The sequence below is a fragment of the Anomalospiza imberbis genome, chromosome 2 (assembly GCF_031753505.1).
Source record: "Anomalospiza imberbis isolate Cuckoo-Finch-1a 21T00152 chromosome 2, ASM3175350v1, whole genome shotgun sequence".
Lineage (NCBI taxonomy): Eukaryota > Metazoa > Chordata > Aves > Passeriformes > Viduidae > Anomalospiza > Anomalospiza imberbis.
In genome coordinates, this window is record NC_089682.1 from 76,331,789 (window position 1) to 76,566,469 (window position 234,681).

Consider the following 234,681-nt stretch of genomic DNA (forward strand, 5'->3'; position numbering starts at 1 on the left):
GGACCAAAGAGTTGGAACTATAAATGGACTTTATAATTCCCAGGAAAGGGTGGGGTCTCCTGTGTCACAATGAGGGCTGGGAGAGGTCTGGGTTCCCAAAATGGAAAGCAAACTGAAAGTTGGTCACTGGGGTGCAACTGAGGCAACAGGGAGTAAACATGGGTTTAAGCTTGATTTTTTTTTTTTTTGGTGCCATTTATAATTTTTACTGGTTCTAAGAAGTTTCTGTTTGCAGACATCAGATCCCATTCTCCAGGAGGAGTACACTCTGAGCAGCAGTTGTCTCCACTGTAACAGGTTTCTCTGCCAGGTTTTCCTCTGAAAGCCACGAAAGACCAAAGGACTCTCTTTAGCTGCACAGCGTGTGAGACAGTAGAAGATAAAACAGCTAATGCTTTTGTGTCCTGTGTAAATACTTCAGACCCTTTGCTGATGAGATGAAAGTGTCCTGGAAATTCAGACAATGTGAGCTTCCACTGCTAGGCTGCCACAGGATTTGTTCAACATCCAAATGCCCATGGGTGTCTTGTACTGCCAAAACATGCTTAGGAGGCTTCAGAGCTCTGCAGGTGTGACTTTCTCTCCTGGTATGGTACATATATTTGGCAAGGTTAACAGGAAGCCACTGCCTCCTAAGACCCCTGGTAAAGTCACACCTAGAATTCAAACATAAGGTTCTATGTTGAGGAACAAAGTATGTGGATCACACTTCCAGAACAGAATACAGTATCCTAGGAAGACAAGACTCCAGGGAGAGATGTAGATGGTAACATGCTGTATAAAATGGGATCTCAGAGAGTGAACAGATTGTGTTACCTCTGTTTACAGCACAAGTTACTGGAATGTGTCCATATTTCAAAAAAGGATGTGGAAAAATGGAAAAGGATTTAGAAGAGTGGTACCAAAAAAAAAAAAAAATCCCACTTGAGAGCCTGGGGATCTTGCTTTGAAATTAATGAACTTGAGGTGTTTGATTTCTTCTACCTAATCTGAAGAAAACAGTGGTGAACTCAGGCAGCAACTTTACTGCAAACAAAACAAAATTCATTTTATGTGTCACAAAGACTGTATAATTCTTGTTAGAGGATGATGTGGAGGTCAGGAGTATAAATGAGCTCAAATACACATTGGGTCATTTGTGGAGGATCAGTTCCTCTCTGGTTTTCAAATGTGCTGACCTGGTATGAGTGGCAGCTTAGGATCCTAAGAGACCTAAGAGTCCTTGACTCTTGCACAATCCATCTTTGACATTTTTTTCCCATGAGCAGAAGATGTGAGCTAGAGACAGGCTCTCCACTCCAGCAGAGGAACACACAGATGACCAGAGGCTGTAAATTACATCCCAAAATCTTTCTGGAAAGGAGGTGCATGCCTCTCACAGAAAGGGACTAACACGGGAAGAGATCTTGTCATGGCCTCTTCACCACCTGCAGACTGTTAACACGAAAAATGGTCAATGCCATCCTCTTGCTCAGCCCCAGGATATGGGACTCTGCAGGATTAAGGACATTGAGCCAGACAATCACCACCATAAGAATAAAACAGTATCTACTCAGATTTCTCCAGGCTTTTTCCCTTACTCACAGCCCTGGAGGGCCTCCCGCAGAGTTCATGTGTGCCCTTTTCAAGACTCAGAAGTAAAAGCCAGCTTGTCTTGCTCTGCAAGAAAACTCCAGTGGAGGGAAACAGTGGATGAGCATGACTGCTGAGCTGAGGCACACAAGTCACAAGGAAAAGGAAGGAAAAAGATCTTGGACTCAAGTGAAGTGAGGTGGTGGTGGCACGTGGGTGTGGGGACTTTCCCCTGAGTTTGGCAGGGACTGCCTGTTTTTTCCCTATCTACAGGTGCTCAGAGGGCTCATTTGTTCCAGCCCTGAAGGAGATAGAGGGGTTTCTATGTTTTCTCTTTTTTTTTTTTCTTTTTTTTTTAAATTACTATAATTTTCTTCTGTGTGTTGCTAGTTAAGTCAAAATAAAAGTCACTCTGAAGGACTGGTAGCCTCAAGGGCTCTGTGTGCCCCCTGTCTGAACTGTAAAACCAGATCAGCTTGTGCAGAGGAGGAAATATGGGCAAAATGGTCCAGCCATGAGCCAAGGTAAAGTCCAGACGCCTTAATAATGGAAAAGAAGGTTACAGTCACTCTGGCACAGGAGCAGTTATTCAAAAAGGGAAAAAAAAATTAAATCAAGCCAAGAGCAACAGCACTTCCTGGTCTGTGGAAAACAAATGTTTGGGGTCAATATAAAAAACCAGAAGTCCTCCAAGTGAAGTGGCATACTCATTCAAGGGTCAGAAGATGATCTGGAACCCTTCCCAGGTTCTTGAGAGTGGGATTCCACCTTACAGCTGTTTTTATGAGGAAACAGATCCAAGAGATGCTCTTCCAAGCTTGCTTTCCTGTCTCAATGCCACAGAGAATGACAGCCGCTGGCTACATAGTCACTGCCACTGGCACAATTTCTGATAATATGGTCCTTCATGGGGTTCTAAGACAGACCAATGTAAAATTTTCATTTAAGAGGGGGAGGAGAAAAAAAAATGTGTGTTTGAAACTAGAACAGGGAATAACTAAAATTACTCCCATGGCACGTTCCTACAAATAGCTGCCAGAGCACGACTGAGTGGATGATAAACTGTGCTGAGGGTGGAAAGGACAAAAAACTTTTAAAATTCTATTGCTGCCATGTAGAACTGAAGCTGCAGACAGTGAGAAAAACAGGCCCCTATCTCCTGAAGGTGGGACAGTCAAACTCCAGTGCTCTATCCAGGAGAACCAATAAGGGAAGGAGCACTTCTGGGAAAGGGTACAAAATCCATGTGTGCCTTTCTAGTGGAGGTCCCTTGGGCTTGCCTTGGACTGTCTAGGCAAAGGACGGTGTCTCCTGGAAGCCAGAGACACACCTGTGTGCGTTCAAATCATCCTGTGGACATGCAGCCAAGACCAATCTGACCGTGACTGACCACACAGGGACTTCTCAGTTCTCCAGCTTCACCGCTGGAGAGTGACCAGAGCCATTCCCGGCCACTCCTGGCTGAGAGGCAGCTCACAGCCTGCCCTGTGCCCGGCATTTGGGTACAGAGACACTGGCATGAAGCCTGCTCGCAACTTTCCAGTCGCGTATTCAGGGACACGTCGGGCTGGGTGCCACCAGGGGGCCCTTGGTAGGCGGCAAAGCTGCGTTTCAAGGACTCCAGCCATGCCTCTCCCAGGGATAAATCTGACCCAGAGGATCAAGATAAGGTGCACCTTCCACGCTGAGAGGTACCAGTTTGAGCCATGTTTGGTTGTGCTGCCTGCTCTCCCAGGGTGCTGTTCTGTTTCAGCACGAGCAGAGGTCTTGAGAAAAGAGATTGGAGCTCAGCCTTTGTGCCCCAAGTTGAGGCAGAAGGACTTGGTCCTGCTGGAGGTCACCCCGGAGTCCTCAGTGATAAGAACATGTACAACACTAAGGTGTTCTGCTGTACAGCAGCTGGGACACCACAGGTGTCACCACTCCATCCCAACTCCATGACAACCCGTCTTCCTTTCTGTCTGCGGTCTGCAATCCCATCTGTAGGCTTTTAACACTTGGAAGTAAAAGCATAAACAGCCCAGGGGGATACTGGGAACACCTATAGGGATCCTACCACAGATGGAAGATTTGATCTGAAGTCAGGATTTGATCTGAAAGCCCTTTAAATTGTAGAGAAACTGAGGCAGAACAGGATCCTCTCCCAACGAGGAATTAGAGTCAGCATGGCACACCATTAGCAATGCCACACCAGAATGCTTATTTTCACAGCTATGGAAAGGGATTCACAGACCCTGAAGCAGTCTGAATTTTCTTTAGTTATGAGCAAAACCTCCTGACTCATTTAAATTACAAGGCTGGCTTTTCCAAACATCCCTACTGAATCTTCTGTGAAATTTACCTTGTGAAGAAACATCAAATTCCCAGCTCAGATCTGGGTCCATATTTACCATGCTGCTGTCCTGGAAGCTCAGGAGGTTTGTTGGAGCCATATTCAACAGCTTCAGCTCTTTTCAAAACTGGATCTGACACAGGAAAATATTTGTAAGTATTAAGAGACTTCCCAAAAGAAAACAGCAACCAGCTATAAGTTTTCTGGTGTGCTTATGGACAAGCCTACCTGGGGTCATGCTGGGCCTATGCTGGGAAGGGCTGTCCAGCAAAGACCTTTCTGTCAAATCATTTGGATATGCCACAACAGAAAAGCTGCCAAAGGATGCTTCAGGCAAGGGGCTTTGAAGGTTTTCATTACAAATTGTGCAGCCTAGCAAATGCATCCTAAAATGATGCATGAATTGTTGTAAGACCGGGGAAAGTCTAAGGCATGACTACCACCTGAGCTGCCAGCGAGGTATTGGCAGACACAGGTAGTCACAGGGCTCTGGAAACTGGCTATTTTTGCTACATCTTACATCCTTTACTGGTTGCAGGATCTTCTATCTTGGATGCAGGGAGCCCTGGTAACATTTTGGACTTAGGGACAAGATCCTTTGTTGGAGGACATGTAGCCAAATATCCTGCTGACCTGACACCACTGCATGACTGAAGGGACTAAACTGAGAATAAAGCATCTTGTACCCAGACAAGACATTGGAGAAGCTGACTTGGACGTTTTGAGACACAGTGTTTAAGATACATGGTAGAGAATGTGAGCAATAAACGTCATTTCAGAAACCTCCAGAGGTCTATAGAACATGCAGCTCCTACAGCCCCCTGGTGACAAGCAGCATCAGTCAGATGTCACCCACAGCACACACATGAGCCGTGTGCTCTTCTGCCCCCTTCCATGGGTCACGTACAGCAAGTCACCGAGCCCCCCGCCATAACCCGCCTGCCCAGGGACACCTGACAAGGTGAAGCTTGTCTGCTCTGTCTGATATCCCAGTTCTGTGAGGCTCAGCTGAGGAACTGCTGTTGTGCACAGATACTTCCAGCTGGGACTCAGGCTTCCTGAACAGCCTGAGACAGGAAAGCATCTTCTTCTGTGTCTAATAAGAAATGCCTCCCACAAGAGCAAAGCTGTGCTTGGTGGCACCACACTGGGCCCGTGAGCCATGTTGTGTGGCTGAGATCCTTGAACACTTAAAGACCTTTAGGTGTCTCCTCAACCCTGTGACTGTCCAGGCTTTGCTAAAACCATAAAAGCTCATCAGGAAATAGTACTGGGTTTGCATGGCAAGGTTTTAGTCATGGAGGAGCTCCAGGGGTGGTTTCTGTGAGAAAATACGTGTGATGAACTGGCTGCAAATCCCTGCACTGCTGGTGGGAAGGAGATAGAGAAAATTTGGAGTGAAATTGAGCCCAGGAAGAAAGGAGGGGTGAGAGGAAGGTGTTTTAAGATCTGGTTTTATTTTCTTGTTCTGATCTGCTTATTAATAAATTAAATTAAATTTTCCCCAAGTCAGGTCTGGTTTGCCTGTGACAGTAATTGGTGAATGATCTCTCCCTCTCCTTATCTTGACCCATGAACCTTTCTTGACATGAGCCTTTACTGTATTTTCTATCCCCCATCCTGTTGAGAAGAGGAGCATTAGAGCAGCTTTGGTAGACTTCTGGGGTCCAACTGGGGTCAACTCAGCACAGAAGGAAACCCCAAATTCACCCACTGGTGAGACGTCCCGTCCATCTGCAATATGTCCTGAGCCTGAGCCCACACATGTAAACACAGACTCCTTCCCTGAGAAAACAGACTGGAGCAGCCACGAGCATGGCTGTCTTTGACTCCGTGTTTGAAATAAGGGAGGGAGGTGGGAGGGAAAAGTACACGGGCTTCCTAAGGATCGGGGAGGGCAAGTTGTTTCAGTTTCCCATATGGCATATGGGACGTGGCGGAGCAATGTGTCTCCTAACCAGAGGGACTAAAGAAGTCCCTGATCCCAGGGGGAGAGGAGGAATAATTGGTCTTCACTGATTTCTTAAAGCTAGTGCAACAAGGTGATTATGGACTTTCCTGAAGCAAGAAGGGTTTTCCTCCCAGACCAGCAGTAGCTGGAGGGCTCACTTTTTCCAGGTCTGAAGGAGGGTTCACGACTCTGCCCATGTGATGGTTTTGATTATTCCAGTCTTGTATCATCTATTGAGTTAAAACTGGTGTGAAAGACAAAAGAAGCTGGGCAGAGGGGATCATTTGCCTAAGGGGAAATGAGAAGGTGACAGCTATAAGATACAAAGAGCATTCATTTCTGGGCTCAGCACTTCAAAATATCTTCAGACTCAACTCACATTTTCGATGGCAGGTCTCTATTTCTTCATATATTGCAGAAATTGGTAGGTGGAAAGGGACATCTCAAGATTCCTAGCCCAACTCCCTTGGTCACATCAGAGCTGATTCCAGAGCTACATCTGGTTTTATTCACGCAACAAGGCAGCGTTGTTGGTCACCTGCAGCAGCCAGATCTGTCCCGATAGGTTTGGCACCCCTTTCACAACCACAGCCCTCAGGAGGTTTGCTCATCACTATGGTGGGCCCAGGTCCCACCTGTCCAGTGATCCCTGCCAAGGAGCAAGGGGTCACTCGCTCATCCAAGCTAGGACAGGGACCCAACTAAGACCTCACAGGTGGCTCTACCCGTTCTCTGCACTTGTGTCAGCGTTTGCTTTTCCAGATCACACAAAAGGGCCATCAGAAGCAGAAACTGTCAGTCTAGAGGGAAGTGTAGCAGAGCCTGCAAGAGCATGACTGTGACACCACCACAATTCCCTCAAAGCAAGCAGACCTGGAGGAGGAGAAGAAGAAAGAAGGAAATCTCTGGTGCTGCTTGGCTGGCAGGACCAGATTTGCTGTAAGCTTGCAGCAGGTTCCATCAGAAGCAAGGAAGGGACAGCTCAGGGAGTTCTGCCCCCAGCTGATGAGGTTAACAGATGGCCACAGGAATTAAATGAAATGAGCAGAGAATTAGCACAGAGACTAGAACGATGAATAAAGCCCCGAAAAGGCATCATCATTTCTGAGGAATCACTGGTGAAGACAGGCTTTGTTCTTACCTTGATGACACCAGCACAACACGACTGAACTCATTGTGGGAGAAGAATTAGGCTGAAAGATGAATAAACCTGCAGGCTCGGACACAAACCAAGCACACAGGCAGGCTCAAAATGAGGCGCAGTGCAAAGCCCTGCGTTCTCAACTTTTTCTGGACACCTACGCCACTGCTTGCTGAGCTCACTCTGTCAGCCAAAATACCACTGGATTCAGCATGGACCTTTGTACAGGAAAGGAAGAAACGGTGTGATTTTCTATTGTGTTATCTGTAGCCCACACCTCAAGTCAGAGATGATGCCCTGCAGGTCATCAACATGAAAAAAAAACCCAAAGCAGATATTTTTCTGTTTCTGTATCTCTAGCTGTATCTTGTAACTATCCACAGACAATGACAAAGGTGTTCAATAAAAATGAGTAAGGCAGAAGAAATAGTAGAAACTGGGGAATCACGGGGCCCATAGAGACATGGAGAAGCTGTCTGGCAACCCTTTGTCACTTCCCTCTGTCCTGCAGTATTTCCCTCAGAGGAAAGGGAGGGTGGCTGCTCACATTGCTAGCGCTGGCCTAACAATCAGCTGCTGCCCCACTTCCTTCTGGATGACTGCCTGGATAGAGCCAGTGGTACTGGTGTTACATCCACATAGGAAGCAGAGAATGAATTATGCTTCGATAACTTCTCATTGACAAGAACGTTCTTCACTACCCCCAGCCAGGCACTGCAGCGGTGGTGGGGAGGACTGTAATCTGCCTGTGCAGAGATGGTATCATCTGCTGATAATTTGTCTTCAGTACTGAGCAGTAAAAGCTGGCTGCCAAGCAGAAAGTTTGGGAAAGTCCCGAGAACTTGCTCAAATCTGAAGCAGAAGCAGCGACTAGAATCTGTAATTATATATATATATATATATATATTTTTTTTTTTTTTTTTTTTTTTTTTAATGGAGGAATGCTGGGCATACCAAGTTGCAACAGCGCGGCTGCGAGGTCCGCGCGGGCTGGAGCAGCCCATTGATCCCAGCGGCCCAGGTCGAGCAGGCAGGGGTGGTGCGAGTCACTCGCAGGCAGCAGCGACCTGCTCTTGGAACGCGGCTCTCGGCGGAAGGAGCCCAAGCTGGCTGCGGCTCCAGCTGCCGGCAGCTCCGCCAGGAACGGGTGCCTGGGCGAGGTGCAGCGTGACCGCACCCGGGAGGCACCCACGGGCAGCGGGGGCTTTGTCCCTCTGCGCAGCCCTGCAGCCCGACACCGGCATTTGGAGAAAATGCTGGCGGATGGTTTGCCCCTCTGGAGACAAGTAAGTGTTTGCGCTTCCAGAGCCTGATCCGCCGCTGCAGCCGGACAAGCACAAAGCCGCTGACGCTCACACAAAAGTTGGTATTATTTACAGCTCCCGGTGGCTCCTTGCGCGACTGCCAAAGCACGAGTTTAAAAAGAAGAAACACGAACGGCAGCTTTAAAGGTCTGCACAGCTAAAAAGACAAACGCCTGACAGCTCTCCCCGAGGCAGCTGGTGGGACAAAGCACTGAGGCTCTTGCCTCTCCAAGCGCTGCCCGGTCGCTGCCACTGGCGCCGTGAGTCACGCCTGAAGGCAGCCAGGGCAGGGAGCCACGGGGCAGCGCACGGTGACAGCAACACCGGGCTGCAGCCAGCAGCTACAGCTTAGTTTCCCTTTCCAAACCCCTTCTGCCCAGGGCAGAGGCCCAACAGCAGTTTCGAGAGATTCAGGACAGCCCTGGAGCTTCGGCCTGTGTTTGTGCATTGCCCTGGCTGTAACCGCAGCGTGACGGGGCGAGCAGGACCCAAACGCGCTGCCGCAAGGGGCCCTTAAATAACCAACAGATGCCCTTTGATCAACCTCCGGCTCCCTTCTCCACCCAGCGCTGGGCAAGCCACCCCCTCTTCCCGCAAGCCAACTCCCACCGACCCCTGCAGGATGTGAAGATACAGCCATGCGCACCAGCGGTTTGAAACATTTTTAAACGCTTTTATTTACAGTGCTTGTTGAAAACAATATATATATTTATATCCATCATCCTCGTGATGTCTGTGCCATAGAAAACGGTGTGGCTATATTGCCTTTAATTTACAAAAAATGGGCACAAGAAATTCTTAAGGGAAAAAATGGAAATCAAAGTTTGGTCCCCAATTGTGTCTCTCTTGATTTGTTTTAAAAAAGCCTCCAAATGAAAAAAAATACACAGCTCAGATGAAATTAATATATAAAAGCAACCCTTATCTTCCGAAAAATTCACGAGGGCCAACTTGCTGTCATGTAAACTTGGAAAAAAAAAAAAAAAAAAGCTTAAAATAAATCCTGTCCCCGTGTGTTGCTTAATAGAACCATTATTTGCTTGTAATATTCTTTCTTTGTCTCTCAGGGTTCAGCGGGAAAGCGGATGAGAAGAGGCCTAGGACTGGGGAATGCACCATGAGATCTGTGCCCGCACCTCCTGGCTCTGGCAGGAGCTCTGGCAGCAGGGCTGGGGAGCAGGAGCTCTCAAGAATCTCCTACCAATGACAAAAACTGGCGGGCAGGTGACAAGGGGACGGGAGGTGCTTTGCCACGTGAAGTGCCTGGCAAGGCTGTGTGCCCAGGAAACCATAAGATTCTTGAGGGAAGGGAGCACTGGTAAGTGGGATGCAGTGAAGGGAGGCAGGGGACGGGGATAATTTCAGCTGGGGAATGTCATGGACGGACTAGGTCTTTGGGTGAGAAGGGAAATGCTGTCTTCCCTGTTTGAGAGCATTTCTAATCTTTCCTCATCTGAGATTGTGTGAAGCCAGAGGCTAACGGGCAGTGCAAGCACAGGCTGGAATGGAGGAGGAGAGATGGGCGGAACAGGGGAGATGGGAGGGGAGGACTCAAGCTGAAGAGCCGTTTTCTGTCTTCTGTCTCTTTGGATCCACTTCATCCTGCATCAGCCATGGGGAGGAAAGAGAAGGAGTTACCATCAAACAGTCACCACCCCAAGGTACATAATTTCTCCACAAAACTCTTGTCTGCTGCTCTGTCCTCCATATCGAAATCTCTGTTAGGCCCACCCTAAATCCACTCCCTTCTAAAGCACCCTGGAGTGCCTAATACAGCTGTTCTGTTGGCTGTGGTTAAGATGTGGACAGTTCCATTCAGAGGGACACCACACCCATGCTGTTACTTCCAGGAGGTGTAAGAAGCTGAGGCTCACACCACTCCAGACAGACCTCAGGGTCTGCCCTTAATGTGGAAGATCAGACCCTTCAGACACCGCACCCTTACAAGTCTATCTCCTGGCCTGAAGCCCAGAAGACACAGGTAGCTCAGAGGTCATTGCCAAGCACAATCTCCAGCACCTTGACTCTCTCTCTCACTCAGCACCACGACTGCTAGTGGAAGGACCTGGATCCTACAAGGTGCATACAGTGATTTACCATCCCCTTGCCACATCAGATTTGTTTGCCCGTCTGCTCCTGAAGCAATGAGACTCGAGGCCAATTTGAGATTCTCAGCAGCAGCATCCACATGGATTTGATCAACAAATAGCAAGTAGCCTCATTCCTTCTCCCCACCATTATTCTCACACTACTACTCACCTCCTCCTCCTCTGCAGATCGTTTCTCTGCGTGGCCATCCTGCTCCTGCCCATTCTCATCTGCTTCTAAGCACAAGCAAGAAAGAAAAACCATGGGTTAAACTGAAGCAGCATTTAAGGGAATGTAATCTCACAGTCAAGAGGGCTCAGAGAGGGAATTTCCCTCCACAATCCTCTATTCCTCTGCAGCTTCCTATTCCTCTAATTTCCCCTACCTTCATCCTCATCACCACCTTCTTCTTCATCTACATCATCAGGATTCTCTTCATCATCCTCGTCAGCTCCATTCTCCTCATCCTGAACGAAACAAATCAGTCAGAGCAGAAACTGGTGCCAGGATAACATTTCCACGTGCTCTTTGCTACAAGCACAACAATTTTCAGAGCTCCAGCCACTCCAGGTGTGCATTTGAGTGCATTGTTACTCCGGCACCATTATTCCCACCGCCCCCGCTGTACACTTCTCCCAACGAGCCTTCCTTCACAAAGCCAATCCTTCCAGTCCATCCCCAGCAACACGAAGCTCCTTGTCTCCCACGAGCTTACATCCTGAGGAGCTGCTGCCATCCCTCCCAACAACCAAAGCATCTCTCTGATTACAGGCTAATGACTTAGCCGAGGCTCATGGTACATCTGCTTCCAGATTTCCCCCCCCCACCACCTCCATCAATCCGTGTGTTTCCTCACAGTTCCTCCCCCCAGCTTCTCCAACACACGCTCCTTGTGCACCTCAGGATACCCCAGTGGGCGCAGGACCACATCTCCTGTGCCACATTCTCCCACTTGCTCCTGGCTCCATTCCCTTCTTTGACCTTTTTTCTCCCGGATGGGCTGTGCTGACTACACTAAGTCCTTCAAGGCTCATTCTCCACAATTATCCAGGAGCTTACTCTCCCTTTACCTCTAGGCTGCCGCTCCCTTGGCCTGCTCCCTTTCTTAATCTACCATATTCCCTTCATATTTGCTACCCACAGCGAGTACAGAAACCTCCCCGACGTCGCCAAATCTGTCCCTCAGAAGAGCCTCACCTCTACTATCTCCTTCTTCTTTTCTTTGTGGATTGCTTTCTCTTCGAGTTTTTCCTTCTTTTCTTTCCTTTCCTATATATGAAATGAGGTGCAGGGGGAGGGGGGGAAAACCAACAACATTCCGGCGGTCAGCGGCAATAAAAGACGGGGATGCCTAAACAAAGAAGGCTCGGAGGAGAGGCGGAATAGCGGGCGAGAAGACATATTAGGCGCTAAATCCGCCCGCCCGACAAAGGAAAACAGCAGCGAACGCGCGTCACAGCCACTTTTAGCCCGCACACGCGTGTGGAAACAGAAGTGGCACGGAAGAGTTTTAACGATTTATAAAAAAACCCAAAAAAAAACAACCTCGTCCGTAGGATCGAGGCGTTTCCGGACCTCTCTCTCTCTCTCTCCATTCCACCCCTCCCTCCTCCTTCCCCCGCCACCCGAGGGCCCGCGCTTTGTGTCCACACAACTTTCCCCCTGCTCCGCCGTGACACCGCTTCCCCCCCCCCCCCCCGGCCCGGCTCCGAGCGGAGCCGAACCCACCGCGCGCTCGCGCCGCCCGGCCAATGGGGGGCGGGGGCGGGGCGGGGGGCGCGAGGGGCCTCGGGGCCCCCCCCCGCCCCGCCCCCGCCCCCCCATTGGCCGGGCGGCGCGCGAGGGGCCGCGCGCGCCCCCCGCCGCCAGGGCACCTCGCGGAGCCCTCGCCCCCCCCCCCCCTTCCCCCGCCGAGCCCGTTCCCTCCCGTTCCCCACCCGCCGGGAGCGCGGTCGGTTGCGAGGATGGGAAGAGGGGAGCGGGGGGGGGGGAGGGAGGTGTCTCACCTTAGCGCTCAGCTCCGCCGGTGCCTCCTCAACGCGTTTTTCCGACATCCTGGCCCCCCGGTTGCGAAGGGAAGAGGCCGATGGGAACCGAGCGAGGGAGGGAGGGCGAGAGCGAGAAGGGGTCAGCGGCGGGAGCGCAAAGTCCCAGCGGTCCGCAGGCGGCGGCAGGATCCCGCCCCGGGGGCCAAAGTACCAGGGTCGCCCGCGGTGGGGGGATCCGCCGGGGCAGGGGATTTATACGGCGCCGGTGACGAGGGAAGGAGGGACCTGGGGAGGGAGGAGAGAGGGACGGGAGGCGGAGGAGGGAGGGGAGAGGGACGGGCTGCTAGAACAATGTGCGCTCAGCCGCGGCCGCCCGGCAGCGGGGGCGCACCGCGGGTCCCCGCAAGACGCCGCACGGCCTCGTCGAGGCCAGCCGAAAGCTCCGCTCCGCGCCGGGGTGCTGGAGCTCCGACGGGAAGTGTCCGGGGAGGGGAGCCGAGCCCTCTAGCCGCAGCACGCCCGGGGAGCCGCCCGTACAAGCTGGCTGCCTCTCCAGGAGGAATCCGGGGGAGGCGAGAAGCGGCGCTGCGGGGCCGTGTGGGAGGGCAGCGCTGGCGACACGCGGCCTCCTGCCTGGAATTTTCCACTCCAGCTGCCCGCCCTTCCTCCCGCTGGAAGCGCTCCCAGCGGCGGAGCTCCTCCCGCGCTCCCCCCCGCCTGCCCGCCCGGCGCTGGGCGCGTTTCCCGCGCTCTGCGCGCGGCGGAGGGAGTGGGCGGGGCGTCGGGCAGGAGGTGGGCGGTGCTTCGCCGAGGGAGTGAGCGGGGCAGGCGGCGGGGGAGCGGATTAGCGATCGCATCCCCCGGTCCCCATATAAGGAGGGGCTGGGGCTGGGACGCCTGATTGGGCCATTCAAATGAGCTCCCTGCCTAGCAACAGGTTTCCCATTGGCTGGCGGCGGCCGGCGCGCCGGCGGGGCGAGGGCGCGGGGCCCTTTGGTGCAGTGCGAGGCGGGAGGGGCCGCTGGCACGTGGGGTGGCGGGAAGGCGCGCGAGGGCGCGGGCATCGTCCCGCTGGGCTCGGCTCCGACTCGCCCGGGACCGACATCCCGGCCACCGGCCGGGCAGCGCACGGTGTGCAACACTGACCCCTGCCGCCCGCCCGCCCGCCCCGGGCCCCGGACTCTGGCAGACATTCTGCCAGTGCCTCACTCCGGCCTGGGAAGGATCATCGCCCAACTCCGGGTGTCCCTTTAGCCAAAAGTCCTTCCTGCAGTACCGCAGGTGGTGACTTGCAACTGCAGGGATTTGTTGCTAATAGAACAGATGTTCCTGTGGCCGCTCTTCAGCCCTTCGGTTACCAGCTTGAGCAGACTGGATGACTAAATTCCCTTCACCTTTCCCAGAGGGTTTATACTGTCCCGCTCTTAGTCACAGGCTCATACAAAAGAAAAAAGAAAATAAATCTACACACATTTGCAGGCCTGTGTACATACAGAACTAAGCGTGCATGTGAGCGCATGCGGATGTACACGTGTACGCAGTCATTCTCACAGGTACAAGGCAAGGTTATTAATCCATCTGGTTGGAAAATGTATTGAGGTACACAAGCCCTTCTTGTCCTTCAGATACAAACTCAGCCTCTGTGCAAAGTCAGGATTTAGAGCTGGTGCTCTTGAGTTTAATCAAATGTGTCTCAGTTTGAGCATTTAACAGCAAAAGCCATTGGTATTCGTGGAACATAGGGCACTGAGTATGTATCTCCTGAAAGAACGTAGGAAAGAGATTGGATAAATTATAATCTGTGTGACAGGGAGGTAGAAGGTACCCACCTTGTTGTCTCATCTCCTCCACAGCTACAGCTGCTTCTCTCATGATCTGACTAATTGACGTTCTTCCCAGCTACACACAGTGCAGAGTGCCTGCCCCAAAAAACAGTCCTGTAACTCAGATGCACACATCTAGACTAATACCAAAATAAACCAAATTATGAAAATGCATGCACTAATTTTTTCCCCCTACTGTTTCACAAAACCCATCTGGCCATTTTCTCAGGTCTAGCTGCTATCAGCATTCCAGCCCTGGTTTGGTTCAAGTACCCCTCTTTCATCCTTCTCTTTTGCAAGAAGAAAATCTTAATTTCTAGATATACGCCTAAAAATAGGACCCCAAAGAATCTATACAGTAGCTGGATGTTGTTCCTCTCTGCTTCTGCTTGTCAGAAGGTGCGTGGCTCATTGCTCTGCTCTTGTCCTCACCAATCCAGGATTTTTTTTCCAGGATCCTTTTCCTTTACACACTCAACCACTGAAAACACAAAATTACATTGACACATATCCCTTGGCAAAGACATCTTCACATTAATGCACAAACAGGCCTTGACACAACATCCTAGAGGGGAGAAAGAAAAGGACTATGTTCAGAGATGTTCCCGTGCCCAAAGCTCTGTGTTGACACAGACTGCGCACCCACGGATGCAAATTGACAAACACCTGTTTGTGCAAGGGGAGCTTGTTTCCAGCAACCTGTGGGATGGAGCTGTTGGGTCAGAACTACAAACTGGCATGGTAGCAGCAAGCTCTCCTTTCCTCCCCAGCATCTGCAGTGTGCAACCTCACATTGTCCCTTCCATGCTCTCCACCCCATCCCCTTTGCAATTTTTCCCTCATCTGCTGCTTCTTGGCATTTGTCTCCTACCTGTGTTCTTGGCAGCACTCTTCCCATGGCCCTCTCCCTGGCTTCTCTTTGTGACATCCTGTATCTTACATACAAAATTCATCTCACATCCCCTCCTTTGTTTTTCATATGTCCTATTTTGCCCTGCATTATTGTATCAATTATGCTTTTCCCCTTAAATCCAACATTAAATTCTTCTTCATTCCTTGTGACCTGCCTGTTTCTGCATTCTGACTCTTCTTGCCATTTGGATCCCAGTGGTGAGATTCGCTGGGCTTCTAGTGTGCAGCTGCTTCCCTCAAGCCCTGAGGGTATCCACTGACTGTCTCACCTAGCTCTTCCCTGTGACTTCTGCTCCTCCACCTGATCTGTGCCACTCTGCATTTCGCCTGCCAGATCGATCTGCAGCTTTTCTCTGCTCCTCTCTCCCATCTGTGCTTTCCCCTTTGTTGCAAACGCAAGTATACTCATTGTGCGCTCTGCAGATGCCAGTCCTGCTCAGTGTGTTCTGTAGTCTTTGTCTGTAGTTGCTTTGCCAACTCAGCAGAATATATTCCATCCTTTTTGGAGACTTATGTCCTTAGACAAAATGAGGGAGGTGCAGAAGTTACATGACAGATCATTGTGTGGAACAGACACTCTCTGTGTCTGCCTGCAGCCCAGACAACAATGGGAATGTCATTTTCTCCGTACAGTGTCACAATTTTGGTGCTGTACCCAGTTTGTGCTCGGTGTTTATGTAGGTGTGTGCATGTGTTTAGGTGCAGTACATACCTGTTTGTGTACAGAGGGGATATTTTCCCTCTGTTACATTCTTTTACTTTTGTGAGTGTAGAAGGTATGGTAGTTTTCTACTGAGGCGTGCATTGAGCTTGCAGGCGAGTGCCATCATACATGAGCACGTGGTTGAGATGTGTTTGGGCTTTCATGCGTGGTATCTATTTTTCTGCTCCCAGCAAATGTGGGGTGAATGCACCTAGAAGCAATTATTTATGCATTTTGGTCTATTACCTTGCTAGTCATGGCACTGTGTTCTGATGGGGGCAGAGGGGATGGTGACTTTTGTGTTTATTTTGAAGGCTGGACTAACGAACTGTGAGCCATTTTCTGAGCAAAAGCAAAACACAATAACTGGGTATTTTAAGAATTATATTTACTGAGCTAACTCCTAAGTGGTTCCAAACTGTTTGCTGAATAACAAAAGAGCAGAAGGATGTGTATTTGCATTACATTTTCTTAGATTTACATAAATCTAGAATATCTGTCCTTTCACTTACAGCAAAAGTAGCAAAATCTCAGTGTGCAGAGGGAATGTGTTTGAATGCATTTATGTATTTAACCCACGCTGTTCATCTTTCTGTACTGTGTCCATTAAAAATCCCAGCAGATAATCCGCTTTGTTCTTCCACTATGCCGTATACTGAAGTTAAGAGGAAATACCCAAGAATTCAACCACCGGCCAACTTTGCATTGGGAAATGGCTTCCTGAGAAGCAGCATATTTAAATAAGCCCTGCAGGAAGGCTGGGAAGCAGGGTAGGTAACGCAAGAAGAAGCGGCAAGAGGAGTAGAAGGGAATGACGAGGGGTGACACAGCCTGTCAGAAGACTGGAAAGAGAAGGGATGCTTTCAATCGTGATTTTTTTGTGAGCCTCTCTGCTAACGCAGCACAGATGGGAGGTCGTGGTTCTCACAGTGTGACAGACACACTCTTAACACGAGCAAAATATTCTGAAAGTAATCGCTGCCACACAACGCAAGCTGCAGCCACCACAAGCTGGCTGTAGCATCCCAAATACGAATTTTCACATCTGAGGATCAAATCAGAGCTGTCCTTCACTCAGCGTGCCCTTCATCTGAGGTCAGAGTTAGTTGTTGGGTGAGGATTACGTAAAAGGCACAGATGAAGGGAACCAATGAGGAAATGGCTGTGGGTAGCTCTGACTTCTGGTAACGAGGATTTCTTTGTCTTCCAGGCGTCCACGGGGCCCCTGCCGCATTCGGGCGCGGTACGAAGCTGTCTCTGCCCTCCTGGCCGCACTGCTCGGTCCGTGCCGGCAGCAGGTAACGCGGCACGGTTTCTCACCCCGCTCTTTATTTGCCTTCTCCACGTGATGCTCAGTTTGCTTTCCCGGGGCCGGCCGTGCCGTGAGGACGCCGGGGGGCCGCGGGCAGGAGCCGGCGGCGGCAGCGGCGGCGAGGTGGAGCCGAGGGCAGCGGCGCCATTCATCGCTTTCCATCCCGCCCTTCGCTCACCTCCTCCGGGCCGCCCGCTGAGCGCCTTCTCCCTGCCCTTCCCCCCCGTCCCCCACCGCCCCCAGCACAACCGGGGCAGCTCAAAGGGAAAAAAAAAAAAAAAAAAAAAGAATAAGAAAAATAAAGGAAAAGGAGAGACATAATGGTTTTTGTTCATGGTGAAAAGAGAAGCGGCCTGAATAGAGAGTGTGAGAGGAGCAAGATGGGAGCCTTGCTTCTCATTCACAATTCACACCCCCATGTTGCTCGTTATTCTGACCCAGCAAATGGCCATCCCCTTGGAGCACATCGGGAATAACGTGGTGAGTGCTGTGCAGAAGCCTCTCCTACGAGCTCCTGCATTCCTCACAACTGTGGCCTTATCCACATTCCACAAAAAGGTTGCCGTTCTAATTCCTCCTTCCAGGGTTTCACGCGGCATTTGCCACCACCATGACTCTCAGCAAGCAAGGCTCCCTCGAGGTTTGCTGAACTGGCAATGGCCCCGGAAATGCAGCCTTTGGTAAGGTGTCCATCAGGTGTAAGGACTGCCTGTAAGGCTGCAGAAATAGCCAGGGAGAGCCACAGCCTCAGCCCCCACTCTCACAAACTCAGCCCTTGGGTTGCACTTGCAGAGGAGTAGCATTAGGGACAGAAAAAGGATCTGCAGAGCATTGTTTGCTCCAGACTCTTTTCTGTTCCTTTCCCCTCTGTGTTTGAAGGCAGCAATGTCTGACTTATACTTTGGAAAAACTGAGAGAGCCCTACCACCTCTGGGACATTGCAGGAGTGGGAGGATCACTAGTATCCAGAGGACAGCAGTTTATTTTATCCCAGATCTGGGGAAAAGAAGAAAGAAAGAAAAAAAAGAAGAAAACCAAAAGAGAGGTTTACATTTCTGCCCTAGAAGATCTTTACCTCCCTTTGCATCCTGACATTTGAGGTCAGCTCCACACTCCCATCAAACACCAAGAGCGCCTCAAAGCAAAAGGAAAACACACCAGACAGGAAAGGCTTTCCAGACTGGAGGTCTCTGAAGGATGATTCAGGTTTGCAGAAGCAGCATCCAAGAGGTTGAGGCAGCGCCAACGAGGGCTTTGTGTGAACTTCAGCACTCACAGATGAGCTCTGAGCTGGTGACAGGAGGCTGTTTCAGCAGCTCCCTTATGAACAACCTCCCTCCGAGAGGTTTGGCCCTGCTCAACCCGTGCCCTGCCCATAGGACTTGTGTCCACCTCATGATCCTGCACCATTGTGCTGTCGACAGTTCCCCTATTGTGGACATTTCGGTTTCAGCCTCTGCAGAATGCAATTTCTGTGTGCACAGAAGGGACTTCTGAAGAGCCTTCTGCATGCACACAGGCACGGGCCTCCAGTGAGAGGTCTTCTTTCTCAATACCAAGCAGTTTTGAGACCTGCTGTAGCAAGAAATATTGCCAAGTCCTCTATGCATTCCACACGTGAAGCATGCTACTGGGTCATTTTCCTCTGTCAGATTCTTAAATCCAAGGACATGGCTCCTGCCACAACTCAGGAGCTCAATTTCTCAACCACTTCTTGCAGCCTGCTATTTCCAGTCCTCTGGCACGGGTCCAGTCTGGCTCCTGCACATGGTGGGCCGGATGCAACAGTCAACAGAAGCACCACTGAGGAAGCGTGCCCTGGGCTGGAGCTGGGATGAGTCAGTCTGCTCTCTTCCCTGTAATCCAGTGGGGCTGGCGGTAGCTGAAGGGAACCAGCATTCCGCAGAGATGGTGACAGAGGTGTCATCCCCCTGCTTCCTGGAGATTCCCCACCACTGCAGTAGGTGCACACAAGTACTTAAGCTTCGCCTGTGATTCCCAGTGGCTGTCCAGGATCAGTGATGACCCACAGCTGGCTTACAAAGTATCCTCCCTGCTTCCCCCAGCAGAGCACTGCGTGCACTTGCTGTCCATGTGCTCAGCACAGCCAAGCAGCTCTGTGGGTGCCTCCTACGTGCCCATGCCGTGCAGGAAGCCTGGGATAAGTGCTGCCTCTGCAGCAGCCAGGCAACGCTGTGGACTCTGGCCGGGAACCAGCTGGCCACGAGCCACAGGGATTACTACAGAATCACAGAATATTCTGCGTTGGAAGGGACCCATCAGGATCTTCAAGTCCAGCTCCTGGACCTGCAGAAGACCATTACCAAGGGTCACACCATGTGCCTGAGAGTGTGGTCCAAACACATCTTGAACTCTGTCAGGCTTAGTGCTGTGGCTGCTTTACTGGGGAGCCTATTCCAGTGCCCAGCTACCCCATGGGTTAAAAACCTTTGCCTGATATCCAGCCTAGACCTCCCCTGACACAGCTTCAGGCCATTCCCACGGGTCCTGTCACTGGTCCGCAGAGAGAAGAGATCAGTGCCTCCCCCGGCGCTGCCCCTGGTGGGGAAGCTGTGCAGAGCGACGGGGCCTGCCCGGTGCCTCCCTTACCACCGCATCCTCCCATTGCCATTGCCATTGCCGTTGCCATTGCCATTGCCGTTGCCGTTGCCATTGCCATTGCCATTGCCATTGCCATTGCCATTGCCGTTGCCGTTGCCGTTGCCATTGCCATTGCCATTGCCGTTGCCGTTGCCATTGCCGTTGCCATTGCCATTGACATTGCCATTGCCATTGACATTGCCATTGCCATTGACATTGCCATTGCCATTCCCGGGCTGCCCGGCGGGAGCTGCGGGCCGGGGGCGCCGCCCGCGGGGGGCGCCAGGGGGCGCTGTGCCGCGCGGCCCCGCCTCGTCCGCTCCCTCCCCCGGGGCGGGCGCGCATGCGCGGGCGGGGCGGGGCAGAGGCAGCGCGGTCCGGGGCGCGATGGGCGCGGAGGCGTGAGCGGCCCGGGGGCTCGGGCTGCGCCGAACCGGGACCGCCGACACCGGCAGGCACGGCGGGGCAGGGGCACGGTTGGGCAGGGGCGCGGCGGGTGGGCCGGGGCCGGCGGGGAGCGCTGCCATCCCCTGCCCTGGCTGGCGGCGGGGCGGGGGGGCCGGTTCCGCCGCTCCGCCCCTCCCCGCCCTCAGCCCCGGCTGCGCTCACCGCCCTCTCCCCTCCGCAGAGGCCGCCCCCGAGCGAGGGAAGCATGTTCCGGCTGATGAGGGATGGCGAGCCGGAGGACCCCATGTTTGCCATGTGAGTCGGGGTGGGCATCCTGCGGGGGGATCGGCGGCAGGGAGCGAGGGAAGGAGGGAGGGCTGCGGCACGGATCGTCCCCGGGGAGGCGTGCGCTGCCCCCGCGTCCCACCGGGCGGGCCGAGGCCGGGCGGGCCGGGGAGCGCCGCTGCAGCGCGGCTGTCTGGGGACAAACGGAGACATCCTCCGGAGGGGCAGCGCGGCGAGTAACGGGGATCGCGTCGGTCTCGTTTCTGCGGTATGGGAGCGTGGTCTTGGAGGAAAGCGTAATAAAGTAGGCCAAAAGGCATCGCAGTTGTCTTGAGAGGGAGAGAGGGCTGGAATAATAACGAATCTTTTTCTTTGCGCAAGGATTTTTTTTTTTCCATTATGCAAAGTAGGGTTGCAGTTGAGCTAGATAAAATCTGCTGCTCTGTCCAGTGTTTGTTGCTGTTCTGCACAGGAAGTCATTAATGGAGCTGGAGAAGGCTGCTGAAGCAGTTGTCAAGTTGTGAGGAACAAAGTAAAGAGAAAACAATGAGTGGTTTTGAAACACAAGTATTGAAATCTGACAAAGCTCCCAAGAACTCTTCCTGGGATTCCTTTCACTGAATGTTTTTGTTTCCGTCCTCAGTACAGAAATTGGATGCTATTGATAAATTTTGGCAGTGACACTAAGTTGGCAGCCCTTGCCAAAGTGGATAAGGAATAGACTGTAATACAGGAAGAATTTGATTATGTTAAACAAGACATTACTAGAAATTTGGTGAAATTTATGTATGTAGAAGAACAATCAATTTTTTGCTTATGAAATCAATAGTAAGCAAGAATTTTATCAGCTGTGAGCAATTTAGCAGGAGAGGAGACCTTGATGTCCCAGTTAGTCACCGAATGACAGTGTGTTCTCATTAACATGGCAGGTATGAGTCTTGCTTTTATTATGGGAAGCATTTCCAGTAGAGACAGAAAAGTATTGGTTTTAAGTATTTAAGTAGTGGGTGCTTCTGTCATCTCAGGCATAGTCTGTGCTGTAGAGGTCATTAAAGCTCAAGAGGGATAATTGCAGGCTACAAGATGAGCAGGAAAAAAGCTATGGTATTTCCCAGAAGTTTCTTATTGTGGCCACCCTATTCTGTGACTCTTTATCCTTACCCTTCTTTTCTTCCTCTTGCTTCACCAACCTGTGTAAGTGCGTGCAGCCCTCAAAGTAGAGGCTGCAAAAGAAGGGAAAACAAGTTAGGGATCTCAGTTATTGTTCCCTTTCTCCCTCAAATATGGAAAAGCTGTATGTGGTCTCAAGCCCTGGGGGGCAGAGGGGTGTCAGGCTGTGCAGTCCATTCTGGAGGTTCCAGTCTTGCATTTCACTGTTGGTGTCTGTGTATATGGAGAGGTGAGAGGACGATATGTGGGATCTCCTGCTCCCTGGTGCCATTAAGTGTAGCCCTCGCTTTGCAGCCAGGAAGGTCTTCGTGCACCTCCCTACAAAAGATGTTAGAGCACTGAGGTTCTGGAGTGGCCTTGGCCATACTTGGCTCCAGAGCAGTACTGAAGCAGAACACCAACCTGCTTCTGAGCAGACAGAAATTAGTACCTGAGAAGGATTCTGTGGTATGAAACCTTCTATCACAAGAAATGTGATCCAGAGATCCCTTCCAGCCCCGGTAATCACCATAGTAATCACAGACTTCTCAGGATTCTGAATTTTCAGCTTGGGAAGGAATGTACAGTTGTGTAAGGAAAACACAGAGCTGGGAGGGGCGGATTATATGGGGCTTTGTCCTCACCATTGTTCTCTCCACCTCTCCAAAAGGGATCCTTTTGCCATCCACCGGCAGCACATGAACCGCATGCTGTCTGGGAGTTTCGGGTTCGGGCCGCTCCTTGGCATCACGGATGGGACCACACCTGGGGCTCGCCAGGCTGGCCGCAGGATGCAGGTAACACAGGGCTGAGTACAGGCTAGAATTTCTCAAACTGATCTGTCGGTTTCTGTCTCCCACCCTTCCTGGGTTGGGCACCCCCCTCTCCTCCACACAGGTGGTGGGTGCAGAATAAATCTCTTAGGGAGTGGTGTTCTGGTCCTTCTCTTTATTCCATCTGTATTAAGGTGTTGAATGCAACAGTGTTCTAGGCTGGATGGGAGGAAAGGAATAAATATGTGCTGTTTCTCAAGGATGTGAATTCATATAATGGGGAGAAATTTAGGAGCATCACCTCATGTCTGGTTCGTTAGGGGTGATATGGCTTGAACCCCCAGGAATCCATGGGACGCTTTCTTGATCTGTTTGTAGAGCCTGAGTGTTCCCAGTTCTGTTTCTGGGAAGGATTAGTGTGTTCTGATGAGGATCTAGTGTTTGGCTGTTGCAAAGTCATTTTCTGTTCTGTTTTTCTGTTCTCCTGGCAGGCAGGAGCTGTTTCACCCTTTGGGATGCTCGGCATGGTAAGTTTTCTGTTTTTCTGGGTCAGATTAGAGGCTTTCCAAGTAGAGGCTTCATACTGAGATTCATCAGCACTGTGTGCAACCAGTGCTAAAATGTAGCCATCTGTGAGCGTGACCAGCTATCCTACCAGGTAGGGAGGATGGGAATGTCTGAGGAGACCAGGATGAGCTTTAGATTTATAGTAAATGGAATAGGGAAGAAGGTATTGAACTGAAACTGGAAGCATCTGGTTTCTCCTGGACCTCTCATTGAGTTGTTTTATGACTTCAGGCCTTTACCTTGTTTCCCCTCTAATATTTTAATCCTGTCCATGAGCTGTTTTTGAAGAGGGAGTCTAACTCTGTGTATATGGGGAAGTTGTATTTGCACCTTGACCAGAGAAAAGTCATAAAGCTGTTATAGCACAATATTTCATGGGAATTGAGACAGTTAATATCTGGGAAGAGCAGGTAGTCCCTTAATAACCTCATATGTCTGAAAAGAAGCTGCAGATCTGGAGGTAATGGAGGAGCTGTGAGGGTGCGAGGAAAGGACTTGGCCATCAGTAGGCAGAGGGGATTATTGCACCTCCTTTACCAGTGGTGGTGGCTGGAGAAGCCAGCAGAATAATTCAAGTAAACAGGGCTGGAATGAGAATGGCTGTGTGTACGTGAGAACACTGTGCTCGGAGCGAGCTGATCTCCGTCTTCCACCGAAATAATACAGTGGAAATAGGTTATTCCAGATCCAGCAACTTCAGCTGTCTTGCTCTGCAGAATTGCCTCAATGAAAGAGACTCCAGCGTCCCAGAATTTTTGTAGCTCAGAGGAGGATTAATAAGACTACAAACACATAGACTTCAAAGCATAATAACATTGTGTATGAGTACTGCTCTGCTGGAAACGAGAACAAGAGGCTACTCGAGGAAACAAAAAAAAAGAAATCAGCAAGTTTGAACTGACATTGTAATTTTGTTTACATATTGCACAATTAACCTGTGAGACCTGCTGGCCCAGGGTGTTACTGCAGCATTCAGGTTTACAGAATGGAAAAGGCAGGTGTTTGTAGGGGAAAATAAGCAAATTTGTTGTTATGCTAGAAAAGAAAACAATCAGTGGAAACTTTCTTAAGATCACTGTTAGTGCACATGCTGAGATTTATTCTCCTAACTTTGCTGAGTCCCCAAGCTCACAAACCCCAGTGCATCGGCAGTTGGATCCAAACTAAAAGAACAGCCTTTGCCAGAACATTGGGCAATGCAACCTGAGAGAATGGAGAGAACAGCAACCCCAAGTTCTGTTGGCTTTTTTCTTCTGCGCTACTGAAAGAACGTGAAAAAAAAAAACCATCGAGGTTCTTTTTCTTAGGCAGCAGGGTTTTTTGCAGATAGTTTGTTGTTCTTTTCTCATATCTCTTCCCAGACTGACTACTCTTGTGTTCTCTTTTCCTTTTTATTAGGCAGGTGGCTTTATAGATATGTTTGGAATGATGAACGACATGATTGGAAACATGGTAAGAACCCTCCATGATCCCTCTAATGTCTCTTACCTTATTGTGCTGCTTGGAATGAACTGAGCCACACCTGCCAAGGTGGCAGAGGCTGTAAGCTTTCCTTCATCGCTGGGAGTCAGTGACAGAGCTTGTTCTGAGTGCAGGGAGAGGAGAGTGGTGAGGAAAGAAGTGTGTGGGTGGACATGTTTAGCAAGAAATAAGTATTAATTTAACAGGAAGGTGTGTTCTCCAGAAAAAAAGGACCCATGGGGATTATATTCATCCTATTGTAACTTCTTATTTCATTGCAGAGAGGGAATTAATTGCCATCTCTTCTTCCCTCCCATCCCTTCTTTCCACCATTCCCCATTCCTTCTTGCAGGAGCATATGACAAGTGGTGCTAACTGCCAGACATTTACCTCCTCAACTGTCATCTCTTATTCCAACCTGGGTGATGGGCCCAAAGTCTACCAGGAGACCTCAGAGATGCGTTCAGCACCTGGTGGGGTAAGGAGGAGTCTGCTGGCTTTGCTCTGAGAGGGTGGGCTTCGTTTGGTGGCTTTGTGGGTGGCCACCTACAGCACTTTGGCTTTGCGGTCAGCTGCAGTTCGAGGAGCACATTGTGCTCTTGTGACTCACTGAACTGTGCCAAGGGCCCCTGGGAGGAAATGGGAAGAGCTGGCAGTGGGGAACCCATTCTTCCCTCTTCGTAATGTGTCTGACATCCTGGGAGTGGTGGCAGTGCCAATTGTCTGAAATATTGGAGGCAGGAATCAGGGTGCCTTTAGGGGGCTGGGAGGAGGAATGAAAACGTTGATTCTATGTGGGAATCTTCCCCCAGATCCGTGAGACAAGACGAACCGTAAGGGACTCGGACAGTGGCTTGGAGCAGATGTCGATTGGACACCACATCAGGGAGAGGGCCCACATCATGCAGCGGTCCCGGAACCATCGCACAGGTGACCAGGAGGAGAGGCAGGACTACATCAACATGGATGAAAGTGAGTAGTCCATGTCCTCCTCCCAGCAAAGCCAGGTGCTGCTTCCCCACCTGCTCCCCCCTACCCGAGCTGGTTGTCTCCCTGCACAGGTGACGCAGCCGCGTTTGACGACGAGTGGCGGCGAGAGACGTCCCGGTTCCGGCCGCAGCGGGGCCTGGATTACCGGCGCCATGAAGGTAGCGCTGGCCGGCGGGCCGAAGGGACTCGTCTCGCCATCCAGGGCCCTGAGGATTCTCCCTCCAGACAGTCCCGCCGGTACGACTGGTGAACTCGGAGCAGACCTTATGGGGGGTGCAGCGTGGCCACCCCCAAATCTTCCTACACGCTCTTGTAAGTCTTAACAAGTTCCTTCCTTGTCTTCTGCTGTGTGGTGGCCTCCTAGCCATAGGGCTGTTTTTTTCCTTGCACACATCTTAACGTTATTTTGAAGTTTTGGTTGTAAAGGGCTTTTCCCACTTTGAGAGAGCAGGGGAACGTGTGAATTTTGAGAAGATGCTGTGCTGAATGGGAAGAGGAAGCTGTTTAAGTTAGTTTTGTCATGAACAAAAGACCTGTGGTGTCAGCCTTAACTGATGGCTGAAATACTATGACATGATGTAGGATTGCAATCTGTGGAGTGTTTATATTGTCATTGTATAAAAAAAGACCATTTGCTGTCCATCCAGCTTGAAATATAAGTAAGTGCTGGTGTCTGCTCTCCTGTGCTTTGAATAGGGCTCACTAGGATGTAATCTAGTGTTTGAAAAATGACATTTTCCCCTTTTTTGATGTCTAGACATCAGGTTTAAACATGTCTTTATCTGTCTTCTGCTTTCTAGGCACCACTTATTCTGTTTATGTCTTCTGTTTCCTTTCCTCCCAGGTACAGACAGTGAAACTCTGAAGCCCCTTGAAAGCACCACTTGGACCCTCCTCAAATTTAGTATTAACCTTCCTCCCACTTAAGAATTGAAACAAAGCAACTAATCTTCTGCATTGCTCTATTTCACCCCATTTGGGTGCTGCAGTGGGGCATGGGGAATCTCACTGATGTGCAAGGAACACATTAATTGCCCTTTCCCTCTCTGCTGTCCCTTGGCTCTGTTCTTTCTGCCAGTAGTGCTGGGCATGAGGAGCTGCCACCTTGCCTCTTCACTCCTTTCCACTCTTTCTGTGCTGGGTTGGGCTGGTTCTGAAGTTTGTGTTTAGTCCCCTGTGAAAGGAATATGAGGGAATTCTGCTAGAACCCTCTGTCAGTCCCCTCACCAGGACAGAGGCTTCGATTCCCCTGCTGCTCCTTGGTGCATCTGTGGAGAAGCAGAAGGATGTGTGCGTTGGAGAAGGGAGGAGCAGAACAAAAGCTGGATCAGCCTGTGGGCCCCCTGACCCCTCTTCAATCAGCTCCCCCACTTTTTTAATTTGTGAAACTTGTAACTAGATGTTTACTGAATAAAGAAACAAACTGTAAAGAACTGGTGGATCAGTCTTTACCTTCAGCTGACCTAATTGTGCCTGCTGTGGAATTAAGTAACCTCTTTCTCATCCTTGGAAAATTGCTGAGGAAGAAACTTGGTGTCAAATTCTCAGGCTTTGTTTTCTTATAGAAAATAGCCTAATAGCCTTCCCATGTAGTCACAGAGTGAGATGATGCTCAACATGGAAATTGTGCAAGAAGACCCAAGAACTCACCATTTGCAAAAAATGCCCTTTAATTGCTGTAGTTTTGCTGTGCACTCAAGGGAAATTGGTTGGTCTTTCTTGCTGCGTGGTCAGCTGTGCAGCCCTGAATTGGACCTCTGGGGCTCCTGCACAGACAGGGAATATTTCCATTATTTTCTTATTATATCACTGCAACCGTGGCTGACATTATGAATGACCTTTCCTTAAGTTCTTCAGTATTAGGTGAAAACTGAGAGGCATTAGGAATATAGGACCAGGGAAGATCTCTTGGGTTTTTGGCCAGTTTCGTGCTCTGGCACACACTCTTACACAAACCTTTTCATCAGTTTGTTTGGAACAGAAGGCAGGAAATCAATTCATGACTTACACTTGGAAGTGGTGCGCTGGGATCTTGTGGTATATCCCTCTGCTGTACATATGGGCACTAACAGACACACCTTGCTGGGGACTGACTGTCCTGCCCTGAGAAAAGCATGCAGCATCCACCCTCTGGAAGCTCAGGGCAGAGTTTGCATCTGTTCCACCCTTCAAGGAAGTGCACAACAGAGCCGTGGCTGATGGCAAGCTCTGTCCCCACTTCCCCATGCCATTTTGTCCCATGGCAAACCCCAGTAGGAGTCATAGAATAGTTTGGTTTGGAAGGGACTTCAAAGACAGCAGCCTGCTGTCCCTGGCAGTGGAGTGACTTTCTGGAGGTGTCATAGCCAAGGGAAGAGGTGTCCTCTTGCCCTGAAGAGAGCAAGGCTGGAGGAGCTACACAGAAAAAAGCAGGGCTTGGGAGAGGTTTCGTGGAAGTCATCTTGGGGTTGCCAGAGTGTGAAAGAAGGGACTGCAACAACAGCAGCCCTAATCTCTGGCGGTCTTGAGCCAGTGCAAGATGTGGCACCTGGTGCTTTGATCCAGTGAAGAACCAGCTGAGCTCAGAAAGGTGCTCACAGCATGGAGATGGTGGCAGTAACCAATTGCCAGGTTCTGGCCAGGTTTTGAGGTGATGTCTGAGATGGAGAACAGGTGTTGCATTAATAAGCAAACAGAACTCAGTTTCTTCATGCAGAAAAGCCAAATCTTTATTGTATAGGTCATATTTTATAGGATTATCAGAAGGCACTGTGTCAGATCTTACTGGTGGACAATACATTCACACTTAGTTCATTGGTCAGTACATGGTATTTTACATGTCTATCAAACTTCTGTATTTATAGTTAGTTTACATATTTTTTCTACTGGTTCTTATGAGACAGATCTTATTGTTTATGCAGGTGCTAGTTGTTTATTCACTCAAGAATAAGTTGTTGTGTTAACGAGCTCTCATACCAAGATTGTTTTCACATGGGAACTTGCAAATTACTTAGCTGCACTTAGAAGAAATGACAGGCTAGCTATTAATTTAACAGAGCAGGCCTGGTTTTATGAGGCCTTTCTTTTCTAATTCTTCTACCTGTCTATGACAAACCGGAAGGTGTCCGTGGTGGTGGTGGGGATTAACATTGACCCTTGATCGTGAGGATCCATTCCTCTTTGGGCATGGATTTCCTAATCTTGATCTAATCCCAAATCCTTTTATCTGGATTCAGCCTTTGCTCCCTGTTGGGTGCTGTCCTGATTACCAATTTAGGTAGGACCCTTGCGTGCTATTATGTGGCAAGCACATTTCTCTCTCTCTCAGGATTTTTATAAAGGTGCACAGAGAGAAATGAAAGAGAAAACAATTTCTATTTCTGCTCCTTGATTTTCTCTTGTGGAATATGTTTGGAGAATTGTTTATCTGGAGTGAGCGCTTGGTTGGATCACGGTGGATTGTTTGGGTCTGATGGCCAATCGGATCCACCTGTGTCTGGACTCTGGAGAACAGGGTCACGAGTTGTGAGTTAGTGAGATATGATAGAGAAAGTAGCATGTAGTTTTTAGCATCCTCTTTTATATAGTATATTAATGTATTAGAGCATAATTATGATAAAGAAATCATTCAGCCTTCTGCACTGGAGTTAGACATCATCATTCTTCTCATTGGGTTTGCCAACATCTACAACACTCTTGCACTCAGCAGTGGGAGGGGGATTTACCTGGCTGCCTGAGCCTTGCTAACTGCTGCACAGTCATTCCAAAGGTCTCGGCCTTCTCCAGGGGCAGCAAGGCTCTGGTGGTCTAGGAATATGGGAAAGGACTTCAGTGAGAGGAAAACTTTGTGTTAAGGCAGGAGCCCAGGGGAGAGTTTTAGAGACCCCAAACCAGGAAATAGGGGAAGTATTTTGAGAGGGCGAGCCCTTTGCCTGTCCCAGGCTGACATGGTACATGCACTTCTGGCTTCAGAAAGAACAAGGGTTTTTTTCCAAAGAAGGGAACACACCTACCTGGGGTTAATTTTTTCCTATGAGTTACAGTTTCAAGTGAAATGGTTTGCCCTTAAAAGCAATCTACCTCCTGTATCAGGGCATGGGAAAGGCTGGGATGAGACTCTTCCATTTCTGAAATGTCTCTGATAGCTGTGCCAGCAAGATGGAGAAGGCTGGATGTTCTAAACATGAAAATCAAACAGTATTTATTTCAGATGGGCAGGATGTGGTTACAAGTCATCCTTATCCATCCAAGGGAGACAAAATCCCTTCTTGCTCCTCCTCCCATAGCTGTCACCTTCAAATTGGACGAATTGAAGCACCACATCAGGGCAGTTCAGCGGTACTACTGGATCTTCCTAAGCAGCAAGTAGGACACCTGAAGTGAGACAGAGGGAAGGGGAGGTGGGTAGAATGAGGTGAAGGGAGGCTGGAAACACTAGTAGGAAGTTGGATAGCATAACCTTGGAGGAGAATACACTAGCTACACGCAAATAAACCAGAAACTTAGGTGGTTTTGTTTGTTGTATATTCAGTTTTCCATAATTGAAAACATATCTTGAAAATAAAACCCATTAGGGCTAGGAGCTAGGAACTTTGTCCTTACATGTTTTTGTGGGTAGCCCTGAAGGTCTGTGCATCTTTCACTGTACTTTCTGAAGTATTGTAAAATACTGGGGGAACTGTAGAATACTGGAGAGAAAGAGGTCTGGGAAAGTTAACCTGGTGTCAATACTCGTAAATAAAAAATGAGATGATATCCACACCTGTAAACCAGGCAAACTGACAATGAATCAAGAGATGCAAAATGCATTAAATTTAAAAACAAGCATTTATGTCTCAGTGTTTATAATATGTGATCTCACGTCTCAAAATTGTTCCTGTCCAACAACTGCGATAATTTCTGATTAAATTATGGGCTGGGTTAACAAAGGCACTACAGCAACCCAGAGTCAAAGGTTGCATCAGCACGAGGTATTTTATCTGGCCACACAAGACTATGTTCTGAAGTAAAATAAGTTAGTAATTATTAAAACAACAAAAAGGCCAATATTATAAATTTTAGTTCACTGATAGATTTCAAGTAATGAGGGGGAAAAGAGACTGTAGAATATGAAATTATTTCCAGTAGGATGTTGTTCTGAAACTAATGCTCATTAGTAACTTGATTAATGATCTGAAAGAAGGTATTAAACCAGTGCTGATTAAGCTTTCAGAGGATCCAAAGAACAATGAAAGTAATAAATGTTGGAAAAAGATGAGATGTACTGAACAGTCAGTAACTATTGGTGCGTTTATTTATAAACAGTAGGTATTTTTGGCTGCACTGAATGCAGAAAAGACATTCACCCAGGGACATAAACATAGTCTGTGCTCTTTCAAAATGGAGAACTCCAAAAGGAATTGGGATTGGAAGACAACCAAGGAAATGAATGGTACTTGCATAATTCTTCCTCTGTGCAGATGGGTTACACTGGGATGCATTAGTCTGTGTTCATCAAGAACAGAGGTAAACATTCTCCCCTTTGAAGGATCACCGAATGGTTTGGGCTGGGGGAGCCCTTAAAGATCATCCAGTTCCAGTCCCCCACCCCGCCCCGCCACTGGCAGGGACGCCTTCCTCTAGACCAGGTGGCTCAGAGCTCCATCCAACCTTGAACACTGCCAGGGATGGGGCACCCACAGCTTCTCTGGGCAACCTGTGCCAGTGCCTCACCATCATCACGGTAAAGGACTTCATCCTAATACCCAGCATAAACATGCTCTCTTTCAGTTTGAAGCCATCCTCCTTCTCCTGTCACTACATGCTCTTGTAAATAGTCTTTCTCCATCTTTCTTGTAGGCTCCCTTCAGGTACTGGAAGGCTGCAATTAGGTCACCCCAAAATCTTCTCCAGACTGAACAATCCAAATTCTCTTTAATTTTCTCAGCTTTTCTTTGTAGGAGAGGTGCTCCATCCCTCTGATCAATTTGGTATATCAGAGTAGTGAACCAGTTGTGGGAAATTTGGGTATTGGACATTAAAAAGGAAACTAAAGAAGACTCCAGAAGGGTGAAACAAGGATGACTTGGAGCCTGGAAACACTGCCCAGTACTACAGGTTAAAGTGAACTGAACTCCTGTGTCTGAATTCACTCCACTGGAGCACAGGCTGGTGTTACCTAAATGGGAATGTGGCTTCTGACAGCAGAGGGCTCTTCAGCCCAGCAGAAAACCTGCAGCGACCTCACGATGGAACTGGGAATGAATGCAGACCTTGTGTGAGAGCAGCAGAGGACACCTCCGTTTCCCAGCTCCCCCTACTCCAAACCCCATGGGGTATCCCAAAAAGAATTTGGGGAGTAGGCACAGGAACAGGGCGAGGGAGTTCTTGGCCACTTGAGAAGCCAAGCCATGTGATTATACCAGTTCCTTTGGGCTTCAAAAATCTGTGAGTAGGAGAGGGAAACAGACTGGCACAGGGCTAGACTGAAGGGAAAGGTGGGAAGGGCAAGAAGAGACCTTTTGACTTGACAAGGGCTTCAAAGCAGGTGGGACCACAAAGAGCTGCAGGAAACAGAGCTCTCTGTGGGCACAATGGTTTGCTCAGGAAACAAACAGGCACTGCCATGGGGCTGGAATGTAAAATCCTACAGGTTCCAGTGCTGGAGAACAAAAGGATTTAAAATAGACCTTAATCCAGTGTATAACTTAAAACAGACTTGTTTGATTTGCAGTATTTTTTTACTTTCCATAACACTCAAAAAAATTGACTTAATTTTATATTTCAGTCCTGTCTTAAATGTAACTGGGATTTTTTTTTCCCTCCTGGGAATTTTCCTTTTTAAAGACAACACTTCAAAAACTGTTTCCATGGGGAAACTTCACTTTGGTTATTACTTCCGCCATCTCCTCACATCTGGACGGCTTTTTAAATCCTGAGGGCACTTAATACAAACTTAGCGTGGGGGAAAAAGGTAATAAAAGGAAGGGAAATAGAACAGACACTACCTATCTCCAACTGCTGGTGATGTAATGTCCAGAGGTAAGCTGGAAGATTAGACACTAGCCTCACAATTTCCATCCCTTACTTATGACAGAAAAGGAGAACAAAGATTGCAAAAGAATAAATGCTTGAGTAAATACATAAAACCCAGCAACATTGCCAAATTGGATGAGGGTATCACACAGGAGGATGTAAGTGGCCTTGAAGGTGTCAGTAACAGCAAAAGGGCTAAAGTTTGTAGCACAAAGTGAATGGGAAATTGAGCATAGGACCTAAAATTAAGATTTTAGCTATAAACTGGAGCTCTTCTGATTATAACCATCAGAAAAGAAGAAATACTCTGGATCACCAGAGGAGAAGACATGCAATCCAGGAGGCATTTCTGGTAGCTATAGGTGTGTGTTACTGCGCCTGAGAGATGCTGCTCAGACTTCACCTGTGGAAGAGAACTGTGCTCATTTCTAGCCAAGAAAGCTTAATTTGAAGTGCAGGTAAGAGAGCACTTTTGCACTCTATTTGAAGAGCAAGTAAGAGAGTAAGGAGAGCTCACAGTGCACGAGGGGACTGATTTGGTTAGTTAAGCAAAGTGAAGTCTGTACTCAAGGGAAATAAACACCAGGGAGGAAGTACAGCTTCAGCTAGAGCCAGGCTGGCACAGGCACGAGAGAATTTCAACTCGCTGTGAATTCATTTAAGCTGGAAATTAAAAAACTTTAACCATTACAGCAGTTGGGTTCTGGGGCAGCCTGCCAAGGGGACTAGTGGGGACAAGAAAATTAACCAGTTTGGGGTTGGCACCTGAGAAGCTTTTGCAAGAGATTGTGAGTCCATAGTGGTGAGAGATCACACTCGGTCACCCTGAGTCTTCTTGCTTTTGCTCCCACCAAAGAGATCATCCATCTTCCCACATCCTGAAACCAGTGCTAAATATTTCAGAGGCCGATACAGGCAAAGCCTCCCCAGAAACATTTTCTCCTGATCTGAAGGGGCTGGGGCTTTACTTGTCCTCAGAACAGGAGGGTGCAGGGCAGTTTTTAACACGTGCACAAGTGCTACAGGAATTCTGAACATTCTTGCTACTGTAAAAGGGTCACAGCTCTCGAATCCAGCTGACATTTTGCTGCCTATTGAATTCATCACAACAGGAATATAATTGCACACTGCACAAAGAATTTTTGCAAATGAACTCCTTTCCTTGGCAGGAGAAGAGCCTGCCACCAGCAGAGGAGGCAGACAATAGTCCAGCCTAGTTCCACATTGGATCAAGAGGGATGCTCCTGGAAAACTGCAGAAGATGAGAGAAAAGCACCCAAAAGATGGGATGCCTGTGGAACCAGTAGAGAAAACAGGTGGTTTTTATACGAGTATTTCAGCTAAGCAGTGACTAGTACTAGGAAAAGGGATGAGGAAAGAAGAGCCCTGCAGGTGGGAACACAGACAGACTCCCATGGAGCAGATGGCAAAAAGGGAAAGGGGTCACAGAAGGAAAATGAGCAGTTATTCCAGGGCATACAAAGAAGACAAGAAGGATGTCAGAGATCTGAGAGATGCATTTGCAGCAGCTGACATGAACTGTGAGATTCTTCTGACTACTCTACCTTGTTCCGCATCAGAATCCTGCCGAGGCAGGGCTTCATCCCAGGAAGAATGATCCAGCTGTGGCAAGCAGCAGGCACAGCCCTCAGGGGCTGCCATTATGGGGGGCCTTTGTACAAAGGTACAGCCCCCGGGCAGCAGAGGGGGACACACATCCTCTGTGCCAGCTCTCCCAACAGACCAGACTGTGGGCACCCACCTGGCACAAAGGGCCTTCAGAGGAGCACTTAGCCACTGCCCTGGTGGAGGAGAGGCAAGGCATCCCAGCATGGAGCTCTGGGGGACCACACAGATGCATCATCACCCTGCAGACCAGCAGATGCAATTTGGCTAGCATGGCCACAGCCTCTGCAGCACCACTCCTCAGCTGGCATCAGGAGCTCACAGGAGGATGCAGGTGGTGGGCACATGTCCTGCTGCTGGGCAGGGCTGCCATCCTCCCTGCTCCCCTCAGACAGGCCTGAGGAAACCTGCTGTCCAGAGATGTGCCCCCCAGCCAGTGTCACTGGCGCAAAGGAGGCTTGGTAATGTGTAACAGCACTTGTGTACACACCAGCCCATCATTCTTCAGGAAACAAACCACCCTGCCAAAGGTCTCCTCTGGAGAACAGAGGCAAGGGCAGCCTCAGCAACCCTGGTAAATAAAATACTGACTCCTTTTGAGCACACGAAGACCATCTCTGACTCCAGAGGTACCTTGGCACAGAGCAGTGCAGGATGGGGAGTACCTTAGAGAAGTCCTGTAGGGTGTCTGTTCGGCTGTGACACTTTTCCCCACCCTCCAGGTACAGATGGGCACTGCTGCAGAAGCCAAGCTGCTGGCAGCAGCTGCCCAGCACCTTCACAACCTTCAAGAAGGGGAGCAGCAAGTTCCCCAGAAGAAATTGTGTCCCAAGAATGCAGTAATTACCAACATTAACCCCAATCCCTGGTTACCTCTTGCCACGGGGCAGCTGGAGGTGGCTGGCAAAAGTTGGACATCAGTGATAGAGCAGTTCAGGTCCTCTCCTACCTCCTCCCTTTTCTGAACCCATGTGAAAGCCTCATGTAGGTACCCAAAGAGGGGTTTGCAATGAATCACTGCTCAAGAGCTGTTAGACTTTCTGTGCTGGGGATGGCAGATCTCCTGCTCCTCATTTTGGGATGGACATTTCTCTTCTCATACCCTCTTCTACAGCCCCCTAAACCTGATTCCTTCACAGGGCTTAATGTGTCCAGGTATTTCTGTTCTCCTTGGTCTGTTTTCTTGGTCTTTTATTTGGAAAAAAATGGGTTAAAACATAAAGACATTAAAAAATGAAAACTTATAATAATGCTCAGTACTTACATCACTCTTGCCATCTTCAAAGTGATTTATAAATGTTAACTAATTAATTAATCTTCACATCTTCTCCAGCTGAAATTCAGAGTCAGGGCTGAAGCGAGTAGAAAAATAAAAACCGTGGTTTTCAGGTGAAGGGCAAAGGCAAACCTATTGTCCTGCCCTCTGTTTGCCATCCAGCAAGGCAATTTGCAGCAATACTTTCATTCTGCACTGCAACTCTCTCATTTATTTTTCAGTCCTACCAAAGGTCTGAAGTAATTTTATGTGCTACCTCCAGCTTTCCTTTTCTTAATGGAGGTCTTAAAAGGTGCTCCCTTTGAAAAGTAAACAAAATGGAAGACTTTCAGAGCTGTGTTTAATCCCAAACTCTCCTAAAATCCATAACAGAGCCAGCCTTGAGAGGGGGACACAGGCAAATGGGAAGGGGGAGCAAAGCCAGTCTATGGCAAATGCTGCTCCCAGAGGGCGGAGCTGACCCTGGGACATGGTGGGGAGCCGGCTGTCATGTAACAAAGTTGTGGCACAAGGACTCAGCTGGACTTGTGCCAGCTGTGACTGAGCTGTGATGATCCCAGTCTGGGGCTTCAGCACGGCCTGGGGCTGGAGTGGTGAGCCCTGCCAGACCCACGCTGGTCCACATGCTGGCTGCTGTCACCCGCGTGGGGAATTTGTGCTCCCAAGGCTGATGGCGGTACGTGGCACAGAGCTCAGGCACTGCTCGGCCCGGCCGTTGCTGCACAGGGCGTCACACGAGCGTTATCACACACAACCGGCCTGGAACGCTCTGTGCTGGCTTCCAACTCCACTCCTGGGATCTGCAGCCTGGATTTAAACTGTGGATTCAGGGCATTGAAACGGGCCCTTTGTATCTAATAGCCACAGTTTGGTTAAAGACAGCAAGGCCCAACAGAGCAGAAAGGAGATGAGCCACTCGGGGCAAAAAGCTGTTACAGGTCTCTTCCTAAGCAGCAGGTTCCTGTAGGACACAAATATCCTCCTCCAGTACTGGTAACTTCAGCTCTCCCTGGAGGTGACACTGCTCCAGCCCAGCTCCCGCTGGACGTCAGCCAGTGGCTGTTGGGACACGTGCTGTGTCCGGCTGCTCAGCTCCATCCCAAGCCCATTCTCCTCAGTCTTTCTGATCGCACCCCAATGGCTTTGCAAGCAGCAAATCTTTCAAAGGGTGTGAGGTGCCAGACATCTGGCAGGTGCTTGACAGCTATCTCCTCCCCTGTTGGCACCTTGGCTCCAAACTAGCCCTTCCCAGGAGCTGAAGATCTGATACACATGGACGTTATTGTTTCTGCAGACAATCCGTGAACGCAGCGAGTGCAGCGCCTCTGCTCCCTGACAGAGACAGATGAAGGTGATGTGACGCAGAAGGAAGAAGGCTCAGGTGATTTAAACAAAATCACAATCCCTCCCAACAACTTATGGAGAACAGGAGTCATCAGGGAGACTCCCAGATTCGTCAGGTCTCTCTAGGCGGGCAGACACAATCCTGGCCCAGCTATCCCCTCCTGTGCTCCATCAGCAAGATTTGTGTCTCCCATCTGGACAGCTTCATACCACAACTCTCCTACTTGGCACTTCTGTGTCAGGAAACTACAGCCAAGGTGCTCAACGCCTCGTGCAACAGAAGAGGGGAAGGTGTGGGGCTGCCTGAGCTCTTGGGAGACCCCAGCCAGTGAGAGCCATCACCCCAGGAGAGCTGGCATATCCCTGTCCCCAGCAGAGCCAGCTGGTACGCCCAGCCCTGCGACCACACACAGAGGAACAAACAAAGCTGCTGGGAAGTTTTAGGAGTTCATGGGTTCGGGTGACAGGGCTTTCCCACTGACAGTCACTGCTGTATTACAGCAGCCTGGAATTAGCAAAGCAGCACTATTGCATTAAACCTGCATTTTGTGGGATTTGAGATCTGAGATGGCACCTTGCTACCACCAAAACAGGCACAGACTCACCCCCCGCCCCTTCACAAGACTTGCTCACACCTACCTTGCCTCAGCTCCAACTCTCACCTGTCTGCACAGGGAGCTGACCCAGAAGAAAACCCACCCCAGCCAGTGAACCCAACAAGGTCCCATAGAGACAAAGCTCCCAGATTTCCTTCACTGGATTTTTTTCCATGGTTTGCTCACGCACAGAAACACAGGTTCAGGAAATCAAATTTTAGTCTTGGCACAAGGCGCAGAACCAAGCGGGGGTGGGAGTCATGGTGTCAATTTACATTTACATCAGCTACATGTCATGGAGAGGCAGTGTGACACCGACACCCGTCTGACTCGGCTCCAAGCCAGCCTCGAGGAGGCATCCTTTGAAGAATCCAAGTTAAGTTTTTTTCCTGGGCATCTCACAGTAGTCACTTTCACTGATTTGGATTTTTTCTCCAACCAGACATCACCACCACCCGAGAACAGCTTGTGCAGCATCTATCCTGTGAGAACTCACACAAGTGGGCATTGACTCTGTTACCTTCACCTGTCAGGCAAGTCCCCACATCACTTTCCATTCTGTCCAGGATCACAAGACACACAGTACTGACACAAATAAGGACTTTTTTCTCAGTCTCTGCACCTTCCTCTGAGACTACCTGAAAATCACCTTTTGAAAAGTCTAAAAGAAAATTAACCACACAAGAAACACTTTAAATAAGATTTATGATTCATTTTTGTTTTACGGACTCTCATCCCAATAGAGATACTGTGCCACTACCTCTGAAAAGGGAACCTCGTATTTTGAGGATATTCCACCCCAAAATGGGACAAAAGCTCTTAACATCACAGCTTATTTTGGAACCTCCAGAACTGGTGTACAAGGCAAAGAGATGCCACCCACAGGAGCGCAGGTTTGTATAGATATGTCCATAGATCTATATTTTTATTGTTTTATATATATTTATAATATATTTATATATATTTTTTAAAAGAATCCCTTCAAAAACTACCCTCCCACCTAGCAAAACAAAGATTAAACAATCAAAGACGGTGTCCTGGAGCAAAGTATCCCAGGGGGTCTCATAGAGCCAAAACAACTGCTGCGCACCAGCACCCTCTTTCCAAGCTGTTGTGATGCCCTGGGGGTGCGTGCCAAGGTGACTGTCACACCTTTACGGCTCCTGAAATTGACCTGTCAAAAGACAGGGAGAGAGAAAGAGAGAAACACGTGGCCGTGGCGACGGGGGCTCGAGCGGTTGGGGAAACAGCAACGCATACAACCCGAAGCTCAGAGTGTGAAATGCTGTGATGAAAAGGAGGGAGACACTGCCTGGAAGGTCGGTGAAGAAGAAAGAAAAGAGAACAAACATGCAGGAGAGTTAGTTGGCAAGATGGATCTCAGAGAAGAGCTCAGAAGCATCACGCTTGGAACCCCTGCTACCCCTCCAATCCCCAAATCTCTTCCTCTCACCCTCCCAGTTGTGAAGGGAGATCCAACTAGTTTGATTTAGACCAAATCTTCGTGCTGCCCCGGAGCCTGTGGGCACAGGGAAAAAAAAAGAAAAAGAAAATTCAAAGTGGACACTCAGGTTCATATCTCACTTCCTTCCTAAGTGCACAGAGAAAAGTGCACTGATGTTCCCACACACACACGCTCTGTCTGCCCACACTGCTCACCCTTTGGCTTTGGAGGTCTTCTTGCTCGCCTGGCGCTGGTTGGTGCCAGGGGCCGGCTCCCTGAGCTCCGTGAGGTGCTGCTCTGGGTCTTGGGACGTGGCTGCTGCAGCAGCTGCTGTTGTCACTTTAATGGTCTTCTTCAGGTTTGCCACCTGCAATAGCAGCAAAGTGGGAACTAACGGCTTTCCCAAAGCTGGGGGCTTTTTGGCTACGGGTTTTTTTAGTTGCACTTTGGATTTTTAAAAAATTTGTTTCTAAAGGAAGCCCTGGAGCTACGAGCTGCAAGCTCACATCAAGCTAAAGAGCCAACATCTGTCCAGGCCCCTGCACTGCAGAGGAGTATTAAGATGATTTAGGAACTCTTCTTCAGACACAAGTCCCTAGGGGGCTCTGGCCTAGGGAAAAGGCAATGCCTCACTTCAGCAAAGACTGTAACAACCACAGGGTACTGGCTCTAGTTGTTTTAAGGCGAGGGGCTTTGGTTACTCCCTGCTGCACACACTCACCTCGCTCTCGATCTGCTGCTTCAAGGCCAGCTGCTGCTCTTTGTGCTGGTTGGCCCGGCTGACCTGCTCTTCGATGCCCGACAGCACAACCTCGCAGCCCTGGCACCTGGAGAGGAAACCCACAACTGAACAGGCCAGGGAATTGGCACAGCATAGAGGGAAACGTGAAAGACAGCAGATTTCAACTCCAAAAACACTGGGAGGCGACAGCTACGCCAGGCAGGGAAGATACAGGGGCAGGAGTCTGAGGTAATAACACAGGGAATTATGTTATTATCTGGGAGGGGAACAGGTAGCAAAGCCATGCTGGGTTAAGAACTACAGATAAACACTCAGGAAGCCTCCTGCCAGCAGCCAGCCCTGTGTAAAGGCTGCTGCATCCCCATCACCCCTCTAGACACAAACAGAGGAATTTGGGAAGTTATTTTTGGAAAATTACTTTCCATTGGAGTATGGGAAAGGGGATCAAGTAGGTCACCTCCCAACACCACCCACCCTTAGCAACACACAAAGGATCCAGGGAAGGCACTGGCCACTCCTGCAACCTTTTTTGGGTGTAAGTACTGGGGGCTTCCTCCTCACCACTCCTGCAATGTGCGGGTGATGGTGCTAAGCTCCTCCCTCCGGATGTCCCTCCCAATGCTGTAATCCACCTCCAGGCGCTGGTTCCGTTGATCCAAGCTCCCTCGCAGCACATCTGCATACACAGCCTCAATCACCAGGTCCTCCAGCTGCCGGACATTCTTCAGCTGCAGCTGCTCCAGCAGCACTGAGTAAGGGATGCACTGTGGAAACATGATGGTAACTAGCACAAGATAATCCCAGTGGGAGGAGAACTCAGGAAAAACAGGGCCACTACCTTGATCTTGGCAGCCAGAGTGACAACTGACAGGTGCCTAAGTTTGTTCTTCTGGGCCTCTGTCAAGGGAGGGAGGTTTGCTGCTTCAGCTGTTGTCAGGGGAAAGAATGGGATATTGGAATTTATGCCTCGTTTCCCAGTTCTGCACAGAAGCATCTGTACCACACCCGTCTCTTAAAACGTCCGCACACCAATCCCCCAAGTGGTGCTTCGTCTTGCCAAGCCATCCCCATCAATTCTCAGCTCAAAAGACCTTTTCTGAGCAGCCTTTCTTCCTGCCAGCCTCAACTCAGCCTTTCTAGCTGTCCCATGCGTAATTTATGCGGGTCTGCACATCCCAATGGATATCGAAGTCTCTCCCCCGGCCCCTCAGAAACGCCTTTGTCAGGATGCTCTTTGGCAGCTGGCAAATGGCAGCGTTAATCTCCGCCAGGTACGCCGCTAGTCTGGGGCCCAAAGCACAACCGGGCGTGTGTCGGGCCGGGGGCTGAGCCCTGGCTGCACGGGGTGCTGCCGGGGAGGGAGGCCCTCTGCGCCCCGGGGCTCGGCGCGTTTCCCGCCCCGCGGGATCCCCACCACCGGGCCGGGGGGCTCGGCGCCCCCGCGCCGCGCCCGGCCTCACCCAGGTAGTCCGCGTAGGTGCCGTAGGCGAAGATGGTGAGGAGGCGGAACACGGGGGAGAACTCGCTGTCGGCCAGCTGCGGGGACACAGGGTCAGGCGGCGCCGCCGGGCCGCGGGCAGGGCCCGGCGGGGCCGCGGGGCCGGGCGGGCCTCACCTCGCGGACGGCGGGCATGTCCAGCAGCTCCCCGAACACGTAGATGCCCGGGGCCTCCAACACCTGGTGGATCAGGCTGGCGAGCGCGGCGCCGCGGGCCGCCTTCGCCAGCAGCAGGAACTGCTCCTGGCTCTGCCCCGTCACCTTCCCCTCGGCCGCCATGGCGGGGCCCGGCCCGGCCCGGCCCGACCCGACCCAGCCCGGCCCGGCCCGGCCCGGCCCGGCCGCTCGTTTGCCCCCCGCAGCCCCGGCCCGGCCGCTCCCGGCCGGCCCCGCGCACCCGCCCGACACCGCCGGCGCGCAGCGGCCGCTTCCGCGTGTGACGCGCACCCGCCGCCCATTGGCGGAGCCGGCGGCTTGTCCCGCCCCCGCCGCTTCCCCATTGGCCGGACCGGGAGCCGCGCGGCGGCGCAGTCCCGCCTCCAGGGCGCCCCCCGCTGGCGGGGCTGAGCGCTGCCGGCCGCGGCGGCGCCTCGTCCGTCCCGCGGCCGTCTCGTCCCTCCGCCGCATCCCCCGGCCGTCCCGGGCCATTCCCGGCCACCCACGGCCACTCCCGGCCGCCCGTGTCATCCTGCCACGGCAGCGTTCATGTCCCAGCGCAGGCTGCGGTCTGCGGCCACCTGCTGGTCCCCAGCCCTGGCCCTGCTGGTCACAGGCACCAGCCAGTCCTCAACTCCATTCCGCTCTGTTTTCATGCAGCGTCTGTTCGCTGTTCTCTTATTTTTCATGACCCATCCTCTGTCAAAACTCCCCCAAGCTGCTCAGCCATAGTGAGATGTGTCCCAACAAGGCAATCAATGCCAGAGGAATATCCACATATTTATGGGTCTTGCCGGTCTGGTGAACATCTACTCTTCATCTCTACGCCTGGAAACGTTCAAGGCCAGGACTGATGGTGTTCTGAGCAGCGTGGTCTAATAGCACACCTCCCTGCCTCCAGCAGGGGTGTTGGAACAAGATGATTTTTAAGGTCCCTTCCAACCCCAACCATTCTGTGATTCTGTGATTAATGTTGAAATAATTGGTGAGAAAACAGATGCACTACTATATGGCATGGTGTTTTTCACATATCAATGATCTGTTCTATAAGCACCACACCAGAATTAAAAGAGGTGCATGGAATACCTTGTGTGTGCCCACACATCGCTCTCATTTCTGCTTTCACACCATTAAGATCTCACTATTTTGGGTAGTGTTTTGGGGATATGTAAATGTAAAAAATCTTATGTTGCAAAGCACCGTACTTATGTATTTAAGCCGTACATTTCTTAAATCCCTGCATGCCTCCCCTCCTCTACTGCATTAATTTTTACCAAAAAATGACTTTACTATCTGCTGAATCATTAACCATCGCACTTGACAAGAAATGCATCCCTGATGCAGGCAGGGTATGGCCATAAAATGATAGTTTAAACGCTCCACAAGGATAGAAATGCTTATAGTGCACCTTAAGTATCTCTTCGTGGGTGTGTGAGTTACAGCAATGCAGTCATTGTTGAGGGCACAGTTCCTTGTGCCAGGTGAGAGAGAATAAGAAATGGGGGTCATTTGGGATAAAAAACACCCACACTTTCAGAGCTCTTCTCATCTTGTATAAATCACATGGTAGAGGTGAGCCGTGAGGGGACTGGGAGGAGTGCAGTCAGTGTGCATTTCAATAAGAAATGTTAAGCTGTTTGGCCAAGAGTTTCCAGTGCATCACCAATTTCCTCATGGCTGGCTCCTTCAGAAACCCACTATGATTTTCCATGAAAGAAAAAGAGGCAACACATTGATGGGAGCCCAATACACTCTATGCAGGTAGCATGGTTCTAGGATGTTAAAATCGTAGATCCATCAGGGCAAGTTTGCACTCCAGCACACGATTGCCAGCAAGAGATTTGGTCTTCAGCTGGATCAGTTTAGCACATATTAAAGGCAGTTGACTTGTGCTTTGCCAGACTTCTGTAAGCGTAACATCTTGAAATAAGTGTAACATCTTGAAATCTTCATCTGGGTAAAGTCTACTTTTGTTAAGGTTTTACTTGCCAGTATCAACAGCTCTCTTCTCTTGCTTTGACTCTAGTTCTTGTCACACAGCTGCTGTGGCTGAGTCATGGAGAAGGCTCCTTTGGGGTACAATTCTGCTCCAAACACAATTTCAGAGCTAGAAAACATAACCTGTGGCTGCCTTGGGGGGGTGGATCGTTGTCTCCCAAGCTCATTTGTACAGCTGTATGGATTATCACTACTCCTTCTCAGGGTTATCCTCTTCAGTCCCTAAGGTTCCTTTAGTGTTTGGTCTCCTCACTGAGGCTACTGACAGAAGGAGGGAACAAAGTGGACAGTGATGGTCAGTGACAGTGTGGTCAGTGTGAAAAACTGAACTTCTAACGTTAATGATCATGCCACGAAGATTAGGTGGACATCACTTAAAACTAATTCGAGGCATAAGGAGCAAAACAGGTCTGAGTGCTGGACCAGAGAAGGAAACATGTGCCCTGAGAGGGGAAGGCACCCAAACCTTCAGTCCTGCTCTTGTAGGGCACATTTTCATTTGTGTGCTCTGACCATTTTAGCTTTGAGTCTCCTTTGCCTCAAAAATCTGAAGCTGAGCAAAGAAACTTCTCCGATCATCTTCCACTGGTAACTGAGCATGGGCACAGTCAATGAGCTCTCCTAGGAAAGTGCCTCACATCCAGTGGCTCAGGGCATTGTTGGAAGCTACCCTGGGTCCTCAACGAACAAAATAGTAAGGAGTGTTTCCTATGCTCAAGTCAGGTAAAATGGGACCAAGACACATTTTACCCAACAGGCATTTCTTCAGGAAGATCATGATGACCCAGGGAAGCAGGAAAGTCTATCAGTCTGTATTCTCAGAGCCAGCAATATTTGGGCTTCTCCATACAGCAAGATGAAAGGAGAGGCAGGGCAGGTAAGGTTGGCTGAGAGCTGTGCAGGCAGGTTACAGGGCAATATTGACAAGGGCACCATCTCCTCCCTGCTTTTCCCTCCCTCTTTATGTATTTAGGCCTGATTCACCGTAGCCTCACACCTCCTGTCTTCACTTACACCAGTGCAGGGTGCATTCAAATCAGGTTCAAACGTAACCCTGCTGATGTGTAGCGTTTTATTACTCTCTTCCCCACCCCCTTGCTGGCTCCTTCCTTCTCAGTTTTATCTCTCTATCGATCTGTTTCTCTCACACTCGCTGACACGCTTGCTTTCTTTCATTATTAGTTAGATAAAGCCTGGCAGCCTGAGCATCCTTGCTACATTGATGCTCTCTCTGTCTCCTTCTCCACTTTGGCCCCAGTTCCTATGTCCTGTGTGCTGGCTTTCCATGTTTTTGTCTGCTCCTTTTTTATCCTGCATCAGGGGCAAAGACTAGAAGGTCCTTTGAATTACTCAGTTCCTGCGCTCTCCAAATGAGAGGGTCATCGTCTTCACGAGTGCAAAAGTCATGGGTAACATCTCCACAACTTAGCAAAACTGGCCTCATCCCTAGATTGGAGTGCTGGGTGTTGAAATTAAATCCCAGCCTCCTGGAGTCAGTAACTTCTGTGCCTTTGCTTTCCTCATAAAGCAAACACCTATCTTTATGGTCACAGGGAAACTGTGAAATGTGATTTTCATGTAACCAAAAGAACAGAAAGTAGGGGGCGAAGAGTGCAGATGAAAGCAAGTCTGTATGACATTTCATAATTTTAAGATAAATCTTGTGACACGGAGACGTTCTGTGTTGTTATTTCCGAATGTTTGGGATTTCTGATCCTAGCTGTAACCACTCCCTAGCATCATCCCTCTCTCTTCTGATATCGCTCTGATCTTTACAGAAAGAAACCTCCATTCTCTTTGTGCTATAGATCCACTTTCTTTCCTCTGTGCTCACTGTCCCACTTTAAAGCTGTAGAGCTGTACCGGCTCATTCTAGGTTGTTCCTTTCTTCACCACCACAGAATCCAAACAACTTGTCAAAACGCTGAAGACATTTTTTTCACCAGTCCCTCTCCAAACATAGCAGAGTCACATCTCATGAGACGATTTTTCACAACTGTGTGTAACACGGACTCTGAGACAAACACACTGTAAGGAAAAGGGAGGCTGGCATGACTCTCTTGGATACCAACATGATACAGAAGGCTTTTAACCCTTTAGTTTGTACTGGGCTAATGCACACAGGGGTTACACTTAAAATCAGCCCAGTATCAGCTGCTGGAGGGTAACTGCATAATAATTCTTCCTCTGATCTGCTCTCACAGCCCTCAGGATTCTGCAGAGCAGGAACTATCTTCCAGACAGGCCTCCGGTTGTGATTCAAAGACTCCAGAAGAGAGAGGATCTTGCACTTCACTAGATAGTTTGTTTCTGTGATTAATCACTCTCCAGTGACTGGCTCTTGTTATTCTCTGCCAGAATATTTGGTAGACTTTTCTCCAGGAAAGAAGTGATACTGCAAGCAAGTCATGTCTCATTCTGGCTTTTTGATATATTAAACAGGTTGACCTCTTTAAATTACTGAGATCTCCAGTCTTCAGATCACCTTTGATTCAAAGTTATTTTTAAAATATGGAGCATAAAGCACTGTACAGTTTTCCAGCATGAAACTTACTCAGACACAGAGAGAGGTTTAATCGTCTCCTCGCTTGCCATCCTTACTTCTGTCCTTACACAGACAGGAATCACTTCAGACTCATTGCTGCAGCCTGGACCACTGATTCTGTGTTCAGTTCCCTGCCTGTTACAATCCCCACATCTTTTTCAGACTGGACCTCTTTCCAGGACTGGAAGTTGTTCCCTGTAGACATGGACATTTTTTTCCTGTTCGTGGCTGTACAATTTGCTCTCAACAGTCTTATAAGAAGTTTTACAAGAATGACCACCTTACTGAAAGGGGCAGGTCACTCTGTCCTGGTCCTATCCTCATTATTTTTAACACTCTAACAATATTTGTGTCCTCAGTAAATTGTGTCAGAATGAACTATATCTGCTCACCAAGCACTGAATAAAATGGTGAGTCATACCTGACCCGGGACTCATTCCTGGGCATCCACATAAGAAACACTGCCACTCAATGGTGGGCTTCCAGGGATGACCTCCTTTGTGTTTACAGGGCGTTAAATGGAGTTAACCAGCTCACTTAACCTCCCGCTCTGTTAATGTTGCATAACACTTTTTTTTCTTATCAGCATGCTTTGGGAAATTAACACTTCCAGAAGCCTGGATAGATCTAAGCCATCACCTTTCCCAAACAAACCTGTAGTCACATCAAAGACTGACAAGAACAAAACAAGTTTATGCAGCAAGATTAGTTTCCTCCAAACCAGGCTGATTGGCATTAACTGGAGAATCTCATATGAGCTCTTTGTTGCTTTGCCTAGAATTTTTCAGGTCTTCTGTTTGCTCTTTACAAATATTCACAGGGCACAGTTCTCTTCCAGTCTTTTGGGATGTCTCTGATATTCCAAAGCTTATTAACCCCTTGTTTGGTGAGCAGTAGGGCAGAGGAAACTGGGTTCTCTGTGGACTTTTTTCCTGTATGTTCTGTACTTTCCACCACCCTACCTTCAGCTGGGGTCTCTTGATGGCACCCCTTCCATGGCTTGCCACATCTGTGAGAGGCAATTTCTTCTACAGTCCACATCACTGGGCTCCCCCACCACTCTCTAACATTACATAGCTTTTTTACATAGCTCAGAGCTCTTTGTTACGTTTCTAAAATAGCACAGCTTTCCCAACATTTCCTGCTTAATTCTTTTGGCCTGCTGGATGGACTGCTCTGACCTGTGGGGCTTTGCCCAGCAGCATGGCTATAGGCTCTGTTCCAGCACAAGCATTGGAAGCATCTCTTTCCTCTGTCAGGCTGCTGGTTTTCATACAATTTGTTGGAGCTTATTTACCTTTTAGAATCTGGTCATTTTGTCAAATCCATGGCAACTAACAGACAGACAGACAGGATTCTGCAGGTAGCAAGGCAACAACATGGGTCTTTCTTCCCTTAGGAAACAACAGTAAAACCAGCAGCAGTGGCCTGCCGGGGCTCAGGACTCCTGGTGTAAATGATCTGTACGTGTTCATTTTCTGACAAAAATAACAGCTAGTAACACCTGATTCCATCTCTCCCCTCAAATTTCCATGTAATTTTACATTAGCTTTCCTTTGAAAAGGAAACCAAACAAGCCATTCCATTTATATCACATAAGAGTGAGGTACGAGTGACATCAACTCTTGAGTTCTTTGTTTCCATCACCTCAACAGCTTTCCTGACTCCCCCCACCACATCTACCAAGGTTTCCTTGGTCCCTACAGAACCCTGCTCTTTGTCCTCTCTCATATTTCTGACTCCTTTTGCTGCCTTCTGTAGTTTTACTCTTCAGGGGGATTTTCAGTGTTTGCGTCGTTTGGATTTCCACCCTTTAGCTGACCTTTCCCTGGTTGAAATTTCTCCTCTGTTTTTTGCTTCCCAATTATACTAAACACATTCGTCAGGATTTGAAAAGGTCAGAGAGAGCCTGTGTGCCTGACGTAGCCCCTTCCAGAGCTTTCTACCCTCTGCTACTTCCATGTGAGAAAGCAGGGAAAGAAGCACAGAGAACGAGACAAAGTGAACGCTGACTTGTGCTGCTCCACCATGTCTGCACAGGGAGTTTCGTGGGATGAGAGTGTGAGGGATCACTGAGCAAGGTTTGTGCAGATGATTTGTACAAGTCCTGTGAGAGCTAGAGATGAGAAGGCTGGAGTGTGACAGAAGCCTGGATAATCTCTGAATAAAGCCCCATGTACATGAAAGGGACAAAAGCCGGCGGGGGGGGGTTGGCATGTGCATGCCTGGTGACACACAGTGCTGCAGCATCCGACACAAACCTCGGCCGTGACACCGCTGCCCGCAGTGCCCTCCTCCCACACCACGACTTCCTGGTGACAGTAAGTCTTAACACAGCCCCATCCCTGTGCTGATCCTCCAAACACACAATGACATCACTCCCAAACATGTGAAAAACCTGTTGACTCTCCTAAACATGCTCACAAATTCACACACAAGACTCAAATATCCTGACATGGGAAAGCTCAGAGCAGCCTGGTTCATTGGCACAGGAGCTCGCAGGAAGCCTAGTGAAGAACAGATTCAGACCCTTCAGATATCTGTCCAAAGTTCGCACAACCTGTTCTGGCCATCCTGCCGTGCTCAGGCTTGGTACTTTGTGTCCATTTGTCACCTGCTTCCATCCCTCATGCTGTGGCAGGTTGCTTTACAGCTCAGTGCTGTCTCTACTATTTCTTTCTGGTATTTTTTTTTCCCAGGGTCAGTCACAGTCTTTCCTCATCGCTTTATGATGAAAAGTTTGATTGTTTTTGAGGATCTGAGGAAATTACTGTCTTGCTTCCTCATATTTCAGGCCCTGGAGTGGAAACTGTCTCTCTGTCATTGACTTTCTTCTCTCGCCCATTGGTTGCTCAGCTGCTCCCTTCTGATTTGGTCTGTGCTTTCTGTTTGGTTCTTGATGGTGGAGGGAGATGTTCCCTGTGAAATACTCGGCCCCTCAAAGGCACATCAGCTTCTTTCTTTAATTTTGCTGTCACATCCCTACCATTTCCAGACGCATCCCATCGATCCCTGGCAGAAACGCACTTGAGGACACGCTCAAAAGACCTGGGTGATCCCTCAACGGGTAAAACACACCTTGGAAGGATCCCCGTCCTCCCCCCCTCTTCCCCAGCGCTCCTACCTCACCCATGTGTCCCAGGGGCTCTGCTCGTGAGGCTCGACCGAACCCCGCTGCCTGCCCCGCCGGGGGTGCGCCTCGCCGGGGCCACCCGTCCCTCTGCCGCCCCCCCCGCCCGGTACCGCGGCGGCCACGGGGGCCCGGGGGCCCGAAGCCCGGGGATGATGGATGCAGGGACGGGGGACGTGGGGCGGGACCGAGGGGTGGCATCTCCCCGAGGGCGCTGCTGCGGGTCGCAAAGGCGAGGGGCGGCGGGGATGAGCCCCGGGGGGCGGCCCGGGGGAGGGGGATCCCGGGGGGCCTCCGCCCCCAAGGACGGACCGGTCCGGGGGTGGCATTCGCCGGAGCGAGCTGGAGCGACGGGTCCCTTGGAGACACCTCTCTCCATGGCAACCTAATCGCTTCCTGTGAAGATCCCGAAATAACCGACGAGACGGGGGAGCGGAGCCGAGCGGAGCGGAGCGGAGCGGAGCCGGGCCGGGCCGAGCCGTGCGGGCAGCGGCGGGGAGGCGGCGGGGGGCAGGTCCGGCGGGCGCGGGGCTGCGGGAGCGCGGCGCGGCGCGGGCGGGCAGGGAGCGGGAGGAGCCTTCGCGCCCGGCCGCCGGGGCAGGGGGCTCCGGGCCGGGGGGACGCGCTGCCCCCGCCCGGCCTCTGCCCTCGCCCGGCCGCCCTGGCGCCCCCCGCGGGCTGCAGCGGGGGCCACGGCGCCGGGCGCGCCCGTGCCAGCAGCCATGGGGTTAACGGGAGGCAGCGAGCGAGAGAGACAGAGACAGAGAGAGAGAAAGAGGGGCTGGACCAGTCCTCGGCAGCTGTTTATTTCAAGGCATCTCTCGCTCCCTCTCTCTCAGCCAAAGCTCAGCCTCAGCAAACCTTCCTCCTCCTCCTCCTCCTCCTCCTCCTCTTCCTCCTCCTCTCCTTCCTTCGTCCTGGCCATGAGAAGCACGGGCAGCAGCAGCTGTGCTCCCCCAGCCCTGTGCTCCGCCGCCCCGGCTGCGCCCCACTCGTCTCCCCGCAAGGTAAGTTCATCCTCTCGGCCCGGGCTTGGGGGACAGAGTGGGGACGGGGCTGCAGGGGCGGGGGGAGTGGGGTTGCATGCCCGTCTCCAAGTCATCTCTCCCCGTCTCCTTCCCTGTGTCCTTTCTCCCCCTTCTTCTTTTCCCTTTCCCGATCTAGGTGCTCTGTCTCCTTCCAGTCGGCTGTCTCCTTCCTCCCCCTTCCTTTTCCTCCTCTTTTAGTCGGGGGCAGGGGATGCCTGAGGTGCCGGGAGGGAGGGAGCATAGCCGAGGGATCGCTGCCTCTTACCCTCCAGCTCCGGGCTCCATCACAGACCTGTTGTGCTGGAGCACTGGAGCCTGCGCTGAGGAAGGCGACTTCAGCCAAATTGGCGCAGCTGGAGAAAGGAAACAGAGGGGTCAATCCCACCTCCTGCCTGGCCAAGGGTGCACCATGCAAGAGAGAGCAATTCAGATGTGGAGACTCAGCACTTGAAGCACTTGGATGCCCGGGAACAGTAGGAAACTGGGAGGCAGAAGATTGTCAGACTCATGACATGTATTGCAGGCAGGCACTAGATGGCAGGGGACCGGCATCCTAGAGTGCTGCTTGGAATGGGGCCACACTCACAGTTCCCAAATGCAGGGAGACTTAAGCTCAGAGGACCATTGATGGGCTTCACACGCCCATTCCCTTGCTATGAAAGCATCTAAATGCAGCACCACCCTTCCAGCCCTGCATTCTGCCCCAGCTTAGGATTGCCATACCCAGCCCGTAAGTGCTCACCCTGGCAGCCTGGCACAGGAATTCCTATCGGCAAGTCACTGAACACTGCAGGACCTGCACTGACTCAGGGCGAGCAGTGTCAGCCCCTCTGGGATCCTGCTGGATCCTCCTGGGTGCTGCCACCAACCCTCTCAGCCTCAGACATCAGATAGAGCAGCCTGACGTGAGCCACTGCATTCAACTGCCAGCCCCCAAATTCAGCCAGCTCTGGGAGGTGCTGCCCCCAGCCCCATGCATAGCAGGAACTCTCTCCCTGGATGGGCTTGGCATCTCCACTCCGGAGTACCAGCATTAGGATTCACAGTCCCAGCTGCCAAAACTCCTCCAAGTGCAGCAGAATTGTCTCCCTGGGTCATTTGCTCTAGGATTCCTCTCCTTCCCTGTCCCCACCCAGCTGAATACAGCAGGGCATATACCTAACCCCTTTTCACCAACACTGGGGTTCGTGCTTCCTGCTGCCAAACCAGTAATGACTGCATCTCTGCCTCTTGGACCATGAACTCCGGGGTGTTCGTGGCCACTGAGAAAAATATAGGTGTGGTGTGGCCAGGGCATCACACAGTGTGGGGGGGTCATCTCTCTGCCAGTGTCTCAACTTGCTCTGCTCAGTGCTTGGAGATAGCTGTTAGGTTCTGTGGTCCCAGATCACAGTCTCATATCAGTAGCTGTCACCACAGCCTTTAGTGCTGGCTGGGAGATTAAAAAATGACAGCCAACCTAGCATTCCTTCTCCATAAGGAGGGCTGGGTCCTCCTCAGCTTTGTTTTGATTTTTCCATCACTATTTCAAGTGGAATCATTGCAGTGGGGGAGCTGGGTGAAGCAAGGATTTGCATGAAGCTCTTGGTGCTGCGGGGTTGCTAATGGTGAGCGTTATTTCAGCCAGCAGTAAGTTTCATAATCTTGGCCCAGCTCTTGTGAATGTTCCATTTTTCAGGGTCATTAGCCTCTTTACCCTTCTTCCATCCCTTCCCCCTCTCCCCAAACTGGTTGGCAATTTCATTGTTCCAGTGGAATATATCCGTCATGTGAGGTCATCGCTGCATAAGGAGAGGTGATTGATTGCTTAGGTCACTGGGGCCTGTCCCATGCTGGGCTTTGAATGCTGGTTTGGAGACCTTGAACCGGACTCTGCACTCAAAGGCAAGGCGATGTGGGGTGCAGAGGGGCACGGTGATGCATTCCCGGCAGCTTGAGTCGCCGAGCAAACAGACTGCTGCATTCTGAACTAGCTGGAGCGCTCTGAGAGCAGACAGCTTCATTCCTAGAGGCACAGTATCACAGCAGTCAAGCTCTAGATGTTACAAAAATACAGATAGATCATCATCTGCCGGCTGAGCCAGACAGAATCGGGTGCAACTCTTTTCCCATCCCCGGATGGAAAGAGCCTCTACCTGCTCCTCACTAACGCGGCTTGTGTGCGCTTGGCTTCATCCAACTGCTCTCCGGTCAGAGCTGATCTCGGCTAGGCATTGAGAAAGCTGTGAGATTCTCAGATTTTAAGGCCAGAGGGACCATTTTGATCATCGAGACTGACCTACAGCAGAGCACAGGCCAGAGAATTTCACCAATTTAATTTCCTGCGCCAAGCCCGTAACTTCTGATTGAACTGTAGCATCTCTTTTAGGAATACAGCCAGCCAAAGGCTGCAGGCAGTAGGGAACACACCACCTGCCTAGGTGAATTGTGCTGGTGTGTGACCCTCTTTATTAATAGTATTGCTCCTCATTTGAATTTGTCAAACTTCAGCATTTTGTAACAGAAGGTTACAGATTGCACTTGATGCGAGGGAGCTACAGCACACGGCTAGCACCTTGGTTCTTTTATTCCTGCCATGCCTTTTTTATTTGGATAGGATTTCTCTATTGCATTAAGGTATACAAGAATCCTGAACACGGAGAAGGAGTAAGCAAATCCTAGGGCTTTCCTGGGGCACAGTAGTATCTGAACTCCAGAGCTCAGGGTGTCACATTCAGGGTTTATTCAGAGCTCCCTGCTCTGAGCAGGAGTGCAGCAGGCTCTTCTCCTAGCCGTTAGGTAGGATGCAAATTCCCAGCCCCCCTTGGTGAACTGCTATGTATGCTTTGGGGCATGGCTACTGAGATCTCTCTCTCATGTCCCAGCAGCAGCGGGTCCATGCTGCAGGAAACTTACAAAGAGGGAGGAAGCACAGATGGGTGTGGGGAACAGCAGCAGGATTCATGCTTCCATCCTGCAAATGCATGAGAGCAGCTCCTAACAGATTAGCCCTAGTCTGGAGTGATGGTGGGGTCCATATGCAGCAGCAAAGAACAGTGTAATTCTTACTCACTGCTTCCAAGCACCAAGATTCACAAACTGAGCTCAATGAAGTACCCCGGGGAAATAGCTTTGTCATTCACACTCTGTCATCTGTGCATCACAGGACTGGAACGCTGAGATGAAGGCTCTGTAGCTAGAGTGAAAGTATACAGGTTTCCTGTTCAGACTCTGGGAGTAGCCCTGTCCAGTTTTCTTGCCACTAGACCTGGGAAACACATATGAAAGCAAGAGCCCTGCCATGAGGTACTGGTGCAGAAATCCAATCTCTCTGCACTGGCACATAAAGGCTTCTTGAATGGTATAAAGTGGGATTTAGACTCCCAGGTAGTGAGAGCATAGGCATCCCCTTCTCTGCTCTGAAGGTCTACCAGTTTATTCAGGATCCACACTGGGAGCTGCATCCAGAGCTGAACGAAGGGCATGTGGTACTCTTGCCCGCCAAGGGTCGGTGCCCAGGACAGAATCCTGCTGTCGGTGGCTGACCGCAGAGTGCCCCAGACATGCTTTGTCTGCTGTTTTGTCAGTAATCCACAGGGACATCCATGCTCCATTTCGAACATAAACGCTCCAAGCACGCTGGAATCCAGCCTGCACTGCCTGGTATTTTCACCTGAAGCCTTCCTTTGCTCCCACACCCTCCATGCCATGGGAGACACCTCTGTCCTGCTCCCAGCTCCTCCAGGATCAGTCGTGGGTGTGCCAGTGCAGGACACAGTCTTTGGCCATGATCTCATTAGGAAACCAGAACATGTGGATGGAGACCAACCAACTGCATCGTTCCTGCACTCATCTGGAGCCACCTTTGGAGTGGGGGTATTGGGACTCACCAACTTTTCACTCTAGGCAGCAGAACCCATGCACAGCAGTGTCTCCAGTCTGAGGCTTGCACCCCATGTATGGGCTGTCCCCTCCTCAGCATCATGTGCACATGAAGCGGTCAGTGCTGGGGCTCACCCCTCCTCAACTCATTCCATACATTTTCTGCTCCATAGGGCTGAAATTTAGAGAACTGTGTGTGAAAGGCATCCAGGATTTGACTCTGTAGGGTATCTTATTCCCAAGTTTTCAACCCTGCAAGTCCATAGACTGGGGTGTCATTGCTGGAGCTCACAATCTCACCTTAGAAGAACAGTGATGTCTCCATTATGAGATCTCCCAGCAAGCGAGGAGAGCGCAGCGACCCCAGCATTCCTACCCGCAGGCACATTTCTGAGGGTAGAGCCATCGCTGTTAGGAGGAGTGCTAGAGGTTACATGTGCACCACTACTGTGCCACACTTCCCTGCGGGACTGGCACTGAGGTCTGCCTGCACCTGGAGAAGATCACCCCTGCTGGGATGGCACTGTCCAGCCCCACATCTCCTGCTTCCCGATGCAAAACAGCCCCCTGCCCCTGTAGACTTGAGCTGTGCCACAAGCAGAGCAGGCTCTTCATCCCAGGGAACTGCTGTCCCGTGGTGAGTCCCAGGCATGGCCCCAGGCACTCCAAGCCACCTTGAAATTTCTCCAGCAACTTGTGTGCCCTCCAGCCTGGGGATTCACACAAGGAGGTCCTCCTTGCTTGGAATTCCCTCCCTTTCAAAGTCCAAAATAAATTCTGTCATGGATTTCTGTTGCCAGACATGATCTTCCACGGCATCGTGATCATAATCCAGATGGCCAAGATCTCGCCAGTATCTGGGTTCAGAAAAAATTTGCTCCATCCTGCTGCCTCTCTGCAGAGCTGCATTTTAATACTGAGTCCCCTCCAAGGCTTAGAGGTTCAGGAGCAAAGAACAAAGAAATGCTTAGAATAGCTGCTCTTTTCTCATCATCTTCATCTCAGGATCCCTCCAGAGACTGATCTTGCCCCAGAGGGAGGGGCAGGGCACATTAGCCAACAATTCTTTTATTTTTTCTGCGAACTTTGTTTAAATATTTAACAGAAGGAAACTAAAAATATCCCCGGTTAATGCAGCAGGAGCTAGACAGCTACTTAGTCTTGGGTGCCCTTCCTCGTGGCCCCTCTTCTCAGGTGTACATCACAGCAAGCCCTGGCCTCTTCCCTCAGGAAAAGGAAGCCTCCCACGCAGGAGTGGCTGCAGTTTTTGTTCAGGGCATGGGGTGAGCAGGGGCGGATGGCAGTAACCCTTTGGAAGCTGGGAGGTGCAGCACAGCTGGCTCAGGGCTGGAGGGGCAGGTTGGCCTCTGCATTGACTCCCTCAGGCAAGCATTCCTGTTTCTCCATCCCGGCAGCCACAGGAGGGCATGACCGTGGGTTGTCGGCATTCATGCTTTCCCCTTCATGATGAAGGAGCAGGCTGAACATCTCGCATGATTTTTTTTTTTTTGTCCTGTGCGTGCGGTTGCGGAGAGGATCCGGGGTCAGGCACACAAGAGCTCACCGGGGAAGGGCTGGCACGGCGCTGTGCCCAGCCAAGGGAAGGGGCAGGCAGCAGGAAGGGCAGCCGTGCTGCCACCGGGCTGATGCCGGACGGTGCTGAGCGTCCAGGGCAGAAATCCGGCTGAGAGGACCTGACCTCACTCTGTGCTTTTGTTGCTCAGCCGTGGGAGGTGGGAGAGAAAAGGGAGGAATAGGGGAGAAAGGGAGGGATGGGACAGTGCAGAGGACATTAAGACAAGGAGTGTGGGAAGGTAATTTCATGTTAGCTAAGTGGAAAGTAAATACTAAATATTTGATAGGCATATTTTTTTTTTCTTAAATTCTTTAGTGAGGCTGGACTTTTTCTCGCTGATTCACTCTTTCTCAGTTGTCTTGGTTTATCACTCTCATGCTTCCCCTCTCGCTCCCTCGCTCCGGCACACAATGAAGAGGCTCTTTTTTAATAAATGGATTACACACTCCACACTATAAATAAACACAGGAATTAAGATTCCAACTTGTTCCAGTGATAAGCAAACAAAGATGCTGAATCCCCCTCTCGGCCCTAAGACAGGAGAGTCCCTGGGGAAGCTGTGCATGTGCCTGGGCACGTGTGCTCCAGAGATCGCTCCTTGCTTTTGTGAGCATATGCTAACGCATGTGTTTCTGGGTGGACTTGGCATGGGGATGGGGACAACGCACCTCTGTGCATGGGAGCAGGAGAGGGTGCACATGTGCGTGCATGGACTCCCCTTATCCTGCCAGCCGGGGCCGGGAACTCACACTGCCTGCAAGGAGAGAGCCGTCACCACTGTGTGAGGGGACACTGACACCCCTCCCTTTTGGTTCCCAGTGAAGAAGATGAGACAAGATCCTGACTGAGCAAAGACACTGTTGCATCTGAGATGGAGCCCAGTGCCTGGTAGGTTCACAGCTTCCCACACTGGCAGGTGAGGCGGGAAGAAAACAGGAGTGTGGGTGGTGGGCTGTTCCCGGCTGCTTGGCCTTTCAAAGGAGGAACGTTTAGATCAGGCTCTCTTCTTCTTCCCCCTACCCCGCAGCAGGATGCCTCCACTCCTCTCCCGCATCCACTCCCTGCAGCTGTGGCATCTCCTCCTCGTCGTCTTGGCCGTCCCTCCTCCTGGCACATGGTCTCTTCGCTCTCGGGGCCCGGCAGCCCCTCGGCCTCTTTGCACCCGCCGGAGCCCCTCGGCCCCACGGTCCCTTTGCATCTGGGAAAGGACCTCACAGCCAGAGCGAGATTCCCGCTCGGATTCCCGCTCGGATTCCCGGTCGGCCGTGCCGCGCCAGCGTGCCCTGCCCGCGCGGGGAGCAGAGCTGCGGCACGTGGTGCGGCTGAGGCGCCAGGCCATGGGGGCCCGGCCCGCCACGCCCTCGGGGTTCGAGGACGGCATGCCCTCCTCCCAGTACCCCTGGGCCATCGTGTGGGGCCCCACAGTGTCGGATGAGGACGGAGGGGACACAAACTCAGCCAACCCAGGCTTCCCACCGCTGGGATACACCTTTGTCTCGCCGCACGGGATGGCGACGGCGCAGCCCAACTCCCACTCGCTCCTGCACAATGCGGGGCTCAACCTGCGCGAGACCCCAGCCACCCTGCGGCCCTTCTTGTTCGGGCCCCGGGGAGAAGGTAAATCTGTACTCTGCCTCTTTCACCCCCCGGTCCCCTACAGGAGCAGCTCCTTCTGCAAAACTCATCAGGGACCTCCCCTTGCGCTGCTGCTCTCTGGGGACTGGAGGGAGTGGCCATCACAAGCCCCACTCCTCTGTCTCCCAGGTGTGGATCCCCAGCTGTACGTCACCATCACCATCTCCATAATCATTGTCCTGGTTGCCACTGGAATCATATTCAAGTTCTGGTGAGTGGGGTTTGGGCCAATGGAGGCTCTTACTGGGCCGGTGTCTACAGGAAGACTGTGGGCTTGGGACCAATTTGTCCCAGGGGTGCAGACCTGGTGCTGCAATCCCTTGCAATGTTTGGCACTCGGCCATGCTGGGCTCTACTGCTGAGTGTAGCGGGGTCCATCCCACAAGCCTCTCTGACATCAAGGGCTGGGGCTCGTCTCTTTACCTCACCCCTTGTTCTCTCCAAAGCTGGGACCGAAATCAGAAACGCCGGCGTCACTCGGGACAGCAGAGCGGTGGGAGGCAGCAAGAGAGCCAGCAGCCCCTCACAGACCTCTCCCCCACCACCGTCAGCATCCTGGGGCCCTACGGCGACCCTCTGACTCCCACACCTGAGGCGGAGGAGTCCAGGCAGGGCCAGGAGGGTGCAGAGAAACTGGGTGGCCATGGGAAGAATGCAGCATTCCAGCTCAACCGGTGAGTGGCCAATGAGCTGGGGCAGGAGGGGCTGGCAGGGGACAGGGGGACAGGCACACTGAGGCAGGGCAAAGTTGGCTAGCGGGAGCGGGGGGGTGGAGCAGTGTAAACGCTAATTAATTTCCAATTCCCTCTTTCCCCCAGAATCCCACTGGTGAACCTGTGATGCTCCCGGGAGAGGCTGAGCTGGCTTCCCCACCCTCCTGTCACCGCTGGCGAGCGCGGACTCTCCCCGCCTCTGCTACCCCAGGAAAAAAAAACAACCTCCTTGTGCCATGGCCCACCACCACCACCTTTATTAACTAACCCCACTGGGATGTGCCTGGGCAAATGGACGAGCTGGGCCTCCTTAGCCTCCTGCTGGGGGAAGGTTGGGGACCCACCCTGCCCACGCAAGACAGGGTGATGAGAGAGTAGAATGGTGGGAGGGAAGACAGCTGGTGGTGGTGTGAAATCTTGAACTCCCCAGCCCCTCTTCTCGCATCTGTGCGCAGACACACTTGGATCTCCATGACTCTCTCACCAGTGCATGCCTGACATCGGGGGGTAGGCAAGGTGGAAAGGCGTACCCCTGTCCCTGTGGGCCCTCACCCTCCGTGTGTCCCTTCCCATGTCGTGTGCTTTGCAGTGAACATCTGGAGTTCAGTGGCTGCAGGATTGCCTGCCAGGTGACTTGGATGGTGGCAACTTCGTCTGTTCCTGAGACCTTGGCCTTCCTGAGAGTCCCAAGGAGGCCTGAAGCTTGGGCAGAAGAGGCTCACAGAGCACCTGGGCCCTCTCAACAACCCATTTCCTTGAAGGAAATGTTATCTTCCCCCTAGATGGAAGAGATTCACATCTTTCCAGTTTCTTTCTGCCTAACACTCCTTTGGGCTTTTTTCTCTTCAGCTTGTATCTTTTTTCCTCTCTCCGTCCACAGTTTTTCCCCTCAGTTCCCACCCCCATGCCACTTCTCTTGCCAGTTAAAGTTGGAAATGATTCCTTTAGCTTTCCAAATGTTTTGATCTTTGAAAGACTCCTTGCTGTCCATCTCCACCCCTTCAGCGTCCTTCAGCAAGGTTTTTCTGAGCAACACCAGTCTAAGATGATGCTTTCCAGAAAAATCCAAGGTGAAGCCCTCTGCTCACCGTGTTATTTAGCAAGTGTCCTGTACACAGCTAAAGCGTGGAATGCAGACATTGCTGGGCATGAGGAACTTGAATTTTGCCAGGCTCAGGAAGAGATTTGCTTTCAGATACTCCTGGCACAGGCAACAAGGCAGCAGACAGGACTCTGTGCCTGGGATGACCAAGAGCAGTTTAGAGTTGATCTTGGGAACACTGGAAGGGTTGCCATGTACTGCTGGTAGGTCTCTCCTGGAGTGGAAGGTGACTGGAAACCCACAAGGCAGTGCTCACCAAGGGCATGAGAGAGGGGTATCTGGGCTCCCAGGTGAAGCTTCATTCAGTTCCACAGCTGATTAGAAACTGAAAGCAATGGCACAGGTAATCTGTCCAAACTGGTTGCCTGTACATATCCTTCAGGGCTGTGGTGGTCTGTGGGGCTGGCAGCCCCACTGTCACTGACCTGTGTGAGCAAGATCCGTGCATCTCCACCTCTTCCTAGGCATGGACCCATGGGTGTCACTTTGAGGACATGTGAGATGGCAAATTTCAGCTTAATGACAATAGTTCCTCTTGGCTTTTATGGACAACTTCAAATTAATTAAAACCCCACACCGACTACCACTGAGGTGAAAAGATGCACATTTAGATAAGGTTGCCCCTACAGTGTACAAACACCTTTAGCTGCTGGACCGATGAGGCCAGAGGCAGGAAAATCACCCACAATTTGAAGGCCCTAATGCACCGTACAAGGTCTCTTACAAAAGTCATCTTGGAGAGAGGGAAGCAGTCTTTCATCCTTTATCTGTGCATAAAAAGCCTGTTCTGTATAGGACAAAGCACAGGGAATTTCATAAGAGGCCTGGTTCTGCCCATTTACCCAGCTGAACCATTAGGTGTTCTTGGGTCCCATCTGACTCACTGTGAAGGGCATTTAAATCAGAGTGTAAATTACGATAAGCTTCCCAAAAACAGTAGAGATTTGGAGAAAATGACAGGTCAAATAAAATTGCTGGCTTATTAAAAGCACAGAGTGGCTGAAAGATGTAGGTGGAAAAGGACTCTGGAGATGTCTAGTCTAAGCACAGGTTGATTCTGTGCTTACAGCAGGGGATATTAGCGCTTTACTGTAGATCGATCTGTTACTGAGCCTGTTCTTATTCAGGATCCATGCAAGGCTTTGGTGGACATTTAAGCTGCAGATGGTCATGGAAGGACCAGGTGGCAGTTCCTGCTTGCTGCCCCATTCATTGCTGCCCCTGTTCACCCTCTCCCTAGCACGCCTCTGCTGGGGAAGGACATCTGCAGGAGGCTGCACTGCTGCTTGCTGGCAATTTGCAATACCTTGAATCGGTTGAAGTAATTTTCCAGACCAGATTAATTAGATTGTTCTTTGATCAACAGCATTTGTTGAAACAAGGCCAGGGTTTAGACTCTTCCACTTCATTGGCTGTCCTTGGACTTTCTCTTTCCACATGCTGCATGGAGAGAAGGTTTGTTAGAAAGTGGCAGGGGACCACAGGAGGCATAGTGAAAACATTTTCCAACACTTGATGTGGGGAAGCCCTGTGCTCTCCTGGGAAGGCTTTTGTAAATTCTGCAAACAATTTAGATTTTGGTGGTTTGGAGTTTTTTCCTTCCCCTTTTACATATCTCTGGTTTTGGTAATAGTATCTCCAGGGAGAGAAACCTTTCATGGATACTGTGGTAAGGGGAAAGCAGGTGAAGCTGTGTAGAGAAAACTCTTACAACAACAGAGGCTTGGGTATAATGAACATCTTTTCTAAGAACAATTTTCCTAGCCAAATACATTTTTATGATAGTCATTCAATTTCTCACACAAACAGGTTAGATACAGGGAAACAACTTCATTGTCCTACCCAGACATTCATTGCTATGCTTTGTCCCAGGAACAAAACACTCAGAACACATGTGGACACACAAGCTTCTTCCAGTTAATAAATAATCTCACTGGATCTGTTTTCTACATGACTGGAGCCTTATAAACCATCTTCCCCTACACAGATTGGAGCCTGAGCATGCCTGAGGTCTTTACCCTGGCCCAGGGTAATATTTTGTCAGATGTGCACATGGATGGGTTGACAGCACCAAGCCAGGGCAGAGGACAGCACCTTCTTAATCACAGCCCATCAGGTTTCCCTGTCTTCTAGATGAATGGAGGAGAAAGATTTTTTTTTCTTTCCATTAGAAAGAAAAGTGTGCAGGGAAACCAACTGGAAGTGTTTGTAATCTTGGGCTAATTCTGCCCAACATTTCTATGCTATTAAAAGGGAACATCCAAGTGGGCCGGGTGAGATGAAGTAGCTGTGTCTCTGCTGAGCTCCTGGAGAGCCCTGGCTTTTTGAACACAAGGGTGGTCTCTCTGTGAGCACAGTGGAAGGGAGGGAATTTCCTGCTTTGAAGCAGGAACTGGAATCTCCTTCTCTTTACCCAAGAGAGTGGTATGACCCCAAGGCCAAATCCTGCTTTGGCTTTCCCATCTGGTTGGTTGCAATTAGTAGGCAGGGAGTAGACCTCTGGTGTGTGTTTCCACACCACTCCTCCAGTCCAGCTTCCAGGGACTCACATCCTGCCAAGCATCCCAAAATTCAGAGAGGGCTATCTACCTCTTCCTCAATGGCACCCAAGTGCCCTTGCAAATCTGGTCCCTTCATTTCCCACTCCACTTCCCGATGAAGAAAAATGCTTGGAAAGGAGTGGTTTGTTCATTTTCTGCAAGTTCTCAAAAAGGACCACCTTGAGACTGTTCTGAATGAAACTTTTGTTTTTTCACTCTGACAAACCACATCTGTGGCACAGCCTTAGAGCTGAGACCTGCAGCACAAAAGTCCTGGGTCAAACTCCAGCTCCCCAGCTGCATCCCTGCTGTCCCACTGTAGTCCTGGCCCTACCCTGGCTGGACCATAGAGAGAGGTCCCCTTCCTTCACCAACTGCTGGCTCTCTGCTCCTCTTTTCCTGTGGTTTTCCCTCTCCCACTGTTTTCCCTCTTCCCACCCTTGTCCTGTACCATGGTCTCCCTCCTGGTTCTCTCCCTCCTACTGTTTCGCTTTCCCTGCTCCTCTCTTGTTCTCCCTTTGCCACTCGGTCTCGTTCTGCCACGGCTTCCATCCACCCCTCCAGCCTCCCTCCTGCTCCTCTGCTCAGTCTCGTTCTTCCCCCTCCCCTGCCCTTGTGTGCTGTGATATATATTTTTGTAGGATTTCTCTTCTCCTTGTGGTGAAATATTCAAATCTTGTGGGATGTTAGTTTCAACATTTTTAAATAAAACTTTGCAAAATATTGAAAGCAGACCTCTTGCATCTGCGGAAGGTGCCACACTGGAAAAGTCAGGTTGGGATGAAAGGTGCATCCTGGGCAGATCCCATCGGGATGGGGGCTCAGACTGCTGGCATCCCACATTCTCTTCTGGGGAGTAGAGGGGGGCAATTTGGTCCTGTGTCCATCTTGCCTTGGTCTCTTTGCCGACTGAAGGGGCCCTTTGACCACCCTCGTGCATTTCCATGGTAGGTGGCTCCTGGTGGAGGAGGAGCCCTTCTTCACCCACTTCCCAACCCAAGCAGCTGTCCTGCCTCTGGAGCTGCTGCCTCCCAGGAACGCCTTGGGGCTGCTTGTCCCGCTGGGGGCCAGGGTGTCCGGGAGAGGTGACAGAAGCCGACGGGAAGGGAGGGACACGCAGTGCTGCAGGCGCAGAAGCCTCCCTCACTCTGTTCCCCGCGGCTGCCTCCGCAATTTCTATTTACAGCCCTGCTGCCTCCCCTCCTGGCCACAGTGCTGCTGCTGTTGCTGGTTTCCAGGGCTGCTCTGTAATTAAGCATCCTTGTCTCCTACAACTCCTCCACTTCGCAAGCCCAGCGGCAATCGGGGCTGGGGCCGCACCAGGCTTGATGGCCACTCCAAAGGGCTGCTGCCTGGCAGTGGCTGAAGACTGCTGGGGATGGGGATGGTTCCCAGCCCCTGCTCCCTCTGCCCTGTCTGAGTCCTTTGGGCACTGGAGGTGTCCCTGATCCTCTGCTTTGCTGTTGGAGGAAGGAGCAGGCTTCGCAGACCAGACCTGGCCTCAGACTCTGGGGTTTCTGCCCACTGGAAGGACCTTTCCTGCTGCAGGGCCAGGCCCCTCCGCATGGCACCCTGTGCCCTGGACAGGATCTCTGTGGGTTGGTGGTGGCCCCATGCCCATCAGAGAGCAGACACACTCCTGTGGTGCCTGTCCCAGGGTCAGGCACACAAGAGGCTGAGCAGCACCTCTTCTGCCCCTGTGCTGAGTGTGGGAGAGCAGAGACTTCCACCCTGTTGCTTTAGGTGGAAGATCCTCTCCAGTCAACAGCTTTGGGGCCAGGCAAGCCAGAGAGACTTGACAGAGGTGGCGATAGGTTCTCATTGTGCTGGAATTATACTCATGTGCTCATTGGTGCAGTGAGATGTTTTGCACAAACCTCATCTGCTTCCAGCCCGAGCTTCAGCCCTTCCTGCTGATTCCTCTCTGTCATCAGATGCTTTTGCTCTGATGCCCTCTCTGCACAGGCTGGGGCTGCAGGCACTCAGCCAAACATACCCTTTTCTACCAGGACTCACTCTCTGACTCACAGGAGAAGCTCCACAAGCTGCCCCTTATTCTTCTGGCTTCCCAAAACACTGACTCCTTGGTCTAGTCCCCTCCCCTCCCATCACCACTCCCCACTACATCACTCCTATCTACTTGTCCATGTTGACTTCCCACCCTTCCAGTCTGGTCCCAGCTCTGACTCTTTTTCCAGCATCTCCATTCCTTTCCTGTCTGCAGCCTTGCCTCCTTCCCTAGCATCTCCCCCACATCCTGTTCTCCAGAAGGGAGCTAGCACTGGGAGTTGTATTCTGAGTGAGGACAGCAGAGATGGGAGGAATGAATGCAATCATTTCAATCAAAGAACAACATACAAGACCTGTGCAATGACTTCAAGACACATGAAAATCACCCTAATGAATGGCCAAAAACCAAGCATGAGGTGTTGCTGACTGCTGTGATTTCCTGCGAAAGAGAGTAGTTATGAAAAACATTTTGAAACCATCTCCAAAATCTGGGATTCCCTCCAGCTGAATGCCTTCTGTAACCTGCTATAAATTATCCCATTATGGGGGGGAAAAAAAAATCAGGCAACTGTGAAGAGTCTGTATTGCAGGGATGTGGCAGCAACCAACACCACTTGCTTACCTCACCTGCACAAGGATCTTCTCCAGAGTTGTGGCTGGAAATTAGGACCCCATGTGCTCTGGCTCTGCCCTTCTCTCCAGGCCTGTGCTGCTGGATGTCATTCCTTAGTGTTCCTTTGCACCTTGTGAGAGAGCCATCCCGACACTGTGTGGGCATGAGGGGAGTGGTGGGAAAACACCTGTGGAGCCGTGGGCATCCCTGTGTTCCTCGAGGAGGGTATGGAGCAGGCATGGCAGCGTTGACAAGCTGTGCTAACTCAAGTGTGAGCCTTTGAGCAGGGGGAATGGAGAGCTTCAATCACAGGTAGCTCTGCACTCGCATAAAGGGACCTGGCTGTGTGGATGGCCATTTAATTAGGAGAAATGCACAACTTGAAACTGCCATAAAGAGTCGCCCTGAAACAAGCAACCTCTCATTTCGGCATCATGTAAAAGAGTTGAGTAGTTCCCTTGGTTCATTCCTGCTTTGATCCTTAGAGGCAGAATTGAATCTTTATTGAGGGCTGCTGTGTCTCCGAGTGCACATTGCACTCAGTGAATAATAGGCCATTCAGTGACGCATTCCACATTGATCCAAAGCCCAGCTTTCTCTGGGAGTGACCAGAATACACACAAAACCATCTTCAGCCTCAGATCAATCCTCACAAGGGATCTGGCAGGGAAGCAAATGCCAGTTCCTGCTCCAGGGCCCTGCCCTGCCTCTCTGTGGCTCCAGTTAGCGCTCCAGTGGCAGGAGAGCAGATGCTCTAGGGCAGCCAGTCTAGTTTGAAGCTCAGACTTTGTTGACAGCTGGACATACCACAAGGGTTCAACAAACAAGCAAGCAAACAAGCCTGGGGTGACTTGTTTTCTATCAGAGGAACATGGTGTGATGCCTACAGCATGCACTGGTCAAATGTGAGTTACAGCCTGGCCTAGCTAGGGAGCCAGTTGGTTTCCTTGTTAGTTTGCCTATGAAAGGATGCACCAGAATCACAGGCACTGTGATTGCCTCAGGTGCTCTCTAAGCCTTGACACAGATTGCAGAAGCTTTCTGAGCTCTTCCCAAACCAAGGAGCAGTCAGTGGTGGGTGTCCTCTGCTAGTGTCAAGGGAGTCAATCTAGCCAGGTTAGGCACAGTTTTGCCTGAACGAGTTCATTAACCGAAACATGAATGCAGTGGTTAAACACACCTACAGTGGAGGTTTGTGCTGGTCTTATTCAGACACATTTGGCAATACCAGGATGAGTTATCTAAGCCCAAATTGGTTTCTCTCCCATGCCTTTTTTCTGCTTTGGCAATTCTTTTCTTATGTGATTACACGAATCACACAAACATCACAGAAATGCGATCCAACGCTCTGTGTACCTTGCGTTGGCTGGCTACACAGCGGGGACCCTAAGAGGTTCCTTTATAATGAGATTTCTCTTATATCCAGCACCAGGGCCTCCATGACAAAACTGAAGACCAAAAATACTGTCCTGGATAAATGTGGGTTTCTTGTATCTACTCACATTGGCCAGCTTACTTGTAGCTCCCTATGCAGTGCAGCAATTCTGAGTGCAGGACCTGGGGAAGAGACAGATTTTCCCCTAGTACCTGCAAGTTAGAGGAGGGCTGGGACAAAAGAGTGAATGAGCATAACACTGCCTCTTCCAGGGTTTTGGTGACAGCTCTTTGTTCATACTCAGGCAGTCCTGCAGAGAGAAACAAATTGCCTAACTAAAATATAGGGAGCTGAGGCTGTCAAGCAAAGGCCTAAAGAGAGGTATGAGGGAGCAGGAATATGAAGGAGGACAGGAAAAGGCAGGGTGAGGAGAGAGTGGGCAGAACCAGAAATTGTGGCTAGGATTAAATGATGGGGCTGGAAGGAGAAGGAGAGTCAAAGGCAGGGATCAGAATAGACATTTAGAGCTAGGGGGCATTGAAAGCACTGGGTAAATGAAGTCAAGGTGGGTGAAGCAGGGCTCTGGGAGCTCACAGGGACCAGGGTGCTGCCAACACTGAAGCCCCAGTTTAGCCTGAGCACTTATCCAGCTCTACTGATCCTTCCAACTGTTTCAGGAGCAGCAGTTGAATCCTCCCCTGCCTCCTGGTGAGGGAAAGGAAAGCACATGCTCATGGGTCAGCCCTCAGAGCTCAGCCTCACTGCTCCAGTGCTGACCCAACCCATATGGGAGAGATGCAGGACTGTCACAAAATGTAGGTCAGGGGCTGAAAGTTTGTTTTGCAGGTTTAAAGGTCTCAGCCCTCTGATGTTTGCTCCAAAGGATAATACATTCCCAGTTAAGGGATGCTGTTCCCTTTTCTTGCTTCCTTATCTATATTAGTTGTCTGGCCATCATTTTCCAGGAGCTGAGATGGAGTCCACTTCATGTGACCTACAGTGATACCAAGAACTAAGCCATAGGGCTCGTGGTCCGAACACACACAGCACTGAGACCACCAAAAATGAGGCTGTCAGAGTCTGCCCTTGTGCTCCCAGAGCCAGTCTTTTGGCCTCTGGCATTTACCACTGAAGGGCAAGGACAGTACCACCTGGAGCAGGTACTGGAGCAGTGCCTGGTGAGGGGGGAGTGCCTCAGACATGGAAATCTATGCACTGGAAAGCCCAGAAAGAATGATGCCTGAAGAAAGTGCTTAGCAAAGCTGAAGCCAAGGATGCAAATGTGAAGGAAGGAGTGAGGAGTGGTATGAAACAGCGAGCAGCATCCTCTGCACCAGGAAGGCCTGCTGGAAAAGAAGTGCATGATAACCTGACTCCAAGCATCTATCAGGATGGTGGATGAAGGAAGAAGCTTGTGTTTCACAACTTCTGAGCTCCCTTTGCGTCCTGAGTGGTTGCTGCCATTTGTTTTCTTCTTTGGTGATAATTGTACGTCGTTTCTCTGCACGGTTCACTGCACAAATGATTTCACATGCCCGCCCGAGCTGTGCTTTATTGTACTTTGTTTAAATATGCGAAATTGTATGCAACTCCATGTGACGTTTTATGCAAATTGCTTCTTGTGTTACGGTGCATATTTGAAATTAATTTGAGTATGATCACAGCCCTGACTCTGAAGCCATTGTTTAGACTGAGCACTCACCCAGCTCCCCTGATCCTTCCAGTTATCTCAGGAGCAGCAGCCTGAGCCTCCCCCGCCTGCCTCAGCCTTGATCCAGAAGCAACGTGCACTGGAGGTGACACAGCTTAGATGAAGGTCGTGTTCCAGGCCTCTGCTGAGTTTGCCAGTTAGTGCAGCCAAAAACTGAGTATTTAATGGGGAAGCTGGAGCACCAAACTCATGTCCCAGAAGGGTCTGCAGACACGCACTCATGGGGAGCAAATTTTAATCCCTGCAGAGCCAGTCTAGACTCTGGACAAGGACATGCCATCCAGTGGTTCAACAGTTCACCAAGGTATCCAAAGGCATGTCTGCTTAGAAGAAAGCACTGGTGTTAAAACATCAGAAATTAAAGATGCTTTCTGGAAAAGCTTGCTAACAATCTGCCCCTTCTGGCAGTGGATCTGCAGGTATAAGGCAAATGCTCTGCACACAGGTGTTCCATGTTTTTAAAAAGATCAGATTCCATTAAGAACATCTACTAAACACAGCAGCCATAACACAGGCAGCAATATATTTTCTACGTTAATTTCTGAACAACATTCAAGCCATTTCAGCAACATTCTTCATGCTAATTTTCCCTTTTCTCCTCTTCTTGGTTATGAGTCAGCAGCTAGGCTTGAAACCCCTAACCTTCATCGCTGAGGAATGATGTAGACCTCACTCTGGCAAGGCCTTAATCATCTGTTAAAGAGCAGAAAAGAGACAGTCAACCACTGAGTTTCCCGTAACTCCCGTTTTATCCCTGGTTCATATAACCCACTGTAATCTGGCAGTGAAGTGTTTCATGCAAGGATTTCTGTGCCGGGCAGTTGAGCGCAGGTGGGTGCTGGGAGGCAGGGGTGGCTGGAGCTGTGGGCCACATCCCAGGGCTGCTGGTGTCCAGGGCTGGCAGCAGAGAGGAGCGAGGCAGGCAGTGCTCCCAGGCAGGTGCAGCTGGTTCACTGTAGCACCCAGCCTGTGGCTGTCCTGGGAGAGCTGCTGTCATCTTTCCCCTTGACAGATGCTCCTGGGGCATCCCCTTCTCTCATCCCCTTTTGCCATCCTGTGCCAAGGTGGTCTCATTCAACTGACTGCATACTCTGGGAAAGGGGTATGGATGGACCCCGGCCAGTAATCAGTACCCTGGCTGGGCACTAAGCCAGTGGGGGAGCTGCCCTCAAAGTCCCTGAGGGCCCAGCTCACTCTCCCCTGGGCTGCAGTGTGGAGGAGCCCTCTTCTGCTCATCAGAAATCCCCTCAGATCTGCAAGACACCCAGCTATCACCTGAAGCAATTGGTCTTGGGCCTGCCTGTCACATACTGTCCCCTCCAATTTCTGTGCTTAGCTCTCTGCACGCTGGAGGCAGGAGGATTCACATCCTCACTCCCTGGGTAATTACAGCCCTACAGCACTCTGCAGGATCCCCAGGACACCATCCCACAGCGCCATACAGCCCCACTTCCAGGCAAGCCTCAGGCACCCAGCTTGGCTTGAGCTGCTTTGAAGGCAAAGTCGTTATGAAAATGTCCTGCAATTGCGTAAGAAGAGAGGACTGGCAGAGATCTCCTCGCCTGCGGCAGGCAGCCCCATCGCATCCTCTTGCTCAGAGACTTCCAGTCCCACAACAAGTTGTCTCCTGGCCTCACTGCTGCTGTTGAAAGGCTGTTCCAGATCCTTGCACAGGCAGGTGGGAAGATCCTTCTAATTTCCATCCGCAGTGTACCCATGGCCCAGCCTGTGATAGCACATTCTTGTGCCAGCACTGTCCTCGGGCTTAAATTCAATGTCAAAACCCTTTGTTAACACAGAGTTAATGTTGCTTGGTGATAGCTCATTCATTCCCAGAACATTATGTTCATCAAAACTCAAACTTGTGGAAAAACAGGGCATTTAGAGCTAAAGTACATGCCCAGGCAACCTTACTTGTGCACCTTCTGAGCTGGCAGCTGCCAGAGGGACTGTCAGCTCTCTGTCTGCACTCACTGCGTCAAGTGTAAAGTGTTCCGTGATGATCAGTGGGAGCGTTACCTGGGACTGGAGGGCGTGAGCAAGGAGGGGAGAGCCAGGCCCTTGGGGGCAGGTGGGGTGGGGATTTTGGCTGCCAGCTCTGGGATGAAAGGCAAAGTGTTTCTGCCCATGGGATACCGGGTTCTTTCAGTGCACCGCTTTCAAGGACAGAAGGAGATTACATGTGATTAAGACGTCCTGGGGTAAAGATTTCACCAGGCACTCCACTCTGCAACAGCACCAAAGGCAGCAACTTTCTGGCAAGTGTCAGCTCATAAAAACGCAGCCATGTGGCATCAGTGCTTTGGGACGAGCACACCAGTGCTCACTGACCCACTGCACTGCAGAGTCTCTGGGGTGGGGGAAAGCCATCTCCAGCAGCAAGTTTAGCTAGCCCAGCAGGTTTGGCACAACCACAGCTGGGGAGGACTCCTGCGATTTTTGGCAGCATCTGGCTGTTTGCCCTTTTTTGCAGTTGCAGTCATGCTGTTTCTGCCACAGAGGCTGCTGTGTCTATGGTGAAGGATGCTAGGAGGCTGCCATGACCTTCAGCCCCATCCCAGGCTCCATATTAAGGGAATTCAGACCAGAATTGCCAGCATAGCTACAGAGATGTACAGTGCACAAGAGCCAGGGCTGAAAATTTTGGAAATTTTAATACATGGTGATTGCATAATTTTCAAGCACAGAAGCAAAGAATGGCCAGAGGGACTCCCTCTGTACACCACTGCCCTGTTACCCATGCTGCTGCCATTTCCAGCTCACCTTTCTCACTGCATTAAAATATTAGTGCTTTAGAAACTGCTAATGTTTAAAACAAATTTTCTTACAGTGTTTGCTGCTGGGTGCATATTTTCTAAAGAGTGACTTACAGGAAGTTCAATATCAAGGACAGCCACAAATCCTGCCCTAGTCAGGCTGCTCAGCATCCTTCTGTCCAGCCAGGCTTTGTGCTGGGCTCCTATCTCCCAGTTTTGGGGGAGCAAGTAGCATTTCTCAAATTTATTCTCTACTTTCTGAAGTTTTTTGTATGTGTACTGTGTGCAATATCTGCCTTCTTGCTGACCCAAAAGGGCAGCTGGCCATATTTGCCATAGCAAGGATGTGCAGATGATGGGAGCTGATCTGGGGGAAGCAAAGGGCTGTCAGCTGGCAGGCCTGGAAGGCTCCACTCCAGAAAAAGGAGACAGGGAACAAGAAAAGAGTGATTTCTCAGGTGGCAGCTGCTCCTCAGACAGAGCCAAGGCTTCTGTGACAGATGCTCACTCTGCCTGCAAGGCTGGAGGAAACGAAGCCCCAGGTGACCGTGGTGCTGATAGAGTTCCTGGAAAACACAAGCATCCTTGCTAAAATGAGGCCCGGCAATGATGCAAAAAATTTTCTAGGAACTCTTGAGCATCTAGGTGAGACTGAGAACTGCCCTGAGGATGTGGAGATCATTATGCCAGCCTGTCTGGGAGGAGGAGCTCAGCCAGCTGAGTGGGAAGGAAGCACTTGAACCTGTGGAACGCTACTTGCTGCATCTCTGGACTCACCTGCCCTGATCCAAGGACTTGCTGCTTCCAGTGAGGCACTGGGCAGGAAACATGTGCCCTTGGGTCCCGCATTCCTCCAGGCAGAACACCTGGCCACAGCTGGACTCCCTAAAGCCCTGTCTAGAGAAGCTTCCATGTGGAGAATCAATAAATAATCCAGGAGCTTTTGGGTCTAGTAAGAGGGCCCAGGAACAAGTGCACAACTCTTGTGCACTCAGCTTGAATAGTGGAAAACTACCCAGAAAGCAGACAGCACTGTGGAGTGTGAGGAACATAAGGATGGAGAGTGCAAAATGAGAAAAGGACAGTGCTCTGTCAAACAGGCAGAACACGCTTATGGATACAGGCAGTTGGATCTGATTGCCTCTGAAACAGAAGAAATACATCAAATCCTGATGGGATGCACCCAAAGCGCTGAGTGAGCCAGCAGAAGTCATTGCAAGGCCACTCTCCGTAACTCTTGATTGGTCATAGCACCTGGGAGAAGTACCTGAACACCTGGGGAAAGCAGACATCTCTCCTGTCTTCAAGAAGGGCAAGAAGGAGGATCCAGGGTCAGTCAGCTTCACCTTCATCCCTGAGAAGATGATGGAACAGGTAATCCTGGAAATAATTTCCAGGCATGTGGGTGACAAGAAAGTCATCAGGAATAGTCAGCATGGATTCACCCAGGGGAAGTCATGCTTGACCAACTTGATAACCTTCTATGACAAAATGCCTCACCTTCAACAGGGCCTTTGACACTATCTCCCACAAAATGCTCACAGAGAAATTGCTGATGTATGGGCTGGATGAGCAAACAGTGAGGTGGCTGAGGCCTGGCTGAATGGCTGGGCACAGAGGGTGAGCAGTGGCACAATGTCTAGCAGGAGGCCAGTACCCAGCACTGACTCCTGGCTGATAGAGGCCCTCTGGGTGATTCCTCAGCAGGGCCAGTCTGGACCAGACGACCTCCAGAGCTCCCTGCCAACCTCAGCCACTCCGTGACTGTGAAACCACTTACTGGGAATGGTCTCTGATGAGTGCCACTCCAAGCTGTGCCTGGGCTTTGGCTCAGGCAGCAGTAGCTGAATTGGGCTAAAACTGCAGCAGCTGTGTGACAGGACGGGTGACTGCAGGTCCTCGGTCTGCCTTGTGTCCCATGGCTGAGTACTCTGGCACAGATACAGTCATGGCTTCAGCAGATGGCAGGCTTGCCTCTAACAAGGACAGAATGACTTCCCCATCCCAGGAAGAGGTGGAATGAAGGAAGGATGAAGCTGGTATGGGAGAAAAGGACATGATGGACAGGGAAACTCTGCAACTAGCTCTGCTTCTCATCAGGAGCTGTTCCCTCCAGCCATATGGCTGTGTGCCTTGCCTGCTGGGGAAAAGGGAGTGTCCAGGTATGTTATATGGGGGAGAAACAGTGGCAAGATTACAAGATGTGCTGTGACTAGCTAACACTACTGCTGCTGAGCTTAGCTCTTTGGGAATTACCGCACGAGGAGGACGATGAAGTAACCCTGGGAGATAAGCTGTCTGCAGTACAGTGAGAGGAAGCAAGGCAGCTAGTGAGTTCTCCCTGCTGATGTTGTAAACACATCTAAAAAAGTACTTCCCTGAACGTGATGTTTACCTGAAACTTGGGAACCTTGTCCAGAGGGATCTGCTCCAGATGCTGTGAAAACTCTGGGATACAATAAAGATGCAAGCACTGCTGAAATCTAAAAAGCCACCCAGAGTGATGCAGCCCAAGCCTGTTAACCCTGAAAACCTCTCAGCATGTTTCAATCCATAATGAATTCCAGAGGGGTTCACAGTGCACAGACTCGGTGCATCTCTGATGTTACACACTGTGAAAACACTTGTAGCAGAACATCCTTCCACACTTTGCTGTGCTTAGCCACGGGGCTCCTGCCAGACTCTGTTATCCCTAGAAACCCAACGGCAGGCTACTTGTCCAGCACTGCATTTTATCCTGGCTGGATTTGCCTCCTTCCCCTTCAGCTGGCCACAGCCCCAGGCCCCTCTCCCCCAGCCTCTTTCTCATCCCTGTCAGGCAGCAGCTGCATGTATGAATTAGCTTCCTCTCCGATGGGCACTTCAAACCTGAAAAAACCCTCCAACTTCAATTCATCAGGAAGATCACATTAAGCCCATCTAATCTTGCTGTCTGACAGGGTAACTGCACTGGCGGACTGGGGGGTGTAGTAGATGTGATACGTCTTGACTCCAAAGCTTTTGATAGAGTGAAAGGCACGAACAGTGGGGAAAAACACACAATTGGAATTTCCAGAAGATGCACACAATTGCCAAAATGTATATACAGCTGGTTTGGGGAGATTGCACTGTCAGGGTGGAAAGACACTTTTCAGCGGGGCTGTGGAAATCGCTAGATTCATTTTCATCATTGAGAGCTTAAGCTGCGTGGTAGAAAAAGCTTTTTAACTATCGAGCAATAAAACGCTGGACTAGATTGGCCAGGGAGCCTTGTCACTGTAGGCTGTTGAGAACAGGTTCAACAAATATCTGTCAGGAATGAGTTGTGCTTACTTAATCTTGTCGTCGGGTCAGGAGGCTGAATTACATGATTGCCCGAGGTCTCGTCCCAATTTCATTTCCCCCAATTAAATTAAATAAACCTCAGAAATCATTGTCAGAAGCAAGCTGCAGCAAGCTATACTTACTGCAACCCCCCACCCTCAGTCAAGTGTTAGATCAGCACTAATCCCATCCAGGTATAAACCAGGTTCAAGACCTACCACTCTTTCTCCAACATGAAAACCAGCACGATGGAACCCTTTCAGTTCTGCTGCAGAGGCATGTGGCACATTTAGTTCAGACTGGCTTTTGTGTATTTCTCCAAAGAACAGAGCCTTTTCTGAGATGCTGGGTTTTAAACTTCCTTTCTGAGAGAGGTTATGAGAGCAGGCATTGTCTAGGAGAAACACCAAGTTACCTGCATAAAGATCACAAGACTTTGGACTGATCTCTTACCCTTGAAGGAAAAACTCTTTGGGGGATGGAGCAGAAAAATGTGGGCTTGTGGACCTGTGTTCAGCACATCTTTTCTTATAATGCTGTGCTTGTCGTGCTAACCTGCTCTGCCTGCCAAGGAAGCACAGCAAATTGCAGGGAGAGGTAAATCTGTGCAGCCTTAAAAAGAGACAAACTCAGAAGAGAAAAGGACTGCCCAACTAAATTAAGGCTGAGCTCCTTCCCTTCTATAATGGCTCATTTTGCTGTGCACATCCCTGTGTATAAAATGGGTTTTTAGAGAGAAGTTAATCCATTCCAGCCTTTTGCTAAGCTAAGGAAGGCTCCATGTCCGCTCATATGGAGAGCAAGGGTAGGCACGGAGACAGACTCTGTTATTCCAGCTCCCCCACACTGCTGCCAGCCCCAAGCCCACCTCTGAACATGAGCGACAAATTGTATATAGCATCCTAAATAAGATTAACGTAATGATCTCTTTAAGGCTGTTGTCTTTGTGATCACGTCACATCGGGGCTTCATAATCATCTCGTGAATGATGAATGCACCCAGATCTGTCTCTTCGTCTGTCATTTCTAACCAGCGAATCTCTGGGTGTAAAAGACATTCCTGTTAGCAGGAGCAAAGAACAGGACCTCGCACTTCTCTGCTTCAGACTGTGAGTAATTCTCCTAAATGCATTTAATCAGCAAACTTCCTTTTCATGCTGCTTTTTGCTGAGCTAGAGCCATTACTGCAAGCAGAATTATTCCCAAGGCCAGTGACATTCCTCCACGGTGGCAGCTCCCTTTTGACTCCACACATCATCTGCCGTTCCCCGGCATTTTACCCACCTAAAATTCTCCTACTAATTCCTTTCACTTCAGCTTATCTAGCTGCCTTCCAGGCCTTACTGCAACAAATGCCCTACTGAAATCCAACTAGATTAGATTTACCAATTTCTTTTTTCACCCAGGTAAGGGAAAGGAGGTACAGAAAAGGATCAAGTTAAGGGCACACAGTGCTTTTGTTGATAAACCCATTTTGTATTTGATTCCATTTTCCACTTACTGCTGTAGCTTTAATTCTGTTTTCCTTCTGTAATTTGTTCTTAACCTTATACTCTTTTGAGACTAGACTAATGGGTTTGCAGCTGCCCAGAGTACTTTGTTTTCTCTCTTCCTGAAATATAGCTCCTTATTCCCAGCCCTGACATGCTTACTCTGAAGTTGATGGATATGCTGCAAATCTTTGCTCCCAAAACTGCTGTTTCCTCAGATGGCTTTGAAAAAAAAAAATCCACAAATATCAAGGTAAGGTGGTGAGCTCCAGTCTTGCTTTTACAGAGCTTCTCGAGGTTTGCTTTTGCCTTAATACATCAAGTTACTGTTCTCCACTCTTTCTTCTATCCTCTTCTCCCACCTTTTTCAGCATCATCCTTCTTATTGAGAAATGACACAAGGCAGCTGTAAAGACCCAGAGGTGTTTTAGCAGCACTGTGGTGAGCACTGAAGGTGGTGTGAGGAGTGCATCACCTGAGCACCCACCCCTCTGCTCTCCTGGTGAGCTGAAAGCCACAGTTTAGGCTATCACAGAGGCAAGTTTCTCAAAAATGGGGGGGCAGAGAAGTGACTCTAACTTCTGAAAGGGAACAGAAATCCCCTGAAACTCATCACAGATTCTCCAACTGCAAAGAAACATGCAGACACCTAAACCAAGAATTTAAAGGAGTTATTAAAGACTCTCTTGTTCTGAAGGGGTGAGGGTTTTGTGTAGGGAGGGAACTCTTACATGCTGCAATGTAGTTTTAAATGGCATTTCAGTGATTGCTGCTGTTCCGAAAAAACATGGGTGTCACAGCTTAAGGAGTCACCCCCAAACCAACCAGATCTTGCTGTTAGGAGATTCATCTGTAGTATAAAATGGGACAAGTTGTGCTACAGAGGGTGGCAAGCCAGCTGGAGAAGAGACATTCGTGCAGAAAGGCTTTACAGATGCTAATGCTGCTGTCAGCACAGATGCATTTCCATCGGGCCAAACAAGCATGCTGCCCTTCTGGCTCCCAGTGTTGTGAAGACACTGAACACTGGCTCATGGCAGATGAGCAGCACAAAAACACTGACCCACACAAAAAGTCAGGTGCGAAGGGATTTCTAGAAGTCTCTAGCCCAATTATAGCAGGATAAGTCCAAAGCTAGACCAGCTTGCTTAGGGCCTTGTTCACAAAACTTCTGAACATCTCCAAGGATGGAGACATCCCATTTTTTTAAGGCACATCTTCCCCTACTGAACTGTTCTTAAGGGGAAGAAATTTTTTTCTTACACATATTTAGAATTTCTTTGTTTCAACATTTTGTCCCTCTTTTCTTGACCTTTGTTTGCTGCCTCCTCAAAGTCTGGCCTCCTTTTCTCTACAGCTTTCCTTTAGGTAGGAGCAGACAGCAACTAGACACCCCCTCGGTCTTCCCTGTTTAACAAACTCCGCTCCCCCAGCCTTCTCCTAGTGCATTGTGTGCTCTACCCTCCACCGTGGGGGCCTTTTTCTGGCTATGCTGCAGCTTGGGTGTAATCTTCCAGGTGGGGCCTCACACCGCTCAGGTGGATGGGAACAATAATTTCCCTTGATCTGCTGACTACACCTTTGCTAATGCAGCCTAGGGGACCTTCATTGCTTCAAGGGCACACTGCTGAATCATGTTTAAAATGCTTCTTGATAATTTTTGTGGGGATCTAATAAAATAAAGGGGTTATTGCCACAGAGAACTTACTGCCCTACTAGAGCAGGCTTTGCCTGTGCTCATGTGCTGTGCTTTGGCTGTGCCCACTCAAGAGAGACCCTCTCAGGCACTTCTGATGTTACTGTGATTTTTGCCCTGTGCTGAAGGTCCTCAGCCACTCTTGCTGTCCTGACACATCCAATGAGTGATACTTTTTCCTCCTTCAAAATTATGGGATTTGTATTCATGGCACATTGGCCAGAAGTTTCAGTAACTAACTGCCCTGGCTACACTACAGTTATCAAATGACCTCCGCCTGGAGCCAAGGCTCATCCAATCACAGGTTGTTACATTCCTGCCCAACAGGGACCCACCTCCAAGTTCCCAGTCCTCCCAGTTTCTCCCAGTTTCAGAGAAACGTACTTCTTTCACTGAAAAAGGATTGCATTGTTGCTGCATGTGCTTCCAATTCCAGAGTGTATCCCAGGTGTGTGGTTTCTGCTCTTGCCCTTAACAGAGCAAGATGCCACTATAATGAAATGATTCAGGCAACCAAGCATGTGCAGGATAACGCGCATCTATAACCCTCCATCGCCATGTATTTCTAAAAGCTTAAACAACACTAAGCAGAAAAGTTACCAAGCAGGGAAAAATGCACTCAAAAAAAAAAAAAAAAAAAAAAAAAAAAAAAAAAAAAGACCAAGAATGATGTGCTGAAATGCTCTCTTCTGTGTGCTGCCAGGGGATTTAATCAGCCGATTGCCAAAGAGATGTCAGTTCCCTGAAAAGAGTGAGGACAACATGCCTTGCTGAGAAATGTACTCTCAAGATTAAAATACCAGCTGCAGAATAAACCAAATATTGTCCTACAAGCAGCTAAAAATTTGGGTGAGAATGAACAGCCGCCATCCTTAAAATGTGTGTCACTACATCATCACAGCTTCCAAGTCTATCTGTCCATCTCTACCTACTGGTCAGTATCCCCAACAAATACATGTACCACTTGAGCCAGCTTAATGAGGCCATCAGGCCTCCTTAGGCCAGGTTTACCAGCCCTAGGAGCCAGCCAAGCAGGATCCTGTGACACAGAGTACCACCTATGTTACTGGGACAGCCACCGTGAGCAGTGCAGTTTACACACAGACAGCAAACAAAAGGTGTTCAAGCACACGAGAGTACAGTGGCACCACGGGAGGATGGTCTGTAATCACAACTGAAGGGCCAGGGGTGTGTGCTTTGTGTTGGGGTGGTGAAAAAAGAGAGAACTGGAGAAATCAGGAGAGTAGATAAAGAAGGAAAGCGCTGAGGTGGGAACGTGACAGTCAGATGTGATTGTGGAGGAGGCAAGAAGGATGGGAGATGGAACAGGCAGCCAGCGTGGAGGTGTATGTTTGCCACCCTCCGGGGCCAAAGCTGCACAGCAGAAGTTGTTACAAAGGTTGTGAGAGAGCAATTGTCGTGGTAACCGGCTGGCTTTCTCCACACATTTTCTTTTCTGAGCTTGTCAGGAGCTGGTGCCCTCAGCAGGAGGTGGGAACCCGGCTGTGTTATTCACATGATTCTGCTCCCAGGAGGGAGGCCCCACTAACCTCCCCCTACCACCTGCTCCAGGGCTGTTACCTCCTGCAGTCACTTTGCATTGCTGCTGGCTTTTTTCCTTGCTGCAGAGTTGTGAACATCTCTGTCACTCACTCCCCAGCTCCCAGCCTGGGCTGGCAGTGCTGCTGGGTGAACCCCATGGCTGGTGCAGCCTGGCCACCCCTCCTCACACAGCTCCAAGCAAGTTGGATAGATGGAGGCTGTACCAAAGCTGGCCTTACTAAAGAAATGAGCAGGTCTGGAGACTGGCCTGGGCGTCTCCACTACACACATCATGTTACTTGCTGTGGGGCCAGCTCTCAGCCAAGCCTGTCTCTGTGCATGAGCACAGCGTAAGGAGGGCACCTCTTCACCCCACACTGCCCCCAGCACCAGTGGTTTTTGTTCACCACACTCCTTAGCTGAGCCCAGCCTGTCAGTGCTACGAAACCCTAGAAGCCCTAAACGCACACACGTGGGACACGGGCATGTCTCACGAGGAGAAACCCACGGTGGCAACCAGGATGCTCTTCCCTGGTGTGGAAAGGAGCAAGAGCTGCCAGCACAAGTAAAGGGAGGGAACAGAGAGCTGGGAAAGGTAAAGAGATCAGCTGTACTCTCCAGAGACACACACCCGTGTTTCTCTGACTTTGCTGCCTCCGAAGGAAAGGAGGTAAGACAAATCAAGTGTCTGTGGCAGATGTTAGTCACGCTGCCTCACATGCTGCTGAAGGGTGCTCGGCAGTGCAGGGTGGGAGGGGGAGCAGAAAACTCCAGGCACCCTAAGAAAAATTAACCACTTTGTCCCAATCCTCAAGTGACAGTTTCCCTTGCCAGGTATAGGGCATTCTGACAAGCACTCCTGGTTATCAAGTCCAGGCCAGCCCTCTTCGAGGAGACTCACTCCTGTTTCTTCCTAGGCAGCCTGAAGGGAGGAAGGTGGCTATAAAGGACACTCTGATGAAGAAGAGAGAAGAGATGCCAGTGCCAGGCTGGAGCTCCTCTTCCAAGGCATAAGATTGAATACATTTGCTGCGTTGCAGAACGAGGAGAGAAATGTCACCTTCAGAGGTGATCTGACAATCATAAAAATAAATTACATAGGAGAAAAAAAAAAAAAAACAACCACAACAAGATAAGCATTTGTGAATATTCATGAGCAAGTCAAAACCCCCAAATTAACAAGGAAATTAATTTCCAAACTGATTAGGCTGCCAATTCCTTTTATTTAAATAAATCAACAATTGCCTTCATGTGACTCCTGCTGAAGAACGCAGAGCTAATCCTGACTCCTCCCAGGAGGAAGTTTGGTGCCGCCTGCGATGACCAATGCAGGCGCTGTGGCCGGAGCCGCCGGCAGATTTCCCTCTGCCCGCTGCTCCGGATGCTGCGGTTTCACGATCGCCCGAGCCGATCTAACCGCTGGCTGCTTGTGCTCTCCCTGGTCCCACCCTCTTACTCATGCTGGCTCGGAAAAGCTGTTCCAGCATGCCAAGCTGGCAGAAAACTCACACAACAATTAAAAAAAGAGGTTTCTGTCAAGTCAGAGCACTGAAAACAGCTCAGCCAAACGCCCGGCGCGCAACACCACAGGTGAGGAAGGTAACCTAACCTGACCTGACCTGGAGGTGGGCCCAGCGCCAAAGTTAACCCTGCTCGAGTAGCGGAACGAAGCGCATCTGATCCTGAAGCGTCTAAAGCGGAGCAGAGCAGCCAGGGCTTGGTGGTTTTACGGGCTGTCTGCAGTCCGGCGCGGGGCTGACCGGCCAGCCCGCCTTAGCGGTGCGGCGGAGCGGCTCCGTGCTCGTCCCGCAGGAGCAGCCTCGCCGTGCCCCAGGCTCAGGGCACCGAGCGCCTGCTGCTCCTCCCGCTGCGCCCGGCAGCGCCAGCGCACGGGAGGCAGCGGGAAACTGCCAGACGAAACCCGGGCGGGCTGTCTGTGAAACTGAGCTCTCAGGGACTGGCGACGAGGGCGAGCTGCAGCCCCCTCTGGGGTCAAGCTGTGCACGGTTACAAATACGAGAACAATTGGTGTTTGGGTGAGGTTACGCGGAGCCTCCGGCTGCCGGGACAGGGTTACCCTGCTCCCCTCCACGCCCGGCCTTGCCCTCCTGTTCCCGGCAGGGAATGAGATGGTCCGGTTTGCCCGTTCTGGCACAAAGCCAGCTGGCGGGAAGTCCTTTCTGCTGGCTGAGCAGGACAAACACGTTTAACAGCGTGCCAGGAGACGCTCGAGCCAGCGCGGGCTGGGACCCATCCAGGCGCTGGCAGCCAAACTTTGGGACAACTCCTCTGGATCATCGCGGAGGACCTGGACCGTCCCAGGCGCTGGCAGGCACAGCGCTCGGGAAAACTCCTCTGGACCGGAGCCGTCCCGCGCCCACCCCGGGGCGGCGGCCGAATTCACGGTGGTTTATGAATACTCATGAGGGCGACGGCCTCTCCCCTCCGCCCGCGTCACGTGACGCCGCGAGGCCGGAAGCGGCCCTGCCGGCCGGGCCCGGGGACGCCGCCCCCCGCCCGCCACAGGCACTTCCGCCCTTCCGCCAGCCCGGGCTGCCCCGCGCGCCGGCGCCCTCCGCGCTTCCGGTAAGCGCGCGCGCGCGGCCGGCCCCCGCCCCGACCCCCGGCCCCGGCCACTTCGCCGGTGCCCCCTGCCCCGGGGAGACTCCCCCGGACCGCCGCCGCCGCTCCGCCGCCCCGTTTTCAAGCGAAACCGCTGATGACGCCGTTCCGCTCCTCTCGGCGACCCGGAAGCGCCGAGGCCCGGCCCGCCCCCTGACCCGGAAGCTCCTCCCCGCTGTCTTTCCGGTGAGGAGGCCGCCGCCGCCGGAGCCGGGCCGGGGCTGCCGCTGGGGGAGAGCCCGGTAATGTGCGGGGCGGCGGGACCGCAGGCGGGGGGCCGGGCAGCGGGACTTCCGGGGCCGGGGCGATCTGGAAGCGGAAATGGAGGAGGGCGGGCTGTCCGTCTGTCTGTCCGTCCGCCCGTCTGTCCCGGTGTCGGAGGCTCCGCCACGGGGAGCCGCGCTCCGGGCCGGCCCCGCCCTCGGCCGCCGCGGGGGGAGGCGCGTCCGGGCTCCACGGGGAGCGCCCGCCCCGCGTATGGCCGGGGTACCCCGACCCGCGGGCCCCGCGGAGCGCCGCCCGCTGCCATGCGGGGCCCCGGGCGCTCCGGTAACCGAGGCGGTTTATTTGCAGAGCCGGCCCTGGAAGGAGGAGAAATGCAAGAAGAGGGAGAGTGAGAGGGGTAAGGAGCTCCCGGAGCTGCGTGAGTGACCCCCACCCCTCACCCGGGGGCTGCCGCGGGGTGGGAAGAGATGGGATGGGCCGCGGGTCCCCGAGTTGGGGGCGTGAAGGCGTTTGAGCTCCAGGGTGTGGGAGCAGGGATTGACCGCCAGGAAGGAGCTGAGGCGCAGGGTATGCCCTCTGCCAGGCACCTGTTCCAACAGAGGCTCGCTCGGTCGGGGTGGAGGCTACGCAAGTGTCGGGGAACGGCACCAAAGTTCTGTCTCTAGTGTACAGGTTTGGGATCCAGGGCTTTGTCCTGTACATTTGGGATATTCCTGATGTGTGTTCAAATGCGCTTCTTCTAAAGGTGTAGCAGCGTTTGAACTTTCTGGTGCTTATGATTACCGGGGAAGCATTTTTGCTTTTGTTCCAACAGCCTGTGTGGCTTTTGGCGTCTTTAGTATTTTGCAGCAATTAAGCCTAAAAGTTCCTTGTCATTGAACAGACGTAAAACAACAATCTAAATTGTTCCCGAGCATTACTCTCAGGGCCTTTTGTTGACTGAAAACTCTGTGCCCAATGGGAAATAAAAGCCAGGCATCTGGAGAATAAAGAAACCCGTGTTAAAAGTCAGCCTCTGAATAAATTCTGCATATCCAACCTTGATTGTGCCTTCCAGAAACACAGCCTTTATCTCACCGTATACTTGCAAGTGCTTTTATCTATCTGTTTATGATTAAAGTGATGACCTGCCAAGAAGTGTAAATGCAGCACGTTAAGTATGTGATTCTGTGAAGTCCTCTGTGAGGTCTAAACTCCAGATCCCTTGTCCCTTGTGAGTTCTCTGATTCACTCAGTTGTTTATTTGGTGTATGTACATTTGTGGTCTGTACACAGAAAGTGTTTTTGGTTTATATCAGGAGGGTACGTTGACATCTGTCTGATACTAGACTGGTGAATAGGAAGAAGGTCCCATCTCTGGCCTGTTTGTGGAAGCTGGGATGATGAAGGCCCTGCAGTGGGAGCGTGCTGTGGTACAGGGTTGAAGCTCCAGCCCATGTCTGGTAGTTATAGAGCAATTGGAAGGGTTACGAGCAGAGTTCTGGTAAAGTAAGTGTGAGCAGCGTCTGAGTGGGGGCTGCCAATAGGGGTGCATGTTTTCAAAATACCCTCTTAGCCTAAAAATGGGGTAGGGGAGGGACAGCTCTGGGTACTAGGACAGTAGGTTGGTGGAGGAATCTTACCTTTGTTTTCTGCCTTTGGAAGACTGGCTTGCTAGTGAAATTGCATGAAAGCTTCAACTTTTACACCATTTCTCCTTTTCCTCCACATTCTTATAACTCCATCACACTTCAGCCTTTCAAGCCGGAAGTTTGAGGCCTGATAGATAATATGATCAAACATGAAGATTTTTGGACAGGGAGGTGGATTCTAAGGGATTCTAATCAAATCAGTGTAGCCGTCCTTTGAAGAATCAATAAGAGCCGTGTTTGACTTGCGCACTTTGTAAGCTGAGCAAACAAAAGTTAGATTCTCTGTGAAGTTCTGGTGGAAGACAAGATGGAGAGAAGCCGCAACTGAGTGCCCTGGCCTCTGCTAGTCTGGATTTTGGAATCTGGAAATGGACTTGCCTTTTTTTTACTTGTTCTCTTTAAATAAGAAAACTGTTGTGAGGGTTGGTTTTTTTTTTGTTTTTTTTTTGGTTTTTTGCTTAAATTGGCATCTTTCTGTATAACTCCTGAAGTTTGCAGTTGCATCCAACGGAGTCTTGGACAACTACAAAGTTTCTCTGGAAAATGCATCTGATCATTACATGAGACATTGTGGTTTTGGACAGTCAGGTTCACTTTGGTGTTTTTTATGTGAAAGCTAAGCAAATAACCTCTTATTTATTTTAAAAACAAAACAAAAACCAAGCAAAAAACCTCAAACTTGGAAATTCCAAACAAAATATCCCTCTTTATTCAGGTGGTGCTCAGTTGCCAAGGATGTGTTATCTCCTCATGTGTGTCCATCCTATGGAAGAAAAAAGTCATGTAATTAAGCATTACATGCATTGGGCTGTGCTGTGGGCAGTGTACTTAATAATTAATTTGGCTTAGAAAAGAAAGCAGAGGAAGGAAGGTAAGAGTCTTGCCCCATCAGCCTCTGATTGAATCACAGCGGTGTAAATGCAGACTAATTCAGTCAGGCAGCGAGCAGTCTGACTGCATGCCACCAACGTAAGGTAAATAATTTATCCTTAAGTGTGTTTATTGGTTGATTTGCAGTGAGTGAGTGAGGCAGGAGTACTTGGCCTTGCTGTTGCATGAGCAATTCATAAAAACAAAATTATCAGGTAATTTGGTTCATTTAAATACTGCTTCTCCACATAGAGGAAAATTGTCTTTGCATTTTGGCTCACACACAGCAAATCCACATGTATTTATTCTGTCTTGATATACTTCTGTAATGGGTTTCATGCTACTGGGGGCATCCCTCTGAGCTACCCTGATGATTGAGATAGACCCTTCAGAAACAATATTGTTCAATTATTAGACCACTGGCAGACCATAACAGAGATACGAGTAGGACAGTTTGCAGGCAGCTGCATGAAAAACCTACAGTGGTTGTGCTCTCTGCCAAATGTATTCTGAGTATGGTTTTTACCTACCACTTTTGCCATATTGGGAATAGATGTATCTTCTGTTTCAGAAAATATTGTTTTGTTAATTTCTTTAGGTTTTGAGTAATGTTTTTGCAAGTACAACAAACTTTGTCCACTAATGGTATTACACAGAGGAATGTAAGGATTAGAAAGGAAAGTGCTTCTTCAGTCAGGTGTTCCCAAAGAGATTATACCTCTGTGCTCAGTAGACTCTCTTTTGGTGTCTAACTTGTCCTCTGAATGCAGGGAGAGTTCAGATGGAGCAGTGGGCACTTGGCTAGGGACAGGGTCCTACAGAGTCTTGTCCCAAAGATGGGAAGAAAATGGACAATGGAGAGCCGTGACATAATCTCACTTGGAAATAGGGTATCTCAGGAGCAGGGGAATCAGGTTATTTTCCTACTGCTTAGTCTCATTGGAAGAGAGCAGGAATATTGAAGGATATTTCAGTGTTTCTTTCAAGAGTGGGGCTAGGGTGGGCAGCAGGAAGTTAGGAGCTCTGAGTTTGACTTCTTGGTCTGCTGTGGCTGTCTGTTATCTTGGGCAAGTCTGTTTCCCTCTCTCTGCCTGTCTTTCTTCCTGTGTAACATAATGCTAATGTCCCTTTGCTGCATCTGGGTCCTTAGTGTTGAGCTGGGGTGGAGGGACAGGCAAGGTCCAAAATTTTCACTGCCTGTGGGGTCAGACTGTCTGTGATGGTGAAAAACAGTTTTCATCTGTATTTGCCTGCTTGCATATGCACAGACTTCATTTATGCCATGTACTTACTTGGGTGGATGATAACTGGGAGAATTTGGATATGTTCTGGGTTTCTAGTTAGTCCTATTTTTTGCATGGAGGACTATTGGGCAGGGGGTGTTTCAGATGGACCCAAGCCCATGGGAATAACAGGCACCTTTTTCCCCTGAAAATAATTTTTTTTTAAATTTGGGCAAATAGCTCAAAAGCGGGGAGAAGTTGCTCAAGAAAGACAGGGGAGATTAAGGAACTGTCACAGCATTAGACTGAGTCAGTTCCATGTTGGGGTCTCTTTGAGTTTAATGGGTTTTTTGTGTGTGTATGTGTGTCTGTCTTCCTTATCCTCCATTCCTCTTCCCTTCCCCCTTCTTCTTGCCCCCTGTGCCCAGCTAGGATGGAAGAATCTCATTTCAACTCCTCCCCGTACTTCTGGCCAGCAGTGCCCACCGTCTCGGGACAGGTAAGATCTTCCAACCCGTTATGTTCAGAAGTTTACGATGAGTGTTGCACGACACGTGTTTCTGTTGCATTTCCCGCTCAGCCAAATGCTGGGCAAAGCTGTGCCAGGGTATGCTAAAACCTGTCCTTCCCCCCGTTTAGATTGAGAACACCATGTTCATTAACAAGATGAAGGAGCAGCTGTTGCCCACAGAGAAGGGCTGCAGCCTGGCTCCCCCCCACTACCCTGCCTTGCTGACAGTCCCCACCTCTGTGGCCCTGCCCACTGGTATCTCCATGGACTCGGACACCAAGCCGGAGCAGCTGACACCACACAGCCAAGCCCCCGTGACTCAGAACATCACCGTGGTACCAGTGCAGTCTGCTGGGCTCATGACAGCAGGTATGGCACTCCAAAGGCTTCAGCAGCCTACAAAGGGGACTGTGGGATGGGGAAACGCAAGGTCCTGGAGAATCCTTATTGGCCTGTAGATTATTCCTAGCCTTACTGATGGGGTGGCTTACCTTGGTGGGTTTCACTGTGAATCTTTAGGCACTCCATACATCCACCCTTTTTATGGAAGTTTGACTTCCAGCACTGGAGACTGGGAATGCTTTGGAAGGGGAAGCTACCCTTCTGTTTGTGTTGTAGTCAAAAGTGGATGCTTCTGTGGGATAAGGAGGTTGGGCATAATTGGAGATGTAATAACTGACTTCCTCCACCTTCCTTTGTTTGCAGGTCCTGGTCTGGTGATAACTTCCCCGTCAGGTTCTCTGGTGACCACAGCCGCCTCTGCCCAGACCTTTCCCATCTCAGCTCCCATGATTGTCTCTGCGCTACCCCCTGGCTCCCAGGCAGCCCTGCAGGTGGTTCCAGACCTGTCCAAGAAAGGGACAACCACCCTCGCTGAAGGTGGCGGGGGTGGGGGAGTTGCCCCCAAACCACCCCGGGGCCGGAAGAAGAAACGATTGCAGGAGTCGGGGCTGCCAGAGATGAGCGACCCCTTTGTGCTGACAAACGAGGATGATGAGGACCAGCACAAGGATGGCAAGACATACAGGTGGGGAGTGGGGTTAAACCTTGACTGTAACATTGCATGGGGATGGGGCTGTAACCCTTCAGCGGGTTACATGGGGAAGAAGAGATCTCTGCCTTGTACCTAGAGAGTCCCTGAGTAGAGAATCTTTGAGCTGCAGAAAGAGTTGAGTTTCCTTCTGGGTCAGGAATATTTACAAGCTGATGGGTTGACCCAAAACTAAGGATTTCCTTTTAGTGGACAGTCTTGATTTCCTGAATATATAGTTGTTACTAGGTTAGTTAATGACCAGGATGTTACGGAGGCTAAACTACATCCTTGATGGCACAGCCAGGTAATATGGCTGGTGTACAGCAGAGTGCAGTGCTGGCTGGTGCAGCTGCAGCACTTCTGGTGTAACTGAGAGCCCTGGTATACCTGGCTGCTCCTCAGTTAGGACTTGAGTCTGTCCAGTGTAAAGACCACAAACTGGAGACACAGAGCAGGAAGTGAACTGTGGTGGTAGTGTCTGCTCCTGTGGGTATTGCCCCATGTGATCTCCTTCCATCTCAGCACTCCAAACAGAACAAGGGAAAAAATGTATTTCTGAATTAAATATGTTTCTGAACCCTAAGTGTGTCAGATAAGAGGGAGAAGAGTTCTGAGCCCTGAGGTTGGGTTTCTGAGCTTGGAGGGATGTGGCTTGAGTTTACGAGTGATGGGGAGGGGAGAGATAAGGTAGGAGGGAATACTTGAACCAGAGGATAAGCATTGTGGGTGTTTCAGAAAAGGTGGGAACCAGACAGAGCAGAAAGTGGTATGCAGTAAATGTGATGGTCTGTCTTAGGTGGGAAGCAGGAGCACTTATGGGTGATTCAATGATAGGTGTTTCTCACAGATGATTAAGATAAATAACAGGCAAAGTAGTAGTCAAATTGAAACAGAAATAGAAGATGGTCCCTAGGTCTTCTCAATTGCCTATAATGTACCCAGGATCCCATATCAAACAGTTTTCCTTTTATCATCCTAGATGTTCTTTGCTTTGGTACAGATATAGTTCTCTTTCTGGAATTACTCCATAGGAATATGAAGGCATCTACACAGAATCTGTGCACCAACCCCAGGCATTTTTCACTTTGAACTATAGCATTTTTTAAATGTTTACATTTTTTTTTAATCAACATAGTTAAATGGGTACAAAAGGCTTGGATCAGCCTTTTTATCTTAGCCAATGTCCCAGTTCTTCCACTTTGAAAATGTAATCAGCGTATGGTGAGGGAGGGTGGGAGTGTTAGGTAGCTTGCTATTTGTAATCCCACCATTTATTTTGGGCCATAGCCACAGACCCACACTACTCAAGCTGCTTACAGTCTGGGTTGCTAATTAGGTTGTTAAATATGTATTTACAGGGGACACAATTGGCAGCGAACACTAGAATTAAAGCTGAACCAGGGCTTTAATTATAGCTCCTTGTTTACTTGTAAGTTTGGAAAAAAAATGCCCAAGACCAGGTGGAGTGACTCAGCAGAAACTTTATGAACATGCATAGTCTGTGTAACAGCTCATAAAAAAGGCTTTGCAGAGAAAAAACAATGAGTATATATGTGGGAACATGCAATTTCTTTATGTTTAAGATTTCTTTATGTTTAGTCTGAGTGTGGTACCTCTTTCACCAGCTCCCACCCTAAGTAGGCCTTCCTCTGAGCAGTGCTTAGGTGTGAGAGAGCTAAATTGAGATTTATTGAAGACCACCAATAGTGGTACTTCAGGAGGGAGTACTTCTGCCCTCCTTGAGATCTGCTCCTTGGATGATGGATCCCATGTGCAAGTTTGGAACTAAAAATGATTGTTGGAAAAATAAAGGAAAGCGCTGTCTTCTCTTGGAGCTGTGGGAGAGAAGACTTCTGTGCAACATAGTAAAATCATTTCTCTATAATATGCATATGAATAGACTCACAAGTTAAAACTTGGAGGAATACTGGGATCCTTCTGTATTCTAGAGGATGATTTCAGTAGTTCCCGCCACTACAGTAAGCAGACATATGCTAGCTAAATTAAGACTGTGGGTGAGGTTCATCTACTCCTGCTTCTTTCTCAGGCTGGAGGAGGAGTTGGTTTTGGCATTCATATGACTACGTTTGTATGATTCCACTGATTCCCATGATGAGACACTGAGAATAATGTACTCAGATTCCTGGAAAGAGTTGTACTACATTGACAAGTGGTTTTTTTTTTAACCAATTCCTAAAGTCTGGGATTATTTTGTCAAATTTAATTATTTTTTTAAGCTTTGTTTTTGAGCTCTGTGAGCTCTCTTGTCATGAGTGTCTGGGCAGGTGATTAATATTTGTAATTCCTGACTCCTAGTGTGGTGATAAAGACAGAGTAAGGCCTTGTATGAGGAGCACAGCCAGGCAGATGTGGGAGGTGTTGGAGCATAAGCCTTGATACATATACTGCAGCTCATCCCATTCTCTACTAAATGTAGAAATGCCTGCTCCAACAAATGGCAACTGTTTTACTGCTGTATCATCTCTAGAAGTGAATTAGTAGGCTGCTGTGAAGGTGGTGGAAGAATTTCTGTGACTAGAGGGGTTTTTTATTAAGAAAAGGTGTGAGGCTTTTGCTAATGATGGCAATACTTGCGGATCTTCGACGTCTGTCCTTAGGATTTGTCTGGCAGAGTCCTTGGTGCTTTGCATTGTGCTACTGGAAGAATGCTTGCACCTGCAGGGGACAGCATCTAACCCAGTCCTGTGAAGCATTTTCTTTTATGAGTAATGTCACTTCAGTCTTGTCTGGATTCATCGTCAGCTCTTTGTTAATCTTCCCTGACATCTTTGTTGAATTCACTTTTTCTTTGGAAAATGAGATCAGCATCAAGAGTCTTTCTAGAAAGATGCTGGCACTGTGGAGCACATGGCTTCTTCCCAGAGCTTTAAAAGGTGCTGAGGAAAAGGTAGCAAACAAGTCCTGGATACAGTAGGATTGTTTTTTAGTCCTGGTGTGGTGCCTGTACCTGTGCACTTTTAGAAGTCTGTGGTGTGATGTGATCAGTGGACAAGACTGATAAAGTGGTTCAGCCGCGCTGGGCCACATCATCAATTCTCTTTCTCTTGACAGTTCTCTAAGCGGTTTCTTTGTAAGAGGAAGAGAGCTCTGTATAGGCATTGCTAGGCTCTGGTGCTTAGTAAAATCTAGGCTGAATACCAGTTTATAGACTGGAATGTTTTGTGAGCTGTGCTTTGGAGCCTCGGATACCAGCAGAAAGGTTGTTAGCTTGAGAAGGGCCTCACTGTCATAGTGTAATCAACAAGCTCTATCTTCTCCACTTTAGTTTTGGGTTTTCCTTCCTTTCACTGGGGAACAGCAGGGAAGTTGGGAGACAATAAGCAGCTGAGGGACATAGGAAACTTCAGAGATGAGTCCAAGGTGAGAAAGTGTACAGAAGCCTTAGTAAACTGAGCTGTACAAGGTGAGGAAGCTGGTTGGAGACCCTCATTAGAGAGTAAATTATGTACACAAGGGGGACCAGTGGTTTGAATACAGCATGTGGGCATCTTCTCAGATATGTCTTGTTTTAAGCCTGTTTTTTCTCCCCTGTACTGGATTTAGTATTACTGTTTAGTGAACTTCCCATAGTTTTGAATTAATTTGTAATGTGGTGGCTGCTAATGAGTTTAGTAAGCCACACGTGCCTGTGACGATATTGTTGAATTTGGCCGGTTTTAAGCTTGGAAAAAATCCATTAAGCATGCTCTGAGATGATTTATAGTTTGCAGGTGGAAATATGTGAAGGTAATATTCTCTTTGAGGCTTCTTGAGGCTTGCACGACTCCAGGCAGTCAGCAGACAGTCCATCTCCACAGAGGAGACTGTGGAGCCTAATATAGCCGAACTTCTCTCAGTTGCTGTGAGGCTGGACTATAGATCTACTCTTTCTGCAGCTCTAAGCATCTTCTAGAGTTGCACTGAAGGGCCAAACATGCTTTTCCTTCAGGCACAGCTGCTCCTCCTTCTGCTTCAGAAGGAGTCTCTAGTGCCCAGTGTGGACAGTAACCTCCCCCTCTGATGGACACAACAGCAAGGCATGAGAAGACACTGCCTGGTTCAAACGTGGTAGGGATGAGAATGAGGTATGGGCAGGGACGGCGGCTGTTAGTGCTGAGGAAATCTGGAAACTCAGTAGAGATGGGAATCAGAAAGGAGGAGAGAAAAGACAAGAGCCTACAAACTAGGGAATGCAGCAGAGGATGTGATGGGGAGCCTCTTTGCAAGGGAGAGAGGGGAGAGCTAGCACTGGAATAAGCTATAAACAGCCAAGACTGAGGGGTGGAGGGAAGAACCAGACCTGCTAGGTGCTGGAAAATGAGGTACCTAGAACTAGCAGAACAGAGAGGGACAAGAGTATGGGATGTGGACAGATGAGCAGAAGCATGAGGGAGAGGAGATAAGTGTTAGGTTATTGAGGGAATGAAGTAGCAAAGAGCCCCTGCAGTAGAGGATCGGGAGGCTGGGGCGTGTGGGTAAAGAACTTGGGTCTGGGCCTTGGTGCAGGAGTGGGGATTGCTCTGGACTAGAAGGCTAAGGGCAAAAGGGGAATTAAGTTTGAAGTGTCAGGCAGAAAGTTTGACCACATTCCCTCCAAAGCCTAGAAATATTAAACCCAGTGTTTCTAAATTTTGCCACGGCTTTGATGTCAGCGTAAGAACGTGACCTCCTCTGGCAAAGAACCTCGTCTCCCTCTTAGGCTAGAAAAAGGTGACAAAGTATTGTTGCTGTCATTTATCATCTTAGCTGCAGTGGCAGAGGTCTGTGCAATGGATTTTAAGATTGCTGATGACCAACGTGGGTGTCAGTATGATGCCACACGTTGGAATTTCTGTTTGCTTTTTTTAACAAGTAGTTCCGTGAGCAGCGGAACTAGTGATGCCTGGTTTCCAGCGGCTCTCTCCTGTGTGGATTCTCTGATGTCTAATCAAGGGTGAGCTTATTAGCCTTTCCCTCAGCAGAGGACTCCAAGAGAGTCTCTCTTCTTTCCTCAGCTGCATATTTTTGAGACTTGTGTTGACTTTTAAGATCCTTACCCCTTTTCCAGATTGGTTGGCATTGGCTTATGATCTCAGAGCTCTAAGGAATACTGTTGCACATGCACATTTACATATACACATGCAGTTTGTACACATAATCCTTGCTTTGTATATAAATGCAGTGCTTGGAGCTTAGAAAATGACAATTTAACTGGCCACATGCCTGAGGGTATAATGAGGTAAAACCTTGTGTTATGGTAAGTTCTCTCCCTTCTGCTGAGATATTCTAAGTGTGTGTGTGAGCACATAGGTGCTTTCCCTTGGCGGTTCCTCATAGTGCCAAACAGAAGGAACTGACAGGAGAAGTTCTGCAGTCACAAAATCTGGTTTTGGCGTGTTACTTGTCAATGGAATGAGTGTGTGCAAGGGAATGAGGAGGACAGTCAGAGTTTCATCTTGGGAGAGAGGGAACTTTAAAACTGAATTTTGTGCCTCTTACCTGATTATACCTTAATTTGGCCCTATTGAGTCAATGCACTTTGATACCATCCTTGATTAGTTATTGGTGCATGATAGCCTGTCAGAGACCTGCATGTTTGCTCAACCTGAAAGGAATATTCTGTGAAAAGAAAATAAAATATATTGACATGGGATTGTGGAATTGAGGAGGATGATCTGGGGAAGGCATTTGCTAGTATGAAGAACTGTTGATTACACTTGCCTCTGCCACAGATTGCTGTGGTATCCTACAGCCCTACAGATAATCTTGCCTTGAAGTGTGTGCAAGTATGAGTTAGGTTGAATCTTCAGTGGATTTGCATTTGTCTCAGGCTACAAATGACCATAGAGAGTTATCCTGAAATAATTAAGATTTGGTGTTCCCGAAACCATAATCTCAAGTATCGTTGAACACTCCTCTGTTACAGGTCAGACCCTGTTCTGCTTTGCAGAAGTGTGGCATCTCATAGGAGTAGCATAGAAATCTATAGGAGCAGTGATATGAATGTATATAATAGAAATTTTCCTTTAAAGGAAAAAAAGAGGTCACAGATACCAGTTTGGACACTTGGAATTAGTGGGTACGTCTCTCTTACTGTGTTGCCCTGTGTCTTTTGTGATTCCCTTCCCTTACAAAAACTAAAACGGGGACATTGTGGGGATAGATGAGTGCTTATGGAGCATTGATATTTCTGTGGTGGGTACAGGAGATGAGTGATCTGCTTCATGAGTTTGGAATTGCGTGTGGTCGACAAGGCTTAAGGCTGTCCAGAGTGGTGATATAAAAAACGGAATGCTTGCTTGTTAAGTATCTGTCTGTGCAACATAATAAGAGTGCAGTTCTGTGGAAATAGTCAATAAAGCTGTATCAGAACGCACCTGCATTGCGGAGCCAAATTATGGTGACATGGATGACCTTAATCTGGTGTTTCCCAATTTCCTTGTGCTTTCTAATGGGCCTTCTGTATTCTTTTAATTTTAGCTCTTGCATGTTATCACTATACTAGGAAGCACATTATTGTGTTTTATTGTTTTGTTGGTCTTTTATGCTAATGGTGACTGATTTCAAAAATTGGAGGACAGTGTCTTAGGCCTGATGTTCAGTGATTTGGACATCAACAGAAAGTCATGGCTGATAACCTAAAGATAAAAGCAATGATGCTGGATAGCTGTAAAGAAATGGGATCTTTATGTGATTGTTAATTGTTCAGATAAAATATATTTTAATACAGTCCCATGGAAGACTTAGCCTTTTGGGACAACGTGATGTCTCCAGCAGCCAGGGACTGAGATCCAGATGTTCGGACACAATGGAAAACATTATCAGACAGAAGTGTTTTGTTGGACTATTGAATGTCTCTGGTCTAAAGGAATATGGAGGAACAGTATCTTGGAAAGCAATGACTGTGAAAAAGACTTTTAGTAATTAAGTGACATCATGAAAGCTCCCAGTGCAAGACTGTGACAGAAAAGGTTTAAGGTGAAACTGTGGAAAGCATAAATAATTGAGTCATTAAAAAAAGATGGGCAACTTGTGAAGTATGCTGAAATACCACAAAATTCTGGGTCAGGTATTTTTAGGGTCATTTGGAAAAATGGACAAAATGCAGGAATGCCCTCAAATCTGGGAAGTGGGAAAGTGCCATATGTTGAGAGCATTTTAAACTGCTCTTTGCCTTGCCAGTATATGAGAGTATGCTTTTCTGTAGCTGTACCAAGCCACCAGGTGACTGAAGGACTGTGGAAGTAAGTTGACCAAGATCTCTGAGCATAGCAGATAGATTTGTTACACGCTCCAGTAGTGTAAACTGTTCAGTGGAAGCATAGTGTTGGCTTTGAATAGGAGCTGATGCTGGATGTGCCAGTGTGGAAGCAGAAGTATAATTACTGTGCCTTCCTTTGCCTTCTTGGTACTCACTGGCTTTATTTGGGTGTTGCCCAAGTGTACCTGTGTATCTTGGATGTTAGTTTTGTCTCGTTTCCCCTCCTCTTAAAAAATATTAACAAGAAAGTGTTTAACTTCAGCTTAAAAAATGGGGGAATGTGAGGGTCGAGTTAGCATTTATCATGAACTGTGCATCCATTATTATGCTATGCTTGCATTTGTAACTTCATTAACTCTGCATTGCAAAGGCAGGACATTTCCTTCCTTTTTAAATTAACTGCTGACTCTGACAGCCTAAACTTACTCTTATCATCTAGTCTAACTTCAGACTTTCCTGGTTTGATTTTTAGTTTAACTGATGGTCTAACTTGTATATGTAGCCTAACAGAAGGAGCAAGGACTCAACTTGTAAGACTACTCTCAGTAGATACTAGGAATTCGAATTCTCAGAGCCATATAAAAGCTTACATAGTTTTCACAACTGTGATACTGATTAATTAAGCACTTGATTGAAAAGGGATGTTAATCCATGTTGGGCAAATTTTACTGTGAGCTGGTATCTCAGATGGTATTTTATCTCCTAACAGCATCTGATGAATGAGGCAGAACATTCCATGGAAAATGGAAAAAAATACGGCACTGTGTGTCACAGAGTTGTAGTCTAGTTGCTATAGGCATCGTTTTCTTTATGACTCATTGTGATGACTTTCATATGGGAGTAGAATTAGAATTGTACATCCACCTTTTGCTGGCATTTCATGATTTTTGAGAGTGTCTGTGTCTAACATGAGCATTTTCTGCATGTGTTCATTTCCTATAAAAAAGAAAGCATTGTAGACATTGGAAGGGGTTGCTTTTGATCTCTGGCATATGGCTGAGTGCTAATTTAACTGTTGATATGAACCTCTGTTTTATTAAGGATATTTTCTCCAAGGCTGTCTGAATTTGCAGAGCTATAACAAGCAGCTGCAGGGGATGTTGTGTCACACCATCAATGGGAATGCTGCAGTCATTTCTGTTTCTTGCTGTCAGAAAGAATGCAGCCAAAGGAGGGGTAGTTTAGAAGCACAGTGGGAAGACTATTAAAAATGGATATTAAACAGAGGGGGGGGTAGAAATCAATTATTTCATATAGTGTTTCATTCATGTTTAGCAAGGAGCACTCTCTATTTTTCTTCTCCCCAGCCAGAATTTCACTGAAGTAGAATACTGAAATGCAGCTAGTGTCAGATGGGATATTCTCATTATCCATATAGATTTAACATTTTTTTGAATCCATATTTGCCCACTAGAGGGCTGATTGCATCTTCCCCTTTAATATTTGATGTTGTCTGAGGCAGAATGCAAAGCCCTTAATTAAATGGATCATTTGTTCCCATGAAAAAGCCTGATACCACACAATATATGATTCTGAAATGCAGTTTTTTTGTTATATTCCACAGCTTTTTTTAACTCAAAAGGCTCATGAATTTGTTAATGCTGCATAACATTCTTGCTCTCTCAGGGTTGATGCTAATTAGATGATTAGAAAATGAGTTCTTGCAAGATTTTAATTCTAAATGTTGTTTGAAAAACAATATCAAAATGTCTATAGCTGCTAAATTCAGACAACAGGAGTTCCTTGGTTTGTTTGTTTGAGGGTTTTGTTTTGATTTTGGGGAGATTAGGGTTTTGGGGGGTTTTGTTATTGTTGTTGAGGCCTGTTTTTGCTAATAATCAGGTTTATCATTGTCATGCAAGTGCCAGTGATGTTTTGAAAACTTCTTTATAATTTTATTTTGAAAATAGAAAAGGACATGCAGTCTGTTTCTCTTAATTGAAGTTTATTTTAGAGAATTTCTGACCTGAAGGTAGGTACCTGGCAAAGCAAATAAGTAAAGGGTGCACAGAAGTTATGGAAGATAAAGTTGATGGCTTTATGGCACTATAGATTTAATGCATGGGACTACTTAGACTTGATGGCACAGTAAAGTTCATTAATTTTTCAGAACAGAATAGACTATTTAAAATATAGAGTCCTGTGTACAGCACAGAAGAGCTTAGTGCCTAGCATTCTCTTTAAACTAGAGCAAAACCCTTAGAAGGATATTTCTCTCAGAAAGGTACCTGGATTCTCAGAATGCTGTTTGTAGGGGCCAAGTGATTGAGACCATATTGTAGCCTCCAAGCCTTGTTCCCAAGATGCATTATTCTCACGGTTGGAAAAGGCCTGTTTCCTCTTTTTTTCATTTCTAGTGTCAGTTGTTGTTCCTCATTATATCTTACTTGTTCATAAAATAAGCCCCTAGTAATTGATACTTTTCTCCCTAGGTAGATTTATATGGATATTGACCAAGTTATCTTTTAAGCTTTACTCCAAACCTAGATTGAGTGGAGTCAGTGAATCTTTCCTGCAAAGCCAATTTTCCACATGCCATCATTCTTTAGGTTTGCTGAGCCTGTGTGAGTTTTTCAGTAATTGTTGAAGACATGGACTTCAGAATTAGACATGCTATTGGCAAGAACAGTTGCTCCCCTCCTGTATACAAAAGGGATACCTGCTATTCCCCTTTGTTTTGGTGAGCCATATTAGCACAGCATCACACTGGGAGCTTGTTCTCAATTGAATGGTTCCTTATCAGAGGGCCAATGCTGTGGAACGGGGTTCAATTGAGAGTAATGGAAGTCAGCAACTGCTGAGAAGGAGCTTGCTAAAAGTCAAGCATGGGATTATGCTGTAATTGCTTGCATTAGCAGGGAACTGGACTTGGCAACTCAAAGGTATTTTTCAGTTCAGTGTTCACCTCAGAGTTATTTCTAACGTTGGTGCTTTCAAGGATACACAGTCCTCATCATGTATGAGTATGACTTGATTACTGCTGAATACATGTGCTCTATTCAAGTCTAGCATTTCAGGAAGTCTGGAACAAACTGTGTGACTTGAGATAGTTTGGTTTATAAACCAAGAGCTACTTTAAAAAAAAAAAAAAAGATGATGCTGATGTACCTTTTTATGCCTTATATCTTTAATTGATGTAGGGATAAACAGCCAAATTGCTTCTGTTTGTTGATTCCAGCAGGGATTGGTGTGTGTGTGTGTGTGTGTGTATGAGGAGGGATTTATGTAAGGATGTACTTAGTTTGCGTGTTCTGTTAGGGCTTGCAATTAAAATGGATTAAGAGAAAGATGAAGGTAAGGACACGTGGGAACAACTGTTAGAGATGATAATGAATGTAAAAGAGCAAAGGTGGAGAGGAGGGAAATGTTATGACAGGTGTGCGTTAGAGTGCTTGCTAGAGAGGCATGGCTTCCAGCTAAATGGCTTGGAATCAAGCTGTGGCTTGGAAGGACCTGTGGAAGTTAAGGTAGGTGCTGGATAAATACTGCTTACATGACATACGCTAATCAGACTGCACACATCATAAAGCTTCTGGCTCCAACAGAGTCACAACAGTAGATGTAATGAAGTATCCTCCTGAGGGGAGATGGATATGGGGAAGAGCAGGATCAGCTCTGTGGCTTGTAATACCTGCAGAGACTTTTGTTGCTGAGCAGTTTTGTAAACACTATAAAACTCAAGGAAATTCCCAGACAAAACCACTGTGAAAGTTGAATTCATGTTAACCAGCCTTCCTCTGGCTGGCATTTCTTCTCTCAAATGTGACCCTGGAAGTTACATGTGGAGATTCTATTTTGTCTTTAATGTAAATGAAAAACCTAAATTCAGATAAACCTTAACTCTACCCCTTGTTTGACACACATTGGGGGGTGGGGAAGAAATTAGTAACTTGGATGCAGCTTCTCTCTCTCTGTCAATTTAACAACCACAAAAGCTTTTGCCATCTTGAACTGTAAAACAGTACGAGCTTCTCTTAACAGCCTGGTGTCGTAGTGGAGGAACAGTTTTTAACAGCAGCATCCGTAGCAGAGCGATGCCAACTGCTTCTTCTTGTTCAGAGAGTCTGTGTGTTAACAAATACATTTCTGATCATTATGGGAACAGATGGATCCAAACACCCAGACAAAACATTTTGCATCACATCAGTAAGACTGAAATGATGAAAGCCCACTAGACCAATGAAATACCACATTTATATCCAGAGTATCTTTGTGAGGCCCACTAGGAAAGCAGCACTGCTGTTATTTTCAGCATTTTGTGTTCTAAATATTTGAGTGTCTTCTACAAAAATGGGAGCAGAGTTAAGTGGATTTGGCCATTTCTGCTCTCACAGACTTCACAGTTCATGGAATTAACTTCTAATATGAACTATAACCCGGGATTTCCAGATTTTCCAAGGTTTTTTTGACTGAAATAAATTATAGATTAACAAAGTGGGGGGTTTGTCTGGGAATTATTTGTATCCCCTTATGATTGCTGCTGGAAAATTTCCAGTGTGCTGCCCTGTCTCTCTTGCAAGCCAGTTGGTTCTTCCAACGCCTTCCAACACTTTCACTTGTCTGGCTGTGAAGTATTGTTCTGTTACACCAGTTCCCAGCTTAAATTTATTCCCCTGGGACTGAACCACTCACAGCCAAGCTATGTCCCTGGTGAAACCTCCCCAGTACCGCATAGTGGGAAAACGCCCCTTCTTCACTCAGTGTGGAAGATCCCATCCAGTTAGATTTGATCCATATCGGGGCTTACCCCCCTGTGACACTGTCTCTTCCCCTCGCCCCGGTCCCAGGTGCCGGATGTGTTCGCTGACCTTCTACTCCAAGTCGGAGATGCAGATCCACTCCAAGTCCCATACGGAGACAAAGCCACACAAGTGTCCTCACTGCTCCAAGAGCTTCGCCAACAGCTCCTACCTGGCCCAGCACATTCGTATCCACTCAGGGGCCAAGCCCTACACGTGCAGCTACTGCCAGAAGGCCTTCCGCCAGCTCTCCCACCTGCAGCAGCACACACGGTAAGGGCCAGAGGAGGCTGGGGCCCTCTGCACTGCATGTTGCCGTCATCCCAGCATGCTGTGAGCACCTCATTGGGCAACTGCCTGGGCAGACCTGGCTGGTTGTCACAGGCTGCTCAGGTCTTGTACACGTCAGACCGGCAGTAACGGTATCAGACATGTGAGACTGGTCCCTGGCTGTGAGGGGCTGGGTGCGCTCAGGTTAGCGCTGCTCTGCCGGAGAGGCGGCGGCAGCGGAGTGACGCTTTCTGACAGGAGGTAGGGCTGGTTGTGTCAGTGTGAGAGTAGAGCAGGCATAGGAGGACTGTTCCCTGTCACCCCAGCATAGTTCTGCCAAACATCTCAAGTCCAGGCTTGCAGCCCCCCTGCTATTTCAGCCACAGGCTTCCCACACACAGCTCTGCCAATGCCCCTCAGTCCAAGCTCTATAGTTCCTCTCTCTGGATCCTCCCCCGGTGCAGACAGACCATGGTGTCTTGAATCCAAGGGGAGCACAGTTTGAGACCAAGAGAGCTCATGCTGTGTTTGGAGTTCCTTCATGTAGCAGATAGCGTGGTGCTGTCCCACCCCCTTTGTGCCCTCATTCCATCAGCACTAGCCAGATGGCGGTCATGTCCAACTGCTGCTGCTCCTCCTCCTCTCCGGCAGGATCCACTCCAAGCTCCACACGGCGATTGTCAAGCCGCACAAGTGTCCTCACTGCTCCAAGAGCTTCGCCAACACATCCTACCTGGCCCAGCACCTCCGCATCCACTCGGGGGCCAAGCCCTACACCTGCCGCTACTGCCAGAAGGCCTTCCGCCAGCTCTCCCACCTGCAGCAGCACACACGGTAAGGGCCAGAGGAGGCTGGGGGCCTGGCCCTGGTCCCCCCGCGCTGCCGGCATGCACCTCTGGAGCACGCGCGCCAAGCATGCGGGGGGCGGGCGGGGAATGCGGCCGGCTGCACCCCCAGAAGGAGGTGACCCACCTGAGTGGACGGAGTGGAGGCTGCGCAGGAGACACTGACCACGTCAGGGCTGAGGTGGGCACATGCTGTCCCTGGGGATCCTTGGTCTTGCACCGCGGGCGGCACAGAGAGAGAGCGATAGAGAGAGAGGCATTGGCTGTAGGGGATCCCAGCCTGGCACCACGGGGGTTGGACTGAGTGTGTGGAAGCTGCTCCTGGCATTGCAGGGGGACAGGGACAGGTTAACACTGGTAGGTAAACTCAGCCTGTTACTTAAAAGGAAAAACTTTGATGTGTCTATCCTGGAGGGAACAGAACTGCTTTCTTGGTACTGTGGAAGCAAGAGAACAGATTCCTCTTGGTCGTTTGGGACTCCCGAGATTGGAGCAGGGAGCCTGGACCTCCAGACCCCTTCCCAATACATTTTTAGGTAGCTCACGTGCTGAGCTGTCCAGGCATTCATAAGCTCTTGCTCCTCAATCCTAGTCACTCTGAAATCTTGACTGCCTGTCTTCAACTTCTAACTGGATGCGAGAGCTGGGCAGAGCTCTCTTTGTCCAGCTAGAACAGCATCTGGAGGGAACATCATTCCCTTCACACAGCAGCAGGCCCTGGCAGTCTGCCCTGTCTGCCTGCTCACTGCCTCCCGTTTGTGCTCTTCCTCCTCAACAGTATCCACACCGGGGACCGACCCTACAAATGTGCTCACCCTGGGTGTGAAAAGGCTTTCACCCAGCTTTCCAACTTGCAGGTAAGGGGCTGGGTCTGTCCTGCTCACTGGCAGGGGCTGGCAAGGGTGCCTGTGGTAGAGGAGGTGGAAGAAGTGGGGCAGCTGGGAGGAGAGTAAAAGAATACAGAAAGCTATTGAAGCCCTAGGCAGGGAAAAGATTCCTGACTTGTAGCACTTAGTGGCCCAAAGTAGTCGCATAAACAGTCGCATCCTGTAAAATAAACTTGACTTGAAAGTGGTGAGGCCTTAGTGAAGTTCCCCCCATCTGTTTTGCAGTTTTCTAACTCGGCTGGGGCGAGACATTTGCAAAATGTTACACCCAATAAAGTCTGGGTATCTGAGTGGATTTTTTGTTTGTTCTACAATGAAATGGAGGGCATAAGGGAAGGGATATAGGAAGCAGAGGTGGTGTGTCCTGTTGCAGTACCCTGGAGGAGAGGGACTGTAGAGTGTGCCAAAGAGCAAAGAGCTGTCAACACCTGCAAGCAGTTAAAGCAAATCCTGTCCTGAAGGTATTAGATGCAGGGAGCAGATGTATAGTGGGGCAGAAAAGGAGAGACCAGGAAAAGACTGAGAGTTGCATGGAAACTGAGAAGATGGGGGTTGTGGAGCATTAAGAGTCTCTGCTCTTCAGATGCCTAGTATGCATGAGAGGGAAGGGCATGTGTGGGGAAGGTGTGGTGGGCTGGAGGGAGAAGTTCTGTCCCTGTGCTAGGAGCCAGGTTTACCTTCCTCAGCAGCCAGGAGCTTGGGGCCTGGCTGTAACGGGGTATTTGAGGTAAAGCCATCTCCAGTACTGATACTTGCTTCCTTCCTCACGCTTGCTTTCTCTTTTCCTCCCTGTTGCTGCTGCCCCCCAGTCCCACAGACGGCAGCACAACAAAGACAAACCTTTCAAGTGCCACAACTGCCACCGTGCGTACACGGATGCTGCCTCGTTGGAGGTACACCTGGCTACGCACACGGTGAAACACGCCAAGGTCTACACCTGCTCCATCTGCAGCCGGGCCTACACCTCGGTGAGTGTTTGCTGCCCTGAGGAGAGCAGAAGCGGTCAACTTCCCAGGGAGCAGCTCCTGTAGATCCTGTGGGAGCAGTCCCCCAAGTTGCCGTGTCCCTCCCTATTGGCTTTGGCACTTGCAAGCGTCATTCCCTCCTCTCACACGGTCCTTCCCATTGCAGGAGACGTACCTGATGAAGCACATGCGGAAACACAACATCCCTGACCCACAGCAGCAGGTGGTTCAGGCACAAGCCCAGGCCTCGCAGCAGCAGCAGCACTTCCAGCCGCAGGGCGGGGGGGCAGCAGGGGGCCCTTCTGGAGACACTAACCAACCCAACCCTCCCCCCCAGTGCTCCTTTGACCTGACTCCTTACAAGACTTCAGAGCATCACAAGGACATCTGCCTCACTGTCAGCACCAGCGCCATCCAAGTGGAGCACCTCTCCAGCTCCTAGAGAGACCTCAACCCAGGGAGCAGAATGCCTCTTGTGCATAGCCTGTGCCAGGGGCACCGCTTGTGCAGCGGCCCTCCTCGTGCAACAGTTTCTGGCCTCTCCTCCTGCAGCAGCCTCTTCTGGCTGTGTAACCCTGTTCATGGCAGCCCCTTGCACAACAGCCTGTCTCAAGGGGGTGCTCCTTCTGTGCAACAGCCTGCCTGGTAGGAGGATGCTTCCTTGTGCAAGAGCCCCTTTCCTGTGCTGGGATCACTTCCTCATGCAACAGCCCCTCCTTTGAAACCCAAAGAAAGGCCCCTGTTTTGCCTTCTCTCTCACTGTAGGATGTGTACGAAGCGGGGTTGCGTGTTGAGACACGCATGGTGGATGGGATGGAGAGATGGCCCTTGTATATACAGGGGCTTGGACACGTGTTTTTAGCAGGCCACAGAAGAATGTGGCAGGGTTCACAGCTGGATGGGGTTTTTTGAGGATTGCCTTGAGTGTCTAAGAGAAAAATATCCATTCCTGTCCCTCCTGCTTGTGAAAGGGAGGAGGGGTCGCTCGTCCTGCCCCAGGGACTGGATGGGAGAAACCTTCTCCCCAGTGGAAGGTGAGACCAGTGGAGGGGGAAGAGGTGAGGCATGTTCTCTGGGATGGACAGGTGCCTACACTGCCTAAGGGCTGTGGAGTATTGCATTCTTCTTCCCTGGTGGAGAGCAGTAGAGAGGAGTCTGTCTGAACTGGCTGCTGCCTCTCTCTCACAGCTGTCTGAGCAGCACAATGGCCCCATAGGAATGTGGGTTCCTGCTCATTGCTCTTCCTGCCTGTTGTGGATGATATCCTAGCAGCTTGTACTCCTCCTCCTCTCCCTCCTGCTTTTCCCCCACCTCAGAAAAGCCTGCAGGCATCAACAACAAACCAAAAAGCAACTGGAGGGAGGGTAAGAGACTGCCAAAATAATCATCACCCTTCTCTCTACTCCCTTTCCTGAAAGGCGGAATGACAGCAGTTCTGATACTCACATACCTGTCCTGCCCCCAGTTTCCCAAAGGGAAAGAGGAGGAGGAGGAGGAGGAATAGACCAGTCTTTTCAAGGGGCTGGCAGGAAGCAGGGAAAGGCTAGCTTCTCCTGCTCATCTCTTGACAGAGTGCTCTCCCAGGCTCCCTCTTGCCAAGACGGGCTGGACTCACATGGCAGTGGTGGCCTCTTCTGGACCCTGGTCATGGGAGAGAATCCCCAAAAGGTGGACAGTGGAGAGAAGGGGATGAAGATCCCCACAGAGAGACCAATCTAATGAGAAGGGGGAGCCAACAAGAATAAACTGAAGGCCCCTTGAATTTATATATATATATATATAAATATCTATTCCCCACCCCTGGCCCGCTCTGTCCTTGCTGTAACTGTTTCTATCTCTGTGTTTATAAAACGCATTATCCTGGCGAATTTTTATTTTCAATCTTCGTTTGTTTTTCCCTTTCTCTTCGTCTTCAATTCTCCTTCCTCTTTTTTTTTTTAATTGGTCCACATGACTGCTAGTCTTGTGTGTTACTTGCTAGTTTCTTTGGATCATGGAGGCTGACTTGGAAGAGAATGAGAAGGCAAGGGAAAAAGCATGTGTTGTTGGGTTTTAAAATCAGTCACCCACCCAAAGCCTATAGAATCCCAGACTTCTGTATGAACAACCAATAGGGGCTTCTATTTTATTTTTTTTAACCACCCTGTATAGAAATAAATTGGTGTAAAAGGCTCCTTGAAGGTGCTGCTGCAAGCACCCTGCCCCTGTGACGTGTGTTCCTTCCCCCTGCACCCGACCCCTGCAGGAGCCTCTGGCTGCCCTGAGTCTGGAGGAGCCGTGTGGGCAGGCGCGAGGACGGCACATCCCTGCCTTTGGCACTTTGCGGTTTGCACAAGGAAAGCGAGGAGCTCTGCACTTGGGGAGCCTGTGGCAGAAACCTTTTTCTCTGTGTTCAGTCACCAGGGCTGGCTGCAAACAGGTGGAGTGTTTGGTAGGTGCATAGGCCAGGCTAGAAGGAGCTGTCTGGTTTGACCCCTGCATTTCACAGGTGACATTTCAATCCATTTAGGCTTTACTGAGCCCCAAGAACTGATGAGTATTTGAACTGTGTTGACAAAATGCATTGGCTTGATTTTGAGGCACTGGGACACAAAATCCATTGGTAGCCTGCTGCAAGGGCTTCATGTTTTCACTGTTTAAATATTTAAGCCAGATTTCTCCTTGCTTTGGCTTCTGGTTCCTAGTTCTGGAAACATTCATCTCTTTGATTCAGAGAGCCTGAATGGGACTTTTCCCCCCCAGACTTGCATTTAAACACACTAATGTGTCTTCTCAATCCACTTTTTGACAAGGTAAACAGACAGAACTCTGTAAATCTTCCACTGTAAGGGATTTCTTCCAGCCCATTAATTATTCTTGTCTTTTCTTTCTACATCTTGTCAAATTTTTCATTGTCTTATAAACACACTCATTTTGGAATTGAGTGTTGAAGCCCCAGTGCCATGGATGAGGTCCCCCTGGCTCTTTGCCTTAATTCTGCAGAGGATTGCGTTTTCCCTCTTCTCACAGCATTATAGAGGAGCTCACAGTGGCTGCTTGTCTGGTCAAGTCTGATCATCCAAAGTCTTGGCTTTCCATGACAGTGTTTTCCCTTCTCTACAAGTATGCTCTGGGTTCTTGTTTCTTGGCTCTTCATGTGGGGCTGTGTCCATGCTGTGTGAATGGACCTGGCTGACTGATGGACCAGGTTACTCACAGCTTTCATAGCTCTGTCACCCGCAAACTCTATCAGTTGTTATTTTTACTTTCGGATCCAGGTTGAAATGCAGTATTGCATATGACCTATGCTAACTTGGAAAGTATTGAGTGCAACTTCTCATTAGCTCCTTTTTGAGACTTGCAGGCTGAGCATTTCTTAGTCCTCTTAGTATTTGACTATGTACAGTTTATCTTTCTGACTTATGGTGCTAGGTCAATGCCTTATAAAAATTTAAGTATGTTGCACCTATGCAGTCCCCTTTGTTAAACCAAATGTATAATGATGTCATCTAAGAATGAAATTAGGGTTTGGGTTTTTCAAGGTGTTTTTTGTTTTTGTTTTTATTTTTAACTACAGAATCTGTATTTTGTAAAACCTTTGTGTTACAGGTTTTATTTTTTCGTTCACTAATTCTTCGTCTCTACAATTTTTCCATAATTTTGTAATTGAGTCGTTTCATTTGTCTTTTGGGAGTACTGTCATGAGTGTCTTAAGGTATTTGTCTAATATCCCAAGTTTAATTTAAATATCAGAATCCCTGGGCTAGAGAGCTAGTTACTGAACTCTGTCAGGCCTCCTGTTTCTTTGCTGATTTCAAAATATACATCCCTAGTAGGTGTTGTCTCATCTCCTACTTTGATACTATGGTACTAGATAGAAGTTGCTATTTTCATATGACTGCTACATTCTGTTCATTTCTTTAGATGGAATTGGAAGTATTTCTTGACTGGTTTTCCCTGTTCCGTTTCACTAGCATTTTCACCATTTTTATCTAGCATAGATCACTACTATTAGTAAGGTTTCTTTCTTTATTTTGTGATTGAAAGGAATGAAAGAGCAAAATATTCCTTTCCTTTTACCACTAGTTTTTCTAGTCACAAAGCTTTTCTTAAGAGTTTTCTCTATTTTTATAGTGTCTAATTAATGTTGGTTGCTGTCTGGCCTTCACCTTTTCCATCTGTTATGTTCCTTCTTACAGGAAAGTTTAATTCATATTCCTCTGCCTTCTTTCTTTTTTTCCCATGGACAGCTCAGTTTATACTTTTGCTCCCCTTGGAAGTTATCAGACTCAGCACAGGTTTTATTACTATGTGTGGCTCTCCTCTGCATGTCTGTGTTCCACGTGGATGGGACAAAGCTGCCAGCTTCACTCAAGTTGTTCTCTCATCTTGAATGCATCATCTTTAAGTATGAAAAATGACTTGGTTTGGGTGCAGTGTCTTGAATTAAGCTGGGAAGGCTTTAAAAGTCAGAGTAATACCTTGCTGACTGATTAAATTCCCTGGGGAATGCCTCACAAGTAAAAATTTTTTGCAATTATTTTTCATTTTATATGTCAAAAGTGCTTGAAATCGCCTTTCCTGGTCCCTGGTTTGAGGTGTTGTTTTCTGATGTCTGCTACCCTTTCCCTTCTTGGAATCTGATACCTAGCATGGGCATCCATATGTATTTGAGGCTGTACAATTCCTGTTACTAGTCATTTCAAAGGTGTTACTGTTTGTGTTTGTGCCATTTGCTGCTGAGCCTATAGCTTTTACTGTTACCCAGGAAGAAACTAATTATTTCTTACTAAGGGACTTTCCCATTGAGCTTCAGAAATGCCACTTTATTCCAGGCCTCTTTTTTTTTTTCTTATCAATGAGAATTTCTCTGCTTACCCAGTCCTGTTGCTGATGTGGAAATAACTGAAGATACCTTACCCTCATTATCTCTGTCATTTACTTGAGTTTGAATTAGGTCTTCCTCTTTGGATTCCCATGGTTAACATATTCACAGTGCTCCAAATGGTTTAAAAAGTGCAGTAGCTACCTGCAAGACACAAAATGTATCAACTTGTACAAAATTCTTCCTTCTTTAGATGAAGCCTGAGGTTCCTCAGTCTGCAGCTTTGTGCACTCAAGCCAACAACGGTTCAATTATTTACCTCCCACTCAAAAGAGTGGAATATTCTCTTAAAAAGATCCCATGGTCCTTGTTCAGCTCCATGAATTCTTTGACCCTGCATTTTCATTGTGCTGCAAATCCATTCATTTCTATATGTTTGTACCCAAGAAGACTTGACAATGACTCTGGAGTTCTGTATTAGGTTGCATCTTGTATCTTTGCTGAAAGGCAATAGCACTTCTTCTTCTAGTCCTTTTCCAAGCTGATTTTCTGTTCTTAGTTGGAAATACAAATTATAATTGCTTTAAAAGGAAACATCATGTAGGCTGGAAATCATTTAGGAAAGTCACCCACAAACAGTAACAGAATCTCAGCCGTGACTAATGATAGTATTGCTGGTCTATAATTCAGTTAAATCTTTGAGAAAGATTTAAGACTTCTATAATTTAAAGCCTTATGGTTAATCAACCATGTCCCTTGTTACAGTTTTTTTGTTACTTATCACTGCCATTGAAACTGCCACTCTATATTACTACTTTTTTAAATTTTAATCCATAGGGTCTTTCTATGCCTTTGTTGAGTGCTTTAAAGTCTTCTGCTATAAGAAGTCTTTCTTCTTGTGTAATGAATGACAGACCATGATCAAGTCACCGTATTCATCTTTCCAAACAGCTGAATTAAACTGAGCTGGTTGAGGTGTCTCACAATAAGGCTTGGCTCCATCATGTAGTTCTTACCTGTTGCCTTTCTTTTCCCTTTCAGCGACCCAGCTGTGTAGTGTTCAGTTAAAGTCTTGCTACGTTAGGCCTAGATGCTATCTTGAGCCACCAAACTTAGACTGCCATACAAGGATATCCAGTTCATTTAATAAGGTCTTTTCCTTCAAATTAAAACAAACAGTAGTATGTTTCTTTCCTTAGCTGAGTGCAAGCCCTGTCAATGCCACTGTGATTTTGCCACATCAGTGTTAGGTTAACTGCCTTACAGCAACCTGGATGAACCCACTTGCTTTGCAAATACCTTTTAAGTCAAAGTATTGGCTGGTCTGGAACACATTCAGAACTTCAAAGTTGTTTGGAAAAGAAAGCCCATTGCTTCCATCTGCTTACCAGATAATTCTTTTCAAATTACTGATTGTCAGTTTCTAGCTATGCAACTTCTAGGATGTTTTATTTAATGACTAGAACTAAACATCTTCCTAAATCTCATTGGCAATAGGTAATATTTCATTACCTCATGGATGTGTCTACATCATCCAACTTTCTTCCTAATATAGAATATAATTATGAGATTCCGTCTGTCTTCTATATTTTTATTGATTATTTTATCATCTTTATATCAACTAAAGGATATATATCATGTTTAGGATTTTCTTCTTATATTTTGCAGGTAATATACCTGAAAGCTGCCCAAGTTTACTAGTGCAGTTTCAGAACATAGAATGAAATTGCTCTGTACACTTCCTTAACTACAAGATAGGTACCTGTTCAATCGTCCTTTCAGGTACAACAGATTAAATTTGTGTGCATGGTTTCTTGTTTCTGTATAGTAGAACACCAAAGTACTAGAGAGATGTAGTAACTTGGTCCAAGAAACATTTCGATTTCATGTAGTGTCTGTGTAATGAATGGAAAAAAACTGCAAGAAAAGAAATCGTGACACCAAAGAACTAGAGTCTACGCCTAGTTTTGCTACTGAAATAGGGTATGTTTTTGAAACATGGACACAGTTATAATTTGTGGCCTTTGGGATCCTCTTTCATTTGTAAAGCTAATTAACCCCCTTGGGGCTAAGTGCCGCAGATCAATCATTTGCCGTTTACAAAGCGTGGGTACCTCTCAAGTTTCATGAAGACAGGAAGTTGAAAGTTCAGAGACCTCTGAACTGAAAACGTTAAAGAGTGAGTAGAGCTGAACGTACCTCAACAGCAAAAAGGTAACTGAACAAGGGTCAGAAGTTATAGCTGTCCTGCTGGGTTCTGCTTGAGGATCCCTCTCAAGCACTGGCCTTCACCTCACAGTCCATAGACAACATTTAAGAAGTCTACAAGATAACTGAAATCAGGAGGATTGTATTTGGTATGCAGATGTATACATTTCCAAGGGAAAACACACAGGCATCTGTAGATCAATAAAGGTTGAGAACCACTCCTGCAGACTGCTTCCATAGGCCGTGCAGCTTCCCTGTGGGAGGTGCTGAGGCCAGGGCAGCTCCATTGATCCCGCAGGTTGTCTGTGGAACCAGGAGCTACCTACAGGATTAACTGCAGGATGGAGCTGTAGCAGCAACCTGGGGTGAGGGGGAGGAGTGTGATAACCACACAAAGCCTGTGAGGCTTTGTTCCTACAGCACTTGCCAAAGGATCAGCATGTGAGGCTGGGTGAGAGTTAGACACAAATGGGCCTGGTTCTCTAGAGTTTATTTCAGCTGGGAAAGCACCTTCCTGCACAATCATCTGCGCCCGTGCTCGGAGTTCAGCCTGCAGAAGCGTTTAAAAAAGTATTCCTCCTCTCGACAAATAACTACCATGCTGACACTTCCTCTGTGGGTGAGGATGCTTCTAGAGCCCTGAGCAATGCAAACCCTTTCTTTGACTTTGTAAAGAAAGCAAAAATAACAAGCTGTCCAGGACTCGGAGCTCAGGAACCAGTTTTTGCTGGAATGGTAGAGTTTCCACTGCTGTGAGACCACACAGGCACACAAAACTCCCTCTCCCTTTTATTTTGCAAATTCACAGTGGCAGTTCATGCAGTTAGACACACATTTGTACACTTTACTGAGATTTTAGGCAAGTGCCTCTTTGCATTATCATTTGTATCTGTAGTGGCAAAAAGTCCAGAGGGAAATTGTATTTCTGGCATCTTCCTAGCCTTGGCTTGGAGGATAAGATGGGTTTCCCAGGTGGTCTCTTAAACAAATTAGTGATGTCTAAGAATGTCTGATTTTTAACATCAGCTCCATTCAGCTTGGTAGCCCCAAGCAGGATGTGTTTGGGAGATTCTGGTTTAGGACTGTGACATGGTACAGGGAACAGATTTTTTTTTTTTTTAATATGTAACAGCCACATCCTTCCCCTTAATTGAGAGTATAAGGCAATTTAGATGAGAATTTTGAAGTACTTTAAAGAGGCTTAACAATAATGTTCAGCTAACTGAAGCCAGCTGCTCCACATGGGAACTGAAAAGACTAAGAAATGTGTTTTGAATAATTAAAAATATGTCATAAATAACTTAAATGACTGTAGGAAGAGGAGTGGAAAACTCCATCATCAGAACACAGAGGATCTCTGAATTAACCCAGTAGTTTAACAGCAAAATGGTTCATAGTTCAAACAGCTGCAGTTCCTTTATATAACAGCTCCTCAGTCCTGCAGTGCAGGCTCCTCAAAGACTTCATCCTAGTATATCCATATATAAAGGTAAAGGCATGGTGTCTTGGAAGATCTTTGGGTGGAAAAGAGAGAAAAATAAATCTGACCACTTCTCCTTGTGGCCAGAATCTGGGAGCATTCATTCCTGAGCAATGGCTGTCTTTACACAGACTGTCAGGAAAAAACAGGATGATGTAGGTGGGTAGGCAGGAGAAAGGTGGATAAAATGTAATATTTACCAAACCCAGTGCCTCCTAAACTGGATAGGATGCTAAACGAGTGCTGACCTCTTGAAAATAATCCAAGGATCAACAGAAGTAAGATAATTTCGTTATCCTCCATAAACATGTGATTTCACATCGCCACACTCTGCGTGTAGCCAAGAACGGCTGGGGAAGGGCTCTTCAACTCCGCAGCACGAGGGGCTCTAAACCTTCCAGTGGCTCGTGGTGTATGGTCACAAAAGTGGTTCTGGCATGATGAAGAGAAAGAGCACGGTCGCAAGTTTCACTGAATTGCCTCTGTTGCCTGTTGGAAGCGTGACGTTGGACCGGTCCTGTCGCAGCAGCAGAGACCATCCATCTCCGCTCATGACACAGCAGCGGCTGCTCGGCACTGGTGGATTATGAGGTGAATGGAACACCATAGTAACGAGTCAGCAGCGCTTCCTCGCCCAGATCACAGAATAGGCCAGGCTGGAAGGGACCACAGGGTGCCACTGCTCCAGCCTCCCTGCTCAAGCAGGGTCATTCATCCCAGAGCACACGGCACAGGATTGCCCCCAGATGCTTCTGGAGTATCTCCAGTGAGGGAGACTCCACAACTTCTCTGGGCAACCTGTCCCAGTGCTCAGTCACCCGCACAGGAACAAGTTCTTCCTCATGTTCAGGTGGCACTCCCTGAGCATCAGTTTCTGTCCTAGAGTTTGGCACCACCAAGGAGAGTTTCACATTCTCCTTTCAGATACTTATAGGCATGGATGGGGTTCCCTCTCAGTCGTCTGAGCCTCTCGGGCTGAACGGGCCCAGCTCCCGGAGCCTCTTCCCGTAGGAGCGATGCCCCAGTGCCCCGGTCACGCTCGCTGCCCTCGGCGGGGACCGCCCGGGGCAGCCCCGCAGAGCCCGAAATGGCGGCGGGAGCGGGGCGGAAGTGCCGGGGCAGGCGGGCGGAAGCGGCTTCGCAGCCGGGCAGCGCCGCTTCCGGCGACCGCGCGCGTCCGCTTCCCGCCGGAAGCGCCGGTGTGTGGGGCCGAAGATGGCGGCGGGGATGTACCTGGAGCACTACCTGGACAGTAAGAGCCGCCGGGGCGGGGCCGAGGCCGCGGCTGAGCTGGCCCAGGGGCCACGGACGGGCCGAGGGGCGGGGCCCCGCGGGCGCCGAGCGCTGCCCAGGGCGCCCGCGGGCTCTCCCCGCCCCTCGGGTACAGCCCGGCCCAGCCGTCGGGCGCCCGGTCCCCGGGCCGTGCGGAGAGGCCCCGTCCGTGGGACAGGGCTCGGCTGCAGCTGCTGCGGGAGCCCTGACCCCGCGGCTGGTTTGTCCCATGACAGAGGAGCCCGGTGCAGCTCCAGCCGCCTCTCGGGAGCGGGAGCTTGGCTGTCTGTGGTTTCCCGGGATAGACATCGAGCCACAGATAACTTTTGGATCTGTGGGGCGGTAGTTAGGTCGTTTTCTACGCTGTCAATTTACAAATGCAGCCCTGCTTTACTGGCCGAAGAGGAGCTCTGTAAATGCTAATGGAGTTGGCAACGTTATCAGAGCCCTCCTGTGATACCTCTTATTTACCATCCTGCCTTAAGGTGCTTAAAACTTCGTCAAACTCTGCCCTTTGGGGATGAGACTTTCAGTGCATGTTTTACCCTCGCGTTCTTAAAAAGCCGAGCAGATCCATCGGAGGAGTTGTTTCTCAATGAATGGGCTAACGAGTTAAGATTAAATAACCTGTTCTTTGAGGAATGCTGTTGTCACATTTTTCCTGCTGGTCTGGTGTTGGCACTAGAGACAGGGGAGGGTGTTCGCGGGATAGTGTGTTTAGGTGGTTCTTGCAATGTGTCTTCTGCTTCACTGTACCCAGCCAGTTAAATCTCTCACTGTCTGCTTGCATAAGCATGGAAAAAAATGGAGTTTGGCTCTTCAGATGTCTCGCTACATCGGGTTTCTTCCAGCACAGAAATGATAAGGTGCTGATATGGACACAGGGTGTCTCGTTCCTTGCGTCTTCAGTGCTCCTTTTGTCTTTAAGAAAGGAAATGTCTCTAAAAATGTTCAAGAACCATAATAAATTCCAGTGAAAGCTGAAAAGAAGCTGCAGTTGTGAACAGGCAAGGACCTATGAGGTGCAAGGAAGGAGGCAGGTAGGAGAGGAGCAAAGATTTGTGTTCTCGTGCAGTTCTCACTCCGTTGTAGAAGGCTGCAGTTGACTGAGGCTCCTCAGCTGGGAGGACAAGGGCTGGGAAAGAGGAGAAAGAAGCAGATGGACAAGGAGTAAGTGCACGGGGGGGGGGGGGTGCAGGGTTTTCCTGCTGGAAGGGCAGAGGTGTATTTTGGGTAAGAGCTGCAGAGCTGAGATAAAGGAGCAAAAGCCTGGAATCTGCAGTTGGTGAGCAGAGACGAGCAGGATGCAGCGCTGAGTGTGGAGAGGTACTGTAGGTACACAGTTGGAGAGAAGGGAAGGTTGGTGGCTGGAGAGTGCTCCTGCAAAGTCAAACACCTCTGGATCATGTCATCACAGTCAATTAAAATCAGCCAACCTGGGAACTCCTCTTCTTCTCTTGTACAGGCATGCAGAGGAAATGCCAAAGCCTTCTCTCTCAGCTGAGATTTGCGGTCCTGTGATTGGATTAGAGATTCTTGCCCTTTTGAAGGTGGACATTAATACAAGAGAGACACTGTTATTGTTGAGGTGTCTTGCTAAAAAAAATAATGAAAGTGATTTGCACAATGTAAAAGTCCTTGAAAGTATCTGGTTACAAAGATTTTAGGAAGAACAAAACATTCCTTGCTGTGATGGTTTAGCCTTTTTTCCTTACCCTTAGATCTCTAAGGCCTTTTTCAGTTTTGTCTGGTGCAACATTACTTGCTGTTATTAGCTACACATAAGACACTTGCTGTGCTTATTCTAGATTTCTTTCAGGAAAGCATATATGTATTGTGATACTTGGCATCAAAGAGCACCCATCGCAGTCTTCAGTAAGTTAGGCTGCTGATAGGTAATAGCATCTATTTCTAATTACCTCATACTGTTATTCTCTAAGCCTGCTCTCCTCTCCTGGCCTTCTGCCTGCACTCCTGACTCTGTGAAAATCCATACAGTATTTTAGACACAAGTCTTCTTCTTGATGCTAACTGATTGACAGCATTCAGTTTCCTACTTGTTGCTCCCATTTTTTCCCCACATTATTTCAGTGTTTTAAAAACATTCAGTTCTTTTATAAAGTAGTTCACTTATATCCTAAAACTTCCTGAAATTTGATAGAAATAAATAGTCCAGAACTTTTGGTCATCTCTTATAAAAGGTGTCTAATTCTTAATTTTCATCTGTGTCTTGGAACTGAATTCTTTTAGTAGTATAGTGCTCTTGCAGACACAGTTTTCAGTTGAATGTCTTTTTTCTTCCCACAGAGATTCTCTTTCCTATGGTTTTCTGTCTGGATCTGCTCAGGGAATGAATGAGGAATGTGTGATGAAAGAGGGCAGTTGTTTGTAGGACCTCTTCATATCTTTGAATAAAGAAAGGTTTGTGAGGAATTAAGTGAAAACTGTAGGAAGAAAAAAGATGGCCTTCTGTTTGAAGCAACTGAATATCACTCTGACAAAGTGAGTTTGGTGGGGGTTTTTTTATGTTGTGAGTCCCACTTATTGCAGGTTTTCCTTGCTTGGACTGTGCTTCCCTCAGATTATGAGTGGAAATTTTTAGTCAGAGGAGCAGGTGTGCAGAATGCTCATAGTTGCAGCTGGAGTCTGCCTTGAACAGATAATTCTGAAAAGTCATGCTATGAAGCATTTTTGCACATTTCGAGAGGAGAGTTTGTAATTAGCTGGCCTTCTTGGCTTTAATCTCTTGCCCTCAGTAAATCTCTTGGCCTTCATTCTGTTGGTGAGGGAAATGGGCCACTCCACTGCAGCATTGTGAAAACACTTTATTGTCATAATAGTAAACACCTTGAAAAGCTGATTGCAAAGTCAGTTTTCAGATTGAGCTCTGGGTCTGAGCATGTGTCTCTGTATTGAGCAGAGAATAAAATAAAACTTTGACTTGGTGCTCAGTCACTGGGAATGAGAAACACCTTGTATGAAACATCATGTAAGTAGGTAATTAAAAACTGCATGGTAAAATGCATGAGCAGTCTGACAAAGTTAGGCGTACAGCCCCAGTTGCTTCAGTTCATATCTTTTGAGCCGTCTACTTTAGACATCTAAAGTTCTTTTCCATGATTTTTTTATTTTTGTGGACTAGCCAAGTTAAGAAGAGTTAGGAAAAATTGTCTAGAAGCTTCTTAGGTTAGGTATTTCAGCAGCTTTCAAGTCCTTGCTGTAATTTGAAACTGGGTTTAGACCTAGGATTAGGCATGCCCTTTTCCTCGGCTCTAAGCTGTTAATTACAAAGCAAATCTGTCTGAAATGCATTATGCTCTTGGCAGATGCTTTTGCAGCAGAAAAATACACACATTCCTTCTGTAATGAGCATCCTGACAGAGAAACTCCTTATCTTGTCTACTCTGATCACCTTCATTCCTTCATCCTACTTACTGAGCCAGAGGATTCAGGGAATGGGAGAAGAGGAATGTGTCTTGTTCCACTTTTCTTCCTGAGTGTTTTTCTCCAGTGGCTGAATTTAAACATAAAAAGATTTCCATGTCTTCAAATATTTTCCTCTTCCTGGTTTCTAAACCATTTTATGCTTCGTTTTGAGGGGAGAAAGCAAGACTAAAAAAGTGCTCTCCCTCAAGCAGTAACAGAGTGCAGCTTTAGTAAGGGAAAACCTATGGGTGTAAAGGAGTTAGAGATGTAGAAAGGGATGGAAGAAGAAGAAGGAGGAAAAAAACAGTGTTTTGTGATTAAAAGATGGAACGTGCATAAAGACTCATGAGAAGAATTTGTGCTTGCTCAAGCTTGAGTTACTGTGTTTGGCTCAGTGTTTGCCCTCATATGAGGTTGGAAATGCTGCTGTGGAGGCTTTGAGGGGCAGAAAGGGATTATGTGATTAATACAGGTTTTCCAGAAGGTGAGATGCAAACCCTGAGTTTTCGTTGTGTTTGGAAGTTTCAAGAGGATTGCAGAGCTCCTTTGTGAAAGACATCATTGAAGCACACAGAAAACATTCCCAAATCAAGTCTCTGTTTATATGTGAACCTGCCATGAGTGTAGAGATTGTCTTTATAGTAGAGGGAGCTTCTGTGCAGCCACCTGTGTTTTCTGCCATCAGTGCTTCCCTCTTTACCCACCTAATGGTGCCAGAATAAAGTACATGTACTTTGTGACAACACATGAATAATCTTTTATGGCAACATACCAAGGCGTGTACCTCCCCTCAACAACAAGAACTGTTTCCATCTTCCCTGAGGAACTAAAGCCAGCATTTCATCCAAATTAGACCTAAGCATTTGGGAGAGTCATGAGCAGCAGGAGTAGCAGGTAACCTTGGTGAGCTGGAGAGGCAGAAGGATGTCACAGGCCGGGCTGCTCAGATGGCTGCATTACATTAATTCTGGTGCCTTGGAGGCCACCAGTCAGGAGCTGTTCCAGGAACAGGCACTGGGACATGTCTGCCTCGGTGCAGAGAGTGATGGAGATGGCAGGCTTAGGTGAGGAGACCTCGGCTGTAAGTTAACATGGTACTATGTAGTCAATATACCTTGGGCTTTTCCCTTTTTTTATGCTGGTTAGGGAGACATCGTTTCCTTTGCTCCTTCTGTTTGCATTTGTCAGTAGGCACATAGAGATGCACCAGTTCAGGGCTTGTCACTGCTAGAAGACTTAGGCCAGCATAAGCACAGAGCAATAGAAGCAGCACATGTCCTCATGGAGTTGTTTCTCCTACAACTGGCACGTGACCGTCCTTTCATTCCTTGATAATATTAGCAGTAAAATAGAATTTTTCTTTCGGAATAGTTACATCTGCCTGGATTTTCTTCTGTATGGATTCATCAAATGAGAGTGTGATGAGTATCATCATTTTAAAGCTCTTAGAGGACATGGGTGTGATGTTGGAAATTGTTGTAGGCAAGCCCTTGTTTCCGTCCCAGACCTGGCTGTTTTCCAATTTCCCCAGCAGTTCTTTAATCTCTTGCATTCCCTACCTTCATTACTCTTATCCCCTCCCCAGGGTAGCATGCAGCCATACCCCTGTCCCTGCCTCTACAGTTTCTCACATCATTCTTCAGAAATGCGAGTGTCTTAATAAATCATTTCTCTACTTGTCACTGTTCTAGTGTAGTGAAAGATGCCTTTCACCTTACAGAGATTTTGGATTAGTTACACCTGTGATGCACCACACATGATCTATGGAAAATTACAAAAGATTTCATGCAGGGGAGAGAATTTGGTGATTCATAGGCATCATTTGTTTCTGTGTGAAAGCTACTGGCACAGCCCACACTGAGCTGATACATTTAATGACCAATTCATTTAGAATTGGTTTTGTTGTTGGCTGATATTTTTTATTGGAGCTGATACAAGATAGCTTTACATGGCAAAGCAGGCTGTGTTTTCTCTGTAGTTCTTCACTTATCCAACTGCAAATCTGATGTCATTGTTTTGGCAAACAGCCCTGTGGTCTCCTTGACGGTTGTCCCTGCCTTTGGAGGTCTGTGGCAGGCTGGAAATGCCAGGAGTGTTGTGAGTCTCATTCATTGTGTCAGTCTTCCAAGCCCTCCAAGCTTTTCAAATCAAGGTTGATCTTTAAACAATAAAGATCCCTTCTGTGACACTTACCAACATTCCCTGCTGTCTTGTCTGTGGATGCTATAACATTGAGCTATACTGTAATAAGACAACAGAAAGAGCCCTCCCTTCCTAAGAAATGGGCCCCCACTTTGGGGGAGTATTGGGTTTCCACGTCACTGACCTTGAGTGTCACTGCTGACTGGTGCCCATTTCTTTGGACAGTGTCTGAAACAGATGTGTTTGGGTGGACTGGTGTGCAGTGCATTGGCCCAGAGCTTGGCATATGTGATATGGCCACAGAATTCCTGGTTGGCTGTGGCTAAATCAGTCTGCTTGCACCTAAGCACCCTCTTAGTAAAATTGTGGGTAGGGTTATCTCTTACCAAGATGTTTTGAGGATAATGGTACAGGTTAGAATGTTTTATTGCAGCAGGGCTGAGCTGTCTCTCAGTAGAGGGAAAGGGAAATATTGTGCTCAAGCATCAGTTTCAATAAAGGTGCTGGTGTAAAAGTTTCAGTAAATAGCTGTGTAGGAACGTGATTGATTACTTAAGAACACAGGACAGAGTAGAAGCAGTAGTTTAAAAGGATGATATACTCTGAAAGGAGGGATATAAAAGACACCCTGCCCCCTAATGAGGGAGCAAGGAAGCTCCTGAAGATTGCTGCAAGCCAAAAAGTCCATTGTGCTTCCCCAGCAAGATCCCAGCCAGGTAGCAGTCCTGGAGGGCAAAGAACTTACCCTGTCATTGTGGCAGTCCCTGGCACAAGCAGGAATTTTTTTAATTGCCTTCAGCAATGTGGTGTCTAAAGTGTTTGCTGAAATCTAAGCTGTTCAATAAAGCAACTGTGGTTATGTTTCAAAATGTCTTTTCCCATTTTTAATAAAATTTAAACATACATCTAAACATGGTGGGTGAACAGATGTCTTGGGAGAGGTACTGTGTGTTTGGATGGTCCTTGGTGCTATTGATGTGTTTTTAGGACTTTGGGCAGCACAAATCCATTGTTTGGCACAGCACAGATGTGCTGCAGAGGATTGAAGCACAATTGAAGTTACCAGGCTGTGTCGGCTTGCTCTCTGCATTTGTATGTCACAGTTAACATCTGAGTTAAGTAGCTGAAAGTTTAAATATCAGTTGCCTGCACCTGACAGCCCACGTGTGTTTCTAAAAAGAAGTAAATAATAATTGTTGGAGAGGGAAAAAAAGTGGTGTTGGATTCTGACTTTTGGAGAGAGAGTGTGTGGTTCTTAAGGGAGAAGACAGCATGGTTATGGATGTGTGTGGAAGAATGAACAAGGGAAAGAATGACAAGGAAAGAGGAGAATAAAAGAGATGAAAGAAGAATGGGCTTAGTGAAGGGATGACATTTGAAGAGAGAAAAGATGAAGGTAAGTAGAGAGATTTTAGCTTATGATCAGAAATGAAAACAAGGTAAGAAAAGAAAGGGATGAAAAAAATTCACTGAGAGAGCTGCACCAGTGATTTTCAGGATAATCATACAATGAGAGGAATCAGGAGGGCTGCACCAGGCTTCTGTATGGATCTGTGCAATGAGTCCATTAGGAAAAGCATTGCCAGCAGGTTGAGGCAGGGATCCTGCCCATCTACTCAGCCCTGGTGAGGCTCCTCTGGAGTGCAGTGTCCAGTTCTTGGCTCCTCAGTCCAAGAGAGACATGGAGCTCCTGGAGCCTGTCCAGCAGAGGGGAATGAGGATGATTTGGAGACTAGAGCATCTCTCTTGTGTGGAAAGGCTGAGGGAGCTGGGCCTGTTTAGCCTTTGGGAGAGATGTCTGAGAGGGGGCTCATCAATGTCTATAAGCATCTGCAGGGAGGGTGTTGAGGGTGGATCCAGGCTCTTCTCAGTGGTGCCAAGCACTAGGACACGGGGCAGTGGGCAGAAACTGATGAACAGGAAGTTCCACCTGAGTATGACAAGGAATTTCTTTGCTATGTGGGTGACCAAGCACTAGAAGAGATTCCCCCATTAAGGTTGTGGTGTCTCCTTCTCTGCACATATTCCAGAACTGTCTGGAGGCAATCCTGTGCCATGTGCTCTGGGATGACCCTGCTTGAGCAGGGAAGCTGGACCAGATGACCCACTGTGGTCCCTTCCAGGCTTACCCATTCTGTGATTCTGTGACACAGTTGCATTAATGCCAGCCCATGCTTTGGGTCAAGCTGCTGGCCTTGCTAGCACTTTCTTCCCTGTACATTTTCACCATCCTCCTGTTCCTCTCCTGCTGCTGTGCCGTTTGTGTGGAAAGAGGGCTTTGCTTTTCTTTTTTTTTTTTCCTGTTTGTTGTTGCATATCATCACTCTTCTCTAGTGATCAAAGATGACTCTAGGATGTTTCTTTACAATTATCAGTTTCATGATCTGAGAATTACGTGGGTATTTTATGATAGATAGTATTTAGTCATGATAATTTTAGATGAATCTTACTAAGATGAAAGAGCAAAATTAATTGTAGGGGGAAAAAAAGGAGAAAAGCAGGAGGACATGAAATTACATAAATAACATGAATGTTTTTAGAAATAGTGAGGAGAAGTGTGGTGGTAGGAATGAGGAAATGGAGACTCAAATCTAATTTTTTTTTTAATGGCACTTAGAGAGTGATAATGTCTGGTAACCAGCACAGCACAGGTCAAGCAATTTCAGCAGGTGTTCTGGTCCCTGTGATAAATTCTGTGATGCAGAGAATCACTTCTCTTTAAAGCTATGCAAGAGCTTTGGAATTAAGTTGCAGATAGTAGAAAACATCCCCACAGCTAGATTAAGTTAGGTACCATACAAATAGTTTGTTGCTCAGTTATAACTTGCTTATCAGCAGCTTTATCTTGTTATGTTTTTTGTTATTGCCAGACTCTCTGTGGATCATAATTTGTAATGGTCTGCTCAGCTTCCTTCCATGTTCAGTTGAACAGATAAAGTATCTTTGTATCAGTTCTGATTATAAAAGTCACTGTACTGTCACTTGTTTCATTTTCTCCGTTTATTGACGAAGCAGTGGCAGAACATTTGTCCAATAATAGATTTGCAGAGTGAAATGTTTTGCTTTGGTTTTAGGAAATCATTTTGCTGGTTTTAGCAGGGAAGGAATTCAACTGCCAGGGGTTTGTCTTGTCAGCCCCAATGGAAGCGTGCCCAGCTAATGAGCCTCTGGAAGATCACAGCTCAGATGTGCATAAATGATCTGCCCACGGTGCCTGAGCTGAGCATTTGCTCAGCCAGAACCAGAGCCAGGTGACAGCTCTCCCCACACTGCGAGAGCTGCCAGGAGCAGGGGGCTCTGCTCACCTGGAGGTAATGAGGAAATGAGGCAGGGGAGCCACTGGCCTGGCTGAGGGGCTGGTATTGAGGGGAGCAGGCTCTGGGGAGAGAGGGCCTCTCCAGGGTGAGGGGCACAGGCTGAACAGACGAGGTTGGGCACATAGAGGCAAAAGAAAGACACAGAGATATTGTCCAGACAAGGGCATGTGCTGGCGTCAGTGATGGTGGCAGATTTTTACAGTGATGGCTGTAAAAACTAGAGCACAGTTCCTTTCAGGTTGTGTAGCCGAATCAAACTGCTGCTTGAGTTTTTCCTGATGAAGAATATCACTGTGAAATGTGACCCTCACCTCGTGTGGGGGTGTTCTGCCCACACAGTAGCATCCTACTGGTTTTTGTGCTGGCTCAGGAGCTTGCTCTAGCTAAAGGTTTCTAGCCCTGCTGAGGGAAAGCTGACAGTACCTGGTGGAATTTGTGCTTTTACCATCTGTCCTTTTCAGAAGAGAAAAAGAAATTACATTAATCTTTTCTAAAAACCACAAAGTCCAGAATTTAGAAGTTGTGATCGTCCAGGATTAATAAACTCAATATAAATTTGACATACTGTGTGCAGTGCAGGAAGAGCTTCTGTTTTCCTCTAGAGGATACCTGTCTTGTCTTCTGCAGCGGGTGCTTTGGAGAGGAATGAAAAGAAGCGTGCTGCAGTATGACCCATGTTTCATTTGCTGTATAAATTGAAAGGTTTAGAGTTGATGAGGCTGGGGATTGCAGGAGGAAAAAAGGCATGGTCTCTAGATTCCCAAGCTGAATTTCATCCCTGCCATAAGCTCCCTCTATAAGCAATAATAATTTTCAGCATTGTGTCCCCGTCGTGTTCTGAGATGCTTTTTCGAACCCTGGGGATGTAATCCGTAGTCAGCTGCTTAAACCTTGTGTGAAGTTTGTCATGCTGAACAAACATGGAAGTATCAAATTCAGGATGTGCCTACAGACTTAATTTTGCCACTTAGTAATTTTTCAGAATTTGAATTTGTGCTGCTAACTGTCCTTGAATGCAGGGGTGATGTGTATGTGCTTGTGGATGATGTACCTGGGTACTTAAGGACACCTACTATCTGAGCATTTCTCAGGTAACTAAATCAGAAATGGCAACAGAAAACTGTTGAAGCAGCAGCTTGATTGTTCCTAAGGATTCTGTATGTAACTTCTTTTTAAGTTGTTTGGGCAAAAATCTAAGTAAAAGGAACAACTTTTGTGCTCAGCAAGGCCCACAGTTGGTTTTACCTCTTACAGGAATTATTTTCACGTCCTGTTATGTGGTACTTGTTAAAACTTGTTAAAACCTTCCTCTTGCATACAGCACTTTCCCTGTCAACTGGTTGCTCTTCAGGGAAGTAGAAAAGCATTAATTGCTGTAGAAATATGTGCAGAGAAAATAGAGATTGCTGCCTGGACTGATGTGTTGGACAGCTTTGGTCATGGCCAGACACACCTCCAGTTGCACTCCATGTGAGCTGCACAGCGAGTTCAGGAAGCTCAGACATGCTTCTGTTGTGTTGAAGAGCTTTCTTCAACACCTTCTTTTTTAAACCTTCAAGAGAGATTTATTATTTTTATTAGGGTATAAAGGCGACAGTAATCAGGCTTAGACTTCAGGTTAATGCAGTGACACTAGATCTCATTTTGATTAGACAGGCATGGAAAAATGAGAATTGTTTTTACCAGCTTTGCCAGTTGAACATCTGGTGATGCCTGAGGGGTGAGTAGCATAGTGCATTGAAAATTAATTGACTATCAATTTCACATTGCTCAGTCAGAGCCCTACAAATGTTTATTATTCACTAGGTGTGGCATCCTTCCAGGTGTTGGACACACCACACTGAGATGATAGTGCAGAAGGCACAAGTTAGAAGTCATGAGGGGTTAAGACTGCTCTCTGTTCTCCATCCCATCTCAGACTTGATCTTTGCTCTGCCCAAAGTGTCTACTGTCCCTTGTATGTTAAATGAATGCATTAAACAGACTCACCTTTCAGTGGACTAGCATTTGATCAACTTAATTTTTACATCCTTGTGTAGAAATAACTAAATGGCTTTATTTACCAGCTGTTGTGGTGGTTTTTTTTTGGTACTGAGTGGAATTTTCAGATGGAGACGTATTATAATGACTGACACTCATTACAGATTTTGGGGTTCTGCTTTCTTAGTGTGGACCTTTCTGCATGGCAGCAGTTTTCTGCTAACTAATATGTATTCTAGAACTATGCTTCTGCATTAAATACATCACATTTTTATAGTCTATCTCCTTTGGGGCTGGCAACAAATGGAACCAGGCTGATTTGCACCAGGGCTGTGTGTGAGTTACTGGTTAGCTTTGTTCCTGCCTTGGCATCACGGACAAGAAGCTGATTTCTCCATGTATTCTCCTTTCTCTGCAGGTATTGAGAATCTGCCATTTGAATTACAGAGAAACTTCCAGCTCATGCGAGATCTGGATCAGAGGACAGAAGGTGAGGATCAGGGATGGTTTTGTTGCCAAGACAAGGAGTATGTAGCTTGACCTGCTTTGCTTTGCTTTGCCTTTGTCATGGGGATCTCCAGGCAGGGGAGGAGGCCTGGAGCTGCTCCAGTCATTCAGTCTCTCCTGATGGAGGGCACTGTGGCACACGTGTTTTTGTATTTAACGGTTCACTTCTTTCAGACCTCAAGTCAGAGATCGATAAGTTGGCCACGGAGTATATCAGCAATGCACGGACTTTGTCTTCAGAGGAAAAACTGGGGCTTCTCAAGCAAATCCAGGAAGCCTATGGAAAGTGCAAGGAATTTGGGGACGACAAGGTTCAGCTGGCTATGCAGACCTACGAGATGGTATGAAGGGAAGTGTCTCGTGCTTATCATGTGAACACCCAAATTAAAGCCGCCCATCTCGGAAGGCCCTCATCTCTCATTTTTAGGCCATGCCCACTCTTGCTCCTCAGCTCTTTAGTGCAAGTCCCTTGCCCCTTTGTCCCCGCTTTGTCCTCTCTCTGCCTTCCTGGGCTCTGTCCTGCGGTAACCCCTGGCCACTGCTGTCTTTGCAGGTCGATAAGCACATCCGGCGGCTGGACACAGACCTCGCTCGCTTTGAAGCAGACCTGAAGGAGAAGCAGATAGAGTCGAGTGACTATGACAGTTCTTCCAGCAAGGGCAAGAAGAGTGAGTACCACCACTGGGCTGCAGATTGATTCAGGAGGCAGCCAAGTGACTATGGAAGTGGTGGGGATGAAGGCAGGCACTGGAGTGGTGCAGATCAAAGACTGTTGCGCTGGAGTCTGAAGGACAGGTAAAAAGATGGTGACCTGGGCTCTTCTTGTGTGAGCGTATTCAAGGCTGCTAGATAAATTAAGATGGGGTGCATGGCCCAAAGCCGCTATACATTCCAAAGCAGGAGTGTATTTTAGTGCTGCAGAGGTTGTCACTTTCAGGTGTCTGTTTTGGTGGGGTGACAGATGCAACACCTTTTTCTCTTCTTACCAGAGGGCCGAGCCCAGAAAGAGAAAAAAGCTGCCCGCGCTCGCTCTAAAGGGAAAAACTCTGATGAGGAAGCACCAAAAACTGCCCAAAAGAAATTGAAGCTCGTCCGCACGTAAGTTTAAGGGACTTGAGGGAATGAGAAGCAGCACTAGAAATCAGACCAAGGCAGGCCTAGCCAGGCTTCCCTGAGATCCCCAGACTGGAACTGTGTGTCCTCTGTCCCTTCTTGGGAAGCAAGAGGAAGGAAACTTCATTATTATAGGGAAGTGTGGGTTGAAGGGGAAAGCAGGTCCCTTTAGGTGTATGTACTTAAATAAGAGAAGCATCTGTCTCTGGCAAGCGAGGGCACTGTCTTGGGACACACGAAGGTACTCAAAGCCAGTTACTTTGCTGACTTACTTTATTCCTGTCCTGCAGTAGCACAGAGTATGGGATGCCTTCTGTCACCTTTGGAAATGTGCACCCCTCGGATGTACTGGATATGCCCGTGGACCCCAATGAGCCCACTTACTGCCTCTGCCACCAGGTCTCCTATGGGGAGATGATTGGCTGCGACAACCCAGATGTAAGAGCCTGCACATGGTGGAAATGGGGGGGAACGGAGTGGGGATGAGTCTTGCATGGAAAGTCTTGTCCTGCTTGGGTGGGCCCTGGGACAGCAAGTAGTGACAAGGAGAGGGCTTACCTCAGGTAGTTGGGATGGGCAGAGGTGTGGCTGGCAATGACCTCTGAAGTGCCTCTCTCTTCAGGGTTTTCCTTAAAATGTTTTCTTGTCCCTAAACTTAGCAAGGGAGAAGGGGAGTTCTCCTTGCTAACAGTGTGTAGGTTGGGTGTGAGTATTCAATCCTTGATCACTGCTGGGGATTTTGGAGTTTGTGATTAAATGCTGGGAAACTCTGGGAGCCCAAAAGCAATTTCAAAAGGAAGCTGCACTTTAATTGGCTGCTCTTTATCCCAACAGTGTTCCATTGAATGGTTTCATTTTGCCTGTGTGGGTCTGACAACAAAACCAAGAGGAAAATGGTGAGTGAAGCAACCTGGGGGGCCATTGGACCTTTGGAAAGGGGAGGTCCTTGGTGGCAGGGGAAAAAGCACTATATATACACGATTAGAAGATATCATTAAAAGGAAAATTTGAATTAAGGCTTTGTCAGGGACCTTGGAAAAGGTCTTTTGGGATCATGCACTTGAGGCTTATGTCGTGCCCTAAATGTTGGCTTTATACTTCCCTTTCTAACAGGTTCTGCCCTCGCTGTTCCCAGGAGAGGAAGAAGAAGTAAATTCACATGAGACCTCAGTACTGTTGCAGGAGCTCTCTTCCCCCTGCCAGGGCCTTGTCCCAGTTCCCCCAGCCCTTGGGGCCTTGGCTGAAGGGAAGTCTTGCCCTCTTTGTGGTTTGGGCCGTCCCTGGAATGGTGTGTACCCTCACGGTGGTTCCTGTGTGTTCTGTATCCCTGGTTGCTTCTGAGTCCTTAAGGGAGGCCCTTTCTGTGTACTATTCCAAACAGGTCTCTGAACCTCAAAGGGAATGAATGAGGGCACCAGGGTAGCCACCAGAGTCCCAGGGATTCAGGTAGCCCCTGATTTTCCTTGGCTTTCCTTCAGCCTCCTCAGAGTTCATTGCCTGTTCTCTGCTTAGAGAACAAGGCTATGGGATGGGGGAAGGAAAGGAGGTAAGTCTTCAGCATTTTAGGACATTCGTTTTCCTGGATCTTTTTCAGGAGAGAGGGAGTAACCAGGCTACTTCTTAATCTAGTGGGCTGGTTGAGAGACTGAAAACCTGATGTGCTCCCTGTCTTTAACCATTCCACTGCTGGCATTGAGCAGCCTCTTTTGTTGGGGAGAGGAGGCAGAGGGATGTTTAGAGCTAGCTTTGTCTCTCTTATTCCTGGGGTAAACCTGCTGGTCTGGGAAGCACACTGTGTGAAGGAGGAAGAATTTCTGACCACGTGGGGAGAAACAGCTTGGTCCAGTCTGTCTTCCGGCTTCAAAATTCTGCCTTCCTCTTGTGTAGTGGTGCTTCTCCATGATGTTTATGGTGGGAAGTTTGGGGATTCAGATCCCACTTGTATAATACAGAATGAAATAAAATTCATTGAAACCAATGCTCTGTTTGCCTTGATGTCACCTCCAAAATAAACTGCAGCAATTGGTCTCTCTAGTTTTTCTTTCTCTCTTAGCTCTGCATTTATTGTAAATGGTGAATGTGGTACAGCTTTTTCATGTAGCAGTCCTATCACAAAAAAGTGACATTCTGCATAAGTCAGGCTTGAAAATGTACCTAATGTACTTGCAGAAAGCTACTGAGTTTTCTGGTGGCTGTGAAAAACACCTATCCCTCATACAGTCATGCCCTCACAAGAAGATGAACATTTATTCCCACTATTGTTTGATCATTTACTTCATCAGTTTCCTTCTCTTAAATGAGGAGGAGTGGAGGTGGCAAAGGCCAACCCTCACTGTCTGTTGGGCAGCACAGCTGAGAAGATAAGCGATCAGGACAAACCACATGCCTCCAAGAAGGTGGATAGGTTTTCAGACATGCTGATAGCTTGCTTCCCAGAAAGTCACAATCACCTTGTTGCCAGAAACTCTGGCTGATGTTACTAACATAACATTAGGCACCAAAACAAGTCCTGAAGATCTGCGGTCTGAAGGTCTGTAGTGTCTGCAGTTAACTGTGAGGAGATGGCCCATACTGAAGCTCCTCTTTATCAATTCCATTGGCACAGCCTGGAGACTGACAAACCAAGTCTTCTTCCTCCTTGTGGTCTGCTCACCAGGAAGGTTTAAGCCTTTTACCTGAAACATGGAACGTTTTCCTCACCCAAATTACTTGTATGAGGATCCATGGAGGATTTTGCTGGTTTAGTTACGAAGCCAAAGCTCTGCTCGGGTTCAGAGAACTGTGGGTTAAAATCAGTGGTACTCCCACCTTGTCATTGCACGGTGACCCTGGCAGCCCTCAGCTCAGAAGCTGGTGTTTTCTGTTCAGGTGAGTTAGCACTGAGTCAGTCTTTGCTATTGCCTCGAGAATGGATGTTCATTCTGTTTTTCTGTTCATTCTGCACAGAAAAAGATGAGTTCTTCCCCAGGCTGTGGCTTATAAGGTTTGTGGTACCCCTGCCACAGTCTGAATCTCCACCCCAGATTGTATTAAACCATTTCCTGGGGCTTCCTTTCTTAAACAGAGGTGAAGCAAATTCTGGATGTTGGCTGTGTCTCTGGTAACAGGGAAACTCTGCCATGATCCAGTGGGTGAGCAGGCTGTGGCAGGAGAACTCATCTCTTCAGCTGGGGGTTACTCAGACATACACTGGTGCTCAACTGACAGAAGAAATGGTGGATGTGGCCTGAACTGGAAAATGGACTTTGGGCAGGGGGCAGGGGTGATGAAGGATGGAAACTGCTCCAAGCAGCTTGGTTTTGATGGATAGGACATGGGATTTAATGGCCAGCATTAGCAGCAAGCTCTCTAGGAACTGTGGGCCAGAGAGGTGTTTGAAGCACTAGCCAGCAGCGAGGAGCATTCCAGGGACTTCTGCTGCTGTCGCCATTGAGGCAGGATGGGAACAGAATGACTCCAATTCAGAAGGCAAGGAATGAACTGATTTATTTCAAATGCACCGCTCTTTTATAGGGAACATCGTGCAGACCAATTTCATTGGTCTTAAAGTAAAAACATCTCACACCATTGGTGCGCTCAGAATGACGCACGGTGGCAGAACATATCTATAAACAGTGTGAACAACAAGAGAGAGAGTGAATTATTTACATTCCTTTGAAAGACTTTCCCAGGCCCAGCCTGGTTAGAAACCTCTCTCTTTCTCTCTGACTGAACTGAGAATACCCATATGCTGCCACTGAGGGAATGCTCTGACTTGCACAATGAGGCAGCTTAGACCAAAATTTGGATAAAACCTGGGCATTTCAAAGTGGCTTGCAAGTATAAATGCAAATGAAAGCACATTAAAAGCTAACTTTGGAAGAGATGGAATAAGGGCAATAGCTGTGCAATATTTAATCACCAGATGAGAAAAAGGACCAGTAGAAGCTAGAAAATACAAAGTACAAAAATGAAGCCAGAGGGAACAAAGCCTGTAAGTGACAAGGCTGGAAACATGAGCAGCTTTTTTTAGAATGCCTTTTGTTTTTGATATAATTGAACATGGCACTTGTCCATTACTGACTGCACATAGCAGAATTGTTTGTAATGAGAGGAGGGGAAGTGTTCTGTAAATATTTATTCTGTGTTGGTGCTGGTGTCATATGGGGATGGTGTACTTCCTAGGCAAACAGTAAAGAAGGGTTTTTAATGGCACCTCTTGGGGCAAAGACTTTTTTGATCATCAGTCCTCAATAAATGTTGTTTGTCGTCCTGTGAAAGCCACCCAGAGGCATCTGTGGGTTGATCTCTGTCAGACTTCGGACTGCTTAGGAAAACCTATGAGGCTGGAAAAGAGCCAGCTGTCTTCTGGTCCTTAATGATGTCAAGAAGGCTGCCACAACAGTCCAGATGTGAAATACTGGAACGGCGGGAAAGTAAATTGCTTCTCTCTAAAACAAGCAAGAAATGCAGGTCAACAAAATAAAATCGGTTTGATGGTAAATTGCCAAAAAAATCTGTCAAAAATTACTTGCATTTTTTTAAGATCCTTGTTAATAGTTACCTGGATCACTGTAGTGGTAATGGGATCTGAGAAGTTTACTTCTCCTAGAATTGAAGTGCTTAAAGCAGGGATATACTCAGTTAAAGTAATCATGAACTCTGTTACAGAACTGGCTAGCTTGCAGATTTCCTGGAACAGCTGTCAGTGCAACATAAACACTTTCTAAAATGGTGCTGGAGAAATTGCCCTTTTAGAGTGATTGGAAATATCCTAGTTGATGAGTGAAGTCAAGTCTGAGTTTCAGGAGGCTGGAGCCATAGAGCGTGACAAGAGGGAAGAATTTTGCAGTCTTGTTAAGCCCATTTATTAATAATAATTGGTCCTGCACACAAATGACCAATTTATCTTGCCCAGTTTGATTGCCCCATCTGTGGGCATCTTTCCTGAGTAGCTGGGCAAATGTGCTGACGAGGATGTTCAGCAAAGTATTCCCCTTTTCAAGGAGCAGATGTGCTCCTCAGGCTCCTATCCCTCAGGCTCTGCCACCACCACGTCCATGGCATCATGTGCATGGAAGCCATCTCAGCCACAACTGTCACCTTCCAACAGTGGAGCCACCTTCCTCTCCTGCTTGTGAATAAACTCACCCCACAGCTCAGCAACACGCAGCCTTTCTTCAAGCACTCTTAAGGTATTACTCACCTCACCACCACTCAGAGCTGTGTGGTGGAAACTCTCTCACTGTCAAGTATATTCAATCCAAACGTTGCCCAAATCAGCTCAGAGGTCTCAAGTTGGCAGTGGAAGACATTCCCAAGAGACAGCTTGCTCATACAGACTGAAAATAAGCCCATCTCCTCCCAGACCTGCCTGGTTTGAAAAATTCTGCACTGTTCTGCTTTTTGTAATCAACCACAGCCCTACTTTCTCCCTGCCAATGTGAAGAAGACATTGAGAGCCTGAGTGGCCTGATCTGCTCTAAAGATCTGGCTGTAGGCAAGGGAGACTGCAGCACTGAAAGAGTTAAAGACTAATAGAAGGAAATTAAATGTCCTACCTTTCTTTCCAAAGACAACTGAAGGAAGTCTCTCCAACTCTGCTTCCTATTAGTTACACTGTCAGAAGAAATAAAGCTGTTTTTATCCAATAAATTGAATTTCATTTATAAAAATAGTCAAACATCTTGATTAATTTATGCTAATTTATGTTTATTTTTTTCTGAATACATAAAAGAAACTAGGAGTGTTAGTTTTTAAAAAACCACATTTGTGCCCAAGGCTTAAGGACAGGCAAAGCTGTGACAAACACCAAACTCCTACATCTTGGTGTGATTGAAATGTTCAGCAAGGTGTCCACTTCAGTCTGTTTGTGCAGGTGTGCAATTTAATTTCAGTGGGCTGGGTTGCTGCCACTGAAGAAACAACTAATTCAAAACTGAAACCCCAACTGGGAGTGTGAAAGGAATTATTTTTTACACATTGCCAACAAGCAAGGAAAAGAAGTGTGAGACCTTGACATTTCCTCGTTCTGAAAGCCTGAATGACGCAGTCATTGGAAGAACCCATTTACTCACCACAGAAAGACTGAGGCGGGAAAAAGCCTCTCTGGAGCTTTGTAGTCTAAGCCCCTGCTCACATTAAGGATAAAATTGTGGTTGGATCAGGTTGTTCTTGCATGAAACAAACCTGCCTGAAAAGGCTACAGCAGTTTGTTCAAGCAGGCTTTTATGCATCCACTCCATTTCAGTTTGTATTAATAATTCAACAAACCATTTTTAAATGCTGTTTTTGCAATCAATTAAATATTCCATTTTCTAAATGTCAAGTAAAAAATGCTTCATTCACTATTTCCTAACAAAATAAAATGTAAATTAAGTATTTGAATTAATGCACGTTATAACTCTGCGGTGCTTGTACAAATGTGAATAGATTAACATATCTACCAGGTTAAAAAGAGTGCCAATTTTAATGTAAAGTCTATATTTATCAGCATATTCGCATAGGTCTCAGCCAACGACAGTAAACCCACTTCTGAAATAAAGTACAAATGCGGAATGAAGATGATTTAACCTGTGAATAAAGTCAGCAATTCAGAGAATTTTGGTTTGAATCAGAACACTCCCAGGTGCTTTTGTCTGTGCAGATGGGCTCCTGTGCCCTGCTCTGCATGGGCTGGTGCCTAGAGCGCTTCCCACAGGGTGAAGGTGTCCAGCACTGGGATCTTGGAGAAGAGTTTGGAAGAGTCAGTGCTGAACGGGAAGGGGGTCTTTGCTTGTCTGCTGAGTGATGGCTCTGAGGCCTCTGGGCAGGGCTGTCCCCTCTGCTGAGAGGCTCCTCAGGACTGTCCAACTCCTCGTGTGAACAGAGCGAGCGTCCCCCTTCTCTACCCACTCATTTAGGGAATGGAGGTATCACACCTTCCTCTGGTGCACTGCAAGGAATGCAGTGAACCTGGCGTGTCTCGGGGGCTCTGTCGACCCCTTCCTGAGACCACCCCAAAATGGACACAAGCAGAACTGCTCATGGCTCCTCCCTAAGCAGCCTGCTGTTTAATTTATAGCAACACACATACACCTGGGTTTGGAAGCATTTTTCTATCATCTCTGCTCACATTTCAAATTATTTAAGACACATGCTTTCTGGGGATGCTGCTTGACAAGTCATTGGAATTCACACCTAATCTTTGTGGCCTCCATCTTTATGGGGTTTTCAGCTGACCAGACATCCTCTCCCTGCCCCAAACCCCCCAGTTTAACTCACTGTGCTGACACAAGGTCTGTGAGCCACGGTCCTGGAGTTTCCAAGAGGTTTTCAGTCATTGCTGCTGCTGGTGGTGTTTGTGGCGGAACATGCAGCATGGAAAATACTGAGAAATAGCCAAAGTATTTGAGACAACAACAAGGAAGAGGAGCTCATCTGCTGAAGAGTGGTCCCTCACAAACCAGACAGGCTCTTACAAAGCTCAGGGTTGACATGCAACTGGATAGCAACATGGAAAACATCACTCCAGCAAGTTCTTGTCCTGCTGTTACATGTCCCTGCTCCTGGCTCAGGCACTCTTAGGCCTGGGGATTACAGCTGTGTCCCTCAGCCTGCCAGGTTCCAGCTGGCACAGGAACACTGGCTGCAGGAAACTCTGTTGTGTGGCAGCCTTGAAAACAAGGGTGCAAATCTGCTTCACTGCAAAAATTACACGGCTTGTAATGTGTCATCGAGGGTGCAGCCTTAAAGGTGCCAAGTGAACCCTCAGAAATCAGAAAATACCGGAATTAACATCACCCCCGTGCTCCACATTGCTGACAACTATAATTGCTTGATGCAGCAGTAGGGAGTAGACTTTCATCAGCCTGCAGCACTGATGCATCATGTACAAGTTACTGTTCCTCCTCTCCTCTTCCCTCCCCCAGAGATGACTTTGGTTTTGCAAAGACTTGAAATGCAGCTGGCACACACCTCATCAAACAGCACAGCAGTGCCTCCTGCTCTCGCAGCCTCCCAACCCTGCTGGGTGCATGCCAGAGACTCACTGGCTTCTGTAGAGTCCACTTGTGGACTTTGAGTTTTCTGAAGGATTCTGACAACCTGAACCAAGTCCAGGACATGCCACAGTGCATGAGAAGTGCTGAGTAGCCAACATGTCCTCACATCCGTGGCCACCTTTCCAAATAAACAGCAGCTCCCCACAGGCACTGCTACCAGAGCACCAGCCAAGGGACACGCCTCTGACAGGTCCCCCTTCTTTTGCATTCATTCTTGTTTCCTGTTCTCAGGAAAATAAATCTCTTGCTGGCACATGAAGACACAGGCAGTGTAACCAGCACCGGCCAGATATCAATAACACTGTGTGCCATTGCCCAGAGAAGTTTTGGGTGCCCCATCCCTGGCAGTGTTCAGGGCCAGCTTGGATGGGGCCCTGAGCAATCTGGTCTAGAGGGAGGTGTCCATGCCTGTGGCAGAGGTGTTGAAATGAGATGATCTTTAAGGTGCCTTCCAACCCAAACCATTCTATGATTCTATGATTCTATGATTCTGTGGCATGCTACATCAGCGTGCTTTCCTTAGTCCCATATTTCCATCAGCCAGTCAGGTCAGCACTGAACTTCTCTGGGAAGCTGCTTAGTCAAGGTGACAGCTCAGCCTTGGCTCTTTCGTTGCAGAGAAGTGGAGGTGATTAACAGAGTTAGGGAGCTGAAGGCCCTGCAATTGTCTAAAATCAGCAAATAAGCTATATGTCTCAAGCTAAGTAATGGAAGACTAGGAACTGCCAAAATATGCAAGCTCCAGCAGTGCTACCTGTTTTAATATAGGTAGCAAGAGCTAGCTGGAAAAACTCTCCTGATCATTGTTTTTCTAAAGAGCTGCAAAAACATTCGAAGTTCAGAGTGCTGTTTTCAAATGGTCAGGCTTCAAGCTTCTCAGAAACACTACTTTCCAACAAGACATCTTAGAGCAAATCACAGCTCGTCTCCTGCCAGGCCCCGCAGAGCTACGTGCTGACAGCACACACCTTTCTAACAGACTGCGTAGCTGGAGCGATTTGAGCTTTCACCTTGATAGCCCGAATGGCCACAAGGCACTGGCAGGCGATGTGCCTGCCTTGCAGCCGAAGCCGGAGCATCCGCAGCGCGCTCTGCAGCTGTTCCACACAGCAGAGCCACTGGAACCTCCCGGGACTTGCGGCAGAAGCGGCTCCTGCAGCAGAATCCTGCAGCGCGGCTGAAAACTTTGCCCGCTTTGCCCGCAGCTCCTCCCTGGCTCCGCCGGTGCCGCTCCGCAGAGCCAGGGGTGACAGGCGGGAACTGCTGTGCCAGCCTGACTTCGGCTTATGCCTGCACTTCCCGGAGCTGCTGTGCCAAGCGTTTTCCTGCCAGCTGCTCGCCCGTGCTGGCTGGCTTTCCCTGTGGCATCAGAAGGTGCCCAGCTCTGGGAGGCACCGCGCTGGCTGCGATCCGCGGGTTGCTGTGTCCGTGCCCTGCACTTCGGGTGTCTCGGCATTAAGAAAAGGGCAGGGGTGTGGGTCTCCATCAAAGTCAGTCCTTAGGACTCTGGGCACTTCTGCGCTGGTGGTCCCTAAACCCTTTTTGCCGGCAGCAGCCTTCCTGCTTTTTCCTGGGAAGGCTTTTCTGTGCACAGAGAGTTGCTCAGGGCCCCTGTGCAGAGGAAGACCGGCTGGTGCTCCCTCGACTCCCCGGGAGTTCAGAAAGGAGTGTGTCCACCACACAGAGAGAGATCAAGCCAGCTTCCCACCACACCCTGAAGCAAGCAGGTGCTGGGACACTCCTGGGAAGGCGTGGGGTACTTCTCAAACCCCTGCAGATGAACAGATGTTGCCTTCTTTCCCCCACATAAAACAATTTGGGGTTTAAGGTACCCTACAGGTGCCACTTTTGGGGTACCCTCAGCTTCAGGCTAGCCCGGCCAGGCCTCAAACGCTGTTGTGGGTCGTTCCCAGCCACCACCGTGTCCCCAAACAGAGGGAGAAGCTCCCAGCTTGGTCCCGCTCCTCCTTGTCCCCATGAGCCTGGCGTGTCCCCTCCCTGCGAGTGGCCAGGTCCCGCAGCCCCGGCTGCCGGCCGCCCCTCCCCAGCTCCAGCGTGGCACCGCTGTCCGGTCCTGGCTGCGGGGCCACGGCCCGGGAATGGTTCCACCGTTGCCAAGGGCAGAACCCGAGCGCTGGGACTGCCCGCATCTGCCTGCTCGGTGCGTGCGTGACTCCCGCCTGTCCACCGAGCAGCTCCATGATGCTGAAGCGTGCGGCAGACACAAAGTGGCTCCTCTGGCTACTGAGTAAGTGCCCGTCCTTGCCGAGCCACCTCAGAGCCTGGGCATGGAGCCTTTCTTCTGCTGCCGCCCCACCCCCGCCGCTCACAAGACCGCCCCAGCTGGCCCACAGGCCATGTCAGCCCCAGCTCTGCTCGCCCCGCGGCACCTGGAGACTCTTGCAGGGGACTTAGGGCGGGGGACAGAGGATGGTGTGGAGGCAGCAGGAGAGGGGGCCCAGCCGGAGGCAAAGAGGGGAGGGAGGAGATGGAGGGATGTCCCCTTGGACAGGGACGTGCCCATAGCATGGTGCAGGGGGCAGAGGAGTCACCACCATTACGGGTGCCTCTGCAGGCTGGGGCTTTTGAGGGGAAAAATAAAAAAGCAGATCAACAATCCCCCCCAAAAAAACCCAAACACACACACACATACACACACACACACACACAAAAAAAAAGAAAAAAAAAAAAGAAAAAAAAAAAGAAACAACAAAACCAAAATCAAAACACTTCCCCCCAATCCAAACCAAGCTCACAATAAAATCTGAGTTTTTTTGTGTTTTTCCTTCCTTTTCATTCTTTTTTCCCCCTTTTCCCTGGGGCTCCCAGTTACCCGAGCAGCCTGAAGGCAGGGGTGATGCAGGGAGACTTCAGGCCAGCATCTGAAGTGTTTGTCCCAGCACTCTGTGCCAGCAGACTGGAGCAGGCCAACCTGCCAGCTGCTCCTTCATCTCCACCCGCTTGTCCCCGTCGTGGACAGCCCATCCCATCACACGTGCGTTTGTCCCGCAGGCGTGCTGACCTTGCCGACGGCTGCTGTCGCTCCGCCGGTGCCGCCTGTCCCGGGCAGCCCGCTGTCGGACAGGGAGTACGAGCAGTTCTTCGCGAGGCTGCACCCGCCCTGGCAGGCGAACATGTTCTGCCTGCTGCGCCAGGCGTACGGCTGCCTCAGCCACAGCATCCTGCACTTGGACCAGGCGGAGAACCATGGAGAAGTCCCCGAAGGTAAGGGCATCGCCCTCCCCCAGACTCAGAGGAGACGCAGACCTAGCTAGAGCAGTGTGGCTCTTTCTCTGCCTCAAAATGCCACAAGACTGTGGGAATGGGATGGGTTGGTTTGGGCTCTGTGGCCCAAAGAGTAGCTTGGAGCAGACACTGGCAGAACTAGAGCGCACTGGCTTTTGTGGCCTCTCTGAGCGTCTCTTTCAGTGCTGCACCACTTTCCTGGAGAAAAAAAAACCTTTTCCCAAAGGCCAGGCCTAACCTCCTAAGCAGGAATTTGCATGGTTTCCCCCCCGCCCTCCATGTGTTGTCTGGCACCACCAAAAAGGGTTTGTCCACTTGTAGGTTTCCTTCAAGCCCTTGTGGGCTGCTATGACTCCTCCTCTTCACCCAGCTGAGCAAGCACAGCTGTCCCAGACTCTCTTTACAGGTCACAAAAAGCCACAGCCAGTTCAGTGGCCCTTCCTTTCTCCCCATCTCTGTTGGTGGCGTGGCAGGAGGAAAAAGTAGCCACAGTTTTCTCAAGCTCAGTGTAGCTCCTCATCTCTTACCAGCTCCTTCCAACTTCATCTGAGGGTTAATGCAGCATCTTGGTTCATGGGCTCTCATAGGTCTTTAAGAAAACTTGAGATGATAAGCTGCCTTTTAAAGTGTTTAACATTTCAGGAGCCAAGAAACATCCCAGTTCAGAAAGCACCATAGCAACAGCACCCTTCAGATCTCTGCAGTCATATTTTCCCTGCACCCCTGCATCAGAGAATTTAAGTGGTATAATTATATCTGTGCAGCTGAAAAACTTGGGACTACTTCTGTTGTATTTTTCTTCAGAGGAAAAAAAAATAGGAGCAATTTTCTCATAAAAAAATATGTCTTTATATTTAGATATGAACGTCAATGAGCTGAATGATCAGCCAACTGTGCTTATTTGGACTGCAGCTTGAGGGCAACTATTTCTTGCTGGTTTCTGCAGCTGTGTTGGGGGAACGAGTCCCACCCCACATCACCAGACCCAGGGATGGGTCCTGTGCTCCTCACTCCCTTTTGGGCACCTGCAATCCACTATGCCCTGGTGCTTTGCGCACCCAGGGTCTGTCCCTGGTTCCTCTCCTCGTAGTGCCCAATTCCCCAGCACTGCTCTTTGTCATGTCCAGCCACACTCCCGCTGCTGCTGCCTTCAGAGACTCAGTTGTCAAGAACAAAAGCATCTGGAAATGCCAGAAGATGGGACAGTTTTGCAGGCTGTCCTCTTCACCTTCTTTTCTCCCATCCCTCAGCCTAACACACATATCCAGCAGAATTTATTCTCCTTTGTGTTACCTTTTTTCCCACTTTGGGAGCTATTTTGGCACGTTTCAGCCGGGCTGAGAGGTGGAACAGATGTGGCAGAGTGTGTGCCCTCTCATGTTTAGCCTCTGCTGTCCTCACAGAGCTATGGCACTGCTGTCTACACCCAGATATCCAAGAGCGTTAACTGTGCCCATTCAGGTGTGGTGCTGAGAAAGGCAGTCACCCCGTGCTTTAAACAAAGGACAGTGTGAGGATCTGGAGTGCTCCCTACGATACCTTGAGCTTTAAACAAGGGATGGGGTGGGGTTCTGCAGTTTTCCCTACAAGCTGGGCGTTATTCTGGGCTGGGATCCTGGTGTATATCTGAAATTCTACTTTTGATGGCACAGCTGTTTGCTCAGCACAAGAAGTGAGCTCAGGGTAAAAGATGGTCCATGAGCAGTATCAGAAGGGCAGTGCAATTCCACTGCTAATGCCCTCCCTCTCACCCAGCACTTGCCCTGTTCTCAGAGGTCTGGCTGTGCCAGCCAGGCCATGCACTCCTAGAGCAGAGGGAGCACAAGATCACCCAATTCTTCAGGGTTTTCTGCTCTCCTGCACACCCTTGGCTTTCCTGCAATCACTGCAATCGCTGCAACTCTAGAGTCAGCGTGCTGGCAGTGCTGGTCAAGAATGCAGTTTATGTGTGTACAGGTTTTGCCAGCAGCATCCTGGCCATATGGACCTTCCTCCATCCCCTGCAAGGCTGGAATCAATGTCAAATTACATTGCCCTGAAGAATTTGTCTCCTCTGGAGCCATCTGCCTGGAGAAGCTGTCGCAGCCCCATCCCTGACCCAACAAGACCAGGCTGGATGGGTCTTTGAACAACCTGGACCTGTGGAAGGGGTCCCTGTCCATGGCAGGGACTTGGAACTTGATGATAAATAAGGACCCTTCCAAACCAAACCATTCTCTGATTCTCTGGTGCTCCCAGGCCCGGTCTGGTCATCTTTTTAACCTATTATATCACTACTTGCCTTTTTTGTCTTTTTTTAAACCCAGCAAGGACTAATAACAGAAGCATCACATCCTGGAAACAGGAAGTTTGTGTCTCTGTCATAGGGAAGATAACTGTGTGAAAAAGGGCAGAAGGACAAAGTGAAACCCTCAGGGGGCTGGAGGGAAAAAGGATGTGGTGCCTGGAATTGGGAGCTCTAACAGCCCAAGGCTGTGATCTCCACCTTGGGGCACACAGCTTGGACTTTCCCTGCATCCACGAGCTGCCACCCCAGAGGGTCCCCATCTCTTGGTGTACCCAGACCTGCCTCAATCCCACATCTCTGTCTCTAGGGCCAGTCTGCTCTGAATTTCCAGAGGTGGTGCAGTTCCAGACCTTCTGCCAGTTTGCCCAGTACCGCTGCCTCAAACAGCAGTTCTTCATCAAAGTGAGGAGTGGGCTGTGGGATGGGTGGGGGGAAGCTTCTCCTGGGAAATGGAAGGGTGAGGAGGAAGGGAAGATAACACAGTGAGAGTTGTGTTTCTCCCTCTCTCCTCCACTCAGCGAGTCCCATGTTCGAGCGGGTCTCTAACAAGCCCTTTCCCGATGGAGCCATCCAGCACCATGAACTCCTCGGCAGAGGGCAGAGGCTCCCCTGCCACACAAGGTATGGCTGCACCGAGCTGTGCTGGGCACCCCTGCTCACCTGCTGGTCTCCTGTAGCTGCTCTGCACCTCTGCAGCTTTCTGTCTGGCCTCCAAAAGCCGCCCTGGGCCGCTCCATCCCTCTGTCTCACCGCTCAGAAGCAGGCTGTTCTGTCACCTGCTGATGCCCTGCTGCAGGACAATGTGGCAGACCTTCTCAAATTCTCTCCTGCACTGTTAGCTCAGAAACCGTGGCCGACGAAGCACCCCCCAGCCACGCCAAAGGTGCCCACACCCTGGCAGAAGAACAGGACACCAAATCTCTGGGCTGCCACCTCACCTTCCAGGACGGAGTCCCCAGACGACCAAAGCCTGAAAAAAAGCATCTGGCAGCTGATCCATTCGGCCCTCTCCTTGGATGCATCCTTGGACATCAAAGGCTCCTCTTGGAATTTCACCAACTCGGGCCCAGGACACACATCAGAGCAGGAAATTCCTCCCCGAGGCAGGTGAGGGGAAGTCTGCTCTTTCTGGGTACCACACACCACCCGTGCAGGGCTGTCCTCGTGCACACTAGACAGCAGCCCCAGGGCATCCATGTCCCTGCTCAGAGCAGCTGGTGAGTGTGGGCAAGTGTTCTGGAGCAAGCTGTCCCATCCAGAGCAGGAATTTACCTGGGGAGCCCTCGTTCCAGCACAAATTGAGCAGGGAGAGGGTGATCCAGCACTGTTAGTGCCTGAAAATGGCACTGTCCTTGCATCCCGAGCAAAGTGAGTTTAGTCTGGGCCTGAGCTGCAGGCAGGGCTTTGTGCCATGCCTGTGTTTCCCCACTCTGTGGCCATCTGCCCTATGCAATCACCTCTGCACTCACCCTCCTCCAAACACATGTCTGGGTGATGTGCAGAAACGGTGTCCTTGCAAACAGAGGTCCTCGGGATGTGTCTCACTTGTGCTCCTTGCCTCTCAGTGTGCAAAGCAAAGCAAATGTTTCTTAAAGTACATCTTAAAGATGCTTTTTAAAGTGCCCTGAGGAACCCTCCTAGGAGTGCTCTGTCCTCACCCAAGGGGAGCTACAGCTACAGCAGCCCTGGGCTAGGAAAGAGTCAGGAGCACAAAGCTGTGCAGGGCCACTACTTCTCCTCGAGCACGTGCACCTCTCTGCACTCTGGATGTGTGCACAGCTCTTCCTAGGGTGTTGTTGGTTCCCCATTCTGGTTTTGGAGGCAGCATCACGGCAGTTCATCACGGGGCCCTGCACCAGGCCAGCTTGCTGCAACCCTTTCACACACACTCCTCAGCTCCTCTGGCCTATGGATGCATTAGGAGCTCAAGGAGCATGTTGAGCTCTTCTCAGCTGGTCTGCCAGGATCTGTTTGCCTCTGTCCTCAGGTACCTGGGGGGCTGGTGACAGAGAAAAGACCTGCAAAAGGATATTATGCTTTCACTCAAATTCACTTTTTGATCCTTTGGTACCTTGTGGCTGAGGACCATTTACTTTGACTGACATGCAAATATTATTTTGCTTACCAAGAGAAAAAAAAAAAAAAAGGCATCTAGATGTGGTTTTCATGGAGAAGTCATTTTGGTTTCACACTCTTGCTGGCCAGTGATGCTCCTGTAAGCATGCCTCATTGCACATCTGTGGTTTCTCTTGAACACGCTGCACACCACTGCCACAGCGCAGCCAGAGATTCCACTTCTGCACGTAAAGATGAATTGCATCGTGTTGTTAAAGCCATAACTGTCTTCTTGCAAGCCTTTAACATATGTCATCCTCCTTCCTAATATCATAGGAGGCTTTCACAGCCTGGAAAAAGTTTTCCTGCTGTATGTGCTCTCAGGCAAAATGGTGTTTCATTGAGGATTTCGTTCTCCCTTCCTCTGAAACTGAGCCTTGCTGTGATTGAGTTCTATTGGGATTACTGGGGGACTGCTGTGATGGCAGATGACACTCGCTGTTCTGCTGCAGAGTTCCTCAAAGACACTAATGCTGACTGTGTGTCTGTAGCTGGCAGCCGAGCCCCATCAATCATGCTAAGCAAAGCTTAAACCCCCATTGAAGGATAAAAAGGCGAGATAGACCGCGCCTGTCGGCTTTGCAGCTCGCCGCAGCTCGCCACATCCCGCCTCCTCTCAGAGGGACTTCAAAGCATGACCTAAAAAAGGGGCAAAATGCCTGGAGGCATTTCCATTCCAGCAAGAGGAGCAGTGCTGGGTGGGACTGGTCGTTGTGCACAGGTGCCATGAAGCATCTGGTTTAACACAAGGTGGGCAGGGCTGTGATAGGCACAGATCCCAGAGCTGCGTGTCTTCCCTAGGGTCTTACGCCCAGCAGGACATCCATCCTTCTTATTCGTCCCCTGTGGCTTGTGGCAGCTGCTCTGGCAGCTATTCCAGTTTTCATAGTGCCTGATGAAGCCAGCTGTGATCTTTAGAGGGACACAGGGCAAGTGTAGTAACACAAGAAAAATCTGCAGCACTTTCCTGTGGTCTTTCTGGTAGCAGTGAATCTACCAGACCAGATTATTGTGTTTTCTGCCTTATGTCCTAGAATTTACTCTCCTCAGAGTTACCTCTAAACCATGATTCAGTTTTGAAATAAGCTCAAGAGAGCTCCGTAGCCCTTACCTTACAAAGCCCGTGCAACTCTCATTTTCTGCAGCAACTTTCAGAGTCCCTTGGAAATACCCCCTTGTTCCAGCTCTGGGTGCACTACCCAGTGATGGGATTCAGCATTTGAGTACATGGAAGGACATCAGCCTCCCTTCCCTGCTTTTGTGTTTGCCGAAGAATTGCATTTGCCCTTTTCCCCAGAGATTCCCAGTGTTGTGTCATTCGCCAGCTACAACCCCTGCACCCCTTTCAGCATCACGGCTGTCCCAGATCCAGATCTTATTCTGTTGGTATTCATAGGTGGATGCTCACCTGTGGTTCATGTGAGCCCAGCTTCCCCAGCAAGGCTGCTCCGAGCCCTCTCAGAATCCCAGAACTGCTAGGGTTGGAGATCATTCTGTCCAATCCCTTGCCAAGGAAGGGTCACCTGGAGCAGGTGACACAGGAACATGTCCACGTGGGATTTAATTGTCTGGAGAGGGAGACTCCATGACCTCCCTGGACAGCCTGTTCCAGTGCTCTGCCACCCTCAATGTAAAGAAGTTCTTCCTGCTGTTGAGGTGGAACTTTTCGTGGTTTAGGTTATGGCCACTGCTCCTCATCCTGTGGCCAGGAACCACTGAAAAGAGTCTGGCACCATCCTCTTGGCATCCATCCTTGAGATACTTACGTGCAGTGAGAGATACACACACTCCTAGTGACCCCCCCTCCTCCTCCTCCTGCTTTACTACTCCAAACAGTCCTTGTGGTGCTTATCTACTTCAACCCCAGAGGCTTTCATTTTAAGGCCAGACCCTTCATTAAAAATACCATCCCCAGGGAAAAAAAAGGGTTTTTTTAAATTATCATCACCCATAACCAGCCCTGGCATGCAGTCAAAGATCTTTTCTCCTCTTTCTGAAGCTGTTAAGAGTGGCTTTTTCATAACTGGTTTTAGTTTCCTGCAGCAACCCCCCTAAATCAGAATTTACCAGGTGCTGGAAGGCTGCTGTTTGCTCCTTATCTTCTTTTCTGCTCGCCTCAGGTGCTCACTGCACCTCAGCCAGCCAGTATCAGGAAGGCTCAGCAGCCGAAAGCTAATGGCCCAAATCCTTGTCATTACGTGGCGGGAGAGGCAAATGCTGCTCACCAGCACTCTTCAGAGATACCACTGAAGCAGGCTCTGTGTGTCCTTCCACATCCTGAGATGCTGAAGTATGATAAGCTGTTACCTGAAGTTTTCTCTTTTGCCTTGGATCAATTACTGATCTCGGCCTACAGATTATTCTTAATCTTGGTTTGGTTTTTTTCCACATTCCCTTTGGATTTTTGCCTCACAGTATCTGTTAGGCTTTTTCCAGGGCAGTGGTTAGGACAATAACATGCAGAGGTACTAAGCTGGGGAGGGATTTGCATTAGGAAATCACTTTAGATAGACCCATCTCTTACCCTGAAGCATGGTGAAGCCTCTGTGCATCCACAAACAGCTCAGCAGCGTGTCAACGAGTGGAGAGAGCCAGCAGCAGTACTGTTACACTCACCCAGAGGTGGTAAATAAGATCATAAATTTGCAACTGTGAGGCTAGAAAACCTTACAGCAGAGATGGAGAGCAGAGATAGAGGGGGGAAAGGATGTGACAGAGAGCACGGCAGAATTTCTTGGTAAACTTAGGCACTGTGGCACAACTCAGTTTTCTGTGAAGCTCATCACTTTTAACATAGGAATTGCCCTGACCCTGCACCTTGGCCTTCCTGCTCAGCACAGGACATGAAGACATGTCTGGTGAGCCCCAAAGAAAACTACAGTGCTATGTGGTTGAGCCACAGACTCCTCTCCTAACAGAAGTTTGGGGTATCTTTTTGAAGTCTCTGAGGTGTGGAGGAAGCACCCATCAGCTGTTCCCATGCTAAATACCCTTGGTGTCAGGAAGATGTAGTTTTCTTCTGGTTTCAATGGATCTCACCCCAAATTCCAGTCACCAAAAGTCATTACTCTTCCACCTGCTGACAAGGAGAGCTTTCCAGCTGAAGCCCTCCTTGGTAGAAGGGCTGACTGACTGAGTGAGAACCCACTGGTGTCTTTGCTCAGCTGAGTGATGCTTTTCTAGCTTCTACCTCTAGGTGAAAGTTTTCCAGGCCTTAGGAAATCTCATCTTCATGACCTTCCTTCTCTACCTCTTCTTAATTTTTTTTTTTAATGTTAATCTGAAGATCTCCTAAAAGTTTCAGATATTCTCAGGAAAACTTGTCCGTACATGTTAGCCCGTGCATGGATTTTAAGAGCATTTTAACACAAGCAGTTGCTGCTCTTCTTTACTCTCTGTCAGATCAAAGTTTGTTTATTTATCACTGGCTTTGTTTCCAGACACAAGAGGCAAATATCTAATGAGCATGTTTACCTCTTCTGCATCATTGATGATGATTGAAACCAACCATCCCTGTCTGCTAACAGTTCTGTACCATGTTTACAAATTCCATTGTTCCTAAGAGATGCCAAATATTCTCATTGCTCTGATCCCATTGTCCTTACATTTTCTACTTTTAGCTACCCATGTCAGCTTGGATGAACAGTAAATTCATGGTTAATAAGTTTTTTTCCCATTTCTGTCAAATACTTGGGAGGGAGACTTAATATGTGACATCCACCAGACCCAAATGGGGCTGCCCAACGTTCAACACTCAGCAGACATCTAACAAACATCTCCTCACTGTGCACTCAGATGGATGAAATTAGGCAGCAGCTGCTGCAGGGGCCCTGGGCTGTGCTCCTCATCCAGTCCCTCTCACATGCCCCCAAATGCACAGCAACCCCCTGTAGCCTCTGTGTCACACAGGCATGTGCAGACCCTGCAGAGAGCCTTGTTCCTCTGTGCAGTTTAGCCAAGAGTCCAAGGTATCTTTGGGAAGGGATTTTTTACTTTGTTTTGGGGTTGTTTTCACTTTCTAACTAAAGATGAATCTATTCACTTTGTGGCAAGGAATGAGATGACTCCCTCCTTCCTTTTCTCTGTAAGCCTTCTAGCCCTGCAGAACGATGAGGCAGTGCTGGTCCTGTGCTACGCAGTGCTGGAGGGTAATTGCCTCTCATCGATGCTCACCATGGCCTGGAAGGAGATGGAAAAAAGAGTCCTTGGGTTCGGAGACTCAGTAAGGACACCAGTGTCCACCTCTGGCCCCCACTGTGTGCAGGCCACCTCCTGAGAGAAGCTGACCTGGGTGACCAGGGAGGCAGGCTCCAAGCCAGGAATATGGGAACTCCTCAGCCTCCTCTTTGGGGAGGTTCTCAGTCTCCTTTTTCCCCCTGATTCCCCGCTGGATCCACCCCAGGTATGTGACAGCCTTGGGCGGCACCACGTGGACCTGTGTCCTGACTGTGCGTTCTGCTCGCTGAAGAGGGAGCAGTGCCAGAACATCGAGACCCTGAACCGCGTTCTCTGCGACTCGGGCAGCTTCTCCACCTACATCAACCCTGACATCTCAGCCCAGCACGGGCACACAGAGGGCAAGGTACCGAGCGAGCTCTGTGTCCTGCTGCTCTCTCAGGAGGAGCGTGGACTGGGAGCTGGGGAAGGGAAGGAAGAAGCATGGCTCATTTTATCCCACCCCTTTGCAGTCCAGGTCCTCACAGACCCTGGAGGACTACAACGTGGACTTTTTGAGAGGGATGAGGATGGAGTACTGGTGCAGCCGGATGGCCATCTATGGCTGTAAGGACCCTGCTGTGACCCTCTGGCTGAAGGCAGAGTATGACACCTTCCCAGATATGGATGGCTTGGGAAAGGTGGGTGACCATCAATGGATGTTCCCATCCCTCCTTCTCCTCTTCTTTCTCTGACCTTCATTCCCCTGTCACCAGATCTGTGACTCGAGCGGAGTTCAGCATCCCAACTACTGCATGTTCAAGAGCTACCAGTGCCTCCTGAAGAGCATCTACAACGAGAGGGTGAGAAGCAGCTACGCTGCCTTTTGCACAGCCTGCTCTTCCATGGCTGGCCCCTCCACAGCCAGCCCCAAGCCCCTGCTGGACTTACTGGCCCACTGCTTTTCCTTCTAGGAGGACAGAATTGGGTGTGTTTGGGGGAGGTGGGGAAACAAAGAGTGGCCCAAGCACAACTGGGGCGTCATTGCTGGGTGGGGTTTGCACAGACAATGTGAGGGATGATATCCCCGTATATCCCTGAAGGGCAGGATCTCCCCCACCTGCTAAGCAGTAACAAAACCCCAGATCACCAGAGCAGGACAGAGTACTGGCCTGTATCCTAGCAAACACACAGTTCAGCTGTCAATTCAGCTGGTCCTCCCCTCTTCCTCCTGGTGTCCCAGCCTCCAGGTGCCATCCACCATGGAGGTTTCTTTCCTTGGGGAAGGGTGGGCAGTGGTACCACCCCTACGAACCCAGGCTCTCCTTGCAGGTGGTTCGTGTGGAATGCAAGCATAAGAAGACCTACCGGGTGCTGAGTGTGAGAGAGGGAGACAAGGAGGTACAGCTGTGGCAAGAGAGGGTCCACAGCCTCTCCAGGAAGCAATCAAAAAATGATTAAAGTTTGTAAAGACCTTCAAGATAGTCAAGGCCTTTGACCAAATACCACCATGCCCTCTAAACCATACCACAAAGTGCCACAACCACTTGTTTTTTGAATACTTCCAGGGGTGGTGATTCCACCACTTCTCTGGGGAGCCTGTTCCAATGCCTGACCACCCTTTCAGTGAAGAAATTTTTTTCCTAATATCCACCTGAACCTCCCCTGGCACAGACTGGAGCCACTTCCTCTTGTCCTGTCACTGGTTGCCTGGGAGAAGAGACCAACTTCCACCTGGCTGCAGCCTCCTTTCAGGGAGTTGTGGAGAGTGATCAGGGCTCCCCTGAGCCTCCTTTTCTCCAGGCTAAACAACCCCAGCTCATTTTGCCACTCCAGACCCTTCCCAGGCTTTGTTGTCCTTCTCTGGACACACTCCAGCACCTCAGTGTCTTTCTGGCAGTGAAGAGCCCAGAACTGGACCCAGCACTTGAGGTGTGGCCTCACCTGTGCAGAATACAAGAAGACAATCCCTGCCCTGGTCCTGCTGGCCACACTATTGCTGATCCAGGTAGGTGCCACTGGCCTTCTCAGCCACCTGAGCACAGCTGGCTCATGTTCAGCTGCTGTCACCAGCACCCCCAGGTCCTTTTCCTCTGGGCAGCTTCCCAGCCACTCTGCCCCCAGCCTGTGGTGCTGCCTGGGGTTGTTGTGGCTCAAGAGCAGGACCTGGCACTTGGCCTTATTGAACCTCACACAATGGCCTCAGCCATCAATCCAGCCTGTCCAGATCCCTCTGCAGAGCCTTCCTGCCCTCCAGCACACCAACACTTTCACCCTGATGTTGTCCAGGACCTTATCCTCGATCCCCTCATCCAGATCATCGATAAAGTTTTTACACAGTACTGGCCCCAGTACGGAGCCCTGGGGAGCCCCACTGGTGACCGGCTGGATATAACTCTGTCCACCACCACTCTCTGGGCCCGGCCACACAGCCAGTTTTTAGTCCAGCAAAGAATGCACCTGCTCAGGCCGTGGGCTGCCAGCTTCCCCAGGAGAATGCTGTGGGAAATGGTGTCAAAAGCTTTACTGAAGTCCAGGTAGAAGATAACATGCACAGCCTTTCCCTCATCCCTAGGCAGGTCACCTGGTCATAAAAGAGACCAGGCTGGTCAAGCAGAACCTGCCTTTTATGACTCCGTCCTGGCTAGGGCCGATTCCCTGGTAGTGCTGTGTGATTGCACTTAGGGTAACTTGTTCCATAACATTCCCTGGCACTGAGATCAGACTGAATGAGGGGAGCCTCACTGTGGCAGCTGCTGGAACTCCTCTTGGAAACATTTCTCCAGCCAAAGGAACAGCTGAGCACTGGAAAAGGCATTTCTTGCATATCCAGGGAAAGGGGAGGGACCAGAGAACAGGGACTCTCCAGGTCCCAAACGCAGCACATGAGCAAGAACCTTTGGTGCACACTTTGCTTTCCACTGCGGCTGGGTTTTTCCTCAAGTTTACTGCTTTATATGGCCTGTGTCCTCCAACCCTCCACCTGGAAAAACAATTCAAACCACGACAGCCCACCGCGGCTGGCGGGAGGGTGCTGCGTGGGGAGCACGCAGGAGCTGAGGGCGCCCTGGGTTCTGCCGTCCCTCAGCGGCGCCCGTGCAGCTCCGCGAGGTGCCGGCGCTGCTGGGCCTGGACGGAGCAGCACCAGCGGAACTTGCAGCTGCAGCGCTCCGCCAGCTCGGCCCGGGCCGTGCCGAAGGCCCTGCCCAGCACAGCAGCTCGCAGCGGCCCGCGGCCGGCGGGCTCCGCTCGCACTGGCGGCCCGAGGTGCCGAAGATGCCGTGCCCGGGGTCCCGGCCGCAGAAGTCCGGGCTGGCCCGCAGGTAGACCAGGTCGTGAGGCGTGAAGGGCTTGCAGCGAGGGCTCCTGGGCAGCAGGAGCTGGCGGGAACCGACCCGCTTCGGGTAAACCTCTGTCGCCCCCTCAGACTTCTCCTTGAGGACGTGTCCACGTGGCGGAAGGGAGGCATGACCTTCCCGCAGGAACGCGCCTCGGCACTCGCACTCCACCTTCATGTGGGCCGGGAGAGCCTGCAGAGCAGGAGGCAGCTGCCAGCCTGACCAGGGACACCCTTCCCAACTCCTCCCTTGTGCTGCTGTGCTCCCAGAAATCCGCCCATGGGGCTGGATATCGGGGACAGTGGAGGAGACGATGAAGGGGCAAAAGTGTCTTTTTAAGCCAAGCCAATATGAAGAGAAGGAGATCCACTCTGTGGAAAACAAGATGGTTTGGGTCTGTGAGATAAACCCCTGAGGCAGAGAGAGGGACAGGCAGCTGTTCTGAGCTGCGGGGCTGTGGGGAGGGGAACAGATCTGGCCAGAGGCGGAATATGTTCAAGGGACCAGATCGGACTGCAGCCCCTGCAGATGTCTGTCTTTATTGAAGAGAAGCTGGAGGGGCAGGGAAGCCCTTCAGAACAGAACAGAGTAAATTATTTCCTGAATCATAGCTGGGATCTGTGCGGAAAAGGAGACTGCACAGAAGTGAGCAGGGGAGGCTGGAACCCCCCTCCACACAGGCAGGAGCCAGCTCAGGGTAATCAGTGCAGTGCTGGGTTAGGAAAGGCAGCAGGCTGCAGACTCCTCTGGGAGCACCTGGCTGCCCTGAAGTGCCTTTTGGGGCAAAGGTCTTTCTCCCAAAGACCTGTGGAGAATGAAAGCGTCTCCTTTCCTGGTCTGTCTCCCCCATGAACCTTCCCCTCTGCCACCTGCTCCCTGCCACCCGCTTCTTCCTTCACCTTCAGGGGTGACTCCTCGGACCTTTATGTCGCAGCCACACTTGTGCAGCTCCCCCCGGCTGCAGGCACGGCTCACAGCAAAAGCAGTGCCGGCACCGGAGATGGCATGGATGAAAGCAGATTCCCATGTGCCTGCAGCAGGACAAGAAATGGCACCAGTCTGCAGAGGGCAAAGGCACTTTTGGGGCACACTGTGGGAAAAGAGACTGTCACTGCATGCAGGAAGGATGCCTTCAGATGGAGACTGCTCGGGAGAAATACATGTCAGGATGTTCACCCAGTGTAGCTGCTCCCAAGGCTGGGAGTCAGTAAGTGTCATGGCTCTGTGGCAGGGTGGTTGGCAGGGTCGGGGAAAAATTTACCAGTCTGCAGAGCTGGTACCCAGGATGGTCCTATGAGACCAAAAAGCCAAATCTGGCCAAATGGGAAGAAGTTTCTTCAGAATGCTAATGTGTGTGAGAGCATTCGGTTCAGTTTGCTCTGTGCTGACAGGTTAGCACGTGGAAGAAGGCGCTGGCCACTCTGGGGATGAGTCCAGTGCAACCCTTGCACACTAGCCCAGGAAAGGCTGATGTGTCAAGGGGACAGTGGGCATACTGGAGGGACACCATGCCAAGCCTGCCCTCGCTGACCTTGGATGGTGGCCTTGCCGAAGGCCTGCAGTCTCTGCAGGGTGGAGCAGTTCCAGTGGCAAGACTGAAACTGGCGCTGGCACTCGAGGACAGCCAGCTCTGTGCCTCGCCTCCATGGCTTCCACTTGCTGCCAGCAAACATGGACCTGCTCTTCTCCATCCCCGTCAGGCCATCACAGCCCCTGGGGTCCCGCAGGACTGCCTGCAGGGAAGTCTGCTTGGCCAGGGACCTGTGGGGCAGGGGAGAGGTTCAGTTGCAGATGGGCTAGAGCTGGGGCCTTACCTCTGCAGGACTAACCCTCTCTAGCCATATCTTAGAGCAGAAATGGGGCAGGGAAGGGGCTGTGGCCATGTTGTCTGTGAATTGGACATTCTTGCTGCCCATTCTGGTCTGCACCTCTTCAGCCTTACAATCGCTCTCCGTCCATGCTCCCAGAGATGTCCCTTCTGCTTTTTGGTTACCCAGATTCCTTCTTCCACCCTGTTCTGACCCTATTTTCTTTGGAGACAGCACCTCTCTAGGTGGCTTTCTAACAACAATACAAGCACAAAGCATACTTACAGCCAGGTCACAGCAGCGACGTGCTGCACGTGGATCAGCATCATGTACAGCCACACCAGCTCCATCCTGTCCATGCCAAAACTTCACCACCTTCAACTCTAGCACTGCAGCTGCCTGAATGCCCTCCTGTGGCTTTCCACAGCCTCTGCCCAACAGCGGTTTTCACAGCAGCTCCAGCCCAGCACTGCAAAGCAGGGGTAGCCCCAGCCCTGGGCAGTGACCATGGGCTGTCCAGGTGTGCCTGCCAGCATTGGAGACCCTGTAGCCTGCAGAACCCTGCTGGGTTGGCCTTGCGAGGCCGTCCACACCAGTGCTACAGCTTGGGCAGCATGGTGGGAGAGCTCTGAGCTAGGGCTCTGGTGTGGGCATCCGTCACAGGGAGCTCACGTGGATGGGGACAGCATCTGTGTCACACCCCTGGCCTGTGCAATCCTGTCAGGAGATGATGTGGTTGTCTTCCTCTACAGTCCAGTCACTTCTTCAGCAAGAGGCAGCCCAAGACTCACTCAGCAGCAGACAGAGCCTTCTGCCCGAGAAGAACCAGAAGCACCAAGCAGCTGTTGCCAGACCCACCAGCTTGTCACCGCTTTGTCACCAAACCTTTTGGGGAGACAGAGAGTTCCCCTGCAGTGACAGCTCCTGGGAGCAGAGAGGGGAAGACCTGCTGCCTCCCTCATCCACATCCACTGTTCTTGAAGACACTCCCTCATCTGCCTCCTCCAGGCTGGAGATGGTTCTTTTCTACCCTGCAGCCCACATAGCTACAGCATACAGACACAGCCCAGCTGCTCCCTGCTTCTCTTAACTCTTTCCCTGGCAGGTCTCCCTTCACCTCCCTCATTTTCTTCCCCATGGCCTGTCCTTCCCCAGGATCAGCCCTTGCCCTTCTCCTCGGAGGCACAACAGGGTGGCTGCTCCCCTTCTCTTTGGGTACCCCTTTCCTAAGAGCCCCTGGAAGCCCAGGAAAATGTGAGCTGTGTGACCAGGGAGCTGAAATGTCCTGGGACAAGACTGCCATTCCCCCAGCCAGACTGGAAAGTGCCAGCTGTTCCCACTGCCTTGGAAGTTAAAACTCCTCTGCAGCCACAGGTTTCTCCTTTTCCTGTCTGAATCATTCAGAAAGTGAAGCAGGGCTGTTCTGGCCCTGCTGTGCTTCTTTCATAAAGGGATTCACCCCTTTGCTCTGCTTTCCCACATTTAGTTGCACAAAAAAGTCCGAAGAGCACTGTGGTTTATCAGTCATCCATTCAGACCTGAGCAGCCTCTCTCTTGTAGCGTGCATTTCACCTCTTTCCTTGCCTTCCCAGCTCCCTGCATCCTTCCTCCTGCTGGGTCCTTGCTCCTACTTTCTGGAGCCAGCACCGCAGGGTGGCAGGCATGTTGGGATTTGCAGCATCAGGGTGTAGCCTCCAACACACACCCCAGTAATCTGGTCTTACCTGCTGCTCGCTCAGACAGCGGTGAGGAAACGCCGGGGGTTGAGCTGCTCTTGCCCACAAGCTGAGCCTCCAAAAGACAGCAAGGGGCAGATGTGTGAGCCCACCTGGGTGAGGGGACCCACAGTTTGTGTGCTGAGGCAGCGAGATCCAGGGAGGTGAGTGAACTTGGCCAGGTGAGCATGCCGTGGGGCTTATGGGCTGGGCTGGGTCCCACTGTGTCCTTGTCTTCTCACACATGGAAAAGCCAGGACTGCCGGGCTCAGCCAGGTGTGTGCTCATGTGTGTGAGGGGTGAGGGCTGCAGGGGAGGGGGGAGTTCCCACAGAACGTGCCAGACACTCCTTAGGCAAAGGACACCCCCCGTGGCATATCTGCAAGCTTTTATCAGTAGCAACACCTTAAACTGAAGAGACACAAAAAGCCATGAGAACAAAGATCCCAGCAACTAGCAAGTGAGAAAAGGGGTCTGGTTAAAAAAGAGAGGTGCTGAAAAGAAGCAGAGTGAGCTCAGTGGTTCGGGTGCTATTGTGCCCTCCAAGGATTTATGAGCAGCAGGAACATATATATCCCTTGGTGTGTCATTCCCTGAATGAGGAGTCAGTAACAGCAGAACAAGGGAGGCAGGGAGTGAGAAAATCAAACACCAGCAGGCAAGGGCTGCAGAGAAAGGGAACCCACAGCAACTTCCAGCTGCCCACAGCAGCTGTTCTTGGGGCAGTACGACAGTGGGATTAGGAGTGTCACCATGACTTATGTCTTCTTCCAGGTGTGCTGAGACTGGCAAAGCAGAAATAGGACTCGAAGCAACAGAGTGCCAGATGGGCTCTGCACAAGGTCAGCTCCCTTCCCAGCTACACGTGGCAGTGCCAGGTCACAGATGTGCTGGTAAATCAGCCCTTGTACTTGCATAGCACTGTGCCTCCTGTAGCCTTGAACACCAGGGACTGAGGTTCGTGGCAAACATGCTTTTGCTTGCCACAGACAATGACACCTCTCCGGAGCCTGGTTCTTTTTGGGATCCTGCCACATGCCAGCGGTGCACAGCTGGGCCCCTGGGCTGGAGTTCAATCCCAGAGCCCCCTAACTCATGGGAGTGACAGGACTCCAAGTCTTTGCGTAGCCTAGCAATTAAATCAACTTGGCTCTCACTTCCCGTATTTCACTTCTACCTCCTGTTTAGCAATATTTTGGGGAGAGGGATGTTTTATTTCCCCTCTGTCAGTCCTGGGGGTGGCTGAGTTAGCAAGACAAGCAACTATTTGGCACTATGACCCGGGGCAGGTCTCCTCAGTTGCAAGGACACCTGGGTACTGCTTCTTTCATGATTGCATTTGCTGTTGTAGGATGTGGTTTAGCTTATCAGCCCTTGATAACAAAGTTCATGCTTTGTAGCCAGGCAGAAGTGCATCAGGAAGTGAGAAAGGAGAAGAGACAAACTGCAGCATGCCAGATGTAGCCACAGCGTGGTAGGGGACAGCTGTGATTTGGATGAAGAGGCTGCCCGGTTCTGTTTTGATCCAAGCTGCTTTGCGGGTTTGGGGCCCGGATCGAGACCTCTGCAGTGGGAGCAATCACCAAGCAGCAAGCCAGCCGGCATCCACACTTGGCTCTTCTCCAGCACTGAGGTAAGGCAGGCGGGAACATCTGGAGAGGCGGATGGTCTGGCACCTTGGGCACGGTCCCCGTGAGCTGCTGTGCATGTGCTGCCACGCCTGGCCACGGGGCACCGGGGGACATCTGCCCCTCGTCAGCTGCCCCGTGGACCTAGATGTGCAAGACACATCTCTGTATTTATTCAAACTGAGGCTTTCTTTGGGATCCTGTGCTACTAAAAGCATGGGCAGGCTGCAGAGCTTACTTGCCAAGGTGCCCGCCATGGGAGCCCTCTTCCACGGGACCCTCAGGAGATGAAGAGGGGTAGCATCTCTAAGGAGGAGGGAATAGCAGTGTGATCAAACTTCATGAGTCAAATACAGAGGTCTCAGCTTTTGTATCATGTGTCTCTCTTTAAAAACAAGCCATCCTAAGACTTGAATGTCTTCAAGGTCCTAATCATCACAAAAATCTAATTTTTTGAGTAGAAAAAAAGATGACAAGTGGGGTTTGAGTATCACCACAACAGCAGGTAAAAAGCACCCACATTTATTTAAAAAATACGTCTCCAGTTTCTAGAGTAAAGTTGGGTATGTTTTCTGAGGTTGACACATTTTTGTTGTTTCCTCTTTGCTTTCAGAATAAGTAAGTGAGCTCATGCAGTTTAAGTTCTGCACCCCAATGCCACATTTGCTCTCTGCATTCTCACAGGAGCCCCAAAACCCTCCATGGTTTTAATGACAAGCCACTAACAGACACACTGACCCTGCAGCATTCTCATGAGTATTTTTCCAACTCTCTTTTTCCATCACATATCTCAGCCCCATACCCTGATTCTTCATCATTTTTGTAGTGCTTGGAGGCCGTGACTCCTAGTAAGACAGTGAGAGAGGAGAGGATTCCCAGGACCAGGCAGCAAGATGCCAGGTACACATCCCATCTCAGGGCATGCCTGCCTGTATGCAAGTACATTTAGGGCTTCTCACCCCCCAAAAGAAAGAAATCTAAATCCCATGGATTTTGCAAGTCACAGTCTTGGCAGTTGATGGTATTCAGGGGCTCAAACTAAAGAGGAAAAAAAATGCTTCCTCCACCCCCTGGGACACATAAGGTCAGTCACCAAAGAGAAAGTTTCTTCAGGATTTAAAAAGAGCATCTTGTTGTGAGGAGGGGGATTATTCAGCTGTGGTACCACTGCCTCCTTACACAGCTGGTGGCTTGAGATGTCTTGGCAGCTTTTGTGCAGAGCAATGAGTACTTGGGGCTCTTTTAGAGGCAGCCACAAGGAACATGCCTTTTGACTCTCAGACATTAACCAGCAAGGATAATCGGTCTCCCTGCTGCCAGCCTGCTTTACCTACCCATAGCTTTCCTTTTTAGAGAGGAACAGACAAAGCAGGACCTCCAAAGCTCACTGGAGTAACTCTCTGCACCCACAACTTTATCTTTGCAATGACTGTGTCTGCATACATCTCGTTTCTCACGTGTCTTGGTCACTGTACCTGTTCTGGCAAATCTGAGACTATCAGCTTAGCTTCCATACCAACACCATAGCAGACTATTTCTTCTATGTTTCCATCTACCCACGAAAAAAAATCCCCTCAAAACCCCAATCTATTTTCTGTTCTCAGTGATCTTTGCTGCCAGTTCAGAACTGTGCTGTTCAGTGTCTTGAAGGCTGAAAGGCTAGAGTGTGTTAGGAAAGACCACTCAGAAAAGAAGGAAAACCTGATGGTGGGCAAAAAAAATGAAGAGGTTTCTTTAATTGGTATTCATGTCATGAAAGCCTGGGAGATTTCCACAGCAGAAGCTTTCTTTATGGGAAGTTCATAAAAGGACTGTCTCTGGTCAAAACAGTAGTAGGATCAACCACGGAGCAGCAAGATGAACTAAAACCATACAGCTCCTACCCCAGAGGTCCGAAACTAACTGAAGGGTGGAAGACCTGACTAATTGTTCCAATAGAAACCTTTGCTTAAAACAGCTCTTAAAGGCTGACTCAATTTAAGAAAAGGCTCTTGGGGGGTTTCAGACCAGAGAGCTTGATGGTTTTGCTGAACAAATTAGTAGAAGCTATAATAAAGAAAAAAATCAATTGGCATGTGGTCACATCTAATTACTGGGGAAAAGTCATCATGGCTCTTATAAAAAGATGCTGTTCCCACAGTTCTTCCTTAAAGGACTCAATAAGCACATGAACAGTGGCCCATGTGGATTTCCAGAAGGCTTTCAAAAACAGTCTCACCAATGGCACTTAAAAAAAAATTAAAGAAAATATTCCTAACTGGATAAAAAGTGCCTAAAATAAGGGAGAGAAATGAAGGTAGATGGTTGTCTTTCTCAATAGAGTTGTCAGACACCTGTGCTGGGGCTTGGACTGTTTGACTTATTCATGAGGGATGAATAATAAAATAAAAAATCTGTTGGAGACAAAATTATTCAAGTTTAAAAAGATGAGGTTTGGCTGTGAAGAGCTGCAGAGCTTAAGAGAAGTGTGAGTGACTGGACTTAAACTAACAGCTGAAATTTTATCTAGTGAAGTGATAGGAAAAAACAAACTGAACTGGCCATTACCACTTGCAAATGAGATCTACACCTACGCAGCTCAGTGCATCCACATTATTAGCACTGAGTGTTTTCAGCACCCCAGCACAGGGCTCACAAAAGCTGTAGCAGAAGTGGAAAAGTGCTGAGAAGGGCAACAAGGATGTTCAAAAGTACAGACCAGTTTCTCTACAAGGAAAAACTATGAAGACAAGGACCCTTTAGCCTTAAAAAAAAAAAAAAAAAAAAAAAAAAAAAATTGCTGAGTGGGAATATGGTGGATGTTTATAATATTATCAGCCACAAAATGAAGATGGATAGGGATGGTTTTTGCCCTGTCTGTTCCAGCACTAAAGCTAAGAATTGAATCTAGCAGATGATGAATCGGAGATGGGTATATGGAAGTGATTCTTCACCTGAGGCACAAGTAAGCTGTGGAACTCCTTGGCACTCCTGGCACTGGATAATGTAGATGGTAAATTTTACATCAACTCAAAAAACAACTGAAAAAACCACAATGAAATAGAAGTTCCCTGAGGACTACTGAGTACAACTAGGTCACCTGTGGCTCAAGAAATTCCTGGGCTATAATTTGTGCTGGAAGCAGGAGGACAACTTGAGGCAGTTGAACTACATAATTGTACTGTTCTTAACATAATCCCTTCACCATCCACAATTTGAGATGGAATATTAGTGGTAGAAAGCCTGACACAACATGGATTGTGCTTACATATTTTAATCTCTAGATCTGTTAATTGAATACCTCAGGAAAGCTTGAAAAAACACGTTGTCTTTAGAGATAAGTCCTTTTCACCTGACATCTGTCTGGTCTGAGTACAAGTGTTACAGCAGGTCATGGTCACTCACTAAGTCACAATCTCAATAACTTTGTTTCCATCAAGATAAAGGTCTGACCAGTCTGCAATTCATTTTAAGGTTTTGGCTCTAGCAAAAGCTGACATATTCTCCTAGAATTATAGAATCGCAGAATATACTGAGTTGGAAGGGACCCATCAGGATCGTCAAGGATCATCAAGTCCAACTCCTGGCCCTGCATAGGACATCCCAAGAATCATACCCTGTGCCTGACAGCATTGTCCAAACACTTTCTGAACTCCGTCAGGCTTGGTGCTGTGTCCACTTCCCTGGGGAGCCTGTTCCAGTGCCCTACCACCCTCTGGGTGAAGAACCTTCTTCTAATATCGAACCCAAATCTCCCCTGACACAACTTCAGGCCATTCCCTTGGATCTTGTCCCAGGTCACCACAGAGAAGAGATCAGTGCCTGCTCCTCCTCTTCCCCTCTCAAGGAAGTTGTAGACCACAATAAGCTCTTCCTTCAATCTCCTCTTCTCCAAGTGAAACAGACCGAGTGACCTCAGCTGCTCCTCATATGGTTTCCCCTCAAGGTCCTTCACCATCCTCATGGCCCTCCTTTGCACACTCTCCAATAGCTCAATGTCTTTTTTATATTACCCAAAACTGCACACAGGACTCAAGGTGAGGCTGCACCACTGCAAAGCAGAGCAGGACAATCACCTCCTTTGACCATTGGTGATGCTCCTCCTTGAGATTTTTTGAAGCATGAAACATTTAACTTGAAACGAACAACATTCTTGCACTTTTGCCTTGTCAACTTATCTTATACTCCAAACTTGCACGAGGATTCATGCAAAGTATTCATCCACCAGGAAGGGTAGAATCCACTCAGACATGGTTTGATAAACCAGTAGAAATTTCCCTAAGAAACCTGTTTTGGTGATGGACCTGCACAACACAAAGGACGGGCAAGTTGGCAGCTGTCTACACTCTTGTATTAGGATTCCACTCCCATTCTTTAATCTATTGTTACCAGAATGATTCTCTTCCTCTCTGTGAGGTGATCACACGCTTCTGTCTGCAGCAGATTCTCTCTGGATCTGTGCATTGCCACACAATGCCATCCAGAAGGTCTGACATGCTTGACATGCCTGTCAAGTTGCTGAGTAATATCCACCTCATGTAAAGATATTCTCTAGACAGAAAATTCTACTTTCCTTCTGAAGTAAATCACAATCTACATGGACTCTTATGAGGGAATCCCTGTTTGACCCCTGCAAACAACTGTGGGGAACTGTGTAACCCAGTCCCTGCTCCAGTGTGAGTCCCTTCCACAGAGTGCAGTCCTTCAGGAACAGAGTGCTCCAACATGGGTTCACCATGGCCTTTTCCAGGGGCAACAGGGGAATCTTTGCTCCAGTGCCTGGAGCACCTCATTCCCCTCCTCCTTCACTGACCTTGGTGTCTGCAGCAGGGCTTTTCTGTCACATATTCTCACTTCCATTCTCTGCCTCACAATTAACTTTTTTTAATTGCTGTCTTCCAGTAACTTTTCCCCTTTCATTATCCCAGAGGTGCTACCACCATCACTGATGGGCTCAGCCTTGCCCAGTGGCAGGTCCCTCCTGGCATTGGCTATATCAGACACAGAGGAAATTCCTGGCACACTCTCACAGAACTACACCTATAGCCCTCCCAGCTGCCAAAACCTTGCCATGCAAACCCCAGTGCTACTATTATATCACCTGGAGCCTTCTCTTGTCCAGCTGAACAAGACCAGTTCCCTCAGCAACTCCTCATGGCGCAAGTGCTCCAGCCCCCAGACCATTTTGGTGGCCTTCCACCGGGCTCACTCCAGCTGATCTGTGTTTGGACAGTGCTGCTAGTACCTAGAGTGGTTACTAACCTCACACTGCTTCGAAGTCATGTTTGTCCATATGAATCCCATGGAACTTCCTTTTTTATTGTGCTCCCCTCCATGGTTGCACTGCTCTGTGTTTCTGGGACATGGGCTGCTTCAAGCAGCAGAATGAGGACATACAGTCCAAGTAAGCACCCCTGGTCCCAAGCAAGTAAGGACACCAAAGGAACTGTATGAATGTAAGAAACATAAGGAACTCGAAGTCACTGGAACTGAGGTCTGTGAGTGTTGTTTTGCATAAGAAAAGGAGCTTGGGTGGAGTCGAGTCTAACTGTACTGTATTTTTTTTTATCTGAAATGGATGTACAAAGTCCTTTTTCTCTGATATAAAACAGTACCGTGCCACTTTTATTTTAAGTTCCTTCCAGTCAGCATTTTTTCCTTCAAAACACTGCTCTCTTCTTTCTCTTTCTCTGGAGCTGCCTCAACTACTTTCCCTGTGTGCTTGTGGTATCCCTTTCTTGTATTCATGTGCTCTCAGCAGTGATCAAAGCAAAGTGCATTCTCTGGGGCTGAGTGATAAATGATTCTGTACAACAACCACCTTCTCTGTGCTCTGTCTTCTTCTGCCATGTAATTACTCATTTTTTTCATGTCCCTTTTCCCTCATCTTTTGGTTTCTTTGTGAGTTCTTGCTGCAGAAGCCACCACGATGAGATTTTAACATTTTGAGAGACTTCCTCCTCTAACTTAAACTCTTTTGTTTTGGTCTTCCACTCTGACCAGGAATTGTACTGACAGCTGGCAATGATCTTCCATCACCTTGTCACCTCATAACCATTGGAAAGAATTGCTGAACTAGGGGCAGAAGCAGACTCCACATCACCATCCATGCCAGATGACCACACACCAGCAATCTAAAGCAGTGCCAGCCAAGAGAGACATTGCCCATCTACCTCCCAGCTGCAGATGACAGGAATGACCTGCCCGTGGCTCCTCAGAGGGGAACGACTTCCCTCAGTGCTCTTCTTTGTGCCTCCTTAGCCCATCAACAGGCTCAGCCATCTCAGCGAAAGCATTCCCTGATTCATGCTGGGCATGTCAGCGTCCAATACGTCCAATACGTCTCAGACATGCAAGGATTACACCTTCAACCACCACCTCCTCATGCCTGGCTACACCCTGATATTCATCACAGGTTTGATACTCAATGTGGTAGCCCTGTGGATATTTGTCCGATACCTGCGCCTGAAGTCTGTAGTGATGATCTACATGTTGAACCTGGCCATAAGTGACCTCAGCTTCACACTTTCTCTGCCCCTGCGACTCTACTACTATTCCAACCACCACTGGCCCTTTGGTAGCTTCCTGTGCCAGGTCTCTGGCTCAGTCTTCCAGATCAACATGTACGGTAGCTGCCTCTTCCTCATGTGCGTCAACCTGGATCGCTACGTTGCCATTGTTCACCCACTTCGCTGGCGGCATCTGCGGCGCCCCAAGGTGGCCAAGATCCTCTGCTTCATCGTCTGGGTTGTGATCTTCATGGGCTCCATCCCCACAGCCATAGTCCACAAGCAAAACCACTGTAAAGTAGAAAACCAGACCATTTATCTGTGTTTTGAAAGCTTTAGCGACAACATATGGCAGAATAACCTCTTCCCCCTGGTAATCCTGGCTGAAATCTTGGGGTTTCTCCTGCCTCTCAGCTCTGTGACATACTGCTCAATTCGGATCTTTCAGGAGCTCTGCCAGCCCAGCCAGACAAAGACCCTGCGACAGCGGAAGACCGTCCGTCTCCTCTTGGTCAATCTGGTCATCTTCATCATCTGCTTTGTGCCCTACAACACTACCCTGGCGGTTTATGGGATGATAAAGGCCCGGGTGATGAAGGTTGAGGAACAAACCCAGGCCTCCGTGCGCCAAGCGTTAATTACAACAATGATGTTTGCCAGCATGAACTGCATGCTTGACCCCTTGATCTACTACTTTAGCACTGAGGGTTTCCGCAACACCTTCAAGAAATTGCGGCGGGGACAAGCCTGGGACTCAGAGATAGGAACGCTTAAGCATCAGATTGTGGAGAGTAAGTCAACCCGAGACCACGCCATGTCTAAAGTGAAACTGTTCCCATCTGAAAACTTTATCCGTCCCAATGAATCCTCACCGTCACTTCCTACTGCAGTATTCCTGAATGGCCCTATTGAGGACTCGGAAATTTAAGCCTGGGAAAGCCATACCATTGCAGAGTCACACATGCAGTAACTACAGCAAGCCTGTGGGATACAGCAAACTGTTTGAGGGAGCACAGCAGACTGTCCGTGGGTGAACGTGATGATGCAAAGCTGAAGGATGAAAGGTTGTTTTGAATAAACAGAGGTGCCTTCGTGACATGGTCATACCTGACTCTTTTGGTACAGGAAACATAGTGGGGAACAAGGATTTGAAAGAAACTTAGTGTGTCTGGGTCTGGCCAGCATGAATTCCTATAGCAAGTCCATCCTGACTGAGTAGCTCCTGGCTGCACTGTAGCCCAAGGCAGTTCTGGGGATCAAGCGAATACAGATACAGTACTCAGTGCTGACAAAGTGAATTTACTAGCAGTGGCTGAGGAAAACCTTTGACCAGCTGTTTCAAATTGAGTCATAGGTCCAGCACAGGACACCTAAATGAATATCTTAATTTTGCAAAAGAACTGAAGCGTTTAGCAAGCTTTGTTGAGGTCAAGGAGAATAGCTGAGTTTTCAGTAATCTTGCAGAAAATAGGTTCCTAATTGTATAGAAAATCACAGACCTTAGCAAAACAATCTTCAGGAGGTATTTCAAATGTGTAGCTGTAAACATACACACGTGGCACAATGGCTATATATTTACCAAAAGCAAAATGGCTTGGGAAACACTAACATACTTTAAAAAACTGCATTCCCAAAGGCTCCAGAAAAAAAGAGAGGATACCAATATTGTCATTGTGTCAGAAGCTCATGCTGATGTTAGTGCTTTGCACTCTCTTGTTGCTGGCCCCTATATAGGATGATTGATTTCGGGTCTGAGTGATTTTCGCTGTTGAAAAGGAATGATGTCACAGAATGAGGCTGTGGTGAAATGTATTTGCTTGCACTGTTTGTACATGCTTTTTCAGGCTGCAGTGTATGTGAAAGCCCTATAAATCTACCCAGAAGCGAGATCCACCTGTACACAGGCAGTGCCAGAAGCCCCAGTTTTTCACTCCTGCTGATGGCCAAGGGTTGCCTTTCCAATTGCACTGCAAAACAGCCTCTCCGTGGCTTCCAGCAGGTCTCAGGCTATTCTGGAGTGGATCCATTACAGTGGTTTGATTTTGTTTTTCTTAATGTTAATGGAAAGGTCAGGGAAAGTGACAAGAAATGTAGTCCAGAGTGCTAGGGTTTATAGTTTTTAGACTTCTCAATAAGCAGTAAATCTGGTTTCAAGTTCCTACTTCACGACTGCTGTGGGAATAAATGTACTGTAATACATCACAGGTTGGTGTTAGGCAATATCATGTTTTAAATCCATTTTTGCAGTCTCCCTTGAAGACCCTCTCTTTTATGAGAGATGACTGCAGAAGCAGGTCTTCAAGAAGACCTGTAGAAGATGATGAGCCGCTCCACAGAGACATCCTTGTGTCACCGCCTGCCTGTGAGACATACACCCTGTGTGAGCCAGCTCTGTCCCCTTGCTCAGCCCTTGCATCACCAGCAGAGCAGCCTTGAAATCCATTTGCAGATGAAGAACATTTAATGGTGCCCAAGAGATGCAGGGAGAGAGGTGGAAGAGGGCTTGTAGGGCAGTAGACATTCCTATTTTAAAAACTCAGAACTGCAATGAATCCTTTGTGACATAGTGCAGCTGGAGAGGAAACAGAGCTGTGTGCATCTCTTCTGCTACCCTTTTGTCCTGGGATTTATGGGATAACGGAGTGATATTACAGCAGATGCACTGCTGTCCATTTTGAAACCTTCTACCACCTTAATCCTTTCTAGACCCCTTTCCTTGTCCCTGTCCCTCTGTCCCTTTCTCCTTTCCCTAGTCTAATGCACCATGCACCTAAGCATCAATGCAATGCCTCCACAGTTATATTCACAGTTATATTTTCTTCCCTGCCCAAAGAAGTTACATTTTTCTTTCCTTTTAACTTGGCTAGAATGCTGTTATAAGTTCACTGAAAGATTTGGGTGGGACCTCTGGAGGTCTCTACCGAGACTGCCTGCTCACAGCAGGTTGCTGGGGGCAGTGAGGGCTGTCAGCTCCCTAAAGGAATATAAGAGCTGAGATCCAGGCATGTAACAAGGCAGGCAGAGGAAGAGGCTTAGCCAGAAAGGGAAAGCATCTGAGCAAGGGGACAAAGGCAGGTATAGGCAGATAGCCAGGTTCAGCTGAGAATCCAGATCATCACACAAGCTTGTGGTGATGAGGCAGGTCCAAGGTCAAAGAGAGAAGTCAAGTCAGCATCTGGATCAGGTCTGGAGGCAGGAACCAGGGTGAGCCACAGTTCAGAGATTGCCTGACAAGTCCATTGTGACAAGGCAGGTCTTGGGTCAAGCCAGGAAGCCTATCCACGGGTCTAGATCCACAGATTGCATGGTCAGGCACAGGCCAGACTCCTCAGACAGGAGCCAAGGGCAAGTGCACCAGGCTAAAAGCATCTCCTGGGGCAGGGGGTCAGCCCTGGCAGAGGCTCCAGCAGAGCTTTCTAGAAAGTCTCCCCAAAGTCATCAGAGGGAAGAGACTGCCCTCAGCTCCACTGCCTCTGACCTGTCCCCAAGCTTGTACAGCCAAAGGCAGGAGCAGAGATGATGTACATGGGATCCCAAGGCAGTTCAGGTTTCTCAGAGCCTTGTCCAGGTGTCTTCTGAGCACCTCCAAGGTTGGCGATTCCTCAGCTTCCTGAGGTACCCACACCAGTGCTGAAACATGCCCTGGGGAGAGGCTTTTTGTAGTGCTCACCAGGATTGTTGCAAGTCATGGCGGTTGTGCTTTCTCAGGGCCACAACGAGCAGAGTCTGGTTCTGTCTTCTCTTGGCAAGCTTGCCAAGTATGAATGAAATGTCAGCTGGCAGATGCCACTCCTTCGGAAGAGGCCGCTCCTCTGCTGAAGTTACAGTATCCTCCACAGCACACAGCTTCTCAAAAAGCACATCAGAAAACATGATCTTTTCTTGTAGCTTCACTCCTGAAAATAGTGGAACTATTTTTACCTGGAACATTTCCTAAATATTCCACCTCCAGCAGAGGAAATTTTAGCTCAAATATTTTGACTAAACTATAAATAACTGCAAAGCTGATCTCTTAATGAATCTCATCAACCAGTTTAACAATAAAGAGGGCTGCTGGTCATGTTACACGCAGCAGAAGAGTTCCTGACTTTAGGTTTCTGAAGGCTTTGCTTTATTGTTACACATAGATAGTTGTGGGCCCAGTGGGGGCTGTTGTGTTTTGTCCTTTGGGTATTCAATCTTTTTCAGTTTGCTTTAGTTTTGTTTTGGTTTTGAGGAGTCTAGTCAAATGTAATAGCTTTGGATTCTAGAGGGGATTTGGGATATTTTTCATGTTTGACAGAGAGAATTGTTGTTAGCCAAGTTTCTGCTTCCACATTTTTGCTTTGTAAGCTTCAGGAGTTTTTTATTCCATCACATGGTGATAAGGAATAGCACATGTATGTGCTGTCTTTTAGTGAAATGAGTCATTCACACATATCTTGCTTTATGGCTTATTTTTAATCAGTGTAGAAAAAAAAAACAGACAAACAAATCTGAAAGTTCTAGGGTATGATGGTGTCCAACAATGCAAAACAGAAAACTTGAAAGCTTGTGTTTAGAACAACAAGAGCTACGTGAAGCAATGGTATTCAAGAAGGGAAAGTTAAATGGGAATCTAAGCTTAGCAAAGTCTTTTCAACCTGTATAGGTGACCCTCTACATCCTACTGTGATCATTCTTGAATTAGTATTCTTGTTAAGTATGTCAGAGGTAGAAGGTGTCATTCACTACTTCCCTGTACTTTGTGTCATTTGCAGATGTGAACATTAAACAAATGTCTCCTGATCAAGTAAGACTAAACAAGTGAAAGGTCAGGGAGATGGCAAAGGCGCACAGAACACTTATTCTGTATGGATCAGACAGTATCTGCAAAAATGTACAAATACATTAGGAAATTAGGATTTCAACTCCTTTGACTTCCAGAATGGATATGTCCTATGCTTCTGGAAATGGTTCCCTACTTGGATGATATATAAAAGTATTGTTATGACTATTAATCATGGCTATTAATATTAAAATGTATTTTATACTTTCTAGAAACCCTCTGATACTCTGAGTTCTGTGAGTCAGCTTGAAAAGATGTTTTAGAAGACCCAGAACAAGCCAGTCCTTATCTTCAAATCGCTTTTATTACTGTTTTTATTCCTTCCACTGTGTACTGGCTGTACCTGGCTGTGTGCCTCCCACCACTAGATGTATCCCTACAACAAAACATATATTTTGTATTACAAATGCCCTGAGCAACTTCAGCTGTGCCTGCTTTGAGCTTGGGAGGTACCCCCTGCCTTCCACTCCCCCCCCTATTGCTGGGAGATGAAACGGATGTCCTCCAGAGGTCCTTCCAACCTAAATAATTGTATGGTTCCCTGACCTTGTGTTTTAGATGCTGATCTGTCATCCCAGTCACTTTTTCATTATCTTTCCCTCCCGGAGTTGTTCTTGCTCGGATTACACTTTGCATACCCTGCTTGCCTTTCAGCTGCAGAGTCCTTGATCCTGTGGCTGAGTGCAGCAAAAGCTTCACATTTTGTGTGTTGCTTTTGAAGCCTTGATTGAAAACTCCTGTGTTCTGCAGTACTAACAGCCTCTCGGCAGAGGCCAGGCTGCCGCTGCGCTGATGCTGCCGTACATCTTACTGACCAAAACCGGCTTATTGTTTCTCATATTTCCACTGTCTCTGCTCTTACACTTGGGAGAGATCTTTAGGCATGGATCAGTTTTTTTGGTTGTTTGGTTTGCACAGCATCTTGAGCAGCGAGACAGCGATCAGTGAGGACTCCCAAGTAAAATAAGAAGAAATAATGTCATATCACTGAAGAACCTGCTATGCTGGTGATTTTGTTTGAGGTTATCTGGGAGTCTGCAAGTACTAAAGTCAAGCATAGCTGTCACTGCATTTACCTGCTTCGGACAGTGACAGTGACAAGGCTCCCATGCTAGCTGTGAAACTTCCCTGCACTGCATACGCTGTCCCCTGAAGCACCTGCAGTCAACCTCCTCTACTTGAGCCCCTGAAATACGAAGGAACAAGGAAGAACTTTTCTCCCAGGGAGGGCAAGGGGTGGTGAGAGAGAATGAAACTTTTCACTTCGAGGTGATGATGAAAGAGGTTTTCTAACACCATGTGGGGGGAAAAAAAAAAAAAAAAAATTAAATGGGGGGGGGGGGGAGGGGGAAGGGAGGCGGTGCTGAGCCGGCCGGAGGAGGCTCCGTTCCCGCCCCGCTCCCCGCCCGCCCCGCGCTCTCCGCGGCCAACAGCGGCCCCCGGCGGCGCCTCGGGCCGGAGCGGCGGGACCCTCGAAGGGGCTCCGGGCACACGGACCCCAGAGCCTCCGCGACGGACCGGGGCTCCGCTCCCTCAGCACCGGCCCCCTCCGAGATGCACCGGGGCAAAGCAGCTCCTCTCAGCTTTTGGAAGAAAAGCAATTTGTAAAGCAAAAAAATGTTAATAAAGGCAAGAAGCTGTAAAACTGAGGTAAGTAAATGTGTGAGGGCTTCTTTGCTTGGAGCAAGGGGAGAAAAGGAGTTCATTTTGTTGTCACGATTGTAACATCCCCGTAAGGCGTTAAGAGCAGAAAGACAAAAGCATCTGGAAGTATTTTAGCCCGTGGCACGGGTCAGGGTCTTCCTGAGGGTTTTTACCTGATCAGAACCTGGCAAACGTTGAACTCACACATTTAGGGAGCTTTTCGATAAATGAAAGCACATCCCCACAGAAGGTGTCGCAGCCGGGCTTACTTTCCTCCTCGTGGACTCCTTGAGCATAGGTGCCACGGTTGTCCTTCGTTACACAATGACAGATTGTTTTCCCCTCGATGTCCCTTCTTTGTTCGCCATGTAGGAAGAACATCGGTCACAGAGAGAAAAGAAAAAGTAGCCTTTTATGTTTTTCCCCGTTTTTTGTTTTTTTTCTATGCTGTATACAAATCCATCAGCTATCTACTACACATAAGTGAACTCCATTCTGCAAACAGCGCTCCTGATCTTCTGCTTTTCTGTAGTATTTACCATTCCTAGATCCAATGGCTTCATAAATTTGAACTAACGTCATTCTCAGGAGGCCCATTAGCAGATAAGGTATTATTACGATTTTTTAGGCAGGAAATTTAGTAGCTAAGATGTATGTTCTGAACTACTTTGGATGCCTCTTTCTGGAGTGCTACATAGCACAAATCCATCGTGTCACTCCTGTTGATTTAAGTCACAAATACAAGACCTAAGCAAATCTGTGAATCAAACACCGAAGCCTCATGATAAGGCTTCCTTCCTCTATAGGAAGGAGCAAAGGAGTGGTGATTTTGGGGACAATTTGGTGCATGTGCTTGTGTCCAGTATCACCTGGGGGTCTGGGGCAAAGGCAAGAGCTGTGAAGGTGGTGGCAAGGGGTTCACAAACACTGTGTTATGAAGAGATTAATTTTTTCAAATGCTTCTATATCAGTGTGCGACATCTAGATAATGAGCAAGGGGAAATAGACATTCTCATTGATGAGCATGCATTTGATATAATTAGCATTACAAAAAACCCGGTGGGACGATTTGCATAATTTCAGCATGCTTGAGTCCCCAGTTACAGCCTATTCAGAGGCGACAGGGAGGTTTAAAAAAAAAAAAGAGAGAGAGGTGTTGGGGAAACATGCTGCTACAGCTGAGGGACAGCAGTCCCTGCAGTACAGCTGCTGAAAGCAGCACTGCGTGCCCAGGATATGGAACTGGAGGGTGGCACGGCACACATGCTATGGGAGACCTGCAACTGGGGAATGTGTGGGAGGTATTTTGCAGTAACGATGCCTCATTAGCACTTGCCAAAATTATTGGTGACAATTTGTAGGCAGGGAAAGGACCCGCACTGCCACCAGCCAGCTTGTTTGGGGTCATGTTGCAAAAGGTGGCAAGGCATTTGTTGTTGGCTTGGAGGTTGTCTTCTTGACCAGGTCACCTTATTTACACATCTGGAATGTAACCTGAACCACCAAGGAGCATGCTTGCTGCACCAAAAAGACCTGCCTCGAGAGGAGGGAAATAATGTGGGGAATTATTCAGGAAGAAACACAGTGACAGAAAAACATCAGTGGATCTGGTGGCTGGTTACGTGAAGTTTATTACCAAGTGAAAGAGCCCACATCTGTAATCAAGGGGGAAATGCCATCTTAGTCAGAGGTAATGTGATGGAGAAATTTAGAAAGCAAAATGGTAAGGCAGACAAAAAGTGACATAGGCCATTCTGTCATTCTGCACTTTGTACCTTCTAATGGTGAGGGAAAGTTATGGCAATGGGTGACACACCGTGACTTACTGGACAAGGAAGAATTAAATACAGGAGAAGCAATAGTTAAATTCTCCAGCTACTTAATTTAGAAATGGTATTTATTGACTTTAGTTTCAGAATAACTGCCAGTAGCAATATATCGTCAGTCTGGTAAGTGGATCATTGCCACAGGCAGGGTGACATCAATGCTTCAAAGAGAAATGGTCAGGCTCATCACTTGAACTATTTTTGAAGGTTTGGAGGGCCCTGTCATAGACACAATTCTCTGTTTCACTTTCTTCCATCTGACCCTGAGCTCTCTGTTCCCTCCATGCCATTTTCTGGACATGCAATCTGAAAGTACTAAGAAAAACTACTCTTGCAAAAACCTGAGACACTCTCCACCAAAAATGTAATTCAGCTGGGAGAGCAATTTACCAAGGACACCAAAACACAGGATGAAGCTGATTGTGGCTGCCTTTTTCACCACTTCTATTTCTGTCCTTGGGTTGACTTCTATAGCCCTCTATAGGGGGTAGCCTTCACCAACCTAAGAAAATAAAAAAATAATTTAAGAAAATAGTGTTTCCTACTGGCTTGTGTTTAGCACAGGGTTGGTATCAGTAATCCTGAAAAACAACTTCCTCAGTGCTGATGGTTTGATCTGCCGGAGCTTTGTACTGCTTTTCCTGCCTGTCAGGGTGAGCAGGGTGGTGGGTGTGGATTTTGGAGTCTGACAGACAGCTCTTCCCCATGCCAAGCTCCTGGAAGCAGCAGAGCGCTACAGAGGGTAGTTGTCCTGCTTTATGTTTCAAATTGCCAAGGCTGCCTATGAGACATCAAGCTGCAACAAAGCCTGAAAGAAGTAGGAAAGGCTCTTAGACCTATTGGAGAGGATGCTTGTGCTCTTTACCAGAGGAGTATTTTGAGAAATCGACAGCACGGTGACCCTACCAAGAACACAGGGTCTTCGTAGCACGGGCTCTGTGCTTGGATGCCACGGCAAATGTCCAGAATGGCCTTTTGTCTCATCTCCTTGGACTCATGCCAAAGTGATGGATGCTTTTGGAAGCTGATGGGGCCTTGCTTGTGTCTGAACCTGCAGCCATTTGGAGCTTACAGCTTGCTGATCTTGTGTAGCTCCCGGGTGCAGTTGATACTCCTTGTCCTGCACCAAGTCTGCATCAAATTCATCTCAAGTTCCTTTCCCAGACAGACTAGGGAATTATTTCCAGGGTATAATTTTGAAGAGAAAGATGGTCAAAGAAAGTCAGCATCTCTTTCTTATATTTTGTTGTTCCCACAGCTTCTCCAGGGGGAGAGGAGGCGGGGAAGAGGGGAGGGACAGGGAAAGGGGAAGAAAAAAGCTTTAGCATCCATAAAAGGGGTCAAATTACAAAAAGAGAGATTCCACTTGCCTGCACATGCAACTAGGGCAGGGTAAACTGGAAACTTTGTTGGTAAAGTGCAATGTCCTTGTTTTGGGTATCTGGTGGAGTATATTTGGCTGTTGACTAAAGAATTGTTTTTAAGAATATGGTAACACAAGACTTGAACAGCAACTTTAACATCTGACATTGTCCCTGTGCACTGTTCTGGGAAGTTTCTTAATGTCATTCTTGTTTCTGCTTCAAGTTGAGGTGATTGCATCTGTCAGCAAACATACCAGGTGGTGTTGTAGACACAGACAAACTTCTGGGAATGGCACACCTCATAGGGCTCAGTCACTCTCAGCCTGTCCCACTTCACCCTCTGTGGCTTCACAGATTTTGAAAAAGATGGGTAAAGAAGAAGAATCACACAGCCTTCAACAAATTTTAGATGGACCACATCCAGATCTGCCATCCCTGTCTCCTGCCCATCAGCTATCCTGGTGAAAGCCCCTACAGCCTGGGCAGCAAGCAAGTGTGAAGGGCAGGTATGGAAACTTTAAGTGGAAGTGAGCAGAGCACATAGGAATTAGGAAAAGGTAGAGCACAGATGCTGGAAGCACCTTATCCCTTTTATATATAAAGAGCTTTCTGCTTTCTATAGGTTTGCTTATTCAACCCCTCCTCGGAAAAAAAAAAAAAAAAAAAAAAAAAAAACAAAAAAAAAAAACACAACTAGGATTTGTTAGCCACAGGCTTTAAAATAGACAGTCCTCATTCATTTGGTCCAGTCTCTGTGACATTACCAAGGAGTCTGGAAAGGGAGCAAATGAGGATGTGGGGACCAGGAGGGATGCTCTTTTGCCCCTAAGATGGTCTCAGGATATCATATATGGGCTGGTGAAGGAATCAGATCTTTTTTAGGACTAACTGATTTGTGGTTTTTTCGTGTGGAGAATGACAGCTTGGAAGCTGTTGTACAATCCCCCCTGTCTTTTTATTCTTTTTCTTTCTCTCCTTTAACATTTCAGGATAGAAGTGCTGCCAGCCCCATGATTCCTGAATCATGACTCAACAATGAGGAGATGCAGGAACCTAAAGGTTTGCTTGTGCCCCTAGAACAAGATGGACAACGGTGCTTGTTTGGCCAGCTCCTTGCCCACCCCCCTGCCTCAAGTCTCCTTGTTCTGTTATCTGAATGCTCTTCCTGCTCTTTGGTTCCTTAATGAGTCTGGCACAGCTTGTTCTTTCCTATCTCCACATCCAGGGCTGTTACACCCCTCCTACCATTTTTAGCTCCTCTTTTTCTCCTCGTTTCACTGGCTCCAATACTGCTGCTCTCTCCACAGCTCCCAAGACTAGCTGCTTGCTTTTTCAGTCTTCCCTCTCCCTAGGCCCTGCTTCCACTACAGCAATCACTCCTGACTTTTATAATCCCATGTACTGTGTTTTTCCATCTAGTCACATTATTCAGCCAGTCGAGGTTCTTTTCTGCCACCTCCATCCCTTTGTTTTCCAGTAACTCCTTCTGTCTTCATCCTCACAACAGACTTAGTATCAGAAAGCTCCTGGCCCTCATCTATTCTCCGTGTTTCCCTTCCCCAAGGGACTTGTTGTTCTCCTTTCACTTAGCTGCTCCTCCTTCCCCCTGCTTGGCCCAGAGCAGTCACCAGCGGTTGGGTCCTTACACAAGATGGCTGGCACTCACACAACCTTATCCCACCTTTGTGAGACAGTGTTGACAGCAGATCTTGGAAAAACTACACAGGGAAAATCTCAAATGTCCCTGAAGAGCTTGTGTGAAATGGATATATTTTTTTTAAAGGCTTATCATTGATCAAAATTTGGCATGGATTTCTATGGGGATAGTGAGTAGTGTAGCTCTGACGTAAAGACAGCTCTCCTTCATAGATTTCAGCTTCCTCCTCCAAAGCAGTTGGGCAAAAGATTGTTCTTTTTAACGAACACTTTAACACTCAAACCCAAAATGTTTTGCTCTGCCTTTTTTTATTTCTCCCTGAGTAGATTTAATGTACAGGCTGAAGCCATATTTAAAAAGAAAACAAAAATTATAAAAAAATCAGATGTAGGCAGACAGCCAGAATGGAAAATTTCAGCTCCAACCAAAAAATTACAAGTAACTGAATGGTTTACAGTGGGAATGCCCAGTCAGTCTAATTCCATCTCTGCTGGTAAATTCTCCTTGCTAAAACGTGCACTTTGAACTTACCACTCTGGGATCAGTCACACTGTTGTCCCTAACAGCTTCAGAATAAAGCAGGGATACAAGACTTGCTTTGCTATAGATCAGGGCTTCTCAGAAGCCTGAATTTGTCTGAATTGTGAGGCAGATGGGGAAATGAGGCCCGATAGCTGGAAACAAATTCACACACAAAGCCTGAAATATTTCTGTGGAAAGAGAGAAGGTCAAACGCAAAAGCAAGAGCTTTTCATAACATGCTTGGTCACCAGTGTAAATCAATCCATTTAAAAACAGTCTTGTCACACCTCCATAAACAGCTAATGTGGACATGTTCAAAGCCTCACCTAAGACAGAACATTTTGAAGTGGTATAATTAAATCTGGTATATTCATAAAGGATGAGGAACCTGTTCACTGAGTGCAATAAAACTGAGAGCCTGCAGGCTGGCATGGCTCGCTGCCCGGGACACTAATGCTGTTCCTGTGCCCGCCTGCAGCTCACAGACGCTGGGTGGCAACTCTCACTCCTCAGAAACATGGCTCCTGCTCCCTGGGGCAGCAGCCCGGCGGCAGCAGTCACCCTGCCTGCCTCTGAGAGGTGCAAGATGGGAAAGGCTGCACCGTACAGGACCTGACATGGAGGCTGAGGAGAACTGGAGGAGAGGAGGAAATGGCTGCTGGCAGGGCAGGCAGGCCCTGACAAGTGGGATGCTCCAGCAGGGTCTGTACACGGCCACTGCAGTCAGAACAGCTCTCTTAGCTCAGCCCTCCTCCTGCAGCTGTTGTGCCATGAAAAGCTGGACTTGCCACTGCAGCAGGCACTGAGCAGGCACATCTGCTCTGTTGCCAGAGCCAAGAGAGGAGCAACATCTACTGCAGGAGGTCAGCAGTGAACAGCCAGGGAACAGGAGCACACAAACTGTGACGGATTTCCACCAAGCAAGATAAATCCACAGATTTATCCAATTAAAAGCCAGGCTTGGAGCAGTTTAAGTTTGTCCTCTGCATTAGGCATTCTTGATGTTTTACTAAACAGATGTAAAGTTGCTTTAAATACATCACAGCAAATGGTGTGGTATCCACAGCAGGACCATCCACTGCAAACTAGCAGTTTGCCAGTTTAAATATGTTAGCTCAAACTGGCACGACCTCACTTGGCTCTTCAGCTACCCTCTAAGTAAAAGAAGGAAAAAACAGGGATCTTCCCAAGGAGGCTGGCTGGAGACCAGCTTAATAGCTGCCCAAATGCACAGAAACCCTAAAAAAAGCAAGTGGGAAGAATTATCAGAAGGACTCAGGGCTTCCATTCTCCAAGTCCAGAGCTCCTCTCCGAGACAGTGGGGTGCTGCGTGTGTTTGCTCGCTTGTTTCTCACAGATGCCAGAGGATCATCTGCAAACAAAACGTATGACAGGCAGAATAAAAGGGGCAGCAATTTGCAGACTCCATCCTCGACCGCCTCATGCTCCCCTGCAGACGCTTTCCCTGTAAAACAGATCTGCCACAGGGGGACTCCCTGTAAAACGCAGACTTTGCAAAGGGGGCTCCTGCATTTGCTGCCGGAAAGCCAACAGACAAAGGGACCACACCTCACCAGTACTGCCGGTGCCCGTGGCCACCGCTGGGGCCGCCGGTGGGCACGCAGCCACTGGCGTGCTCCTGGCAGACCCCTTCTCTGGTTTCACCGGGGTGAGGCCCGATGGAGCACCTTCCCCACTCGAAGCAGCAGCAGCCGTGGGATTCTCACAAGGGAAAAGAGAATGCTTCCCCACCTTTCCTTGCAGCAGCATCCGAACTTGCTGCTGCTGCTGCTCTAAGGTCTCATCCCTTTGAATGTTCTGCCAGGATCTGACTGAAGGGATGCAGGCATCTTTATTGCATCCCCTCCAACAAGGAAACACCTCGCTCTCTTGTCACCGTGCATTACTATTTCCCAGCCCACCTTTTAACCCACCAAATCTATAATTTTGTAGCTTCCGTTCAGAGTACAGGGAATTACAGTTTTTTTGGTTCTTTTCTGCATATCAGCCTTTTACATGTCATTATTTCAGTGTCTGGGGCTTAATACTTCCTTTTCTTCTCTTAGCTATCAGGACACATGTGCTGGCTTTTAACAAGAAGTAAACATTGCAAGTGCTGAGCTGTACTTTTAACTGCAGGTAGTGAAAGAACCCAGGAGAACAACAGAGCAGCTCAGAAACACTCCCTGCAGCCCATAAATCCAGTTGGGGCACAAAAGCAGGCATGGGGCTGAAAGCAAAACCCAAAGACAGTGGTAAAAACTGCCTTCAGAAGTCAAACAAATACACTCAATATGAGCGGGTGGCAAGATGTGGAGTTATCTTCCATACCACACGCGTGATAATGCGGATGTGAGTGGATAGCGAGCCGACCCCAATGTGGCACACAGGGGCCGCAGGCAAGGAGCAGGAGGCCTTTCTAACGGCAGCACAGCACCTGGCAAACTAGGTCAGGGCTCAGTGGTCACAAAGGCCATGCCAGCGCGGCTCCGGGCCTCCGGGCAGCAGGGGCTCCGTCCGAACCAGACGCGCACTCGCCGCGTCACGGGCGCCGTGGCACAGCACGGCACTTGCTCCAGCTTTGTGCTTTTCTGCTGACTCGATGGTGGTCGGGCCAGCGGGCAGTGCCTGGGCAGGGGGTGGACACCGAGGACTGAGAGTGGGGAAGGCACCACGGCGAGGGGCCCAGCACGGGCTGGGGGCACCCAGGACAAGGCTCCGGGAAGGTGCGTGGCCAAGGCGGCGGCAGCAGCTGGGCTGCCAGGTGAGGGGGAAGCCAAAGAGGAGCACAGCGGCGAGGCTGGGGCGAGGCAGCCCGGGGGCGGCCGCGGGGGCACGCAGGACAGGGGAGGTGCGGGGGGGCCGGGCCGGGCCGGGCCGGGCCGAGCGGGGCAGGCGAGGTCTGGCCCAAAGGGGTCAGGCCTCAGCCGCGGCTTGACGGGACGGCAAGCGGCGAGTATTATGGGATGGCGAGCCCTTCTACCGGGGGGGGGGGGGAAGGGCAAGCGGCGACTATTATGGGATGGCGAGGCCTCCCGCGACCGGAGGGGGGCAGGTGGGTGGCAGGGCGTATTATGGGATGGCGGGCCCTCGTGCCGCCGGGGGGAGTATTATGGGATGAGGAGGATGCCCCACAAGGAGCGGGGGGGGGGGGGAAGCGGGCGGCTATTATGGGATGGCAGGGCCCGCCGCAGCCGGCGCGGGGCGAGAGTATTATGGGATGGCACCATTCCCAGCGTGGTGTGACCGGGCCACTATTATGGGATGGCTCTACCTTACAGCGGGGCTGCCTCGCTGGGAAGTATTATGGGATGCAGCAGGAAGGAGGGGGGGTGCTGCGGGCTGCCGGGGGGTAGGCTGCAGCCCCAGCCAGGCTTCCTGGCGGTGCCCGCCGGGACCTCCCCGCGGTGCCCCCCGGCCCCCCCTGCCCTCCTCAGTCGGGACCAATAAAGCCGGCAGGGTATTATGGGATGGCGCGGGGGTGGGGTGGGGGGGGTGGTTGCCATGGTGTGTTTCCCGTGGGTGGCTATTATGGGATGGAGTCGCCTTTGTGAACTATTATGGGATGCGGGGTGGGGCCGCGCGGGCCCCGCCGCCCCCCGGGGCAGCGCGGCGGGAGGATGGGAACGCGGGGATGCGCCGGGCACAGGGCACAAGCCGGGGCGGACTCGTGGCTGCCGACTGCACGTGGGCTCCGTAGGAACCCTCGGCCGGGTCCCCATCATGGTGAGGCTGCGGGCTCCTGCTTGCCCTCGCAAGCAGATTCTGACCCCAGCGTAGTTGAGGGGGGGAAAAAACCCACAGCCGTTCAAACTGGGGCTGTGGAGCATCTCAGCGTCTCATTTGTTCATTAGTCCCAAGCGTATCGTTTTTAGGAAGAAACTTGCCGTCTAAGTCCAAGTGTCACAAAGCTCTGGCTTCTGAGTTCAAGAAATGTGCACAAGGATGGCACAAAGCAGGACGTGTCCCTGCACGGTCCATCCCAGACTACTTGTGATCCTTGCTTTCTGCACCGGGGACACAGCCCCAGAGTACCTGGTCTGGTTCTTGCCAAGATGAGAGAAAACCTCCTCCAGGCGTGTGTGCCTGTGGCATCTCTGCAAACCCCTGCCCGGTTTGGAGCCCATGGTGACTTAGTAGGTATCACCATCGAGATTTGACTCCCCTCCTCTCCAGCCAACCCGAGTCTATCAGCTCTGCTCAGCAGCAGTGGTGTTCTCACCCAGCCAAATGGGGAATGCAACCTCCAGGCTAATTAGCAGCGTTCCCTGGAGCACAGTTGTTGCTGGGTGCAGCGCTAGAAACACCTCTCCCAGATCCAGCTGGAGGTAGGAGATGAAGGAGAGTTCTGTCCCAGCCTGTTTTTTCAGTATTTCTGCTAAATGAGCTCAAGAGATGTGTGTCGGCGTTAGTGATTTTTGCCAGCATGCACCAGCTTTGATACAAGAGGCAAAAACAGGTATGGGAGAACTGCAGTCCAGGCAGCTCAAACCAGTGGGTTGTTGTTGCAGCCCCTTTGAGACCACTGGCTTCTTCCCTAGCTGGATCCAACTATTTGTTTCATTAAGAGGAGGGGATCAGGGCATCTCTAAGGCACTTTAGGGAAATGAGAACCTAAAAACGGTAACTAATAAGCATTCTTAACTTTAGTGTGTTGCTTGCAGCTTTTGTTATTCATTATATACATAATTCTATGTTAAAAGACTGGTGTCAAAGTCAAATTTTTATAATTGCAAAATAGCGTTTGTTTTTTACGCCTTACTAAGTGCCTCCATCTTCAGAAGAAAAAAAAAGTGAAAATAAACATGGAAAATTCGAATCTGACTATCTGATGTCTGGCAAAGTTGTGAGTAACTGAAAACAGACTTGTGATGGAAAATATCGAGTAACCTTAGCTATAGGTGTCAGTACCAAGTATGTGATGTTTTTTAAAGCAAACAAACCAGCGAAGCACACAGAGATAGAGATCAGCCGTTCTGATTTCCAGGGGGCTGAGCAACCCCCAATCTTCTCTGTCTCTCCCCCGCCTCAGTTCTGCGCAGCCAGCACTGCCTGCTGCACCATGCACATCTGGCTGACACGGTGCGGCACGGCCACGCTGCTCTCCCTGCCCCCTCCTTCTCCTGGCAAAACAGGAGACGAGGCTCATGACGAGTGCTGAGAGAAGTCTGAAATGCTCTTCCCCTAACGGGAAGTAGATGCAGAGTCACGCTGGCGTATGGGCAGCCCTCACCTAGGTGGCTGTTAGAGAGAGACTCGACCCTCCATTGACAGTAGGATGTTCTCAGAAAAGGAGCACATGTTCTTGACCTTATTCTGGTTGTACGCTCCAAAATCCTCTGTGTGCAAGTCTCTGTCTGCCTCTTGTTCCAGTGACATTTGTCTGCTGCAGGAGCAGCTCCTTGGACATGACAGGAAGGGCTGTCTTTTTCTCCACAAGATGAAGAGACTTTCCTGTGTCATTTTCTGCCAAAGTAAAGATACTTCCATTGGGCTAAACAAGTAAGCTCATGCTTTTCTTTGAAAAAAACCTCACTCAAACTAAATAAGGAAAAAAAAAATAGAAGGGAGGTGCATAATGAAGCAAACAACAATGAAAATTGGTAATTTAGATGTATTTAGCTTGCCATGGAGACTTTGTAGAAAGCTGGGCGTGGAGAAGTGTATCCTAGGCAGAGGAAAAAACTTTTGTAGTGTTGGGGGAGACTTGCAGAATCCAGAACAGTTACTTTGGCTAGTGCTGGGGATACAGCATTCTCACAAGATAATTTAAAATGGGGGCAGGGGGACTTGGGTTTTGAAGAGACACAGATTCTGGGACAATAATCAGATATTGAGGGAAAGTTTGAACCATTTTCTTGCTAATTCCAAAGTAAAAATTACCTATCTCAGAGTTTGATACCCCTTCTCCGCTCAAAAAATTATCTAGGGCAAAATTCTGTGCTTTACCAAAGAAAAAATAAAGGGCAAGGCTTCTCAGAAATCCTGGGATCTTCAGGGAGGGTTCCTTCGCAGAAGTGGTAAAACCTTAGTTCAGTCATGGCAAGCCTCAGTATGAGCTGGAGAGCTTACAGGGGTGCTGAATGGCAAACACAAGAAGTAAGTCCATCCACATTAGATACAAACAGTCAAAACTAGGTTAAAGGAAGAGGTGAAATGTAGCTGCAGCCTTTGCAGAACAGCATCACATTCACAGGTACATCGGGGGCTGCCAGTTTTACACAGACACTGAAAGATATTTTTCATGTTACTGGTTGTATGTAACTTGACAGAACAGATATTACAGACTGGCTGGAGCAACCCTCAGTCCAAGAAACAGCAAAAATGAGGAGAACAGAAGTATGGCTGTGTCCCAGCACACAAATGAAGCAATACAGTGGCTGCATTGCATTGCCCAGCGTCTAAACCCATCAGCCCCTCTGAATGGTTATGGAACACAAGAGGAGCTGACAAAAAAAATAGCCTGAAAGACCATAAACCAATCTTTCAGATCACATTGTCTGCAGCACCAGCATGTCAAGCTTGTAGTCTGTTATCTGTGTCCCACATACGAACGGTCCATGCTAGGCTGGAGAGTCTCCCCTCTTTCCAAAATGCTCTGGAGTTCCTTCCTCCCTTGCGTCCCACACTGGGCAGCACTGAAACACACAGGACTGAGTTTTCCAGCCTACAACCCTGAGTTCCAGGGTGAAACAATGTCAGAAGCTTTGTTCTTCTTATTACCTTGGGGAAATCCCTGAACATAAGTTAAAAGTGAAAGCGAGAAAGGGCTGTGGGCCTGATAAAAGCCTGGACGGGGCAGCTGCCCACAAGGGGAGGAAGATGGGGCGGGACTCTTCTGGGTCTCGCACAGGGACCTGAACCCTGACTAACTTAGACCATGCACAAAACGACAGAAATTATTTAGAGGTCACCTCAGCTTGTTGCTGTGGGAGTACAGAGTCCACTTCACCCAGTTGTTCTTGGAATCAGAGCTGGGCAGGGGTGTGTGGAAGGTCCTCTGGCCAGTTTGGGTTTCCCAACGTGGGCGAAGCACCAAAGCAAGATGTAGCGGGCGTTTTCCCCATGGGAAGTATGCTGTGGGGTTGTTCAGGGTGTTGACAGCCATCAGCACAGGTAGGGAAGATTGAATTGCACAGATCTTGCTGTAATTGTTTCCAAGCCAAGTGCAATAAACTCAAGAGATTCAGTTAAACTGGGTGAGTAATTGAACCACAGTAAGGTATGGCAATTCCAAGTTTCAAGCAGCCAAATAACTGGAGATCTATCTCATGGAAATCTATCCTTTCCTCATCAAAGGAAAATATTTAGAAATATATATTTTTTTAATCCATTTAATTTACTTGGCCCTCACAAACAGTAGAAACATCTCAATCATAATCATGTATATCCCATATGGAGTTTTTGTTTTGAGGGAAAATTAAGATTTCTGCAAAGAAACTTCAAGTTAAAAAGGAAAAAAGGAGTTGGAGCTGAGGTGGGGAACCTTGGGCACATTCAGGATAAAAATGTGTTCATTTGTCATGCAGAGAAAGATTCCAGGGAGGTTGTGGCTCATTGGGAATGAGCCTTCAGAGGCACCGGGGCACACATTGCCTAACCAGTAGCAAGCAGCCTTCTTCAGACCATAACCGTGCTGGCAGGAGCATTGGGAATCTCCTGCAGAGAGAGCCCCAGCACCTAACTCCCTTTGCAGGACCTTCATCTTCATCTGCATCACACCTGTCCCCTTGTGGCCAAGACACTGGGGAAAGAGGCAAATGTGGAGTTGGTGGGCACTGGTTGGTGCTGGGCCGCTCAGCTCGGGAATTTGGTGTGGCTGTCCGCCTGGCTCCTGTTAAGAGGGGATTGCGGCTGTCAGCACACACAAGAGGGAATGAGAAGTCCCTGCAGAGATCCATGTGAGTTTGGTGGTGGTGTCATCCACCACATGTTTCTGTAGCGCTGGATGGTCTGCTTGATCCATGCGAAGGATGGATAGCATCTGTGGAAGAGCAGTGTGCTTTTTCCTACCACTATTCCTCCATGGAGCTGAGATAAATGGGGCAAAGGTATGTACAGGGACAGTACAGGGTGCGTGCTGCTGATGGCTGGAGAGGTAGGTGGGATTTTTGTATGTGCAGGAACATGGATTACACAAACAGCCTGTCAGGATGTATTGGTCTGGTCTTTGCTGGCAAGGCGGGAACGAGGGCACAGGAGTCGCAACTCGTGCTGTGGAGCGGCTGCACGCGTATTGTGCATTGTGGAACTCTGCGGGAGCACGCAGTGGAGGTGGGCACACGGATACACAGATGTGGTGGTGGAGCCTGGTGGTATCTCAGCAGAGCTGCCAGTGCGAGGCGGCGGTCGGAGCCTACACGCACAGGTAAGGGAGAGCTTGCCAATAGCCAGAGCCACTTCGGCACACGGCCGAGGTGATGGCATGGCTTATGGAACACCTGCGTGCCCGCCGTGCGCATGGATGTATTTTCAGTGAGCTTTAGCAGACAAAGCCCGGCTTGTGTTACGGGATCTGTAAGCGACTTGTTGCAGTCTGTAAGCAGCCAATCGTCCACTTGCGTTTGTGGCGTTTCACTGTGGCGGGACGAAACGTGCACATGCACCACCAGGCGTGGGACAGCGGAGGCAACGAGCGCAGTTGTTGACACCCACGCGTTTACTGGGAGAGACGGACGGGACTGCACCTCTTTGTTGAGATTAATAGTGTTATGAAAATGCTCAACAGAGGATAAGGCGGCATTATGGGATGTGATTTTGTTTAATGGGAAATTAATGATACAGTTGCATGTGCGTAATTGGAGTATACTTATACCGAGGGACCGTTCCGGTCTGTGTAAATCGATGAGTTTCCTGGCGGAGGCTGCAGCAGGGAGCAGGGTGCTGGGTGACAGGGAGGAATGGAGCACATGGACGCGCCGTGTATCGCAGAATCACAGAATCAAGAATCAGTTAGGTTGGAAAAGACCTCTGAGATCATCAAGTCCAACCTTTGACCACCATGGTGCTAAGTGCCACATCCAGCCTTTCCTTAAACAGCTCTGGGGATGGTGACTCCACCATTTCCCTGGCAGTCCATTCCAATGCCTGATCACCCTTTCCATGAAGAAATTCCTCCTGATGCCCAACCTAAGCCTCCCTGGCACTGCTTGAGACTACGTGCTCTCGTCCTGTCTCTAGTTGCCTGGGAGAACGCGTGTCTCTGGGCTAGGTAGTTCTGCAGGTACCAGCAGCCGGGAAGCCTCGAGGTGCAGGGGAGGCACCACAGTCGCTGCGGGCTCCCCGCACACAGGCTGGCGGTGGCGGTGGCAGCGGGGCACGGATAGCCTTGGAGGGGTCCTGCGGCCCCGCGGGCCCCGCGCGCGGGATGGGCACGGCAGGACGGGGCAGGGAAGCGAGCGGGGCGCTCAGCCCGGAGGTCGGGGGCGGTCGGCGGTGGGAGGGCGGTGCCCGGAGCCTGTGCCCGGGGCCGGTGCCAGCGCGCAGGAGGGCGGGAGGTGCGCGGAGGCCGCGCGGTGCCCCGTGCCGGAGCGGGGGCTGGGCCGGTGCGGGCCCCGCGCCCCGGGCACGGCGGGCGGGGGGCGGCGGCGGAGCCCCGCGGGTGCGGGTGCGGGTGCGGGGCGGGCGGCCGCGAGTATTATGGGATGCCGGGCTGCTGGACGGTGGCTCCCGGCGACTATTATGGGATGCCTGCCTGGGCGCGAGGCGGGGGGGGGGGGGGGGGAGGTGTGACTATTATGGGATGTGCGCGCTCGGGGTGTGACTATTATGGGATGTTCGGGGGGGGGTCCTCACAGTGCGCCCTCCCCCCCCCACCGCGCTCTCCCCGCGGGAGGGGGACGTGCCTATTATGGGATGGCAGCCCCGGGAGGCGCCCTGCCCCGGCGCGCGGGGTCCCGCGCGGGGCGGGGGGGCAGTATTATGGGATGTTTCTCGGTGGGGGTCAGTATTATGGGATGCCGGAGGGAAGGGGTGCGAGCGTGGGGGAGTATTATGGGATGTTTCTCGGGGTGAAGGTGCGGGCGGGGGGGGGGGGGGGAAAGTATTATGGGATGTTACCGGCGGGAGGGGTGGTTATTATTATGGGATGCCGGGCCGGGCAGTGAGTGGGAAGTTCTGAGGGGAGGGTGAGTATTATGGGATGTCGGGGGGGGGGGAAGGGGGTGTGTGTTTGCCGGGGAGACGGGGGCGGGGTCTGTTGCCGGGGTCCTGGGGCATATTATGGGATGTAGGCGGGAGAGGGCGGGGCCTAGCCGGGTTTTTTTCCCCTTTAAGAGGCGGTGCCGCGGCCGGAGCCATTTTCCCTTCAGCGGCGGCAGCGGTGAGAGAGGAGCGAGGGTCCGGAGCCGGGTGAGGAGCCGGGAGGGAACGAGGGCGGGCAAGGCCATCTGCCGCCTCCTGGGGCGTCCGGGCCAGCAGACGCGTCTCGCCGCCGGACGCCCCGTCGGCTCCGGCCGCAGCTCCTCCGGGGACGCGCCGTCCCCCTGCCCGGGCGGCCGCAGGACGGGTCCGGCCCCTCCTCCCCCGCCCCGCAACCCCTTCGCCGGTGCCCGCAGCCCAGGCCTGCGCCGGCCCCCGCGGAACGGCGGCCCCTCGCCGCACGCCCGCCGGACTTCCCCGGCCGCGCCCCCGCCCGGGAGACGGTGCCCCCCGCCCCCGCCCTGCGCCGCGCAGCCCCGCTCCGGGCGGGGGCGGCGGAGCGGGGCCGCCGAGCCCGCCCGGCCTTTTGTGTGCGGCCGGGTAGGGGCTGGGCCAGCGCTGCAGTGCCAACCCGGGGCGGGTTGGGGCTGCTGGCCAGGGGACCGCGCTGACAGCCGCCTCGCTGGCCCCGGGGCTCCCTTGGAAGCCCGGCTGCCTTGCTTGCCCCTCTGCCTTCTCCTGGCTCAAGGCAGAAATAACCGAGGGCACCCGGCTGCAGAGGACGGGAGAGTTTTCCTTTAGGACAGCTATTTTGGCTTCCTCGCCAGCAATGAGTTGCTGACTCAGTTTAATATCTAGTGTCTCCAAAGCCTGCTTTATCACAACTCTAAACTGATACTTGCTGCCAGTGGTTCTATTATCCATTGACTCCAAAGCCAGTAAAGTTGCTGTCTAAGCTTTCTCACCGATCCTCTTAGTAGCACTATTGCTTGGGAGAACGGAGTTCAGGTTTGCTGTAACTTTCTCTTTTTCTTTTCAATGAAGTACTGGCCAGACTGGCAAGAAGACGACAGAAAACCTGTGTAAGCCCAGGCCCCCCCCAGTGTGGAGGACATGGCTTCGGGCATTGGATCTCCATCACCATGCTCAGGGGGCAGTGATGATGATGACATGGAGATCCTGTTGAACAACGCTATTCCCCAGCATCCAGGTATGGGGGGGCCTGCAGGGCATGCATGTGGGGTGGGGTAATGTTGGTCTCAAGCAGAGTATGTGAAATGCCTGATGTGTCGGGGAATGTAATTTTTTTTTTCCCCTGCAAGTCACACGTATGCTTTTGATATCTGTGTCCCAGGGTTACTTTGAAGTGAGAGGTACGAGGCTTTGTGTCAGGTGGAGCTAACTTTGTTCCAAGCCATTGCAGGTTGTCAGGGCCTGTGCTTGGAGGAGGTATAGAGGGTGGAGACAGAGCATCCAATTCTGACCGGGTACCAAAATGCTTGCGAGTTTCAGTTTTCATGAATGGGGAGGGGGAAGAGGAGAACCTGCCTGTGAAAGGGCAGGTTGCCTGGCTTGCTTTCATCTGGGAACTAAGACCAGCTGACGTCCAGAGAAAACTGCCCTGGGCTGTTGCGTGACCCACTTTCCTTCATCACCACACCCAATTATTGAGGATTCTTACTCCGTGCTGCTTGCTCACCTTTGCTTTTTTTTAGTACTCGTGTCTTGCTTTTTCTCTTGTATTTGCATCCTCATCATCAACATGAGGCTTGAGTTAGAGCCCTGGGATTTCTTCGGGTTTGCGGCTTTTTTCTTGTTGCTGCTGCTGTTGATAACCTGCTCTGTGGACATGCATCTGGACTCTTTGCTTCCTTGTGAAAAAGGAGTGATGTATATAGTCAATTGTAGGACAAGTGTGGGATTTCCTACTAGTTCATGCTGGAGTGTTGTGTCATATATGAGAAACATAACTGGAGGAGGGAGGATGGTGGTGTGGAGTTTTGGATTTTTGTTCGTTTGGCATTTTTTTTTCTTAAGCCTTGTCTGTGGAGTTTCCTGGCACCTCTGAGATCTTGGGCAGTATGGGACTATCAGTAATGAAAATCTATTTGCAAAAAAAACTGGTAAAATCACTGCAAAATTGAGAGGTTGAGGTGATACCTTGGAAGGGGTGGGTCATTTAGAGGCTCTAAATCAGAATTTGGGGGAGAAGATGCGTGATCCTTGAAGGACCTGGTGTTGCAGTACCACGGGAGCAAAGAGACATCCATTGGTTGGGAATATGGCAGGGGCCAGGCATGGGACTCCAGGTTCTGAGACCTCTATCTGTGCTGTTTCTACCCCGGCTGCAGTAGCTCCTCTGACCTGTAGCGTCCTCCATCCTGCCCAGCTCGGGTGGTCAGGAGGCCATTTTCCCTTGGAGGGAGAAGGAGTGACTCTGGCTGTGTGCAGTGGGCGGGGCGGCAGGGGAGGGCGGGTGGCCGCGCTGCTCCCGCAGCCTGCCACAAAGAGAAGGAAGGGCTGTCTGGCTGCCTCTGCCCCCTCGGGCCAAGGGCAGCCAGGAACGGGGGCACACAGATGGAAGTGTGCACTGGTGCTGGGGAACTGGCGTGTATTCTGGCCAGGCAGTCAGCTTGCTAGCTGCTGGGGCTGGGGGAAGGTTCTGTCTAATCTGGATCAGAATAGAGTTGCTGAGTAGCAACTTTCCTATGGAGGAGGAAAAGTAGTGGCTTACTGGCCTGTATTTTGCATGCAGCTGTAGGATGTTCTGTACTGCTGAAGAGGCTAGATGTTTTTTTTCCTGGAGATCCATGGACTGAAACAGTATCCTACTCAGCTTCTCACATGCATTCACTGTTTTGCCCCTTTTAGATGTGGCCATCTGTTTTATGCTCTTTCCTCCTCTTGTTGGGTTATGGCGAACTTCTCGTCTCCAAGTTCTGAGTGCAAGTCTGCTTGGAGAAGCAAGATTGTGGAAATAGGTGGTGGAGCGGGGGGAACCATGTTGGTGGTACCTTAAGATACAGTTTTTGTGTATCTGTTGTGAGCAGTAAGAGTTGTAACCACCTAGCAAGAAGACAAGTTGATCTCTGTGAAGGAGGGCTATACTGTACTGTGTAGAAGGGCGTTGAATGAGACATGTCACCCCTTCACATACAGAACCTGAAGAAGAGCCAGAAGAAGAGCTTCTATCAGAGGCTGACACTCCCAAAATCAAGAAGAAGAAGAAGCCCAAGAAACTGAAGGAACCCAAAGTGCCCAAGCTCAGCAAGCGTCAGAAGAAGGAGGTAAGAAAAAGGATGCCTAAGCTGACAGTCTAAAATATGGATATATAGGGTGAGGGTGCTTACTGTTGTTGTTCGCTGATAGCAGCAATCTTTTGAATGAATCCTGTAGAGCTTGGGGAGAGAGCAATGTTTAGTGTTTATCCAGGGTATTTTCTCATGCCTGATCTCTACCTCCCTCTCCAGCTGGGGGACAGTTCTGGTGAGGGGAATGAGTTTGTGGAGGAAGAAGAAGAGGTTCTGCGCTCTGACAGTGAGGGCAGTGATTATACCCCTGGGAAGAAGAAAAAGAAGAAATTAGGACCCAAGAAGGAAAAGAAAAACAAAGCCAAGCGCAAGGAGGAGGAGGAAGAGGAGGAAGAAGATGATGACTCAAAGGTAACAAGCTACCCTGCTGACTGCTTGCTTCTCTTTCCCATGTATCGATTTGGGGGATCAATGTGCTCTCCCTAGGTGATTGCACAGGGAGTTGGGACTGTGTAGTTTCTTCTTCCACTAGACTCTCTTGACTTCACCTTTTTCCCACCTTGCATTCTTCCTTCTCTACTGCTTTAAGCACACAGGGAATTACTTTTTCCATTTCCACTGCTCTGCTATTGCAGCTGTGTCCTATGGTAGTGATAAGTGGATGTGGGGGAAAAAAATTCCCTGGGTCATCTGTGGAATGTGGAAGATGTGCGTGTGGAAGCTTTGCTCAGAGTTGCCATGATTCTCTTTCCATAGGAGCCAAAGTCATCTGCTCAGCTCCTGGAAGATTGGGGCATGGAGGATATTGATCACATCTTCACAGAGGAGGATTACCGCACGCTCACCAACTACAAAGCTTTCAGCCAGTTTGTCAGGTGAGCTGCAAGCCTACACTTGAACTTACTTGGGAACAAATAAAAAGATGGGACAAAAACTAGATTCCTTGATTTTGGAACCTAAGGCACACTAGTAGTAGTACCTAGAGTGAAAACTGAAGCAACAGTAAAATAATTGATCACTAGCTTTTTTGCTTTCACTTATCAAGATGATGCAAGTTCTCCCAATCACCTTTCTTCCTTACTATGCTAAATTCCATTTATTTTTTCCAAGCCTCCAAACATTTCCGTATTTCACGTAGTGAAGGATGAGAGTGGGGAGATTCATTGGCTGTTGAGATCAGAGATTAGAAAGGAATGTAGTTTGAGATAAAGGTGCTGATGAGGGTGGTGGTGGGGAAGAATAATCTGGATTTCAGGGTGGTTCCGTAACCTTTCCTTCATTACTTAACTGTACACAGGCCACTTATTGCAGCCAAGAACCCTAAAATAGCCGTGTCGAAGATGATGATGGTACTGGGAGCCAAATGGAGGGAGTTTAGCACAAACAACCCCTTCAAGGGAAGTTCAGGTGCATCTGTGGCAGCTGCTGCAGCTGCAGCTGTTGCAGTAGTCGAGAGTATGGTGACAAACGTGGATGCTGTCCTGCCACAGCCCCCTGTAGACGTGCCACTCAGGAAAGCCAAGACGAAGGAGGGCAAAGGTGAGATGAAGAGTCTGGCAGGAGGATAAAACGTGAGTGCTGTCAACACCATAGCCCTTCTGACTCTGCCTCCTGTGTTCCCAGGACCCAATGCCCGGAGGAAGCCAAAGGCCAGTCCTCGTATTCCTGATATCAAGAAACCTAAAACAAAGAAGGTGGCGCCACTGAAAATCAAACTGGGAGGATTTGGTTCCAAGCGTAAAAGATCGTCAGTAAGTGATGCTCCCTTCTTGGCCTTATGAGAAGAAGGTCATGATGTGATAGTAATCCTGGGGATGTGTTTGACTGCTGCCCCTCAGCATGTGTGTCTGAGTAACAAAGCTTTTCTCTTACCTACCTCAGAGTGAAGATGATGATCTGGATGTGGAGTCAGACTTTGATGATGCCAGCATCAACAGCTACTCTGTTTCAGATGGATCTACAAGCCGTAGTAGCCGCAGTCGCAAAAAACTCAAGGCTGGGAAAAAGAAAAAGAAAGGTAAAGATACTTGCCAACAGTTGGAGACAAGCACAGCTAAGTGTGTAGGAAGATTAGAGGGATGTCTGTGTGGAGTTTTGATGTTTAACAGTGTACTTGAGGGAGAATTGATCGTGAAGGAAGAACCTGATATTATTTTGAATAAAGAAAAGGTTTTCAGAAGTTCTGTCAGGAGGTCTTTGTTGGGGAAACAGGTGCAGTGCTGGATTTTCCTGACCTTAATGTACCTTTTATTTCATGGGTGGAAGGGGGCACAAAGGGACTTGTTTTGCTCCTGTTTCCAGGTCTTTCTTCTTGCCCTGTTTACTTACATGGAATAAGAGTTTTGTATTCTGGATCTCTAGATGGCTATGTAGGCTTTTGGGAGAATACCCTCCCTGGCTGTAGGAAGCCTGTACCTGTGGCTTGTACTGTGGTAACTCCTCGTCACCCTCTGCAGGTGAGGAGGACTCCACAGTGGCTGTGGATGGCTATGAGACTGATCACCAGGACTACTGTGAGGTGTGCCAGCAGGGAGGAGAAATTATATTGTGTGATACCTGCCCTCGTGCCTACCACATGGTTTGCCTGGACCCAGACATGGAGAAAGCTCCAGAGGGCAAATGGAGTTGCCCACACTGTGTGAGTATTGGATTCCTCAAATGGTGCAAGAGATGATGTCTGAGGGAGATGTCAGGTGACTTGGGGTTGTTTCTGTGGTAATTAAATAATCACTTTGTTTTTCGGATTTCCCTCTCCCATAGGAAAAAGAAGGCATTCAGTGGGAAGCAAAGGAGGATAACTCGGAAGGTGAGGAAATCCTGGAGGATGTAGTGGGGGATGCTGAGGAAGAGGATGACCACCATATGGAGTTCTGTAGAGTCTGCAAGGATGGAGGAGAGCTGCTGTGCTGTGATGCCTGTCCTTCATCCTATCACATCCACTGTCTGAATCCCCCACTGCCTGAGATTCCCAATGGAGAATGGCTGTGTCCTCGCTGCACTGTGAGTTTCTGCTAGTACCATTCTCCTATTGCTACAAGAGGCGATTGATGTAATCCCTTTGGATCTTCATATTTCCATGGAAATACATGATCCTTTGAAGACTGTCTCCTCGTACACTTTTGTCACAAAGCTTAAAGGCCTGACTTTTTGAAGCTGTGTTGTGCCTTGACTGATTGCTTTTTCCAGATAGTGGGAATAACCAGGCTGTAGCCTTTGGTTCTCACGAGATTTGTGCAGAGTAGATGGGCAGTTTTTAGTCCAGCATGCCAGGGGTCACTTGTTTGGGCTCCCTTATGTGTGTAGAAGCAGGAGAACAAGTGCAAGTAAATTCAGTGCTTCAAGTAATTTAACCTGATGCTGAGACATCAACCAGTGCTGAAACTGAGTGCTGGTTTTGCACTCTTGTAAGCTTTGTAATGCTAAGACCTTTCTTAGTAGATGGTTAGGTGAAATACCACACTTTTCCAGAAAGTTCTTGAAATGGTGTTAAATTTCTTTCATAAGGTGATGAGCAAAAAAAAAAAAAAGCTGCTTATGTTGGGCCCTGAGTTCTACAGCAAAATATTTTTTGCTCAGGCTTTCAATAAAGTTGTAGTTGGGGAGACTACTGGGCTTGTCAAGCCTAGCAAATTCTGTCAGTGTAGTGAAACCATAAAACTGACTGTTTCTGCTCCTCAGTGCTTCCATGTTAGAGTACATACATTGTGATGCATCAAGCTCTCTTTAACTTCCCAGTGCCCAGCTTTGAAAGGAAAGGTGCAGAAGATCTTGATCTGGAAATGGGGTCAGCCCCCAGTTGGCCCTGCACCACCACGTCCACCTGATGCAGACCCTAACGCTCCACCGCCGAAACCTCTGGAGGGTCGGCCTGAAAGGCAGTTCTTCGTCAAATGGCAGGGCATGTCCTACTGGCACTGCTCCTGGGTGTCAGAGTTGCAGGTGAGTGGAGGAACCGAACTATGGCATAAAGGTAGGCAGTTGAGGCTAAAACACCTGCTGACTGCTTGTGTCCTGACTGCAGCTGGAGTTGCACTGCCAGGTCATGTTTCGTAACTACCAACGCAAAAATGATATGGATGAGCCGCCCTCGGGAGACTTTGGAGGGGAAGAAGAGAAAAGCCGAAAGAGAAAAAACAAGGACCCCAAATACGCTGAGATGGAAGAGCGTTTCTATCGATACGGGATCAAGCCAGAGTGGATGATGATCCACAGGATCCTTAATCATAGGTAGGGGGTGTAACAAAGAGGATTTTCAACAAAGACCTTAAGCAGGACTAAGGGAGAAGGGGATGAGCTAAACTGCAGTATAACTGGGAAGAAACAGTGGGAGTTCTTTGTTGGTATGACAGACGTTGTTCTGTTTCTGCTGGTTCACTAAGAGTTCTTCCCTTTCATTTGAATGGATTGGGGGAATACTGTCATCTCACTGTGCTTGAGACATACTGGTTTCTTCTGCAGTGTGGATAAGAAGGGGAATGTCCACTATTTGATTAAATGGAGAGACCTACCCTATGACCAGGCATCCTGGGAAAGTGAAGATGTGGATATTCAAGATTATGATCTCTACAAGCAAGCCTACTGGAATCACAGGTAGGAGAAGTATCTAGGGATTGTTTACCTTTCCCTTCACTCAAGAGAAAGTACTTAAGTATGTCAGGCTCTAGCACTGGCTGGATTAATAGAGAAATGGGCAAGAAGCATCTTCTTGTTGCTGACTCCTTAATGCCTTTGGGCAGGGACCTTGTGCCTCTCTACCAGTGCATGAAGGTTCCAGCCCTGTTTGCTTGAGCCTATCTGTTTGAGTTGGGTGATTGCCCTCCTCTTCTCTACAATCATTTTCTCTGGATCTATTAATAAAAAGCCATTAAACTTATGTGTACTTGGGACTGTGTCTGCATAGGGAGCTGATGCGAGGTGAAGAGGGCAGGCCTGGTAAGAAGTTAAAGAAAGTGAAGATGCGGAAACTGGAGAGACCCCCTGAGACTCCCACAGTAGATGTGAGTTACTGTTTTTTGCTTTGAAGCCATCTGATAGAGCTGCATATTTTGGGGTGCCTGTAGGTAAATAGGAAACCAAAGAGTGAACAGCATATAGTTGGAGCTCCCTCATAGCCGAAAGAATAAATGGCATTAGAGGGCCTTCAGACAAAGGTCTACTGTGTCCATTGGGTCAGACTCCATAGCTCTTGGTGAACGGGTTTTACAAACAAAAATGGCTTCTTGTTGGTTGCCTTTGGCCATTTGGAAATTGGGTTTGATGTCTTCTCTGAAGCCTCATTTGTACTAGTGAATCTAAGGGTGGCTAAGAAAGGACTCTTGTTAGTTATCTAAATGAGTGAAAGGATTCCAACTCTTCCTTCTTTCCACTATAGCCAACAGTGAAATATGACCGGCAACCGGAGTACCTCGATGTAACAGGGGGGACCTTGCATCCCTACCAACTGGAAGGGCTGAATTGGCTGCGCTTCTCTTGGGCCCAGGGCACAGATACAATCTTGGCTGATGAAATGGGTCTGGGAAAGACTGTGCAGACAGCAGTGTTCCTGTATTCCTTATACAAAGAGGTGAGAGCTGGGAGGTCACTGCCCAGGGAGCTTCTGCCTGTATTAGTGATTACAGTCATCTAATGCTCTTACTGCCTCTTATTTGTAGGGCCACTCAAAGGGTCCCTTCTTGGTGAGTGCACCACTGTCTACAATCATCAACTGGGAACGAGAATTTGAGATGTGGGCCCCAGATATGTATGTAGTGACCTACGTCGGGGACAAAGACAGCCGGGCCATCATCCGTGAGAATGAGTTCACTTTTGAGGATAATGCCATACGTGGAGGCAAAAAAGCATCCAGAATGAAGGTACAGAGCTCTGCTTTAACACAAGCCTAAATAGAGATTCATTTGACTGACTTTCAGCAGCTGAGGTTCAGATACTCTGCTGTGCCTGAGAACTGATTATGCTTGTAGTTTCCAAGGGGAAATAACTGCAAATTGATGACAAGTGGATGTTCAGACTCTGCTATAGACTGTTTAAAGACTTCTGCTAGTCTGAACTGATTTAGTACTGGAGAAAGATAGTTGACTGAGGTAATACTGACCCTAGGCAAGTCCCTCTGTCTTCCCTACTTAATCTGTGAAGTTGTGCATCTTTTCTACAGATCTAAGTTGATGTCAGAATTGCTGCGGTGTATAAAAGACAAGTATACAAAAAAAGTATGAACCTTTTCATCCTGAAGAATTGACTGACAGGCCATACCGAGACATGTGAGGAATTGCATTTTGTGCCCAGACAGGAAGGAAGACTCTGACCTAGGTGGCTACTTTTTGTAGAACTGAAGTCTTCCTAGTAAAACCAAGATGGAAGCTAAAACATTTTCAGTGGCAGAGGCAGACTCATTTCCTTCATTTGAAATGGAACAGCCTTAAACACTAATAGTAATTTGAAATTCCATGGTAAACTATATATCTTTTGAAGTCTTACCTTTCTGATGAGCCACTCTTCTCCAAATTTTAAAATCTCAATTCTCTAACATGCCTCTCCTCACTACTTAGTTGTTAAACATCTTTGTTAGGCTATTTGGTATCTGTTCAAAAATAGCAGGTACTGAGGGGGTTGAGGAGACTTACATGTGTTGAGAGCAATAAGGAATTAGAAGGCTGAAATTATTTGGGCAGCATTTTGAGTCTTGTGACAGGAGACTGCGGGTATGAAAATTTTTGATGTGGTGTTGACCACGGCTCATCAGGATAACTTTATGGAGGAACACTACATTCTCTATCCCATTAATGTTCATCCTTTTCCTTTGCAGAAGGAGGCTGCTGTCAAGTTCCATGTGCTTCTCACCTCCTATGAATTGATCACAATTGATATGGCCATACTAGGCTCTATTGACTGGGCCTGTCTCATTGTGGATGAAGCTCACAGACTGAAGAACAACCAGTCTAAGGTGCAGAGAAGCATAGGTGGTTCATGGGCATGGTATATGTTGCAGCGGACAGAGGCAGCTCTTAGTCATTTGTTCAGTAGTAAATTTGATGTGTTATTAAAAAGAAAAATCAACAGCCTGCATTTAGAGATAAATCATCATTGGCAACAACTTTACTTGTTAAAACAGCTTTCTTTCCAGGTTAATGGGCAATTGGTCTAGACTGAAAAACAGAAAAACCTGGGTATGGTTGTTGCTCTCAATTACAAAGTGATTTCTCTGAAAGGAGATCGCATGCCTGCGCCACCTCTATTCTGTAAAGGTTTACCATGCTGAGCATAAAGCATTCTCCATGAGCAGAATTACCCTGCTTCCAGACTAGGCTTGTTCTCTGTGTTCATCTGGCTTTGTAGCAGAACTAATTAGGTGTTACAGAAACTGAAGGTGGGCAGAGGTGTTCAAAAATGCCTAGGTAGGTGCTGAAAGCCATATCGCTGCTTTAATATGAGGCTGCACCTTAACTAAGCTTGTTTGAATTGAGTAGACTTGACTGTACTTTCTTAATCCAGCCTTTCCCTAGGTCTTGTGCCTTAATTCTGGTGTTGATTTGTCAGTCTTCAGCTGTATTCTAGTGCTCAGTATGCCAAAAACAATTATTATTGGAAAGCTGGTTTTAGAGGTTCTTGGAGACTGTAAGACAAAAATGCTGCTTGATTTCTTTTTTTGTTTGTTTTGTTTAAATGGCTTTAGTGTTTTGGATCTTGGCATGAGGTATCTTCCTGAGACATCACATCACAGCTGTGCATGCAGTTCAGTTTCTAGATCTTATTTTATTGTAGGCACTAAGACTGGATGCCATTCTATGCTTAGCATTGAAACCATTGGAAGTAGGAATGAATGCTTACTATTAATATTCATTAATTGAAAGTGGATGTAAAGGCTCAAGGTTACACTATGACGCTATGCAGAACCATTAAATCATTTTTTCAGCACTTTCCTGTCCTATAAGAACAGCTTACAGGTGTTTGGCTGCAAGATAGATAGGTCAGATGCTTCTTGACAAATTTGGGTCATCTCCTAAAGTTTTGCACATATAATTAGTAACTGACACATTTGATTCCAAAATAAAAATATTTAAACTATAACTGCTTAGAAAGATAAATCCCTGTGGAGGCCACTAGAAGTACTCTTCTGGTGCAATAACCAATATATAAGTGATTGGTTTTTGTTTGCCATCTAGTACAGCTGCTTTGATTAAGTTTGACCTTGTATCATGCTAAGTGTAAGATAAGCAAAGAAAAGGCCAAAGTCATAAATAAATTACTGCTTTACCATCGATTTGTGCAGGTGAACATAGTACACTTATGCTTTTCAGTGCAGTACTTTAACTGCTCACTACATCTGTCTGGAATTACTTCATTTTTGTGAAAACCAGTGCAAATTACCTTCAAGACACATTGGCAAACCCTTAGCTCTTCTTCTCCTCTGCTTGTTCAGAGCTCTGAAACACTGCCAGGAGTGATATGAATAGGAAGAGTGACTTAGTTATTTCTAGAATTCTCAAGGCAGAGTAGTTGTAGGAATGTGGAACACTAATTTAGCGAGAAAAAATACATAGTACAGCAGTCTATAAATGATTTGTGGTCTGAAAGAGACTGTAACTTGTAAGAGCAAAGGAAACCTACTAGCACCTGATGGCTCAGAGGATTTGCTGCAGTCATGGTTTAGCTATGCAGAACAATGATCCAAATAAGATCAGTCTAGTAACCCTGACTGGAATGTGAACTACTTGGAGCTCTTGTCCAAACAGCTGATGTGATCTAAATTGAACCCTAGATCGGTGTCAACTTTCTAGATTTTTTTTTTTATAAGCCTATGACTTAATAAGCCTTTGATGTATTTGTGTGTGTGTTTTGGTTTATTTTCCCACTTTCTTCCCTGCTCTCTCCTTTCCAGTTCTTCCGTGTGCTGAATGGTTACTCGCTCCAGCACAAGCTGCTGCTTACAGGAACTCCCCTGCAGAACAACCTGGAAGAACTGTTCCACCTGCTGAACTTCCTGACTCCCGAGAGATTCCAGTATGTCTTGCAGTGCAAGTCAGCCTTGCCTGTCTTGTCACTCCTTTCCCCTCATTTTGCTCTTTTGCTTTTTCCCTTGTGCTGTTTGCTGAGTGTCTGTTTCCCTGCAGTAACTTGGAGGGCTTCCTAGAAGAGTTTGCAGATATTGCCAAGGAAGATCAGATCAAGAAGCTGCATGACATGCTGGGCCCACATATGCTGAGGCGTCTCAAGGCTGATGTTTTCAAAAATATGCCATCTAAGACTGAACTCATTGTCAGAGTGGAGCTGAGTCCCATGCAGAAGTGAGTATGGGGATGAAGAGAGCACCTGCCGTTGAGCTACTGTTCCTCTGCTCTGCAGTTCCAAAGAGGATGCTGAACAGCCTTATCCTTACTCTGCAGGGTTTTCTGCACAGTGGGCTGCCACTAGAGCAGAGGAAGGACTAATCCTGTGCTCTGCTGTAAGGGATAAAGAAATAGTGAGTGCCACTGGCAGAGCCTAGGTAGTAATGCTAGAGGCTGTGCAGAGTTTAGCAAGAGAAGAGTAGGTTAGTCATTCTCATGACAACTGCCTGAGTTGTTTTATTTTCTTTCTTGTTTTCAGGAAATATTATAAATACATTTTGACAAGAAACTTCGAGGCACTGAATGCACGGGGTGGTGGTAACCAAGTCTCATTGCTCAATGTTGTTATGGATCTGAAGAAGTGCTGTAACCACCCCTACCTCTTTCCTGTAGCTGCTATGGTATGTCCAGTCACTTACTCTGTATAAGCAAATTCCCTGCTGGATGTTGTCAGGAACCCAGTTAGCTCCCTAGGTGAAGCATGGAGGGGTTCCCATTTCTCTCCTTTTGCTTCTGTGTGTTTTTTTTTTTTTTTCCATCCTGTCTTTATTTAGACCCAACATGCTGGAAGGCCATTTCTTTTCCAGCACTTTTATATGATAGGTAGGAGATGTCTTTTGACTCATGTGAGGTGGTGAAGACTATGAGAATAGGGACTAAGTAAAAAAAGAGGGGGGTATGTAGGAGTCAAATTGCAAGAGAACAGACACAGGGTAGCACTGATGTTTCTTACAGGCAGTGCTATACCTTGCAGTTGTGCCAAGCTAAGTGACCAGGTGTGAGCCAGCATCAGCTGGGGACTAAGACCAAGTTAGATCCCTTCAAGCTGCTTTTGTCCCTTGCCCCCTATTCCCTCTTTCTCTTTCTTTTTAGGAAGCTCCAAAAATGCCAAATGGCATGTATGACGGTAGTGCCCTTATTCGAGCTTCTGGAAAGCTGTTGCTGCTCCAGAAGATGTTAAAGAACCTGAAGGAAGGAGGTCACAGAGTCCTCATATTCTCTCAGGTATATGGAGAAAAACCTTTAGGCCTGGAATACTTTTTCTGAGAAAGAAGTCTTTTGATCTGGTATCCCCATGTGCCTCACTCCTCTGTGGTGGTGGTTTTTCTTATATGCAGATGACTAAAATGTTGGACCTTCTAGAAGATTTTTTGGAACATGAAGGATACAAATACGAGCGGATTGATGGAGGAATCACAGGGAACATGCGTCAGGAGGCTATTGATCGCTTCAATGGTATATAGTCACCTACTTTTTCTGTAAAATGAAAGCTTGTCTTGTATGTGCTTAATACTCATGGGATTGTTGTGCCCCAAGTCTTCTAATGCTTTCCTGGAATCTTAAATTGGTAGCAATTCCCTGTCACGTGATGTGGGTCAATTACAAATCCTTCTTTGAGTACTGCACACTCTTGATTACTTTTGTACTTTTTTTTATTTTTTTTTTTTTTTAATTCTAAGCTCCTGGAGCTCAGCAGTTCTGCTTTCTGCTTTCAACTCGAGCTGGGGGTCTTGGTATTAACTTGGCCACAGCAGATACTGTGATTATCTATGATTCAGACTGGAACCCCCACAATGATATCCAGGTGAGTCTGAATGGGATCGCTCATTATGGAGTAATCCTGAGGAAGAGGAGTCATTAAATCATCAGAGTGAAGGAGTGTGAGACTTGCCCTCTAGAAATACGCAAAATTAGAGCAGTGAGGATGAGGTAGAAATGGGAAGTGAAATAGTGGAGGAATCTTCTAGGGCATGGCCTTCACTAATGCGAAGAGCGAACATGAAGGCAGGTGGGAGGCTTGTGGAGGTAGGTGGGGTATATTCGATTACTGCTTATGCAGCTCTAGATTGTTCTGAGCACATCTCTTTTCTAGGCCTTCAGCCGTGCACACAGAATTGGACAGAACAAGAAAGTGATGATATACCGCTTTGTGACAAGGGCCTCAGTGGAGGAGCGTATCACTCAGGTGGCCAAGAAGAAGATGATGCTAACTCATCTGGTAGTGAGACCAGGGTTGGGCTCCAAGACAGGCTCCATGTCCAAACAGGAGCTTGATGACATTCTCAAATTTGGCACTGAAGAGCTCTTCAAGGATGAGGCTACTGAGGGGGGTGAGTGCCTGCGAGTAGAACTGAAGGGGGTGGCTCCTTATTTAGTAGACTGTAGACACAGTGCTGATTATAGCTCTACAAAGAGGGTCTAGGGTGGCATTCCCTTTCCTAGTCTGTTGAGATCCATACAGCAACGGTGCCTGTACTCTTCCTTCAGGGGATAACAAAGAAGGTGAGGACAGTAGTGTCATCCACTATGATGACAAAGCAATTGAGCGTCTGTTGGATCGGAACCAGGATGAAACAGAAGATACAGAACTTCAGGGCATGAATGAGTACCTCAGCTCCTTCAAGGTGGCCCAGTATGTGGTTCGTGAGGAGGAGATGGGGGTGAGTATGAGGTGGATGTCAGCTAATACATTCTCCTGAGAGATGGAGAAATTAATTTAATTGACCTCTGAAGCTTTTAAGGCCAAGCAGGCAGGCATATATCTGCTGTGACAGGCTGGGACTTGGAGCATAGGGCCCTAAGTGTGTTACCTCTCTGGCAGGAGGAAGAGGAGGTTGAACGGGAAATTATTAAGCAAGAGGAGTCGGTGGATCCTGATTACTGGGAGAAACTGCTCCGTCACCATTATGAGCAACAACAGGAGGATCTGGCCAGGAATCTGGGCAAGGGCAAACGTATTCGCAAGCAAGTTAACTACAATGATGGCTCACAGGAGGATAGAGGTACAAATCCACAGGACCCTGAGGGAAAAACGGGTGTAAGTATATTTTGCTGGGAAGTAACGGAGTAGCGTCTCAGGCTCACGTGCTGTTTTTCTTTCAGACTGGCAGGATGACCAGTCAGATAATCAGTCAGACTATTCAGTTGCTTCTGAAGAAGGAGACGAGGACTTTGATGAGAGGTCTGAAGGTAAGTTCTACTGGAGCCAGAGTTCCTGGGTTACTTTGAGTGTGGAAACAGCTGGGACTTGATTTGGGCAATTTATATGCTTTGGTGGTGCTCTCCTGCTGGGGCAGTATTCACACAACAATATGCTGTGTGTTATCTCTTTACTTAGCTGCATTTCTCTCCTTCAGCAGCTCGTCGGCCTAGCCGCAAGGGCCTGAGAAATGATAAGGATAAGCCTCTGCCTCCCTTACTGGCCCGTGTGGGAGGGAACATCGAGGTAAGTTGTACCAGGGAAGGCATTTGCATCCCAGCTGCTCCTGTATTTCTCCTGCCATATCTGTCTGCTCCTTCATTCTAGGTTTTGGGTTTCAACGCTCGCCAGCGGAAAGCTTTCCTCAATGCTATCATGCGCTATGGAATGCCACCTCAGGATGCCTTCACCACTCAGTGGCTTGTTCGGGACCTCCGTGGCAAGTCAGAGAAAGAGTTCAAGTGAGTTTGCAGTAGGAAGGAATGGAAGACTGACAGCAACTAGACCTGTCAGGGAAGAATGAGAATTGGGCCTTTCTTGGAGATTACATTTCCTTAATGTATTGGTTGATTCTTTGTGGGAGAATGAAGTATAAGCTGGGATTGTTGCTAACGCTCTTACTTGGATCTCACTCTTCAGTCACCAAAAGTAAATGCTTTTATAGGAGTACAAGCATGTAATGAATACTCTCCCAGTCTTTCTTGGGTTTGATTGTTTCTGGCCCAAGACTTTAGAGTTAGCTGTGTGTCCTCTATGTACGTAGTGATTCTGTTAGGGAATTCTCCCTTGAAGGAGCCTGGAGCCCCAGAGCTTCTTGCTATGAGTTAAGAGTCTCGGGGTGATTTCCCTTATGTGCTGGAAGAGGTCTGACAATGCATGTCTCCAGGTAATCCAATTTATGGAGGAATCGCTTGTCTCTCAATCACTGCAGGGCCTATGTCTCGCTGTTCATGCGCCATTTATGTGAACCTGGAGCTGATGGTGCAGAGACCTTTGCAGATGGGGTCCCACGGGAAGGTCTTTCTCGACAGCACGTCCTTACTCGCATTGGGGTCATGTCACTTATACGCAAAAAGGTGGGTGCCTAGCCAAGCAATGTGGCCTTTGCTGGCCGTACATACAGCTGTAGTCACTGGGGTCTTGAGTTGGAGAGTTACCTATTCTTTCACATCTACTGTTTTGTGTTCTCAGTGGTCTGCCTCTACAGGTGTAAGGATGAGTTTTGTATGACTCCTCCAGTGATACATCTTTCTCTCCCTCTTGTGCAGGTGCAGGAATTTGAGCATGTGAACGGCCGCTGGAGTATGCCAGAACTGGCAGAGATAGAGGAGAACAAGAAACTTTCACAGCCCAGCTCACCCTCTCCCAAAACTCCAACTCCTTCAACACCAGGGGATACGCAGCCAAATACACCGGCCCCTGTTCCTCCACCTGGTGAGGGCTCCCCTCTCCTACAGCCCTGCGTCCTGACCTTAGTCTGGCTGTTCCCCTCACCAGAACTGTGGTGGTGGGGTCTGGGGGTGGACGCAGATCAACTTACTCTCATGTTAGGAGGGCTGCCAAAGACATGTGCAAGCCCTTAAAGGCAAGAGAGGACACTGGCTTTCCTGGGATGAACTGACATCAGTGAGAAGCCCAGCATTTTTAGTGGGTAGGAAAAGGGAGGGTCATGTTAGTTCCATTTTGATGAGCCTGATCTCTGGGAGCAAAGAAGTGGTCTTGGTAACAGGGAAGACTTTACTGATTTGCTTCTATTTTGTCTGCTGTGCTGCTCTGGCATGGGGAATACACAGAAGATGGAGTAAAAGTAGAAGAAGGAGCAAGTACTAAGGAGCAAGGAGAGCCTTCTGAACCAGAGAAGGAGCTCAGTGCCTCTGCTACTGAAACAGAGGCCCCTATGGAGGTGAGTTTTGGCTTTTTTGCCTTGTAATGTCTCTTGTGAATTTCTCTATTTCTGCCCCCACCCCTTAATTTCATCTGAGGCAGAGATGAATTTTTAGAGTGATACTTGAAGATAATTCTCTGGTCCTCAGAACTGGCCTCACAGTTTTGTGTGTCTTTACTTGTCAAACGACTGTGGCTGTGTTCTGTTGTCATGTACTGCTATACTTTGTGTCTCACTGCTCGCTGTCCTCAGCAGTGCGCTCAGCCTGTGGAGACACCCCCCCAGGAAGCAAAATCCCCAGTGAACTCCACAGAAGCAGATGAAAAAAAAGTAGAGGAAACAGAAGTGAAGGAAAGACCAGATGAACCAATGGAAGTAGAAAGCAAAGGTACAAAGCATGTGATCATAAAGAAATAGGCTTGAATGTAGAAAATCAGTGGGAAGTTACAGAATAGTATTGGGTTTCACTGGTTGAAGAACGAAACTGTGGACTTGCTATGTTCCTGTGCATCTCATGTTCCCCTTCTTTCCTGCAGCTGATGTGGAGAAAGTGGAAGACAGAGCAGCTACTGAAAATCCCCCTGACCCTCCTATAATCACTCTGGATGAGAAAGGTGAGGCATGATGACTCCCTTCTCTTCCTTAACCCTTCTTCTGCAAGGATTCATTTGGGTCCAACTTGTTGCACTATCTGCCATGTTTGTTTAAATAATTTCCTGTGTGTACAGATGAGAAAAAGGATGATGATAAGAGAGATGTGGTGATGCTGCAGAATGGAGAGATGCTGAAAGAGTCAGTAGATGAAAGGCACAAGAAGGCAGTAAAGCAGCGCTTCATGTTCAACATAGCAGATGGTGGTTTCACTGGTATGTGATCTTTATCTTCTTGGACTTGTTTATAAGCTCCTGCTTATGTTTGTGAAGTAACTTCCAACTGTTCTGGTGTCTCTTGCCTTTGCAGAACTACACTCCCTCTGGCAGAATGAAGAGCGGGCTGCCACTGTCACCAAGAAGACCTATGAGATCTGGCATCGGCGTCACGACTACTGGCTCCTAGCTGGGATTATCAAGTATCCTTGCCATGACAGACACATTCTCCCACCTTGCACATAATTTGTCACAGTGAAAGTGACCATTCTGGATGTGACTGGCATAGGTTAAGTGAGAGAATGCTTTATCTTCGGGAAGTGATGGTGGGAGGGGGAGCTTCCTGCAGCATAGTTAAGACTTAGCAGGACATAGTTCTCATTCCCCTTCCTTGGCTCCTGTTTGTCCCCTCTCTGTGCCCCCTTTTCCCACTCCCTCTGGAGAACAGTACTGCCTGGGCTGTGTATTCCCTTGTTTTCACTGCGTTTGTTTGCCTGAGCTCATCCCATCTCAGTCATGGCTATGCCCGTTGGCAGGATATTCAGAATGATCCACGTTACGCCATCCTCAATGAACCCTTCAAGGGTGAGATGAACAGGGGTAACTTCCTGGAAATAAAGAATAAGTTTTTGGCAAGGAGATTTAAGGTAAGGATTTCTCTTAGTGTGATAACTGCCTGGATCTCTAAGAACAGGTTCTTGCAGTTCTGAGTTTTACCAAGAAAGTGAAAGATGTATGCAATGCCTTTTGTTTTAGGGGTAATAAAAAAAGCAGTGTATCTCAGGATCATGCAGTTGCTCCATGATAAGAGCTCCCTTTTTTCTGGAAATGGTATTGGGGAGCTTGGTTCAGTGCTCTCTATCCAAATGTTTATTGAACTACTGGTAAGCAAGAGGCTTAAGGTTCAAGCGGCTGTTTCCATCACAGCTTCTGCTTGTTCTGCTGCAACCCACTCCATGTGCCTGAACAGAACTCTGGTTGCTGAAAGGGCTGCCTTCAGTCTCTGCTTCATCCTCATTAGGAGTGAACATAGCTTAGTGGTGGGAGTGATTTACAATTAAGTAAAAGCCATGTAGGTCTCAGTCTTGGGGCAAAACATTGATTGACTGTAGACTGAGTGGTAAGTTCTGCACTGACAGGATTCCAGCTGATTTCTCCAAATGCTTACAAGATTTTAGACTCTTTCTATAAATAGGATGGAATACTTTTCCATTGGGTTCAAAGAGTAACCACTGTCCCATTTGCCTCAAAAAGAATGTGTAAAAAGAATCAGAGGAGGAATGAAAATACTAGAGGAGTTGTAGTGTATTAAACCAAATGTACCCTGGTTTTTTGTGCCTCTGACTTTGCTTCATAAAGCCCTTATTGTTTTGGGCTACTCAGTAAAACTGGCTGGTGAAAGGAGATTCAGCTACACAATCTCACCTTATGAGATGGTGGGGAATTGCATCAGGAGAGACTGGGGGTACAGACAAGGCTCCCTCTCAGGCAGCTGCTGAAAGACTCATTCCTGCCCCACCTTGCAGCTCCTGGAACAAGCGCTGGTGATCGAGGAGCAGTTGCGGCGCGCTGCCTATCTGAACATGTCCGAAGACCCGTCTCACCCATCCATGGCTCTGAACACACGTTTTGCGGAGGTGGAATGCCTGGCTGAGAGCCACCAGCACCTGTCCAAGGAATCAATGGCTGGGAATAAACCAGCCAATGCTGTGCTGCACAAAGGTAATGCGGTGTGTTAAACAGGGGCAGGATAGGTGTTCAGCAGCGCTGTCCCCTCTGGGGTGTCCCTTTCCCGTCCGAACAGATGTCCCTTTCTCTTGTAGTTCTGAAGCAGCTGGAGGAGCTTTTGAGTGACATGAAGGCAGATGTGACTCGTCTGCCCGCCACAATTGCCCGCATCCCACCTGTGGCAGTGCGCCTTCAGATGTCGGAGCGCAACATCCTCAGCCGCCTGGCCAACCGCAGCAGCGAGCCCCCGCCGCCGCCCCCTCCCCAACAAGTACGTACCCGCTCTGGTCAGTAAGGGGCTTCTGGGGGGAGGGGCCTGCCTGGGCCCGGCCGGGCTCTGGTGACCAGCCTCTGAGTCTCAGGTCCTCCTCTCTTGCCCTACAGGTGGCCCAGCAGCAGTGAGTTCCTGGGCCAGTGCTGTTGACCTCTCGGCCAAGCTGAAGTGACTCCCCTAGCCCACCCCTTCACACTCTACCCCTCTGCCTGACATTCCTGACTGGGTGCTGTTTCCCTCCATGGAAGCTGCTGCTCAGGTCTCTGGAAGGAGAAGAAACTCCTTCCTCTGCAGCCAGCCCGTTGGAGCAAGGAGTGTGTTTAGGAGAGAGGGGGATGGATGTATGATGGACTCTGTATATAGTGACTGGAGGCCCCAGCGCCATGTCTGTTACATGGAGAACCTGGCTGCATTGCTCATTGCCTCCGCCTGGAATTCCAGTTTCGTTCTTAATTTTATTTTGAGTTTGTTTACTGAGACAATTGCGCGGGCAAGACCAAGCAAAAGCCAGGACAGAGACAAAGCTACCTCCATCAAAATCCTTTTTAATACAAAAACTGACCGGACTTGTCAATTAATAAGCAGCTTGAAGACAAAAGCAAACAATGAAAAACCAACAAAAAACAGAGCAAAACGTTGATAAAACTGAAAAATAAAATTTCCTTGTATTTTATTTTGTTGTCTCTAGTATCATGAATGTACTGGGGTAAGTATGTGGTCTCAGCATTGAAAGAAGAGGTAGTCATGTCTTTTTGCTGTATCAGAGCAGGTTTTGGGGTATCCTAGACTTCTGAGGAGAGCAGTAGATGCCCCAGCCGTGGCAGTGTTTAAGGCCAGGCTCCTTAAGGCATTGAGGAACCTGGTCCCAGGAGTGGGGTCCCTGCCCCTGGCATGGGCGTTGGGCTGGATGATCTTTAAACCTCCGCGCCCTACCTTAACAGTGTCATTCTGCAACTCCTTTCCCCCCGCCTCTGCACTACGCCTTTCTCTGCTGCCGGCCTTGGGCCGTTTACCCCTGCCCCGGCTGCAGGACCCCTCCCGGTGCCGCCGTTCCCGCGGCGGGGCGGGCCCGCGGCCCCGCGCGTCCCGGGGCCGGGCGGCCCGCGCCGCTGACGTTGCCGGCAGGGCCAATCAGCGAGCACGACGGGCGGCACTGGCCAATGGGCGGCGCGGGGGCGGGCCCGCGGCGCGCGCGTGCGCCGGGGCGGCGGGGGAGCGCGGCACGTGCGGCGGCGCGCGGGGGTCCCGCGGCGCGGCCATGGGGCGGAAGCTCGACCCCACCAGGAAGGAGAAGCGCGGCCCCGGGCGCAAGGCCCGCAAGCAGCGCGGGGCCGAGGTGGAGCTGGCCCGCTTCCTGCCGCCAGGTAAGTGCGGCCTGGACCGGCCCGCGGCCGCCCCGGGGTGCCTGCGGCCGTCTGACCGCCGCGTGTCTTCCCGCAGAGCCGGAGACCGGCAGGAAGAAGCTCTCCAGTCACGGCAGAAAGAGGTGAGCGGGGCGGGCCGGCGGGCCGGGGCGTGCGGGCCGGGCCGGGGCTGATCGCCGCTTCCCCTCCCGATGCAGGGCTGCGAAGAGGCGGCTGGGAGCGGGCGGCGGCCCGGCGGGGCGGAGTTCGCTCGGTGGAGGCGGAGGAGAGCGGGAGCCGACGGGTGAGTGGAGCGGGTCCGAACCGGACCGACGGGCCGGCGGTCCTCAGTCCTGCTTGCCCCCGGGCGCTGCCGCCACCGTCCTTCTCTGGCATCGTTTTCAGGGCAAGGGACACGTGGAATTTCATTCTTTTAAATCACAGAATCCTAGAGTTTCCTGAGTTGGAAGAGACCCACAAGGATAGTTGAGTCAGCTCCTGGCCCTGCACAGGACCACCCCAAGAGTGGCACCACGTTCCTGAAAGCGTTGTCCAAACACTTCTTGATCTCAGACAGACTTGGTGCTGTGATCGCTTCCTTGGGAGCTTGTTCCAGTGCCCTCTGGGTGAAGAATCTTTTTGTGATATCCAACCTAAACCTCCCCTGACACAACTTTGATTGCCGTACCCTCAGGTCCTGTCATGGGTCACCACAAAGATCAGTGCCTGCCTCTCCTCTTCCCCTCATGAGAAAGTTGCAGCTGCAATGAGGTCTCTCCTCAGTCTCCTCCAGGCTTCCACAGACCAAGTGACCTCAGCTGCTCCTCAAACAGCTTCACCTCCAGACCCTTCATCATCTTGGCCTTCTTTTGGGCTCTCTGTAACAGAAAATAACAATGAGTTCTATCTGATTTCTGGTGGCTGCCATGCCAGGAGGCAGTGTTGTCTGAAGAACTAGTCGAAGGTCTCTCTTCTGCGTGTTAAATCCGTTTTTTACCTATTCTCCATTCACAGCAAGGTTGCTGCAGGCTGCATTTATAGCTGAGGCTTTTAAGTCTTTGTGTTACATCTTGTGTAGCTCAGGAAACTTTTAAAGTAGAAAGAAGGAAGGACAGACAAAGATTTGGGACAGAGGGTACCGTAATATGTCAGAGCAAATACCATAAGAGTTTTGTGGCAGTGTTTTAATGTGGTAACTCTAGTTATATCTCCTGAAAGGTCCACTGGGGGAGAGGTGAGAATATGCCCGGTACTTTATGAGATGTAGGGAGCAAGCAGTCCCTCCCTCTGGACAGGCAGCTCAGGACTCGGACTAAGGCCCTTTTGTGTAACACCTGAAAAAGCAGAGCAGCTGATTTTGGAAATAATACCTAACTTTTGACTACTTCTTCTGCCTCTAGTTGAAGAGCAGCTGTCCCCACAGAAGGAGAAACATGCTGTAAAGGCAGCAGGACAAACTGCCCATGGCTGTTCTGGCTTCAGTGATGGTAATTCCAAGTGGCTGGCTCCAGCCAAAGCCAAGAAAACCCAACCTGAAGGAAACCATGTGGAATTATCCAGTGATGGTGAGGTGGAAGAGGGCAGCTGGGAGATGGAGGAGGAGGAGGATGGGAGCAGTGAGGAGATGGTGGATGATTATGGTGCCTCATCATCGGAGGAAGAAGAGGTAGGAGCTTCTTGCCCTTAATTACACAAGAAATACTTGGTGTTGTTGGCAGAAAGGACCCCTCGAGCCTGGGGGAAAAGGATGGCTTTAGTGGTAGTGGGTGGTGAGGTGGTGGAGAACTTTCCCCTTCTTTCCTTCACAAAAACGACTTCAAGTTTAGCAGCTGATTCCAGCATAACATTCAGTGCTTTTGCTTGTTGTCCCTTTTAAACAGAGCAAGTGAATTTCACAGATGGTGGGAAGTAAGGGGACGACTGTGGATGGTTTTTGATTGGTCTTTTGTCTCTATTTAGCTGCTGCCTATTGAAAAAGCTGCCCTGAAGCAGAAGCCTGACAGGTGAGTGTGTAGAGCCTTTCCTGGATAGATGAGGAGCCTGTGTTGTTATTCTTCTGTCTTTTGTGCCATCTAAGAAATGGTAGTTGAGAAGCATCTGTGTGATCCTGTTCTTTGTCCTTAGGGAAGGCCTCAGTGAAGATGACAGTGAGGAGGAAGAGGAAGCAGAGGAGGCAAGCAAGCAGAAAATGGGACAGAAGGAAGAAGAGGGCCCTGATCTGCAGCTCAACCTGGATATAGATGAACAATTTAAACTGCCAACTAGTGAAGAGATTGAGAAGGAGGATATCCTTTTTATCTGTGACATCCATAAGCCATGTGTATGATGCAGCATGGGGCCTGGATACAACTAAAGAGCTTCCCTTGGACTTTTATCATGCATATTGCTTAGCAAAAGTGTCTCTGCATGACAAGGTATTTTTAGCTGAGCTGTCCTAATAGATAGTGTATAATGCTGTGCTTCTGTATAGCACAGTTAGGAAATCTGTGACGCCCTGTATGGGGCTTGGAACCTGCCCTAATTTCCTTTCTAGTCATAAATGCATATGGATGACTTATTATGTGGTTTGTTCCTCTCTACCCTGATTTTCCTGGTGGGTGTTTGTGTAACCCATTCCCAGAGTTTCTGATGAATTCTAGAATTCCCAGAGTTGCTGATGAATTCAGCAATTCTAGCATCCATCGTGCTTGCTGCTGGACTTGGGTGATTTTAATTTCCTGTCTCCCTTCTTACTCTCCTCTATACCGCTTGGTTGCCCTTGGGGAATTTCTGGTCTCCTTTTTTTCTGCAGGTAATGTTTTCAGTATTAAAACACTACTTTTTTCGTTTGTTTTTTTTTTTATTCTGTTTTTCCCTGTTTATCTAAACTAATTCTTTTAAACACCCTCTAGTTCTGCCTTGTGAACTTTTTTGTCCAGCTTCATCCTTTGAATCCTGCATCTGCTGAGCTCTGATGGAAGCAGTATTCCAGCAGAGCCTTTGTGGCGCAGGCACTGTTGTGGCGCGCAAGTCCAGCGCTGCTGATTGTACTTGTAAACAGCGCCTGTGCGAGTTCCTTGGCTGTTGGTGATTCCTTGACGGTGTTCCCACCTGCTGAGCCACCTGACCTGCACGTCATTCACCAGCGCATCCAGGGCAACATGGAGGTGCTGCAGGACTTTGGGGTGAAGCGGGAGGAGGGGCGCTCCCGGCAGGAATACCTCACGCTGCTGCGCCGGGACATGGCCGCCTACTACTCCTACAGCGACTTCCTGCTCACCAAGCTCATGGACATCTTCCCGCTCCCTGAGGTGGGATCCTGCCCTGCCCGTAGCTGTGCTGACCAGCGGGGGTTTGGCTGCCTCCCTGAGAATTCATTTCTGTCTCTGTTCTCTGCCCCTTTTTCCATCCAGCTGATGAACTTCCTGGAGGCTAACGAGGTTCCGCGCCCTGTCACCATTCGCACCAACACACTGAAGACGCGGCGGAGGGACCTGGCACAGGTGAGCAGGAGCCAGTGGCTGTGTCCTGAGCTGCCTGTCCCACAGAGGGGCATCTCAGTCCCTTCTCCTTGTCTTGCAGGCTCTCATCAACCGCGGCGTGAATCTTGACCCCTTGGGGAATTGGTCGAAAACGGGACTTGTTATTTATGACTCCACTGTGCCCATCGGTGAGATCACCTTTACTGTACAGGGCTGAGCTCACCCGCTCCTGCTTCCCTTTCTTTCACGTGTCATCATCTTCTGTTCTGCCTTCCCTGCCCAGGTGCCACCCCAGAGTATCTGGCTGGACACTACATGCTGCAAGGAGCCTCCAGTCTTCTCCCTGTCATGGCGCTGGCTCCACAGGAGAATGAGCGCATCCTGGATATGTGCTGTGCCCCAGGAGGCAAGACCAGCTACATAGGTACCACCCTGGAGCCTTGGGAGGGCTGCTCTGTCAAGTGACGAGTTTCCACTGGTCCACACAGAAAGGGGGAATAGAGGGGGACTGAACTCGAGGAAAGGAGGGGGTGGCTGTCACTGGAGACAAAGGCACATGAGGTTTTCAGTCCCTTGCTGGTGTGTTTTGCCCTCTGGCAGCTCAGCTGATGAAGAACACAGGGATGATCCTGGCTAATGACAGCAATGCCGAGCGGCTACGTAGCGTGGTAGGGAATTTGCACCGCCTGGGAGTCACCAATGCTGTTGTGAGTAACTGCGATGGACGCCAGTTCCCCAAGGTACGTTCCTGTTTGCAGTGCTAACCCAGAGCTGCTGTGCTGTCCCTTTAGTGAAGCTGTGCTCACCAGAGTCACCTGTCACAGGAGGATGAGCAGAGTTGCTGGGGAGTGTGTTTGTTATTTGATACAGAGGCAGGAAGGTGGACAGGGAGGAGGGAGAAGGACTGTTTCCTGCCTTCCCAGTCTTCTGGTTTCCCTTCTAGTCTTGGCCTTGTTTTGAGTCCCCACCTGTGAGCGTAATTCCAAATCTACATCTGCCTGTAGGTTCTTGGAGGATTCGACCGTGTCTTGCTTGATGCTCCTTGTAGTGGAACAGGCGTAATTTCCAAGGATCCTGCTGTCAAAACCAACAAGGTGGGTGGCAAGTGCAGACTCAAGTATGAGTCAGGAGAGGAAGGCCTTTGGGGGCAGCTTTGTTCTTGAGAGATACCGACATTTTTCCTGCTCTTTCTTATTCTATGTGTTGTACTAGGGCTAGTTTTTTGAGATTACTTCTGCAGAAGATTTCAGACTCTTGTACATTATATGTGCTTTGCTCTCCTGTCATTCTCTCATCCACAGCAGAGGCCTGGGGTGCTTCCCTGTGCCTGTGGCATCCTAACCTTTCTTTCTCCCGCAGGATGAGAAGGATATTCAGCGTTGTGCCCACCTGCAGAAGGAGCTGCTTCTTAGCGCCATAGATTCGGTCAATGCTGCCTCAGAGACAGGGGGCTACATTGTCTACTGCACTTGCTCCATCATGGTAAGTGCCTTCTACCACGATCTGCATCACCTCCTCCTCAGGAGATGGTGAGTTTTGGGTCCTAATGCTTAGCCTCTGGCAGGTGGAGGAGAACGAGTGTGTTGTGAATTATGCCCTGAAGAAACGCAATGTCCGTTTGGTGGCCACAGGCCTGGACTTCGGCAAGGAAGGCTTCACCAGGTGCGTGCCGGGTCACAAGCTGCTCCTCAGTGGCCAGGTTTGAGCAGAGGCGTTCTATCACTCCTCACCCCACTTCCTCCTCCAGGTTCAAGGACCGTCGCTTCCACCCGTCCCTCAAGTCTACGCGGCGTTTCTACCCCCACACGCACAATATGGATGGGTTCTTCATCGCCAAGTTCAAGAAGTTCTCCAATGCCATCCCGCAGGCACAGAAAGGTAACATAGTGCTGGAGCTCAGCTGAGCTGGCTGGGCCTGCCCTCGCAGGCTGCTTCCCCTGCAGAAACAACGCGGGTTCTTCTCACAGCACCTTTCTCTCCTTTCAGATGAAGAGCCTGCTGTGGAAGCGGCAGCTCCGTCCGCTGTCCCTGATACCATCATCACGGAGCCTCCGCCAAAAAAGAAGAAACTTGAGGAATCAAAAGCTGACAAAGGGCAGAAGCTGCCCCAACCTGCTTTGAAGAAGAAACGTTCATTGCAAGCACAGAGGAGACCCTTGAAGGCTGTCCGGCCTTTTCCCAAAATGATGCGGCCTAAAGTCCCTACCAGGAAGAAGACGCATAGAATGAAAGCGAATGGACAGTGAGAGGAACTGCTTTTCCATGTGTTGGTTCCTTCCTTGGAGAGCAAAGGCTGCTGCAGCTCTGTGTGTACCCCCACTTTGCTGCTCTGTGCAGATCATCTCTGCAGCTCTGAGCACCTGGGACAATGATAGCCCCCTTTACTCCTTTCCCTTTGCATCAAGGACTGATGCACTGATCCATTAAAAGTTTTATACTCTTGCTCAAGTCTTGTTCTTTTTCCTTGGTACATGAAATACAGAATTCTGCTGTGTCCCCTTATTCCTTTGCAGCAGAAACCCCTCTTACTCCCAGGTGATGCTCTGGCATTTCTGGTGTCTGTCCTTATTCCCTATAATGGGGATGTTTGTGAAGAAGCAGTGGGAGCTGAAATCCTTGCTGCCTGCATGAAGGCTGTATTGTGTGGAGCTGTCAGCTGAGTGCTTTGTCTGGCCAAGGCTCTAGCCCACTGGTTCCCTAGTTCCCCGTTGTCACTTAGTTCACTCTTGTGACTGTCCTCATTTCACCATTTCTCTAGTCCCTAGCAGTGTCTCAGTTCTTGGTCTCCCTGACTTGAGCAGGGATTGCTTTTGGCTTGTGGAGCTGTACAGTGAAGTTCTTTTTGCCTTTATGTTCACCCAGATGCAGCTGCTTCTCCTTAAGACACAGTGAGCAGTGGTCTGGGCTGTTTCTATTTAAATGTCCTGGTCTGCTACATGTGAGGCTGCAGTTTTCCACTCTAACGCTGCCACCAGGCACAGAGTGATCAGCAGAAATTGAGGGAACTTGCTGTGATGGGTGCCCAGGGAAACACAAAACGGTACTTAAAAAACATGAGCAACAAAAAAGGCCTAATCCTGTTCTTGCTCCCTGGCCCGTCAAACCTGGGCTATGCTGGCGGATTGTCTGCCCACACTTTGGTGGGTCACGGGCAGCTGGTCCTCGGGCTTGTGATCTGTCTGCTGCCTGGTTTTCAGGCCCCCTTTCCTGCTTGCAGGCTAGCCCATCTTGCAGTTGGCTAACAGACCAGCAGTGTGCATTCGTGCAGGGAAAACGGCTGGGATTAGCTTAATGCCAGGCCAGGACAGATGGTGGTAATTGGGAGCAGGGCTCAGCCACACCAACCAGCAGCCAGTCTCCATCTGACTGGCTCCTACTTCTCTCTCCATTTCCCATGCTTAATTCTCTTTGGTTTAGCTTGATGTCTCCCTTTCTCCTCATTCAATCTCTCAACATCCCATAGTAAATTTTGCTCCCATAATCTTCCTTGAAACATTGCATGATAAACTTTACACACTCCTGCAGTTTTCCTCAAACATCCCATCACAGTTCTGCTCTTTCCCACGAAGCTTGTGATAATGCTGCTTTTTTATCGGTTGTGAAGTTTCTGGCTGAAGCCCTTCAAGGTTGCACTTGAGCGATTCCTGTATTGGTTCAGTGTCTCAGGAGTCCTGCTTTTTGTTACAGACCTTGTTATCTTCTGCTTTTTAGGGCTTATCTATCTGTGTGTTTTATTTACTATAACCCTGTTTGGAGTGGAAGGCGGAACTGACTTCTATCATTTTGTGTTGAATAGCCATTAAACAAATATCTTCATAGTTGAAAATTAACTTTTTCCCCATGCTTCACCATGTGAATTAGGTCAGGGAGGAGCCTCTAAATGCAACTGTCTCACTTTGGGCTTGTGTCTGGATTGTTGGATACAGAGGACCCAAGGGATGATTTTCGGCATCTTTCAGAATAATTAAATAAATGCTAGGTGCAATAGCACACAAGGGAAGGAATTATTGCTTCAATACTGCATTTCTAGTATCCCCCATCTGCATAAAAACTGTAAAACTGGGAAATGTTCAGAAAGGACAAATGCGCCCTAAGTTTTGGTGAGAAAAGCAGCAAGAGCCTCTTTATGCCCTGGCCCTGTCCTTTCGGGAGCAATGCTGATCTGTCCCGTGTTGTTGCTGCTGCCTGATGAGGCAACCATGTGAGTGTGCAGCCTCAGCTTGAGAACCAGTTTATCTTGATAACCCCATCAGCAGGGATAGAGTTTTCCTGGCTGGGATCCCAAGGTAACAGTCTGGCTTCCAGCAATGTCCAAATTATGATGGAATTTCAGCCCTGAAAAGCAGGAATAGCTGCTGCTTTAACTGTGTCAAGAAAACTTCTCTCTTGCTGAGCATTGTTCCAATCACTTGGCATGCCTGTAAGCCTTTTGTTATAGCTGGGAAGAGATGGAATAAATTTTCATCTTTTTGGGGGTTTGATCTCTTGTTCTTGATTTCAGCTGTTGCAGTTATCACTGCTCAGAGAGATAATGTTGAGTGTGACATTGAAATGCCACCATTGAGCTTCAGAGGTAGTACTGGGGATGCAGCAGCTGGGGACAAAGCTTGGTGGTTTCCTCTGCATTCTGGTACAAGGCTGTGGTCATATTAGGCTTGTGCTTGCAGCTGCCTCCTTACTCTGGGAATCTTTTGTTACCTGAAAGCTGAGATTTGTTGAGAATGTGACTGCTGGATCATCTTTCAGTACCTTCCTTTAATGTGTTTTAATATCTGAAAGCTGCTGATAACGAGGCTTGCGAGAGCTGAGACAGAGCAAAGCAAGAACTGAGGCAGGGCAAGGATTGAAAGCAGATCTGAGGGGTAAAAATGCTGTCACAGATGAAAAGCTTGTTGAGAGAAGTCGTGATAACTGTTCCACTGTGCTGCGTGCAGTCCTTCTCCCCAAACTGGGAGTCTGTTGGAGAAGCTTTATCAGGGCACAATGAAGACAGCCAGCTGGCAGCTCCTGCCTTGCAGGCTCCAGCAGCTCCCCTCTGCACGCTGGGAGGGAGAGCCAGGCCCTGCACTGCTGCACCCTTGGGGTGGTGCAGGAAGGAAAATGAAGACTTCTGGGCACAAGAGTGTGTAATGGAAAGAGAAGAGACTCCAGTAGCAACGGGGGTCAGTCACTGACTCCAGTGATGTCATGTGCTGTAATGTCTGTTCCGGGCCAGGCGTGCTGCCTCTGGCTGCCGTGCCTCGTGTCTGGCTGTATCCTGAGGAAGGGGCTGAAATCCTGCACTGCACATTTCAGGGACTTGGGTATGAAATATGGATCTTTGTGCACACACTGCATTGCACATAACACCCAGAGATACAGACACTTTTGTAGGGACTGAATCCACAAATGGCCAAAGTCCTATCAGTGGGTCTTGCTCCCCCAGGCTGTTGGGAGGATGTGGAGAGTTCCTGAGGAGGATGTCTGCAAGTCCCACCTGCCTGATGGAGTCAGGGGAGACTTGCTGAGAAGGTAAAGTCAGTTGGGTCCTGGGCTCTAGTACTGCCTAGAAGTGCCTTCTCATGAAAACCTAGCTCCAAAACTCCCCCCTGGAGTGATGTTTGTGTATTTTTAGAAGAAAATCCATTCCCTCCTTTGCTGTTAGACAGGAACATTTCTTTGTGTTAAGTGTGGCGATCACTCAGCTGCTGCTGGCACCTGCTCCTCTGCACCAATTTCTCCACATTTGCACCCAAATCCAGGCAGCTGACTGGGCTGATGACTTTGCTAGGCCCAAAAGTTATGTGTGCATTGCAACACCTCCCTCTGGTTGTGGATAGAAGCAATTTTATGGGTCAGTTTTAGTGAAGAATCTTGGAAGTTGGAAGACTTGAGAGTTTGCACAGAAATACTTCAGCAGCGTTGTGCGAGGGAGAAGGTACCATTGAGGTACTCAGAGGGAAAGGGGAGTAGGGAGATGGGGTACAGACACACCAGGGAGACCTATACCTGACAAAAAGAGCCTCTGTGAAAGCTGTGGAGCTGATTTAGGACAGGTTTCACCTATGAAGTACCTTTGCAAGGAGGATGTGTTAGCTACCAAGAGCTTCTGAGATCTGGGAGAGGTGGAGCATCTCAGCCTGGTAATGGATGTTACAGCTGGGCAAATGCAAAGGAGACAGGTGATTTTAATAGGAGGTTGCCACCTGGGAAACCTACCTTGATTTGCCTGTGGAGGATAGTGGTAGAGACCTAATCTCTTTTTACTGTGCTGTCAGCAATTAGAGACAGAGTCCCACACGAGCACCTGATCTAACTACAGGAATTTGCACTGTCTGTTTTGCACAGGGTAGAAAATGCAGTGCTTCTTTCTTGGCCTTAAAATCTGTGGAAGACAAATACCACCATGTTTGCAAGTAAGTGTCTTTTTTCACATTGGCTACAGGAGTGATTTTAAGAGCTTTAATGTCAGCAGCTGCAGCCCGGCAGCGCCACTGTTGACCCTGAGCTGATAAACTGGGAGCAGGAGCAGTGGGAGGGTCTGGAGAAGTGCCAGGTGAACCAAGAGGGGAAGATGAGGAGAAGAAGCTGTTGTGCTGCAGTGAGATTGAGGCCTGAAGGAGAAGTGCTGTGTTGCCCTGGGCAGCAGGATTGTCTCTAGTTCCTGGGCTTCTGCAGGAATAAGTAGAACAAGCTGGCCCTTTGCCCCAGTCTGCATCAGTAGGAATCCTTTACCCCAGCAAGTATCCTAAGCAAGGGAAGCTAAAGAAAAAAGGAGGGTCCACACTTCCTCCTGTCCAGGAGGCAGCAAGAGTGTTGATGGGAAGAGGTGCTGGAGGTCTGTAGCCCAGTTCCTGCTGTAAGCAGGGCTGTCCTGGCACTAGGTCACATCACTGGATTTGCACAGCTGAGCCCCAAAAACCACCACAGAGAGAGATCCCACCACCTGCTCCAGTGCTGTGCTGGCCTGCTGGTACAAAAAGCTTTTCCTGATGGATGGCAATGCCTTCCTCCACTGGCATTTCATTAATCAGCTCCACTGGCTGGGTTTCCCCAGCCGGACAGGAGCGGGCCAAGCAGAGCTTGGGAAAGCACTTGCTGTACGCTTTGTGGCGTTGCTCTTGCCTGTGCTCTTCACTGGCTGCACGCAGCAGCAGCAGATGCCCCCACTCTGACCTTGCTCGCCCAGGTGCAAGGGTGTGGAGGGGTAAAACCAGGAGTGTGTGAGAGGGGAGGATGCTGGCAGAACGCACGGGCTGCCAGGCATGCAGGCAGGCTGTGGCAGCGTGGGGGGCGGGTGACAGGAGGAGGCAGCAGGAAGGAGGGAGTCAGCGGTGGCTGAAGGTCACATGCTGGGAGGTTTCAGAGCTGGAACTGTCACTGCTGCTTCAAAACAAGCTTATTGACTGGGATCCCTCTTGTCCATCTGTCCTTCTCTTTTCCCTGGGTGTTTATTTGGTGGCATTGCTGCCAGGCACATGCTCCCTACCAGCTGCTGTTGCAGCACTGTTTTTCGCAAGATGGGAATCTCTTCTGCCTGCCCATGAGGAAAGCCTTCCTGTCCTCCTCTCCCTGGACAAAAGCACTGCTTGCCACTGCTCAGCCTCCCTAGTCAGAGGCAGAGCAAAGGAAGAGGAGAAGCGTTAGAAAGGAGGTGACAGAGAGGAAAGCTCACTTCTTCCCCAACCTAAGCCCTTCTCGGAGGGACTGAAATCCAGTTGAGTTCCAGTAGTCATGGGTGTGCCAGGGAGGCTGCAGATGGTTACTGGTGGGAGAGGAAGTATTATAAATGCTGTGGGGAGCCTTGAGTCGTGGGCAGGACAGGGGAGAGATAGGCAGGCCACAGGATATAACTGATGCTGGACACAGCAAGGCAGGAGAGGGAAACAAATTTGATTTGGACTGCTCCCAGGTCAGGATGGCAGAAGAGTAATGGAGGGATGGAGGAGACTGTAGCCTTGGAGGAGAAGCAGCAGGGAACATGCAATAGGCAGACTCTCAGTCAAGATTCACAAAGCTGGCCATCCTCAGTGGAGCCAGGAAGTTCCTGGCAGTGTGGATTGAGCCATACATTGGGTCCCAAGGGAAGAGCTGTAGCGCACTGCCCCACTGGAGCATGCCCAGCTCCTTCCACAGAGCTCAGTGTAGTGTGGTGCTGGGCATCTCTTTGAATTCCAGCCCACTGCTCGCTCACCCCTTGCTGATGGCTCAGCTGAGACATCAGAGGCCGCTTTGCGCAAGTGCCACACTCGCCTCAGCTCCTCAAGTGCTGGGGGAACGGGCCAGGAGCACACAGACAGCAAGGGAACACGGGCGTCCACATCCATAATATATTTATGTAGTGATCGATTTGTGCGCGGTCTCCTCCCACCGGATAATGGGGTGAGGGGTGACGCCAGCGCTTTCTGCAAAATTCACCTGGGGTCGGGGTCAAGAGGGAATGACCTAAATTAGGCTGAAATAAGGGACATGAAACAAGACCCGAGGCTGCTTCGTGAACAAGGAAGGAGGAAGCCAGTTGCAAGCCAAGCATGATATCTGAGAGGCTGCCTGCACACAGCCTCCTCTGCCCGCTGGCTCGCCATTGTCCGGCGGCAGCTCCCCGTAGGCGGGCTGCTGGCACAGCAGGGGCAGGGCTGTCTTGGGGGGCTCGAGAGATGATAACGAGAGGGTTTGGGGTGCAAAGGAGAAGTTATGCCCTCTTTAAGGGGGGCAGCTCTGGGAAAACACTAAATTCTATGCCAAAAAAAAAGGAATAAAAAATTAAAAAGGAGGCAGAAGCACACTGCGTCGCGGCTGGGCTAGTTACGGAACTCAGAAACAGGCGGGGCTTCAGCTAGCGGTGCCGGAGAGGGACTTCCCTCCCGGGGAATCCTGCTGGACCGGGCCGCGTCCCTTCGCCCCGGAGCGCCCCGAAACCCTCCGGGGAGGCCGAGCCGCCCCTCGGCGTGGGGAGAGACGGGGGCCGTCAGACGAAAGGGAGGTTCTGCCGTGCTCCCTCTTCTGCTCGCTCCGCCCGGGGCCGGCGGCGGGGAGCGGGCGGGAGCGGGGGCGGCTCTCGGCGCCCGCCGCCGCATCCCCGCCGCAGCGGAAGCCGCGCCCCCGCCGCCGGGGCCGGCCGGGCGCATCCCCCCGCCCGGCGCTCCCCGCCCCGTCCCGCCGCCGCCATGAACCCGCTCTTCGGCCCCAACCTCTTCCTCCTGCCGCAGGAGCAGCAGGGGCTGGCGGGCCCCGAGCTGCCGCCGCCGCCCGCCGCCGAGCCCCTGGCCGGGGAGCCGCCCGCCGGCCCCTTCCCCGCGCCGCCCGCCGCCATGGCCCTCCGCAACGACCTGGGCTCCAACATCAGCGTCCTCAAGACGCTGAACCTGCGGTTCCGCTGCTTCCTGGCCAAGGTCCACGAGCTCGAGCGGCGCAACCGGCAGCTGGAGAAGCAGCTGCAGCAGGCGCTGGAGGAGGGGGCGGGCGGCCGCGGCCGCGGACCCCCGCGCCGGGACCAGGCGGTGCAGACCGGCTTCGTGGGTCCCATCCGCACCCTGGGCCTCGGGCTGGGGCCCGGGCTGGGGCTGGGGCTGGGCTCGGCCCGGGCGCTGGGGTCCCCCGGCTCCCGCCCCGGTGGTCCCGGCCAGCCCTCCGCCTTCTCCGCCGGCTCCCGCTTCATGCCCGGCACCATCTGGTCCTTCTCGCAAGCCCGGCGGCTCGGCCCGGGGCCCGAGACCACCCTGGTGCAGGGACCGGGCGTCTCCTGGGTCCACCCCGACGGGGTGGGTGTGCAGATCGACACCATCACCCCCGAGATCCGAGCCCTCTACAACGTGCTGGCCAAGGTGAAGAGGGAGCGCGACGAGTACAAGCGCAGGTGAGAAGGGGCGGCGGGAACGAGGGGCTCCAGCGGCATTCCCCGGGGGACCGAAACTATCGCCTGCAGGGCTCTCTCTGTCCGGTGGGCGATGCGAGGGGGAAGCAGGGGGAGAAGGCGACAGTCCTGACCAGACTTCTCGGGAGCACAGGCAGCGTGAGGAAAAATGTGGACTCCTGAAAGCATTTGTTTGTGCCTGGGTCTCCTCCCTTGCCGCCTGGTGTGCGAACCCTCTCGGGATGTTCGTTGAGCCCTTTTCCATCTTACCAACCTGGCATGAGGGACTAGAAATGCTTTTCCAGGCAGGGAAGGAATAACTCCGGGAGCTGTGTTTTAAAACCAAGGGGATCTGGAAATGCTCGGGAAGGAGGAGAAGCCTGAAAGTAGGTGAGGGAGGTGGACATGCAGCAGTGAGCGGGTTTGGATAGGAGAAGGCTGCTGGGAAGGAAAGATTTCTCTGGATGTGTCGGAAGGTGTTGAGAAGCCCCTCAGCAGGGTGGCTGGCCTCTCCTAGGCCCTTTCCCTCGCCAGTGCTCTCCAGCTGGCCCCTCAGCAGCAGAGAGCCGAGGCAGGACACCCCACTCCTCGGGGTTTTCCTCCCGACCCAAAATAGCTGTGGCTTGGCATGTGCCTTGGAGAAGGGTGAAGCAGAATGCAAAGCTAATCTCTTGGCCCGTTCTTCTTTCCCGTGCAGGGTGGCCGCCTCTTGCCAGCGGTGCTTTTGTGTCAGGCCAGTTTCCGAGGCTGCCCCGGATCCGCACGTAGGATGAGATCAGGCTGGGCTGGCGTCGCGGGGTCAGAGCGCAGGGCCGGGCGAGAGCGTCACTGGCGACTGACACCACCCGAGCAAGCGCTTTGGGGTTTTTTCAGAAGTCCCGTTATGACTTCACCTCTTGTCACTGCAGGCAAAAGGTCTGGTACAACCGCTTTGGACGCAGTTAGAAAATTTGTGATTCCACACCCAACTCCCCACGGGGGCTGTGCCATCCACCAGTTCTGCACGGCCACGGGCTCCAGTGCCAAGATCGAGGCTGGGGTCCAAGATGACACCTTATGCTTTTGGCTTTATAAGGCTTAAGCTGAGCAAACTTGCCTGTCAGATGCTCTGGAGGCACTGAGCAAGGCACATGGAAAGGAAGTGTTGGCATCTCTTCTTTCCCACCAACTGCTGTATGTACCTAAGGCCTTTTATTATTAAGCCAGTGGTCAGGCTCCTTCTCCAGAGGGGAGCAGCACTCCTTGCATTGCATTTTCAGATCAGAGAGTGGGAAAGCTGGATCCAGTTTTTTGGCCAGGAAAGCTTGACCCTCAAAGTGGGTCAGCCAGAGAGGACAAAGTTGGGTTTGTTGGTGCTGCTGAAACTTTGGGGGAATGGAGAGCTTTTCAGGGTAGTCCTGCTCTGGCAAGTGAGCTTCAGGGAAGGCTGCAGAGGGGTTGACAGAGGCACTGCTGAGGGTGAGATGGAGGGGCACCACAAGCTGCTATGAGCCAATGTTATTGGTGGGATCTATTTTTGGAGTGTGTTACCAGGAGCTGGGGGAAAGCAGACCCCACCCCCAGACCCTATCCAGCACTGGGAACTTTCTGACGGGTACAGCTAGGTCCCAAACAGGGGAATGGGACAGAAGGATTCCATTTCCACACCCTTCTCCATGCTGGGGGCTGACACCAACATCCCTTGGGAGCTGAGAGTTCCCTTCCTGGTGGGCTGTGATCTGTCATGGGGACAGTGCAGCTGGTGTCATGCCTTTGCCACCTGCCTGGAGACAGATGGAAGAGGCCATATTAACGCAGGACTTCCCAGTTCTCCTACCCATGGCTTGGGTGCTGGAGCTTGTGCTTTTATCAGGACAGCGTTGCTGCCGTGCGCCCCACAGCACTTGGAGCAGTGCAGCAGGAGCTTCTCTCTGGATACACAGGGCCTGAAGTTCAACTCAGGGCTCCAGGAAGGCTCTGGAGGCCGTAGGGAAGGATGAGAATAATTGCAGCAGCAGGAGAGAGGCTCACAGGAGCTGCACTTGGGAGGAGCAGACTGAAATTAGGTGGCCTGGATAGGGGCAAAGGGTGCCTGTGAATATCACACAGACCTGCTAAGTGCTGGGGATCTGGGAGTCTCATCAGGTTTGTGCTGTCTGCTACACCTAGTACTTGTATTCACACGTAGTTCTTATCCTGGATGTTGCAAGGTCACACTGGAGGTGTGGAGTGAGTAGTGCTGTAACACAGTGTGTTAGAGTCACAGAATGGTTTGGGTTGGAGAAGACCTTTAGGGGTTACACAGTCCTATCTCCCTGCTGTGAGGTTTCACTAGGTCAGGTTGATCAAAGTGCTGACCTTGAACATTTCCAGTGATAGGCCATCCACAACTTCTCTGGGCAACCTGCTCCAGTGCCTCACCACCATCATAAAAAATTGTTCCTTATGTCTAATCTAAACCTACCTTCTTTCAGTTTAAAACCTTCGCCTCTTGTCACTGCAGGTAAAAGGTCTGGTACAAAGTCTCTCCATCATTCTTATTAGCCCTCTTGTTTATTAAAATGCTTCAAGAAGTCTTTTGTTGTTGTAATTGCCCTCTGAGGAGCTGTGCCAGGCTGCAGGGCCATCCCCACTGAGGTGAGCTCCAGCATAGTTCAGATGTGGCAAGAGGGGGGATAAGTGGAGCCTCAGGCCCCGAGCAGCCCAAAGCCCCGGTGTGCACTGACCCTGCAGGATGGGGTAAGTGCCTGTTGCAGTGAACAGGATTTTTAAAGATGGGGGAATTGTTGATTTTATTAAGTGAACTTGTTGAAGGGACACACCTGGCAGGGACAGCACTGCATCTTTCCACGTCCCTGGCTTTGGGAGAGCTGTCCCCTAGCTGGCAAGGAGGTGGTCAGGTCTGCGTGCAGCCGGGACCCTCCTGCCCTCGCTGTCTGCCTTTGGGCAGGTGGTTGCTTTGCAGCAGTGCAGGAAGGACCTTCCCTCTCCCCCTGGTGCACCGCTGGCCCTGGGGTTGTGCGGGGCAGCCTTGCTTCCAGCTGGCAGCGACCTGGCGGTGGCGGCGGGCGCAGTGCTGCAGGCAGGTTATTATTAGGAGTGGTGCATTGCAGGAGGGAGCAGGGGAGAAGGAGCCAGGCAGGAGATGAGGGAGAGAGGTTTGCAGTGTATGGGTGTATGGATTTGTCCCTGGTGGGCTGAATCGCTCTTTTCTCCTGCCTTTTAAGTCGGTGTGTGTGTGACCTGCTCTCGTCTTCCACAGCATTGGTGTGAAATGAACTCTTAGCAGGATGTGCAGCTATGCTTTATGTCCCCAGTGAGTCTGGGCTATATAGAGACCCAGAGGGAGGCGGGGACCAAAAAAGAGGCAGTGCCACACCAAGAAAGATGCTGAAATTTTTTTATTATGGTGGAAGCTGTTTTTGTCCCTGGGGAGGGAGGCTTTGTTTGAGCAGTTCCCATATAAGGGCAATTCTACCTTTTAACTTTCTCCTTTCTTTTCCCTTCATCTCTCTTTTCCAAAAGGAATGGGAACACTCTTTGATTCCCCTTCTGAAGCTGGGGTATGGGTCCAACACCAACACGAGGAGTGCACACTTTTGTTCTTGTTTGAGTAAGGAGCATTATTGCTAGCTTTAAGAGCTTAGAAATTCACAAGCCAGGGCTCTCCCACGTCGTCAGATTGTCCAGATACCCCGAGATAACAAATGTGAGGGCTTTTCATATGCTTTCTGGCCTCCTAGACCTTAGGATTTATTGTTCAAACTTGGTGTGGGTAAGTGAGAGGAGAGATTTTTCACATCCTTGTGCAGAGTCGCAGTGTCTGTGTTGGTGCTTGCAGGCATTAAATAGAAACCAGACCTCACAGCACCAGGAAGAGCCCAGCTCTGGTTGCTATCCCAGAGTGATCTCGCTTTCTCAGAAAAATCTGGCTCTCCCAGAAGAGCCAGGAGCTGGGTAAGAATGCAGCAGCCTTGCCCCATGCTGCACCGCAGCACATGCCAACCCCCTTGCTCTATGGGATCATCATTTAGCCAAGAGCTGTAGGACTTGATGGCCTCCCAACAGACCGTGGGCTGGGCCAACACTGCAGCGAGACCCAAGAGGTTGATCTCATGCAGTGAAATATAATATAATAATTGCTAGGGGATGTGTCTTTGCACAGCAAGGCTGGGCGCCTTGCAGCTCCGCTTTTTGCAAAGCTGCAGAGCCCAATACCCACTGGACAGCCTGGCATAAAGTGGCACAATCCATCCAGCTTCCTTGTGGGACGACACAGTGTTCTTTAATCCAACCTGTTGCAGAGCAGTAGAGCCAAGGGGTCTTGTGCCCCTGCCCAGGCAGCATGGCCTGGCCCAGGGCAGCCCTCTGCACTGGGACAGGCAGAAGAGCAGCCCTTCGTGCACAATCATGGTCACTCACGCTGTGAGGTGGTTTGGTGTCAAGATCAGGGTTTGTGCTTCTGGACAGCCTGAACTGCAACGCCGCAGACACACAAACGTGGTCACAAAAATTATGCAGATGGGGGCAACTCTGCAATACATCTGCACACCCGTTGTTGAGGGTTGGAGCTGCTGTGACCCAGGGCTTTGGGGCTCGGGGGCAGATGGAGAGGCCAGTGGGCTGTGACAGGCCATGGGCCAGCCCCACTGTGGCAGGGCGTGCGGCCCAGCTGCCGTGCAGAGCCTGCGGTCGGTGTCCCCAGCTCCCCCCATCACAGGGCGGGCAGGCAGCCGTGGTGGGGCAGCGTTTGTGGCCGGGGGGGCCGATGGGCTTGGCAGCTGCCATCCCTGAAAACAAGAGGCCATGCATTCCTGGGCACGTTCTCCTTCCTGCCCCGGTGCTGTCATCCCCCCCTTCTCGGATAGCTTTGGGGTGAGCAGCTGCCGCTCCGTCCTCTCCCTTTGGCAGCCAGCGAGGCAAGGCCGATGGGATCTGACCAGCATTTGTCTCCCTAGATGGGAAGAGGAGTACACGGTGCGTGTCCAGCTTCAGGACCGGGTGACTGAGCTGCAGGAGGTGAGCCTTGCTGTTCCCCCTTTTCTACACCCCAGCTGCCCCACACTAGTGCTGATTTGCACATCTCTCTCTCCCTGGCACAGGAAGCCCAGGAGGCCGAAGCTTGCCAGGAGGAGCTGGCCATGAAGGTGGAGCAGCTCAAGGCAGAGCTTGTTGTCTTCAAGGGTCTGATGAGCAATGTGAGTCTCTAATCCCTCTCCAACCCCACAGCAGTGTCCTACCCATGTGGCATGCCTGTGTAGAAAAGGGGTTCCTTGGTGGGGCCCATGCAGCAACTGGGAGGGTTGGTCTGGGGCACAGTGAGCAAAGCAGGGATGTGGGAGCAGTCCTGCACGAGAAGGAATGTGGCGGCACCGATTGCCATCTGTCTTGTGTAATATTCCTCCTCTGTTCCCTTCCTGTGGTCCCGTGGCTTCAGAACATCACGGAGCTGGACACCAAGATCCAGGAGAAGGCCATGAAGGTGGACATGGACATCTGCCGTCGCATCGACATCACTGCCAAGCTGTGTGATGTGGCACAGCAGCGGAACTGTGAGGACATGATCAAGATGTTTCAGGTGAGAAGCGCCCGCTGCTGCTCCCGACTCAGCCACCAGCTCTGGGGAGGAGAGATCCCAAAGGAGGTAGAAGAGACAACACCAGCCCCCTGCCCGGGGAGACACTTGGTCACCCTCGCCCTTGCTCCTTGCAGTCCCTTGCTTTCCGTCTCTCTCGGGACGACCGGGCAAAAGGGCACAGAGTGGAGGTAGAAAGCTTCAGATGTTGCTTTGGACATCAAGAGTCCCCTCAACCTCTTGCTGACCTGTTCTGTTGGGCCCGGGGACCCCACAGTGCTAGGGGAACAGCTGCAGGAGGGAGACAAGTTGCTTGAGTGTCTGTCTCTAACTCCATCTCTCTCCTTTCCCTTCCCCTCTCCGTCATCTTCTCTCTGTCTCTCTTCTCTGTCTCTGTCTCTTTTCTCTTTCTGGATGTTGCTGCCTTTCTGTCTCGCTCTTTATCCCTACAGAAGCAACTGGTTAGTTCCATTCAGTTGAGAAATTTTAAAAAATTTAAACTTTCTTTAAAAAAGGTCGGCCTATAAAAATATTGACATATTTCACCTTTTTCAGACTGTCTCTTTTTTCCTGTTTCTGTCACTGTGTTTCCCTGTCTCTAGACTGGGGTGGTGGGTGATTTGAGTTTTTCTGCAGTAAAACCACATTGGTTTTTTTTCTCATCAAATTAATAGATTCCATCTTAAGTTGCTTAGTTTTAATTTTAGAAAATGCTAAAACCATGTTTTATCCATTGCACCCATCTTTAACCTGATCATAATGAGCCCATCTCTCTCTCTCTCTCTCTCTTTTCTTCCTTTCTTTCTGTCTTTCTCTCTTTCCCTGCCTTTCTGTCCCTCCACCATTCCTTTCCCCTCCATCTCCTCCCAACTACCTGCTCCTGACCTCGGACCTGGCCTCGTTTCTGTAGTCTCTGCACTTGTCTCCCGTTAAGGTCCCAGCCTCGGTGGGGCGGAAGCGGGAGCGCAAGCAGGTCAGCGACGAGGATACCTCGCTGTCAGAGAGCGATGCCTCCCGGAAACCTGATGAGGAGGAGGAGGACGAGACCACGGCCATGAGTATCAATGAGGAAATGCAGAGGATGCTAAACCAGCTGTGAGTGCGGCTGTTGTGCACCTCTGCCCATGGTGTCGAGCCAGGCTCCAGCACCAGGCTCCCTGCTGGTCCTGGGATGGGGAGGGCGAGGGTGGTCTGTGGCTTCCCTTCCCAGGTGAGGGCGAGATGAAAGATGCTGCTGTGGAGAATGGTCACTCTGTGCTCTGTGCACAGCGGGAATGACCCCCTGGGGGACCTGAGCCCACCTATGCCAAGAGTGAGAGCTGGTCCAGCTCCCCTCCTCTTGCCCTCCTTCCTGTCTTTTGGGAAACTGCGCCTGGATTTGCTGGGGCTCCTGACCATAAAGCCAACCCCTTCCCCATCAGCTGTTGGGTTTGGGCACACCTGAGTTCATTCACCCTAACTAGGCTCCCAAGAGCTGCAGCCCTGCTCGTGAGCGGGTGCAAGGCTTTGGCACCGACACAGCCCCCTGCCTGCTGTGCTCTCCTGCTGGGTGCTGATGTGCTGTTCCCTTGTGCCCAGGAGGGAATATGACTTTGAGGATGACTGTGACAGCCTCACGTGGGAGGAGACAGAAGAAACGCTGCTCCTCTGGGAGGACTTCTCTGGATATGCCATTGCAGCTGCAGAGGTGCAGGGGGAGGTAACGGTGGTGTCAGGGCCCTGAGGTCTTGTTGGGTTGGGACACTCGATCCTGCCTGAGCCTGGGAAGATGCTCTCTCAAAGACCAGATTTCAGCCCCTTTCCCTTTGCAGGCTGGTACAAGATGCTTTCCGGCCTTTTCTGCATGAATACATTACAGCATCCCTGTCGAGGTCTCCTTTTTAGAGACAGGCCAGGGACCAGTAGCCTGAGGGGTGTGCTGAGGGCGGGGTGCACACATGTGGGGAGAGCCACAGCCCATCCAGAACAGAACACTTCTCTGGGTGGACTGGTTTCTGGTGATCCTTGCTCATGTTCTCCAGCCCACCTACTCACTGTGCAGCAAAACTGCCTGAAGGGGGACCTTGGTGTCTGGTCAAAGCCCTTGTCATCCCAGATCTTTGGCTCTTGGCAGGCCTCTGGGGATGTGTCATGCTTGGGAACGGTCTGTGCTCTCCAAATCTTCAGTGCAATGCTGGACTTGTTCAGGCTGATGTGGTCACTGCCCAGTGTGGCGAGTCCTGAGTCTCTCAAGTCCATGTTGACAGGACTGACTCCTGTCTTATTTGTACTACACTGTATATATTTCTTCCTCTTTTCCCAGTGCTGCCAGTTCTTTCTCTGATTTGTCTCTCTCTTGCCTTTGGTTCCTCATGTTGGACGCTTCCCTGCCTCTAAACCTGCTGTCTGCTCTCCTCAGCAGCAGGATGACAGCCTGGAGAAGGTGATCAAGGACACAGAGTCGCTGTTCAAGAGCCGTGAGAAGGAGTACCAGGAAACCATCGACCAAATAGAGGTGGGAGAAGGAAGAAATGGGGGAGCCATGGCACAGAAGGGTGTGAAATGGGGGAGTGAGTCCCTGGGGGAGGGAGTCACAGTGCTGGAGCAGTCACTGGTAACGTGGGTGACAGCCCTTGGTCTGGCCGTGCCCACTGCCCTGCACCACATGGCCTGGGATCATCTTTGCACTGTTTCCCTTGAGCAGCTGGAACTGGCTACAGCCAAAAATGACATGAACCGGCACCTCCACGAGTACATGGAAATGTGCAGCATGAAGCGAGGCTTGGATGTGCAGATGGAGACTTGCCGGCGGCTCATCACTCAGTCTGGGGACAGGTGAGCTTCAGCAGGAGAGCCAGGACACCCGTGCCCTGGGTCTTGAAGCCAGGGTGGTGGTGAGAGGGAGCTGAAGGACATGGTAGAACTCCTGCCCTCCCTCGTGTGGAGAGAGGGCAGTTCCCAGAGGCTGTTGAACTCCTGGCTGGTCTCCACACAGGTCATGGTGCTGCCTCTGCAGAAGGTCACTTTTAACCTTTTTGACACACAGGAGTCACATTTGACACATGAAGCCAGACCTCCTCTGAGAGAGAGAGAGGAGCTGCCATTGTGCAGGGACATCGTGTAAGTCCCCAAAGGCCTTGGAGCCAGAGTGGCTCCAGGCTGGGGACCCCTGTGGTGAATTTCCACAGACCCCTAGCCTTACATACCTTGTCAAGGTTCTGCTCTGGGCAGGCCCCACGAGCATCTCCCCCAGCTCTGCTTCATACTCTGAAATAGAATGGTGTCCTCTGGAACACCCCCCCAGCACCCAGGGATTCCTGCAGACATACACATGCCCCAAAGGGGCACTTCAGCTTCTCTCCCTCTTGTGACTCCTGCCCACACTAAACTGGGTCCTTTCCCTCCCCCGGGTGATGCTATGACTGCTGCCCTTTATTGTTCTCTGCAGAAAGTCTCCTGCCTTCACCCCGACCTCCAACAGCGAGTCAGCCCCGAATGAGGAGAGCGAGGAATCTGACCGTGATCCCCCCAGCGATGCTTCCATCAGATAATGAGGGGAGGCCTGGCTCCCTTGGACCCCCTTCCTGGCACGGGGTTGCCTGAGTCACACCTGGGAGAGACTGTCAGGGACGTGGAACTACTGGTAAACGTCTGTCGCCCAGGCACACTCCCATTTTGGGGTGCTTGGCAGATCCCACACACCCCTTCACCGGCTACTTTGCAAATGGGAATAGCTAGATAGACCTGAGGGCCCTTGCCCAGGCTGCTCTGCCTTCAGCCCCTTCTCTATTCCCTTTCCCTGCATTGGTTAAACCGTGGTTTGGGCAGGGAGGCTCCAAACCTGCCATGGTGGCGTTCTGCAGGACCTGTTCCCAGGCGCCCCCAGACCCACCTCCTCTGGCCTCCGTCCTGGTACACTTGACCTGCCCCTGCCCTCCCTGCGCTACGGAGCCAAACGAGAGCCGTACCTCCCTGCAAACTGGACCTGACACTGGTGCCAACTGGACCGAGCCGGGGGCTCTCCCTGTCCTTGCTGCTGGCCGGGCACCTGGCTGGTCCCCACACCGTGCCGGGCACCCCGAGCCCTCCCACGCCTTCTCCAGGGCAGGGGCTGAGTCCCGCTCACTGTGCACTTTGCTTTGCCGCCCGTCGGCGATGCGCTCACGTCTGTGTTACGGGGGTGAGGTCATTAAATGGGACAATTTCCTTTTCTACAGCTTCGCTGAGTGTGGGCTCTCCCTGTGCTGTGTGGGCGATGCGTGGCTTGAGGCGGGGCTGTCGTCCATCAGACCCCAAGCCCACATCAGTGGGTCTCCCCATGGGAGTCCCATCCCTTGGGCATGCCAGGTGGGACTGGCAGAAGGGACAGTGGTGAGATCCCTGTGCTTAGAGCCACTGGCCCTCAACAGGTACTGGTGCTGCATGGGCTGCCTTGTTTTTAACCTGGAGCATCATCAGTGCAGAGGCTGAAGGATTGAAAATGGAACTGATTCTGGCTTGTGAACCTCTTCCTGTTTCCTGGCCTCTTCTGCCACACCAGGGCATCCCAGACCACCTTCCTGCCTGCCCTCAGAGCCATATCCCACCTCAGTGTAACCACAGTGGGGGATCCCCTGTCCCACCATCTCCTGTGGCATTTTCCTGGCTGGCTGCAGCACCTGCTCCTCTGGTGATGGTGACGGGAGGCTGGGCCCTGGCAGGGTGTCAGGAGGGAGTGAGCAGCCTCCAGAGAGGCAGTGTGATCACTGAGAAGTGGACACAGCCTGCACAGCCAAGGCAGGTGAAGCTCTGGAGAAAAAATGCTTCCTACTAAAGGTACTGAAGGGAAGAGAAAGTACATGGCAGTAGAGTTTTTGGATCATCGCTAAGGTTACGTATGGAAGATAAAATGGGGGCTGAGGGATGCACAGTTTCTCTCTGTAGATGTGGCCTGGGTAGCTGATGCTGCTGGGTGCTTGAGGTGGGAGCGCTGTGGCATCCATGCACTGCACCACAGTGTCCGTGTTTGGGCAGGGTGAGGTGCTCTGCCCATGCCTGCACAATGTGTTAAGGTATGTGTTGGCATTTCAGCAGGGGCTGAGCTGGTTGGAGCAGGCAGGGAGGCGAGTCCCTGCAAACGGCAGAAGAATTGAGCAGGAAACAGGAAATCAGGGTGCAGGTGGAGCACTGCTGGTGCTGGGGAATGGCAGTTCTCAGCCTGTGGTCTGCTGCAGCTCCTGACTGCCGTCTTCACTTCTTGCAGGAAGATGGGAAAGTGTTTCATGGGAGCAACAGGGTGCTGGGAAGCAGCAGAAGCCCTGGCTGCCTGTGGGTGTGTGAGTAGGTGGGAGGTGTGTGCCTCAGTGCCTGCCATGGCCCTCACCTCTATGCCACCTTGTTCAACTGTTTCCATTTCTTTCCCTCATCCCTCTTTATTTTTCTACCTAAAAGAGCTAAAGCCAGAGGAAATATTATACTATTTCAGTTTTCTACTTTCAAGTGATGATGCCTCACACACACAGCAGATCAGGGGTCACTTCCTATCCTGTCTGGAGGCTCTTCAGTTTCATGTAAATCCCCTTTCCTGTAGGCATCTTTGCACTGTTTTCTGTCCTTTCTCTCCTGTGGAGAGTTCTGTGAGTGGCTGACAACTGGTTTTCCCTGTGCATAATCCAGGACATGCATACCTTTGCCTTGGTACTGCTTAAGGGACATACAAGACTGCAGAGTACATACCCTGAGAGATTTCAGGAATGAAGCACAGGACTGACATCTCTGCCTTGAGCAGTCATTGCCCAGAGGAGCAGCAGGTGGTAGACACCCGTGTCCCAGGACGCGTGGTGACCCTGGTCCCACACTGCCTGCCAGGACTCCATTTGCAGTGAAACCGAAAATCTCTGCCACCCACGTGTGCAAGATGCTGTTCCCTGGTGAATTGTATCACCAGCAAGAGGCTCTATTCCCCCACCAATCTGACAGCCTCCAAGATCTCTCCGGCAGGATATGCGGCATGGATCCTTTGCCTCAGCAATTCCTCAGTGTGGGAAGCGCAGCCCAAGGCCCCTGGTGTTAGCTGGGCCACCTACCTGTCCAGCAGTGGTGACCCCACATCTTTGATGCTGAAATGAGATGTGTTCCCTCCATCTATTGAGTTCTTCTCTGTGGGCTCCTTTTCATTCTTTGGGGGGTGTGGAGCCTGCTTTTCTCCACCACGCACCCTGCTGGGAACTGTGATGTCTAGGAACTACGCAGTGCTGTGTTGCTTCTTGAGTCCCTAATGTCGCCTCTTTTCCAGGACACTTCTTGGCAGTGCCTGCTCAGGAAGCAATATCAAGTCCTGTCTAGCTCAGTGTTGGTGCATTAATGTGAATGTTTTATGCCCAAGAACAGTCTGAGCACAGACTGAATGGGGTTCCATGGCAGGATGCATCTGGGCAGTCCCTCTGCCAGCATTCAGCTCAGGACTGTGGCTGCTGAGTGCTGACCTCTTGAACATTTGTCCAAGACCATCCTTTTAGGATCTTATCTCTGGACTTGCAATAAGGTCTTCCCATTGAATATTTAGGCAGATTGGTTCATCAGCTTCTTACCCCTCAGGAATGTTGGAAGGAAGATTCTCCCTTGGGCAGGGAGAATTGGGTTAGAGATCACCTAGGGAAATGGGATATCCACAAATCCATGGCCCTTGTAGGGTTGCATCCACAATGCTGAGGAACTGGTGAACACCACAGTGGTCATCTTTGAAAGGTCTGACATCAGAAAAGGGGCCTGAGGCCTGGAAGAAAGCACATGTCACCCCATTCTTCAAAGAGGCCAAGAAGGAGGACCCAGGAAACCAGTCAGCCTCACCTCAATCCCAGGAGGGTGATGGAGCACCTCCTTCTGGAGGTTATCTCTAAGCCTGTGGAATACAAGAAGGTGAGCAGGAGAGTTGGCTTGAATTCACTGAAGGCAAATTATGCTTGACCAACATGGTTGCCTTCTACCATGAGACAACTACCTGGATGAAGATGGATGAGGGCAGAGCAGGGGATATTGTCTGCCTCGACTTCAGCAAGGCTTTCAATATTGTCTCTCACAAGATTCTCTTAGACAAACTTAGGAAGTGTGGACTGGATGAGTGGACAGTAAGGTGGATTGAGAATTGGCTGAACAGCTGATTCCAGGGAGTCATAGTCAGTGGCACAAAGTCTAGCTGAAGGCCTGTCACACGTGGTGTTCCACAGGGTTCAGTACACCCATCCTTGTTTAACTTACTCACCAATGACTTGGATGAAGGGTAGATGCTTCCTCATCCTGTTTATTGATGACACCAAGCCGGGAGGAGTGGCCAGTACCCCAGAGTGTTGTGCAGCCCTTCAGAGGGACAGGTTGGAGAGATGGGCAGAGAGGAATCTTCTGAAACTCAGCAAAGGCAAATGCAGGGCCCTACATGTGTGGAAGAATAACCCCATGTCCCAGCACAGGCTGGGGGCTGACCTGCTGGGAAGGAGCTCTTCAGAGAAGGATCTGGGGGTCCTGGTGGACAAGAAGCTTTCCATGAGCCAGCAGTGTGCCCTGGTCTCCAAGAAGCCAGTGGTGTCCTGGGATGCATTAGGAAGAGCATTGCCAGCAGGGCGAGGGAGGTGAGGCTCCACTCAGCCCTGGTGAGGCAAATCTGCAGTGCTTTGTCCAGTTCTGGGCTCCTCCATCCACAAGAGACATGGATCTCCTGGAGCAGGTCTAGCAAAGGGGAATGAAGATCATTAGGTGAGGAAGTGCCTCATGAGGAAAGGCTGAGGGAGCTGGGCCTGTTTAGCCGTGATAAGAGATGTCTGAGAGGGGACCTCATCATTGTCTATAAGTATCTGCAGGGAGGATGTCAGAGGAAGGAGCCAGGTGGTGGTGCCAAGACGACATGAGACAACGGGCAGAAACTGGAACACAGGAGGTTCCGCCTGAACAAAGGAAGAACTTCTTTACTGTGCATGTGTCTGAGCACTGGAGCAGATTACCCAGAGAGGTTGTGGAGTCTCCCTCACTGCAGATATTCCAGAACCATCTGGAGGCAGTCCTGTCCCATGTGGTCTGGGATGACTCTGCTTGAGGAGAGGGGTTGAGACCAGATTACTCTAGTGGTGTAGTCCCTTCCAGCCTTACCCATTCTGGGATTCTGACCAGGCCCACTGAATTTCTTGGTGAATACTAGCAGATGTTCCCACAGAGAGGGTGGGGAGCATCACTTTCCTTGCACCTGACCACATGAGGGTGGGATGGTGCTTTACTTGCTTCAGAGGGTTCAGGAAACCTAACCACTAAGTAGCCCACATCTTCTTCCTTGTGTTAAGTGAACCTGCACCCTCCCTTCACTCATTCCTGGATCCCATCTCTTTCAGATCGTATCACTGAAAGAGTCTGACTTGTCTGTCGAGTCAGTCAAGCCCCTGTATTTTCCACCCAGTACCCTTCTGCTGGAGGCGCTTTGTCACTCATCCTGCTTGACTTGCAGTGGTGTGAGTTAGCTTTCCCCATATCAGGATTCCTTGGATGGACCTAAATGCGATGCTGACAGTCTTCACCAGAACACCTTTGGATTCCAGCTAACCTGTGTTATTATTTTATTTATCATGTTTCTTAGTCAAGAGTTAGAGGACAAAGCTGCATAGAAAGTTGTTTCTCCGTTTGATCTGGAAGCTTGACTTTCCTAAGCCTTTTACCTTTGGCCATACTCTTTATACATTTATTGTTGCTGTGTCTCAGGTACCTGTGATATAGGGTGCCCCATAACTCACAGGTGATGACCAAGTAGGTCAAGTACTCTGGCTACAGAGAAGAAACCTCCTTTCAAGAGGAGAGGTAGGAATTAATGTAGAACACGGTGGAGGTACTGTCTCATTGGAAATGTACCTGGATGATGCATGGACAGGCTCCTGAAAACATCTGGCAAGCCACTGCACATGGTGATTAATGCTAGGAGTGATGGTAAAGCCATCATGATCAAGCTGGACAAATGTCACAGCACGATGGGAAGAGGCAGCATTTCCAGCTTTGAGAGCAGACTGCATCTGGGCTAAGTGCAAGAGGAAATAGAAATCAGAGTAGGAAGAAATGTAGTTAACTGATATTTTTAAGGGTCACAGTCATATGGTACAACTGCTAGATCAATCTAACCTGTTGGATAAAGGAATAGGCAAGAGCCATTGTGAATTTGCTTTACAAGTGATGTTAAAAGTCATATTCACTCTAGAACTGATAGCCAAGCATGCTCTGACACACAATTTCATCAAGGCATTGAAGGGTCTTCTATAAATACTCCTGAATCCCCCCAAAAAACATATTGATTTATTTTGTACCTCCCCTGCTTTGCTTGACAAGGAAAACTGTGTTGTCAGTAGGAGACTTTGGCTTGGGATACCAAAGAATATGGTGTGCCAGGGGGAGTTTCTCATCAATTTACAAGTGATGGAATGCCCAAGTAAGGCAATGATTTTAGATGTCCTTATGACAGATGAAGATTGGTTTAAGATTGATGGTTGCCTAAGGACAAGGGATCAACCTTGATCAAGAGAAACAAATTGAGACATCAGCCAGAACAAAATGTCTCAGCTGAGAACTGAGTGTTGTTCTGTAACTTTTCCTTAGAGTGAAATAAGTGAACTTGTAGATCGTGGAAAGAGTGGTATTTTTCCAGTTTTTCAAAAGGCTGTGATTTAGTAACATGAGATAACTTTCAGTGAGTGAACTTCCTTGAGTAAGTGGCCATGTGATAAAAGTACTTGGAAATAAGAATAACTAATAGAAATAATAATAAAGCTTGACCTACATTAAGAAAAAATAATCCTTCTAACAACTACAGCAACTGTGGTTAGGAGAAAAGGAATAGAGGGATAACAGAATAATGCAGCTGTCTGAAAAAGGGTCTTCAGCTGCTCATATCACCTCAGAGAAAAATAACAATACTTGAATGTTTAAGGAACTAACATGCTTGTTCTAGTTAAAGAAAAATCAATCATAACAGTAATATTTTCTTTTTATTAGCTGAAATTGGGAAAATAATCAAAATTAGGCAAAAAAGAGAAGTACTCACCAGGTAAGTCTGCCCTGTGTATGGAAAATGTAGAATGTGCTCAGAAGGGAATGATGAAGCACTTTCCAGGCAGTTAGCAATAAGGAGGATCCTTGACAGGATCTCCAGCTGAGCACTGCTGCAGTTCCAGGCACGGATGACCTGGAGCACACTAATATCTGGGTGCATGGGGTGCTGTAGGGAGGAACAAGCCCCCACACAAAGCCTGAGGGTGCCTGGGGAGTTGGAGTGAGCAATGCTGAAAGTAAAGCATGGCGCTGGCGCTGCCTTCCTGCAAACAGTGTTTTGCAAAGCGCAGTAACCTCCACGCTGAGAAAAAAGCACTGGCTGCTGAAATCAATGGTTTGCCGAGGTCAGTTTTTAAAAGCATCAGGGAAAACATTTAAAGAAAAGCCTGGGTGGATGGGCAAGCAAATGACGTCAGTGCTTAGTCTGACAGGGCATGGACAAAAGCCAATGAGAAACCAGTGGAGGGGGGCGGAGGCAAGAAATCGTGAAGGAATGGAAAAAATCTGCAGTTTAAGTAATATTTATAGAAGGACAACAAATTGACAGACAAAACTGGCACAATTTTTGATACGTAGAAATGATACAGACTCTCAAAAGGGCTAAATATCTCGGCCAAAAGTGCCAAGAGGCATTACAGAATATTTCTGAATACAGTGAAAAGAGAGGTTCTGTTGCCAGACGTATATAGCCATGCATAGATACATCCAAGAGCAATAAATAGTGACCGACCTTGCCTAGGAGACAGTAGGATTGGAAAGACCTAGGGAGCAGGGCTCATGTGTGAGTTCTCAGCCAGACACTGAAGATGTCTTTAAACATCTTTAATCCACATGTGACACTGGTGTCCTTTGTCCTGCTTTGCATCAGAAATTGGAATAGATGGACCAAAGACACCTAACCATGATTCCAGACTGGAAAAAAATGTTTTGAAAGTGAAAAGTTTAGTTACTTTGCTCCTAAAAAGACAAGTGAGCATTTTTGCACAGTGCCTGAAGTCACTTTATGATGTTGGTCTAGATGGCAGTTTAGTCAGGCTGCTCAAGGCATACAAGGATTCGGAGATGGGGGAGCTGGAGGCCATGTGAGATTTGGTACTTGGTATCCAGCACCTAAACCAGTATCCAACTTGGCAACTAAAAAAAATGGAGATTGCAGGGATTACAAACCACCTTTTTTATTTTCCCCTTCTGTCGCAGGACTCAGACCAAGGTCAACAGAAGTTGCTCACTTGTTTGTTGGAGGTTTGGGCAATGTCAAAAGAGGGCTTTGAGGCCTGCATGTAGTATTTCTCATTTAGCAACCTTGAATTTCATCCAGCATTTTAATAACCCAGTCACTCGGTCACAAGATCCTTCTTCACCTTTCCACAGACTCATTCAGGGCCGAATGTTTTGGGTCATTTTGCATAATCAACAACACCTTGGCACTCCATGCTCCATATTGTTCTGAAAGTGTTTATTGCTGAGGCAGATGGCCTCAGATGTTGGCCACTCACATGTCTCAGCTGCAACCAGTCTTGCCACAAGTTTTCAACCTGGAGAGGGTGATCTTCCTTCTCCTTGGGCAGTTCTTTGAAAGATTTTGCCAGCCTCTTTTTCCTAAATTCCATTGCTTTTCACCATGGTGGGGGTTGAGGTGAGTGGTGAATTACTTGCAGCACAGTTACCAGTTCATCCATTTCATGCTGGAGACCACCTGAATCTCCCATGGGGTTTGCTGACCTTCATGTCATAGACACTTTCTCAAGTCCTGATGCTTCAGTTTTCAGCGGTGCCTTCATCTCATTGCTGCTGAGGGAAATCTCCTGTCTGGCAACACCCCAAAGCTCCTCTGACGGCAAAACATCAAGTTTACTTTTCATTCATGGACTTAAGCTTCCCTAATCACTCCCACGCCATCTTATGGCTTTTTGGCAGCTTTCTTATCTCCAAGATGCATTTGAAAGAGGTTTTCAGCCTTTCTTTTCTATTTGTCACAATCTTTTTTTTTTCCCCTTTACGTTACTAATTCTCATTTACTAGTATTTATGGGTTTTTCTTTTGTTTTCATTTGACTACAGCTTCTGCTTTTTGACAGCTGCCTTTTCAAATCTTGCACTGTGAAGTATAACCCAGCACTGCTGATCCTTCTAGGGAACACTTAATTAGCTCACTCACGAAGATGATACTTCTGTAGTAAGGTAATATATGGAGGTAAGTCAGCTGTCCTAGAGTAAGAGATTACATTCAGCTCAGAAGAGTAAGTAACAAATTACTTGTTTTTGCAGCATGTACACACTGTGATTGCCCAAAGGTAGGCAGCTTGGTTTGATGAAATGTGAGCGCTGCTGGAGCCTGCAGGGGTATTTGCATACCCTAAGTAATGAACCTGCATTTTGTGAATGGCATCAGTTATGAAGGAGGTTGAAACATCATCCTTTAAGATGTTTGTCTTTTGTAACTATGTCATAAGTCTTTCTGACACCTGTATCTCCTCTTCTTTGCCCTGGTCTTGCCAATTGCTTTGCTTAAACACTGATTTACTTCAGAAGTGGATACAGGATGTTTTAAATGTTTTTCACTGTGCTTACAAGGTTACCATTTTGTTATATTTTGGAGTGATTTTTCAAGTGAACTTAATTATTTTCCACATCTGGTCAAGCTGGTTTTCACTACGTGGCATCTTCCTTAATGCTGAAGTTTCATGCTGACATCTCAACATGAAGGTGGTCTGAGGACCTTTCTTGGGGAAGCAATGCATGTGTAGTAGTCTGTGCAAATGCCAAGGAAGTATAAAATAATTGCTCTAAATGTTCAAAGTTACCGTAAAACTAATTTTTTCTGTAACATCACTGCTAATTACCCTTAGCTGTCCTAAAAAAAGAAGAATAAAACGTAGAGCTTACCACCCCTAGAAATGGTTGGCTGCCCATGAGAGAAGCTGTCTCTTGGGTCAGCCAGAGAGCTTTCCCAGGTGCATCCCTCTCCTACAATGGCTCTGCACCGTAAGCCCTGGTGCCTGGCCAGCCAAGGAAGGCAGAGTCAACCCCTTAGCCAGGATCAGTGTCTTTCTGTTCCTTCCCCTTGCAAGGTGCTCACAAACCAGGATGGATTCTGGCTTGTGGCTGCTGCTTTTGGACTTGGTTTGTCCCAGCAAAGTGTCACAATTGCTTTTCACTACCTTGCTGAATGAGAGCCTCTTTATGTCTGCCTGAGCACCTGCTTTGCCTGATCAAGCATTTCTATCTGCTTTCCATAACACTGTCAACAAACCTAGAGCTCCCCTACTTGGGGGAAAACTCTCCAGAGATAGAAGCAACTGCCAAAAAAGATCTCCCATCTTTAGCTCAATACCATCCACAGTCATATATGTCAATTTTGCAAACTGATAAAAAAAAAAAAATATGTGGATTTTTTTAGGTCAGGGTTGCAGTTCTCAGACAGGCTGGCCAGTGAGCTACTTTCCATCTGTCCAGAGGGGCCTTGCTGTGGTGCCATCTGTAGGCACAGTGTCTGGATGCAAAATAAGGATTTGGAAGAGCTGTGCATTTTAGGGAGGTTATATTAGAGAGAGGAAACCAAGCCCTCCAGGCAGTCCAAAAGCTGCATGACTAGTTTGCCACACTCACTCTCCCTGTTTCCATACAAGACCAACCATGTTTTAAATGCTGTGATTCTTGGCTTTCCTCACCTCAATACCATATAACTTTTCTAGGAGAGATGAGATTGTAAACCAGTTGAAATAATATTTGAAATCGGAGTGAACCTTTATTCAAGACATTCCCAGCAGCTGTTGGTCTGAGAGCACATATTCTTCCTCCACCCTGGGGCTGTATTACTTCAGAGCAATTTGATCTCGGGTTGGATAGGGTTCACGCTTGTTAAATAACAAGAATTCTTAGCTCTACCAATTTTCAGGTAGTCTTATCTCACTTAGGAAACAAGGATTTTTAGAAGCAGAAGTTGACTTGTAGAAATGTTCCAGCTTTTAACCCAGTTCAAAGTATGTTTTACATGGGAAAACAGGACATCCATCTTTTCCCCCCCCCTTTAGATGTTTCAGTAGCCTCTCTGCACTTCCAGATTATCAAGCAAGGCACTGAGTGGCACACACACAATATGCAGGCAGCAGCACAGCCATTCAAAGCACCCAGGCACAGCAATCAAGGACAGGACGGGACCAACCCGAGGCTCATTTGTAATCTTGACAGGTCTCTAGGCTACACAGCCCCCCCAGCAGAAACCCAGCTCCACGGGAGGGCTGCCTCCAGTGAGCTCCAGCACCACGCAGCTCCCATTTGATGCCAGTTACCTAAAGCTCCAATGATGGGGCCATCTGCAGTGTAATCCAAGTATTTCTGCTCTCCCAGGGCTAACAAGCTGGTCAGAATCCCAGTTCCTATCCAGAGGCAGGTTATTCATCCTCTTCTCTTTGCAAAATAACTTTGAGTCATTGCCCTCTAGT

General features: G+C 49.3%; 12 protein-coding genes, 4 long non-coding RNA genes and 1 other non-coding gene across 58 annotated transcripts; 11 read left to right on the forward strand and 6 right to left on the reverse strand.

The window, feature by feature from the left end:
* Nucleotides 1-8,954: 8,954 nt before the first annotated feature.
* On the reverse strand, nt 8,955-12,797 carry PTMS (parathymosin). The gene is made up of 5 exons (XM_068182950.1): nt 12,395-12,797; nt 11,586-11,657; nt 10,774-10,855; nt 10,560-10,624; nt 8,955-9,902 (listed from the first exon to the last, which is right to left on the reverse strand). The coding sequence occupies exons 1-5, from the start codon at nt 12,440-12,442 to the stop codon at nt 9,852-9,854; spliced, it is 318 nt and encodes a 105-aa protein (XP_068039051.1). The 5' UTR covers nt 12,443-12,797; the 3' UTR covers nt 8,955-9,851.
* Nucleotides 12,798-13,363: 566 nt separating this feature from the next.
* On the forward strand, nt 13,364-124,925 carry ING4 (inhibitor of growth family member 4). 4 transcript variants are annotated; one of them, XR_010996675.1, is made up of 11 exons: nt 13,364-13,367; nt 110,403-110,442; nt 121,746-121,817; nt 122,009-122,175; nt 122,388-122,502; nt 122,824-122,932; nt 123,238-123,385; nt 123,782-123,843; nt 124,061-124,235; nt 124,329-124,393; nt 124,542-124,925. XR_010996675.1 is itself a non-coding variant. In XM_068182929.1 (9 exons), the coding sequence occupies exons 2-9, from the start codon at nt 110,406-110,408 to the stop codon at nt 124,098-124,100; spliced, it is 750 nt and encodes a 249-aa protein (XP_068039030.1). In that variant the 5' UTR covers nt 13,364-13,367; nt 110,403-110,405; the 3' UTR covers nt 124,101-124,925. The 4 variants fall into 4 exon arrangements, 1 of the variants encoding a protein (XP_068039030.1); XR_010996674.1 differs by having other exon boundaries at nt 124,061-124,393; XR_010996673.1 differs by having other exon boundaries at nt 124,329-124,925.
* MLF2 (myeloid leukemia factor 2) lies at nt 20,052-26,772 on the forward strand. Its single transcript, XM_068182931.1, has 9 exons — nt 20,052-20,182; nt 20,356-20,429; nt 22,219-22,345; nt 22,813-22,848; nt 24,287-24,340; nt 24,702-24,827; nt 25,162-25,321; nt 25,411-25,651; nt 26,184-26,772. The coding sequence occupies exons 2-8, from the start codon at nt 20,380-20,382 to the stop codon at nt 25,587-25,589; spliced, it is 732 nt and encodes a 243-aa protein (XP_068039032.1). The 5' UTR covers nt 20,052-20,182; nt 20,356-20,379; the 3' UTR covers nt 25,590-25,651; nt 26,184-26,772.
* Nucleotides 29,503-41,215, reverse strand: COPS7A (COP9 signalosome subunit 7A). Of its 5 annotated transcripts, none has more exons than XM_068182920.1 (8): nt 40,976-41,215; nt 40,821-40,896; nt 40,199-40,287; nt 39,922-40,124; nt 39,340-39,445; nt 38,834-38,985; nt 38,628-38,693; nt 29,503-29,672 (listed from the first exon to the last, which is right to left on the reverse strand). In XM_068182920.1, the coding sequence occupies exons 1-7, from the start codon at nt 41,135-41,137 to the stop codon at nt 38,654-38,656; spliced, it is 828 nt and encodes a 275-aa protein (XP_068039021.1). In that variant the 5' UTR covers nt 41,138-41,215; the 3' UTR covers nt 29,503-29,672; nt 38,628-38,653. The 5 variants fall into 5 exon arrangements, with proteins under 5 accessions (XP_068039021.1, XP_068039020.1, XP_068039019.1 ...); XM_068182919.1 differs by having other exon boundaries at nt 29,503-29,692; XM_068182918.1 differs by lacking the exon at nt 29,503-29,672 and adding an exon at nt 37,863-38,348.
* PIANP (PILR alpha associated neural protein) lies at nt 49,051-61,865 on the forward strand. Of its 5 annotated transcripts, XM_068182908.1 has the most exons (7): nt 49,051-49,201; nt 49,527-49,694; nt 55,972-56,040; nt 56,180-56,769; nt 56,917-56,998; nt 57,234-57,461; nt 57,606-61,865. In XM_068182908.1, exons 3-7 carry the CDS (start codon nt 56,024-56,026, stop codon nt 57,625-57,627), a joined length of 939 nt encoding a protein of 312 aa, XP_068039009.1. In that variant the 5' UTR covers nt 49,051-49,201; nt 49,527-49,694; nt 55,972-56,023; the 3' UTR covers nt 57,628-61,865. The 5 variants fall into 5 exon arrangements, with proteins under 5 accessions (XP_068039009.1, XP_068039010.1, XP_068039012.1 ...); XM_068182909.1 differs by lacking the exon at nt 49,051-49,201 and having other exon boundaries at nt 49,296-49,694; nt 56,183-56,769; XM_068182911.1 differs by lacking the exon at nt 49,051-49,201 and having other exon boundaries at nt 49,297-49,694; nt 55,972-56,068; nt 56,183-56,769.
* Nucleotides 72,396-80,184, reverse strand: LOC137469804 (uncharacterized). Its single transcript, XR_010996683.1, has 3 exons — nt 76,757-80,184; nt 76,480-76,667; nt 72,396-73,950 (listed from the first exon to the last, which is right to left on the reverse strand). It is a non-coding gene; the product is annotated as an uncharacterized lncRNA (long non-coding RNA).
* On the forward strand, nt 80,288-105,858 carry ZNF384 (zinc finger protein 384). Of its 12 annotated transcripts, none has more exons than XM_068182806.1 (11): nt 80,288-80,445; nt 80,833-80,881; nt 84,637-84,707; nt 84,848-85,088; nt 85,425-85,746; nt 90,605-90,685; nt 97,780-98,004; nt 98,653-98,835; nt 99,625-99,703; nt 100,543-100,701; nt 100,865-105,858. In XM_068182806.1, exons 3-11 carry the CDS (start codon nt 84,642-84,644, stop codon nt 101,138-101,140), a joined length of 1,632 nt encoding a protein of 543 aa, XP_068038907.1. In that variant the 5' UTR covers nt 80,288-80,445; nt 80,833-80,881; nt 84,637-84,641; the 3' UTR covers nt 101,141-105,858. The 12 variants fall into 12 exon arrangements, with proteins under 12 accessions (XP_068038907.1, XP_068038914.1, XP_068038911.1 ...); XM_068182813.1 differs by having other exon boundaries at nt 80,378-80,445; nt 84,641-84,707; XM_068182810.1 differs by having other exon boundaries at nt 80,416-80,501.
* Nucleotides 124,926-132,015: 7,090 nt separating the features above from the next.
* Nucleotides 132,016-144,251, forward strand: ACRBP (acrosin binding protein). The gene is made up of 10 exons (XM_068180384.1): nt 132,016-132,214; nt 133,981-134,193; nt 136,809-136,903; nt 137,020-137,122; nt 137,341-137,608; nt 142,706-142,838; nt 143,019-143,198; nt 143,305-143,472; nt 143,548-143,634; nt 144,104-144,251. Exons 1-10 carry the CDS (start codon nt 132,016-132,018, stop codon nt 144,230-144,232), a joined length of 1,575 nt encoding a protein of 524 aa, XP_068036485.1. The 3' UTR covers nt 144,233-144,251.
* Nucleotides 144,252-145,855: 1,604 nt separating this feature from the next.
* On the reverse strand, nt 145,856-148,267 carry LOC137468565 (protein Wnt-4-like). Its single transcript, XM_068180386.1, is given in 7 exon segments — nt 145,856-145,980; nt 145,983-146,480; nt 147,009-147,140; nt 147,641-147,753; nt 147,755-147,797; nt 147,800-147,870; nt 148,203-148,267. Coding segments are annotated over 7 exon segments (1,047 nt in total).
* A 1,100-nt stretch (nt 148,268-149,367) lies between these two features.
* LPAR5 (lysophosphatidic acid receptor 5) lies at nt 149,368-159,914 on the forward strand. 12 transcript variants are annotated; one of them, XM_068181833.1, is made up of 4 exons: nt 149,368-149,796; nt 150,407-150,525; nt 151,033-151,265; nt 157,243-159,914. In XM_068181833.1, exon 4 carries the CDS (start codon nt 157,546-157,548, stop codon nt 158,674-158,676), a length of 1,131 nt encoding a protein of 376 aa, XP_068037934.1. In that variant the 5' UTR covers nt 149,368-149,796; nt 150,407-150,525; nt 151,033-151,265; nt 157,243-157,545; the 3' UTR covers nt 158,677-159,914. The 12 variants fall into 12 exon arrangements, with proteins under 12 accessions (XP_068037934.1, XP_068037935.1, XP_068037933.1 ...); XM_068181834.1 differs by having other exon boundaries at nt 151,037-151,265; XM_068181832.1 differs by lacking the exon at nt 149,368-149,796 and having other exon boundaries at nt 149,881-150,525.
* Nucleotides 154,346-155,597, reverse strand: LOC137469268 (uncharacterized). Its single transcript, XR_010996422.1, has 2 exons — nt 155,527-155,597; nt 154,346-155,290 (listed from the first exon to the last, which is right to left on the reverse strand). It is a non-coding gene; the product is annotated as an uncharacterized lncRNA (long non-coding RNA).
* Nucleotides 159,915-164,063: 4,149 nt separating the features above from the next.
* Nucleotides 164,064-169,590, forward strand: LOC137469267 (uncharacterized). The gene is made up of 3 exons (XR_010996421.1): nt 164,064-164,205; nt 167,613-167,895; nt 168,379-169,590. It is a non-coding gene; the product is annotated as an uncharacterized lncRNA (long non-coding RNA).
* A 10,239-nt stretch (nt 169,591-179,829) lies between these two features.
* Nucleotides 179,830-200,688, forward strand: CHD4 (chromodomain helicase DNA binding protein 4). 4 transcript variants are annotated; one of them, XM_068181842.1, is made up of 40 exons: nt 179,830-179,918; nt 180,753-180,918; nt 182,868-182,995; nt 183,179-183,370; nt 183,716-183,834; nt 184,257-184,498; nt 184,583-184,710; nt 184,841-184,976; nt 185,416-185,597; nt 185,720-185,959; nt 186,695-186,898; nt 186,981-187,186; nt 187,418-187,549; nt 187,860-187,956; nt 188,331-188,522; nt 188,611-188,811; nt 189,762-189,899; nt 191,835-191,956; nt 192,067-192,240; nt 192,542-192,683; nt 193,156-193,287; nt 193,401-193,518; nt 193,743-193,867; nt 194,156-194,393; nt 194,551-194,723; nt 194,885-195,065; nt 195,142-195,252; nt 195,420-195,508; nt 195,590-195,723; nt 196,194-196,338; nt 196,531-196,696; nt 197,056-197,165; nt 197,403-197,535; nt 197,684-197,761; nt 197,876-198,013; nt 198,108-198,216; nt 198,528-198,660; nt 199,540-199,735; nt 199,837-200,012; nt 200,126-200,688. In XM_068181842.1, exons 2-40 carry the CDS (start codon nt 180,822-180,824, stop codon nt 200,141-200,143), a joined length of 5,775 nt encoding a protein of 1,924 aa, XP_068037943.1. In that variant the 5' UTR covers nt 179,830-179,918; nt 180,753-180,821; the 3' UTR covers nt 200,144-200,688. The 4 variants fall into 4 exon arrangements, with proteins under 4 accessions (XP_068037943.1, XP_068037944.1, XP_068037945.1 ...); XM_068181843.1 differs by having other exon boundaries at nt 195,423-195,508; XM_068181844.1 differs by having other exon boundaries at nt 195,166-195,252.
* On the forward strand, nt 196,724-196,862 carry LOC137469832 (small Cajal body-specific RNA 11). Its single transcript, XR_010996711.1, has one exon. It is a non-coding gene; the product is annotated as a small Cajal body-specific RNA 11 (non-coding RNA).
* Nucleotides 200,689-201,231: 543 nt separating the features above from the next.
* On the forward strand, nt 201,232-207,261 carry NOP2 (NOP2 nucleolar protein). Its single transcript, XM_068181847.1, has 16 exons — nt 201,232-201,379; nt 201,456-201,501; nt 201,577-201,662; nt 202,759-203,024; nt 203,318-203,361; nt 203,483-203,643; nt 204,449-204,648; nt 204,751-204,840; nt 204,920-205,007; nt 205,103-205,243; nt 205,420-205,559; nt 205,824-205,913; nt 206,179-206,301; nt 206,384-206,481; nt 206,567-206,697; nt 206,806-207,261. Exons 1-16 carry the CDS (start codon nt 201,274-201,276, stop codon nt 207,063-207,065), a joined length of 2,070 nt encoding a protein of 689 aa, XP_068037948.1. The 5' UTR covers nt 201,232-201,273; the 3' UTR covers nt 207,066-207,261.
* A 6,608-nt stretch (nt 207,262-213,869) lies between these two features.
* IFFO1 (intermediate filament family orphan 1) lies at nt 213,870-224,400 on the forward strand. Of its 6 annotated transcripts, none has more exons than XM_068181849.1 (9): nt 213,870-214,654; nt 219,589-219,649; nt 219,733-219,828; nt 220,068-220,208; nt 221,116-221,300; nt 221,784-221,904; nt 222,607-222,699; nt 222,889-223,019; nt 223,633-224,400. In XM_068181849.1, exons 1-9 carry the CDS (start codon nt 213,966-213,968, stop codon nt 223,733-223,735), a joined length of 1,620 nt encoding a protein of 539 aa, XP_068037950.1. In that variant the 5' UTR covers nt 213,870-213,965; the 3' UTR covers nt 223,736-224,400. The 6 variants fall into 6 exon arrangements, with proteins under 6 accessions (XP_068037950.1, XP_068037951.1, XP_068037952.1 ...); XM_068181850.1 differs by having other exon boundaries at nt 221,784-221,892; nt 222,604-222,699; XM_068181851.1 differs by having other exon boundaries at nt 221,784-221,892.
* Nucleotides 224,401-228,044: 3,644 nt separating this feature from the next.
* Nucleotides 228,045-231,373, reverse strand: LOC137469273 (uncharacterized). Its single transcript, XR_010996423.1, has 2 exons — nt 230,230-231,373; nt 228,045-229,207 (listed from the first exon to the last, which is right to left on the reverse strand). It is a non-coding gene; the product is annotated as an uncharacterized lncRNA (long non-coding RNA).
* Between the last annotated feature and the right edge of the window lie 3,308 nt (nt 231,374-234,681).

Coding starts and splice junctions, on each gene's coding strand:
- PTMS (XM_068182950.1), bottom strand. CDS start 12,442: ATGTCGGAAAAACGCGTTGAGGAGGCACCGGCGGAGCTGAGCGCTAAG. Junction 11,658..12,394: donor CGGCGGAGCTGAGCGCTAAG/GTGAGACACCTC, acceptor TTTCATATATAG/GAAAGGAAAGAAAAGAAGGA. Junction 10,856..11,585: donor AGAAGAAGGAGATAGTAGAG/GTGAGGCTCTTC, acceptor TGTTTCGTTCAG/GATGAGGAGAATGGAGCTGA.
- MLF2 (XM_068182931.1), top strand. CDS start 20,380: ATGTTCCGGCTGATGAGGGATGGCGAGCCGGAGGACCCCATGTTTGCC. Junction 20,430..22,218: donor GAGGACCCCATGTTTGCCAT/GTGAGTCGGGGT, acceptor CCTCTCCAAAAG/GGATCCTTTTGCCATCCACC. Junction 22,849..24,286: donor CCTTTGGGATGCTCGGCATG/GTAAGTTTTCTG, acceptor CCTTTTTATTAG/GCAGGTGGCTTTATAGATAT.
- IFFO1 (XM_068181848.1), top strand. CDS start 213,966: ATGAACCCGCTCTTCGGCCCCAACCTCTTCCTCCTGCCGCAGGAGCAG. Junction 219,829..220,067: donor TCAAGGGTCTGATGAGCAAT/GTGAGTCTCTAA, acceptor CCGTGGCTTCAG/AACATCACGGAGCTGGACAC. Junction 223,020..223,632: donor ATCACTCAGTCTGGGGACAG/GTGAGCTTCAGC, acceptor TGTTCTCTGCAG/AAAGTCTCCTGCCTTCACCC.
- ING4 (XM_068182929.1), top strand. CDS start 110,406: ATGGCGGCGGGGATGTACCTGGAGCACTACCTGGACA. Junction 121,818..122,008: donor TCTGGATCAGAGGACAGAAG/GTGAGGATCAGG, acceptor CACTTCTTTCAG/ACCTCAAGTCAGAGATCGAT. Junction 122,176..122,387: donor CTATGCAGACCTACGAGATG/GTATGAAGGGAA, acceptor CTGTCTTTGCAG/GTCGATAAGCACATCCGGCG.
- ACRBP (XM_068180384.1), top strand. CDS start 132,016: ATGTGCCTGCCTTGCAGCCGAAGCCGGAGCATCCGCAGCGCGCTCTGC. Junction 136,904..137,019: donor AACAGCAGTTCTTCATCAAA/GTGAGGAGTGGG, acceptor TCCTCCACTCAG/CGAGTCCCATGTTCGAGCGG. Junction 143,635..144,103: donor AGAGCATCTACAACGAGAGG/GTGAGAAGCAGC, acceptor CTCTCCTTGCAG/GTGGTTCGTGTGGAATGCAA.
- COPS7A (XM_068182920.1), bottom strand. CDS start 41,137: ATGGCGGCCGAGGGGAAGGTGACGGGGCAGAGCCAGGAGCAGTTCCTG. Junction 40,288..40,820: donor CACCTACGCGGACTACCTGG/GTGAGGCCGGGC, acceptor CCCTGACAACAG/CTGAAGCAGCAAACCTCCCT. Junction 38,694..38,833: donor AAGACCTCCAAAGCCAAAGG/GTGAGCAGTGTG, acceptor CTGTGCCCACAG/GCTCCGGGGCAGCACGAAGA.
- NOP2 (XM_068181847.1), top strand. CDS start 201,274: ATGGGGCGGAAGCTCGACCCCACCAGGAAGGAGAAGCGCGGCCCCGGG. Junction 201,380..201,455: donor GGCCCGCTTCCTGCCGCCAG/GTAAGTGCGGCC, acceptor GTCTTCCCGCAG/AGCCGGAGACCGGCAGGAAG. Junction 205,008..205,102: donor TGACTCCACTGTGCCCATCG/GTGAGATCACCT, acceptor TTCCCTGCCCAG/GTGCCACCCCAGAGTATCTG.
- PIANP (XM_068182908.1), top strand. Junction 56,770..56,916: donor GTTCGGGCCCCGGGGAGAAG/GTAAATCTGTAC, acceptor TCTGTCTCCCAG/GTGTGGATCCCCAGCTGTAC. Junction 57,462..57,605: donor GCAGCATTCCAGCTCAACCG/GTGAGTGGCCAA, acceptor TCTTTCCCCCAG/AATCCCACTGGTGAACCTGT.
- CHD4 (XM_068181842.1), top strand. CDS start 180,822: ATGGCTTCGGGCATTGGATCTCCATCACCATGCTCAGGGGGCAGTGAT. Junction 182,996..183,178: donor GCAAGCGTCAGAAGAAGGAG/GTAAGAAAAAGG, acceptor CTCCCTCTCCAG/CTGGGGGACAGTTCTGGTGA. Junction 186,899..186,980: donor CCTGGGTGTCAGAGTTGCAG/GTGAGTGGAGGA, acceptor TCCTGACTGCAG/CTGGAGTTGCACTGCCAGGT.
- ZNF384 (XM_068182809.1), top strand. CDS start 81,920: ATGTCTGGTAGTTATAGAGCAATTGGAAGGGTTACGAGCAGAGTTCTG. Junction 84,708..84,847: donor TGCCCACCGTCTCGGGACAG/GTAAGATCTTCC, acceptor CCCCCCGTTTAG/ATTGAGAACACCATGTTCAT. Junction 98,836..99,624: donor CACCTGCAGCAGCACACACG/GTAAGGGCCAGA, acceptor CCTCCTCAACAG/TATCCACACCGGGGACCGAC.
- LPAR5 (XM_068181833.1), top strand. CDS start 157,546: ATGCTGGGCATGTCAGCGTCCAATACGTCCAATACGTCTCAGACATGC.